The sequence below is a fragment of the Canis lupus genome, chromosome 31 (genome assembly GCF_048164855.1).
Source record: "Canis lupus baileyi chromosome 31, mCanLup2.hap1, whole genome shotgun sequence".
NCBI lineage: Eukaryota > Metazoa > Chordata > Mammalia > Carnivora > Canidae > Canis > Canis lupus.
Genome location: NC_132868.1, coordinates 18,685,202 through 18,964,243, shown reverse-complemented (window position 1 = coordinate 18,964,243; position 279,042 = coordinate 18,685,202). Strand labels below are relative to the sequence as shown.

General features: G+C 48.7%; 12 protein-coding genes, 4 long non-coding RNA genes, 2 other non-coding genes and 2 pseudogenes across 95 annotated transcripts; 8 read left to right on the top strand and 12 right to left on the bottom strand.

Annotated features, from left to right (window-relative positions):
- Positions 1-30,268: 30,268 nt before the first annotated feature.
- Positions 30,269-44,039, top strand: LOC140622113 (transmembrane epididymal protein 1A-like). 23 transcript variants are annotated; one of them, XM_072807694.1, is made up of 5 exons: positions 30,269-30,485; positions 30,595-30,659; positions 31,189-31,290; positions 41,697-42,494; positions 42,626-44,039. In XM_072807694.1, the coding sequence occupies exon 5, from the start codon at positions 42,640-42,642 to the stop codon at positions 43,279-43,281; it is 642 nt and encodes a 213-aa protein (XP_072663795.1). In that variant the 5' UTR covers positions 30,269-30,485; positions 30,595-30,659; positions 31,189-31,290; positions 41,697-42,494; positions 42,626-42,639; the 3' UTR covers positions 43,282-44,039. The 23 variants fall into 23 exon arrangements, with proteins under 23 accessions (XP_072663795.1, XP_072663789.1, XP_072663796.1 ...); XM_072807688.1 differs by having other exon boundaries at positions 41,697-43,314; positions 43,772-44,039; XM_072807695.1 differs by lacking the exon at positions 41,697-42,494 and adding an exon at positions 33,579-33,755.
- Positions 44,040-53,801: 9,762 nt separating this feature from the next.
- Positions 53,802-80,298, bottom strand: LOC140622418 (uncharacterized). The gene is made up of 3 exons (XR_012022189.1): positions 79,593-80,298; positions 57,023-57,213; positions 53,802-54,056 (listed from the first exon to the last, which is right to left on the bottom strand). It is a non-coding gene; the product is annotated as an uncharacterized lncRNA (long non-coding RNA).
- LOC140622112 (glyceraldehyde-3-phosphate dehydrogenase-like) lies at positions 65,586-67,040 on the bottom strand (annotated as a pseudogene).
- Positions 80,299-87,736: 7,438 nt separating the features above from the next.
- LOC140622417 (galectin-related protein-like) lies at positions 87,737-88,615 on the top strand (annotated as a pseudogene).
- A 25,270-nt stretch (positions 88,616-113,885) lies between these two features.
- On the top strand, positions 113,886-123,876 carry LOC140622416 (uncharacterized). Its single transcript, XR_012022188.1, has 4 exons — positions 113,886-114,232; positions 115,870-115,984; positions 119,287-119,413; positions 123,692-123,876. It is a non-coding gene; the product is annotated as an uncharacterized lncRNA (long non-coding RNA).
- Positions 123,877-130,474: 6,598 nt separating this feature from the next.
- On the bottom strand, positions 130,475-139,468 carry CHRD (chordin). Of its 7 annotated transcripts, none has more exons than XM_072807664.1 (23): positions 139,306-139,468; positions 138,972-139,075; positions 138,344-138,476; positions 138,067-138,195; positions 137,873-137,972; positions 137,662-137,749; positions 137,158-137,299; positions 136,901-137,041; positions 136,740-136,822; positions 136,516-136,663; positions 136,262-136,368; positions 136,020-136,139; positions 135,040-135,196; positions 134,483-134,703; positions 133,923-134,036; positions 133,320-133,598; positions 133,136-133,229; positions 132,963-133,019; positions 132,576-132,679; positions 132,019-132,121; positions 131,435-131,631; positions 131,165-131,264; positions 130,475-130,935 (listed from the first exon to the last, which is right to left on the bottom strand). In XM_072807664.1, exons 1-23 carry the CDS (start codon positions 139,451-139,453, stop codon positions 130,880-130,882), a joined length of 2,925 nt encoding a protein of 974 aa, XP_072663765.1. In that variant the 5' UTR covers positions 139,454-139,468; the 3' UTR covers positions 130,475-130,879. The 7 variants fall into 7 exon arrangements, 5 of the variants coding, with proteins under 5 accessions (XP_072663765.1, XP_072663767.1, XP_072663768.1 ...); XM_072807666.1 differs by having other exon boundaries at positions 130,475-130,932; XM_072807667.1 differs by having other exon boundaries at positions 131,435-131,589.
- A 489-nt stretch (positions 139,469-139,957) lies between these two features.
- THPO (thrombopoietin) lies at positions 139,958-150,571 on the top strand. 6 transcript variants are annotated; one of them, XM_072807675.1, is made up of 7 exons: positions 139,958-142,904; positions 143,005-143,162; positions 143,409-143,536; positions 144,036-144,122; positions 145,812-145,979; positions 146,223-146,303; positions 146,420-150,571. In XM_072807675.1, exons 2-7 carry the CDS (start codon positions 143,150-143,152, stop codon positions 146,801-146,803), a joined length of 861 nt encoding a protein of 286 aa, XP_072663776.1. In that variant the 5' UTR covers positions 139,958-142,904; positions 143,005-143,149; the 3' UTR covers positions 146,804-150,571. The 6 variants fall into 6 exon arrangements, with proteins under 6 accessions (XP_072663776.1, XP_072663774.1, XP_072663775.1 ...); XM_072807671.1 differs by having other exon boundaries at positions 139,966-140,946; positions 142,810-142,904; positions 146,223-150,571; XM_072807670.1 differs by having other exon boundaries at positions 139,966-141,694; positions 142,810-142,904; positions 146,223-150,571.
- On the bottom strand, positions 150,292-154,628 carry POLR2H (RNA polymerase II, I and III subunit H). Of its 2 annotated transcripts, XM_072807676.1 has the most exons (5): positions 154,370-154,628; positions 152,920-153,003; positions 152,743-152,836; positions 151,594-151,677; positions 150,292-150,653 (listed from the first exon to the last, which is right to left on the bottom strand). In XM_072807676.1, exons 1-5 carry the CDS (start codon positions 154,440-154,442, stop codon positions 150,536-150,538), a joined length of 453 nt encoding a protein of 150 aa, XP_072663777.1. In that variant the 5' UTR covers positions 154,443-154,628; the 3' UTR covers positions 150,292-150,535. The 2 variants fall into 2 exon arrangements, with proteins under 2 accessions (XP_072663777.1, XP_072663778.1); XM_072807677.1 differs by lacking the exon at positions 152,920-153,003 and having other exon boundaries at positions 154,370-154,607.
- A 1,851-nt stretch (positions 154,629-156,479) lies between these two features.
- CLCN2 (chloride voltage-gated channel 2) lies at positions 156,480-171,006 on the top strand. 2 transcript variants are annotated; one of them, XR_012021811.1, is made up of 24 exons: positions 156,480-156,638; positions 158,896-159,052; positions 159,214-159,345; positions 159,701-159,829; positions 159,917-160,050; positions 160,157-160,234; positions 160,328-160,406; positions 160,531-160,656; positions 160,781-160,865; positions 160,956-161,057; positions 162,289-162,373; positions 162,512-162,667; positions 163,053-163,122; positions 163,350-163,460; positions 163,671-163,884; positions 164,177-164,310; positions 164,562-164,734; positions 164,853-164,967; positions 165,161-165,234; positions 165,456-165,515; positions 165,662-165,700; positions 166,065-166,183; positions 170,166-170,252; positions 170,383-171,006. XR_012021811.1 is itself a non-coding variant. In XM_072807655.1 (24 exons), exons 1-24 carry the CDS (start codon positions 156,564-156,566, stop codon positions 170,575-170,577), a joined length of 2,715 nt encoding a protein of 904 aa, XP_072663756.1. In that variant the 5' UTR covers positions 156,480-156,563; the 3' UTR covers positions 170,578-171,006. The 2 variants fall into 2 exon arrangements, 1 of the variants encoding a protein (XP_072663756.1); XM_072807655.1 differs by having other exon boundaries at positions 166,079-166,183.
- FAM131A (family with sequence similarity 131 member A) lies at positions 170,916-179,637 on the bottom strand. 7 transcript variants are annotated; one of them, XM_072807658.1, is made up of 7 exons: positions 179,445-179,637; positions 178,195-178,255; positions 177,033-177,175; positions 174,721-174,814; positions 174,280-174,462; positions 173,993-174,109; positions 170,916-172,684 (listed from the first exon to the last, which is right to left on the bottom strand). In XM_072807658.1, the coding sequence occupies exons 4-7, from the start codon at positions 174,788-174,790 to the stop codon at positions 172,209-172,211; spliced, it is 846 nt and encodes a 281-aa protein (XP_072663759.1). In that variant the 5' UTR covers positions 174,791-174,814; positions 177,033-177,175; positions 178,195-178,255; positions 179,445-179,637; the 3' UTR covers positions 170,916-172,208. The 7 variants fall into 7 exon arrangements, with proteins under 7 accessions (XP_072663759.1, XP_072663758.1, XP_072663760.1 ...); XM_072807657.1 differs by lacking the exon at positions 178,195-178,255 and having other exon boundaries at positions 179,445-179,635; XM_072807659.1 differs by lacking the exon at positions 177,033-177,175 and having other exon boundaries at positions 179,445-179,595.
- A 603-nt stretch (positions 179,638-180,240) lies between these two features.
- EIF4G1 (eukaryotic translation initiation factor 4 gamma 1) lies at positions 180,241-199,937 on the bottom strand. Of its 21 annotated transcripts, none has more exons than XM_072807632.1 (34): positions 199,787-199,937; positions 198,910-198,966; positions 198,593-198,686; positions 198,208-198,294; positions 197,681-197,701; positions 196,922-197,098; positions 196,597-196,696; positions 195,362-195,474; positions 194,451-194,543; positions 194,177-194,243; positions 193,072-193,902; positions 192,687-192,775; positions 192,392-192,578; positions 192,166-192,299; positions 191,885-192,043; positions 191,532-191,720; positions 191,148-191,345; positions 190,784-190,930; positions 190,322-190,558; positions 190,014-190,118; positions 189,743-189,902; positions 189,444-189,544; positions 188,740-188,842; positions 188,390-188,492; positions 187,898-188,157; positions 187,670-187,788; positions 187,372-187,544; positions 186,726-186,851; positions 186,484-186,565; positions 184,628-184,726; positions 184,380-184,514; positions 184,188-184,269; positions 183,907-184,047; positions 180,241-180,871 (listed from the first exon to the last, which is right to left on the bottom strand). In XM_072807632.1, exons 3-34 carry the CDS (start codon positions 198,650-198,652, stop codon positions 180,687-180,689), a joined length of 4,863 nt encoding a protein of 1,620 aa, XP_072663733.1. In that variant the 5' UTR covers positions 198,653-198,686; positions 198,910-198,966; positions 199,787-199,937; the 3' UTR covers positions 180,241-180,686. The 21 variants fall into 21 exon arrangements, with proteins under 21 accessions (XP_072663733.1, XP_072663740.1, XP_072663735.1 ...); XM_072807639.1 differs by having other exon boundaries at positions 187,925-188,157; positions 199,787-199,936; XM_072807634.1 differs by having other exon boundaries at positions 191,532-191,717; positions 199,787-199,936.
- LOC140622514 (small nucleolar RNA SNORD66) lies at positions 189,619-189,694 on the bottom strand. The gene has a single exon (XR_012022270.1). It is a non-coding gene; the product is annotated as a small nucleolar RNA SNORD66 (small nucleolar RNA).
- LOC140622515 (small nucleolar RNA SNORD66) lies at positions 192,931-193,001 on the bottom strand. Its single transcript, XR_012022271.1, has one exon. It is a non-coding gene; the product is annotated as a small nucleolar RNA SNORD66 (small nucleolar RNA).
- A 5,290-nt stretch (positions 199,938-205,227) lies between the features above and the next one.
- Positions 205,228-214,460, bottom strand: PSMD2 (proteasome 26S subunit ubiquitin receptor, non-ATPase 2). The gene is made up of 21 exons (XM_072807616.1): positions 214,274-214,460; positions 213,768-213,824; positions 213,233-213,397; positions 212,251-212,372; positions 211,852-212,076; positions 211,417-211,575; positions 211,147-211,291; positions 210,895-210,955; positions 210,297-210,443; positions 210,022-210,128; positions 209,706-209,833; positions 209,389-209,476; positions 208,061-208,223; positions 207,834-207,935; positions 207,493-207,638; positions 207,153-207,236; positions 206,767-206,935; positions 206,585-206,679; positions 206,251-206,377; positions 205,691-205,809; positions 205,228-205,553 (listed from the first exon to the last, which is right to left on the bottom strand). The coding sequence occupies exons 1-21, from the start codon at positions 214,406-214,408 to the stop codon at positions 205,371-205,373; spliced, it is 2,727 nt and encodes a 908-aa protein (XP_072663717.1). The 5' UTR covers positions 214,409-214,460; the 3' UTR covers positions 205,228-205,370.
- LOC140622104 (uncharacterized) lies at positions 214,205-216,139 on the top strand. The gene is made up of 2 exons (XR_012021809.1): positions 214,205-215,207; positions 215,618-216,139. It is a non-coding gene; the product is annotated as an uncharacterized lncRNA (long non-coding RNA).
- A 4,000-nt stretch (positions 216,140-220,139) lies between these two features.
- ECE2 (endothelin converting enzyme 2) lies at positions 220,140-252,855 on the bottom strand. Of its 10 annotated transcripts, none has more exons than XM_072807627.1 (20): positions 252,579-252,855; positions 246,635-246,918; positions 233,430-233,516; positions 232,965-233,100; positions 232,544-232,759; positions 231,959-232,083; positions 231,727-231,873; positions 231,498-231,563; positions 227,966-228,154; positions 226,905-227,047; positions 226,404-226,518; positions 224,931-225,041; positions 223,727-223,825; positions 223,541-223,618; positions 222,896-222,999; positions 222,597-222,707; positions 222,405-222,472; positions 222,052-222,242; positions 221,832-221,927; positions 220,140-221,128 (listed from the first exon to the last, which is right to left on the bottom strand). In XM_072807627.1, exons 1-20 carry the CDS (start codon positions 252,772-252,774, stop codon positions 220,952-220,954), a joined length of 2,739 nt encoding a protein of 912 aa, XP_072663728.1. In that variant the 5' UTR covers positions 252,775-252,855; the 3' UTR covers positions 220,140-220,951. The 10 variants fall into 10 exon arrangements, with proteins under 10 accessions (XP_072663728.1, XP_072663722.1, XP_072663719.1 ...); XM_072807621.1 differs by lacking the exons at positions 246,635-246,918; positions 252,579-252,855 and adding exons at positions 234,196-234,328; positions 234,438-234,456 and having other exon boundaries at positions 224,931-225,131; XM_072807618.1 differs by lacking the exons at positions 246,635-246,918; positions 252,579-252,855 and adding an exon at positions 234,438-234,550 and having other exon boundaries at positions 224,931-225,131.
- Positions 239,149-242,554, bottom strand: LOC140622103 (uncharacterized). The gene is made up of 3 exons (XR_012021808.1): positions 242,421-242,554; positions 241,836-242,144; positions 239,149-241,325 (listed from the first exon to the last, which is right to left on the bottom strand). It is a non-coding gene; the product is annotated as an uncharacterized lncRNA (long non-coding RNA).
- Positions 242,909-245,207, top strand: CAMK2N2 (calcium/calmodulin dependent protein kinase II inhibitor 2). Its single transcript, XM_072807631.1, has 3 exons — positions 242,909-243,294; positions 244,170-244,242; positions 244,472-245,207. Exons 1-2 carry the CDS (start codon positions 243,126-243,128, stop codon positions 244,238-244,240), a joined length of 240 nt encoding a protein of 79 aa, XP_072663732.1. The 5' UTR covers positions 242,909-243,125; the 3' UTR covers positions 244,241-244,242; positions 244,472-245,207.
- A 112-nt stretch (positions 252,856-252,967) lies between the features above and the next one.
- ALG3 (ALG3 alpha-1,3- mannosyltransferase) lies at positions 252,968-262,412 on the top strand. 3 transcript variants are annotated; one of them, XM_072807629.1, is made up of 9 exons: positions 252,969-253,709; positions 255,618-255,717; positions 255,807-255,954; positions 256,063-256,223; positions 256,748-256,868; positions 257,267-257,472; positions 257,615-257,692; positions 258,363-258,506; positions 258,647-258,897. In XM_072807629.1, the coding sequence occupies exons 1-9, from the start codon at positions 253,514-253,516 to the stop codon at positions 258,807-258,809; spliced, it is 1,317 nt and encodes a 438-aa protein (XP_072663730.1). In that variant the 5' UTR covers positions 252,969-253,513; the 3' UTR covers positions 258,810-258,897. The 3 variants fall into 3 exon arrangements, with proteins under 3 accessions (XP_072663731.1, XP_072663730.1, XP_072663729.1); XM_072807628.1 differs by having other exon boundaries at positions 253,487-253,672; XM_072807630.1 differs by lacking the exon at positions 257,615-257,692 and having other exon boundaries at positions 252,968-253,709; positions 258,364-258,506; positions 258,647-262,412.
- On the bottom strand, positions 258,970-270,579 carry VWA5B2 (von Willebrand factor A domain containing 5B2). 6 transcript variants are annotated; one of them, XM_072807612.1, is made up of 21 exons: positions 270,466-270,579; positions 270,103-270,169; positions 269,738-269,882; positions 269,453-269,623; positions 267,452-267,683; positions 267,126-267,283; positions 266,468-266,599; positions 266,113-266,237; positions 265,559-265,714; positions 265,057-265,167; positions 264,769-264,977; positions 264,566-264,677; positions 263,874-264,059; positions 262,838-263,009; positions 262,434-262,747; positions 261,745-261,934; positions 261,286-261,642; positions 260,367-260,504; positions 260,194-260,277; positions 259,892-260,115; positions 258,970-259,805 (listed from the first exon to the last, which is right to left on the bottom strand). In XM_072807612.1, exons 3-21 carry the CDS (start codon positions 269,874-269,876, stop codon positions 259,257-259,259), a joined length of 3,759 nt encoding a protein of 1,252 aa, XP_072663713.1. In that variant the 5' UTR covers positions 269,877-269,882; positions 270,103-270,169; positions 270,466-270,579; the 3' UTR covers positions 258,970-259,256. The 6 variants fall into 6 exon arrangements, with proteins under 6 accessions (XP_072663713.1, XP_072663711.1, XP_072663714.1 ...); XM_072807610.1 differs by having other exon boundaries at positions 262,434-262,750; positions 270,466-270,578; XM_072807613.1 differs by having other exon boundaries at positions 262,434-262,750; positions 267,464-267,683; positions 270,466-270,578.
- Between the last annotated feature and the right edge of the window lie 8,463 nt (positions 270,580-279,042).

Here is a 279,042-nt window from a genome sequence, read left to right as displayed (position 1 = left end):
GGTGTGCAAGCATTAGCTTAGTATAAGAGAATTGTGACCTTTATGTGTCATCTTGTTTTAGGGACCCTTTAAAAAAAATTAACAGAATCAGGGCAATTGTTGAGTCATTTCTGCCTGAGAATGGAAGAGAGGGTTGGGGAGGAATGGAAAGATTGGAGAGAAAGGGAAAAGTTGGGCTTTCCTCTACTTACCCTGCTTTCCTGGGCCACATGGGCTCAGATCTGGTCTACTAATATCAACCCTTCTCCCTGGCCACCCCAATCTCGCCCCTACACAGCTGGGTTCTTACCTGAGCCTCCCTCTCTGCAAGGCAGAGAGACCAACAGCAAAGGGGGCCAAGCCTCCTTTTTTGATTCGAGGGACAGACTTCTGAGCTTTACTGCTCTAGGCCTCTTAACTTCAAACCTTCAGAAGTTCAGAGATAATCCACTAGAGGGCACTGCAGCGCTGCCCAGAAAAGACTATCCCAGAAACTGTTTTTTGGCAATTAGCAGAGAAGTACTGCTGTCTGGAGCACAGGTTTAGCCAAAGCCCTGGGTTAAACACTAAGATATGAAGATCAGGGCACAGGTGTTGTCCACAGTCGAATTGAGGGAGCAAGGATGGGCTCAGAGCTGTGGAGGTGGGTGAGTGGTGGTACCAAGGTAGGGGCAGTCTTTTTCCTGCTTCTGGGGACTTAACTATATGACATACATACATACAACACATTGACAACACCCAAACAACACACATACACATACGCACACACCGCACAAACCCCATGCACACACCCTGCTGTCCCGCAAGGGCTCCAGAGGAAGTAGGCTAGAATAGAACTCCAAGAATTATGGGGAGCAGACGAGTGGTGAGTTTACAACTCGAGAGCATAACCCCACAGCCCCCAGACAATCCACACATCATTAGAGTCACTGTAAAAAAAGCCTATTAAAATACACACATGTTAACCACATGTGACCCAAGGGTTACATGAAGTCACTGACACCCACTAACACATTAGCACAAATTTACTGAGCGCTGGGGGTGTGTGTGGGGGTAATCTTTTGTCACAGGGTCACAGCGGAGAAGAATGATAACCAGCCTTTAAGGATTCCTGACTATGTGCTGACACCATTCCAGAGGCTTGTGTGCTTTCTTTTCTTAATGCTCGCAGCACCACAGCTCACAGTGCTGTGAGCACCAATATAGCCCCAGTTTACAGAGGGGGGGCCAAGCCTCAGAGAAGCAAGGTGGCCCACCCAGGATCACATAGCTATGTAAGCAGAGGAGCTGTGATTAAATACTGCCCCAAAGGAACTCACAATTAGTTGGGAGATAGGTACAGAAGAAGATCCAAAACAACACAGGAGGGGCTAGCAAAGAGCAACCTCCTTTTCTTTCTGCCTGTCTCTCTAAGAACTTACCATGTTTAATTTGAGGAGCTTCGCCTGAGACAGAAGTGGCTCTGCGTTACCTGAGACATTAGCAGCTCTGTCACCTGAGCCATATGACAGGCTAACGTGGTGCCAAAGGGTTCAGTGGCAGGGAAAGAGGCCTTGTGGGGTTAGTGGCAAGCTCCCATGGGACACTCACAATGAGACCCCTTTGTTCTCCAGCAAGGTCCTGCCATCTGCAGCAGAGAACTATTCATCAACCAGCAAAACAAAACAAACTTCCATGGGACACCAAGAGACCATACAGCTGGAGCTGCCCATCCTGAGCTGGGTCTGGTTAGGATGGAAGGCTGGGCAGGCACGGCATCAGTCCCTTGTACAATGGAGATGGTACCTCCAGGACTGAGCATGAGCAGGAACAGAAAGTACAGGTCAGCTGTGTCTCTCCAACCCCCCACCCCCGACTGTTGTCCCAATGTGCCTCCCTCAGTTCACACCTACAGCAATAGGGATTCCTGTCCAACCAGCTGAAGGAGGGAAAAAAAGCCAGAGTTGAGGTTACGGATGGGCCAGCTTCCTATGCATGTGCCAACTGTAAATGATGGTAAGGAGTGGCCTTGAAAAACATGGGTGAAAACCCTCCAGTAAAAATACAGAGTTATGGATAATGCGGCTAATCATTTCCTTTGTGTGGACAGAGAAGTGTCCTGAAGTTAAATGTGTACAATGTGTGGGCAGTGGCTGATGGCATGGCTGGTCAAGGGCCTGAAAGGAAAAAAGATTAGAAGATTAGGATGGGGAGGATCAGGGTAGGGGATGTGGGTAGCCCTAAAGGAGTAGGCCAAAGTGTGGAGATCTCTGTGTCACATGTTAATACCCACCGGAGAGCATCTACTATAGAAAAGGCACAGAACAACTAAGTACACGAAATGACCTAGCCAGCGGACATTGGTCAGCCTCTGTCATTAGACACCCCAGTGCTGGCACGGTGAGCAGTGGCCACAATGCAAAGATGGGGGTTACACATGGACCCAGTGGCCTGATTCTCCCTACCCAAGCCTCATGCAGGTACACCTAGGTACTTCTTCCCCTGAACTCCAACCTTCCAGGATGTCAGGGAAATTAGAGAGGCTCATGAGAGTCACCACCAGGGGGCACTGGTTGAACAGTTACATCCTTGGGTGGCAAATGACCCACGAAATATGGAGAGACTCCCTTGTGGGGAGGACAGGTGTTTTTCTTTTCCTAGTTACAGAGAGTGGAGCCAGAGAAACTCCAGCAATTAGAAAGATAGGAAGAGAGAATCAGCCTCTACCCAGGACGGGGCAAGGGAACAAGGCTCCTCAAATACCTAACTCCTTGGAATTTGAGGAGCTTGACTAGTGCTGAATCTGGGTAAAGGGAGAGGTCTGTCTTTCTTTCCTTCCTTCCTTTCCTTCCCTCCCTTTCCTTTCTCCCTCTCTCCCTCCTTTCTTCTTTCTTTCTTCCCCCTTTTTTTTGTGGTTTAAGAATACATTGTATTGGGGCACCTGGGTGGCTCAGTGAAGCAGTCTGCCTTTGGCTCAGGTCATGATCCCAGGGTCCTGGGATCAAGCCCCACGTGGGGCTTCTAGTTCAGCAGGAAGCCTGCTTCTCCCTCTCCCTCTGCCACTCCCCCTGCTTGTGCATGCTCTCTCTCATTCCCTCTCTCAAATAAATAAATAAAATCTTTTCTTTTTAAAGAATACATTGCATTATATTAGGATTTTAAGGTTTTCAAAGTACCCCCAGGTAGAATTTTTAGTTTAGCCTAGCCTCAAAACAATCTCGAAAAGTAGGTATTGTCATCCTCATCTCACTGAGAGGCTCAGAGATCTTCGTTGACTTGTTCAAGGTGACACAGCTGGCCAGAGGCTGGACCTGAACCCAGGACCTTTCCAGCTTGAATGACTTGGCTTCAGACTCAATCTCAGCACACCTGGACCTGTGGCCTTATGCCAGAACCTCAGGTGTTTTTTGTGACTTAGTTTCTATCCAACGGAGGGAGAATGAGGAGGGCTTAGTCACCACTGTTCCATCTCTCAACAGGTACCTACACTCGTACAGCCAGTGGTGTGCTGGAACCAGAGCCCTCCAGGCCTCCCCCCACACACACCCCAGATCCCTTTGATAATGTTCACAACACATCACGGCGTGCAGGCAGGGCAGACATGGAGATCTTGACCTTTACATCCGGGGGGCCTCAGCACTGCCCAACAGCCCGACTATAATCCTCCAGACCCAGTGACCTTCAGCTCAGGCTGCACCATAGCATCTCCCGGGCAGCTTTTTTTTTTTTTTTCTTTTTTTAAGATTTGTATTTATTTCTTCATGAGAGACGCAGAGAGAGGCAGAGACATAGGCAGGGGGAGAAGCAGGCTCCATGCAGAGAGCCCAATGTGGGACTTGACCCAGGCATTCCAGAATCACACCCTGGGTTGAAGGCAAATGCCCAACCGCTGAGCCACCCAGGCGTCCCAAAGCCACTTGGTTTAAAGGGCCCTGGGATCCCTGGGTGGCGCAGTGGTTTGGTGCCTGCCTTTGGCCCAGGGCACGATCCTGGAGACCCGGAATCAAATCCCACATCAGGCTCCCAGTGTATGGAGCCTGCTTCTCCCTCTGCCTATGTCTCTGCCTCTCTCTCTCTCTCTCTGTGTGTGTGACTATCATAAATAAATAAAGAATTTAAAAAATAAATAAATAAAAAAATAAAGGGCCCTGGGCTCAGGGCAAGACTCTGCCTCTTGAACCAGCGGGGGGGGGGGGGGGGGGGTCTAAGTTACTTCTCTGATCTTCTCTTTCTTCATCTATAAAATGAAGATAATACCCACTTACCAAGATTGTTTTGAAGTTTTGATTAAAACCATCTGTATAGAGGGGCGCCTGGGTGGTGCATCCAACTCTTGGTTTCTACTCAGGTCATGATCTCAGGGTGGTGAGATCGAGCGCCAAGTCCAGCTGCACGCTCAACACAGAGTCTGCTTAAGATTCTCTCTCCCTCGCCCCCTGCCCTTCCTCACAGAGTGCACTCTCTCTCTCTTTCTAAAATAAATAATCCTCTTTTTAAAAAAATCTATATACAGATGCTTTGATAACCTTGAAACACTAATACAAAGTTTTAAATTCTGTTTTAAAATTCACTTATTTTTTGAAACAAGAAATAGATTAGATGGACAAAATTTAAAAAAAATAATAAAGGACCCTCCCTCCCTTGTCCCTGGCAACAATTTCCACCCCTGGGAGGTGACTGCTCTTACCAGTTTCTGTGTGGTAGCTAATGCAGTCCTAACAGGAGCTCTGCTGACCAGCCAATCGCTATATGGACCATGAGGACTCCCAGAATGTGCCAGATTCAGGCTCATCTCATGTTATGGAGCACTTTACTACACCCCAGGCTCTTTTCCACATAGCTCTCTTTTTATCACCAAAAAACAAAAAAAAAAAAAAGAAAGAAAGAAAAAACAGTGATAACAAAAACAAACCAGTGATACATCGAGAGCCCCAATTCAGCTCCTCAATGTCATTCACCAGAACCACCACGCTCCTGCCCCTGAAACGCCCGCATTACCCCTCAACACATACAAAGCCCCCCTCCAACCTGAGCCCCGAGCTCACCCAGTCACTGCGGCTCTTGAGTCAGCCAGCTCTTCACTGTGCTTGGCCTGTCTTTGCATCATTTATAAGCTTGGCGTGTGTGAACATGGCATGCTGGAGCAAGCCCTTCCTTTCGGAGGAGACTGGGAGCCCCCCTCCCCCCAAGGAAGGAGGTGGTGGGCTACCTCCCATGGGCCTCCCAGAGCCCTAGCCAGGGCAGCCCCACCAGAGACCCGCCCAGCGGCCCTGGCTGGACTGCGGGGGCTTCAGCCCAAATGGCTGGAATGACGCCTCTTTCCACACAGCCCCCACCCCCCTACAAATCACTCTGATCCTGTTTCCCCTGGAATCTTCTCCCCTGCCCCAGAGGAGGCTGCCACAATCCAGGTGGGAACACCAGAGACCACAGGACCAGGAATATAGAAGGTTCTCCTGGAGCCAAGCTCTCACCCCTGTCTCACTGTCCTGAGTTTCACACAGTGCCCAAAGGAGTCCCAGAAAGAACCCACCACTCCCCATCCCTAGAACCTGGCGCCCTGATCGCCCTCTGGGTGCAAGGTCTTGGCCTCCGGTGGTGGTGCCTGGGGCTGCAGGACAGTCATATGGGGAAGAGATAGGCCTCCATACACCTCTGTTCTGCTCGAGGAAAGGGAAACTTGAGATGAGGGTTGGTGTCTGGGAAGGAATTACTCATTTAAACAGATGGAGCTTGTTGGAAGTCATCCTCTCCTTCTGGAGAAGCTCAGGAAAGTTCTCCAGGATTGACTTGAATGACAGGAAAGGGCAGAGATAGGCAGGGAAGGCCGGGCCAAGGAGAGGCTGGGAGGAGGCTGTAGGAGAAGGCAAAGGCAGAGAAGGAAGGCGGGAGGGCTCCCCAGACACCTGGTGGGATGGCTTTAAAATAGAGGATGAGCAAGTGACAGAGATGGGAACCTGACAATAGACTGCCTGGTGGGTCGCCTCTTCTTGAAAGGTCATTAATCAATCAGTCAACATTCCTGTGGTCCATCCCTCCCACTCGGCTTTCAAGAATGTTTAGATTTTCACCCTACTAGTTAACTTTCTATCCTCTTCTTTTTTTTTTTTTAACCCGACGAAAAAGAGAATTTTAGGATTTTTGAATTATGTATCTGAGCAGAATCCCCATTCCACCCTGACCCTGGCAAACAAAGAGTCTAAAAATACAAAAAACAAAAACAAAAAAAAAGACATTAAAAAATGGTGTTAATGAGGCAAAATGAGCTACTTTATTGGGCGTGATTTTCTGCTTCTTAAAGTAATGCATTCTTCTCTAACATCTCCATGCCTCAGTTTCCTCGTTGGGGACGTAAACAATATATACCCTAGAGGTCTGCTGAAAGGATTAAATGAGACAAAGGAGGTACAGTGCTGAGCGTGGTGTCTGGTGCACGTGCACACCAGGTGAATAAATGGTAACTGTTCTTTCATAATCATCAGATCACTTCTGGAGCTAAGGTCCCACTTGTCGTGGTTTGGTCCCCTTCTGCATCTTGACTTTAACAGCTGCTAGTTGTTCACAAGCTAAACATTCACTCACAGGAAGCATGTCTCATAAGACTCTCTTTGAGAGCAAACTCCCCTAGTCAGTAAAAAAAATGTGATTCAATTTATAAAATTTCTATTTCTGTCCTGCCGTTTTTAGAACCATCCTTCTCCATTAGCTAAGGAATTGGACCAGATAAGCCAGGAGATCTTTTCCAATGAAAAATTCATGACTCTGTTGCAGAAAGTGAGGAACCCTGTCTACTCAAGTATCTTTAGGGCCAAATAGCAACAAAAGCAGATTAATATTTTTTGCAGAGAATAATTTGCAGACTGAGAGAGCTGAATACAAACAGCATCCGATGATGAATGTCTTGTCAATAATGAGGTCATTTGTATGCAGTGCATAATTCAGAGAGGAAGCAGGCTCTTGTAGGCTTAATTTAGCAAACTTTTAAAAATAAAAAAGAATTAATCCTAAGGAATCAATCCATAATGCGGAGGGATGAGAACTTTGAGGTGTTCAGCAGTGCATTATTTAGAGACCCAGTGGATATATAATCTAAATCTCTCACAATATGGAAACGGTTAGGGGAAGTGGGCTCATCCAAACATTCGAAATCTTACACAATCTTCAAATGGATGCGGGACAAAGCTGTGGTTATGGCCACCTGCTCTGGTCTTAAGCTGCCTGCGTTCAAATGTAAGCTCCACCACATATGAGCTCTATGACTTGGACAATTTACTTCATTTCTGTCTCCTGTTTCTTCGCTTGTAAAATGAGATTAAACTCATATGTATCTCAAAAAGTGGTTGAAGATTAAATGTAAAGCTCTTAGAACAGTTGCTGGTGAATGGTAAATATTTAACAAGTGTTAGCTAATATGCGATGTTAATAAACACAGTGCGGCAGAGACTGCTAACTTAATATCAAATCCTTTCCCTCTTCTTCGGGGGCTCCTGGCCAGACTAGTCACTAGCCTCCTTTTCAAGTTAAGTGTATGTAGCCATGTGGCTACATTCAAGCCAACAGAATGAGGGCCCGTGTGATGCGTGCCCCTGCCAGGCCTGGCCCTGGAAAGCTCCCATGCACCATCTCTAAGCTTTAACTCTGCTGCTGGCTTGATGTAGACAAACGCAATAGCTTTGGAAACTGCGTTATGGGGACGGTAGAGGCCAAGATTCTTAAATCACCACTTGGAGAACTGCCTGCAGATCATGAGCATTCATTTTGGACTTCCCATGAATGAGAAACCTTTTTATATTAAGACATGGGATTTGGAGATTCATCAATTATAGCAACAAACCTTAACTACTTCATAAAGGAGAGTTTCTTACATGAAGTGAAAAAATATAAGAGATAAATGCTATACCAGACACTGAGATGTCCCCCAATATTTGTTCTTGGTTTCCTTTTTTTTTTAAACTGAGGAACACAAATACAGTGAAATGCAAAGATCTCAAATGTGAAACAAAAAAGGTTTTGATGAATTTTTACTCCCGTGTAACCAGTACACTAATCAAAATGTAGACTATGTCCATCACCCCCAGAAAATTTGCTTGTCCCTGACCCTACAAGCAACCACCATTCTGATTTCCATCACCATGAATTAATTTTGCCCCTTCTTGAACGACATATGAATGGAATCAAATTATGTACTCATTTCTGTCTGGTTTCTTTCACTCAACGAGCATGTTTTTTAAATTTATGCATGCTGCTGGATATATCAGTAGTTCATTCTTTTTGTTAAATTGTTAAAGAATATTCCATTGTATGAATATGCCACATTTTGTTTACTCATTTTCCTGTTAATGGACATTTGAATAATTTCTAGGTTTTTACTGTTGCGAAAAGAGCTGCTATAAGCATTCACACGCAAGCATTCTCATAGATTTTTAATTTTCATTTCTCTTGGGTAAATTTCTAGAAGAGGGATTTCTGGGTGTATTTTTCTATTGCTGCTTTAACAAATTATCACAAACTTTGTGGCTTCAAACAACATGGTTCATTATTGTATGGTTCTAGTGGTCAGAAGTTGGACACAAATCTCACTGGGCTAACCTGAGCCATCCCTTTCCAGGGATTCCAGGACTGCCTCAGTCAGATCTGGCAACCAACACAGAATGCCTAGATGGGGTAGCTTGAAGGACAGAAATTTATTTTCTTAGTTTTGGAGACCAGAAGTCTGAGATCAGAGTGCCAGCACAGTCAGGTTCTGATGAAGATTTTTTTCCTGACCTGCAGACGGCTCCCTTCTCACTGTGTGCTCACTGTTTATTGGTGAGAGAGAGACAGTCCGACAGAGACAGAGACAATCTTCTGGTGCCTCTTCTTTTAAGAGGTTCTTTTAAGAGCACCAATCCCATCATGAGTGCGTCACCCTTATGACCTCATGTAATCTCCATCTCCAAATACTATCACATTAGAGGTTAGGGCTTCCACATATGAACTATAGGAGGACACAGTTCAATCCACAGCAAGGGTGAATCTGGTTCTGAACTTTTTTCAGCTTCCAGAAGCTGTCTGCATTCCTCTGCTCCTGCCCTCCCACCCACCATCTCCAAAGCCTACAAAATCCAGTTGTTCCAAATCCCTGCCAACATTTAGAATTTTCAGCCTTTTTCATTTTACTCATCCTCATGGGTGTGAAGTGATATTTTATTGTGGTTTCAACTCACAATTTCTCTGATGACTAAACATGTTGCATATCTTCTCCTGTGCTTATTGGCCAGAGAATCTTGTTTTGTAGTTTCTCTTCAAGTCTTTGATCTATTTTTAATTGGGTTATTTGTCTTATTATTGTTGACTTATGAAAGTTCTTTATATATTCTGGATACAAGTTGTTTCTCATATACACAGATTACAAATATTTTCTCCTAGTCTGGTGTAACTTCCTTTTCTTTTTCTTTCCTTTCCTTTTCTTTGCTTTTCTGCCAGAAGAGTCTAGACCAATTTATTATTATTTTTTAAAGATTGTATTTATTTTTCATGAGAGATGCAGAGAGAGAGAGAGAGACAGAGACACAGGCAGAGGGAGAAGCAGGCTCCATGCAGGAAGTCTGATGTGGGACTCGATCCGGGGACTCCAGGATCAAGCCCTGGGCCGAAGGCAGGCACTAAACTGCTGAGCCAGCAAGGGATTCCAATTATTCAAATATTTAAGCCAACCACAGATTTATATGGGCTGCTCTATCTGCATCAGGAGCAGATTGTTTCCACTCATCAGGCACAGCAGCTGCACTGTCTGATGCCCCACTGCAGACGTAGCCCTTGGGGCAGGAGGAGCAGCAGCTCTTGTAGGAGGTACATTTGCAGGAGCTGTTGTCAGTGCAGTGGGGTCCATGCAGCCCAGAAGAGTCACTCAGGCTGCCTGGAGGCATGGTGGTCTTGACTTCATTTTTTTTTTCTTTTTGAAGATTTATTTATTTATTTGAGAGGGAGAGTGCTTGTGTCTGCATGTGCACACAAGCAACCAGGGGGAGAGGGGCACAGGGAGAGGGAGAGAGTGTTAAGCAGACTCCTTGCTGAGCACTGAGTGATAAGGGGGGTTGGGGAGAGGCAGAGCTGGATCATGATCTGAGCCGAAACCAAGAGTTAGACACTTTAACGGAGCCACCCAGGAACTCTGATTTCATGTTCCTAATAGTACTTTTTGAAGAATAGATTTTAAAACTCTGATAAGTCCAATATATTATTTCTCCTTTTGGTTTGTACTTTTTGTGTCCTAAGAAATCTTTGCTTATCTCAACATCACTGTGGCAGATTATAATTTCCAAATATAGCTGCAATAATAATTCCTAACCATGTGCTCATTTACAATATCATCTTGACACTATTTCCATTTTCCTTAAATGTTTGATAGAATTCTCTGATGAGATCATCGGGGTCTGGCATTTCCTTTGTGGAAAGTTATTAAAAAACTATTATTAGAATTCAATGTATTTGATGGGTATAGGAATATTCAAATTGTCTTTTTATCTTTGAGTCAGTTTAGGTAAGCTTGCAAAGAATTTGTACACTTCTCGAAAGTTGTTAAATTTATTGGCATAAGATTGTTCACAATAGTCTTTTTAAATTTTTTTTCAGGGTCTGAGAATTCTAATGACTTCCATGTTTTGTCTGGTAGTGATCATTTATGTGTTCTCTCTTTTTCTTGATCAATTTTATAAAAAGTTTATCATTTTTATTAATCTTTTCACAGAACCAACTTTTGACTTTAATTTTTTTTTGTGGTTTGACTATTGTCTATTTTATTGATCTTTGCCCTTTATTATTTCCTTCCTTCTACTTAACTTTGAGTTTAATGTACTTACATATTTCTTGTTTCTTAAGCTGTAACATTAAATCATTGATTTGAAACCCTCATAGCTTCTCTGATATAAGCATTTAAACCTATACACTTGCCTCTAAGTGCTGCTTTGGTGCATCTCACAAATTTTGCTGCTTTATACATCCATTATCATGCAACTTTAAATATTTTCTAATTTCTCTTGTGATTTCTTTTTTGGTTTATAACTTATCTAGAATTACTTCATTTGAGGGGTGCCTGGGTGGCTTAGTCGGTTAAGGGTCTGCCTTTGGCTTAGGTCATGATCCCCGCATCAGGCTCTCTGCTCACCAAGGAGTCTGCTTCTCCTTCTCCCTCTGCTCCTCACCCCCACTCATGCTCTATCTCGAATAAATAAATAAAATCTTTTTAAAAAATTACCTTGTTTGAAAATTAGTGAACAAACAAACCCAAGGCAAAATCAAATTGAGAGATCGAACTGATGGCTGTAAGAGTGAGGGGGAAGGGATGGGCAAAATGAGTGACAGGGAGTGGGAGATACAGGCTTCAATTATGGCATGAATGAGTCATAGGAATGAAAGGCACAGCACAGGGAATATAGTCAACGATACTGGCATGGTGTTGTATGGTGACAGATGGAGCTACATTTGTGGTGAGCATAGCATAGCACAGCATACAGAGATGGTGAATCACTATACACCTGAAACAAATGTAATATTGTGTGTCAACTACAATTTGAAAAAAAAGTTAAAGAATAGGTAGCTATAGTTAAGCAATGTGAATGTCAAAAATGAAAATACATTAAATAAAGAGAATTATTTTGTTTAATTTCCAAATATTTGGGGATTTTCTAGCTATCTTATCATTATTGATTTCTCGGTTAATTTTCTTATAGTCAGATAACATACTCTATAAGATGTCAGTCTTCTGATATGTATTGGGAGCAATATTATGCTCCAGCACGTGGTCTATTCTATTGAACATTCTGTGTGCACTTAAAAGAATGTGTAGTTGTTCGCTATAGAATCTTATAAATGGGTTTCTAGCTAATTTACCCTTTCTTGTACCTTACTTTTACTGGCAATGAATTCTCTCAGCTATCATTTATTTTTAAATGACTATACCTTCATATTTGAGGCGTATATTCACAGAATGTAAAATTATGGATTGCCAGCTTTTTCTTTCAGCTATTTAAAGATGATATTCCATTGTGTTCCACCCTCCCTTGTTCTTCATGAGAAGTCAGTCATCATTCACACATTGCAGTGCTATATATAATGTGTGTTTAATCTGGCTATTTTAAAGATTTTCTTTCTATATTTGGTTTTTAACAGTTTGACTATGATGGGCATGTGTATGGTTTTCTTTTTATTCATCCTACTTGAGGTTCACTGAACTATAGGTGATGTTTCACTAAATTTTAGGAGAATTTGGCCATTATTTCTTCAAATACTTTTTTTCCTACCCCATTTTTCTCTTTTCTTTCCAAGATCTCTGCTTTAAATATGTTAATTACGAAGAGCAGATTTTGTTGGACAGCTAGTAATCACAGCCATAACATTCCAGCCAGCAGAAAAAGAAAACAAAGAGAAATAGAGGCACACTCCTTTGCTTCTGCTCATATTCCATTGGCTAGTTCCCTGGACAGCCGTGTATCCAAATAAAATTCTCTACCTAGGGAAGGAAGGAATTTTGATTATATCCCCAATGGAGTAACTGATACCACATTCCCACCACCACCACCATAAACAACTGTGAAACTAGACAAAATAAATGAGGCAAATGGCCGTTGGACAACATATTGGACAACAGGCAGTACCAGACTGTGATCCTTTAGAGAAAGGAAACATGAGGTGAATCCTACATTGGCCCTGGCTTTCTTCCTGGGGGTACTTTGTGGGTCACAGTGCGGGGAGACAGCACTCCCAGTGTAGAGCACGGTGTATAGCACTCTTGCTGAGCTGAAGAAGCAGGAAGTCAGGGATGCTAAGTTGGCTAGGATTTTCAGGGCAGGGTAACAAAGATGTGGGAGCTACATGGGAAATAAGGGCGCTGGAAGGTCTGCACTGGGCTTCCACAGTAGTCCTTGGCTAAAAGTTTGGCCCAGCATGTGCAAGTAGGGACACTGTAAGGCCTAGAAGAAAGTCACTGCTATGGGGATGAGAGCCAAATGGGAACACCAAAGGTTGCATAGTATTGGGAGATGGGGCAGTAAGGACCATGTTTTAGAGTAGGAGCGCTCCTCAGGGCTAAGGACAAAATCAAAACAGATCAAGCCTGAGGGTCAGTAAAATTCGCTAGTAGTTTAACTGCCTTTCGGAACCAATAGGACAGAGTCCCAAGTGAGTAAATTAAAGAACAAAATGTTGCTATGTAAAAATCATGCCTAAAGAAGAACTTTGACTATAGATACCTGCTCAGGGCCCTGCCAGGAAACACATGGACTAGAAGCCTACTAACTCTTGGAGAGAATTTTATTTCAGACAAAACAAAACAAAAACCCCATAAGTGGGGTACCTGGGTGGCTCAGTGGTTGAGCATCTGCCTTTGGATCAGGTTGTGATCCTGGGGTCCTGGGATCGAGTCCTGCATTGGGCTCCCCGCAGGAAGCCTGCTTATCCCTCTGCCTATGTCTCTGCCTCTCTCTGTGTGTCTCTCATGAATAAATAAATCTTTAAAAAAAAAAAAAAGTAAGTGTGACCTAAAATATCCTGTGATTGTATTGATTCCTAAACAGAGGGTCCTCCCAACAGGCACCAGAAGAAAAAAAGGCTGTGAGATCTACAAGTCTCCCTAAAGGGTACACTCTTTGATGTCCACTCAGGATGAGGCCAGGGAGGAAAATAAATATGGAAAAATCCTGCCAAAAACTAGCCTATCCTCTCTGGGGTCAATGGACAAGTGGCAATCCAACGCACTAACTCCACTATGAGAGAAGGGAGTGTTTGTGACTCCTGTATGGTAGGATTTGATCATTGCTATGAACTAGTGACAAATAAGTGTTTTCCATTCTTCCATTTTCTGAATGGAAGATCCCATTATTCATCCAATTTCTTTTCCATTGGTGCATATTGGGTATGTGTGTCACTGGAAGTAGAGGAGGTAATTTTCCTCTTGCTTATAAGTCACTAGACATAATTAGTTGCATCTGGACCTGGAGGAGAGGACCCTGCAGCACTCAGGGACCCTGAACTCTGAGCTGGAGAAGGGCAAGTGTGTTCTGTGGGTAAGATATGGGTATTTGGCTCTCCAGCTGAAAACCTACCTTGCAGCCAGGTGTAGCAATGTGACCTAGTTCTGGAAAACAGTATGGGAGCATATGTGATGTGCGTGACTCCCAGGTCATGCCCTTAGAGGGAATGGGGTAGGGTGTGCCTTTGATATATTGTTGTCCTTCTTCCCATTAGTTGGAATGCATACATGTTGGCAGGAGCTAGAATAAACGCCTTAGGCCCTGAGACAGAAGTCACATGTTGAGAACAGCAGAGCAACAAGACAGAGGAGCCACAGTCCTGACCTTCTCAAGTTGTCACAGAAGACCTGCAGTGCTCACCTGGACTTCCATCTGAAAGAGAATCCAGCTTCTATTTTTTAAGCCACCATATTTTAATATCTTTTTGTTATGGTTACCCTACCTACTATTTTAACCCTTATATTCCTCCCCTTCCTATTAGTTCTCGGAGATGGCATATGGGTACACGGGAGATGGGGCTTCTAATGTGGTTAAAGGTGAAGGAGGGGGGCTACGTTCCTGAGCACAGGTCCTTGGACAGCTCCATAGCTCCTCCAATTTCTGTAACCATACTTCTTGTTGACCTGGTCACTGGTCAACAAGCATCTTGCTGACATTCATTGCTTACATTTATAACTAAGAAAGTCAAGATTTTTCTTAGCTCCCTTGGAGTCCAGAGGTCCTTGCAATGGATTCTTCTCCACTTGGGCCCCACAGGTGCCCTGAATCACCTCGAGGCTTGGCTTCAACTCCCTTTGGCTCCCAGCCTGGGTGACTTCCCAATCCTCACATATAGGGCCAGATTTTCCTTCCCAAGGGTATCCAGGAAACTCTGGACATCTTTCATGCCAATGAATGCCAGGAAAGACTCTGGGTAGCCAAATGCTGGTCTTCTCTCTGCCTACCTAGGCAAAGTTTACTCGGGGACAGGTACCTTGTGAGGTTTCTCTTTTCATAATCCTGAACTGGAACAGGGTCAGAAGCCTCTCTTCTGCTGTCAATGTTTCTTTCTATCCACCTGTCTGTAACTTTGGGAGGGTTGGGACACAAGTCTCTCACCAACTGCTTCTCCTATTACCATCTTTCTCTTCCTTCCCCAATCCTTGGGGTGTAAGGGGTGCAGCTATTTATCCCCCTTCCTCTTGGTAGTAATTCTCTGTGTAGATGTTTACAATCAAGGCCACCCAGGTGGGTCCTTGATTTATTAAAAGGCGGTACTCAGGATAAAACTATTTCTTTTCTTTCCTTCGCAAAGGCTGGCACATGGGAGACTCTGGTCTTTCAAAGGGGGTGAAAAAAGTCAGGGTTGAGACTCACATTTTCTAGGGGCCTGTCTGTCCCAAGCAGTTCCTAGCCCTCTTTCTCTGGGCGATAAGCTTCATGGCTCAGCCCCAGAGGAGAGAAGCTGTAATAGTGTGATTTACGGGAAGATAAAGATACATGGCTTTCATATTGCTACTGCTGCATATTTTATCTCAGTTTGTCACTTGTATTTTCACTTTGTTTATGGTGTCTTTCAAGGGCAAACCTTTTTAATATTTATGGTGTCAGATCTGTCAGCTTTCCCTTAATGGTTTCTGGGTTTGGTGTCCTGCAGAGGAAATTTTTCTCTGCTCTAAGACTAAGCAGAACTTCTGGTAGTTGCAAAATATGCCATTGTGCAAACATGCAAACGTGCCCTGATTTATTTACAGATGAATATTTAGTGCATTTCTGCTGTTTAAGCTATCATAAATAATACAATGAACATCCTTGGAATATACATTTTCCCTTCTGCAGTTTAAACCATTTCTTTGGGATAGATTCTTAAGGAGTTCATGGGTCTTTCTATTTTAAAAGCCTTAATAACAATTAAATATTTACCTCTTATAAAGTTACACAGGCCAACTAAAATGCCAAAATTACTTTCTTTTGCTAGAACTGCAGCAGCTTAGTGTGATTTATATTTCATATTTATTAGAAGCTATGGTAGTTACAAATGTCTTTGATCAATAAAAAATGAGAAAATCAACTATTAGTTGACAAATGCAATTTGTTTGATAGACTAAATCTTTTCAAAAATAAGGGAGAACGTATAAAATTGTTTCTTATTTTATTTTAAGATTTTATTTATTTAACAGAGACGGCACAAGCAGAGGGAGGGGCAGAGGGAGAGGAAGAAGCAGACTCCCCACTGAGTATGGGGCCCAATGCAGGGCTCTAACCCAGGACCTAGAGATCATGAGCTGAGCCAAAGTCAGACACTTAACCAACTGAGCCATTCAGGCACCTCGTTTCTTATTTTATAGAGAAGTCATGAGGAGACAAAAAGATCATCTCAAAGATACCTAGTTCATTTCCAGTGATCAACTTCTAGATTTCATGCTATCAGGCCTTCTTTTGAACAATAAACTCATTGTGGCCACCTAACCCCCCATCACAAGGCCCTTGTGCTCTGGCCAGCTTCCCTGCAGGCCAGGCCTGAGCTGTGCTATAAAGGTGTCACTACCCCAAGCTCACACATGAGAACACAGAGTTCCAGACATGTGCTTGCACGTGAACGGGAGGGCCAGGTTTCTGCACCTGGGTCTGCCATCTTGTGAGATACAGGACATTTCATTAGCTAAGATATTAGGCTCTAGAGTCAGACATTCTGGATTAAAAAGCCCAGGGCTCGGGATCCCTGGGTGGCGCAGCGGTTTAGCGCCTGCCTTTGGCCCAGGGCGCGATCCTGGAGACCCGGGATCGAATCCCACATCGGGCTCCTGGTGCATGGAGCCTGCTTCTCCCTCCTCCTGTGTCTCCGCCTCTCTCTCTCTCTCTGTGTGACTATCATAAATAAATAAAAAGTTAAAAAAAAAAAAAAAGCCCAGGGCTCTGCCCCTCACTAGATATTGACCCTGGGCAAGTTTATTTAACTCTCTGAGGTTTAATTTCTTCCATTATAAAAAGGAGATAATGAGAGCACTTACCTCAGAGGATCAAATGAGGTGATCAATAAGAAAGTGCAAATAATAAGATGACGTATAAATGGAAAGGGCTACCCAGGTCTCTAGGCTCAGCGCTCCCACATAATACAAGACATATATAGCCATATATATATATATAAGTAATAGCCAATAAGAAAACTTCCCTTTAACACTGCCATTTAAACGTACTCCTAGAGTTTGCCAGAACCAAATTTCCCTCAGTGGGACCTGTCCCGGAAGCTCACTTAAGTGAGCACACATTTACTGAGGGGATAAGTTGAGCCCCCTGCCAAGCCCCGGGGGCTGTGGGGTCCCTCCCCAGCAGCCTGTAAATAGATGCTCTGAGCTCAAGAGGAGGAGCAACTAATCCAGTTTCCCACAGAGGCTGAGCTGTGAACTTCCGTGTGAGTCTTCTTTTTAAAATAAATAACTTCCGTGGTCTTGAGAGACTCTTTTTGCTTACAACAGGAGCATGCATTTATGGAAGAAATTTTAGAAAATAGACATAAGCAAAAAGTAAGAAGTTAATATCGTTTGGAATCCCATCTCCCAGAAAAAGATACAGGTGGTATGTTTTTGCACCTTTCGTGTATGTGTAGCTGTACACATTTGTGTGTTTGTGTAAGACAAACACTTTAAAAAGAAAACAGGGTTCATCCCACATAGACTGTTCTCTCATTTTATCATATAACCTAGATATTTCTTCACATTGATACATAATTCCTTTTTTCTCTTTTTAAAAATTATTTAATTTATTTTTTAAAGTAGGTTGTGATGTACACCCAATGTGGGGCTTGAACTCACCACCCTGAGATCAAGGGTCCCATGCTCTACCGACTGAGCCAACCAGGGGCCCCTAAGCTGTAATCCCTTACACTCTTGCGGCTCGTCCTGTGGTCCTGAAGCAGCAGCACAAGAATTACCTGGCAGCTTCTGAGTCATATAGAATCTCAGGTGCCATGTCAGATCTGCTGACTTAGAATCTGCATTTTAACTCACTCTCCCAGAGGACTTACAAGCAGGCACAGTTTGAGAAGCGTGGACTTACAGCACCATTTTTACAGTTTCCTGTAACATAGCTAAACCATAATCTATTTCATCTCTCACTGGCGGGGATTTTTCCCTGTGAAAAGAAGCTGGTCCCTGGAGGACCTTGGGCTTCTTCAGATCTTCCCTCCAGCAGGGTGCTCTTCCGTCACTGAGGGGTCCTTTCCCCCACTTTCCAGGTGACCTCTTGGTCCCTTCAGAGTCCATCTCCAGGAAACTCCTGACTGAGGAGGCACTATCCTTGCCTGTTCTCCACAGCTGAGTGCACATTGCCCACCTCCCTCATCACCTTCCCCCACCTGGCCTGGAGCTGAACACTTCTCTCCCCTTATGGAGGCTCCAAGCAGAGCCCTTTGCCCTCCCAGGTCCTGCAGGGCCTAGTACCCCCCTTTGCACACACCCCCAGGCCAATTCCTCCTCCTTCCTGAAATTCCTTTCATCCTGCTAGTCCACATTCCCTTCTCATTCCTGTAACCCCTAGCTGGATCTGAAAGCCCCCCCCCCCATTGCTCTCTGGATCTCCTCTTTGAGCCCTACGTCATCTCCCTATCCTTCCCCTGTCTCTCCCTTCCTCCTGAGGCCCGTTAGGTCCCTACCTGAGCCCCATTAGGTCCCCACCTCTCTGGTCGGGAAACCTGCCCTCAACCCCTCCCTTCCTCCCCCCTCTGGTCTCCCTTCTCCCACTGCACCCCCCCCCCATCTCTTGAAACAGCCTCCCACTTCTCACCCAGTTCTTCACTCCTCCCTTTCCAACTTCCTCAATTCCCACCTCCCCCCCAAATTCCAGCCCTGCCCCTGGGAAAGGACAAGCTCCTGGAGTCCCACCCTGCCTGTGTGTGGCCCGCGGTGGGGTGGGGGCCGCCCACCCCTCTCCCCCGGCCTGGGAAGGGTGAATGGAGCCCTGTGTGCCCCGCTCTGTGGGCGGGACGTCAATGGCCTGTGTGTCACTGGGTGAAAAGAGGCCCAAGGACCGCTGCGAGAGGGCCCTGTGAATTAGCCCCCGCCCACCCGCCCAGGCGTGAACCCAAGGCAGGAGACCAGAGTGCAGGGGGGGTGGCGCCCCGGATCAGAGCCACGGTCCCCACGGGGGGGAAGGGCTGCGTGGCCAGGCCGGACCCGGACCCTCGGAGCTGCACCTGCCGGGGCGCCCCCCCCCCACCCCGGGGAAGGACTGCGGGTCCCAGAGCGCCCTCCGCAGTAAAGCTTTTCTCCCTTTATAAACGAATGATAGATAAGCAGCTGGGGAACGTGTTTCTCAAAGTAATACAAATAAGCTTCTATTCTCACCGGCCAAAATAGTTTTTTTTTTCTTTCTTTCTTGGTTTTTGTGGTTTGTTTGTTTGTTTGCGAGAATATTTAATGCTGACAACGCTGCGGAAGAAACGGTGGCACCAGTGCTCCGCTGGGCGGTGTGAGGGCGAACTGGTCCAGCTCCGGAGCACTGAGAGCCTTGGGGCGCTCACACCTGTAACCTGCTACTGTAATGCTACCTGTGAAGACGTATCTGAAGGAATAATCCCGAATATTCCCCCAAGTACAGTTATCCTTTGTACTGAAAAATGAGAAATCACCCAAGTGACAGAGTATATACGGGACAGTCACAAGTATATAAATCAAGCGTAGAAGAGTGGAGGAAAATCAGTTAAATGGAAGTAGGTGATTTTTCTCTTTTTTTTTTTAAAATACTGTTTTATGAACGATCTCAGAGTTACATTGAGATATGAGAATAGTTTAGCTATCACTAAGCATTAGAAATGCAACATTTTTCCTTTATTTAAAATTTAAATTCAATCAATGAACATGTAATGTGTTATGGGTTTCAGAGGTAGATGTCAGTGATTCATCAGTCTTAGATAATACCCAGAGCTCATTACATCTGAAGTTACCCCATCCCTCCCACCCGCCTCCCCTCCAGTGAACTCAGTTTTGTTTCCTATGATTGAGAGTCTCTTATGGCTTGTCTCCCTCTCTGATTTCATTTTATTTTTTATTCTTTTAAAGATTGTTTGTTTGTTTGTTTGTTTGTTTGATAGAGCCAGAGAGCACAGACAGGGGGAATGGCAGAGGGAGAAAGAAAGGAGAAGCAGGCTCCCCACTGAGAAGGCAGCCTGTTATGGGTGGGACTCCATCCCAGGACCCTGCAACCATGACGTGAGCCCAGAGCAAACTTAACCAACTGAGCCATCCAGGCGCTCTTTGTCTTGTTTAAATTTTTCCTTTCTTTCCCTGTGATCCTCTGTTTTGTTTCTCAAATTCTACATATGAATGAGATTGTATAATAATTGTCTTTCTCTGGTTGACATATTTCGCTTGGCATGATATGCTCTAGTTCCATCCACATCATTGCAAATGGCAAGATTTCATTTTTGATAGCTGAGTAATATTCCATTCTATATATATATATATATACATACGCACGCACAACATCTTTATCCTTTCATCTGGGCTGGTTCCATAGTTTGGTGATGGTGGACATTGTGCAGCGTCTTTCTGGTGAAGCCCCTCAGGGACCCTCACTTACTCCCCAGCATCACTCTCATCCCCACCCCACTGGTAACTGCTCTATACACATTTATTATATATGAACAAATTATTGAACATCATATAATTCTGTTTTAAATATTTCAAACTTTACATACATGATAAAGTACTACGTGAATACTTGTGTAATTTGCTTTTCTCCATCAACGTGGTGCTTTGGGGATTTATCCATACTGACTCAGGTTGATACATCTAGCTCAGATTCATTCAGTAGATGAGCTAATATTTATAAAGAACTTAGAATAGAGCCTGGCATGTGGTGCTACCTAAATTTGGGGGTCTCCTTTATATATAAAACTTCATTTTCATGGAAGTATAGTATACTATTGTGTTAATATTATATTAAATTTATTTATCCATTCTCCTACTGATGAAAATTTAGACTGCATTTTGTCCTGATTGCTAACAGTCCTGCTATGGACAGTCTAGTCTATATCTCCTGTGCCTATGAGAGTTTCTATAGGGTACACGCCTAGGATTGGGACTGCAGGGTTGCAAAGGATGCCTCGCTTCAACATTACTAATTACTTCCCACTTGATCTCCAAAGTGATCATAACAGCAATGGATGAATTATTGTGTCCCTAATCTTCTTTTTTTATTTTCCTAATCTTCATCAACACTTGGGATTGTCAGATTTTTTCCCCAATTTAATGGGTTTGGTATTATTTCTTTATGGTTTTAATTTGCATTTCCCTGATTACTAGGAGGTTGGAGTTAGGTAGCTGTTCATATGCTTACTGATCATTTGTATATTTTATTCTGTAAACTCCTGTCCACAGCCTCTTCCTATTTTGCTATTGGTTGTTGTAATTTTCTTATTGATTTTTAAGAATTCTTTATATATTTTGGATATGATTCTTTTTTCAGATGGATGTATTGCAAATATTATCACTCACCCCATGGCCTATCTTATAACTTTTTATGGTGTCTTTTAAGGCACAGAAAATGTAAATGCTAATGCAGCCTAATTTATTTCTTAATCGTTTGTGCTTTGGGTGACTTGGTTAAAAAAGGCTTTTCTTGTTTCAAGGTCCTAAGTCTCCCTATATTTTCCTCTAAAAGTTTAAAAATTTTGTTGTTTTATATTTGGTCCGACATCCGTTTCTTTGTGAAAGGAGTTGTAGAGAGATCTTTCTTATATGGATAACGATTGTGCTCTCACCATTTATTCCAGTCATCTGAAATGCTAGCTTTGTCATAAACCAAATTTCCCAAAATGCGTTAGTCTTTTTGGGGGCTCTCTATTTTATTCCTTTGGTCTATTTGTCTATTTTTGAGCAATACCACCCTCTTTTAATTACTGTAACTTGATAATAAGTCTTGATTTCTGGATGAGCATGTATTCTCACATTTTTTCAAGAATACCTTGACTATTTGGTGTCCTGTACATTTTCTTTCTCCTTTTTTTTTAAGATTTATTTATTTATTTATTTATTTATTTATGATAGACATAGAGAGAGAGAGAGAGGCAGAGACACAGGAGGAGGGAGAAGCAGGCTCCATGCCGGGAGCCTGACGCAGGACTTGATTCCGGGACTCCAGGATCGCACCCTGGGCCAAAGGCAGGTGCCAAACCACTGAGCCACCCAGGGATCCCCTCCTTTGCATTTTCATATATGTTTTAGAGTTAGCTTCTTTTAGAAAATCTTTGTTGGGGTTTTGATTTAAATAATGACTTCACAGCTTAATTTTGGGATATTGACATCTTTATGATATTGGATCTTTTAAAAATATATATATAAGCATTGCAAATATCTCCATTTATTTAGGTCTACAAAATCTTACCATGAAGTTTTACATGTTTTCCATATACATCTAACACCCTTTATTAGGTTTATTACTGGATACTTTAAGATTCATTTTCATAATTGAAAAAAACACCTTTACTTATCATTTTAACTGTGTATTTTTTAGTATTGAAGAATTTAAACGACTTGCAGATTGGGTTCATGGGAAAAGTCTACTCTAGTTTTCTCAGCTTTGATAAAAAGTGTTAGAACCTTTGGAGGAAGGAAAAAGGCAAAATATTTTTTTTAAAGCAATTGAAAATTGAAAAAAAAAAAAAAACTGTGGGTTGGTGGAAGGAGGGAGAGAGGTGTAGAAGAAATTTATAAAATGCCAAAAAGTATAAAGTGTAAAACAATGCAATGAAATTCAATGGCCCAGGTTTTCAGGCTCCCACTAGCTTTTTCCAAAACATCTGCTGCTTAGAAGTCCTTGAATATGTTAGTGTCCTACAATTATTTATATGGTTGATGCTTTCTCAAAATCAATCCCATCCATTTTTGACACAAATGGAAGCATAAAATATACAACAGTTCAGCTTTTTTCATTGAACAATTTATATGTAATCTTTCTAGCTCATTATGCAAATAGCTAAACAGTAGTTCATTTTCAGTTTCCTATTGGTAACCATTAAGTTGTTTCCAGGCTTCCTCAATAACAATATGGCAATCAATAGCCTTAAAGTATATATGACTGTACACATACAGAAATATAAGATGGACAGACAGAAATGCATATGTAATTTTGATAGACTTCGCCAAATTGCTTTCTAAAAAAGACTGCAACAATTTACAATTCCAACAGATGCAAGAGAATGCCTGTTTGCATTGCCTTCATTCACGCTCACACTTTATATGATCAAATTTCTTAATGAATAAACATCTCATTTTTATTTTCAATTGGCATTTCCTTATTTATGGGCAAATGGAGTGTCTTTCCTTGTCCAACCATTTGTATATCTTTTTCTGCCCTATGTCCATTTTTCTATTTTTGCCTTTATTGATTTGTAAGTATTTATGATATAATAGGGAAATTAGCCATTTATCTGACATATAAGTTGCAGTTATTTTATTATTTCTCAAACTTTTCATGTATTTTTTATTTTGTATTTGTTTTTATTTCCCCACTCAGAATTTCTTTTAATGCCCATTTTTTTTCCTTTGGTTTCTGAGTTTTGCCCCTTACCTAGAAAGACTTTCCCCATTCCAAGATTTTTATTTTTTAATTCTTTCATCTTCTATTCTAGTACTTCACATGCTTTTTCATAGTGAAATATACATATATATTGTTTAATTAGCTTGTCAATTCCATACAAATCTTTGTTGGGATTTTGATTAAAACAATAACTTCATAGATTAATTTGCAAAGTTGACAGCTTTGATATTGTATTTTCCTATAATAAATATGGTATATATCTCCACACAGAAAACTGGGATTTTATAATCCATATACAGATAGCAAACTGAAATATATATATATATTTTTTTGTATAATAGTATGTATGCAATACTGTCAATGCCCTAACACCTTTGAAGTCTTCCCCCTCCCCCACTGTGCTCTATGTAGATTATAAACTTCTCTTTCCCCAGTAGAGGGAAGAATTTCTAATTCCTGTAATAACTGATTTCTGAGGTAAACTGTGTATGTATCACTAAACAATATAGGTTAGTTTTGCCTTTTGTAAGCACTATTCAAATGGAATGATATGATACTATGTGTGATTTTTTTATCCTTTGCTTCTTTCACTCTGTTACGCTTGTGAGATTATTTCCTATTGTTGCATGTTACAATGAAATAAGCAAATGAGAGCTGATTTTGTATACTGACCTTGCTTCTAGCATCCTTCTTAAATCTACTTATTAAATAAATATATTGTGTATAGATTATTTTAGATTTCCACATACGTAATCACATTATCTAATTGTGTAGGGCACTAAAGGACAATAAAGAATTTAACATTTTTCTTTGTATACTTTTTTACATTAATTTTATTATTATACATACATAATAGTATTCATTTTTAAAGTCTTTCACATTTTCTACTCTTTTTTAATGAAGTATTTCATACCTACAAAAATACACAAACATGTATATAAAATGTATAAAGAATAATATCTGTGTATCCAACAGCCAATTTAAGAAACAGAATATTACTGCATTTTTATTTTTTTTAAGGTTTTATTTATTTGACAGAAAGAGAGAGAGAGAGCGAGAGAGTGCTCAAGCCGGGCGAGAGGCAGAGGAAAAAGCAGGCTCCCTGCTCATTAGGAAGCCTGATGTGAGACTCAATCCCAGGACTCCAGGATCATGACCTGAGCTGAAGGCAGACACTTCCCAACTGAACCACTCGGGCACCCCATTACTGCATGTTTAGAAGTCCCCGATGTGCCCTCTTCTTCTCAAGGAATTATTATTCTGAATGTTGTGTTTATCATTCTCTTGCTTATTATAATTTTACAACATATGTATGTAGCCCTAAATGAAATGTTGTTGTGTACGTTTTTCAGTTTTATATAAATGATATAATGTAAAGAAAAATACAAATATGCAGAATACAAATTAATGACAGTTTTATTTCCTGTTTAATTGCATAAGTTTTTTCTTTGTTTTGCCTTATTATACTGGCTAGGAGAGCCAATAATATGTTAAACAGAAGTGGTGAAACTGGGTATCTTTGCCTCATTCCCTATCTCAAGGTAGAGAATGAGGTAGACTTCTAATATTTTATCATTAATTATGATGTTTGCTATAAGTATTTTTGTAGGCACTTTACCATATTAATGAAGTTCCCTTCTATTACTAGTTAGCTAAAATATGTTTTTATTTTTAAATCACAAGCCTAGAAGCTAAGGACAGAAGAATAACACTACAGATATTGAAAGAGGGGATCTGATCCCTGGGTGGCTCAGCGGTTTAGCGCCTGCCTTTGGCCCAGGGCGCGATCCTGGAGTCCCGGGATTGAGTCCCTTGTCAGGCTCCCTGCATGGAGCCTGCTTCTCCCTCTGCCTGTGTCTCTGCCTCTCTCTTTCTGTGTGTCTCTCAGGAATAAATAAATAAGATCTTAAAGAAAAAAGATATTGAAAGAAATGAGAGTCACCTAAGAATTTTATACCCATGCAAGAAAGCACTCACCTGTCCTATAAAAGAAATATCCATCATGTACTGGCCACACTGTTTTGTGGCCATAAATAAAACTTGACAGATTCAAAAAAATGAAAATTTCATAGAATATATTTTCTAATCAATATTTTAGAATACAATGAAGAATGAATAAAGACCTTCCCAAACTATTAACTACTTAGAATAAAAGTAATCTCTAAATCAATATGTAAATCAAAATTGAAATTTAAAAAGTATCTAGAAAGTAATGAAACCTATGTTTTGGTATATTATACCCATATCCAAGGAAAAATCATAATCTTAAGTGCCTTCATTATTAAAGAAGATGGAAATCAAAGAAATTAATAACTCATTTTAGGAAGTCAAAAATGAACCACAAATAATCCAGCCAAAGTAATTAATAAAAATAAAAGCCAAACTCAACACCAAAAAAAACCAAATAATCTGATTAGCAAAAGGACAGAAAACCCAAACAGACATTTTTTCAAAGGAGACATATAGATGGCCAACAGACACATGGAAAGATGCTCAACGTCACTCATCATCAGGGAAATGCAAATCAAAACCACAATGAGATATCACCTGTCACTTGTCAGAATAGATAGGATCAAAAAGACAAGAAATAACAAGTGTTGGCAAGGTTGGGGAAAATAGGGAACCTTCATGTACTGTTGGTAGGAATGTAAATTGGTGCAGCCACTGTGAAAAACAGTATGAAGATTCCTCAAAAAATTAAAAATAGAGGGATGCCTGGGTGGCTCAGTGGTTTAGCGCCTGCCATTGGCTCAGGGCGTGATCCTGGAGTCCCGGGATCGAGTCCCGCATCAGGCTCCCTGCATGGAGCCTGCTTCTCCCTCTGCCTGTGTCTCTGCCTCTCTCTGTGTGTGTCTCTCATAAATGAACAAATAAAATCTTTAAAAAAATTAACCAAAGTCTTAAAAAAATAAAATAAAAATAGAAATACCACATGATCTAGTAATTCCACTACTGAAAATGAAAACACTAATTCAAAAAGATATGTGTACTTCTATGTTTATCACAACATTATTTACAATAACCAAGGCATGGAAGCAACCTAAGTGTCCACTGACAGATGAACAAATAAAGAAGATGTGGTCTATATATACAGTGGAATATTATTCAGCCATAAAAGAATATGCAACAACATGGTGGAGCTAAAGAGTATCATGTTAAGTGAAATAAGTCAGACCAAGAAAGATGAGTACCATATGATTTCATTTATATGTGGAATCTAAAAAAAAAAAAAAAAAGAATAAACAAACAAAAAGCAGAAACAAACCATAAGTACAGAGAACAAACTGATGGTTGCCAGGGTAGAGGAAGGTAGAAGGATGGACAAAATGGGTGAAGGGGAGTGGGAGATACTGGCTTCCAATTATGAAATGAGTAAGTCATGGGGTTGAAAGGTACAACATAGGGAATACAGTCAACGGTATTGTAATAGGGCTGTATGGGGACAGTTCGTAGCTACACTTGTGATGTATAGACTAGCATAATATACAGACTTCTTGTACACCTAAGCTAGTGTAACTAGTGTAACATAACTAGTGTACATAGTGTGTCAACTATACTTCAATTTTTTAGAAAAAAAATTTTTTTTTATTTATTTATGATAGTCACACACAGAGAGAGAGAGAGAGAGAGGCAGAGACATAGGCAGAAGGAGAAGCAGGCTCCATGCACCGGGAGCCCGACGTGGGATTCGATCCCGGGTCTCCAGGATCGCGCCCTGGGCCAAAGGCAGGTGCCAAACCGCTGCGCCACCCAGGGATCCCTAGAAAAAATTTTTTTAAGATTTATTTATTTGAGAGAGAGAGCAAAAGAAGGAGAGAAGCAGATTCTCTGCCCAGTGCAGAGCTCCATCTCAGAACCCTGAGATCATGACCTGAGCTGAAACCTAGAGCTGGATGCTTAACCAACTGAGGCACCCAGGCACCCCTAGAAAAAACAATTTTTAAGGAAAAGCCAAAATTAGTGAAATCGGCAATGATATATTGGAAAGAATAAATCTTAAACCTAATTTTTGTATTGTGATAAAATATACGTAATACATTTGTCATTTCAACCATTCAAAAGTGTACAATTGGGCAGCCCCGGTGGCTCAGCGGTTTAGCTCCACCTTTGGCCTGGGGTGTGATCCTGGAGACCTGGGATCGGGTCCCACGTCGGGCTCCCTGCATGGAGCCTGCTTCTCCCTCTGCCTGTGTCTCTGCCTCTCTCTCTCTCTCTCTCTCTCTCTCTATGTGTCTCTCATGGATAAATTTTTTTTAAAAAGTGTACAATTCAGTGACATTAAATACATTCACAATGTTGTGTAACTGTCACCACTAACTATATACAAAACTTTTTCATTGTCCCCAACAAAAATTCTGTACCCATGAAACAATCCCTTTCTCCCTCCCCCAGCCCCTGGTAACCTCTATTCCACTCTTTGTGAATTTGCTGAATCTAGGTACTTCATGTAAGTGGAATTATACAATATTTGTCTTTTTGTGTCTGGCTTATTTCACTAAGCATAATGTTTTTAAGGTATATCCATATTGTAGCATATATCAAAATTTCATTTCCTTCTACAGTCAAATAATATTGCATTGCATGTATATTCCACATGTTGCTTATCTGTTGCTGGACACTTAGATTGTTTCTCCTTTTGGCTATTATGAATAATTCTGCTATGAACAAGTGTACAAGTAACTGTTTGAGTCCCTGCTTTCATCTTTTTTTTTTTTTTTAGATTTTATTTATTTATTCATGAGAGACCCAGAGAGAGGCAGAGACATAGGCAAAGGGAGAAGCAAGCTCCATGCAGGAATCCTGGGACTCCAGGATCATGCTCTGAGCCAAAGGCAGGCACCAAACTGCTGAGCCACCCAGGCACCCTCTGCTTTCATCTTTTGAATGTATACACAGGCATGCAATTGCTGGATCATATGGCAATTCCATGCCAAATTTAATTTTTTATAAGATCAACAGATATTTCATGCCCACCATTAAAGACAAAAGAGAAAAATCAAATACAAACAATATTAAAAATGAGAAAGATCATAGAACACCAGATATAAAAAAAGGAAAAGAATTGTAAAACAATACTACATATAACTCTATGACAACCAACTTGAAAATCTAGAGAAAATTGTTGAATTCCTAGGAAAATACAAAATTGACACCAAAAGAAACACAAAATTTATTTATTTATTTTTAAAGATTTTATTTATTTATTCATGAGAGACACAGAGGGAGAGAGAGAGAGAGGCAGAGACACAGGTTGGGGGAGAAGCAGGCTCCATGCAGGGAGCCTGACAGAGACTCGATCCTGGGTCTCCAGGATCACGCCCTGGGCTGCAGGCGGCGCTAAACCCCTGAGCCACCAGGGCTGCCCCAGAAACAGAAAATTTAAATAGATCAGTTACCACAGAAAAGACTGGAAGAGTAAAGGTAATATAGGAATAGACGGGCACTTCTTAAATATAATAAAGAATATTTACCAAAAAAATTAATAGCAGATAACTTACTAAAACACGTAAAGCCCTCAAGCTATTTCCATTAGAATTAAGCACAAGGGTTAAATGCTCACTATAACATTATTATGCAACATTATTCGAAAGGCCCCAGTGAGGGATGTCTGGGTGGCTCAGTCAGTGTTTTAGTTCCATGATTTCCTTTCCCCTTGGTCTTTTGTTCCTGATGCTTGAAGGACTGTTTGAGTCTTGTTGGTTTCTTTCTTTTTAAAGCTCTCATGATTTGGAAGTTTAACATTCTGTTTCCAGTCTTCTGGTCTATAGTACCTGTTCAGGGCCTCAGGAGTCATTTTTTTTTCTTTAAGATTTTATTTATTTATTTGAGAGAGAGAGTGAGCAGAGAACATAAACAAGGAGTGGGGGGAGAGAGAGGCAGAGGGCGAAGCAGACTCCCCACTGAGGGGGAAGCTCAATTTCAGGCTGGATCCCAACATCCCCGGGATCATGATCTCAGCTAAAGGCAGACACTTAACCGACTGAGCCATCCAGGCGCCCCTCAAGAGTCATTTTAAGTATTAACCTCACCCCTCTGTTTACCCACCGCAACCCCCCATCCTTTTTCCTGTTTTTAACATCCTCAGATCTTCCTGATCACTTCAAATCCTTTTAGAAGTAGTGAGTTTCCACATGACTAAGTGAACTTGCCCAGTACATAGATACTCATTTCTCCCTTTTCCCTCAAGAACAGTGAAGACCTGAGAGGAGTTGAGGCCAGCGTGGGGGACAGGGGACAGCAGGAGGAGGCCTCCGGCCTTCCTGGGTCCGAGCTGACTCAGACCCGGCTCACTCGAGGGCTGTGCCATCCCCACCGTCCCAGCCAGCCCCGGTCCGCACACCCCCCGGGGGGACACTGCTCCCAGCTCCCTGCAGGCCGGGGTCGCTCTAGGTCGCTCTAGGTCGCTCTAGGTCCTTTGCACCTTGGTCCCCGCAGAGCCGCGGGACCTCAGGAGGCCCCGAGCTCGGCCACTAGGGGGCACCGGCGCGCTTCCTCGAGGAGACCGTCCCGGGAGCGTCAGGGCTGGCACCGGCCGCTGCACAGTCGCACGTCGGCTGGGACGGGCTCCGGGCCAGGTGCGGGACATGCAGGCTCCTCCCCCCGCCCCCACGGCCCGGCCGGCGCGGGATGCAGGTGCAGCATCTGCACCCCCCCCCATCCACGCCCCCACCTGCGAGGTCCTGGAGCGGGCGGCCCCGCGGGCGGGAGGGACCCAGAGCGGAAGCTGCGCGGTTAGAGACCCGAGCCTCAGCCCTGGGCGCGCGGGACCGCGGGGGCTCCCGGTTCGGTTCGAGACCCCAAACTCCCGACCCTCACCCCAGCCAGGAGCCGTTATCTCAACCCTGCCGCCGTGCCTGAATCTCTACCGTTGGAATCCCTCCATTTATTAAGGAAGACCCGTCAAGGGCACATGTGTGAACCACATGGGTTACCCAGGGACAACTCGTTAACCCTTTGGGACGCAGAGACACGTTAGCACAGATTAATTTGCGCCGAGGTGAGGTACGATTGAGGTGGCGAGACCTTCGGGCCGTAGGTCCCTGGGGATGTGGCTATTATTACCTGGAGGACTAAAATAATAGTCATTGTTTATTGACTTGGTCCTTGCCAGGCAGCTGGGAGCTTTGTCGCATCATCTCTTTTGATAAAACAGCATTTTGAGATCACTTGGTTACGGTGAGATCTGCTGCTTTTCTCCACCGTGATGTTACTATGTTTCCCCTTTGTACGCAATAAATATTGGGGGAGGGGATACTGTGAGACTATGACATACTGTTTCTCAAGTTTGCCCCCTGCTCCTCAGTGTCCTTGGTCCACTCTGGAACACGACTCCATGCTGTCATTGATGGTTTGGGCGCTTGGCTCACAGCCTTCCTTTCACCCCAATCCTGCCATCTGCCTAAGTCAACGGTATTAGCCTCCCCTTGCCCCTCAACTCTGGTTCCCTGGTTACTGCCTCTTGCCCTGGTTTGACACTCCCCTGACTCAGCTTCCTCCTCTGCTTTCACATGACTCCGATCCTTTCCCTCCCTCTCCCCTAGAGGACTCTACCTTGGCAGTTACTTCGCTGCTGACTTCCCACATCCTTCTATCTCTGCAAATAATATCACTTATCACTTTACTGGGAACAACCAAGCCTCGAGCCTGCACTGCTTCAACTCCCTAATCCTTTCTCTATGTTCTCCAAATATCTCCACCTCCACAGTCATCCTCCTTCTAACCAATTTCGGGCCAAGAAAAGGGCTTTCTGAGGCCAGCTGGAGCTCTAAGAGCAGCCTGGTAGAGTAGGAAGGACAAGGACTTTGGGGTAAGTCAAGGTCTGGTGTGGATCTTGGTACCCCCCGTTTACTAACCATACTTTACAACCAAGTTGTTTTGGGTTTTTCCCCTTTGAATTTCCTGAGCATCAGTGAACTTACCAATGATGTCTGAATAGAAATACTAATTGTTAGGGGTTTTAAGAATTAATATCAGTGTGTGACAACTGCCTGAAATGGATACTGTCATGTAATGTTCAATAAATGGTCGGTATTATGGGTATAATCATTCACGGTATGGGCCCCTGCTCCTCTAAAAACGTCATGCATTATCTCTCCTCTCCCATATTTTCAGCCTGTCACTCTCAACTGGTTTCTTCCCTCAGCTTATAAACCAGGTCAAATCTCTCCCACCTTCAAAAACAAACCACAAGAACAGTGCCATAAAGAAATCCACCAAGTCCCTCAAGTACTCACACCTTGTCATGGAAGAAGAACGTCCCAAGCAGGAATTCTTGGCTTCACTAATTCCTTCGAGATTTCTATTTCATGTGGGAATCTCTCCTGTGGCTTTTTGATTCAGAGAATTGGCTCATTTCATCAATTCTGGAAAATTCTTAACTCTTAGCTCCTCAAATATTGCCAAAGAAACACATATTAGGTTTTCTGTATCTTCCCCTATTTATCATTTCTGTATTTTCCATCTTTATGTCTCACTAGGCCTCATTCTGGACGATTTCTTCTGACTTATCTTCTTTCCCACTGTTATTAACCCTTCTATTGAGTTCTTAATTGGATTATTGCAGTTTTTAGTTCTATAATATCTAATTGTTTTAAGGTTCTATTATTCATTTATTTGAGAGAGAGGGAGAAAGAGAGTGCAAGCAGGGGGAGGAGGAGAAGAGGGACAAGCCTCTTCTCCTCAGTGAAAGCAGAGCTGCACGTGGGCCTCCATCCCATGAACTTGAGATCATGACCTGAGCTGAAATCAAGTCAGTCGCTTAACTGACTGAGCCACCCAGATGCCCCTCTAATTTTTTTTTATCTGCATTGTTGCTTTCAAAATTTCCATATCCTTACATAAAACTTTTAATTCTGCTTTTATCTCCTTGACACAGTGTGTGTGCATTGCTTTATTGGTTGTACCTAAGAACTCTAATATCTGATATCTTGGTAGGTCTATTTCTATGGTTATGGCTACTGTTGATCCTGAGACATGTTGTTTTGTCTCACATACCTCTATGCCTCTGTTCTCCTGGACATATTATATGAAATGACTATTTTGAAAATTAAAAGAGACCAAGGATCCTCTTCCAGAGGGATCCACCTTTCTTTTGCCAGCACCCAAGAGCACTCAGTCCAGGAACAGGGCTTGAGGAATATTCTAGCGGGTAGACTCTCTATGTAAGCAGAGGTAGACAGTGACTGCCAACCATGTCCCTCCAGCTCTACGATCTAGATTCTGAGGATTGGCAGACAACCCCAGCATGTCTTTAGGACAATGTGGAATGCAATATTGCCCTTCCCACTCACCCCAGAAGCTTGACCTATTAGCTGCCTTCTCCCAGACAAGGAACAGAGGCTCACCCATTTAGGCTCTTACCCCTCCCAATTCTACTCTCTTAATTCCTCCTTTTTTTTTTTCTTAAATATTTTAGTTATTTATTCATGAGAGACACAGAGAGAAAGAGGCAGAGACACAGACAGAGGGAGAAGTAGGCTCCATACAGGGAGCCCGATGCAGGACACGATCTCAGGACTCCAGGATCACGCCCTGAGCCAAAGGCAGCCACTCAACTGCTGAGCCACCCAGGTGTCCCATTTTTTTGTTGTTGTTTGTTTTTGTTAGGACTTCGATGTTATTAAGAAGATGGTTTGAGGGGCAGCCCTGGTGGCTCAGCGGTTTAGCGCCGCCTTCAGCCCAGGGCCTGATCCTGGAGACCTGGGATTGAGTCCCACGTCAGGCTCCCTGCATGGAGCTTGCTTCTCCCTCTGCCTGTATCTCCGTCTCTCTGTGTGTGTGTCTCTCGTGAATAAATAAATAAAATCTTAAAAAAAAAAACAAAACATGATTTGAGGTCTCCTGTAATTTCTGTTATTTAGAGGGAGAGTGGTTTGTACCTTAGTCCAGGAACGCACATGCCAGGAAATTGCTAATGCCCTTCATACTGCTTTTCTGTCTGAACTTCGATCCTTCTTTTTATTCATCTGTAGTTGAACTTTTTATGGGAAGGCATTATAGTCTGGAGAGCAATTTACAGCAAGTGACTGGAGATTGCCTAGCCATGCCCCTGGGTTCACTAGAGGGCTTTAGTGGGGCACCTTCCTGTCTCTTCAGGAGGGCACCTTCCTGTCTCTTTGACCATCCATCAGGATATGAGCATCGCTGGAGTGGGTGCTGGGCTTCTGGCGTGCTAATCTGATATGGATTTGACCCCGAGGTCTATATAAGTGGGTGGACAGTGTGAGCAGACTTCTTTGAAGGGAGCCACCTGGGAAAGAGGCCTGTTCTTAGGTAGGTAACACTTACTCAGACATGATGCCTTCATGAAGCCTGCTCTGACTCCCCTAACATGGACAGGGTCTCTCCCTGCCTTGTCTCACACGGTCCATTCTCAGTGCCTGCTACGGAGTCCACATCACCCTCTACCTAGTGTAATCAAGATTTTATGTACACATCATGCTTTCTCTTTTGTGATGGTGGGGTTGTTTTTTGTTTGTTTGCTTTTTTTTTTTTTTTTTTTTTTTTTTTTGTCTGTTTCATTTTGTTGGCACTGGTTGACGAGGCTTGAATTACTTCTATTGCTCAGTGCATGTCATATGCACAAAGTCCTTTGGCTATTTTATGGATTAATGTGTCCTCTTTTATCTCTCTTCTCTGCTCTCATTCCCCTTTCTCTACAGGTCATTATTTTACTGTATCTTTTTTAAGATTGATTGATTGATTGATTGATTGATTGATGAAAGAGCGCAAGCTGGGGAGGGGCAGAGGGAGAGGGAGAAGGGAGTCCTCACTGAGCAGGGAGCCCGACGGGGGTGGGAGGGCTCCTAGCTGTCAAGGCCATTGTCTGTGGGCTCTCAGCCCCAGAAACCCAGAACAGCTGGCAGCAAAAGTGGATCTCCTCCATGATGACAACACCACAGGCCAAGTGAGGGCAGGAAGGCTGTGATCCAGGTGCTGCGGCTTTTCAGGGGGCTACTGAGGGCAAGAGCTGTACAATGAGTGCCCAGCGAGCAGCATGGACAGTATGTCTGCAGCTGACCAGCAACATGCTGCCAGGGTAACCAGAACTGATTCTTGGGCAGCAAGATTCCATAATCATCCTTAATGTAGGAGCTGAAGGGAAATTCTGCAAGATTCTAAGGCCCTCTGTGAAAAAGCAAAGACTAAGACCCATTAGAATATAGATGCTCAGGTAAATCAGACTGGACTGATAGCCCCAGGCTGGTGAAACCTGGTGTATTGGTACCACAGTCATAATAACAAACACAACCGTCATGCTGTGTACCTTCCTCACACATTAGCTTATACCTGGGCAGAACAGAGGCATGAATGACAGCACGGGGACCAAAGAAGTATTATCAAGGCACCCTCTTCTGTCCTCTGTGAGCACCTACCTGAAAGGTGAGCCCACCTAGTCAGCCATCATTGGGCTGTCCTCACCCTCCTGGCAACGTAGAAAGTGCATGGCATTTCCTGTGAGAAGTCCTAGGCACTTCCCATCAGGGTGGCATCCTGCCCTATGGGGACCACGTCCTACCAAGAGACATGAGGACAGAGATGGTGGCAGCAGGTGCCTGTGGAAGAGGGGGAGGAAGCTGTTGCTTCTCACTGACGTCCTTACTAAGTTCTTCTGTCCTCCAACGACAAGCAGATGGTGACAGGGGAGACAGGGGTGACAGGGGAGGGCCTGAGGGGCTGCTCTCCCTCTCCACGTGCTGGGATAAGCAGATCACTGTGTCTAGTATTCTTCCTGCTGAGCTCGTGGTGGCTGTAATGAAACACACATGGCTAGTGCAGCAGCACGATGAAGCTGGGCCAGGCAGCAAGACCATGGCCTGCCCGGTCACTGCAGCCATGTGTGATGATGTGCCTTCCAGCCACGGGAGACCCGGGGCTTCCTCACTACCTTCTGCTGGCACTGCCTCCAGCCTCTGGCACTATGGTTGCTCCTCCCAGCAAAGGGCAGGTTCCAGGTACCACCATGCCCCAGGGGGCCCAGTGAAGAGCTCGAGACCCTCGAGGCAGAGGTCACACTGCAAGATGGTGCATCCAGGCTCAGAGCTGTCCTTTCAAGATGCCCACTGGTGGGCAGACCGAGGTGTCCTGAGAGCCACCACAGTTTGACTTCCTATCTATGCCATGAGCCACGTTCTTATTTACCTGGGCTTTTAGCATCTGGATGGCTTCAGAATCTTTTAGTCTGTATGTCTCATTGTGTAAAGGTGGTTTTGGGGCCTCTGTGGAAGGTCAGAACCAGAGACAGTCTCTCTCCTGACAGGTTTGAGGGTGGAAGGGTAGAGGGAATATGGGAAGACCCCTGGAGAGTGGCCATCTGGATGAGTCTTTCCAGTTCTCACTGGCGTGATTCCTTCAAAGAGGTTTAGGAAGAAGAGTATGTGAGGGGCCCATCACTGACAATGTGTGTGTCTGCATGTTTTTTGGTCCTCTTTGGAGACACTATTAACAGATCAGAACCAAAACTGCCCTCTGGGATGCAGGCTGTTAGGTGAGAGAATTCCCTATACTAATCTGAAGAAAGTCTGGATGGAGAGAGAGTCAAGCAACATGCTTGAGCCTGAAGTTGTTGATGGGCTTCTTCTTTCCTCTTTAATTTTAATGTGAAAATTTTTTTGAAGCATAACAGAAATACAGGAAAGTATCCAAATCCCAAGTATACAGCTACATAGCTTTCCCCTAAGTCACCTGTGTAACCTGCACCTAATCCTCCTCATGCTAACCACTATCCTGGCTTTCAATACCTTAGGTTAGTTTTGCCAGTTTGGGGACTTTATATGAATAGAACCATATATTGCTGAAGGACTTTTTTTTTATTTAATTAATTGATTATTTATTCATGAGAGAGAGAGAGAGAGAGAGAGAGGCAGAGACACAGACAGAGGGAGAAGCAGGCTTCATGCAGGGGGCCTGACGTGGGACTCGATCCCAGGTCTCCAGGATCACGCCCTGGGCTGAAGGCAGCGCTAAACTGCTGAGCCACCCGGGCTGCCCTGAAGAATCTTTAAGAACAAAAATATCTGGGGTGCCTGGGTGGCTCAGTGGTTGAGTATCTGCCTTCAGCTCAGGTCATGATCCTGGGGTCCTGGCATCAAGTCCCGCATCGGGCTCCCTGCATGGAGCCTGCTTCTCCCTCTGCCTATGTCTCTGCCTCTCTGTGTGTCTCTCATGAATAAATAAAATCTTTAATAAAAAAAGAACAAAAATATTTAATACTCAATATCAAGAGTTTTACTTTGGGATGATGTAATATCTAATCATCATCCTCACATATATAATAAAGCCTGCTGTGCACGTAAATCCCTTTTGTAAACATTTTTGTTTTGTTTTGTTTTCCAAATAGTAGAGGTAGGAATCAATGAAAAAGGGCTGAGTCTCCCTTCTGGGTCATTGAGAAACAGAGCAAAGAGTGATGCTGCAGATGTGCCTGCAGGTGTGAACACAGCCAGTGCAGAATGCACTCTCAGAGTTAGAGAGGAGCAAAGCCCCAGCCCTGGAAAGTTCAAGAATTTTAGACAGAGCATTGGACTTCCCACACCCCAGAGTATGGGACAGGGCTCAAGTAAATTCATATGTATTTCAAAAGACAGAGTAGCTTCTGCTAATATTTGGGTTACAAAGTAGATAAGCATTTCCCTAGAGAATACACGAAGAACTCGGGATCCCCATGGACTTATGGTCATCCCTATTTGATGTGAACTGGTGGTTATTCCTGTGTGACATATACCTGCACAAGTTGGATGACAGGGCTGAGTCAAACGTAGCATGCCTAAGTCCGAAAGACGGGAGAGGAAGGCTCCAGCCACAGATACCAGAAGGGACCAGAGAATAAAACCCCTGCTGATAGAGGTTGCCATTCAGCCACCTACACAGAAATGTTGCTACTAAGTACAGAAGGCACCGGGAAGGTTTCCAGGACCAGCGCTGGGCAGGAGACTAAATCTCAAAGGAAAAGTAAAAAGTGAAACTTATTTGCCCCTATAGTAGCCCCAACAGTTGAACCACAAACAGCGCCCAGCTGAGCCTCCCAGAGAGGCAGGGAGCCCACGCAGGTGGGAGGAAGAGGGCAGGACCCACCCGCCAACAGTGACCCCAGATACCAGAGGTGGTTCTCAACCTGACTGCAAGTTCCAATCACCAGAAACCAGTTGGTTTTTCACCTTTTTTATTGTAGATAACATAAAATTTATCATCTTAACCATTTCTAGATGTACAACTCAGTGACGTTAAGTACACTCACACTGTTGTGCGGCCATCACCACCATCCCTCTCCAGAACTCTTCATCTTCCCCAACAGAGGCTCTGTACCAGTTAAACAGAAACTCCCCCAGTCCCCTCTCCCCCCAAACTCCTGGCAACCACCTTTCTATTCTGTGTCTGTGAATTCAATCACTCTAGATATCCCATATAAGTGCTATCTATTCATACACTATTTGTCCTTTTGTGCCTGCAGGGGAGATTTTAAAAACCTAAATCCCAGACCAATTAAACCAGAACTTCCAGGGGAGGATCTAAACATTTAAACATCTCCCTGATGGGCACCTGGGTGGCTCAGTGATTGAGTGTCTGCGTTTGGCTCAGGTCATGATCCCGGGGTCCTGGGGTCAAGTCCTGCATCGGGCTCCCCGCAGGGAGCCTGCTTCTCCCTCTGCCTGTGTCTCTGCCTCTCTCTGTGGTCTCTCATGAATACATAAATCTCAAAAAAAAAAAATTTCCCTGATGATTCTAATGGGCAGCCTTGGAAACCCCTGGGTTAGAAGGTCTGAATCAAATTTACTTTCAGGAACCCCTTCAAATAGCAGACACATCTCAACACCTGCTGTCTGATGCCTCAAATTCCTTTAGTCATGGGCAAAGCTAAAGATTTTCCTCCTTCCACTGGAGATGAGGGGTTTACAATGACTAAAACACATCTGCTAAAGATTAATCAGTCAACAAGTGTGAGTGAGTATTATCAGACACCGTCTCCCTTTGAAAGCCAGAAAGACTCAGAGAGTAGCAGATGGTAAGTAACTGTCCAGTTGGGAGATGGGGAGAGACAGGCACACCCCGCCAGGGACTCTTGGTCACTTTGTGTGTGTGTTGGGCAGGGGGGTGATAAAAGCTAGCCTTGTTCACCTGTAATTGCCCTTAGGACCAACACATCTGTTTACTTGCCCAGTTTACTGGAATAGGGCCACTATGACATATGGTTCCGATTGACTGTATTTTTGCATGATTCTTGAGTCCTCTCCCCTCTGCCCCCTGCTACCCTTTTAATTTAACCACACTGATTTCATTACAAAGGAACTTCACTTACATGGGTTCTCATTGAGGCATGACCAGTGCCTTGTTCCTGGAAGACCTCTTTCTGTTGCTTGTTTCTTCAGAACTAGAAATACATAGAAAATGATAAGGTAGATTAAAGAGATGGAGAGAGACAAGACTAAAGGAGAGAGATGCAAACATATATAAGATGACAGAATGACAGGGAAGATCCACACCAAAATCGTGATGTTGGTTTCCCATCATGAAGGGAGGGAGGGATGGGAATGAGACTGGAAAGATCTGAAGGTTTAGTTTTCTAAACCCTGGAAGCAAACATGACAAAAAGTTAACACTTTTTCATTCAGCATTGGCATTTGTTATATTACTTTTTGAACCTATCTTTGTGCTTTTCAGTCCTTAAAAAAATGTCCATATGCATATATTTCTATATAAATAATTGTATGCATAAATATATGTGTATAAAGAAATGTTTTAATGACTGAGGAGAGCTCTTACAAAATGTTTCAGGTTGACAATTTTGTCATAAAATTAAATTACTAAAGCCTCAGGGAACATTTGAAAAATAAAAAAAAAAATACACAATTTAATAGTCCCCATAAAATTACCACGTAGAAATTACTGCATTTTGATGCCTGTATATTCAAGCTTTTCCTCCATGCATTAAATAATTGCATCATTTCAAATTTTCAGACAAACCATGAGAGACTCTTAACTCTGGGAAACGAACAAAGGGTTGCAGAAGGGGAGGCGGGCTGGTGGATGGGGTAACTAGGTGACAGGCACTGAGGAGGACACTTGATGGGATGAGCACAGGGTGTTCTACTATATATGTTGGCAAAGTGAACTTCAATAAAAACAAAACAAAACAAAAAAACAAATCAAATTTTCAGATAGTTTCTGATTACAAAAATACTTTTCATTGGGCACCCCCGGTGGCGCAGCGGTTTAGCGCCGCCTGCAGCCCGGGGTCTGATCCTGGAGACCCAGGATCGAGTCCCGCTTCAGGCTCCCTGCATGGAGCCCACTTCTCCCTCTGCCTGTGTCTCTGCCTCTCAGTCTCTCTCTCTCTCTCTCTGAATAAATAAATAAATAATGAATACTTAAAAAAATACTTTTCATTGTAATATGCAGAAAAAGATAAGCAGAGACAAATTACTTATGGCTTTATGACCTGAAGAGCCCCCAACAAGGTTCTCAATGGCAAAAACCAAAATGTGATACTAGTTAGGAAGAGAAAGACATAACTGGAAAGATTGTAAATAGGATACATTGTCTATAGGGAGTGGTATTTTACTACAGTCTTTGATTTCATTTATCTCCTCCTCTAGGTCTTTATGTGATAAAGTTATCCAAACATTCAGTCAGATATTGCATGGCTGGACTGTAATACCAATTTGATCTTGGTTTGAATGTTTTTTTCTTTTATGGCTCAATCTGAAGGATTCACTCACTATTGCAATTGCCTTAATATTTTCTGAGGGCTTATTATTTAACATCCTCTACCATTTTTTCTTGTTTACTTGCATATTTATTTGTTTCTTATCTCTCTTCTTCATTGTGGTATCCTTAGGGCCAGAAGTTTCTGACATGAGTAGTATTATTGTTGAATGAAAAAATGAATCAGAGCCTTTAGTGGTCCTGCCTACATAGGATTGTGAAAGTGTCTTCCTTTAACTATCATTAGATACAAAGTCTAAGAAGACAACCTGGTGAGGCACCTGCTTTTCATCTACACCTCTTCCTCCCTACCTCCTCATATGGCTGCAATCCTATGTCCCTGTGTTATTCAGAACCACTTCCACAGTCAATACCATGTTCTTCTTTTTGCCTGTTTATCTTGTGCCTTGAGGAGCCTGAAATCTATATGTGATTTCCTCAGCTTCTGGTTCAATGAAATCATCAGTGTGTCCTTTGGTGGGCATATTCTTCCCTTTGATACTAAAAATGTTGAATTCTCAGGGTCCAGTATTGTAAGGATAGGAAAAAATATTTTGGTTAGCCATTTACTATTGCAGTAGCCTTAACACTTTTTAATTTATCATTTATCATTTTTAAAAAGATGTTATTTATTTATTTGAGAGTGAGTGAGTGGTGGGGGAGGGAGAGAGATAAATAGACTCCACTCTGAGCACAGAGCCCAATACAGGGCTGGGGCTCAATCTCACAACCCCGAGATCATGACCTGAGCCGAAACCAAGGGTCAGCAGCTTAACCTATGGAGCCACACAGGCCCCTCTCATTTATCATTCTTTGCTACTTTTCCCATTTGGCACTGAGGAGTGTAAGAACTACATTATCCTCTGTGAAGGGAAGTCTGTGTGGTTAAGGCTACAGATAGGCCCCACCTTTCGTAGATTTGTTGGCAACTCACAACTTTCCACATATGGGATAAATAAAGTTTTATAGTTTATTTTTCTCTTGAAATTAATTTTTAATAGTAATTTTAATATATGATACATTATCAATTGTAATGTTAAATTTCTTTCTTTTTTTAAAAAAAAGATTTTATTTATTTATTCGTGAAAGAGAGAGAGAGAGAGGCAGAGACACAGGCAGAGGGAGAAGCAGGCTACATGCCGGGAGCCCGACGTGGGACCCGATCCCGAGGACCCTGGGATCACACCCTGGGCTGAAGTCAGCGCTAAACCACTGAACCACTCGGGCTGCCCATGTTTAATTTCTATTACTAAAAACATTAAAAAAATTTTAAATATAATTAAAATCTTCATTTTTTTTAACAGGTCCTGCTTTGGTATTACTCATAGGACTACTTGAACAACTTCAGCATCATAGGAATTCAGCCAGGAATGTTAGAAACAACATAGTAAAATTACTAATAATCACTCACTCAATAAACCATTGAGTGTTTATTATGTATCAGACACTCTACATACCTTATTCCACTGAATACAACAAACCTATGAAGTAATTATTATTCCCATTCTACAGGTCAGGAAACCGAGGCTCAAGAAGACAAAGTAACTTGCCCATAGTCATATGACTTACAAGTGCTGGAGCCGGAATTCAGTCATTTAGTCACGTACAAACTCTGGATTTTGTCGGCAGATGAGTAGACCTGGGTCCCCATCCTGGCTCTGCTGTGCTAGCTGCTATATGTGATACCTGCACATGTGGTTTCACCCCTCTGAGGTTTAATATCACCTATAAAACCTGTTAAACAATAACTCTCTCATAGAGTTGTTGAGGGATTCAAATGATGAAAAAAAAGAAGTGATGTGGCTGGCACCAAGAGACAGCCAATATAAGAAAGTCAGCCACAGTCCTTAATTACCTCCTTCCCTCCCTTCTCCTTCTGGAGGGGTGGGGCGGAGGGCAGCGAGGAGAAAGGGTAAACTAGTGCCTGCCTGAGGTGCGCAGGTTGGAATCCCAAGCTTAGCTGACCTAAGTAAGGAACACACCAAGGTGCAGTGCCACAGGCCGAAAGAGATCCCACCCAGGGAGTGGCTCAGATGCTTCCAGCACAGACGTATGTCCCTTCATGTGTAGGAGGTAGGGGTGGAGTTGGATCAGGGAACTCTCACCGCAGCTTAGGAGCAGCCACTGTGCTGGTGAGGAGGGCCCGGGGAGGCTGCTGCTCGTCTACCTGCCAGCTCTTGCTCTGCGGCCCCTGCGCACACCCGCGACCATGGGCACCTTCCAGGGCCACCTGCTGGCAGGGACATTCTTCCTCATCTTCTCTCTCTACTACTCAGTGATGGTGTCCTTGGCGCTGCTACGGGGACAGAGGTACCTCCGACCCCCTCTGCCCCCGAGGGAGAAGCGAGGACACAGGTGGTGGCAGCTGGTGCCTGTGCAAGGGATAATGAAGGTGCTCATCTCCCTGGGTGGCATCATTCCCGAATTCTTCTACCCCCCAGGAGTGAACCGGCTGATGATAGTAGACTGGGAGGACCCCCGGCGCCCGTTCGTGTTCTACGAGAACTGGGACCACGTCACCATGTACGGCTTCTTCCTGCTTAGCGGCGTGGTGGACATCGCGAGCCGGGCGTGCCAGGCACGGCAGACCGCCAAGCTGGAGCAGGCGGCGGAGGCCCTGGCCTTCTGCGTGCTGGCGCTGCTGATGGCGGCGCACCTGGAGAACAGGGGCGCCCTGGAGATCCGCGTGCACGCGCTCTTCGTGGCGCCCGCCTTCCTGGTTGGCCTGGTGCTCGCCATAGAGGTCTGGGTGCCCGACCAGCCCGCGCTGTGGGTGCTCAAGACCTGGATGGGCCTGGTGCTCAGCAGCTGGATGGTGCAGCTGTCTGTGCTGATGTACGCGCCTCCCTCTGGGCAGCCCTGGAGAGCGGAAAACCCCGAGGACCTGGCCTTCCTCCCCATCTTCTTCTGCTGGCACCTGGCCTTGGGGGCGGCCCTACTGGCCGCCGTCTATGGTCTCTGCAGCCTCTGGCACCATCGCTCCTCCTCTCGGAGAGAGGTCCCGGGCGCCAAGTACCGGCCGTGTCCCAGGGGCTACAGCAACGAAGACCTGGAGAAGCTGGGCGCCGAGGGCGTGCTGCGGGATGAGGGCGTCTAGGCGAGCAGCGCCTGTCTCCGTGCTCTGCCTTTGGTAAGGAGAGTTTCCAGGGTGCCCACGGTGCACGCAGCACGGAGATGTCTCAGGATCCACGACGGGGCTTTCTGTCACAGGCGTCACCTTCCTTGTTCCTCAATAAACCTTTCAGCTCCTGGGGTTCCTTGGATCTGTTACTCTGTTCTCTCCAGGTCTCCCTCTCTCCTGCCTCACTGTCCAGTAAGGTTCCCGACCAGGGACTTGTGTGGACTCCTGTGATATGAGAACAGTAGGGCTTTACTCTGATGGCTTTTGGGATCCAAGAGAAGGCAATGCAACAAGGAGAGGGAGATGGGGGATCACTGGGGACCCCGGGAGGGTTCTATCAGTTTGAGGCAGAGCTGGCTTCGTCTGTGCAGCTCAAGGGTTTTAAGGTGTGAAGAGGGGGTTCCTTTTGGCACAAGGGTGAGGACTTCTGTTTTCTTCACTCCTCTCTCTGGTTTATTTACCTTAGGCGCTGAGCAGGATGCAGAACTTGTTTCCTCCTCGCTGTAGTTATTTTACATCTAAATGGAACGAGGCTACTTCTGCCTTCTGCGGGAGCAGAGGGGGTCAGTCAATGTAGCAGGTGCTCAAGTCTGAGAGGAGGCAAAGAGGAAGAGAGTCCCGGAGGTGGGTGGAAGAAGCAAGGATGGTGGAGATTAACTTTCAGTTGCTTGGGTTTTACTGTAATATAAAACTCCATTGTCACAACTCTTTCACTAAACTCTATGATACCAGTCTATGTGTGTCTTGTGTGAGTGATTCTGGGGCCAGATCAAAGAAAAGGCCCAGATTTCCGTTGGTGGGAGCAGAGGAAGGTGGAGAACTGCTATGAAATGCGGGGTGCCAATAAACTCAGTGCTTCTGAAGATGTAAAAACTTGGAGCGGAGAGAAAGCTGAGAATGCCAACCCCTGGAACATGCAGAGATTTTCAGCCAGTCATCGAGCTTCTCAACAGAATGAGAGAAGGGGCTAGTAAATGCATATACTCAGTGAAATACGTGAAAGCCAATTACATAAAAATACCTATCCTTGGGTGCAACTAGAAAGCCATTGCTTCTGCTAGCATGAGTCTGCATATGTGAGATGGATAAATCAGGCAATTGGAGATGTGAAGAGGCAGGAGGAAGGGTGGGGGTGCTGGCCACGGATGTAGAGAAAGGACCACAGAGAAAAGCTCTCTATCTGTCTGTCTGTCTGTCTCTCTCAGCAGCTGCAGTGACACTGCCTCTCATGCAGTTAGAAATGCTGTCCTCAGAGACCAAAAAGCTATCAGAAGTATAGAGAGGTGTTTGCATTTGCAAGATAGAAGACAGGTTGCACTCTGTCATCTGAAATGTCACCGGGCACCCCCCAGTGTGTAGCAGCATGGGAAATCGGCCCTGGAAACCAGGACGAGAGCTTGAGGCAGAGAAGGGAGCGAGGAAAGAGATGAAAGTGGGTCTAGGGCTAGAGTCAGGCAGCTCACACTGTTAGGGCTTGGAGGGGAGGAACACTCTGGATCTAGAGGAAGAGAAATGTGTTTTCCTGCAGCAGCTGGAACCAGGCCAGCCCCAGCTTCCTTCCCAGCAAAGCAAGAACCAGCCTACGGAGAAGCCAGCACCTTTCCTCTGTCCCCACCCTAAAAAGCACAGAAGCAGAGCCAGATTTGCCCTGAAGCGGCTAAAGCTCCAGCTCTAGGTCCTCATTCCACATCTCCAAATGCAAAGCCCTGGGAGGGGCCACAGCAAGGTGCTCATAGGATCACATATCATGGAAACCTTGCAAAAGCAAGATATTTCTGCATTCTTTTTTCCAAAGAGGGACCTCCTACCGGTATAAACTTTAGGCTCCCCCAAAACTGGCTTTGCCTCCACCCTGAAGGGTTAACACAGTTTTATTTTTAAGATGCCTTATGATAAATACATCCCCTGGCCTGTTGGAGTGGAACATTCCTTATTTGAGGATAATGGTAAGACTCTCTCCTTCAACTTGGAAATAAGAAGCTTAAAACTATTTTTTTTAAGATTTTATTTATTTATTCATGAGAGACACACACACAGAGAGGCAGAGACATAGGCAGAGGGAGAAGCAGGCTCCATGCAGGGACCCCCATGCAGGACTCCATCCCAGGACCCCAGGTTCATGCCCTAAGCCAAAGGCAGGCGCTCAACCACTGAGTCACCCAGGTGCCCCAGAAGTTTAAAAAATTTTTTTTCTTTAAGATTTTATTTAATAAATAAAAATTTAAAAAAAATTTAAAAAAGGGATCCCTGGGTGGCGCAGCGGTTTGGCGCCTGCCTTTGGCCCAGAGCGCGATCCTGGAGACCCGGGATCAAATCCCACATCGGGCTCCCGGTGCATGGAGCCTGCTTCTCCCTCTGCCTGTGTCTCTGCCTCTCTCTCTTTCTCTCTGTGTGACTATCATAAATAAATAAAAATTTTAAAAAAAATTAAGATTTTATTTATTTATTCATGAGAAACAGAGAGAGAGAGAGAGAGGCAGAGACACAGGCAGAGGGAGAAGCAGGCTCCACGCATGGAGCCCGACGTGGGACTCGATCCTGGGTCTCCAGGATCACGCCCTGGGCTGAAGGCAGCACGAAACCACTGAGCCACCCAGGCTGCCCAGAAGTTTAAAATTCTAATGACATCACCAACTAGCTGAAAACCACCGGCTAAAGTATAATCCATCAGTCAACAAATCCCTCAGTGACCTGTTATCAGATGCTGGGCCTGACTTAATAAAGAGGAATCTGATGTGTGGAGGATTGGTGGCTAGGGGGAAAGGTGGGGAGTGATTTACAGAGGTGTTTCTTGTTTATCTTGGTCTGTGCTATGCAGGGGAGTTTTTGTTCTGCACATCTGGCCTTTGTCCAGGGTATTAGGGTTTTCCAGAGAAACAGAAGCAATAGGATGCAGATAGATAGAAATTTTAAGGAATTGGCTTAGGAGATAGTGAGGGCTAGCAAGTCCAAAATAGGCAGGCCCAGAGACCAGGGAAGAGTTTTAATGTTGCCATCTTGAGTCTGAAGGCAGAATTCCTTCCTGCCTGGAGCACCTCCGGCTTGTCTTCTAAGGCCTTCAATTGATTAAATGAGGCCCATCCATGTTATGGAGAGTGCTTACTCAAAATCTACGGATTTAAATGTTAATCACATCTAAAAAGTGCTGGCACAAGGCAACATCTAAACCAGTGTTTGACTGAACAACTGAATGCCAAAGCCTAGCCAAATTACACATAAAATTAACCATCATACTCAGCATAGGGGAACATGGCCACTTAAACATAATTTATGCCAGCTGTGTTTGTCATGACTTTGGAGAACTTCCAAAATAATAACTTTATTATTTTAAAAGAACATCAGGGCACCTGCGTGGCTCAGGCAGTTAAGCACCTGACTCTTGATTTCAGCTCAGGTCATGATCTCAGGGTTGTGAGGTCGAGCCCCATGTCAGGCTCCATGCCCAGCTTAAGATTCTCTCTGGGGCACCTGGGTGGCTCAGTGGTTGAGCATCTGCCTTTGGCTCTGGTTGTGATCCCAGGGTCCTGGGATTGAGTCCTGCATGGGGCTCCCCTCCCTGCAGGGAGCCTGCTTCTCCCTCTACCTCTCTTTCTGTGTCTCTCATGAATAAATAAATAAAATCTTTAAAAAAAAAAAAAAAAAAGATTTTCTCTCTCCCTCTGCCCCTCCCCACGACTTCTGCTCTCTCCCTAAAATAAAAACACAAAAATAGATGGGTGGGGGGATGGGGTAACTGGGTGATGGGCATTAAGGAGGGCACTTGATGTAATGAACACTGGGTACTATATACAACTGATGAATCACTAAACTCTGCCTCTGAAACTAATAATGCATTACTATATGTTAATTGAAAATAAATAAATAAATAAATAAATAAATAAATAAACAAACTTCATCATTATAAGTTCTGATTGCAGTGTGACTATGACTATCTAGTGTTATATGGCCTCCTTCTCTTCCTTGTTCTCTCTAGAGAAAGGCAGTGATGGGTATACAAGTAAGTGATGCTTATTTTTAAAGATTAAAATAATGTTTAGAGAGGATTTTTTTAATTATTCATGTTATACATTTTAGACATCTTATAATATAGCAAAAAGTACTTTAAAGTATTTTGAAATCTATCATACTGCCCCCACCCAGAATTAATTACTGCCTGGGAGAGCTGAAAGAGGAGGAAGTTATTTCAATCAGAGTGGATGATAGGGTTTATATATCAGAGATGAACTCTTTCTTGGTAATGACGAAGGATGTGCCTGATGACTAAGGTGTGGATGACTAAAGAGACTTGGAGGTGAAGGTCACTGAAGATGAAGAAATCCAGAGCTGGGAGTCTAATGTGGGAAAGAACAGAGCAAGGATCATGAGAGGCCTGGGAAGATGACAGCCTTGGACTGGTGAACCCCAGAGCCCAGTTCTCAGTGAATCTGGGGATGTGTGCATGGGGAGATACCTAAGGCATCAAAGAGAGCAGAAGACAGAAAATGTGGCTAGCATCAGCTTCAAAGGAGGAAGTGACCGGGGTTATGCAGAAATGGTAACACCTACCCCGCAAAGGTATTGTGAGAAATAAATGAGGTGTTGCATATACAACACTCAGTTCAGAGCATAGTGTACAGTAGATGTTCAATTGCTATTAGTTCGAGAGATTGTATGTACAAATGGGCAATGGTCAGACTCTATATGAAAATAAAAATCTGACCTACAGCCTGCAGCAACCAGTCCAGGAAATCAACCCATTTCTACAGTAACTACGCAAGAAGCCAGCCTGTTACCTATAAGTCAGACTGCAGAAAGTCAGTTAGCTATCAGTAGTAACTGGTCCAAGAAGCCAAACAATAACCCCTGGAACAACTGACCCGAAATGGGCAGGACTTGGTTAATAACCAACAGCTTCTCTAATTTTTTCCCTCTTTCCAACTTAGACCAAACAGAGACAGCTAAATATGCACCCCTAACCAATCACGTAGGATACCCCACTTCTAGCTAGCCTGCCTGTAGCAACAGGCCAACAGCCTCCAATCAGGGCATATCTGAAGCCTCCCCTTCTTGCCACCATGAAGTTTTCCCACTCGCTGACTGGCAAAAAGTAAATGATGATGGCTGACTCCCTTGCTACAGCAAACCAGAGTTTTGAATACATAACCTCTGCTTGGTCTTCCTTTATTTCCACACATTCATTCAATTCTTTCATTTACTCATGCAAGCAGATATTCAATATTTATTGAGCATCTACTATACACCAGCCTCCATGCTAGACCAGGAGAATAACGAAATGACCCAGATGCCAGGGTCTCTGACTCCAAGCTGATTATGGCTCTGTGGGAGAGGAAAGGCAGAGAAACAGCAAGCTAAGTGCAGTCTGAAACAGGCTGTAACGAAGGGCAGGTAAGCCAGGCTTGGGCACCAGTGAATGCTTCCAAGGAAAGTGATGTCTCTCCACAGGAACCCAAAGGATGAGTGTGGCCAGGGGAGGAGAGGTTGGAGAGATCCCCAGGTGAGGGGGAAAGGGCCAAGGGAAAACTCCTTGGGTCATAGCAGAAACACCAAAGGAAGTAGATGGAAGCAGGATGGTTGGACCTCCGTGTTTGAGCCTGGAGCAGCAGCCATGAAGGTGGAAATGTAGACAAGAGTCAGATTCCTTTTAGACTCCATGAAGGAATTTGGTGTTTATCCTAAAGCCAGTGATAATGATCAAATTTCCATTTTGAAAACGTCACCCATACTTGATGTGGAGTGTGGCATTGGGGAGTGGGGGTGGCAGTGGTGTGTCTGTGCACGCAAACCTAGAAAAAGGGACACTGGCTAGGAGACTGCCAGGCTGTGGGGCTGAGATAAGAGAAGAGCTCATTTAGATGGTTCGTGGCCTGGAAGTCATGACTTCAGGTGAGGAAGGTGAGAGAGGGTGAAAGCCAAAGCTTGGACCACTGGGGAGGACAGTAAATGTGATCACTGAGAAAATGAAAATCAGGACCAGGGGCTGTGGGAGAAGAGAGGAATTCTGATTGAAGATACACAGTTTGAGGTGTTGTTCTAGAAGTAGGTGTGTGCAGGAGTCTGGAGCTCAAGAGAAAGGGTTGAGTCAAGAGCTTTGGAAGTCATAAATGGTCATTAAAGCCATTTCTGATCATTCAGGGATGGATGAGCTCATCCAGGGAGAGGGCTTGGAACACAACTCTGGGAGGCAGTGTGTGTAACTAGGAAAAAGAAGAGAGGCACTTGTAAAAGCCGACCAAGAAAGAGCAGCCCAGGGAGGTAGGAGGAAAGCCATGGCCTTGTTGTAACACAGAAACCAAATACTGAGATTGTTCCAAAAAAGGGAGTAGCCAACAAAACCCTGTTTCTTATTCCCAGTTCCTCCTTCCTTTCCTTCCCCTCCCAGAGAAGGATGGCCCGCAGGACATTGGGAGGGAACTCACTCTTCTAAGACTAGTGGAACTGGTCCTGCATTGCCCCACAGTGTGGCCCACGCTGCATCAACAAAATGCAGGTGTCGTATGGGTCATAAAGAAAACTGACTGAGGAAAGAATAAGATGAAATGAATATGCTTAAGACAGAAGAGACTTGCCCGTAAGTTATTATGCCCAGCTAAGGATTATACCTGTTATCCTTTATTAACCAGGACTGGAAGTTAATTCTGGGACCTGGTGAGCTCTGTCCTTTTCTGATGATTGCATATGACATAGTTAACTCTTCATTCCCTGGTTATGGAGTGCCTACCATGCAGCAGGTGGAAACAGAAATCCCATTTCCTCTCGCCTCACTAGTCTGTGGGTACAAAACGGACCACAGAAGGGATAATGATCCATAGTCCAATGGCCTCTAATCCCTTAAAGCCTTGCACAGATATCCCTGAGTCCCTACAGATCTCCCTCTATCCCTTCTTCTCTGACCCTCTCAATTTCTCTCCCTGTTTCCCACTTATTATCTCCTTGACCCTCTCCTTTTCTCCCCATCACCTGCCCTCCTTCTCTGTCTTCCTCACCTTCTCCACTACCTAAACAGACTTCCTGCTTCAGGCTTCCCCAGAGATTATCCCTCCCCCTGTCTCACTGCCTATGGTGTCCTTGGTAACAAGGACACTTTCTCCTCTACAAACTTCTTTGAAGACACAGTGTAGAGCCCACACTTCATCTGGAGAACATCTCCCTGCCCTGTGCACCCACTCCCATGGCCCTTGCGAAAACAGCTCCTTAACTTCCCCTGGCAGCCTTCTCTCTCCCAGGACCCAGCTCCCAAGAAATAGTCTCCAAGACGGAATGCCTTCTCCAGGTGACAGCATCCTCATGGTCTTGCACCTCAGCTAGTCCTGGAGCCCTAGGACAGAATCTAGGATTTTCTTTTGTTTGGTAGTTCTGATTGTGTTACTATGTACTAGAGAAAGGATACAAGTGATACGCTAGATTTTTTTTAATGACAGCAAAATTTTAAAAGTTTGCCAAGAGCACAAAACTGGCTGGTAAACCGTAAGGAATGCGAGGAGCCCAAGTCCGCCAGGTTGTCCTCCCACCCTCCACTGCCACCCTCTCATTAAAGGGCTTCTTGCCAGAGCCTGGCCCCACAGCCCTGCGTGCATCCCTCCCTGCCCTGCTGGGGGGCTCACCCGACCCCCCAGCTCCGCCCCAGGCCAGGGGCTCCGAGGAGTCTGGAGCTGGGGAGCGGATTTCCTAATTTGCCCCCAGGGAGGAGCGCGCGCCCACGCCCTGTGGCCGGGCGGGCCGCACCTTCACTTCCAGCCTCCCGCCTGGGAGGGGGCCAGGAGGAGGTGACGCACCTGCCCCTCCTGGGTCACCAGTGTCCTCCAGGCCTGGAAGGACACCAGATCGGGGACGACCCATAGGCTGTGCTGGGAAGGTGTCCCGCGGGTCCGCGTGGGTACCAGGGTGAGGCCCTGGCGCGCCCCAGTGTCCTTCTCCCACCATCGCCGGGGCCAGGGCCAACTGGCCCTTGGAACTCACAAGGTCACACACCTGAAGCCAGGGAGATGGATGACTCATCGATTGATTGATTGATTCACCCAGTCAGCGCAAAAGTGTCTCTCTAGCACCTGGTAAGCACTTGAATCCATGAACAAAACCAAGATTTCTGTCCTGCAGACCTGGGATGGGGGGTGGTTGTTTAGAAAATAAGCAATGACCTTGTAAGAGCATGTACTGATATTTAGTCCTAAGTAATTTAAACCAACTCCTACACTCTATTAAAAGCAAAATTCCCTTGACAAGTCGCTGGTTTAACTTAATAGCCAGTTCCTGGCAGGATGGCTGAGGTGCCAGATGTGGTGACCGACAGTCAGAAGAAAAAGCACACAACTGAAAGGCAAATGATAGGGATGCATGAAGATCCTTAGTGGAAACAACAAGGCTTAATGCCCCAACAATACCGCCCAGTGTATCCAATTAACAGGGAAGCGTGAGACCATGACAATAGTTTGCTGTGTATTTAGTGTGAGAACTTTTTTTTTTTTTTTTTGTAATTTGACACCAGGCACACATTTAAGCAGCATTTTACACAGCCCTACATTTACACACAGGCAAAACTACACGCCATGGTTTACCTGTAGGCAGGGTCAAGTTCAGAAATTTCTATCCGTGGTCCTACCAAATTCAATGCCCTCTTTGTATAAAATACTTTGTAAAGCCCCTTTACTATCTTGAAATGAAATCCATAGATAATATAATCTACTTACAGATATAATTGCAATTATACTTATATATAAGTATGTAGATGTATATCACTAAAATATCTGTTGGTGTCTCCCAACCAAAGACCCTCAGGAACACAGTTGTAGTTGAACGTTGCAAGGAGGGAGAATTTGCACCTCTTTTCACGTGGTAGAAAGGATTTGTAGGATTTAGGTTGGTGTTAGGTGACTTCATGGAGGACTCACAGATGCAGTGCTTTGCTTTGGCTTGGATGCTGTCAAGAAGCAGGACCTGTTCTATAATTGGGCATTTTAATACATGTTACCCAGAAGGAGGGCAGACTAGAGCAAAGCTAAAGCTATCGTCATAAAGAGAAGCCGTCACTTGTTTTAGCCAAGACCAGGAGATGTTTAGTCACTTCTGTGGTTTGGACCATGTTCATATTTTGTCTGTGTTCAGACACCATTACAGAACGCTCTTGTTTTTATCTAGATCCATGAAGGTCAGAGTGGCCTTGTCAAACACTGGTGTCCTGTGAAATTGCTTATGTGCAACAGGAGAATACAATGAGTATTCTTAGTGCCATGCTGACTCCCAGGGATCAGGGACTGCTTTTCTCTTTCTCATATCCTAACTGAAATAAAAAGGAGATATAAAAGCAATCAATAATAAAATAATATACACTTCCATATAGAAACACTGTAGCACAACTATACTAGATACATAATAGATTCAGATAGTTGTACTTTCTTCATTTGAGTCAGTTTGGAGTTAAAGTAAGAATATTAGAAGTGTTTCCTTACTGTAAATACAGAAGAATGAGAGGGGTCCAGAATTAAAATCAGAATTAAAGTTAGAATTAAGACAAACAAGAGGCACCTGGATGGCGCCATAGGTTAAATATCAAACTCTTGATTTTGGCTCAGGTCATGATCTCAGCGTCATGAGATTCAGTCCCCCCATCAGGCTCTGCTCTGAGCATGGAGCCTGCTTGGGATTCTCTCTCCTTCTCCCACTGCCCCTCTCCCTGCTTATGCTTTCTCTCTCTCTCTCTCTCTCTCTCTCTCTCTCTCAATAAATAAAATCTTTAAAAAAAAAGATAAATAATAGCATGCCACATTCATGCGTATGTGATAATAGAAAGAAGGATTAAACTCGATGGAAATAGGAATAACATAAGTAAATTACAGGCTGACAAAAATGAAAATAGAAGGAAGAACAATATTCTCATAGTAATATTGACTTTATATGAACAGCAATGAAAAAAATTCTTTCTATGTGGAACAAGCTAGTGATGGACTATCTCAGAGATCATCTCTCCAGTCATGAAATTTCAATATTCATTCCAGGCATGCCTCCTACTACTTAAAAAGACCTTGATGAGCATGTACAATAAACCCTAAGATAATGCATATTTTAATCTAATGGGATTTGCTCCAGGCCCCTGACCAGCACTGGTTCCCAAACCTCAGACTGAGGAGGTAGACTAAAAAGACAATGACACTTACCCTGCAGGCTGGGTGCTATGATTAGAGATAATGTTTGAGATGTGCATGGTTCACAGTGTTCTAAGAGTTAGCATTGTCATCATTCCAGTCTGTGCCCGCACGCACACGTACACACACTAAAAAAACAGAGGACGTGTCCTTGCTTGGGTCTCTGGGACTGCAGGGAATGTGCTTGATTGAATGTGCATGGTCATGTTTGCAGGAGAGTCCTAGGCAAGGCTGTTGTGGGGCAGTGTGGGCCAGTACTGGGGGGTCATGGGGGCTGGAAAGGACAAGTTGCACATGACTGAATTGGGACTTGCTCGGGTAGATATATGGAGACGGAGAGCTGTGTACAACATGCTTTCATATATTTACCTCTATGTCTTTTTTCAGATAGTACAGATCTTCTGGAACATAGTTTCTTGGTTAACATTACAAAAATGCAACCCTACGTTTCACAGGGTTGAGTTTTGTACCCCATTTATTTCATTGTGGCCTGGGGTTATTTTGTGTCATCGGGTGGTGGAGAATAGAGGCTGGATTGGAATACAAAACATCTTAGAGAAGTCAGGCCTTCAAAGGTGGACCACTTGGGACGGAATCAGAGTAATAGTAAAGATCCTGGAGAACAGCAAGGAATCCAAAGTCAATGAAATAATACACGATTTTCACAAAATATTTTTCTTTGCATTGTGCTAAACATCTGGTGTTAATTTTTTTTAAAGGCCTACAAATCCCATGCCAACAAATTGTAGCTGAGGCTCAATCTGTGGCACATACAATGACATTGGGAAAGGGAATTGTTTTTTATGGAATTATTTTTAAGGGTTTCGATCACTGTCAACGCCTTTGTAGCCATTGTCAGTAACTTCGAGAATAAATTTCCACTCTGGCTGTTTTCATTCCTTAACCTTATCCATGTGAACAGGGAGCTTCCTTATCCCACCAGGGCTCTCATTCGCTAGTAACAAAAATGAGCTTGCCTGATCTCATTACACAGATGATAGTCAACAGCTTTCACCATCTCATTGATGTTTCTTAGAACAGTATCATCAGAATTAGTGGAAGAAAAAATCAATTCAACTGGACTTTTTTTCTGTTATTATTCTAGTAACCTATCATTTGCTGGTAACTTGAGTTTCTTCTACAATGGGTTGCCTATTCTATTTTGCAAGCATTTGTATTATTTTGAAAGAAAACAGCAACAACTTTACCTTCTAGTCAAAGATGTTGTTTTTAGCATTCAAGTGAAAATTCTAGTTTTCAAACTTTTTCTTTAAATCTCAGATGAATGATACACTGCCAACATAATAAATGTGTTTCTTTGTAGAACCTTCGCTTTATCTTGAAAGGTCACTGTTTACTTAAAAAGAACTGCAGAGCTGGCACATTGGCAACTGTTCGCATATGGGCAGATATAAAACCAGATTTTCAGTATTCAACTGAATATTGTTGACTGTTTCCTTTATATTTGACATTTTGAGACACGGGCTAAATCAGCGTATTACCATGTAAATGTAGAATCACCATGAAGAAGACAGTTAACATGCAGTAGATTTGGTGGCTCCAGTGATAAAGGAGGATTGCTGTCAATGACTTTGAAAAACCGTGAACTCAGTAAAGTTTTAAATACAATAGCACAACCTTTCCTTGATGTATACAATTGTTGCTTCCTAGGAAATTTGGTGCTTATTAAACCTTGCTTTAAAAAAGCAAAAACAGAGGCACCTGGGTGGCTCAGTGGTTGAGCATCTATCTGCCTTCGGCTCAGGTTGTGATCCTGGGGTCCTGGGATTGAGTCCTACATCAGGCTCCCCACAGGGAGCCTGCTTCTCCCTCTGCCTGTGTCTTTGCCTCTCTCTCTGTCTCTCATGAATAGATAAATAAATTATTTTTTAAAAATTTAAAAAGCAAAAACAAAAGATAAAAACAAATGCTTTATGCTCATGTGTAAAATGGAATTCATTCTGGGCTCAAATAATTGTATGCTAGTTTTTCATCTACATAATTCTATTAGATTCTAGAATTGGATCATTATAAACAGATTTTTCACTTACATTTGAAAGTCCTAAGGGACACAGGAGAAATCTTGGTCATGCTAATCAGGCCCCACTAAATGCCAGCAGTAACCCCTATTTCATAATGACCAAAACCAAATAAACATTTTCAAAATACCCCTGGGAGCAGTATTGTCCTGCCGAGAACCACTAATTTTTATTAAGATAAAATCACACATCTGTGGTTTACAACCTATGTTACACATGATTTATATAAATACATAATCACATAAACATGATCAGGGCTGTTTTAAGAGCTTTAAGAGGCTCTGGCCCCTAGTTTGGAGGCCCTTGCTTACTTATATCAAGCATATTAAAATGCACACTCATCCTACAGCTAATGCTAATAGCCAGACCTGCTACGTGCCAGGTATCATTCTGAGTATCTTCCAAAAACCCTCTAAAGTAGGCATTATTATTATTTCTGTTTTATAGATGACGAACAGAGAGGTTCAGCTACTTGCCCAGAACTACACAGCTAGTCAATGGTGGAGCCAAAAATACAAAGCTAGGCACTCCAATGCCAACATATTATGGTCTATAGTTTATATTTAAGAATAATTATCACTTATGAGTTAGTTTAGTTGCAGAGGATCTAATGTTTGTCAATTTCAGATGTGGAGTTTGTTTTGTATTTTGAGCCAATCCATTAACTGGAAGTCTCAAACATTATTATAAGGCCCTTGAAAGGCCCCAGATGCCCAGTGTCAAGCCTGCACTGTCTAAAGCCTACAACAGCACCCCTCTTGGACACTCACTTTCTCTCCTGTGTGTGTGTGTGCGTGTGCAAGTGCATGCATGCAAGCGCACACTGTAAACAATGACGATGACCAACTGCAGAGGTTGTTCTGGATGGGAAACTCCAGAGGACAATTTTCTGAAGGTCAGTCCTTATCCGCTCTTCTTTCTCTGGGCACTAAAATCACCCATCACTTCTCCTGATCACGCCGTCTTCTCAGAGATCCCGTCCCCTTACAACCCCAGAGTCCATGACTATGCCAAGTTTCCCCTCATCTCGGCTGCCTGGATCCTAGAAGACCCAAAGCTTGAGGTGGGGCGGGCAGATGTCACCAGCTAGTTCCCCTCTCTTGAGACCGACAGACTCCATAGGCCCTTTCCCCAGAGGTCTCAGAGAATGAAGCTGAAATAGCCACATTTACTGGGCATGTGGTAGAGAAAGCTCAGGAAGGAAGGGAGTAGAGACACCGGCAGAGAGAAGCAAATAGGAGAGAACTTGCGAGGCCAGAGAGAGGGAGCAGGCATGTGAACAAAAATGAAAGAAAGTCCCCAAACCTTCCTGAGGTGTTCCACCCTTCCTATCTTTAGGCTCCGTGAGATCTGGCCCACGGTGGACCCCAGTCCACTTTCCTCTAGGTAAGCCCTGACCATTGAATGGCTGTACCTGCTCCCTGAGATCCTCCTTGTCATGCTGACTTTGCCAATTCCAGACTGAAGACTCGGCAGTGACACCAACGGCCCAAAGCCCGCCTGCCCCACCCACTGGATGGTACCTCTCAGCGAGCTATTTACCTGAGCTTGCTGGGCCCACACAGTGGAGCATCACACAGCCAGAGATGGTCACCTGATGATCTGGAAATTATTCACAAATCGACATCACAGAGAGTAGGTATGTTAGATATGCTGTAGCGTGCATGTCTTCACGTGAAACAGCCTAGTAAGTATCATGGCTGACTTTTCTTCTTTTCTTTCTTCCTTCCTTCCTTCCTTTTTTGAGTGGGAGAAGGGGAAGAGCAGAGGGAGAGGAAGAGAGAATCTTAAGCAGACTCCACACCCAGTGCAGAGCCCAATGTGGGGTTCAATCTCACAACGCTGAGATCATGACCTGAGGTGAAATCGAGTCAGACACAACCTCCTAAGGCCAGGCGCCTCTGATTTTTCCTTCTGTTTCTTTTTTTGCTTAAACATTGTTCTGGTTTTACTATTCGCCACAACATGGATGAATCTCGCAGAGATGATGATAACAGGAAGTATGCACCAAAGAGCAGATACTGTATAACTCTATATATATGAAATTTGAGAACAGGGAGCCAATCTAGAAGGACAGAAGACGGAATAGTGGCAATTTCTGTGTTGACCAGAAGGGGAGAGAAGGAGAACTCTGGGGGGCCAGAGATGTCCTGTCTTGATCTGGGGGGTGGTCTCATAGGTCTATACATGTGTAAAAATCTGTCAAACAGGACCCTTAAGATTTGTGCACTTAATTGCATGTAAATTATACCTCAATTAAAAGTACAAAGACATTCATCATGGGTTCCTCCCTTCCCCAAGAGTATTCCCTGGTTGGGTATACTCCTCACCCTGCTAATCTATCTTCCTGGATTCCTGACTTCCATTTCCTCTGTCCAGTGCCTGGAAATTTTCCTTTCTGGAAGTGAGCTTTGGAGCTGAGAGCTACCAAATGGAATCAAGATACTCTTGAGGGATCCCAGGTTCTGTGCTCCACGTGCCTGTCTTCAAGTTGTTCCCTGTCAGCTCCAAGTCTCTTGTTCTGTGATAACGGAGCTGGACCCTAAAACCTTTCCCCTTTGCCAGCTGCTAAGCTTTCCCAGTAATAAGCACTGGAAGGAGGCTGGATTGGAAAGGGGTCAGCCTTCCAGGGGCCAGTGTTCTCTCGTGGGCAGCCTCCCACAGCAGGAGACTTTTGCAGCAGCCAGCAGCCAGCAGCGCCAGCACCTCTGCATGACCAGCTCCACACCCTGGCCCCACACCCCAGGGAATTGCTTCTCAGTGAGTTCCGCTGGCACAGCACCTCAGCAGACCTGACCTCCTCCAGTGAGTCCTGGCCACGCCTTTCCGTGATGCGATCTGGATCTCAGCCCTCTTGAGATCTGCTCTCTTGCGGATCTGCTCTGCCCTAGCTCTGGAGGGAGCGGCTGCTCTCTCTATCTGCTAGCCCTGTGTTCATTTGAGTTTTCTCCACCAATTACTAGCCAATCTTCCTTTATCCCAATGCCCTGTTATAGCCAGTAATTCTTTACAGCGAACTTGCCCTGTTCAAGTCGAGGTGCAGTTACCATCTTTGGATTGGGCTCTGACCAATTCATTTTCCTTGTGGGGCTTGGGACTGGCGAACAGAAGTAGCAATTGTCTGAGTAGTGAGACACTGAGGTAAAAGGCCCTGCTATCAAATTGCTGTTTGGTGTCTTAATCTGGTTAGGCAGCTATAACAAAGTACCTTGGACCGGGTAGCTTGAAGAGCAGACACCTATTTCTCACAGTTCAGGGGGCTGGAAGTCTGTGATCAGGGTGCCAGCAGGGTCAGGTACCTGGTGAGCACCCTCTTCCGGTTTGCAGATGGGCTCTCCCCATTGAGTCCTCACATGGCAGAGAAAGAGATCTCTCTTTGTCTCATTGTATAATCCCGTTCACGAGGTCCACCCTCTTGGCTAGTCACCTCCCAGAGGCCCCGCCTTCAAATACCTTCCCCCTGGGAGTTAAGATATCAACACAGGAATCTGAGAGGGACACAAACATTTAGTCCACTACACCAAGAACTTATTCTTCCTCTCTGGCCTCAGTTTCTTCTCTAGTAAAATGGGGAAAGTGTCTACTATCCTCTCCTAACTTTGCAGAGATATTACCAGAAGAAAGTGAAAGCACTGTGAGCTACTCAGTGGAATGGTGCTGCTCAAATTTCTGGAGCTATTTGTTGTCACTATAGCCATAAAAACAGCTTTACCTTAAGCACCCACCAGCCCAGGATCACTGCCTACTGAAGGGACTCATAAAATGGACTGTCCTGTAAACTGAGGCCTCTTCATTTATTGCTACCTCTCCTACTACAGGGAGAGAGGAAACAGGTGGAAGAATGCAAGAAGGCCTGGAGGTGTGGGGAGGTAGCAGGACCTCTGGAAGATTCAAGGCAAGGGCAGATTTTAAGGCCTACACCCTATCTATACCCTCAGACTAAGCTGACTGTATGGGGTTCACTTAGCATCAAATTTGTGACTCTGCTCCACAGTGCTGAAGTATGGCTTTTTGTAGGAGGTCTGTTCTGCACAACTGCAGGTGGTGCCATGTGGGTCATAGTTTTGCAAATGGCACTCCCTGGTGTTGTGCAGTGTACAGCCTGGGCAGCCATACACCATAGCCCTGATCAGTTGAATGAACCTGAGGCTGCTGACATAAGTCCCCTGTGAGTTATCTCCTCCAAGGTCCTGAAGGGAAGGCCCTTCAAGCAAATTTGTGACAACTTGTGAGAATTTGGGTCAACCTCCAGGGGCCATGTAACAATCATAACGATTTCTACCTGACTGTCCATTGTCCCTTACAGGGCAGTGTAACTTCCCTGGTTTCCTTTCCCACCTATAGTTCTTCCACTAGGACCACCATCTTCAGGCTTACAAATTCCCTTACCTGTTAGTGCAATGTATCACACAACCTTACCGCAGAACAGGAACCCACTTTACGGCAAAGGAAGTGTGAAATGGACATGTGATCGTAGGATCTACTGGTCTTACTGTATTCTTCAGCACCCAAAACAACAGTGACACCTACTACCTGGACCCTCTGGAATCCTATGCCACTAGACCAATAATCAGATTACTGGCAAGGGTGACAATCGACTCTGCCACAAAGACCTAGGGTTGCTATCTGATGGAAGCAGGAAGGACTAGACTGAAACTCAGAGGTTCTATGCTCAGTGATGGTGAGCAGGCAATGATTGCAAGTGCAGCCCAAGGCTCAGACCCCTTGGGGTGAAGGACTAAGTCTTCCCACCAGGCAGCCAACCCATACCTATCAAAGTGCTGGCTGGTGGATAGAGGAACTGTGATGCTGACAGGAGAAGGAGATGATAAATGCTAATGTCAGCTTTGGGACTGGCTACATCAGTGGGGACCACAGCTTATTCTAACTTTCTTGGGGTATGTTCTTGCAGAGAGTGTGACTGACCACCTTCTTCATGGGGACACTTGCTGGACTGGACTTGATGGAAGGCAAGAGCAGATCTGAGTGGTATAAGGAACTCTCTCGTACCACTTCAGACCTCTTGGTCACACTCTTACTCCAACCACTGCTTTGACAACCAGTCTTGCACAGATCTCAATCAGTTCTTTGCCTGTGCAACCTGACAGTGCCTTGCCTTGGGCCCAGTGCCACGTACAACCGACTCTGTCCTCTATGCTATTGGCACCTTTATATGTGCAGCCCAAAATACAGGGAAATTTAAGGCTTATGGGGCTATTCTTAGAGTCTAGGGCTTAGATCGATGGGGGATGGAAGCCAAGGATAAATTCTTCCTCTTTCAACCCCCAATCAGACAGCCCTGCAATACATTTATGAGGCTTATCAGACAGTGCCCTAGTTTGAGCATCAGTCACACATAGCAATGGGCAACTCAAAAACACCTTCTTCCTTCTCTGTTTCATTTCCTTTACTCTTCACTCTTGCTCCCTGAAATCACACTCCAAACAAACTGCCCACATGAAAGCCTTTATCTCGATCTCTACTGTGGAGGAAACCCAGATAAGATGCATGGCCACACCTAATAACTGCAAAGGAGGTTGCACCAGTGATGTCACTGGGCAGCTCTGTGTCCAGTTCTGTCACTATGGAAGGAGGAAGGGAGTTTTGGTGTCCAGCTAGCAGTTTCAGCAGGGAAGCGTGGAAACATTTGACAAGGGCTCCATCCAAAGAGATAAAAATAATAAAAGTTTTGACATTTGAAGAAATAGGTAGTAAAACTTCCCTTGCCCTGGGAGAGGAGGACATTCCCTTGGCCATGACCAGTACAGTGGAGAGAGAAGAGTGGAATTCCAAGGGTCAGATGGCTAGAATGTGACCACACTTAGTGGACAGGAAGGAAAGAAGGAGCCACTAAGGGAGGAAAACATGAGAAGCTTGCATAAGGGTGAGGGAGGATGGCAAAAACAAGGGGTAAGGTTGCTACTCACAAACCTATTGTGGCCATAGGTAAACTATAAATTTGGCCATAAATACCATCAATACAAGCGTCCTAATTTGCCTCCCTTTCCTGTCAAAACACTTCCCTTTCTTGACTCAGCATCTCTGCTTTCTTTGTTGTCTCAGAAGGAGCTGTTTCTTCTTGCTTATGTTCACCCCCTTCCCCTTCCGCCACCATGTCTTAGACTCTCACTTTTTCAGAACTTGCTTCAAATATCCCTGTTCTCTTTCCTCTCTTCATTTTCACAGATTCTGTCTCTGTCTAGATTTCCCTCATTCTCACTTCTTTTCCCTTTCCCCAAAACTGGCAGAGAACAGTGCATTTGCCTTGTCTCCGCATCCTCAGCACCCACTCTTAGCTAACCCAGCCTAGCTCCAGTCCTTGTCCCTTAATGGAAACTGTTCCAAGATCAGCAATGACTCCCAGTTGCCACTCTAGGGCTTCTCATTTGTCTCAATCCTACAGGACTTTCTGCACAATTTATCACTCTCAATCTCTGAAAACTCATTTCTTCCTGTGTCTTGCTGACCCTTCTCTGACATTTCTGCCCTGTCCTTCTCATTAGCTCTTCTGGTTCCTCCTGCCCTGTAAATATGGGTTCTCCCAAAGCCCAACCTTCTTGCTGTGCATATTCTCTCAAGACAATCTTATCTACTCACATTGCTTCAACTTTTCCTTTTTATTAAGATATTCCCCAGATAGCCATCTCTACTACTGTATTTCAGACCCACATTCCCAACAGCTATCTGGGCACTTGCACACAGAAAACCAACCAATATTTCAAACTCAAGGAATTCTTGCCAGAGAATAGCTATGTTTTTGCTATATGAGAGTTGTAAATTATATGTATTTATTTTCCACTTTTACTATAATGATAAGAAAAGCAAGTTTCGACACACACACACACACACACACACACACACACACCACAGGATCCTGAGCATTAGCAAGCAACACTCTGGATTCCCAGTACGTGATTTTGTTCTCCTTCTTCCACCACATACTTCCTGGCCATTCTATAGATTTGCACTTGTCAATAATTAAAGCCACAATGTCAGTCATGCATCCCAGTTTCTGCCCTCATCTTCTATCTTTCTAGCCCACTCCCTCATTACCCAAACTGCAGAGAACTTTGCCCCACAAGGACCTCAGATCAAGACCCTATCTCCTTTCCCAGTCCTGTGATCCCCAGGTATCCCCTCTTCCCTCTTTACCAAATTTAAATTCCTCATCCAATTATCATGATTGTTCTGCTTATTACAATCTTAATTCCTTTGCCCCTCTTTCACTTCACAGTATTCTCTTAGAAAAACCCTACAAACCAGGTTAAATCCAGCCCTCCACCTCCTCCACACAGGCCCTCATACACTTGAATGTGGCTGGAGAAAGACATAAAACTTTCCAGTTTTCACTCTAAATTTATAACCATAAACCTCAATCACATCTCTGCTGTAACCAGGCAATCATTCTAATCATCCTAAGCCTTTCACTCTCCTATGTCCTACATAATGATTTTTTCACCTATTTTCCCCTCAGATCCTCAACACCTTGTCCTTCACTCTCACTTGTGATCTTGCTTCCTACTTCACTGAGGGAATTATATCTGTCAGGAGAGACACATCATCCTACTACTGCGCCTGTGCCAGCATATTCTGTTTTACCTCCTTTGACTGTGGATAAACCATCAGTGGTCCTGTCTAAAGCCAAGCTCGCACCTACTCAAGGATCTTTCTCCAGTGATTCTATCCTCATTCTCTCACATCATCAGATTTTCTCTCTACTGAATCCTTCCCATAAGCATATAATCATACTGTTATTTCTCCCATCCTCAAAGGAAAACTCTTTCTTGACCCTTCCTTCTCCTCCAAGTACCATCTTATTGCTCTGCTCCCCTTCATAGAAAAGCCATTTGAAGCATTACTTGTACTTATTGTCTCAAATCCTTTTCCAGTTCTCTACTGAATCCACTGCAGTCAGGCTTTCGCCCCCAGCACACTACTAAAATGTCTCTGAACAAGGTCACCAGTGACTTCCATGTTGCAAAATCCAATGATCAATCCTCAGTCCTCATTTTGCTTAACAGCATCTGGCATAGCTGATCACCCCTTCCTCCTGAAAATACTCTCCACCAAGACACCACACTCAGGGATTTCTCCTCCCTCACTGACTGTTCCTTCTCAGCCTCCTTCCTCTTCACTTCGCAGTACTCCTTCATTTCTTTGTCTATACTAACTCCTTTGGCAATCTCATCCAGTGTCATGATAGTGTTATGATTTTAAATATGCTGAAAATCCCCAAAATGTATCTCTCTAGTCTTGAACTCTTCCTTGAATTCCAAATTTGTATATTCCACTGTCCAAAAGAGAATTCCTGATTTTACACCTCCCCCAAATCTGTTCAACCTGCAGTCTTCATGTAATAGTAATTCTGTTTTTCCATTGCTCACTCCAAAAATCTTGGACCTTGAGGCTTTTTCTTTTACACCCAAATCCAATCCATGCTTTTGCTCTATATTCAGAATATGTTCAGAATCTCATCACCAAAACTAATACCACCCTGATAAAAACCACTATTATTTCTCACCTAGGTTAATACATCAACCTCCTAACTGGTCTTCCTGCTTTCGTCCTTGTCCCCTACCCCATCAACCAAAACAGAAGTCAAATAAAATCACTCCTCTGCTCAAAATCTTCTAATGGTTCCTCAAATCACTCAGAGTAAAAACGAAAGTCAGATGTTAAGAATAGCTACCATGGCTTCCATGGTGAAACCTCAGGTGTGGGGCCTTCTAGCCAGGTGTCTATGACTTTGTATCATTGGAACATTTGTTCTATTCCTAAGGCTATAGCACTCTTCAAGTTTGCTATCACTGAACCAAGAAAGAAGGCATACACAGATTTCTACAGAAATTATAATTCCATAAAAGGTTCTGAGGAGATGAGAAAGGCTGACATCTTTCAGAGCATGAAGTGATTTGAAATATAAAGAATTTCTTGGGGTGCCTGGGTGGCTCAATTGGTCAAGCGTCTACCTTCAGCTCAGGTTATAATCCTGGGGTCCTGGAATAGAGCCCCTGTGTCAGACTCCCTGCTCAGTGAGGAGCCTGCTTCTCCCTCTCCCTTTGCCCCTCACTCATGTTCTATCTCAAAAGAATAAAATATTTTTTAAAAATTTATTTGGATTGAGTTCTGTGGAAGTTTGTCACTGACCTATGTTCCTGAACTGCATCACATGAATATGCAGGCTAAGGAATAGTTTGTCTTGATAAATGCACAATTAACAAGAACAACAACAAAAACCAAAGTTATTTTGGTGGCTTCCTGGGCTCTTCATTCTCCAGCCCCATCTGCAGCTACTCCCCACTCTTGCTCACTTTGATTCAGCCACTTTGGCCTCTTCACTGTTTCTCAGACACTCCAGACCCACTCATGACCTCATGGGTTTTGCATAGCAGAGTCCTTTCCAAATGACCTCATGGCCTACTCTCTCAACTCCCTGAAGTCTTGGCTCTAAAGTCACCATCGCAGTTGAGGCCTCCCTTGACCACCCTATTTAAAGTTACAACTTCCTCTCCCAATATTCCCAGTTTCCCCTACTATCCTTCATTTTTCACATTTATCAGCTTCTAACACATTATGTGATTTATTTATTATGTTCATTGTCTGTTACCCTCACTAGAATATAAGCTCCATGAGAGTATGGATTTTCTTTGCTGATGCATTCTTAGTGCCTAAAATAGGGCCTGAGACATGCTAGATTTAAGTTAATATTTATTCAATGGATGAATAAAGTGGATGGGTCTTGAACATTTATCAGTCTCAGGATGTTTCAGTCAATTGGGTTCTACCATAAGGGAGCTGTTTGCTTGAAGTGTTTCCAGAAAACAGGACCACCCAGAAACCTACCAGGGAGCATGCATTTATTTATAACAACCATTGCCCGGATGCCTGGGTAGCTCAGTGGTTGAGTGTCTGCCATTGGCTCAGGGCGTGATCCTGGAGTCCCGGGATCGAGTCCCAATTGGGCTCCCTGCATGGAGCCTGCATTTCCCTCTGCCTAGGTCTCTGCCTCTCTCTCTCTCTCTCTCTGTATCTCTCATAAATAAATTTTAAAAATTCTTTAAAAAAAAAAAAAACAACCATTGCCAATGTATTACCACTTATAAAATATCACCCCTGTTGATTTTATCCTCAAAACCTTGTATCATCTTTTTTTTTTTTTTGGCTGGTACATGACAAGGTAGGGCTCCCCAAGCCCCTCCCCTTCCTCAGGGTCTAGGATGTAAATTAGAGGTCAGGAGATTCTCAGTGTGTTGGGGGATTAAGTTGGGGCAGGGACTCCCCAACAGCTGAGGGCCTCTCTCTTCCTCTTGTTCTTGCTGGGGCTGGTGGTCCAGGAGGCTCTTACTCCTTGGAGGCCATGTGGACCATGAGGTCCACCAGCCGGTTGCTGTAGCTGAATTCATTGTCATACCAGGAAATGAGCTTGACAAAATGGCCATTGAGGGCAATGCCAGCCCCGGCGTCGAAGGTGAAAGAGTGAGTGTCACTGTTGAAGTCGCAGGAGACAACCTGGTCCTCAGTGTAGCCCAGGATGCCCTTGAGGGGGTCCTCCGATGTCTGCTTCACTACCTTCTTGATGTCATCATATTTGGCAGCTTTCTCCAGGTGGCAGGTCAGATCCACAACTGATACATTGGAGGTGGGGACACAGAAGGCCATGCCAGTGAGCTTCCCGTTCAGCTCAGGGATGACCTTGCCCACAGCCTTGGCGGCACCAATGGAAGCAGGGATGATGCTCTGGGCAGCCCCTTGGCCGTCACACCATAGCTTCCCAGAGGGGCCATCCACGGTCTTCTGGGTGGCAGTGATGGCATGGACGGTGGTCATGAGGCCCTCCATGATGCCAAAGTGGTCATGGATGACTTTGGCTAGAGGAGCCAAGCAGTTGGTGGTGCAGGAAGCATTGCTGATAATCTTGAGGGAGTCGTCATACTTCTCGTGGTTCACGCCCATCACAAACATGGGGGCATCAGCAGAAGGAGCAGAGATGATGACCCTCTTGGCCCTGCCCTTCAAGTGAGCCCCAGCCTTCTCCATGATGATGAAGACCCCAATGGACTCCACAACATATTCAGCACCAGCATCATCCCATTTGATGTTGGCGGGATTTCGCTCCTGGAAGATGGAGATGGACTTCCTGTTGATGACAAGTTTCCCGTTCTCAGCTTTGTGCCATGGAATTTGCCATGGGTAGAATCATACTGGAACATGTACACCATGTAGTTGAGATCAATGAAGGGGTCATTGATGGCGACAATATCCACTTTGCCAGAGTAGAAAGCAGCCCTGGTGACCAGGCGCCCAATACGGCCAAATCCGTTCATTCCGACCTTCACCATCGTGTCTCAGGGACGTGGCTGGCACTGCACCAGAAGATGCGGCTGTCAGTCAAACGGGGAGGAGCAGAGAACCTGTATCATCATATTTTATAGATGGGGGAACTAAGGTGTATAAATGTTAAGTAACTTCTGAAAGGTGACATAGCTAATAAACGGCAGAATTAGGATTCAAATCCTGGCTATTTTGATTGTGTATCATTTCCCTACACTGACCAAATTTTAGCAATGGGGAAAATAATTTTTCTACTATTTGAATGAGGGGGAAGGAAGGCTGAAGTAAACAAAAGTGGAGAAACCCCAGGAATATAGGGCATGCCCAAGTGCCCACGTGGACACTCAGGAGATGAGAGCACGTTACTGTATGATAAGACAAATAGGCAAGAATTTTAGCTTCATGTAAAGAAGATGTAGCCTTGCATTCAGCTAGAGAGCATGCTTCAGATGTGCTCCCAAGAGTCAGATAGAGATAGACCAGGGGCAAGGTTGGCCAAAGCCAGGGAGATCACTAGCATAACTGAACACAAGTCTATCTGGCCAGTGAACAACAAAGCCAATTACTGAAATATCAAGTTTGCAGTGAGAAAAGGGTTTATTTGAGAGGCAGCCAAATGAGGAGACAGAAAGAGGAACCTCAAATCTGCCTCTCTAAAGGGGGAGAGAACAAGTTTTTTATAATCATAGGGGTTGAGATTATATACATATTGATGAAAAAGGAAACCTATGACTATTCATGAGGAAAGATGGAGCATGCACATTGAGGAAACACATATGTAACATACATCCTATAATCACTTTGGGGTGGAGACTTAACATCAGAACAAGGCAAAATTCAACCCCTGATATCAGGAGGTCATTTTAGGTCAAGGGAAAGGGACTATGGGCATGGTCCAAGAGCCAGGATAAACTGGATGGGGTCTTGGGCTTATCCTGAGTGAAGAAAGCAGGGCCTTGTTTTTGTTTTTTAAGATTGTAATTATTTATTCATGAGAGAGGCAGAGACGTAGGCAGAGGGAGAAGCAGACTCTATGCAGGGAGCCTGATGTGGGACTCGATCCTGGGACCATGGGATCATGTCCTGAGCCAAAGGCAGATGCTCAACCACTGAGCCACCCAGGCATCCCTTATTCCTGGACTAGAACCATATTAGTTGACCTTAAGTCCAGTCTTCTACAGAAATAGCCAGTGTGTTTATTAGTGGGGATCTAAAAAGACACAATACCTGATTGGAGAGAAACGGTTCTCTGAAAAGCAAACTTTAAACTTTCTGCTAGTTTCGATCTGGAGCATGGTTTCACTAGGTCAGTGAGGAAAGGGATGTTCAAGTAAGATGATGCACCAAGAACCTCACATTCATTAGTGCACTGAAGTCCCACCGCCAATAAGGTGCAGTAGGGACTCTTACCCAATTTGGGCTCAGAGAGAAAAAGAGAAAATGACCTCCCAAGTTCACACAGTGGTCTCAACCAGTCATGTAATATCCTCAAGAGTAGTGCACATTGGTCCGGCACCCAGAGGATTTGTGGGACGACATCAAGTATGTACTCCTCAATCAAAAGTCCAGATTCCAGGGTCACTCTGGACCAACATGGAAATGATGCCTAATCAGTGCATACCAGGGTCACAGAAGAACTCTGATCTTGGTTTCAGAGAAAGGCCTAAGACCTAGTTCTTTCAGCTCAAAAGAGGGATCCAGGAGGGCTAACTCCCCGGCCTAACATCCAAGCCAAACCCTGTGAGGAAAGGGCTCAGCTCAGGCAAGACGGTAACTGCAGGAGGACAGGGCTCTGTGCTGGGATCCCATCTCTTCCTCAGTGCTTTCTCAGCATGCTTGGGCCTCCTTTTCTCAATAATTCTGTAAGCTCATGAGCAAAACATGCTGGGGCTTGAACAGGTGGTCCACAGGGGAAAAAAAAAACAGAACCACACACACAGGGGGGGCTGACTGGTTCTAAACAGGATGAGGGTGCAGGGAGCTCAGGGTTGTTGCTGCTGGTTTGTTTGTTTCTTTTTTTTAAGATTTTATTTATTTATTTGAGAGAGAGAGAGAGAGCACCTGTGTGCACATGAGCAGAGAGAAGGGGCAAAGGGAGTAGACTCCCACCAAGCAGGGAACCTGATGCAGGGCTTGAATCCAGAACCCCAAGATCATGACCTGAGCTGAAGACAGATGCTTAGCTGACTGAGCCACCCAGGTGCCCCCAGGCTTGGTTTTATATCAGAGCAAGTGCAATCTAATGGGCAGCTCCGATGTAAGGGAAGGTTAAATGAAATGTGGTAGTTCTCAGGACAGGGTAGAAAGTAACTTTAGGGCAGCCCGGGTGGCTCAGCAGTTTAGCGCCGGCTTCAGCCCAGGGCCTGATCCTGGAGACCTAGGATCAAGTCCCACATCGGGCTCCCTGCATGGAGCCTGCCTCTCCCTCTGCCTCTCTCTCTCTCTCTCTCTCTCTGTGTGTCTCATGAATAAATAAAATCTTTAAAAAAATTTTTTTAAAAAGAAAGTAACTTTAAACAGCAGATGGCACACAAATATCTAATGGCAAGGGAAAGATGCTCCATATAACACATAAGCACATTTTTTGTTAAGTTCGAGACATTTTTCAGCAGTGCATACTGTGGGAAACTTCCAATCCAGGGGCAGGGTCTTCAGGGCCAGCCACCACCATGGATTCTGCTGTGAACCATGAGCTCTGTCAATTCTCAGGCACGACCTTACCAGACTGCCCTCTGTCCTGGAAGTGATGGTCAGGACCACACCCAGCTTCTGGTGGCTTGTATAACCACAGAACCACCCTATTCCCCTTTCTAATGGGGCTGCTTTTCTTTTAAATCCTCAAAACTCCAAAAGCAGAGATTTTAGGTTGAAGATGGCAGATTAAATCTCTGTTTACTTCCATTCCCTCCCACATCCTCAATAAAATTAAAATGAAGGATTAAAAAGCTGATAAACCTACAGCCAGCCACAAGAGAATGAGATGACCCATCAACAGATGGGAGATTTTGACAAAATTCTGGAAGATGAGAACAGAAGGAGTTGACAACTCAAGCAGCAGGGTGAAGGAAGCTACAGGCTAGACTACTGGCACAGAGGGAAAAATACAGAAAAGAGCTGTTTAGCCCTACAGAATGTCAGAGAAGTGCGGTTCTCTCAGAAATCAGGTACAGAGGTACAGCGGAGGACAAAGATGATATGTGGCTAATTGAAATCTATTTATAATATAAAGGATTCTCCACTCTCCTCTTCCCCCAGTTCCCTTGTGGTCAAAAACAGACATTACCCTTCAGAGAAGAGAATAGAAATGTCTGCCTGGGAGAAATTAGCAAACCCACAGATCATTGCACATTATGGCATTAGAGGACCCCTCAGCAGCCTGGCCGGCTCCGGCACCATCACAATACACACAAGGCTCCCCATAACCTTTTGTAGGCCACACTCTCAAACAATAAGCAGTCAATCAAGCATCACTAGAAACGTGAGGAACTCTTCCAAAATGAATAAAACCACGATTTTAAAAAAATGACTCTGAGTTCCCATGGGATAATGATGGTTTCCTGTATCCAAATCTCTTCACACAATCTCCAAAATCCCTACAAATTAACAAGGAGAGCAACTCAAATCACATCTAATCCATACCTATGCCATAACTACAAGGCAGAGTTTCTACAAACTTTAATTTACATGGAAGAGAGAACTAAACACATACCAGCAAAGCTGTCTCCAGAGTCCACTCCAGAGCAGAAAGCCAGGGGAAGACCGCCTGTAGAAGGAATTGGACAGTGGGGTCCTAGAAGTGGAAGGACATGAATAAAAGTCACCGCTTCCAAAAGGAGATGGTCTCATCTTAAGTGTAGAAATACTGAGGCCAGGACTGCAAACTGGCTGGTCAGAGCACAGGCTACTGAGGACTCCTGCAGAGACTCAAAGTGCCCAGCACCAGAAGAAACCATCTCAGAAAGCCTCTACTTCCAGGGAGAGGAAGGCATCTTAGAAGGGGAAGCATTTGGGGTGCCTGGATGACTCAACTGGTTAAGCGTCCGCCTCTTAGTTTTGGCTCAGGTAGTGATCTCAGGGTCCTCAGGAGCCCCATATGGAGATCAGGCTCCCCACTCAGCAGGGAGTCTGCTTCCCCTCTCCATCTGCACGCCCCCTCCCCAGCTATGCATTCTCTCTCTCTCTCTCAAATAATTAAATCTTTTTTTTTTTTTAATAAAGGAGACACATTACTTGGACACTAGGAAGTGAAGAAAAGAAAGGAGAGAAATGATGGAGAAAGTAAGAGGTCTACAGAATCAGCAGACACACAAAACTCTCCCTCACAAATCACCATGTTAAGGAAATCTCACTTCACTTACCACTACAAGAGGGCTCTCTGGAACTAAGAATCTGAGTAAACCCTCAAGCCCTTCATCTGTCATTGACAGGCCAGGAAAATTGAACACACTTTTAAATAGACAAATGATAGGTAGCATCTACCTCCAAGTCACCACGAGAAGAAAAGGAAAAGTAAGATCCTTATATATTCAGCTGATGAATTTGGCCCCTCCTAAACAACAAGGAACAGGTGAAAATCATCACACAATATCCAATGCAAATTAAATGTTATTAAATAGGGATTTGAGATATAAAAGAACACCAAAATTCAAGGATTCAGGATAGAAATGGACAAAAAAAAAAAAAACCAAGATGTAAAAGTAGTTAATCAAACTCAGAAAAGAGAAGAAAAACTAAATAGCAATAGATACAAATATCAAATCCATACCTTGTACACCTGAAGCTAATATGTTTTATGTCAATTATGTCTCATTTTAAAAAAATTTTAGTTAAATCATTTCAGAAATATGGGCACCTGGGTGGCACAGTTCGTTAAGCATCCGCCTCTTGGTTTCAGCTCAGCTCATGATCTCAGAGACATGAGGTCAAGCCCTGCCTCCGTCTCCACTCAGCATGGAGTCTGCTTGAGATTCTTTCTCCGTCTCCTTCTGCCCTTCCTGCTGTGCGTGCTCTCTCTCTCTCGCTCTCTCTCTCTCAAATAATTAAATAAATCTTTTTAAAAACTCATTTCAGAAATAAAGATTAAATCACAAGATGCCCAAAGGAGAATAAGTTCAACCTCAAATGAAAATATAAGGGATACAGCCAAGAGAACAAAAACAAAGAGGTAAAAATGATCAGAGAGAGGGTAATAACTCTAGAGAATAAGTTAAAAAAAGATTCATATACATTTAATTGGAATTGTTGAAAAAAGCAAAACAAAACATGGAATGGAACTAACATTTAAAACTATAATCCAGGGGATCCCTGGGTAGCTCAGGGGTTTAGCACCTGCCTTCAGCCCAGGGCATGATCCTGGGGTCCCAGGATCAGGTCCCACGTCAGGCTCCCTGCATGGAGCCTGCTTCTCCCTCTGCCTGTGTCTCTGCCTCTCTCTCTCTCTCTGTCTCTCATGAATAAATAAATAAAATCTTAAAAAAAAAACTATAATGGTTTGTGGAAATGGTTCTACAACTGCATGTTATTTTATCAAAACTTATCAACTTGGACACTTAGGATCGGTCAGTTTTATTTTATGTAAGTTATATCACCAGAAAAGTTTATTTAAAATTAAACAGGGACACCTGGGTGGCTCAGCAGTTGAGCGTCAGTCCCACATCGGGCTCCCTGTGAGGAGTCTGCTTCTCTCTCTGCCTATGTCTCTGCCTCTCTCTCTGTGTCTCTCATGAATAAATAAATAAAATTTTAAAAATCAAACAAAAATAAAGTGTTTAATCCAAAAATTATGATCTCTGCAAACTTTCTGAAAATAAAAATGATCTAAATGCATATGTTGAATGCACCTATGTACTTTGGAAAATTGACCAGAATGGTCAACTCAGACATAGGAGAATGAAACTATTATAGACGTAAAGAAGAAAAAAATCCTCTTGACAAAATTTCCAAATCGCATGCACGGTAATGAAAATCAAGTTGTTATCCTATGGAATCATCTCTAACACAAAACTAAATAATAATAATAATGATGATAATAATGATAATAATAATAATAAAAGGACATATAACTCTTTTTTTTAAGATTTTATTTATTTATTCATAGAGACACACACAGAGAGAGAGGCAGAGACACAGGCAGAGGGAGAAGCAGGCTCCATGCAGAGAGCCTGACGTGGGACTCGATCCAGGGTCTCCAGGATCACGCCCTGGGCTGCAGGCGGTGCTAAACCACTGTGCCACCGGGGCTGCCCTATAACTCTTAATTTAATAGAAGGAAGAGGAATTATAGAAAATATTTTATTTAAAAAAAAAGAAAATATTTTATTAATCTAAAAGCACCAAGGAAGGAAGAAAAAAGGAACATAAAACAGATGGGTCAAGTAAAATAAAAATAGAAGGTAGTTACAAACCAGTCCAACTGTAATAGCATTACCTGTAAATGGACTAAATAGTAAAAGACTAAGATTGTCAAACTGTGTTTTAAAAATGCTGCTTTTGGTGGCTCAGAGCTTGAGTGTCTGCCTTTGGCTCAGGGCGTGGTCCCGGGGTCCTGGGATCGAGTCCCACATCGGTCTCCCTGCATGGAGCCTGCTTCTCCCTCTGCCTATATCTCTGCCTCTCTCTGTGTGTCTCTCATGAATAAATAAATAAAATCTTTTTAAAAATAATAAGAATAAAAGCGCTGCTTATAAGAACCAAGACACACATCCATCATCGTGGAAGTGCAAGATGCTGGGGATACAGAAACTGTTAAAAGATTCCAGAGGTATAAACAAACTAACATGTCACCTACAAAGGACCAAGGGTCACATACGTTTATGCACATTTTTACCAGGCAACACGCAGCTAGGCACCCCTGAAGAGCACACCCCATAGCTGGAGGCCCTGCAAGGGAGGGCCTGGGCTCCTCCCCCTCACCCAGGAAGGGCCCTTATACATTGCTCAAGACCATAGTTCCTGGCACCTCTTTTTCCACAAGAAAGTGAGTTACCTGAAAGTAGGAATACCAACTTATCTACCATTATATCCCCTCTCTTCTTTATTCCTAAAGTCCTGCAGGGTAAGACAAAATCCTATCGAATAAGCCCTAGTAGTCTCTAGCTCCTCGTTTCCATTCCTCCCATTTTCTGTCCCTTCTTTCTCTGCTCCCTTGTGCATCCGGAAAGGGGGGGAGGGGGGGGAGTCTCACAGCAGAGAGACCCCCACGCAGGGACCTGGCCCTCCTGGGAGCTTGGCCTTCTTCCTCTCCAGATCGCAGCCCAGAATCCAGATGTCCCTACACAGTCGTGTGATGCTCTCTATTCTTAAACTTGAGTTACACATGAATTAAATTTTCTAGCTTAAACGTTTTTTATTTATGAAATTTTCTAAAGCGCCGGGGCTCCTGTAGGAAGCCACATTTCCTCCTTAGTGTAATCCCAGTAGAATCTCCGTGTCCCCTCCGACTGCTGCCCTGGCCCCTGTGAGTCGGTGGGTGGAAGGCGAGGCCTCCTCGGCGAGCTGGGCCTGAGGGTAACGGCGGCCCTTCACCAGCAGCCGCCGGAGGGCAGCTCCCCCTCACGGCCCAGAGCGGAGGGCCGGCCAGGGGTAAGGTTTTCCACGCGCACACCCTCCACCCCCGCGGACCCTGGTCACCCTTTGCAGAGTCTGGCCTCTAGAAAAGGCCCAGGCCACCTGGAGTCCGTGTGCATACAATCCCCTGGGCCCTGGGTGGAACTTGCCAGGGCGGACCCTCCTGGCTGCGCCAGATCAGAGCACCCTGCGGGGCCTGTGAAGGCAGCTGCTCCCTGCCCGCCCCGGGCACCAGAAGCTGGATGGTGAAGCTGCAGCTTCAGCAGCCATCCGTTTCACAAGCCCCTTCTAAGGCCCGGGCAGGGGCCTTAGCAAATGTTCATATGGACATAGGTTTATACAAAATCTGCGAAAGTAAGGGGGATTTTATTTTTCCTAAAGAGGGTCATAAACAGTGTCAACTTCAGACCGCACAATGTCTATATCTGACCCTGATGATCGCATAGGGGCCACTTGGTCCAGAGCTCTCTGAAGTCCTTGAACTCAAATGTCCAGTCCCCAACCCCATTTTACACACTGGACGCCACACAGAGGACTTGGGGGGAGGGGTGCGAGCAGGGAGGGCAGTCAGGGCAGGGGTCAGTCAAGAACATGGTTTTATGGGCTCCTGGGTGGCTCAGTAGTTGAGCATCAGTCTTCAGCTCAGGTCACAGTCCCCGAGGTCCTAGGATCAGTCCCACACGCAGGGATCCCTGCATGGAGCCTGCTTCTCCCTCTGTCTGTATCTCTGCCTCTCTCATGAATAAATAAATAAAATATTTTTTTAAAAACCCACGTGGGTTTGTAGGTCAGATAGATTTTAGTCGGCTCTAAGTGTGATACTTGAGTAGTGCCTCTCTTTCTTCACCTGAACAAGAAGGAAAATATTTTTTTAAAAGATTTGTTTGTTTATTTATTCATGAGAGACACAGAGAGAGAGAGGAAGGAAAATAATTTTACTTCCTCTTGGGGATGCTGCGAGAATAGAATCCGAGAAAGCAAGGTAAGACCGCTGTTTGAGACCTGGCCTGTAGGGGGCGCTCGGGGAATACCGGCTGTGGGAAGGTCCCTAAATCGCTACTCTAGTCTGGGAATACATATACCCCTAACTTAAACTCAGCTCTCTATATTAAGTTGATCCAAATAAAATTACCAGTATTTCACGGTTTCCTGACCTCCAAAAATGGCAGCTTCACATGATCCCCTTTGATAGAACAAACGACAATAATGATAGAGGCCAGCTGGGGTGTGGTTATTAGAAGAGCCCCTCATGGTACCCCTTCTTATGGTGCATCCCTGCTTTGCCTAAAGAGGCTAAGGGAGGTAGTTTAATTCCTTTATCTCTCCCTCTAGAACCATGCTCTGTGACCATAAAGACCTCTGATGCAAAATAAATAAGTAATGCGGATGTAATATACAGCATGGTGACTACAGTTAGTAATAATGAATAGCATATTTGAAAGTTGCTAAGAGAATAGATCTTAAAAGTTCCCAACACAAGCAAAAAAAAAAAAACCTGTAACTATGTGTGATGACAGATGGTAACTAGACTTACTGTGGTGATCATTTCACAATATATATAAATACTGAATCATTGTTGTACACCTGTAACTAATATAATGTTGTGTGTCAATTTTTTAAAGATTTTATTTATTTATTCATGAGAGACATAGGCAGAAGGAGAAGCAGGCTCCCTTCGGGGAGGCTGATGCGGAACTTGATTCCAGGAGCCTGGGATCACGACCTGAGCCAAAGGAAGATGCTCAACCACTAAGCCACCCAGGTGCCCCATCTGTCAATTTTTTTAAAAATTTTTTTTATTTATTTATGACAGTCACACACACAGAGAGAGAGGCAGAGACACAGGCAGAGGGAGAAGCAGGCTCCATGCACCAGGAGCCCGATGTGGGATTCGATCCCGGGTCTCCAGGATCGCACCCTGGGCCAAAGGCAGGCGCCAAACCGCTGCGCCACCCAGGGATCCCCCATCTGTCAATTTTTTAAAAGAACTCTGATAAAATGACCCCTCCCTACCCCAGTGCTTTTAGTTAGAATGGCCAAGTCAGTACGCAGAGACGGTTTCAGCAACCACAGTCACCCCCAGGTTCTCATCAGCCAGACCACAGAGGGCTCCTCTGCCCTGACATTCTGACATGCTGTCCCCTGTCCCCAGTCTATCTGTGGCACCAGCTGCTCTGGAACACAGCTCCTGTTTCGGAGGTGCTGGGGCTCTTGTGGCCTCTCCCCACCACAGCCCCTGGCACCTAATCCAAAAGTCTCTTCCTTCATCTGGCCCTCAGGGAGGCAGGGGAGGGTCTGGTGGGAAGGGAACCAAGGGCCTGCACACAGCAGAGGCCCTACCTGGCGGCCAAGTGCTCCAGCCTAAAGCTGTTCCTGAGAACCACAAACTCATAAACATCCCTAGCTGTTGGGGCCTGGGCTTCTCCTGTTGAACCATGTCCCCCTCATCCCTCCAGTGGCCCGCAGGCCGCATACTCTCAGAGAACACACAAAGGATCCTATAGCCCCCGCCAGAGGCACGAAGCACAGTCCTGACAGCCAGGCTGGGTATCCGCTAGTCAGTTGGTCAGACCACAATCAAGTAAAAAACACAAGTGCCCTCAGAGGTCAGAGGGGGTGCTCCAGGCAGACTGTGCCAGTGGAGGTCTCTGAGAAGCAGAGGCCGACACAGAGTTGGGAGAGTGCAAGGTTCATCGGCAAGTTATGTCATGAAAGAAAGGGAGGAAAGTGGTTTGGGGAGAGACAGCCAGCATGGTACAGACACGACAAAGTTTCTGCCACCCCACGGGATCCCCGGAAAAAGATGCCCAAGGTTTCCTATTAGGACAGTCTGTCACTGGGTAGAAACATCCAGGGCCCATTCTCTCATCCTGCTCAGTCATTGGCTGAGGCCACCCCAGGAAGAGCATGACCTCAGCTCAAAAGCTGAAGCTGGAGATCCCTGGGTAGCTCAGAGGTTTAGCGCCTGCCTTCCACTCAGGGCGTGATCCTGGAGACTCGGGATCGAGTGCCGCATCAGGCTCCCTGCACCGGTGGAGCCGGCTTCTCCCTCTGCCTGTGTCTCTCCCTCCCTTTCTTCCTCCCTCCCTCCCTCCTTCTCTCTCTCTCTCTCTCTCTCACACACACACACACACACACACAAAAATTAAAAAAAAAAAAAAAAGCTGACGCTGACTCTGCCGTGGACCCCAATGCTGAGGCTGTCAGCTTACTTCACTGCCCTTGCCTTTTTTTTTTTAATTTTATTTATTTATTCATGAGGGATACAGAGAGAGAGAGAGAGAGGCAGAGACACAGGCAGAGGGAGAAGCAGGCTCCACGCAGAGAGCCTGATTGTGGGACTCAATCCCGGGACCCCAGGATCATGCCCTGAGCCAAAGGCAGGCGTTAAACCACTGAGCCACCCAGGGATCCTCTGCCCTTGCCTTCTTGAAGGAGAAGCAAGCGGCACAGCTCTGTGTCTGCCATAGTGCACAGCTGTAGGGACCCATCTCTCCCCAACACATGTGGGGAGCAGGTCCCCTTGGGTGCTGGAGGCCCTCTTCCTTAGGGAAACCTACAAGAGGGTAAAGGGACGACATGCAGACCCCATTCACCACAGCTGATCTCAGGGCCACAGATGGCACCCATTGTCTCCCTCCTCTGCTGTTCATTCTAACACTCCTCCCCCTCAGCCAGCACCTCTGCTGTCCCAGGTTCACCTGCAGTGAGACACAAGTCCTGGTTCTTGAGGAGTCTGAGCCCCTGGTAACAAGGAAGATGGATTGTTCAGATTCTTCAAGAAAAGATGTGCTGCTAACTGCAAGGAGTGTGCTTACCTGACAGCCTCCAGCTGTCCGCTTCATCGGGGCTTGGTAGCACACCAAGAGTTGTTTTCCACTGCAGATGGCATGGCCTTGCTCCAGAATCCTAGAGCCCTGAACTGTTATAGTCTCCCACTGGGGTTTGCAAAAACTCCCTATGGCATCTTTTCCACCACCAGTACCTCCAACACCACTGGATTCATGAGGCCACATACCCCAAGTGGCAGGGCTGCTGGTACTACAGCCTGCACCTGCTGCAGAGCTATTTCCTGCTCTGGAGCCCCTTTGAAATTGGCATCCTTTTGTATTACCCGGCTTATGGGCTAGAATAGAATATCCTACAAACAGATTATGTTGCCTCCAGAACCCAAAGAAACCCACTAGATGCAATCATTTGTCTTGTACTTTGGTGGAACTCCCTCGGCACACCACTGACCAGTGGACCGCTGACAATTTTACTGATGTAGCAGGCCCCTAATTCTCCAGAGAGTTTATTCTCCCCCCAGTGGGTCACATGTATCTCACCAAGAGCTCTAGTCATCTCCTGCTCACTTGGCTTGATCAACATAATATTATGAATGTTGGGAATCAATGTGATATTTTGATAAGTATCTAAACAGTCCAGATCTCTTCAGACCACATTAAGACAAAGGGTGAATGGACAGGGCAAACCATAAATGAATATTATTGCCCATTCCATGTGAATGCAAATTACTGCGGGTCCTCTTTTCAGCTGGAGATACCTAAAAATCTATTTGCCAAATTGGTGGCTGCATCCCTTGTACCCAAGACCTTATGAATCTGCTCCAGCAAATACACCACCTGTGGCAGGAAAGCTGTAATGGGGGTTATTACCATTTGCTTGAGTTTGCAGTAGGCTATATACATTCTCCAGAATCCATCTCATTTCTGTAGAGACCAGATTGCTGATTTGTGTAGAACTATGACAGGACCACCTTCTCTGCATCATTCAGATTTTTAAGCTTGACACTAGTTTCTTTCCCCTTAGGATGTGATAGATCTTGTGTTTTATTTACTATTGTGGCTGAATGGCCGGGGGCAGTTTCAGAGACTTGCATTTGCCCTTCACCTGATACCTCTTAACGTTGCAGGCCAAGGTTCCAGCATGGAGTTACTCCAACTGCCAAGTATGTCAATCTCAATCACATAGATCACTGGACATGTCTATGAACACAATAAACCCACTGTAAGCTGAGTCTTTGGCGAGGATTCCATATGCTTTTATGCAAACAGAGGACCTTGATAACATTTTCAGTCTCTGGATCAACATTAACTCAGACCCTGAGTCCAACAGTCTTGAAATGTCTGACTATCATCCTTTCCCCAAGGTGTAATTACCACAATAAATGTAGGTCCCTCTGGGAAAGGACAGGGATTGTTAAAGTGCATACTTGCCATGATATTGTAGGATTTTCCCCCTGGTGTTCCAGCCATCTCTTTAGTCAGCAGATTCTGGGTCTGAAAACTGGCTCAGGTCCAGAAACCAGGCAAGATATCATGACTTGGGGTGACCACCGTTAACCTCCCGCTCATTCATTGTTGGTCTCCTTTGATGACACGCGCATATATATACAGTACCCTTTCGGCTGCCCATCTATTTTCCACTAAGGACATTATGTTCTATTGACTTTCTAAAGATCAGGCCTCCATGACTGTCTCACTGACAGTCTCTTTGGGCATCAGCCCTGGTCTGGAGGGGAGAGACGCGAGTGAGCAGCTTAGTAACGGCCTTGGTGAATGATGTATTCTTCGGTCTCCCCGGAGGATAGAATCTTCTTGCCTAATGAACAATATCCATTCCAGAATGCCTACCCATTTCCCTGAGCCTTTTAGCCCCTTCATCTACCATCTTTCCTGACGATTCAGATATTTCAACTTCCCTCAGCCTGACCTATGGCCTTTGATTGGCTTCTAGAAGCCATCCTAGCAATGAGCTTCCCCCTTCTCCTGGGGTCTTTGCCAGTGTGTGAAGTCCTGTGTCTTGTAGCTCCATCATCCAGTCCTGCGACTCTCAGTGAATTCAGGCCCACAAGTACCCCCAGCCCCTGCTGGTGTGTGTGGACTACACCTCCCAGCTCCTTCCTCCTCCATCAGGCCAGCAATGTCCCCAGCCAAATTATGCAGTGACTTAACCCCAGCTGTAATCTGGCAGCCAGGAAAGGAATTAGAGGTGGAAAAGAGTTAGGGAGCCCTGTTGCCTTGTGTGAGAGGGAAGACCTCAGTATTCTCTACCCACGTGGGGCTGGGAGCTCACACTCTTGATGTCAATGGTGAGCCACCTCTTCAAGCCCTGAGAATTCCAAGGATTCAAAATCCTTCAGAATAACCACCTAAAAGTCCCCATCCTATGTGTTAGGGTCCTACAGATCTGCATTGACTGAGCATTCAACCATCTTTAATGCTCAGCCTCTCTGCCTATTAAATCTGGGGCTTCATCTTCGGCTCTTTTTTTCTTCACCAACTGTATGAGACAAAGGATTCTTTGAAGGTGCCAAAGAAACCCTCTGACTCTCCCATTTAGTTTTCAATTGCTTAACTCTTCTCAGCTTTTCCTTATGTGCCTGTAGGTCATCAATGCAATTATCCATTTCCACTTATCCATGTGTGGGTATACAATTATAAATGTTACATATATATTTATCAGTTACATGTACATGATTCTCCTCTGCATACCTTCCAAGGGCCTAAATTATCCCAATAAGAGGATCATTCTTCTCCACCCACCCATTCCCCCAAGTCATCATCCATGAAATGTTAAACACGGGACCACTAGCTCATGCTGGGCTGTCCATACTCATCCATCTCCCAGGAGTGGCCCTCGTTGCCAGCTGGGTGACTGGGTGATCAATCGGTCCCCAGATTCCATCTTATTTACTCATCTCTCAGACCACCCTTGGAACAGATGCTGAGTTGGAGCTAGGAGTGCCAGCCTCTCCCTGGAGCATAAGACGTGTGAGAAGGCAGCAGGCACCGGGGAAGGCGAGGAGAACTCGCTGGCTACAGCACACACCTGCTCTGGTCTCTGCCTGCCCATTAGAGAAGGCCAGCCTTGTAACATTACCTGAAAATGATGTGGCCTCAGCTGAAAACTGAGCTTGATTCTGAGGGAGGCTACAGACGAAGCTGTCAGCTCACCATACTCTTGGCAGCAGCGCAGTGAGTATTTTCTCAAAGAGCTGACAGGAACATCTCCAAGCAGCCACACGACGATGGCAAGACCATCTGAGAGCTGTTTCTGTGCAAGCCTGAGCAGGGTGCGGTCAAACCGTGGAGCCATCTCTCCTGTTCAGAAAGTGGTGTTGGGTAAAAGTTTACCAAGAAGGTAAGGTAGGAGGAGATTTTACAGACGGAGGGAACCAAATGTACACAGACCAATGCAAGGCAAAGCATGGGAATATTCCAGAAAAATAGAGAATCTAGTGAAGCTGAAGCATAAATACTGGCAGAAGGTAGAAAGGGCTGGAAGGAGGACTTGTGGGGGGATGGAGGAAGGGAGGAGCCTGGGATGATCCCCTGCTTTCTAGCTGTTCTCCCTCTCCCAAAAGACTGGCCCACTTTCTCCTCTAGCAATTTCCTCTTCCCTGTGACCTACGGTCTCTTCCCTTCTGGCCCAGGTCCCTTACAGCACCTTATGCCATTAGACATTCCTCATCCACCAACCACCTAATGTATTAGAGTGGGAGACAACACAGGAAGTAGTCCCCTAGACGGTCCTATAGAGGTCCCTATAGAGTCTCTATAGATGCTGCCAGGCATTGCCCTGGGGAGAGGGGGGCCAGCTTACTAGCTTAGCCCCTGTCTAGACCATCACTTAGCCCTGAGCTGTGGGTTCTTGGTCCTATAGAACTGTGTAAGTCCAACAGGTAAGGCCCTCCCCAGGCTGCCCAGACCCACCTCCCCCTCTGCTCACTGTTTCCTTTCTTCAGCCTCACTGAGCCCACACTCTCCTCTTGTGATTTCCCATCCCAGGGCCCTCTCTCTGCTTGTAATGTCCAAATCTTCAAGGCCCAATTCAAATGACACCTCCTCACTAATTTCCCCAACTGAGTCTCTCTGTCCCCGATCTGTACTGGCTTCCCATGTGGTCCTCTCCATTCCCAGCTCTGTGCTGGGGACCTATTATGCATTCTTGCCAGATGTCAAGAACCCAAAGCCAGGCAGGAACTTGCTCAGAGTGAGGGAAGGGGAGTGCACAGGTGGGGGCCAGTGCAGAAAAACAGGTCCAGGCCTCTCAGGGCAAGAGAAGCTGAGTGTCAGTGGCTCCGCCACCACTACTGCCCATCCAAAGACATGCCCAGACCAGTGCCACCCCCGTGGGTCTTAGTATCAACAGGGATCAGTGCTCTCCCCTCATTATTAATCACTGCAACCAAGAGACAAACACACCACTAGGTCACACCCTTCCCATGCAGGCCTTACCAAATCCTCCCAGCTGCCTTCCCACTGGCCCCCGACCTCACCGTCTTCTGGACTCAGGGTCCCAAAGGATGTGCCTCGGTGTCATTCCAAGGAACTCACTCACCAAGGTTTGGCTCACAACCTCAGGGAGTGACAAGGCCCCAGGACATCCTTGCACCTGAGGATACCAAGTGACCATGTTATGTGAAGTCAGTACTAAAGTGGGCTCAGGAATTTATCAGAAGGAAAAGTAGAGAAAAACAGATTGTGACTGAAAAACACACACCTAGCATATTTGCAGCTAGGTTCTTTCTTTCTTCTTACAGAGGGGAAAATGCAGAAATAAACAGATCAGTATGGGAAACTCTCCTTTAGGACCACAGATAGGAGCCCACATGAAGTCCATACTATAGCAACCTTGGGCAGGTTATTACTCTGGGCTTTGCTCCCTCAGTCATAAAACAGGCATCAAATGGGGTTTTGGGAGGACTAAGTGAGTTGATGTATATGTAAAGTGTTTAGAACAGTGCCTTGGCACGTAATAATTACCATTATTATTTGTGTGAGCTTTCATAGGATGATTAGAATTGCGGTAATGTGTGTGTGTGTGTGTGTGTGTGTGTATTTGTTGACATTTAATTAAAGGCCCAGAAAGGTATTGAGAGCATTCGCTGTCAGATGGAAGGGATGATTTAATCCACTCTAGCTTGGTGCAAACCATGAACAATTAAACAGTAATTGAGAAGGTTTAGCAAGAAAGATAATTGAGCACTCTGGATGTTTGCGTTCCTTACAGTTCTGTGTGTAATGATAGGTTTTTATATTTAGAGCAGAAAATTATATACTTTCTAATTTAATGAAAAGTAATTTGTAATTTAAATGAAAATCATATTTGGTGAGGTCATGGGTTGTGATAAATAAATGAGTTCAGAAAGAAAAAAGGATGAAAAAAATTGAACGTATAGCAGGAACCCAACTATATAACGTTAAACTCCTGCATGTAGATCTGTAAAGTACAGCACAGTTTCTGGCTGGTCTAGAGCTAAGACTCATAGATATCAAGAGTCATCTATCTGACTTCTCTTCTACAAAAAGATCTACTCAACAGAAAGGCTGAGAGACTCATAATGGTTAATTTTACATGTCAGGTTTTTTTTTAAAGATTTTATTTATTCACGAGAGACACAGAGAAAGAGAGAGGCAGAGACACAGGCAGAGGGAGAAGCAGGCTCCATGCAGGGAGCCTGATGCGGGACTCGATCCCAGGACTCCAGGATCACGCCCTGAGCCAACGGCAGGCGCTAAACCACTGAGCCACCCAGGGATCCCCTTACATGTCAGTTTGACTGGGCCACCAGTGCTCAGAAATTTGGTTAAACCTTACTCTGGGTATGTCTATGAAGATGACATGAGCATCTGAGTCCACACACTGAGTAAAGCAGATTGCCCTCCCCAATGTGGTTGGGACTCACCCCATCCATGGAGGCCTAAATAGAACAAAAAGAAGGAAGGATTCACACTCAGCCTGTTAAGCTGGGACATCTGTCTTCTCTCCTGAGACTGAGACTTACGTGATCGATGCTCCTGGTTCTCAAGCCTTCAGACATGAACTGGAACTACACTACCAGCTTTCCTGAGTTTCCAGCTTGCAGATGGAGATCATGGGACTTCTCAGCCTCCATAAACACTCAAACTGATTCCGCATAATAAATCTCTATGTGCATACATATGCATATGGTATATATAGTTTACCACGCCATATCTATAGTATGGAATAGTATATAGTGTATATGTATAGTATAGAGTATGCTATATATGGGGGGGGTGTATATGGGTATGCACCATATGTATATCTATATAATACTATTGGTTCTGTTCCTTTGGAGAGTCCTAATACACTTGTGTATCTGTGTGTACACATGTGTATACAAACATACATGTAAAAATATATACGTATATGTACATGTTATATTATCATTGTTAAGGTAGAATTCTAAACATTGGTAGACATTTTAGGCAGGACAAAATAGCTGGCAAATGCTAAAATGTGCAGATAAATAGGTCTCCTCAGAGAGAATTTCCCACGTTGGAGAAAAAGACTGGCAGAGCCAACCAGGCCTGAAATGATCCCCAAAGGTTTTTAGTGCAGCATTCATGACACCTGATACTCAAATACACCCCAGCTCAGTCATGCCGGCCTCAGGGAGATACATCAAGACAAAAAAGTCTGTGCAGAATAACTGAATTGATGGTCCACAAAACTTCCATGATGTTTGGGGCCCTAGCAACCCCTCACCCCCAAAGAGACAGCACAGACGAGGAAAGCTCTTCCTATCACTGGTCAGAGAATGAATCTACTTGTGGCAGGGGCCGGTGCCCAGCCCCCTGCCCTGGCAGTAGCCTTCTGACACAGAGGGCACCAGGACAGCTGTGGCTGTGATGCCGGCCATCAGATGGCAGTAGAGGAGGTGCGCCTTGGCATGGGCAGCCTGGCCAGAGCTCCCAGGGCCTGCAGCCACAGGATCAACACGCAGAAGCAGCACAACTGCAGGGGAAGGCCATGCCAGGCGCCTAACCACACCCCTGCCCTTATAGACACTGAAAGACTGAGGGAAAGGGAGCTACCCTGGGGGCTCAGAAGGGTTGGGAACTTGGCTGTCAAAGGTGGTGAGCCTGGGTTTGTATTCACTGGCCAGTGAAACCCGGTGCTCCAGTTAGAGCAGTGATAAATGATAATAAGGACTGTCTAGCACTGTCTGCTGAGTCCTGCCTGTGTTCCAAGTCCATCCCATGCGTTCTCCTGCCAAGGCTGAACAACAGAACGAAAGCTCAGGGTTGAGGCAGGGAGTGAAGCCACATTGTGAAAGTATCGCCCTATCCTGGGGCCCTGCTGTCGGAGAGGACCCCAGCCAGTCCTCCACTGCCTGAAAGCAGACCTGGCACCCTCACCGGTCCTGTACCCTCCTGCCTTGTGGGCTGCAGAGCTGGGGCTGGCGGGCCTATTCTGGCAGTTGAAGGATGCACGTGCCTCATAGGCAGAGTCACTCACATTGTCGCTCCTCCCAAGCCGATGGGTGGCCAAGGCATAGGCCCTCTCATGGGACACCTGACTCTGGGACTGGTCACCCATTACATTGAGCTCTACTAGGTAAGGATGGTATCCCAGGCCCTCTTTCTGGCCCAGAAGCTCCTCTTCCTCCCAAAACCACCAACAGGGCAAGGCCAGAGGTAGTAGCAACAGGTATGTGTGGAGGGACCAGTGTAGTTGGGAGCAGGCCCTCGCAGAGGAAGAAGGCCCACTCTGCTCTACAACTCATCCTTCATACCTGCTAGAGTGATTTCACCTTCTGACTCCCAAGCTCAAGCCATACTGCTTCAAACAGTAGACAGGAATTAGTAGCTTGGATAACCAAAAGGTCTAGGGCAGAGAGAATGTCCACAGGACTTTGATCCCTAGGCCCCTACTCTGTTTTCCAGCATTTCTTTTCACATGTGGCCATCCCTGCCACTCACACTTTGAATAGAATAATTGAAAGGGAAAACCTCTTCCCTATCTCCCAGCATTGCACCTATCTATCCAACAGCATTAGCTAGAGCTGGATCCATGCATCCCTCTTTTGTGTATACACCTACTCTTTTCTGTCTCCAGACTTTTTGTCTGATTCTCAAAAGAATCCAAGACCCCAAGGAGGCTACAAACCATTGCCCAAGGTGAAAAAAAAAAAATTAGTTCATCATAATTGTCCTTAATTCTAAACGCTGAACAAATGTTCAAAATCTGTTTATAATTGTAAGAACTTGGATGTGGCAAGAGTTCATTCCTAGGGAGCCCAGAGATATTCTCAGAGCACAGAAAAGGCAAGAACAGGGGGCAGTGGAGCTGAGGGAAAACAGAGCTGAACACATGACCAAGTAGACTTATTCCTCTTGGGCCTCGACTAGCTTTGAATGTGAGCAAATGCTTAAAGAGGAAAGATTCAAAATAGTTATCAGAGCTCATTTATTATTTGTGCTACTTACATAATTATTTCTGTTTCATCAGGAACATTGTAGGGACAGAATAATTCACAACTTACCTTTCTTGTCATGTTTCTGAAACCCTAAATTGAAACTTCCCCTGAAATACAAATTAAAATCACAATGAGATACCCCTATACATCTGAGTATCTAAAATTAAAGAGACAGGGGCAGCCCAGGTGGCTCAGCGGTTTAGTGCCACCTTCGTACCAGGGCCCGATCCTGGAGACCCAGGATCGAGTCCCACATCAGGCTCCCTGCTTGGAGCCTGCTTCTCCCTCTGCCTGTGTCTCTGCCTCTCTCTCTCTCTCTCTCTCTGTCTCTCATGAATAAATAAATAAAATATTTTTTTAAAAAGTAAAATAAAATTAGAGAGACGGGATATACCAAATGCTATACCAAAGGGAGGCCATGGAGCAACCCAGACTCTCTATGTTGCTGGCAGGGATGGAAAATGAAACAACCACTTTGGAAAACATTTGGAGGTTTCCTCAAAAATTAAACATTACACTTAACCATCTATCTAGTCATTTCACTCCCAGGTATATACATGGGAGAAATGAAAGCACATGTCTCTACAAAGACTTGTACACAAATATTCACAGCAGCTTTATTTGTGATAGCTAAAAACTGGAAGCAATCCAGATGTCTACCAGCAGATGAAATAATACTATTCTGCAATGGAAGGGAGGGACCGATACACATAACTGCATGAATGAATCTCAGAATGATAATGATGAGTGAAACAAGTCAGACAGAAAAAGAGTATACACCGCATACTTTCATTTATATAAAATTTTAGAAAATCCTAGCTTTTCTATAGTGACAGAAAGCAGACCCATGATTGTCTTGGCGCAGGGGGGAGAGGGAAAATAAGAAAGGTCCACAAGGAAACCTAGAGGGTCATGGATACATTCATTATCTTGATAGTGGTGATGCTATCACAAGTACGTCCAGGTATCCAACTCGGCAAGCAGGAGCGCTCGCAGCCAGCCTCGACCCCGCCCACCGGCGGGCGCAGGACCGCCTCATCCCCGCCAGGGCTCTGCGTCCCACTGCCACCCCCGGCCCCCAGCTCCTCCTGGCGGCTCTCCCTAGCCTCGCAGTGCAGTGTGACAGGATGGCCTGATCTGTGCCCCACCGCCACGCAGTGGTGAAACTAGGTGATGGGCATTTAAACAACTCCTTGGACTCTGCAGTAAGGCACTGGTACTTCCCATTTTGTGAGCACATTAAAAGTGGCATGAGACCCGGCAAGAAGGTGTTGGTAGTGGGCATCGTGGTCCTCAAGCCTCAGAGCTTTGCCATCAGATTGACCTGTGGGGACTCTGAAGACCCTTCTGCCAATGTGACAAATTTTTTTTAGATTTATTTATTTATTTATTCATGAGAAACACAGAGAGAGAGAGAGAGAGAGAGAGAGAGGCAGAGACACAAGCAGAGGGAGAAGCAGGCTCCATGCAAGGAGCCGGACGTGGGACTCGATTCCAGGTCTCCAGGATCACTCCCTGGGTTGAAGGCGGCTCTAAACCGCTGAGCCACCCGGGCTGCCTGAATGTAACAATTTTTTTTTTTTTTAAGATTTATTCATTCATGAGAGACACACAGAGAGAGGCAGAGACATAGGCAGTGGGAGAAGCAGGCTCTCTGTGGAGAACCTGATGTGGAACTCAGATTCCAGGATCCCAGGATCAGGCCCTGAGATGCTCAACCACTGAGCCACCCAGGCATTCCCAATGTGACAACTAAACACAAAACTGTGTTCATAGACCAGTAACTACTCAGAAAGTCTTGTATATCTGAGGAACAGTCAGCCATCCCTTACTTTCCACTCATCCCAGATCAGCTATTCAGGGTGGAAATTCTTTGTGAACACCCATGTTTCAGAGTGTTTGTGGATGGGCACCAACTTTTTTATTTTTACCACTGCATTCAAGCATCATCTGCAGTTGAGGCCATAAAGATAAACAGGGACTTCTAGATCACTAAGCTTGGCTGATATCATTTAAACCACCTTTGTTTCAGATAGGATGAGGTGACACAACTATCTGCCTGTTGGTCTGGAAGAAATGTCCTTGCAAGATCTGGAGACTTAAAAAGAAAATAAAAACAAAAAGCAAGTTTCACTGTCTTTCTGTGCAGTTTAAACCCAAAATGACAACTTCAAATTGTGGTTTGCCCTTAGGAAACTGTTAGAACAAAGACACTGAGCCATTATTTCCAGAACAAAGTGGTACATTTATGCTAGATTTTATTACGACTAAAATTACGACTAAACTAAAAAGAAAAAAAAAACCTTATCAAATTGTACACTTCAAATATGAAGTTTATCAACTATCTGTTAAACCTCAATAAAGCTGTTTTTTAAAAAAAAAAAAAAAAAAAAGAACCCCAAGAGAGGGAAAAATGGGTGAGGGGCTTAAAAAGTACAATCTTCCAACTATAAAATAAATAAATCATGAGAATGACATGTACAGCATGGTGACTATTGTGAATAATATTGTATTGGATATTGGAAAGTTTTTGAGAGAGTAGATATTGAAAGTTCTCATCACACACACAAACACACGATTTGTAGCTATGTGTAGTGATGGGTGTTAATTAGGCTGTAGTGATCATTTCACAATATATACAAGTATTGGATCATGTTGTACACCTGAAACTAATATAATGCTATATGTCAACTAAATCTAAATTAAAAAAAAAAACCTTGTGTCCATTATACATGATCCCCTTTCCCTCATGGGACCTTGTATTTAGGGTCTTGTTTTAAATTTCTCCCTTTTCTGCCCTTTCTCTCCTTCAATTTCAATAGTCTGCCTAAATCAGGCAAGACTCTCCTCTCTGGGCTGGGCAGTAATGTCCTTCTTACATAGCAAAGAGAAGACAGTTTTAGGACTTAGAGTCCAGTCACAGGATTAGTATACCCTATATGTCCTCTCATGGTACCAAGCAGTACCCAGATATTAACCTTAGTAATTTGGCCCTCTGCCAAAGGCCTGATTTCTTTACTAGTCTAGGCATTGTGGATCTTAGAGCTGGGATGGTTCTCCTGGTGACAGAGTATGCAGACAGGAGTCTTTTCTGGAGAGCGTGGTCAAGCTCTGAACAACAGCCATGTACCTGTTCCAAGGGCAGAAAGTGTTACACCTGTTATTTTTCCCCAGGGCAAAAATTGTGTCACCTACTTGTACATTTCTTGCATCATTCAATGTCAAATGGAAAAGTGTCCCCTATTCATGAAAACTAAAAAAGCAAACAAAGATCGCTCCTAAACAAAGATGGATTCATAAGGGGGAATTACAACCATTTCCAATATACCTCTTGCTGTACACATTACAAATAGAAATAATTATTGACTCCGCTAATTGCATCTGCTTCCTATAAAAAGGAAAGATTCTGAACCTGTGGATTATCAGGAGGCCTCAGGTCCATGGAGATCTCCCAAGGTCCACCAGAGCCGCCTCCTGGCTGGTTTTCACCCCCTGCAGGTCCCCCCCACTTCTGCCTGCCACCCCCCAGCGCCCCCCACCGCCCCCCCAGCCCCGCCTCCGGCAGGCTTTGGCCCTGTCCCTCCAGGGGGGCAGCTCGTGGCGGCCACCAGCAGCCTCAGGGTTGGCCTTGGGACCTCTTCTCAAGGCCCTTCCTTCCACCCCTCTGCAGTCTTCACCCTTCCTCCCTCCTCTGCCCTTCGAGTCTCCTTTCCAGTGGTTCCTTATTTTTTCCCAACTTAGTAAGTAGGTAAATTCTCTCCTTGGCTGACTTTCCCTCTCTCTGTGCACAGGTTCCAGTATCTTTTCCCCTCCCCTACTTCAAGCTTTATGTTGATCAAATGACTCCCAGATCTGCAGGGCTAACCCCAAGCTCTCTTTCTCAGCTTGAGATTCACAGATGGTACGACTATAAATAAGGTACAATCCTAAGAAATGAAAGACAAGATATTCTTTATTCATCTGCAACTCAAAATCATGAAGGGATCGCTCGGTGGATCCGAAACTGGAGAATTAGAGATGGGATGGGAAGGAAGAAAACACAGAAGAAAACATGGAGAGGAAAGCACCATGCCAGAGGAAGGGGCACCTGGGAGCTGGCTGGGGCAAGGGCAACTCAGAGGGAGAACTGCCTAAAAGAGCAATGTTTGGGCTCTATTAACCAACCCCTGCCCACATGAATAGAAACACTCAGCCAGTCAGAGGCCACTGGGGCATCTCCCTCCAGGCAACTTAGTGTAGGTGGGCTTGGGTCAGAGAGACAAGGCATGTGCCTGCCAGAAACCAGAGTCCCACACCCACCAGACCAGCCTCTGCCACAACCTGTTCCTGCTGCCCACCCTCCTCTTCCCTACCCTCGCTCCCATGCATTCCCTTCCTGACAAGCCATACCAACACAGCCCAACTTGGCCTCTCAACCCCAAGGGCCAGCACAGGTGACAGCACCATGAAAGAAGTAGAATGGACAATAAAAGAGAACTTACAGAAGCAAAGTGTAATCATAGTGATTATAATAAAATCCAAATCCTCAGAGGAGTAAGTGAGGGTCTGGCATCCAAGAAACAAGGAGACAGGCTGTGAGGGAAAGGAACCAATGAGAACTCTTAAAAAGAAAAAAAGGGAAAAAACCAATGGAAATTTAAAAAACTTAAGCTAATGGGCTGATAACAAAATAATTACAGCTTACAAAAATTACTGAACTGGCAAATTGGGCTGAGGGAGTCTTTTGGAAGAAGAAAAGGAAAATACAAATTAGTCTATTTCAGAGATTGAGACAATAAAATCTGAAGTTCTTAATATCCTTCTAATAGATGTTCCAGAGGAAGAAAACAGAAGAGGGGATTTTTTTTAAAGAAATGTTAAAACTACAAAATGGAACCAAAACTAAAATAATACTGTGTTCCCATCAGTCAGTACTGACAATTTATACTGCTTTACCAGATGTGCTTCAAGTAACTTTTTTTTCAAAGAAATAAAACTACAGATAAGGCTGATGGTCCTTCTGACCCCAATTCCTTGCCCCCTCCTTGTTCCTTAGGGCAGCCGTTGCCATCATGAATTTGAATATTTCTTTCCAGCCCGTTATATATACAAAATATATGAGGCTTTGTAGGCAGCTTTAAATTTTACTTACATTATAGTATATGTACTAAGTTTCTGCAGTTCACTATTTTTCACTCAACAGTATGTTTTAGCGCTCTCCAGTTAATTCCCCTGGACTGCTATAGAATCTTTGCTTGCATTACTGACTCTACCACATTTTTAAAAGAGTTCTTTATTTATATATGGGCTTATGCAGTAGTTCCAAATTTTTGCTATCATGAAACAATGAAACAATGTAATGAATGATATGTGTCTTATGCACATGAGTGAGGGCTTTCCAAGCGTATATCTGCAAGCGTATATCTAGAAGTGGAATTGTAGGGTGATAGGATATGCACATGACCAATTTTACTAGATTCTGTCAAATTGCTCTTCACTTTATACTCCAACAAGCAGTATATGGCTTCCCCATGTCCTGACAGTCTCATCAAGACTTAATATTTTCAGACTTGAATTTTGACAGTCTAATGGATGAGAAATTAGACCTCATCATAATTTTTATTTACATGGCCCTGATTTCTAGTAGTTTGACCATCCTTACATAGTCTGCTGGCCTTTTGGGATTCCTTTTCTGTGATTTGTCTCTTTGAATCTTTTCTTTTTTAATTATTGAGACATTACTGTCATATAACATTATATTAGATTCGGGTGTGCAATTAGTGATTTGATATTTGTATATATTGTGAAATGACCACTACAATAAGTCTAGGTTAACTAGACTGTCACCACACAGTTACAAATATTTTTTCTTGTGTTGGAAACTTTTAAGATCAACTCTCTTAGCAACTTTCAAAAATGCAATTCAGTATTATTAACTATAGTCACCCTGTTGCACATTACATCCCAATGACTTATTTATAACTGGAAGTCTCTACCTTTTGACTGCCTTCACTCATCTTATCCACCCACCTCTCAACCCCTCGAATCATTTTTCAATTCCATTTATAGTCGGGGGAAGTTTGATACAAAAGTTTCTAATTTTAACATAGGCAGATTTCAATCTGATGCAAGAGTTATTTTTTAAAGAATGGATGAGTATTTGTCAAACCTCAAAAACCCAAGTCCTCAGAATTGAGAGGATATACCAAGCTTTAAGCAGGATGAATATAATAAATGTCCATGTAATTGGACACATTATGATGAAACTTCCAAATATGATTGTAGGAGGGTGTTGTGTTTGGGGTAGAAAGGGCTAGTGGTTTGTACTAGTGTTTGCTGTAAGACCAGAGGAGTGAGAGGGAGCTCTCTGGCTACCGGGAGACCTTGCGCATTGGCTGGTCTCGAGTCGTCTGTCTGCCAGGCAGGGCCCTGGCTACTTTACAAATCACCAGTGCCTTTGAGCGGGTCCTGCAAACAGAATTCTGGAGACTCATTAGGGAACATGGATGGAAGGCTTTTGTTTTGTTTAAAACAATAACTAACAATTTAGACTTCACAAAATATTGTTTACATATTAGGGCAAACCATCTGAAATTGCCATTTTTGGACAGTAAAAAATGATTGAATGTTGGCTATTTCCTAGGATTCAATCTAGCACACGATTTCCTTTCAGACCCTCAATTCAGGGAGATACACATTATTATTAAATTTTTTTTTTTTTTTTTTTTTTTTTTTTGCAGATGAGCAACCATTGGAGCAGGGAGCTTAATTAAGTCTGCCAATGAGGCCTTGTAACACCTCACTGGTCCAAGTGAGTGTGTCTGGCTCCATCCTGCCACCAGGACTCTGGTGGGAAAAACTCTGGGGGCAGCACCGCCCCCACCTGGGCAATGGGAAAAACACTTCATGTTCTCTCCCCTAGGAAGACTGTGCCTGTCATGGAGGACAGCTCTCTTCTAGGGAGATCAAGATCATGATAATCAGTGGCAAGAACTGTCTCTAGCCAAAAGAAGTTGACCCTCACATTCTGACCACATGCTTCAGACATAACCTATGAGCTGGAGAGATGCGTCAGGGCCAGAGGGCACGGTGAACTGGAGCCTATCCTGTGAGTGAGTGGGGAAGGGGGGCTATGGTTGTGTGTGTCCCATGGCTAACCACCGTGCCCCAACAGAGCCTTTCACCAAAAGCATTCCAGGAGGGACCCTACCGCCTGGATGACAACTCTAGCAGGCCTGATATCTTTCTTCTTGGGACAGGGTCTGTGGTTGCAAACAGTCTCAGCTGAGACCTGAGAGAATACTAATGCAAGGTATTCATCAAAACTCTAGACTTATTTTTACCTTCAGTCCTCTCCTCCCCCAGCCGGGGCCTGCCCAGCTGGGAGCCTGAAGTAGGGACAATGTAGAGGAGTTGGCTTCTTCTCTCTTTTTCCACCCGGCCTCCCCAGCCAGTTGCCATGGCTACGGCTGCTGGCGGTCTGTGGGAGCAGTCGGGGGGAAGGGGTAGCAACAGCTGTACATTGACTTCAGGCTTTCTTGCCAGACAGATGTTAAGTTCTGTCTCTTTCTCACCGAGTGCTTTAATGCCCTCTCCAAAGCTTCCCCACTCGGCCTCTTTCTCCTGAAGCTCTCTCTAACCTGGGGATGCGTCTCAAGTTCAGTCTCATTTCAGGTGGTCATCTGAGATCCTCTCTGCCTCTGGGCATACAGCTCCAGCCTTTGGCTAGTTCTCATACCCCATGGCTTCTATATTCCCCAAAACTCTGGGTAGTAGGCTGGTCCCCACATGGTAACAGCAGCCCCACTAAAGCAGCTAGTGGGAGCACCTTCCAGATCTCCCAGGTAGGACCAAAGCCCAGGCAAGCATGCCTCAGCTGCAGCGGTCACACACTGTGCTCTCAGAGGAGCACCTCCACCCATACTCACCCTCGCTAGATCTAAGGTATGGGACCAGGAACTCACCCTGTGCGAGGTGGCACTTCCAGACACAGCTTTCTTCAAGGAGATCCCCCATCTCCTCTCTCTCTACCTTCTCAGAGTCTCAACATGAGCAAGGGATTTCAAACGTCTTGGAACAGAGTTTGGTTATTTCCTTAGAAAATCTCTCCATGAGGTAACATGGCATCTCACTTTGGATTTTCACAACCCTAATACATATTAGTGCCTGGTAAAAATTTTCATTTTAAGGCCCTGTTACCTTTATATACATTGATTCTTTATGTTCATTAAGTACAGATAGTAGTTTCCACTTTAAAGATAAGGCAAACTCCTCTCTAGGGCTTAAAGATGTAATGCCAAGGTCACCCAAACAGCCAGTGATGGAACTGGGATTCCAACTAGGTCTGACTGGTGTCATCTGGGAGGTGTGTGCTCACTGGCTCTGAGCCCAAGCCCAGATGAAGAATTTGGAGACATAGAGGAAAGTGCTTCCTTCATTTAGGACCCAGGCCCCAGGTCCTCACAAGAGGCTCCTACCTACTATAGAGCTGATGGAGGTCAGCTCCCTGCCCACATTGTCACGGAACACATTCTGGGACCTAGTTTCAGAGAGAGGGCTGGGAGGGCTTGGGTTATGGGAGAGACCAATAATTACACTGATCTGGCAACTACCCCATCTCAATGTGACTTTGACTCGAAGTAGGGTGCCAGGAGAGCTGACTCACCTAGTCTAGCATCCAAGCCAAACACTGTGAGGAAAGGGCTCAACTCAGCCAAGACTGTAACTGCGGGAGGATGGGGCTCTGTGCTGGGATCCCAGCCATGCCTCTGCCTCGGTGTTTTCTCAGTGTGCTTGGGCCTCCTTTTCTCGATAATTCTGTGAGATTCAGAGCCAGGCATGCTGGGGCTTCAACAGGTGGTCCGGAACCACACAGGGAGGTGTTGAGAGGTGAGCAATGGAGGAACTGACTTAGCTGGTCCTTGTAGGAGCAGGAGGATAATGCACTGACCACCTCCCAAGATGGTCTTCATTTGGTCTCCAAGGAGGTTCAGTCTGTTGAGAGTTTCCAACACAGGGGCTAGTTCATAAGCCATGGTCCATCCGCAATGAAGCACCACAACATAGAACACTGGATAATATGGAAAGATATTTACAATATATTATAAGTGAACACTGTGTAGAGCAAGATTCTATCTTTATAAAAGCAGCCTTCTTGCTTGAACAAGTACTTCTGGAAGACAAGCTGGAAACGTGCAGTCTAGGTGATTGGCTCCATTGATTGTTCTCCCTGCTTTTCCTCAGGCTGACCCAAAGTGTAAGGTCAGGACACGGTCCAGCCCCTTCCACTTCTAGAGTCAGAGCCATGCACCTCCATCTCCCTTACATCCTCTCCCAGGGATCTGTTAGCAGTCTTCTACACCTTCCATATACAAAGGGGATTGTCATACCCCACACCATTTCTCCAGACAACTGGGCCACTCACTGGGCACCCATTGGTTGAATGCTCCCTTTGGTGATTCCAGGAAGCCCCATCCAATCCCACCCTCATTTCTGTTGGGGACTGCATCCCAGAAGCCAGAATGTGTTTTGATACTTCCTCAATGAAGAAAAGAACCACAGACACACACACACACACACACACACACACACATACACATACTCTCTTGTTTAAACTAGGGCAATCTACCTTGAAACAAAAACAAGAACACACATATAAATATTGTTTTGTTTTTGTTTTTACATGCAATTGGCTCATAATAGGTATGTTACTCTGCCACTAGGATTAAGCGTAATTCATACTTAGGTCTGAAACATCCCTCCAAGGAAACAGTCTGCAGAGATGCATCTCTGCTGCTTTACTGCAAAGGTGACCTTTCAATACTTTGTGCAAGACAGCCTGGTTCTTCCAGTCACAAACGTTAGCACTCCAGAAGATGGTCTTTGCAGGACTCACATAACTAAAAACCTATAGAGAGATTTCTCAAGAGAGGGGAAAGAGGTCAAACAGCTATCTACTATATACAGAGCTGTTCTGATTGTAGCTCCAAAATTACAGGGTTTGGATTCTGTTGGGTTTGTTTATTTTGACTCTTATTCTCTCCATCAGAAGGAAGGACTGACTTCCCCAGATATGTATTTATGCCTGAATATGTATGCTTAGAAGAATTTTGGAAGGAAACACAACAAAATGCCTAAAGTAGTTATGGCAAGGGCTTGGAATTCTTATTTTATTGTTACCTGTGTTTTCCACAACAAATGTGTTCCTTCTCTACTTTGCCAAAGAAATCAAAGCCATTGGCCTAAACTGCCTTGACCTCCTGTCTCCTTCTCTCTTCGAAGCCCACACCCACCTCTGTGTCCACATCCACACTCCCCCTCTTCCCTCCAAAATCAGAGACCAAGGCAAACTCTCCTTGTCTTACTGCCTTTGTGCTCTTACTATACCTACTATGAAGAACTGACCTATTAATACATTACAGAGCTGTGGTCAGCAGCAATACCCCTGATAAATAAAAATAGCTCAAGAAATGGTAATGATGGGGAACCCTGGGTGGCGCAGCGGTTTGGCGCCTGCCTTTGGCCCAGGGCGCGATCCTGGAGACCCGGGATCGAATCCCACGTTGGGCTCCCGGTGCATGGAGCCTGCTTCTCCCTCTGCTTATGTCTCTGCCCCTCTCTCTCTCTCTCTCTGTATGACTATCATAAATAAAAAAAAAAAAGAAATGGTAATGATGATATGGCTTAGCCTTCCAGTGCCTCAGTTTCCTCATCTGTAAAATGGAGGTAATGATAGTACCTCCCTCACAAATTTGCTATAAGCATTAAATGAGTTAAAGTTATGTTAAGCACTTAGAAGAGCATCTTGTCCATAATAGGTACTCTATATAAATGTTTGCTAGCATCAGCATTCCTAGTACCAATTAGTATCATTGGTATGCACATTCCTACATTTCTGCCAAAACTTTGATTCATCAATTCTGTCCCCCTCTCTCTTACATGTTAAACCTCTCTCTCTTCAGATTCCCTCCCTGAGTTTTTTCAGAGCCAACTATGTCCAAACCCCAAGCCCGACTATGATTTCAGTGACCTGTCTCTCCCCACCCTTCATATCCAGACATCTGGAAAAAGCGGGTCTAGAAAATCACTCTTCTATATTTGTTCACATTCAGCTTACCATGGCTCAGGGTAAATGTGATCTGTTTCTCCTCCCACCTCTCCAATGACCACGACTGACCTCCTTCTGCCAAATTCAAAGGGCCCTATTCAGTTTTTCTCTTTCTAGACCCTTCTTCCTTATCTGACCCACTCTCTTTCCTAAGACTTGTTGCCTCGCCTCTCCTGTTCTCTCCCTTCTCTGGACTCTCATCAGCCTCCTCATCTGGATTCTTTCTTTCCACTCAGGCCTTAAAATGTTTGATGCTCCCAAGAGTCTGTCTGCAGCCACCAGTCCTCCTTGTTCTGTCTGCCCTCCCTGCGGAAGCTTACGCACCGTCACACTACTCATTGTATTTCTCCTACACAACCAAATTGACTCTTAGGGCCCTGGCCTCTCTTCTAAGCTATAGACCCAGACATTCTAGTACAAGCTGGATAATCATGCCTGAAGGTCTCATAACACTGTCTAAAATTAAACTCATCATCTTCTTAAGTCTACGTGTCCTTCAAGGTTCCCTTTCTAGACACATCCAATGTCAGGTGGTTACTACCATCCCCACCCCTCAGGTAAGAGGCTTGGGGAAACATCTTTGACTTCTCTCCTTCCAGTCATGGCTCTGGGCCAGCTAGGCTCTTGTCCCTGGCTTTTCCATAGTCCATCTACTTCTCTCCACAGGAGAGCATGTCAGACGCAGGCAGTCAAAGCATTGTCTCTGTCTCCATTCATCCTCATCCCAACCTTCCTCCTTCTGCACTCCCCTCCTCCATTTACACTCAGTCAAACACGGTTGACCATCTACACTATGCTAGGCCTGAGGAATATAAAATGAAAAATACAATGCTCCTGAGGGAGCTCAGGATTTAGGGGGAGCCCCAGCGTCATGAAATAAATACACACAAGGAACTCAGGAGTCATCCTGCCTGGAACCAACAGTCACGTAGATCTGGATTATTATGATTTTTACTATAATAGCTCAAACAAAGAAGTAAAGACACTAACATATCTCACATGTAAGCCTCCAATGCCCAGCTCTATGGAATTCTGATATTTATCTTTCCCTTGTATGTTTATACTGTATAAAAGATATGTGTAACTATATATAATAGCCATGTTTTCAACTTCGTATAAAATGTATCACACACTATATGTCATTTTACAAAGTGAGTTTTTTTCTCACCATTACATTTTTGAGATTTTTCCATGTTTACACGTGTAGCATTTTCACTACTCTGTAGTATCCCCTTTATTTATTCATTCTCCAGTTGATGGATATATATATGATGTCCAGTTTTTCCCTAATATGAGCAATGTTGTAATGAATTCTTACCCATGTATATTATACATGCCTCCTTGTGCACATCTGAGGATTTCTCTAGAAATTGAAGAGCTGCGGGACAAGCACATCTGAAATTTATTAGACATTGTCAAATTGCTCTTCAAAGCGATCATACCAATTTGTTCTCTCTCTCCAACAGACTGTGAGAATTTCTGTTTACTCTACATCCTGGTAAATACCTGTAGTACCCCTTTTTTATTATTGCCAATCTAATGGCTGTGTAATGGTATCTCAAGTAGTTTAAATTTTTATTTCCCACTTATTTATTTTATTTATTTGTTTATTCATTCATTCATTCATGAGAGACACATAGAGAGAGGCAGAGACACAGGCAAAGGGAGAAACAGGCTCCCTGCAGGGAACCCAATGCAGGACTCAATTCTAAGACCCCGGGATCATAACCTGAGCCAAAGGCAGATGCTCAACCACTGAGCCACCCAGGCTCCCCTTATTTCCCACTTATTACTGAAGTTGCCCATTTGGATCTCCTTTTCTCTTAATTGCCTCTTCATAGTCTAGGCATATTTTTCTGTTGTATTGTTGGTCTCTTTCCTACATAATTTGTAGGATTTCTTTATAAATTGTAGATACTAATCTTTTGTCAGTTCTTTGTGTGGCAAATACCTTCCCCTGGTCTGATCCTTGTCTTCAAGTTTATTTAAGGTGTCTTTTTTGAAAAGACATTGTTTGTTTGTTTTAGAGAGGGGGAGAAAGCAGGGGTGGAGAAAGGGATGGAGGCAGAGAAAGAGAATCTCAAGCAGGCTCTACACCCAGCACAAAACCCAACATGGGGCTCGATCTCACAACCCTAAGACCATGACCTATGCCCAAATCAAGAGCCAGACACTTAACTAACTGAGTTCATTTAAAACAGGCAATATGTCATTCATTCCTTTTTGGTTGATTTTTGTCTCCTATTTAAGAAACCATTACCCATCCAAAGGTCATAAAGAGCTTTCCATATTTCTTCTAAAAGTTTTAAATATTAGCTTTCTGGTTATTTATTTTGGAGTATGGGATTGGGAATCTAATTTGATGTTTTTCCATGTGGATAATCAATTTTCCAAGCATCACTTATTTTTAAAAGCAATTTATCTCTCCTGTGGTTTTAAAATGCCAGCTAGTATTTCCATATGTGCGTGGGTCTCTTCCTGGGCTCTCTGTTCTGATCGCCACCCCACTCTTTAATTACTATTCCCTTCTAACACCACTAAGTCTTGTTATCTTGTAGGTTAAGCCTTCCTTCCATCCCACTTCCTTGTGTTCTTTTCCAAAATTATCTTGTTCTTGTTCTTCATATGAATTTTAAGATTGGCTTGTCAAATATCATTAAAAAAACTTCATTGAGATTTTAATTGAAATTTAGTTGAATTTATAGATTATTTGGGAGACACTGGAAAGTTTAGGACAGTGAGTCTTCTGATCCATGAACATATGTCTCTTCATTTATATTCGGGTCTTCTTTTGTATACTTCCCACAGTGCTTTATAATTTTCTCCATAAAAAATCTCCTATCTTCCATTAGATTAATCATTGGATGCCTCATACTTTATCTCCATTATGAATGAGATCTTTGTTTTTCCCATTACATTTTCTAACTGGTCATGATTGATGAGTAGGAAGACTAGTAATTTTTCTCTGTTGACCTTGTGTCCAACAATGTTGCTGAATTCATTTAATACTTCTACTAGTTTATTAGTAAATTTTTTTGAATTATCTATGTAGATACTTGTAGTCTGCAATAGAAAACACTTGCATTTCTTCCTTTTCAATTATTACAGCTCTTCTTTTTTTCTTTTACTATTCCATAGGCTAGGTTCTCCAATGTGGAAAAGGAGTGATGAGAGCAAGCATCCTTGTTTTATTCCTGAGTTTAAAAGAAATGCTCCTAAAATTGTGCAATGCGAATATGCTTGCTGTTGATTTTTGGTCATGTTCAAATAGTTTCCTTCTATTCCCAAGTTTGGTAAATTTTATCATGAATGGATATAAAAATTTTTTTTTAAGATTTTATTTATTCATTTGACAGAGAGAGAGAGCACAAACAGGGGGAACTGCAAGCAGAGGGAGAGGGAGAAGCAGACTCCCCATTAAGCAGGGAGCCTGATGTGGGGCTCAATCCAAGGACCCTGGGACTATGACCTGAGCTGAAAGCAGACGTTTCACCGACTTAGCCACCCAGGAGCCCTAATGGATGTAAAATTTTATCAATGCTTTCTCTTCATCTGTTAAGACAATCATATATTTTCTCCTTTAATTTTTTATGTGGTAAATCACATTAATAAACTTTCTTAAGGTAACATTCTTTCATTCTGGGACAAACTATAACTATACATTACTTAATTCATTTTGCTATATTTTATTTACAATTTTTGCATCTAGGTTCTCAAGTGATTGTATCAATTCTGTGTCACTGAATAACAGTTATCCCAAACTAACTTAGTAAAACTATAAACATTTATTATCTCTCGGTTTCTGTGTGTCTGGACTATGGGAACAACTTAGCTGAGTGGTTGGGGTCTCTCATAAGGTTGAGTTAAGACGATTGTCCAGTGCTGCAGTCATCTGAAGGCTCGACTATGGCTGGAGGATCCACTTCTAAGACGATTCACTCATATGAACTGCAAATTTGTGTTGGCTGTTGGCAAAAGGCTCAATTCCTCACTATGCAGATCTCTCTATAGGGATATTTGAGTATGTTTATGACATGAACTGCCTTCCTCTAGAGTGAACTATCTGAAAAGACAAAGCAGAGAGACTATAATGTGGTTTTTCTTTTTTAATGAACTAGCCTCCAAAGTTACACACTGTCACTACCATCATGTCCTATTGGACTCACAGACAAGCCATGATTCACTGTGGTGGAATATTACAGAAGGATATGAATACCAGGAGGTGAGGGTCAAGGGGAACCATCTTGGAAGTTGGCTACCAGCAAAATTGGTTTATCATTTTCTTTTCTTGACCTGATCTTGTTTGGTTAGTATCAAGAACATACTAGCCTCAAAAATTAAAATCCCTGTTTTAATTCTCTGAAGCAGTTCTTTAAAGCATCAGTAAAACCTTCCTATAAAATTTATGTCTTCTGAAGGGGAGATGTTTGATTAATTATACAATTATTATTGGTTATTCCAAACTTTCTATTTCTTCTTGGGGCAAGTTTGATTATTCACATTTTTTGCAAAAAGCATCCATTTCTTCCATGTTTTCAATTCTATTGACTTAAAGTTGTTCTATTGTTCTCTTACTATCTTTAAATTTTTCTACTCTACTTCTAGTTATGCCAACTTTTGTTTCTAATATTGCCTGTTTGTGATTGTTTCCTTTTTTCCTTGATATGTCTTGATGGAAGTTTATCTTTCTGTTACTTTTTCTTTTTCAAAGAGCTACCATTTGGGTTTTGTTTCTTTGTTTTCTATTTTGTTAACTTCCATCATTTTTACTCTTCTCCCCACTCTTCTTATGTTACTCTCTTAGACTTTTCTAGCTCCTTGTACCAATCGCTTAATTCATTCTAAATCTGTCATTTGTAATAAATACCTTAAAATTTAGAATTACCTCTGTTTTATTCTACAAGGTTTGACATGTAGTACTTTTGTTATCATTTAGTTCTGAATATTTGGTCATTTCCATCTATTATCTTTTCTAACTCATTTACTTAGGAGTGACTTTTTACAGTACTAAACATGTGGGAGATTTCATATTATTTTTAATGTTAATCTCTAATTTACTTTAATTTACAAAGAACACAATTTGCATGATGTTGACTGATATCCTCTTTATTGTGGCATGCAGATACTAGTTCATAATTATTCCATGAGTACCTTAAAAATATATTTGCTCTGAATTTGTTACATATATTAGACTAAGCTTAATCATTTTGTGGGAAAATTATCCATATACTTATTATATTATTGCCTACCCAGATGTATCAGTGTCTGAGAAAAAAATGTGTTCAAATCTCTTATGAACAAAAAAGAGGGGAAAAAAAAACAAAAAAATATATTTTTAAAAAATTTATAAAAGGAAAAGAAAAAACAAAAATGAAATAAGACCTTCTGTTATGAGTTGTGTTCATTTCTCTTCATAATTCCATCAATATTTGCTGTACTGTTAATAGAGTTTGTGATTGTTATATCTGCTTGGTGAATTGTTTCTTTCCTTATTGTATAATAAGAAAATATAATGTCCTTTTACTCCTTCATTATTTATGCTCTTTACCTTGATTTTGTCTGATATTAGCATGGCTACACCAACTCCTTTTGAATAATATTTGCATAGTACATGTTTGTTCATCATATTATTTTTAACCTTTCTGTTTGGTTCTGTTTTGATGTGAGTCTTAAAAACACCTTATGTTTGGTCATCTGCTTTTACCCATTCTGATCATCTCTGAATTTAACTGGCCAACTTAATCCTCATATATAAAGAGTGGTTACTTAAGTATTTTAATGTATTAATATCTTTTTTTTTTCTGTTTAATAAATTTTTCACCTTTTCCCTTTCAAAAATTTTTACTGTTTTCTGCTAGACCAGTGAAATTTTTTATATTCTCTTACTTTTCTTCTTGTGTTTGGAAGGTATATATTGTATTTTAATTCTCCAGCTTATCCTTAATTCTTAACTTTTATATCTAATCATAGTTTATTCTAACAAATTTAAACTTGTTCCATTTTCTTCTTCCCGTACATCAAGGACACTATTACACTTTACCTAATTATACACACATCCTTAATCTTTTGTTATCTAGAACACTGTTGTCCCATAGAAATGGAAAACAATCCATATATGTAATTTTATATTCTCTAGAAGCCATATTTTAAATAGTAAAAAAAAAAAATGAAGTTAAAGTTACTAATATATTTTATTTAACTCAATATATCTAAAATACCTTAATTTAGGGCAGCCCCAGTGGCTCAGCGGTTTGGCGCCGCCTTCAGCCCAGGGGGTGATCCTGGGGGCCCAGGAACAAGTCAGGTGTCGGGCACCCTGCATGGGGCCTGCTTCTCCCTCTGCCTGTATCTCCGCCTCTCTCTCTGTCTGTGTCTCTCATGAATAAATAAATAAAATCTTTAAAAATAAATAAATTAATTAAAATAAAATACCTTAATTTCAATATGTAATCAATACTGTAAAATACTAATGATATGTGTTACATTCTTTTATTCATACTCCATCTCCGAAATCCAAAGTGTATTGCGCTCTAAGTGTAATACATCTTATTTTTGACTAGCCACATTTCAGTTGTCCAATAACCATATGTGGCTAGTAGCTACCATACTGAATAGTGAAGGTCTAGGTTTTAGTTTTACCAATTGTTTAGAGAAAGATAAAAATTGCAGATTTTTAGTAATGCTAACTCCTTTCCCAATCTCTATTTCAGAACCTTTTAAAAATAATTTTTCTAGAAAAATAATAAATTAAAAATACTTTTTCTTTTATTAAGATTTTACTTATTTATTTGGGAGAGAGTGAGAGAGAGAGCATAAGCAGGAGAGAGGAGCAGAAGGAAAGGGAGAGGCAGACTCCCTGCTGAGCAAGGAGCCCAGTGCAGGGCTTGGGGCTCGACTTAGACTGGCCACCCAAGCCAATTAAGTAATTTCAGAACCTTCTAAAATTGTTTTTTAGGAGCATAGAATCACAAAAGTAGAGAGACAAAAGGATATCAATAATTTGGAATCTGAAAAGCAGGTGGACAAGGAGTAGCAGACCCAGTATACCAGAAGAAGCTGACACCAAAGCCAACCATATAGGAAATGCAGGAGCAAATTGAAACAGTGTATGCCATCCTGAGAAGTCCCAGGAACTGGAGACACTAGGTGTCTGAGAGTAAGGATGTGGGTGGCACTAAATACAGGACGATTGGTTTAAAATCTGTATGAGAATGATTATCCCAGCGGGCTACCAGAACATGGCAGACAGGCTGTGATACCTAGAAGACTCCTGTCTGGGGAACTGCTCAACCACAGAGAAAAGATTTATATATTAACATTTCAGGCTCATCGGAAAACGGCCCAGTTAGACATTCAAGAATGAAACCCACCTGGACAAACCCCACCCGTATACACAGAGCCTCCAGTCAGCTGTTCAGTGCTTTATCCTAAATATTGGCAAGGATTACCAGACATTTGAGCTTCCTCTGTGAAGACATATACACACATACATAAATGGAATTTGGGGAAATAAAGGCAACTGGAAACAGAGGGAGACTGCTTTAAAAATCTATAATTTGGGGACAACCCAGGTGGCTCAGCGGTTTAGCACCGACTTCAGCCTGGGGTGGGTGGGAGGGCGGGGGTGGGTGGGTGGGGGGTAAGGAGTGATCCTGGAGACCCGGGATCGAGTCCCATGTCAGGCTCCCTGCATGGAGCCTGCTTCTCCCTCTGCCTGTGTCTCTGCCTCTCTCTCTCTCTCTCTCTCTCTCTCTATCTGTCTCTCATGAATAAATAAATAAAATCTTTTTTAAAAAATATATAATTTGGGGCATCTAGGTGGTTCTGGAGTTGAGCGTATGCCTTCAGCTCAGGGTGTGATCCCAGGGTCCTGGGATCAAGTCCCACACCGGGATCCTTAAAGGGAGCCTGTTTCTCCCTCTGCCTATGTCTCTGCTTCTCTCTGTGTGTCTCTCATGAATAAATAAATAAAATATTTTTAAATCTATAATTAATATTCTTAGAGAGATAAGCAGAGATATGTAAGTAATAAAAATATAAGAGGAAAAAATAAAAAATTGAGAAGGAGTTTTAGAAATAAAACCTAGGAATCTCCCTGAAAGTAGAATAGAAAAAGAGAGAGTTTAAAAATAGGAGAGAGGGGTGGGTGACCCTGGGTGGGTCAGTGGTTAAGCATCTGCCTTTGGCTCAGGTCGTGGTCCCAGCGTCTTGGGATGGAGTCCCACATCCGGCTCCCTGCAGGGAGTCTGCTTCTCCCTCTGCCTGTGTCTCTGCCTCTCTCTCTCTGTCTCTCATGAATAAATAAATAAAATCTTAAAAATAAATAAATAAATAAATAAATAAGAGAAAAATAAGATGATTAAATAATCAGTCCAGAAGATCCAACACCCAAATAATAAGAAATTTCAAAGAGAAAATGTAGAGAGAAAAATATCAAGGAAATAATTCAAATAAAACTTCTGAGAACATAGCTTTCTAGAGTCTCCATGTCCTGAGGACAATTAATTTCAAAAAGACCCCACCAAAGCTTATAACCATTAATATAAAAACAGTAGGAATAAAAGAAAGAACCTAGAATTTTTTCAGGAGGGAAAAAAAATATCCTACATAGAAAATCTGGAATCAGAATAGCAATGGATTTCGTAGCTGTAACACCAGAAGCTAAAAGATAATGGAGCAGTGCCTTCAAATTTGAAGAAAATTATTTCTGACCCAGAAAATTATATTTACAGCTTAACTGTCATTCAAGTGTCATTGTCCATTGTCAACAATGGACTAGACCTTTTGGAGATGAAAGCTCTCAAAAAATGTACCTAGGTCTTATGCACCCTTGCTCAGAAAGCCACTGGAGAATATACTCCATCAAAATGAGGGACTAAACCAACAAACAGGAAGACACAAAATACAGGATGTAGGCTAAGGGATTCCCCAGGGAGATAGAGGATGCATGTTCCAGGAAGACAGCTGTACAGCCGACCTAGTGTGCAGCCAACCCAGAAACAGGAGAACAGACAGTTCTAGGAGATGTTCCCCAAGAAAAAGAGGAAGTTCATACATTACCTGACATGTTCAGGCATATTGAGAGGAAATGAGTCACTCATGAAATCTAAACAAACGAAAAGATAGACCATTATTATCACCAGAGAAAACAAAAAGTTGTACAAGAAATGTAATCATAACACAATATAAGGTTTGCAAATAGTATTGATATGGTAATAACAATATTAGCACTGAATAACTAGAAAGTATGAAGGAATTACTTTGAAAGGGAAAGGGTGGGGGATATGGGAGAGAGAAAAATAATATCATCTTCCATAATAGGAAATCAATATCTAAAATGAAAAAATAGGGGCACCTGAGTGACTCAGTTAAACGTCTACCTTCAGCTCAACTCATGATCTCAGGGTCCTGGGATCAAGCCTGCATTGGGCTCCTTACTCAGTGGAGAGTCTGTTTCTCCCTCTCCCTCTGCTCCTAACCCCTAATTTGTGCTCACGCTCTCTCTCTCAAATAAATAAATAAAATATTTTAAAATAAAACAAAATAAAGTTTAAAAAATAGAGGTGCTTGAGTGGCTCAATCCATTGAGTTTTGGCTCTTGGTTTTGACTTCGGTAGTGATCTCAGGATCATGAAATTGAACCCTGTTATCAGGCTTCATGCTCAGCACGGAGCCTGCTTGAGTTCTCTCTTTCCTTCCCACCCTTTCCCCACTCTCGCAATAAACAAACAAATAAATAAAGTCTCTTTTTATTTCATTAAAAAATAAATAAAATGGAAAAATATAAATAAGGTATATAGAAATACAGAGACAAATAACGACAGGGAATCCCTGGGTGGCTCAGTGGTTTAGCACCTGCCTTCAGCCCAGGGTGTGATCCTGGTGTCCCGGGATCGAGTCCCACGTCAGGCTGCCTGCATGGGGCCTGCTTCTCCCTCTGCCTGTGTCTCTGCCCCTCTCTCTGTGTCTTTCATGAATAAATAAATAAAATCTTAAAAAAAAACAAATAACAACAACAAAATACTAGTTAAAGAGTTAAAGCTGTTTGCCTTTAGTGGTTGAGAACTAGGGTGGGGTAAGATGGGACAAGGAGCTGCAGTTTTTTTTATAAGCTGTATTAATCATCTATCATTTTACAACAAAACTCCCAAAACAAATCAGCTTAAAATAACAATAAGCATTTCTTATCTCATTTAGTTTTTGTGAGTCAGAAATTCAAGAGGTTAGTGAGGTGGTTCTGGCCCAGAGCCTCTCCTAGGTTTGCCAGGACTGTAATCATCTGAAAGCCTGACAGAGGCAGGAGAACTCCCTTCTGAAGTGGTCCACTAACATACCTGGCAATTGGTGCTGGTTGTTAGCACGAGGCCTCAGAGGTCCTCACCATACAGGCCTTTTCTTGGAGATGCTTGAGTGCCCTTACCTCTTGGCAATTGCCTTCCATCAGAGAAAATGAGCCTAAAGAAACCAGGTGGAAGTGGCAATGCCTTTCATCATTTAACCTCAGATGTCACACACCTGTGATATGTAATAAGCACTGTTTTTGTGATATCCTATTGATCACACAGGTCAGCCTTATTCAGTGTGAGAGGTACAACACAAGGGCATGACTACCAGGAGGCAAGGATCACTGAGGGCCATCCTTAGAGACTTAGAGAATTCAGTGACTTAAAAAATGTGTATATCTTTAATAAAAATGAGAATTTTTTTTGTTTTTTGCTTATAATCTATGCTCATTTAGATTTGTCAACATATTTTTATCAATTTCTGTACTTACCATTGTTTTTTATATTCTTTCTTTTCTTTCTGGGTTTATTCTTCTTCTTGAAGTACATCCTATAGTAATTCCTTCAATGAAAGTCTGCACTTTTTATGTATGGAATGTTCCTTTTTGCCTTTCATCTTTACTATAAGTTAGCTGGGTATAAAAGTCCAGTTGGCACTTTGAAGTTACTACTCCAACATCTCTGGCCTTGGTTTTGGCAGAGGCCAGGAGTTCCTCTGTAAGTGATCTGTCTTTTCTCTCTAGTCTATTGTAAGGTCTTTTTCTCTTTGCCTTTGATGTTCTGCAATTTCCCGAAGGGAATTTCTCTGCTACTTCTTCCTCATATACTGCTTCACTGTGGCTCCTTTCATTTTCTTCTTCTGAAACTCCTATTGGACATACATTGTCTTGCATGCAAGCTCTCCTTGATGTTTCATAACTGCTCCTATATATATTTAATCCTTATTTCTGTGTACTGCATTAGAGTTAATTCTCTAATCTTTTCTAACTCACTAAATCTCTCTTTGTGTCTAGTCTACAGTTTATTCTGTCTGTCCTGTTTTTTGGTGATCAAAGTTTTGATTTCCAAGATTCTAATTTGTTCTTTTTATATCTACTTGTTCTCATTTCATTTCTATCTGCCTCCTTCAAGTCTTATTAATTTCCAAAGGATGTTGAGCCTTCATTTGCCTTTTCAAGCATCCTAAACATTATTTTCAATTCTTTATGAGACTTTCACAAAAACAATTCCATGTAGAATGAATTCATATTCCAAAAGTTGATTCTGTTGACCGTTTTTCTTACCAAAAGTATTTTTCATATATTTTGGTTTATAACCTCAGTGAGTTGGAGAATTTTTTAATTTTGTTTTTACTTCAGATTTTTCTCTGTCTTTGTCCTGAGCTGGGACCCCAGGCCCAACTGAAAACCAGGTCCTGTAATAGCATTTCAGAGCTCCCACTCTGTTGTGGTATGAGATCACAAGTCCAGGCACGTAGCCAGAGGGTGGCTTGGCTCAGTTCCTAGGCCAGAGTCTGCCTTAGCTTCCCACATTTCAAGCCCCAGGATATACATGGACAGCTGGTCTTTTTTTTTTTTTTTAACTTGCCTCTTTTCACAAGCAGAGGGAGACTTACCCCACCCGTGGCTTCAAGGAACCTGGCTGGTCTCTATCTTGCAGGGAGCATTTGAGCTCATTACTAGGAGCTATGCCTCTGGCAGCTATTGCTGCTTCTAGACCCCAAGTCCACCTTGCCCTCAAACCCCACTCACTACTTTGCATTTCTGATCTGCCTCTGATATTTGGAGATATCCATCTTGGTTTGGGACCCAAGTATGTCCTTTTGTTTATCTTTTTTTCTATTTTATTTATTATTGCTATGTATTTAGAACAGAGGAAGCAGGCCACACCATGAACTCACAATGCCATCTCAGCTAGAAATTGAGAACTGAACTGCATGATTGCCATACTTATAGAGAAATCCCATGCTTCCTTCTTTTAAATGTAAGAGGAGAGGTCATTTTATAAAAACTCAGTAGGGTTTTATACATGAACTTTGCTAGGAATACTGTCTGAAACAGTAGTTCTGAAAAAATACATTTCTTCCTCAAGTTAAAGGAAGCAGAGTCCATGTGTTCCCAGGTCACTCCTATGCTCACTCCACCACACATACTCTGGAAGTCGTTCTTTGAAAGGGGAGGCCACAGGATGCAGATGAGGCCTCATCAGCATCTACTTCTCTCTCCTCAGAGCACATGGGGCCTGAAGATAACTGCAGGGAGTGGCCCTGGGACCAGTGGGCCACTGAAGAGGAACCAAGGTACATGTTTCCCTGGTGGCCATGAGAGGAAGCTGCAATGTCTGCAGCCAGGGAAACACCCACAGGAGTTAAGGTTTTCCACCCACTTCCTATCCAGGCAGGCCTGGGACCTGTGGAGATGGCAAAAGCAGCCCCAATATCTCAGTTAAGGCCCCAGGGTGGAATTCTCTCTGCTATCTCCCGTGCTGTGCCAGAACATAGCCCATCCTACTCAGAGCTGTTTTGGGAAGGTGTCTACTTCCTCCTTGACCCTTTAGAGTATCAGAACCTTGACTCTAGGAGATATTTGGTCTAGAGAACTCTTTGAATGAGTTCCTTAACTCAAATGTCCAGAATCTCCCATCAAGGCCACACAGAGGACTGTGGGAATGCAGTCTGCACAGTGGCCCAAAACATGGGCTTGGGAATTAGATAGACCTGACTCTGAATCCCACCTCTGCTACTTACTAGCTGTGTGTCTCCAGGTGACTTGCTTAACCTTTCTGTGTCTCTATTCCTTCATCTGTAAAAGAAGGGTGATACTGTATGTACTTTAATGGGCTGTGAGAATAGAACCAGATAATCAAATAACTCTCTGTCTCCTCATATGCGACCCCTGTTTCAGAGGTGCCTGGGCTCTTATAGCCCCTTCTTCTCCTGTTCCTGAGACCTGTGGGCTTGGGTCTGCTTCCTCTGGGTCTTGGGTAGCAGGAAAGGGGGGAATTTTTGAGCAGGAGCCAGGCCAGATGGAGTCCACATGGCAGAGGCCCCACATGAGGGCCAAAGTCCACTAGCCTAAAGCTGTCCCTAAGACCCACAAACTCACAAACATACCCCTGACTGCTGGTGCCTCGGTGTCCTCCTGTTTAACTATTTTCCCCTCAGGGACTGCCATCCATAGTCTCAGAGAATACACAAGGAATTCTGGAGCCCCTGACAGAGGTGCAATTCAAGCACAGCCAAACTGGGCGTTCAGCAGGTCCGTCAGTAAATTATTAGGCACATGCCCTGTGCTTGGCTCTGGGGCTCCAAAGGAAAGAAGGTGATCCCTGCCCTCAAGGCATTCACAGCAGGGTGAGGACACTGACTCAAAGACTCTCTCTCTCTGTAAGGCTCTTTGCTAACTGCTTTAAAGAGAGTTGTGGTGAGCAGTAAGAGCACAGAGATCAGGGCCTGCTGGGATAGTCAGGCACAGCTTCCCTGAAGAGGGGCTTCTGACTTGGCACCTCACTGTGGAATAAGAATTTGCCAAAGACAAACATCACCAATTCATTCAACATGCTTTTGTTCAACACCTGCCTCCTCCTCCTCCAGTTTCGGTTCTGTGCACGAGGATTCCGTGATGATGAAGAGAAAGGCAGTCCCTGGCATCTTGGCCTGGCACTCATAGCTAGGCTATGGTGTTCTCCTGTTGAATATAAACAATTTCACAGAACATGAACATCAGACAAGGCCACTCTGTGGCCATGATGAATCTAGACAAAAACAAGCCCAAACCCTATGAGCCCTTTCGGACATCCCCGTACTGAGAAACCGCATTCCCCATGGTATGTGTTCTCCTTCACTGCAACCAGCCATAAATCCAACTTGCTCCACTGCAGATGGGTTCCTGGTGGTCTTTGGGTAGAGGGCATTGACAGTGATGACCAAGAGGTAGGATCTGAGTGAAGAGAATGACATGAGGGCCAGGTCAGGTGGAGACATAGGGGAAGAACATTCCAGGCAGATGGAATAGCTAGTGCAAAGGCTCTGAGGTGAGAATATGATTGGCATGTTTGGAAAATAGCCAGAAGGCCAATCCAACAGGAGTAGAAAAGTCAGAGTCAGCATTCCAGGCACAAGTAATAAACTGTGCAAAACTTCATGTAAAAGAAAGTAGGGGGACGTCTGAGTGGCTCAGTGGTTGGGTGTCTGCCTTCGGCTCAGGGCCTGATCCCAGAGTCCCAGGATCAAGTCCTGCATCGGCTCCTTGTATGGAGCCTGCTTCTCCCTCTGCCTATGTCTCTGCCTCTCTCTCTGCCTCTCTCTGTATCTCTCATGAATAAATAAAATCTTAAAAAAAAAAAAAAAAAAAAAGGAAAGTTGGCCATTTCTTGGCAAGTATGGGCAGTTCCATGTGGCCAAACTAGAATGTCAGCATGTTTTGTTTTGGGAAGAGGGACAGGTACAAAGGAAAGACAGAATGAGCAGCCTTCGTTGCCTTTTTTGAGAGAGTCTTAGTAAGATAACCATGCGTCCTAATGTTCCGCTGGAGCCAGTCATGATGGCATTGTTTCTTTGGTATGGTAATAAGGTACATAGATGGAGGCCTAGACCTTTTTGAACAAGGTCTACCAAAGGGAATTCCTCTTGATCTTGATTACCTGCTCATGTTATCACCAAGGGAGAGGAGAAAATAGATGCCGATTCTCTGGGCCTTTTGAGTGATCCTGTCAGCTTATACTGTGGATGTATGTCCACTTAATCACCTGTCCCCCTGGTGTAGGTCTAATAGGATTACTTAGGCCAAGCATTTGTGTGGTCCAATGTGATTTAATAGTGAAGGACATTGAACAAATTTTATCACCAGCTGCAATTTATGCCCTGGAAAGAATACCAAAAAAAAAAAAAAAAGAGTCTGCCTTCTTGTTGCTGGCAATGTGAACCGGAAATTCCCTACAGTAGCTCAAGGCCTGCAGACCACAGGTGTGAAGACACACACACTACACCATCATTGAGCCCCAAGCCTAGCCAGCCCAGGGCTCAGGACTACTCAACAATTAGTTTCCCAGAGAAAGGGGTCTGAAAGTGATGAGGTTGTAACCAATACTGTTTTAGCATTAGCATTTAACTGAGAACAAAAGATACTGATGTATGCCTTCTCTCACCAATCTCTTCCTCCTGACTCGTGTGATTTTTCCTCCTCCGCCCCAGGTATTTTCTGCCATCGTGTGTCTCTTGCCCCCAATTCACCTGGTGTGTAGGGCCAGGCAGGCACACAGGCACAGCATGCAGGCCTTGGGTCCCAGGAGAGGCAATGAATATTCAAGGTCAAGATGGACCGAGCCACGGGGATGAGGGGCAGGGCCTATGGTCTTTCAAGTACTGCCCAAGGCAGGACCACCCCTACAGTATGCAGACCCTGGGCAAAGAGTTTTTATTTCCCAGGACCTGCCTTGTCTCTTTATGTGGTTCATGGTCAAAGTTGTCATTACTGGCTAACTTCATGAATCTTACTGGGAGGAAAAGGTAGCAAGGTTGTTACTACTCACAAGCCTTGGCTCTTCGGAACCTGTTTATATTGAAACAATAGAAACCTTCCTGTTTCTGCCATTCCCTAATACCATTTATTTAGTGCCAGCTCCATCAACCACACTACAGCCATGAGTGCTGGCTTCCGATGACTCTCTCAAAGGTTGTAATGGTGCTTCCTGGAAAATGGTCACAAATACAAGTCTCACCCAGAGTATGCAAATATATATATATATATATAAGCAACTACTTATTCTCAGATTACGTTAAATTTACCACTGGGGATTTTATAACATAAACAAAGAGCAGCACATCTTGGAACCATGACTTCTCTAGAATTCTTTACACCATAATCACTGAATTCCTAGAATCATATCTTTTTCCTGATTGGCCTTTCACAGACGATGGGAAGAAAAGGTGATGGGAAGAAAAGGCCCCATGGCCAGAGTGAAAAGAACAGTCTCATTCATGCTCACCATAACTGTCACAGCACATAAAGACTTCCACAGAAAAGATTCCTTGCTGTGAGCCAGTACTGAAAGTCCTTGGAGGAGATGAATGACACCAGAAGACTGCCTGACATGGGGTGTGGAGGCTTTGGAAGGCTGGGATGATGCCCTAGTGCCATTGGCAGGGTGCCCAGAAACATTTACTGCCGCTCCCGCCACCCTGGGGTGCTGCAGCCCTGAGGCAGCTCTGTGATTGGAGAGCTCCTAGGCAAGAGCCAAAGCAAGGACACACACAGGTGAGCCCAAGGGTTGGCAGTTGACCATAGATGCCCCAGAGCCTTGAATTTGTCCTGTCTCTCAAGTGGCTCAAACTCATGTGATCACATGAGCCTACAAAAGAAAAAAAAAAAAATACTGTGCTGGCTAGCAGGAGCAATCCACTCACCAGGCTGCCCTCCTAGAAGTGAGGTCCATAGGACAACATCATTGGTATGAATTCTGAAGCTCTTCAGGGCCTCTGGTTCACCCACACCTGGAGTAAGGGGTCAGAAATACCCCAGGGGCAACCTGGGTGGCTCAGTGATTGAGCATCTGCCTTTGGCTCAGGTCATGATCCCAGGAGTCCCGCATTGGGCTCCCCACTGGGAGCCTGCTTCTCCCTCTGCCTATGTCTCGGGCTCCTCTCTGTGTCTCTCATGAGTAATAAATAAAATCTTTTAAAAATAAGAAAAAATAAATACCTCAAAGGAGAGTAATAAGATCCAGGGCTGGCATGGAGTCTCCAGGAGGGCAGCTCTGGCTACTTTTGATCTTCAGAGGGGAACGGACTTCTGGATACCATGATCCACACAGGCCTTATCCAGGCTCAGGGCACCAAACCCAGCCCAGACATCAAAGGAGAGGTTAAAACATTCTGAGGAAAGCACTAGGCCCTCTGCAGCCCCACCTGGGCCAGGGACCTGCTTCCCTACATCTAAGGGCAAGAACTGGCCCAAGAACACAGTTTACCTCCCAGTCAGGCTTCCGTGGCCTGTCTAGCCAACCTCATACCCCCACCTCATATCTCTTCTCCAACCCCATCTCCCCCTTGCAATTTTCCACCCCAGGGCCCTAAGGCCTTCACTTTACTTGCAATGTCTAATGCTTAAAGATCCTCCAAGGCTCAACTCGCTCCCTGCTCAGTGTCAATGGGACTTTAAGCACACCTCAGTCTTTCTGCTAGACCATTAGAACCCAACATTTCTAACTGCGCATGGCCTTGATTAGAATGGAGAGTGGGGAAGAGCCTAGGAAAGGAGCAGAAGGGCCCATAATGAAAGACAGGTCCTGGCATCTGCAGGACGACAGAAACCAAGGTGTCAATGGCACCAGTGCCACTGCTGCCCACACAAAAATGTGCCCATTGCACAAGGACACTTCGGCCCCTAAGAACTACCTCTAGGGTGCCTGTCTGGCTCATGATAGTCCTCTCTGCCTGTGAATTTCTCTGCCTACCTACTTACTTACCCCAAAGAAGTGGATCTCCACCAGCCACAATTTTCCTGTGTGACTCCATTCTCTGGCTGAATTCCCTCTGCAATGATTTGGGGGCTCAAACACTGCCAGGGAGTCTCTGTGCACGGCTAGGACTATTTATGAACCCCCACCGCCCTCCACAGTGGGTACACCACCCGTACTTGGAAAGACAGCAAAGACCAGTATCCAAAAGAGGGAATTGGAGCAGATGGGCCAAGATCGGGGGTATCAGTCAGGTCTCATGCAGAAACAAATACTGGAAACCCAGTTCAAACCATCTGGTGCAAAAGGGACACCCTGGCTCATCAAGTGCAAAGAAAAAGAATGATTTGCTTCAGGCGCAGCTGTATCCATGGGGCAGGGCTTTGTTCCTCTCTTCACCTCTTGACTATTTGGCTCTGGGTCTTCCCCATCATAGGTGCAAAGGTCCTTGAAAGTGCCAGGGAAATGTGGATTCCTCTCCTCGTGTCCACAGATCTGCCCACGGGACACCAGCTGACGCTGCTGGGACCTCACCGGCCCTGAGCAAAGAGGTGGGCCAAAGAAGGCTGGTGACGCTCTCCTCCCATGTCCCCGTGCATTTGGGGTGGAGTGGGCTGACATGCCATTGCCATGGTAACAAGAAGGTGTGGGTCTGGGCAAGCAAGGTGAGCAATCTAAAGTCCATGGACCGCAGACTGTTCAGAGCAAGAGAGCTGTACCTGGTTCCTCACAGCCTCAGAAGGCCAAGCAATCCCCTCCACCCCCAAATGCATCTTTTCCTTTTAGTTAATCTTATTGAGGATGATCTCTGGTCTTTGTGACCAGAAGAGCAAGACCACCACATTCATTTGTTTTTTAAGATTTTTTTAATTTATTCATGAGACACAGAGAGAGAGACAGAGACACAGGCAGAGGGAGAAGCAGGCTTCCTGTTGGGATCCTGATGTGAGACTCGATCCCAGGACCCCAAGATCACAACCTGAGCCAAAGGCAGACACTCAACCAGTGAGCCACCCAGGTGCCCCCACCCCAATTATATATATATAAACATATATGAAAAATATTTTCATATATGAAAAACATCTGTTTTTCAGCAAGAATCCTGACACTCATGATTATTAACATTTTGGCTTCTTACCTTACACACACACACACACACACACATGCATACTGTGACCTGTGGAGTTAAGTGACACCACCCGGTAGGTGTCCTTGGGCCAACTAGGTCATCACAAAATACTTGAAGATATTAAAAGAAGTGTTTTATACCCCATGGGAAATAACTTGAACTCTAATCATATTTGGCCTTTACATATGTATTGTAGGCCATAACGCACAGGTGGGTGGGTGGCAAAGAGATCCCATAATAACAAAGGCTTATAAATGGAACCCCAGGAAAGAAATCACCACGAAGGAGGATGTGGACCAGATCCCACAGCACAGTGAGAAGGTCGGGGAGCATAGTGAGATCAAGGAGCCTGGGAGGCTGTACCTGAACTCTCCAAACTCCCCTCCTCCTGCTGGCATGTAAAGATCTGAGGTAAAAGGTGAGGAAGGGCATCTCATGAGGAACCTATTCAGCTGTGTTACTTTGGAAAGTTGCTTCTATGTACCTCGTTTTCCTCATTTGCAAAAGGGAAGTAGGATGGTAACACTAATGATCTCATGTGGTAGTTTGGAGGACCACATGTATCTTAAGCTTTCACAGTGTTCCTGGGTTCATGCTAAACATTCAGTAAATGGTCATGATGGTGACAATGAAGGAGAAGACATGCCTCATCCCAGAAACTATGGAGTGAAACCGGGGCCAAGGGTAGGGAGAAGAAACCACTAGTAGGAACTCAACCTTGAGACACATACATAGACTTCCCCTTAAAAATGCTAAGCTGAAATGGGAAGATTGGGAGCCCCTTAGATCTGGGGATAGATAACGAGGGACTCTTTGGTACGGGCAGAAGAGTGAGCATTGCCCCATGACCCAAAGACAGAGGATGAGAGTGGGCCCTCTTCTGCCCATGGGCAGCCAACACCCAAGGTGAGACGCAGGAGGAGCCAGAGACCTGTGCTCACAGGTGCCTGGCAAGGAGCAGGGCTAGGAGCCGTGGCAGGGAAGGGGGGACAGAAGACAACAGAGCAGAGAAGCTGTGCAAGTGTCAACAGAGAAACAGGAGGCTGAGCTGCAGGGGGCCGCTCTAATTTAGTCAAGATGCACACACCACCCTCTGGACCCTAGAGCACCTGGAGAAACACAATAAGAGGAAGGCTTTGGCCCTACCTTTTGGCAGGTGATGGCAACTGGCCCAGCACACTGGGGGGGACAAACCAGTAGTCTTGCCCAGAACCCACAGTGTGTGGGGTTTAGGAGACTTTTGTGGGAGATCCCTGAGCGCTCTGAGCACCACTCTAAGATGATCTTTGCATGGACACAGACCACAGACCGTACCGTCGCTCCTTACCGTGGTATACCCAGATTATAGCACCCTTCCCTGGCTGGCTGCTCCAAGGACAGCTCTGCACTGAGGAAAAGCCAGCACATCTGCTGACCAGGCCATGGCCTGCCTCTCTCCTCATCCCTCACCTGCAGCACAGCGCCCTGGGGAGCCTTTCAAAAATGTTGCTGCCAGGATCCTCTCCCATCACCCAGAGACTCTGGTTTAGGGGCCAGGCATAGGTGTTCTGTAAAAGCTCTCAGGTCAGAACTACTCCTCTACATGATCTGTAGCTTACAGACCCTTGCAGACTTACAATGAAACAGATACGATTCACTAGAGAATGCAATGAACTGGATGAGGCCCTGTGAAGCCCTCCTTGGGGGACCTGGATCCTGGGCACTGACATCCCTTAAAACTGAAATGATCCTTAAACCCATGTTCCAGGAGTCACATCTGCAATCCAAACACTTGCTTGGCCACTTAGGCCACTTACTAACCATGCCTTGCCTAATCTCTCAGTTTCCTCTTCTGTAAGTGGCAATAATAGTATCAACCCCAGGGCATGGTGGATGAAATGAAGAAAGCATGCATGGCACAGGGCAGGCACCTAATAAGTGACAGCCATTGTTATTCATGGTGTCTTTACCCCAAGCCAGGAAGATAGAATGAGCACATGAGCAAGGCTGCCATAACAAAGCCCCAAGCGAGGCGCCTGGGTGGCCCAGTGGTTGAGCATCTGCCTTTGGCTCAGGTTATGATCCCAGGGTCCCAGGATAGAACCCTGCACTGGGTTCCCTGCTCATCGGGGAGTCTGCTTCACTCTCTCCCTCTGCCCCTCCCCCTGGCTCATTCTCTCTCTCTCTCAAATAAATAAATAAAATCTTTAAAAACAAGCAAACAAAGCCCCAATTCAGGGAGAACAACAGTTGAGGAGTCAGATAACACTGCCTGCAATGGCTCAGTTTCAGAACCAGATGAGACACCCTCCACACCCTCCTTTGTACCACTGACGGGCTTGCCCTGGATTCATTACTCATCTCTGCCTGCCTCTACTAACCTTTCTCTTCTGGTTCCTCCCTTCGCCATCTTTACTTCTACTTTCTTCCTTCTCCTCATTTCTACCCGCTCTTACCCCTTTGGTATCATCAAGTTTTGTGAGTTGTAAACTAAAGAAACCAACTCTTGTCATTGTAAGCAATACAGAAATTGGTAGGATAAGGAGGAAGAAGCAGGGACCCTCCAGAGAGCAGTAAAAAGGATGTCAAGGTCTTGCCACCGACATCTGTCCACGTGCCACCAATGTTGATACAATGAAACTCACCTGCCACTAGCCTCAAACCTTTGGTCACGTAATCACAAGACTCAAAATCCCAGGAGAGGTTATCCAATCGGTTGAGCCCAACTCTCTTGCCCATTCACAGCTGTTCCAAAGAGGACAAGCGGTCCCTTCGGTTGACACAGTGGACCGTGGGCATGCCTTTTATCAAGACCTCTCTGAATGGAGAACTCAGAGATGGTGAATGATCTCCAAGCTGAATGATCACCCAGGTAAGCTTTCCAGGAGCAGAGAGGGCTAGGAGTTTTGATTGGTAGCCTCAAAATAACAGGTAATCTTCCACTACTATTTTTTCTCCCATTTGTATTACAGTATAATTTACATACAATAAAGTTCATCCTTTTTAGTATTCAATTCTGAGAGGTTTTGACAAATGTATACATTCAAGTCAACACCACCACAATCAAGATATAGAATGGTTTCATCATCCCCATAGAATTCTGTTGTTTCTGTGTGGTAAACCTCTCCCTTAGCCCCAGTACCTGAGAACCACTGTCCATATAATTTTGCCTTTTCTAGACTGTCATATATGTAGAAGCATCCAGTGTGTAGCCTTTTGAGTCTGGCTCCTTTCACTGAGTATAATGCAGTTGCGATTCATCCATGCTATTGTTCTCATTAGCAATTCATTCATTTTTATTGCCGAGTAGTATTGTCCCATTGAATGGTAGACCTTGATGTGCATCAAGTCACCTGGTGAACACATTTGGGCTATTCCCAGATGTTGACAGTTATCCATAAGGCTCCTATAAACATTCACGTACAGGGTTTCGTGTGAACATAGTTTTCATTTCACTAGGTAAATACCTAGGGGTGCAATTGCTCCATTGTACAGTAAATATGTGTTTCACTTTATAAGAAAGGACCAAAATGTTTTCCATACTGGCTGTATCATTTTTCATTCCCACATATGAGTTCCAGTTGTTCCACATCCCCACCAGCATTTGTCTAAAGCATCTTTTTGGTTCTTTCCTCACTTCATCAGTAGACTATCATCACTACAGACAAACATTCCCTGGACATTAGCTGTGTACAAAGCCCAGAGATGGCCACGTGCCCCCGCTTCTCACTTTCTGCTCTCCCCTTCTATCCAGGGCACAGAGCTCTGGGCCAGGCCAGGTCCTGAGGATGCTTGGGTGGGAGAGGGAACACTCTCCCCAGGGACCCAGAACAAGGACCCCTGCAGCCACTGACAACTACTTGCTGGCCCTACTCCTTCCCCATGAAATGCAGCTCCACGAACTCTAAATCCTGACCAGCCCAGATACCTGGTGGCTTCATTCTCAGAGATTTATGTTTAAGAAATACAGTTTGTGCCTCTGGATGCAACCCAAAGGGAAATACAGAGCTCCCCTATGAAATAGTCTATGGAAAACCTGAACCATAATCCAATCAAGACTCTACTCAGCTTTTAGTTTTACAAGAAATATAGGGGACGGTACTATGGTAAATTAAAAGGTACTATGAGGAGGCAATAAATACATCTAGATTGTGGATCATTCTGTAGAGACAAATAGTCCATTGTCTCCAACAAATCAATGGCAGGGGGATTGAAATAGAATGAAAGGACTGGAGAAATAGAATAAGAACAAAAGATACTCAGCCAAAGGCACTTAAAGAGGAATTCCAAAGTTAAACACAGAATTATATGACCCAACAATTCCACTTCTAGATACATATCCAAAAAATTGAAAGCAGGGACTCAAACAGATACCTGTACATCAAAGTTCATAGAAGCATGATTCATAATAGCCAAAAGGTGGAAACAACCCAAATATCCATCAACAGGTGAACAGATAAACAAAATGTGGAATATACCTGCCATGGGAACCTTATAACTTTTATGTTAAGAAGGGGATAACTCGGTGGCTCAGCGGTTGAACATCTGCCTTTGGCTCAAGGCATGATCCCAGGGTCCGCGATCAAGACTCGCATCGGGGTCCCTGTGGGAAACCTGCTTCTCCCTCTGCCTATGTCTCTGCTTCTCTCTTTGTGTCTCTCATGAATAAATAAATAAATAAATAAATAAATAAATAAATAAATAATATATTTTTAAGAATTTACACTAAGTAAAAGAAGCCCCACACAGAAGGCAACATTGTACGATTCTACTTCCATAAAGTGCCTAGGGTAGGCAAATCCAGAGAGACAGGAAATATAATTAAGGTTATCATGGATGCGGGGGGGATGGGAAGTTATTTTTCAGTGGGTACAAAGCTTCTGTTTGGGATGATGAAAAAGTTCTGGAAATGGATGGTGATGATGGTTGCACCACGCTATGAACATTCTTAATACCACTGAGTTGCACACTTAAAAGTGGCTAAAATGGGGGCAGCCTGGGTGGCTCAGCGGTTTAGCGCCACCTTAGGTCCAGGGCATTATCCTGGGGACCTGGGATCGAGTCCCATGTCGTGCTCCCTCCATGGAGCCTGCTTCTCTCTCTGCCTGTGTCTCTCCCTCTCTGTGTGTGTGTGTCTCTCATGAGTAAATAAATAAAATCTTTTTTTAAAAAAAGTGGTTAAAATGATAAATTTTGTTATATATATTTTACCACAAAAGAGGATTTCCATTTTTTACTCACATCTTGAAAAATATTAAAAGATACCCATAAACACAGTCAATGGTAACATGTTAGAATCTCTGCTCTCCTGGGGCACCTGGGTGGCTCAGCGGTTGAATGGCTGCCTTTGGCCTAGGGCGTGATCCTGGAATCCCCGGATCGAGTCCCACGTCAGGCTCCCTGCATGGAGCCTGCTTCTCTCTCTGCGTCTCTCATAAATAAATAAATAAAATCATTAAAAAAAAAAAAAAAGAATCTCTGCTCTCCTTGTGCACTTCTCTCTTACCCACATACCACTTCTCAACACTTACTACCTCCAGCCCTGGAGCCTTCACCCCTGCACCCTACTTCTCCCACCAGGTGATTGGATAGGTTGGCTTAGCCTCACTCCCAGCAAGAAAGAATGCCTCCTCTTGGGCTGGAAAGGGGAAGGAGGATTAGGCTGGCTATGAAGAACTGACTTTCTTTGACAGAGGAAAGGCTGTGGTCACACCCACAGTAATAAGTCTTGTCCCTTCACGTAATGGATGCCTGAGCACTCCGTTTCCACCACCCCAGAATAACCTCACTGCTTCATTGGCAAGCAGAGTACTTCACACCTCCCTAATGATTCTCACGCCCATCAGATCCAATCATAATGCTGTCCCTGAGTGCCAACTCTATGCCAAGCATGTCACATACCTTTCCACAGTCCTTTTAACCATCAGGCAGATAACCATTATCATCACTGCTTTGAGGAATTGAGGCTCAGTCCAACGTCAAATGACTTGCCCAAGGTCCACACAGCCAAAAAACGGCAGGCCTTAGATTCAAGCCACTATACCTAGCTGCTGCTAGTTCAAGACCCACCATATTTCTGAGAACTTTTCACAACCAAGTAACCTGATGAGATGGAAGTCAAGTGACCAAAAGGGTCATCAACAGAGCAGGCTTTTCTTGCTCCTCAGGTCCCTCCTCCCTTCACCCTCCCTCCACAAGATGTCATCTACTCCTCACAAAATGTCATCTACTGAGCCCTTCTCACAAAATGTCATCTACAAGCCCAAATCCACTCAGCTGAGTCTTCTTGGCAACTAAAATGAATACACACATTGCAAGCCATTAAGGTAACCACAGCTATGTGGAGAGAGCTGGTCCGGCTTCGGAGCAGCTTCTGACTGACCTCAGGCGGAACGGCCCCTCCTCCCTCAGCTTTGCATCCTGACTCTCTCTGACTGCTTATTTTCCAGCTCCTCGCGGCTCCCAGCCCAGCTCCCAGCTGCTCCCAACTGTGGTTCATTGTAGGTGTCCCAGCTCATTCCTTCTTCATGAGAGACCCTGTCGCCAAGTAGCCACCCGACCTTATCCCAAAGGACAGGACAGAGAGCCAAGCTAGTCCCATCAAGATGGTGCTCAGACCTCCACCTCCGCCTCCGGCTTCACCCAGATGAGGAAAAACAGGCATTGCCTCAAAACTCTGACAATCCAAGGCAAAGCTCACGAGATGTGTGATAACAGGGCCAAGAGAAGAAAAGAGGGATATAAAAATATAAACAAGGGTAAACTCAACAAAACACACACAAGGAGGAAAAGACTTCAAAAAACTTTGTATGCTCTACAGAGGATTTTTCCTAGGCTTTTCTTTAACCAAATTTTCTACTTCAAGCAACATTATTTTTATAATTTAAAAAGATGGTTCACTAGAAATACCATCTGCAATGTTCAAATACATCATGGTATATTAATGTTCAGAAAAAAAAACTAGGGAAAAAAATCAAAGGTAAATGAGAATTATTTCTGAGTTGGCATTTTAATTTTATTAAGCAATTGACATTAAATTTCCTTCATTTTATGCTGTTCTGTTTGCCAAAACTCTTCCAGTGGAGAATCATTACATTTACAACCAGACAGAAATAAAACATTACTTTCTTTTTTTTTTAAATCCCATCAGGAATTCCCCCTCATTCATCTATCTCTGGAGGGAGGAGGGAAAATAAAAAAGCTGCTTCGGAAGTTCTCCAGCGGTGCCACTTCCATTGGTACCTCAATTGGAATCTATGAGAAAAAAAAGTTCCTTTGTAATGACCTCAGCCATGCTTTAAAAAAAAAAAAAAAAAAAAAAGTAAAAGCCTCTAAAACTCATGAAAAACACAGTTGATGTGAATCATATGTCTGAGTGGCGAAGTTCCCGCAAAGCCGGGAGGGTGCACAGATGTGCAGAGCAGAAACTCCCCTCACACAGCAACTGTTCCTCCACAGAGCTAGCAGCTAAAGGTAAATAGCTCGGCCCCGTCAGCGTCCCTGCCTGGGAGGCTGCCTGGCAGGTCCCCATTCTCCTCCCTCCTCGCCCTTCGGTCACCCATCCTCTACCTTTTTATATACTCTCTCCTTGTCCAAAAGGAACAGGATCTGACCATAATCACTCATATTTGTTGACTGGTAGATTATACTCTAGCAGATGACCTAATATCTTAACCAGTCGTTTGCGTTTTAAAACTCCCATCTTCCAGTTGTGGAAAGAAAAACATCTACTAAAGGAATTTCAGGCATCAGCCAGCAGGTGCAGTAATGTCTGTGTCAACGGGAGAGGGGGACGAGTGTTGGGAGTAACTCTGGTCTAGACCTTCCGGGACCTGGTGTGGGCGGCCAGAAGGAAAGGTGGTGGTGGGGCCTCCCCCAGGTGGGCTCCCCACTCCCCTGGGAGGACAAGCTGGCACTGGTCTGGTTCCAGTTGCTGGAGCTGCTGGGGGAGAATGAGGTATTTTTCATCCTCCAACATCTGGAGTCTGCCCTGCCAGGAGGAGTCCACCTGGTACCTCCCCCCACCACCACCATCTTTTCTTTGCTCCCCTCTCACACTAGCCTCTTTCCTCAGAGTTTCCAGGAGCCGGTTTCAGTTTTCTGGCATGGAGCTTCTTTAGGTGGCATTCGGAGAGGTTTTCAAACTCCAGCCTGCCTTGTCTGCCAACCTGGAAACCTCCTATGTTTCATGTGACATTTTGGCCTCTAACATTTCCAACCACAAAATATGTGCTTGAATCGCAACCTCTGCCTTGGTAGAGATTTTACTGTGAGGTTCTTTTCCTGAATAGAACCTCTTCCCTTCCTCCTCCTTTTCCAGATTCGAAAATGCCTAGGTGGGTTGTATCTTGTAAGCAAACTCGTGCAGGCCTAACTGACCCATTAATGTATGTGACCTAATTGTACTCGGCAGTAGATATTTCTTAAACTCTTACTCGACTCACATTTCATATAGTATATAATTTTCTATAGCATATAATTCAAGCGTTAGACGAAATTTAACACAATTGAATCAAGAGACCATCCTCTATTCTTGTGGAGGTCCAGTTCTCTCCCTAATATTCCAAGGGACTTTTTTGTTGTCAGCATGCCTCTCACCTGGAGTTTGGATATCTATAGGCGTACAGATTTCACATGTATCTCACAATTATGGCAGGTCTCTTCCCTTCTCCTCTCCTGATAAGGAACTTAGCCCCATTTATAGCTTTATAAAAATCAACATATAGTTCCATGGTTCATTCTGTCCCCTCTTTCAAGTCTTTATCCAAATGTCAACCTCACCAGAGCATTCTGTGACCGTCCTCAACAAAATAATCCTCAGGTCCTCCTCCCCCACTTTCCCTTCTCCTGCTCTATTCTTTTTTTCCATAACACCATCTTCTTCTGGCAAATTACATATTTGACATATGTATCGCATTTATTGACTGCCTTCCTCAACTAGATTATAAACTCCATTTGGGCAGGGGTTTTTTGTCAGTATAATTCACTGCTGAGTCTCCAGCACCTAGAACAGTGACTGGCACAATAAAGATGCTAAAATAAATCTTAGTTGAGTGGATAAACTGCCATGAGGCATTGGCAGCCTGGCAGATGGGCTGAAAGTGTGGCATGACGGGCTTGTCTCTGTCCCTGCTACCTACAGAGCATCCTGGACCAGCAGCAGCAGCAGCATGGGTTAGGAGTTTGTCAGCAAGGCTAAGTCCCAGGCTTCATGCCAGCCCTGCTGAATCAGAATCTGCACTTAAATGATAGCCCCGGACGATTCATATGCACATGAAAGTTTGAAAAGCACCAGTCTGTATCACAATAATGCAAACAACTGAAACTTGGATCTTACACAGCTGTGTTCTTAAAAGATTTCCTCATACGCAAGAAATAGGTAGCAGTAGGGCTCTGGGGAGGGAACCAGGTTGCCTGGGGAATGAGGATGGATAGGAAGAAACTATTCCCTAGGAATCATTTTATGCTTTTTGCATGCAATTAGTAGCTATTTAAAAGTGAGTAAATTGATTACTTGTAAGAAAGAGTACATAATTAAAGGCCTTCTGCTCCTTCTCCATGGGATGTTTCTCCGTGGCCTCCTTTCTCTATAGACTCTTCTTTCTGCTTACCATCCCCCACCCTGACTCCCTTTCCAGATCAGTATAAAAAAGAGGCTTCTACTGCTACCCACTTAGCAAGCAGAAAGGACTACAGAAGGTTTGAGTTTTAAAGAACAAGTTCCTTGCTCCTTTAGATTCATGTAAGGAAGAATGAATCAGAAATAAAAGGGAACTGAAAACTCCATGATCAAACAAACACAGATGTAAGTGACAAATGCAGTGTGGATGCTTCACACTCTCACATATAACACATTTTAGATGGGTGTGTGTGTGTTTGCACGCACATGCATTCACATGCCAACACTCCCCAAAACCACCTGAAAAGACACAAGCTTGCCGCTGCTTCCCTCTCACTTTCTTTCATCTCCTCTCAGAGTGAGAGCTAGTCAGGACCCAAGTCTCTAGAGTAAACACCAGGGTTACCCAGGCCCACCAGGAAGAGCAGCAGCAGCAGGTAGCTCCCAGGGTGCCCTTGCCATGAGAATAGAAAGTCACAGTCTTCCTGAGCCAGTCTCATGCACTGCTTCAGCAGCCATGCCAGGCGTATCTGGTCCACCAGCCATTGAGCTGAGAGAACTTGTCCATGGCAGAGCCGTCTTCCTAGTACCTGTGCTGAATGGAGACAGCAGCCTCTGCCCCCATGTGAATGGAGAAAGACCCAATGGGGTGCTCATTAGCATCTCCTTCTCCACTGTCACCTGCTACTTCCCCCATCCCCCTTCTTGTCCCACCATACAACTAGATAGTGAGGAGTCTCTGTCCCTGTGGTAGGATGAGGAACTCAGCCTGGCATGGGGGACTCCAAAAGAGGAAGAGGCTATGTCTCAGCCAAGGAGCCAGCCCAGCCAAGGCAGGAGAACAAGAAAACATGGTGAATGACTCCTCCCAAGGGACAGCTGGGGCCCTGGCCGGTCAAGAGACAGCTCAATTGGCCAACCTCTGCCGCCCACATGAGGATGGGATAGGCTTCTGTCCCACCCAGGACCCGTGAGCTGAGGAGCTGGACCCCACTCAGGGGCTCTAATCAGTTTGCTGAAGATAAAATCACTCAATGGCAACTTACCAAGTTCTCTGAGTTGGTGAGGATTTTTTCAAAATTTCTGGGGTTTTGCCTCCCCTAGCATTTTAAATGTAAAGGATCAGATTTCCCTTAAATGCAATATCCTGGTTTCCCTATTTGAGCACCTTGTATTCCAGCTCCAGAGGTCATCATGCAAATACTCTCCACTGGGTCAAGGACAGCCATCACTGACTTCACAAGTGGGGACAGACGTGCTGCAGGGACAGGACCCAGAGAGGAGGCAGGGCAAACTAAAAAACTAAAACTTAGAAAAATACCCAGTGATTTTCCCCCCTCCCAGGGATTTTTAAAGAATTGGAGTGATTGGGATTCTTTCTTGCTGGCAGGTGACCTTTTCTTTCTTACTCGCACATTTGTGTCTTACCATCATTGTTCACAATGACTTACTTCTGTAATGAGGAAGAGCAACCTGGCAGCTCCTTTTGTTCATGAATGCATATATCAAAGGCCAACACTGTTATAAGGGGGTGGCTCCATTCTCAGAGCGTAATCATCACACAATCCCTAAGAATTCCTCCCCCGTTTGTTGTGTTCTTTTTTAATTGAATTCTAACTGCACATGATATTATATCACCTTCAGGTGTACGATACTTCTGTCGTCTTCAGCGATGTATTTCCAGTATTCCATACACATTCTTTTTGCTTTTGTCCTTCCCAATTGTCTCTGACTACCTAGAATATAATGAGCTAAAATGTGTCCTTCGCAGACCACCTCCTCATGCCCACTTTATTCCTTCATGAAACCTCCCCCTCTGCTACTTCCGTTGTGTCAGAAGAGTCACATTTTTTCTATTTCCCATTATTGTTTTGTAAAAAAGAGATGGAATGCAATAAAATAGTTGTTCTGAAACTTTTTTGAAGGCAACCAGTTCTTCTCTGGAATGCAGGTTTTTGCAGAAGTGGCGCCCAAACGGAAGGAGAGTAGGGTCTGGACTCCCTACTCCCAGGAGGCACCTGGGCTGCCCTGCCCTCCCAGCCCCACTGCTCCCTGTGCCCAGAAGGAGGCGCCTTCACACGCCAACTGGCAGGGTTTGAAAACCATGTTCCTAAGCCATCACCATCAAGTATTCAAATACCTGCACAGACACTGCTTGGAGGCTTGGCCCAATTGAGGACCAATGGGTGGCTGCCAGCAGCGCCACCATGCGATAGCTCCAAGTGGCTGTTCCTCACCTGACACCAGAATCTGGATGTGACGCATGAAAGCCGGCAAATGATGTCACTGCAGCCCTCATAAGCCACCATTCACAAGTCAAAAGTGGCAAAGTGGAAGGCTATACATGAAGGAGCCTTCTCCTCACAAAAACAGGTATGTCAGAGCCACCTCCATTCCTCCTCAGGCCAGACAGAGCCCCTGTGTACTACCTCCCATCTCTTTTTAGCCCTGAGGCCCTGTCAAACCCTTTGCCAAGTAGAAGGCCTGACTGACGCAGTTAGAGATCAAACTTTAAATCCCACCAGCAACTGTTCTGAAACACTCTCCTACTCTACCCAGGAAAATGGGCTTCTACTCAGGTGGTGGTGGTAGAAAGGAAAGGGCCCTCTGAGTCTGTGCATTCGCCTAGAGGGGAATGGCTGGGGTGCCCTCTTGAGGTCTCTGCAGGTCAGGGCTTCCAGTCTGTCGCCGAGCTCCTCCTTGCTGTGCCCGGCTGGACTTCCGTGGTCACCACCACGCCATCTCCCTGGGGCTCGGCAGGGCCTTGGGGACTAGCCAGCCACGGTGGGAATGCGGGCTATGATGGGAGAGCTGTTTCAGGGACTGTTGTCTGAGGAGAACACTGCTCCGCCTGGGCACTCGGCTGACATCCCCTGACCCTGCTCTGAAGCCCTAATGGGTCCCATCCCATGGGGCAGGATCCCTGGGGCAAGACCGTTGAGCCACCCTGTGGATGTTCACTGGCTCTGCCCTTCCTCCCGTCTTGTGAGCATCAGTACCAAACTCATGTTAAATTGAAGGATCAAAATTTTCTTTTCAACCCTTCTTCCCTCGAAACTCCCTCGCCAGGGAGGAACAATATCATCAGCACAGGCATTTCTGGGCCACATCCTCCATCCCACCACACCTGGCCCTGTACTTTGTTCCCTGTGTTTCACCCCATGCCAACCCTGCTGCTGTCTTCCCTATCTGACCTTCACGATCCCCCCGGCTGACAAGCAGGGCTCTGGGCCAAGTCCAGTTTCCCTCATTCCTATCCTCCCTTCATCTCCAGCCAGCCTTCCCTACTCCCCCTGGCCATTCAGCAGCATATCACATCATTGAAACCCTTGGTCACACTCTTCCTCAGACTTCTCCCTGCCTTCCCTTTCAAACCAGCTCCTGGAATCCTACCCCAGTCAGAGTGCCTTTCTGACTAATGTGTGCCAGGCACAGAGCTACGGGAGTCACACGTTCTGATCAAATCTTGTGAGGGAAATACTAGTTTCACAGAAAGGAAACAGGGACTCCTGAAGGTTAAATACCTCAGCCAGTTAACAGTGGAACTGGAGCTTCCAGGGGCCAAGACAATAATTTCTTAAGCACGCATGGCATGCTTCACCCTAAACAAGAAGGCTATGATTGCCCTTTCCTGGTACTCGACTAGGTCATAAAATTCCATATTCACTTAATCCCATACTGTTTATACAGAAGATAGATCTGCAGGTACATATATTGGCTAGCTCGCTATCCTGACACTCCTTTCCCTCATGCCCCTGAGCTCTGGGCATGCCCAGTTGCTGCTGGCAGGAAGCGGGGTGGGGTGTAGGGAGAGGTCCTATCTTATTCCACATACATCACTTGGTCCCAAGATAAGCTCAGCCAAGAACTGGGCAAGGGCCAAGTCCACTCTGATCCAGATTTGCCCCAGAACTGGTCCAGAACACAATTCATTTCCAGAAAAGAATAACAGAGATGTGGTTGCCTCACTTGAGACAGAAGAAGATAAGAGGCTGGGGGCACTTTTGTTTCTCCCTTTGGAGCCACTTCAAACATGGGGTCAGCAGAATGCCAGCCATGCATAGGCCAGTGGAAACCACACTTGCTTCGGCCTGCCTGAGTTCTTCAGGCTCTGGCCCATCTCAGGGACAGTCTCAGGCCCCACTGCGGAATCCCAGCAACCAACAACTGTGCTGCCCCTCTCCCTCTCCTGGTCTTTGCACGCTCCCCAAGGCTCAGAGAGAAAAGTCCCTAGAGCCAGGGCTCCACTCTCAGACCTTCTCCACTGGGGCCCACTCAGGTCCCTGGTCACAAAGACAACTTTTAGCACCGAGATTGAAAAAAAAAGTTTTAATAAATACAAAAATCTCCAATAATGACTCTGCTCAGCTCAGGGGCAGCAGGAGTGAAGTGGGGGGGACCCTTGGTGCTGAGTGAGGATAAATTAAAAATCCCAACAAGCCAGTGACATTATGTACAGAAAGAAAGGGGTTGGGCTTCCAGGGCAGAGGCTGGAGGGTGACGGGGCAGGAGCCGGAGTGGCCATGGCCTTGGTCTGCCCTGGCTGCCCCTTCCCCTTGTGGAGTTGTGGTTCCCAGAGGTAGTGGGGGGAGGGAGAAGAGGCAGAAAAGAGGAGCCAAAGGCACTGGGTTTCCCACAGGAGAATGCAGGGTCCTTGGCGCCACTCCTTCCCCCAGCCCAGGCCCCGTCCTCTTGGTCATGCGGTCTTCTGGAGGCTCCCTAGGAGCCTTCAGCTTCTTTCTCCAGCTCTGGAACTGTCCTGGTCTCTGGGGCTGCTGGAGGCAGAAGGGAGTCAATTTTGGAGCCACGTGATCTTGGTCTAGCTGCCTAACTCCTCTGAGCTTCAGAAATCTCATTTGTAAAGCAAAAGCAATCGATACCAAGTCTACAAGGCTGCTGTGTGGTGGAATGGAATGGCACTCGTGAAGCAGATGGCATGGCTCCTGGCAGGCAGCGGGTGCCGCCTTCCCTCCCCAGGCACCCACCGACAGCCCCCTCACTTACCCCGCCGAGATGCGCAGTGGGAGCAGCAGCGACTCTCCTTCCCTGGGCCGCAGGACAGTGGCAGTGAACAGTCATCCCGCTCACAGTGGGGCACCCCTGCCTGGTGCAGGACAGAGCAGATTTTGAGGGTACCCACAGGCACAGGGACACAGCAGTCTTCAGCCCCTTCAGGGAAGCCCTCTCCCAGGAGCCTTCCCTCCCTGGAAAGGTCTCCCCATTCTGGGCCAGGCCCCCAATACCCACCTCACACAAAGCACACTCCCCACTTACCCCGCATCTGCAGGTGATACAGCTCATCTCCCCAAAAGGAGGCACCGAGGGGTGCCAACTCTGGCTCTCTGGAAACCACTGCCCTGCAAAACGGCAGCCCCGGGGCCCATCGGCCTGCATGGGGTCCCCCAACTGGGGGTGGGCTCCTGACCCCACTGTTGGGGGGGGAGGGAGGAAGAGTTCAGCAGATGTGAGTCCTGTGAGGGACACCAGGGTTTTGTCTTTGAATCTCCAACACCTAGCAGTTTCTGCCACTTAGTAGGTGACACGTTTAGATGAGAGGATGGATGGACGGATGGACGGACGGACGGATGGATGGATGAATAGTTGGATGGTTGGATTGAAGTAAGGCAGGGAGAGAGAGGGGATAGATGGAAAGGGCAGAAACTGGAACCCATTATAGCCCTCTAATAAATACATGCACCTTCTTTCCAAATGCAGGCTAGGCACGGAACGATGCTCAGTGAATGCTGAATGAGCTGAGAATTCCCTTCCGTCCACCCTCACCACACATCCCCTCACCCAGGACAAGGCAATGGGGCACCTCATCTGCCCCAAGAAGCCTCAGTGCCCACCCCCCTCACCTGGACACTGTTTGCAGCAGTCAGTGGGGTTGGCACGGATGGGCTGGGCACAGGCCAGCCGAGGACAGTGCACCTTCTCACAGTGCACCTCTCCAGTGCCCCCCTGCAGGGATCCATTGAAGGAGGGTGTCAGAAAGGAAGGGGAGCCTCCTGCAACCTCCCTTTCCTTTTCCATCCCTCAAATGTCATATTTCAATGACCTTTCACTCAGAGGCCCTGGACTGGTGCTTTATATACCTGAACTCAAATGCTCATGGTAGCCCTGCAATGTAGATGCTCTCCTATCTGCTTATAGGAGTGGAAAGGGAAGTTCGGGGAGCAACAGAAAATGCCAGGGCTATATGGAGCGAGTCAGCGAGCAAAGCCAGAAATCACACCCACGTCAGCCCTTCCCTTTTCCTGCAGGAAGCTGACTCTCAAAGCTCAAAGGACTTTTCACAGTGTTCTCATCCTTGAGCCTTCCGCACCCAGGCTGGGCTCTCCTCTTCTGGCAGCCCCCTCCCCATTTCTGCGGACCCTGCTGGGTTATGGCACCAGAGAGGATTGGGCAGCCATACCTTGCAGGTGCAGACAGCACACTTAATTAAGCCAAATGGGGGCACGACGGGGTGCCACCGGGTACCCGCTGCCCGCCAGCTCCGGTCACCATCAAAATAGCAGCCTGGGGGGTGGGGGGGACAGTGCCCAGCTGCCATGAGTACTGAGCTCATTGGCTGGGCCCACAATCAGGGCTGGAGTCTCAGGACAACCCCACACTAGTCTAACCACAGGGCCCATTTGTGGACCAGTGACTCAAATGAAGCCTAACATGTCATTCGGAATCTGTGCCCCTCAGCCTCCCTCTACCCTCTCCCCATATATAGTCTCACCCTTTTGTTCCTTTCCTGGTCCCACCCAACAGCTCCCCTGGATTCCCCACCCTTGCTCGCAGACTTCCAGCTCACCCTCTCCAGGGTCTCTGGTCCGTGACAGCCCTGGCAGGTCTCTGACATCTTGTTTCTCTGTGGACCCAAAGAAAGAGTGAAGGCAGAGGAAGACCACCCCCCTTCCCTCCCTAGAGACTTCATGCTACACGGTGGACCTTCCACTACACCCTGTACTCAGGCAGGACCCTCACCTGGGCACACAGGGCAGCACTGGTCCGGTGCCTGCACGGGGGTGGGACAGCTGGGTGGCGGGCACACCACCGGATCACAAATCACCGTGCGCTTCTACAAAGAGAGGTGGGGGCTGGGGGGTTGACTGGGACCCTTGCCCCAAACCCAGATTTCAGTGCCCCCCTTCCACCAGCGGAGCCCTACCTGGCAGGTGCAGAGCGAACAGAGCGGGTCATAGTTAGGCGCCCAGCGGGCCCCATGGGGGCGCTGCTGCCCCTCGAAGAAGCAGGTGTTGGGGTCTCGGGGCCGCCCGGGGCCGCCGGGTTTGGCCGGGGCGGGGGCGGGGGCGTCGGGGCCGAGCACAGCGGGCACCCCGGGCAGCGCAGCGGCCGCTGCATCCGGAGACCCGGGCGTCCACGCTCCCTCGGCCCCCGCCGCCGCCAGGCGCAGGCCGCCCACCTCGCACTGGTTGGCGATGTGCACCTGGGAGGAGAGGCGGGTTGAGGCAGCGCCCGGGCTCCCCCTTGCGTCTCCACCAGCCACGGCCAGCCCGCCTGCCGGAAACACCTCGACCTCTGAGCACCCCCACACCGGGGAAGATGCTAATAGCAGCAGCAATCACCCCCAACAACCAGGGACAGGATGGTCTGCTGCCAGCCTGGTCATGAACCTTCTCTGGCCTCCTGCTCCCAACCAGCCAGGGAATGTGATACTACCACTCCCAAGGCTCAGAGAGAGCGAGTGACTCGGGCAAGAGCACCCAGCCCGACTCTGAACCACCCCCAGCGGGCCACACCGCCTGCCTACCTGCCCGCGGAGCTCCCCTTGGGGGCTCCCCTTGGTGGTGATCAGGAGGGAGGCAGTGCCCTGTGCCAGGTGCCGCAGCAGCTCTGGCTCCAGGTCCTTGACCACGCCCTGGGCCTGTATGAGACAGGATAAGGGGTAGAAACAAGGCGTTCTAGGGCTGTGCCCACCATTCTTAATTCACAGCCGAGAAACTGAGACATGGGAAGGTTAAATAAAGTCTTCAGGGAATTGAAGCCCACTAGCCATGGTGTCAGGTCTCTCTGACTTCCGAGTCTGGTAGCCCACCCCATCTGAGGAGGCTTGCTTCATCCCACCCACTCCTCTGGAGGTCTAGGACATCACATACTATCCAAGAGAGCCCGCCAGACAGGGATGCAGGAAAGGAGGATGGATACTAGGAGGCTGGGTCAGATTCATAGCCAGGTGGCCTGACTCCCGAGCCCGTGTCAGCTGTGCCGTGCCAGGCTACCGGCTCTCTGCTTCCCCCGCCACAGGCCTGCACAGCTCTTCATGCTAACAAGCAGATCTTTTCCAAGCTGCCTCCACCAACATGTCCTCACCTCTGGGCCATAGAATCCCTTCAGCAGCCGCCGGGGCCCTGGCATCCCAGGAGGCCCGAGGAGGTGAGCAGTGACAGTGCCCTGTTCTGAGCCACCAAGCCCAGCCAGCAACACTTCATAATGCAGGTGACAGTGAGTGTCCAGGGAGAGCCAGGCATGTCCTGCTGCCTGGCTCTGCACAGGGGGTAACACCAAGGCTCCTGCCAGGGGCACGGGCAGTGCTGGATCCAGACAGAGGAGAGGCGACAGCTGAGGAGGTGGCCTAGAGCAGCCACTCCCTTCATCCCGGTATTCCCCATCTCCCCCAATACGCATTCCACAGATAGGCAGACACTGTCCATAGGCCCAGGCCTGGGGGGCAGCAAGTTTTAGACTCCTGTACCATGGAATCAGAGTCTCCCAGCAGGGCCAGGCTATACATCCCCACCTTCTCCAGATGCCAACCTGGAGCTCAGGCACAGAGAAAGACACACCAGGCCCTGGCCCCCTGGCCCCATTCCTCCCATGCTTGAGTCACAGATTAGAGGACACCGGAGTGCAGGCAACCCCCCACTCACTATCATGGCGTGCACTGTGTCCACTGTAGGGCAGGGCAGCCACATGCCCCCGCAGTTCTCCATCTGGAAAGTCCTTGGTGCCCACATTCAGGAACAGCTCATTCTGCAGCAGCATGTGAGCCCCTCGGGCACCCAGTCCAGGGCAGACACCCACAGCCTGGGGAGGGGAGGGCAGGGAAGGATGAGCCCTGGCTGTAGCCTGCTAGATTCCAGATGAACCCTTCTCAGCTTTCCCACAAGCCCAAGATTCTGAATGCCTTTCCATGCTTTGTGCACTCATTACGCCCAAAGCACACATGCATAACTGAGCAAGAACCTCGCAAGCCCAGGTCAAGTCCCTCCTCTGCCACTTCCTACCTATGTAACAGTCTTAACCTCTCTGATCCTTCACTTCATCATCTATAAAATGGGAACCATGGGGCGCCTGGGTGGCTCAGTGGTTGAGCATCTGCCTTCGCCTTGGGTCGTGATCCCCGGGTCCTGGGATGGAATCCCACATCAGGCTCCCTACAGGGAACCTGCTTCTCCCTTTGCCTATGTCTCTGCTTCTCTCTCTGTGTCTCTCATGAATAAATAAATAAAATATTTTTAAAAAAAAACAGGAACCATGAAGGCCAAAAATAATATGAGAAAGGCAATCGGTACAGTATGTAGCACATAGAAAGGCTCAGTAAGTGGCACTTGTTGCTGACACATTTATAGTTATGTGGTCTCCCTGTTCAACTCCCTCTTCCATTTGATGTATGGTTGCTGAGGACAGGGGCACATCTGCTTTTCTTCGTATTCCAGTCCCTAGCCTGAGGCTCACCAAAAATGTGTCCAGGAAATCAATGTGCCAGGAAATCAATCAATCAATCAATCTGGTAGTGAGTGAATGATTCTCAACAGCTCTGCTTGTCCAACCTGGCTTTCCACGCCCCTGCATTGTTATTAACTCTGGTGCACGGGCCCTGTGGCCTGGCTCTGCCTGAAGCACTCACCATGTGTCCTCCCGGCTGGAGTCCAGCCATGTGGCACAGGACAGTACGCTGGTTTCTCCTCTGAGGCTTGGTCTCCAGCGTCATGGCCACCACCTCACTGCCTGTACCTACCACTTGTACCTGGTGGGCAGGGTTGGAGAGGGCAAATTGGAGTGGTAGAGAAGGCCTGAGGCCTGAACCCTGCAGGCCAAAGCCCCACCCTATCCTGCTGCCCTCTCCCTTCTTCAGCCCCTGACTCTTACCTGGTAGATCAGGGAGCCATTTCCTAGCAGTGTGAGGCTGGCTGAGCCGGCTCCACCCGTCTGAACTGGAACCAGGGCATCAGCCCCACAAAGGACACTTTGCAGGACTGCAGAGGGACAGAAAGGTGGCAGTGGGCTTGCCTCACAGCCATTCATACCCCAGGCCCCCAGGATTCCTCCCACACCCACCCTGGCCACTTGTCTGTGCCTCTCGGTTGTGTGTGCCCGGGGTGCCAGGCCCCACCCTGCCTCACCATCACAGCTCTGCCTGGCAGCAATGTGTCCACTGATGCGCAGCCCTGGCCCACCTGCCCTCTCTAGGGCCATCTGTAGTTCCCCCAGCACCAGCCAGTCCATCTCCTGGGCTGTCAGGTTGGGCAGGACCTCAGCAAAGCCTGGCTCCTGGAGACAGAGCAAGGTATGGTGGGTGCAGCAAGAGGCCAGAGCAGGGGGCAGCAAGAGCCAGCCCCTCACTCACCTGGACTGAGGCATTGGCCTGCAGCTCTCGCAGTAGCTGCCCCTGGTGTAGAATCTGGAGCCGCAAGGGAACCTGGGTTGGTCCTGCAATGGCCACGCATGTGGATGCCTCAGAGAGAGGTGCTCTCCTTACTCTCCTCACACCTGCCCCATCCCACTTACCCCCACTCCTGGATTCCAGCAGTCCACGGAAGAGCAACAAAAAATGCAAAGAGTCCTCTGTGTCACTGAGAGTGAGTAGGGCAATGCCCCCCATGCCAGGCTGGGGGGGGCCTTCTAGGGTCAGGATGGCACTGAAGGTCTCTGGGGGAGGGAGGACCAGGAGAGCCCATCAGAAAGTCCCCTCCTCAGCCCACTCCATTCCTGGGAATAGAGAAGACTCAGAACTTCACACCCAGGGACCCATATGCTCCCCTCACCTGCAGCCAGGGCCCGGTGTCGGATGAGAGGCCCCCAGACCTCCCCTGAAGGGTGAGTGGGTGTCACAAGTGCCACGTGCAGCTGTTCAGCCCTAAGGAGCCGCAGAGACAACCGAGGCACTGCCCGCCACACCCCACAGACCTGGAGCAGAGAGATAGGAAGGCCCTACTTAGACAGCATGCAACACGGGCCAGCAGGGAGGCCCAACTGTGGTGAGGAAGGACTATGGGAAGGGGCCCCCAAGCCCTCCTAGGAAGCTCAAGAAGGGGCCTTGGAACCAGATGCTGGGGTCCAAATCCTGGCTCAACCACTTACTAGCTGTGTGACCTTGAGCAAATCACATTCTGCTACTGAGCCTCAGTTCCCTCATCTGTAAAACGGGCATCATAATGTCAGTGCCTTCCTCTCACTGGGCTGTTGTGAGGACCAAAGGAAGCAATGCAGAACACACTCTCAGTACAATGCCCAGACTGGATAAGCACTCATAAATGGCATCATCTCACCAGGCCATCTTGAGTGGGGGCTGCAGGGTGTTCAAACAGGACGCTGCCAGCAGAGTCTGAGAAGCGGATTCGAGTAGGGCGGTCCAGCCTGGGAATGAAGGTCGTGTGAGCATGGGCTCTGAGCCTAGTCCAGGAGCAGCTCCATCAGCCTTTCCCAACTCTCCTTCCCCAGTCCCCAGCTGACCCCTCCTCCCACCTTCCCCTTTCTCACAGCCTGTAGGAGATGGAGAAACGCAAGCTAGAGCGCAGCAGAGAGACTCGGGCCCGAGCCACGGCCTGCGACCTCGGCCCCGTCAGCAGCGCCACGAAGTCTGCGAGGAAAAGATGTCCCGAGTACCGTCACCCGCTACAGCAGGCAGCCCGGGCCGCAACCACGAATCCAGCTGCTGCCTGGCCCCTGCCTACCCGTGTAGCCATCTCCACGCGCCCGATCCTCGGAGCCCGGCTCCCCGCGGTCGCTGTAGCTGCGGTGCTCTGGGTCCCGCGGATACTCGAAGGCCAGGCCCGTCGGCTGCCTCTCGGCACCGCTGCGCTCTAAGCCGGGCAAAAGGGAAACACGGGCTTCGGCTGGGCACTCGGAGAGCCAGCTGGCGGTTCCATCTGCTCCGTCCGCCCCAGCCGCGTGGCGCAGGACCAAGTATCACTGCCCTGCGGTCCTCCCCTCACTGCGAGCGGGTCTTACCCTGGGGGCAGGTCTGGCAGCAGTGTCCCGGCAGCTGACGCGGCTGCACGCAGGCCAGGGTTGGGCACTCGGGTTTGATGTTCTTGCAGCTGACCCTGCCCGGGCCCCTGGCGCGGCGACCCCACTGAGGCTGCTTGCAGGGAAGATGGGAAAAGCGAGTGAGTGCAAGACGCCAGTTGGTGGGACCCAGGGCGAGCGGGGGAGGGCCACAGGACCAGAGCGAGGTCATCCCATGGAGTGAGGACCGCTCTGCTTCTTACAAGCTGCGTGACCCTAGACAAACTACTTAACCTCTCTGGGCCTTAAGGTCCCTATCTGGAAAATGGGGGCAGTAATAGTGTGTAATTAGTAGGATTATTCTAGGAGTTAAGTGAGAGACCAAGGAAACCGCTGGCAAAGAGCCTGACACATAGTGGGTGATCAATAACAGTCAACACCTGAGACTTGAAGGGGGCACTTCCTCCCCACTTTCTCCGCCAGAAGAAAAATATATATTATACATTTGTGTATATACCTGCAGGCTCGCTTCCTCCTCCTCAGCAGCGCCAGCCCACTCCGACATCCCGGACCCGAGCGCTCCCCACCCCCCAGGGCCCCGGCCAGCTCCCCGGCAGTTGGATCCACTCACCGCCTCGCAGGCGCACAGCACGCAGCGCATCACCCCGAAGGGCTCCCCCAGGTCCGGGTGCCACGTCTCGTCCAAGGCATAGACCTTCCCGCCGAAGGAGCAGCCTGCGGGGACGGGCTTGGCTGGCGGCCGCTGTCCCACTCCCGCGGCGTGCCCGCCCTGGGCACCGCCGGCCGGGCCCTGGGTGCCCCCGCACCACGCGCCTCCCGACCCCCGCCCGCCCCCCCGGGCCGCCCGCCGCGCTGAGCCACCTGCGCCCGGCGCCCCCTCCGGGCGGGCGCGGACTTGCCCCGAGCGGGACTCTGCCCGCGCGCCCCCCGGGGCGCCCACCTACCTGCCGCTCCGCGAATGGGCAGCGGCTCCTTCTCGGGCCGGATGGGCAGCGCCGGGGGCTCGGGGCCGGCGCCGTGGGCCGGCCGGCAGCCGAGCAGCAGCAGCCCGAGGAGCAGCAGCGGGGCCGGCGGGGCCGGGAGGCTCGGCATGACGCGAACGGGACAGCTGGGGAGGCGGGAGGGAGGAGGGCGCAGGCGAGGGAGGAGGGAGGTGGGAGGAGGGCCGGGCCGGGGGCGGTACGGCGGGAGGGGGCCGGGGCCAGGGCCCGGGCAGTGCGGCGAGGGGCTCGTCGGGCGGCGGGAGTCGGCGCCGGGCCGGGCGGGGCGGGAGGAGCGGCCGGGAGGAGCGCGGGCGGGCGGGCGCTGACCCGGGCCGTACGCGGCTCTAGTGCCCTGGGCGCCGGCTCTGGCCCGTTTTATGCCCCGCGCCCGGCGCCCCGGCCGGGGGCCTCCTCCTCAGCAAACGGGGCGGCGGCGGCGGCTCGGCGAGGGGCCGGGCTGAGCCCGGGGGGTCCGGCCCAGCAGCAGCGGCCCGGATCGCGAGTGGGGGAGGGGAGGGAGGGGCTGGGACGGGGCAGGGGAGGAGGGAGGGGCTGGAGGGGAAGGGGGAGCCAAGGGGGTAGGGGGAGGGGAGGGACCAGGGGGCGCGAAGAGGGGAGGAGAGGCGGGTCTGGAGCCCCCCGCTGCTGGCGGCCACAGGGCGGCTGCACCGGGAGGTGCGTGTCCGGCCCAAGACGGGAGCCCCAGGCCAGGGAGGGGCAGAGGCTGGGCCTGAGGCCTGGGCCGGCCACTGGGCTAGTGCTCGGTTCCTGCCGGAAGGATGAAGACTCCTCTTTTAAGGATGACAACGTGCAGGAAAGGCCCGTCAACTGATCTCCCCTACTGTGGGCCCACAGCACCTCTCAAACCCCATACTACCCACACTCACTGCCTGGCCTGTGTCCCTACCTCTTCGCTGAGATCTTTCCTCACTCTACTCTTCCACAGGACAGGGACTTAGCCAGAAAGAGTCCCCTTTCAGTCTGCGCCAGTATTTCTTTCCCTGTCGGTAACCTGTCCGCAGGCCCATCCAACCATCATTGTCCCCAGCCTGACATCCTTTCTCACCCTCTTCCCATCACCCCTGAGGACCCTCTGCCTCTCCACCGCACCCCCAGCCTCCTTTGTCTTGGTTGCCTGGTCATGACTGCCTCCCTGTCCCCTCCCACACCCATTTGCCCACCAGCCTCCCAACCACCCACCAGCCTCCCAACCACCCCAGCACCCTCCTTCCTAATCTTGGGAGGCATCTTGTCTGGCTGAACTGGAGAATTCCGGGATCTAGGCCATACTCCTTAGCTGACAGCCCCATCCTTGGGAGGAGGGGAAGAACTGGGGTGGGGGTGATGGGAACAAGGTCAGGCCAGGAGGCCCCTGAGGACAGAGACTGTGAGGAGACTGGGACTGAGGGGAAAGCAAAGGAACTAGAGCCAGGGCCAAAGGAAGAGGGGGGCCAGCAGGAGGTATTTGCGGGGGAGGTTCAGCAGCTGTCTTTCCTAAGACAGGGACACATGGGCCTGGTTATTCCTCTTGTCACATATGGAGTGGTAGGAGATGGAAGAGGGAGAGAGAAAGGGCAAGCTCAGGAGAGCTCGGGCACGGAGGTAAGTGGCCTTAGCTGTCTGAGCCATTGGGCCCCTCTGCAGAGGGGCACCTGAGCCCAGCCCAACCACCCCTAACATGCACCCCTCACCCTGCAGGCCTCTCAAAGAGTCCAAGCCCTTTTTCCATGACACCGACCAATGACAGGGTCTTTCTAATACAGGCAATACTCACATTCCCACTGGGAAAGGGAGAATAAGACTTGATCCCTATGGGGTTATATGAGAGAAAGGCAGGAAAGCAAGAGCCCTGGTGGCTCTCAGCAGCAGGTGTGTTGTCCAGGAAAAGAAATTTGGCCAATCAGGAACTGAAAAACCCACCAATCTAAAACCAGAACCCGATCTCTGTGCCTCTTCTGCAGAAACAAAAAATGTCCTGCCAGATTTCTCTTAGGAAAAAAGACCTGTTCCCCTCCCATCCAGGTTTCCCATCTCCTAGAAAAAGATGGATCCCCCTGTTGTAATCCTCCCTGCGGTGTGTGTGGGTGGAGGAGCTGGGCTCTGCTAGTGGACCATGGTCCAGGTAGGGGCTCCACGTTCAGTGCGGGTGGGAGGAGAAGCGTCACTTCCGGGAGCCTTCACCGGTATCTGGTGGCTCCCTGCTCTCTGATTGGGCAGAAGTGTCCCGGGGCAGGCCTGTGACCCTACTGCTGTGGAGGGGCTGTGCCCCAACACTATGCGTCTTCCTACCCATCGGATCCCCAGAGTGCTGCCTGCTATGCACCTGGGTCCTGGAGCCCTTCTCCACCGGGTGAGTGGCAAGCAGGGTTTGGAGTTAAGTGAGGGTAGGAAGGACAGGAAAGAGGAATTGGGCTCCCAGCTGGGGGAGGGGCAGGCAAACTGGAACCTACAGGCACTGACCTTTGTCGAGAAGAGTGTAGCCTTCCCAGAATGGGAGGAGCAGGACAGAGCAGGGGTAGGGGGTGGGGTGCTGGGTTCTGAAGGACTGATCACAGATTTAGAGGAATACAGCACTGTCCTGGCTGGCCCTAAGGAAAGGGAACATGTGCCCAGGGAGAAAATGAGAAAGGTAGTGCAGTTAGGGCCTACGACGTATAGCATCAGGCTGGACACAGGCCCAATCCCCATTTGTACCCTGCCATTTCTAGCTAGCTTAAGGTTCTAAATCTCAGGACGGGAGACGCTGGACCCAAGAAGAGAGGAGTGGGAGGAGGGTTCATGCATGTTGACAGACCTACAGGAAATCCCAATATTGAATCAGGTGCAGGCCTCTTTGCACGACTTGTCAAAGAAGGAGGAGGCCATGTGGGGGGTCCTGTGAGGAACTGGAAGGGGTCTGCAAAGGGGGCAGGGAGGAAGATGTGAGCTATGAGATGGATGCAGTGGGTGTTCAAGGCGAGGTAAGCTGTGTAAGGTGGGTGAGGTGCCTCACTCAGCAGGTGCCCATTGCTAGGCAGCTTGCCTCAAGTGGGAAGCTCCAGGACTATTAGCCTCTCTCTTTGCCTTGGATAACCCACTATTTTAGAACTGGAAGTGCAAAGAAAAATTCCAAGAGGCTTATGGGTGGGGGTAAATGGAGAGAGAATGAGAGGTTAATTGCTCCCATACCACTTTCTCATAATCTTGTAATCGCCAACCCCTAGTAGTCCAGTTTTGTTTTTGCCCAAGTCTCCTCCCCAGCTCCACTCCCCGAGCTACCCCTCAACACATAACACAGATTTGCTAGCTCCTCCTCCTGACTCTATATCCTGCTTTTTAACCACTTCTCCAGGCTTATGCCACAATACTCCTATTCCCTATCCTCATCCCATATTGTCTCCAACCAAAAAACCAAGGTTGCTCAGAATTTGAGGCCAATGAATGTGTGTGTGTGTGTGTGTGTGTGTGTACATATTCTGTCCACAGCCCCACATCAGAGTCACTGAGGAACCCTAACAAAGAGGAGACACTATATGCTGCAGTCACAAGGAGACCCAGGAGCAGAGCTTCCGCAGTTCCAGGTTGGTCAGCATCTCATGCCCTCCCAGCAGCTGTTCCCCCCCACCAGGCAGCCTTTTCCTTGACACCTGATTAAATGTTCATTATTCCTGTCACTTGCAGAATAGATTCCAGACCCTCTTCCTCAGCCCACCTGTGCCCCACTGTGCAAGAAGTGCCAGAGCCCAAACCGCCTCCATGGCCCCAGGAAGGATTCAGGGGAGAGGCCCCAACCAGGGAGCCACTCCTACCAGACAGCCAGGCCAGAATGGAGCTGACTGGTAAGGAACACCTGAGGGCCCTAGGGCCTAATCAAAACCTGGTTAAAGAGGAGAGACAAAGAAGAGGTGCTGCCAGGTGGGTGGGTGGTGGGGCGGACAGTGGGAACCCAATCTCCAGGAATAAGGCTTCTGAAAGGCAAATTCCCTGGATTTCAGGTCTGGGTCCTAAATGGGAATTCCTAGACTAGCACCTGACAATGGTTTCTTCCTCATCCACTCTTTCAACCTCACTTCTCCTCACCTAAGAGCTGCTCCTCGTGGTCATGCTTCTCCTAACTGCAAGACTGGATCCATGCCTCCCAGCTCCTCCTGCCTGTGACCCCCGTCTCCTAAATAAAATGCTTCGTGACTCCCATGTACTTCACAGCAGATTGGTGAGAATCTCCTGGCACTCTACCCTCTCTATCCATTAACTGGTTAGATACCCTTCCTCCCATCACTTCCTCTCATTCCCTGACCCAATCACTGTTCTTCCCATATTGTCCACCTCCCCATCACCACTCCTTGACAAGGATTATGATTTGCAATCATAATCAAGTCCACTTTTAAAAGCTCTAGTCTGAGGGATCCCTGGGTGGCACAGCGGTTTGGCGCCTGCCTTTGGCCCGGGGCGCGATCCTGGAGACCCGGGATCGAATCCCACGTCGGGCTCCCTGCATGGAGCCTGCTTCTCCCTCTGCCTGTGTCTCTGCCTGTCTCTCTCTGTGTGCCTATCATGAATAAATAAATAAAATCTTTAAAAAATAAAAAAAATAAAAGCTCTAGTCTGGGTATACAAGCCTATCCTGTCAGTGTGTCACCATACCCTCCCCTCCTCTTTATTTGAGATCCCTTCTCCACCCCGCCCACCCCACCACCCATCTTTTTCAATAGAGCCAGTGTCCAGACATTTACCCTTTGTCCACACCCGTCCTGCTGCCTGCTGTGGACTTTAGCTTGGGAGAATGGAAAACCCAGAAGGTAAGTAAGCCATCGCTTCCTTGGCCTCCCTAAATCCTGTCTTCATCAGTTTCCTCCTACTTTCCATGGATTCTTCAAAATTCCTGAGCTCTCTAAAAATATCTCCTCTTCTGCATGGCAACCCTAACCCAATCTACATTCTGCTGTGATGATATCCTCTAGACAAGATGGCTTGCTGTCCCAGTATGTTAAAATAGGTTCAAAGCTGACCACCAAGAAAAGCTAGATGGAAGTCTCCCATGGCCATGCCATTAACCTATTCCTGTGCAAAGTTCTTAAGTTGGCATGAAGAAGTAAGACTGATCTGTCATCCTCAGATGACACAAAACTGGGAAGCACAGCTAAAATAACAAAAGACAGGATCAAGATTCAAATTGCTGAAAGGCTATATCAAAAACAAAGTAAAATTTAACAGAGATACAAAAAATCCTACATTTACTCAAAGTAATCGAGTAAAGTCCTATTCCAGCTTTCAAGCCACGATGCTCCCACTTCCCTTATATAAGCTTGTGGGCCTAGAACTGGAAGAAGATTTGGGAGGATTGAGTTGACCTCAAACTTAGCATGTCACACTATTAAAGCAGCTATTTTAAAAGCTAGTGATTCTAGGGACACCTAGGTGGCTCAGCGGTTGAGCGTCTGCCTTTGGCTCAGGGCATGATCCTGGAGTCCCAGGATTGACTTCCACATCAGGCTCCCTGCATGGAGCTTGCTTCTCCCTCTGCCTATGTCTCTGCCTCTGTGTGTGTATGTGTCTCTCATGAATAAATAAAATCTTTTTAAAAAATAAATAAATAATAAAAGCTAGTGATTCTAGGTGGCTTTATATGTTTAGCAACCACCTCATGGAAATATTCCTAAAAAACTTTTCTCTAAGTGGCCTGCACTTAACAGTTCTGAAGGAGTACTAGATATCCTCCTCTAGATACACTGCTGATTTATTCAGAGGACCATATAAAACTAGCATGTGTCCAGAAGGAAGAAGCAATCTGAACAGTGAGAGGATAGAAAACATGCTATGTGACGAATGGCAAAAAAACAAAAACAAAAAACAACAAAAAAAAATCTGATTAGTTTTGATTAGTTTGGATGAAAGTGATAGTCTTGTGGTATAGCTGGAAGTGCTTTAGTCTGAGGCTCAGGAAACCTCCTGGGAGGTCAGCTCTTCTCCCCTCAAGATCCCTAGAATCCCCCTTTTTCCCCTCAGGTCTTCTAGGGGAACTGGGCCAGGGACAAAGGGCAGTTCCTAGGGATCCCTTGCAGTGCCAACTCTGCCATTTATCAGGAAGCCTCTCTTCATCATCTTTATGATCTCTCTGATGGTCTCATCTCTACGTTAAATTTGTTAAAATCCTACGATCCTAAGATTTTGTTGCAGAAAGGTAGACTGGCAGCACTGGAAGTGAGAGGTAGCACAGATTTCAGCATAGGGTAAGGAGGAGAAAGAACTCTTCTGACTGAAATTAAGTGTAAGACCAGGCTGGGTTACCGGACACTGGAGTTGTTCAAGCAGAGGCCGATGACCAATTGTCGGGAGACTGTGAAGGAATTCCTGTGCTGGGTGGGACCTTGGTCCTGTCCAATTCTCAGCTCCTATGATTCATTCCACTGGCTACTCCTCTGGGCTCCCCACCCGTTATTAGCATGCCCTTTGAAGCAGGCCGCTTCTCCCTTCCATCTCTTTTGCAGGAGCAGACCAAGGCACAGGACGTTTTGGGAGCTGTAGCCCTTCTGCTAGATGGCGTCCTGGCAGCGCGGGGACAACTGGGACCCTCCTGCCTCTCTTCCCTTCTGGGACAGCTTTCTGGACAGGTCCGCCTCCTCCTTGGGGCCCTGCAGGGCCTCCTTGGAACCCAGGTAAGTCCTGAGTCAACAGGACTATATACAGAAACTGTCCTTTGCTGACTCAGTCCCTTTAGAAGACCTGAGGGAAGAAAGGAGAATTATGGGAATCATGAGGGTACTAGCACAGCTGACCAACTAAGGAGTGCTCTCTCCCAGCCATAAAGTCTGGGTGCTGGCACCTTATCTTTCCCTGGAGATGTGGGAGCATGATATCTGGCCCAGGTCTCTGGCCTCAGGCCCATCCTCTGCCCTCAGCTTCCTCCACAGGGCAGGACCACAACTCACAAGGATCCCAATGCCATATTCCTGAGCTTCCAACAACTGCTCCGAGGAAAGGTGCGCTTCCTGCTGCTTGTAGCAGGGCCCACCCTCTGTGCCAAGCAGAGCCAACCCACTACAGCTGTCCCAACCAATACCTCCCTATTCCTCACACTGCGCAAGCTCCCAAACAGGACTTCTGGGTTGTTGGAGACAAACTCCAGCATCTCAGCCAGAACTACTGGCTCTGGACTTCTGAAGAGGCTGCAGGGATTCAGAGCCAAGATTCCTGGTCTGCTGAACCAAACCTCCAGGTCCCTAAACCAAACCCCTGGACACCTGAGCAGGACACATGGACCCTTGAATGGAACTCATGGACTCCTTCCTGGACTCTCACTCACGGCCCTAGGAGCCCCAGACATCCCTCCAGGAACTTCAGATATGGACGCCCTGCCACCCAACCTCTGGCCCAGATACTCTCCTTCCCCAATCCATCCTCCTCCTGGGCAATACACACTCTTCTCCCCTTTACCCACCTCGCCCACCCCCCAGAACCCGCTCCAACCTCCACCTCCTGACCCCTCCGCGACAGCCAACTCTACCAGTCCTCTTCTAATTGCAGCCCACCCTCACTTCCAGAATCTGTCTCAGGAGGAGTAAGGTACTCTAGCCCTGCCACCATCAGCACTGTCTCCATTGCAAAGTTCCCTTTCCAGGAGGGGAGGCCCTGGGAGTCAAGTTATACCAGATTTCCTTTCACCTGAAACCCAAAGCCCTGCTAAAGGGGGATACACGGGACAGAAAAGGGGATTTTTCACTGTATATTGTAAAACTTCAGAAGCTATTTTTTTTAAGCTATCAATAATATTCACCAGAGCAGCTAGTTATCTTTGGTCTATTTTCTGCACAAATTTACAGCTTACTAATTCTCTACATGCTCTTTTTCCTATGATAATTCTGCAAAGGGCTAGACCAGCCTAGCTTCTGAACAGAGGCAGAGACTAACCTTATGGCAGAAAACAGGGGAAAAAGAGCTTTGGTTTTCTACTCAGAACTAAGGTTAGTCTCTTTATTCCCTTTACTATCATTCTCAGTCAGTGGGACTCTGATCTTCTTTCCTTAGGAGATTTTTACTCTTGAAAAACGAATGAAAAATTGTTTCTCAGAAAAGCTGTCTCTACACAATCAACAAAACTGAACCTGTATAAATAAAGAATAAATAAGAACACCCGGAAGCTAACTGAAAAGCAAGGGAAAGATGTTCTTCAGGGGGCAATAGATCTCCCCCTTCCCTCCCCTCCAAAAAAAGTTAACAGGAAGCCTCAGAGAGCCTCACACCCCAGGTAAGGCTGTGCAGACAGTTCAGTCAAGACAAAACCTGGATGTGACAGCTGAGCAAACAGCGAGAGCTTCAGCAGCTCAGCAGGAAGCTTCACCAGGCACGGGTTCCTGCCTCCCTCCTGTGGAGGTCAGGGGGAAGTGCAGGAAGCGGCAAGAGCCAGTCTCCTAGGGCTCACACAGCGGGAGGGACAAGTGCAAGTTGAAGGCTCATTTCCCAATTCCCAGAAGTCCACAGTATCTAAGATGCAGCCCTTTGTGACCACCATGAACTCTGCTAAGGATTCTCTAGAGAAGAAGCCAGGCTTACAGGTCTTGGGTCTCTGCAAACAAATGCCCCCATGGTGCTTAGGGAAAGGTTTAAATTGCCCGCAAGCAAAAACTCCATTGCAAAGGTCAACCCTACCTCCAGATGCTCCTGTAGGAAAACTAACAGAAGGTTTTTTCCTCTTCCCTCCCTCCACGTCCCCAAAGGAGAGAAAAACTACCATGTGGGTAAAAGAGCTGAGATCCCAGAGTTTCAAACACTGCCACAAATACCCCACGATCACTAAAGGTATCCCAAAATAGAAGAATGAAAGCCAGTGTGCCAGGAACCTCCTGCAGGTTACCTTTTAGAGCACTCACACACCTCTACCAGGTTGGGATGATACCAGTCTGAGAGAAGCCAGACATGTTCTCAATGCTCACAGCCAGTGAGCAAAAGAAACAGCCTGGGCTGACTAGAGCCTGTACTGTCCCCAGTGTGGTGCACTGTGCAATAGATCACTCAGTAATTCTACTTATTAGAAAAGATGTCCAAGTCCTGAGGGAGGAAATACACCAACAATTAGAGTTCTGAGTAGAAAACCAAAGCTCGTGGACGAGGGTGACCAATTTAGACATCTCCAGGTGTCCTTCTCTCCCATCATGGCAGAACGGTTGCCACGGAGAAGGAATCGACAAATGCACAAAGCTCAAAAGTGTTCAAATCTCAGTGTGTCAGTTTTTGCATGAGTATAGTTCTTCCACACTATAAATTCCAGCACCTGGTCAAGGGAACTGTAAGTGGAAATTGTAATTTACTGAAATACTAAACTAAGCTAAACGTAATGATCAAATGAAGAACTTTATGGCACATGAAAAGAGTCAGCACCCAGAACAAGATATGCCAAAGGGACCAAAAGGAAAGGCTTTCAGGGTTCTCAGCAATCAGATGAGAGACAAGGACAGCAAAACTGCAATAAGTATATGGCCAGTAAGTTCCGGGCATCCTGTATTGGCACTTGACTCACTTTAGGGCAAATGCAAGTTAACTCATGGGCTTCTCCAGTGAGAACTAATCTGTCCCTGTTGAGACTTTAACTAACCCTTCCCAAAACTTCCTCAGGCTGATTCTATCCCTTCTTCCCTTTACACAAAAAGCAAGACTGTTAAAACCAGAAAACTCTTCTCTATTCAACTGCATGCCAGTTCTCTCTTCTGCTACCCCGGGGCAGCCAGGATAGCATGCTATGCTACCCCACAAACTACCACTGGTAATTAGGTTCTCTGACTCTTACCTAAATCCATCTTTCTCCAACACCCCCAAAAATCTGACTCCATGTAAAAGTCCTAGGATTCCATAAAAATTCATCCCAACCCCCACTGCTTCTATTCCCCTCCCACATAGTAAACCAAAGAAACACCTTTTCCTCCCCCCTGTAGAGATCATTCATTTTCAACCCATTTCCCTAAATACTGTTTCTAACACCTCATGTAAAGACCTGAAAATGATGGGGAAGGAAATATCCCCGGGCATCCCAGCAGGGGGACAGGCCCCCAAGGCAAAGTCAGGAGATCAAAAGAGAAAACTGCTTAATACACATTCTCAAAGAGAAAACTGCTTAATACACATTCAAAATCTTTCTGGATTGCCACCCTGAATTTCCCAAGGGAACTCAGAGTCCAGTATACTTTCTCAGAGACCTCAAAAGCCAGGCTGGAGAGCCAGTTCATATGCTGGAGTGCTAGTAGGCATCACCACTTCCGCAATTTTGTTCTTGCCCAGTTATAAGTTAGTGACTGTAATCAGGCTGCTCCATTGTCCTGGGTACTGGCATCAGACTGCCAACCTCATTGGTATTGCTGCCCTGTCCAGTTCACTGGTCTGTGCAGCAGCCGCCTGTTCAGCATCACTGGTAAGAACCCCCACCACTTACCCTCCCTCCAGGTCACCTATGAAATGTAGAACAGACACCTAGCTCCTCCACCTGTTCCTATACCCACCAAATCTGCTCTTCCTATTCTCTTCATAGTAGCATCCCAAGCCAGGATCTAAAAGCCTCCATCCAAAGCTTCCACAAAAATGATGAACATTTCCAGGCTGTGCAAGTGACTCATTCAAATCAACGTGATCTGACTTCCTAAGAGACTGGAAGTGTTGCAAGGACACAAGCGGGGCTCCTTGCCAATTCAAAATTCTATGCCAAATGGGTGGTATCTTCCGGGGCTGGGGTGCCCTCAAGAGCCAAAAGCACAGTACTCTCTCTCCCAGATAGAAAATCACATTGGAGGATAAATATTGGGGATAGTAAACCAAGAGGCTGAGACAACCCTAAACCCAGATACCAGGAAGCCAGAATAGATTCTACATTGACATGTGATCACCTGGCTGTGGGCCAGAAATAGAATATACCACAGGCAAATTGGGAAAAAAAATGATTTTAGGGTAATGGAAAAGATTTTTTTTTAAAGGTGGAGAAAAGAGTCTGAAAAAGCAAAGTTTAATTAAAAAATCATATACACAAAACAACTTCTGATTCGTTTTAAGCTCTCCCACTGGGTCTTTCACAGGCAAGTTTCCCATTGAGTCCAGATCACCTAAAGATGTACCCCCAGAGAACAGTCAGCCAGCCCTTTCTGACCAGGTGGTCAACAGTAACTGCTTCTCAGGCTCGAAAGGATGTCCAAGGCCTGAGTGACTGAACAGCAAGGTTGGCTTCCTGGGTGTTTCAGAATGCCAGTTTCTTCATCAGCAGATAAACTCTGGAATCCACTTCAAATCCATGCAGGTTGTTGGCATCACCCTGCAGCCTCATGAGCAGGCCACCATAGGACACATAGGCAGAGCTGAAATGGAAGTCCCATGAGTTTAAGCTCTGGAGCAGCAGCAACCCAGTCGCTCTCCATCCCAGCTTAAGAAAAAGAGACACCCTTCTAGTGTTTTGTCATTAGGAACCAAAATTCAGACAAAGATGAATGCACAGATATGTGCAAAGTAGTGTTCTTTTTATCAACAAAAGTGGAAAATGCTACATGCCCAAAATAACAGAAATGGTCAAACGAATTAAGGTATATCCATTTACTGGAATGTTATGCAGCTATTAAATTGTTTAAGGAAAGCTTTAAACTGACACATGGAAACCTGTTTTATATAACTTGAAGGCAAATGAGCAGAAGAAAACATTGTAACAAACAACGTGATCTCAAGGAAAAAAGTACACAGGAAAAAACCTGGAATATTCAAAAATGTTTGTGTAAAAGGTTCCCAATGGGTATAGAATTATAGGTGACTTTTCTCGCTTCTTCAGATTACTTCTCTGCTTTTCCAATTTCTTACAAAGGGAACATACTGTTTTAATAAAATTTTAAAGAAGAGAAAAGAATAGTTGGGCAAGGAAACCAAAGAACTAGGGATTGGATTACAGAGTAGGGAAACACACACACAAATAAACAAATACCAAAATACCTAGCAGTTTAATCACTTAATGCTGCATTTAGTTCCTGGGGAAGCAACCTTCCTTTGCACTTCCCATATCAAGATCATCAGTTTCTCATTTGGACCCCTGAGCCCTGAGGTCCTGACAAAGGGCCAAGCGAGCAGCCTACATTTCGGATTGGAAACTGTTCCAGAACAGACAGTTTCCTTCTAAGTCCTACCTAGGTCTGAGGTGCTTGGGGAGAGACCCAACCCAGGAAACATGAAGCATGGCCCAAATTTTCAGAGCAGAGCTCAGATTATCTGAATAGGGCTGGGGGACAAGGGTTCTCACAAGACTATGGAACTTACAGACGCGTTGCTGCTTCAGTAGAAGTTTCGTCGCCCTCAATTCTGTATACTTTCCCATACATTACATACTCAAACTGGTCAGCCCTGTGGAACAGTAGGAGCAAGGTTATTCTTCAAAGTAGTAAACAAAAGTAAGAAGCTCTTTAAAAATGGTTAACTGGAAAAAAAAAATGGTTAACTGGTAACTAAGTGTCACCATTCTAACAGACGTTTTCCAAACACAATGCCATTTAGTCCTCCCAGCAACCATATGAGCAAGGTGTGATCATCTGCACTTTACTGATGGGGAAACTGAGGCTGCAAGAGGTTAAAGCCATTCAACAAAGAACTGATAGGGCTGAGATTTGAACTCAGTAGAGCTCCAAAGCCCTTCCATCACACCAAACTCTCTCCCAAGACGCAAGGCTCACATAGCCTGGGTCACTTGATGGTCATCTCCTTAGCCATCGATAAGGTACAACCCACAAGCATGTAATTGCTGCCCTGGAAAAACACCTGGTTGTTAGAATTTTTTTTTTTAAGATTTTATTTATTTATTCATGAGAGAGAGAGGCAGAGACACAGGCAGAGGGAGAAGCAGGCCCCATGCAGGGAGCCCAACCCAGGACTCGATCCCAGGTCCCCAGGACCAAGCCCTGGGCTGAAGGCAGCGCTAAACCACTGAGCCATGAGTCATCCAGGCTACCTGGTTGTTTGAATTCTTTTTTTTTTTTTTTAAGATTTTATTTATTTATTTATTTATTTATTTATTTATTTATTTATTTATTTATGAGAGACACAGAGAGAGAGAGAAAGAGAGAGAGAAAAAGAGGCAGAGACACAGGCAGAGGGAGAAGCGGAGGGAGAAGCAGGCTCCATGCAGGGAGCCCGACACGGGACTCAATCCCGGGACTCCAGGATCATGCCCTGGGCCGAAGGGACTCCAGGATCATGCCCTGGGCCGAAGGCAGGCGCTTAAACCGCTGAGCCACCTGGGGATCCCCATTGAATTCTTAAGTGCAGCAATTTCCTTAAGGTTGCTCAGATACTACTGATAATCATTTATTCCACAAATTAAATAAGGGTTTTTTCCTATACCACTTATCTACTTAGTCCTCAAGCGTATTTCAAGTACTCCTTTCCTGAGAGGGAAGTACTTCACTTCCTCACCTGGAAGGCCTATCATCTGTGGGGTTGTATTCACCGTCATCCAGGGTACCATCTTCATATAATGTACTGGCTATGACCAACCGGAACTTGTCACCTGAAAATCATGGCAATACCAGAGGCTAAAGAACAGCTGAAATGTCAAAAAGCCTTCTGCTATTGTCTGTGTTCAATACTTACCCAAGTCTACAGGGTAAATCTGAATGTTTACATCTAAGATCAGGTCCATTTTGAAAGATTCACTCTCACAATGTAGCCGAGACACTGGAGGGAGGTAGAGAAAGAGTGGCATAGGTAATTGCCAGGCTCTGCAGACCCTGCAGACCCCACTTTGGGGGATTACATGCAATTGAGCACTCATTCGAACCCCATCTGCATCCACTAGCCTCACGTCTGCTCTCAAAGAAGTGCAGACTCAATGAGAACCAGATATGCCAGAAGGAAAGGAGTGAAAACTATGGCAAGTGGACAGAATCCCAGAAAACAACCAAAGGTCCCTCTGGCAATAAATAATATCCAGGTTCTAGGCCTGCCTAGGTGATTAACAAACAACCTGACTTTAGACAAGTTATTCATTCATCCAAAGGTTTTGTCTTTTTTTTTTTTTATAAAGATTTTATTTATTTATTCATGAGAGACACAGAGAGAGAGACAGAGACAAAGGCAGAGGGAGAAGCAGGCTCCCTGCAGGGAGCCCGACTCGGGACTCCAGGATCACGCCCTGGGCCAAAGGCAGGTGCTCAACCGCTGAGCCACCCAGGGATCCCCCCAAAGGTTTTGTCTCAGGGCGCCTGGGTGGCCCAGTTGGTTATCTGCCTTCAGTCCAGGTCGTGATCCGGGGTCCTGGGATGGAGCCCCGCATCCGGCTCCTTGTTCAAGCAGGGAGTCTGCTTGTCTCTCTTTCTCTCCCTGCCCCTCCTCCTCACTCATACGCTCTCACTCTGCTTTCTCTATCAAATAAATAAATCTTAAAAAAAAAAAAAAAAAAAGTTTTGTCTTTCTGTGCCAGCTGCTGTGCTGAGTGGACTATCAGGACTGTTAAGACCTGGTGTTTGTCTTGAAGAACATCTCAGTCTCTGGACAAAAGAAGAGACCCCCAAGGAGGCCCAGTCTGATCAACGGCAGAATAAAGAGCTGTATGGCAAGCAGCAATCCTAATTCAGAGCGGATGTCACAAAGGGCTAGAGATTCTCAGGACAATACAAGAATACAGGCTCTGAAGTCGGACTAGTCACTGTGCAGCCTTGGGTAGCTTACTTAACTTCTCGGGGCAAAATGGGTAAGACACCAACTACTTCATGGAGGCTCCTGAGAGAACTGGGCAGGACGAAGTGTGTGTAAGGTGCACGCTACAGCGCCCAGCAGAGTGGGGAGCGACTGGAAGATGCACGGGGGTGCACCAGCACCATGAGAACGGGCCACCCAGGCACCGGGCCAGCCTGTGTGGAGCCAGGCGGAGTTCGGGAGACGCCGAGTTCCCATCGATCCAAGGTCTCCTGATGGGGATTCCTGAGTCAGGAACTGCCGGCAGGGGCGGGCCACGCGGCGTGGGTGGACCAGGGGCCCAGAGGCGTGTCCCCGAGGAGGTTACCCCCTGACTCGGCCGCCCCTACGTCTACCTCCACCTTACCTCGGTCAAACTTCTTGCCCTCCGGGTCAATGTCTTTCACATCGAAAATATCCTCAAACAGGATGCCCGCCATGGTGAGGTGGCCACGAGAGTACGAGAGGGGCCGGGAGCGCGACCACGCCTAGGGGTACGCGCTCCCCCTCGCGTGGAGTAAAGGAGAGAAGGAGAGCGCGCGCCCAGAGAGCGGCCGCAGAGCCCTAGAAACACGCATGCGCGCGGGCAGGCAGCGCCGCCGCCACTTCCGCCGCCTGGGCCTCGGGGCTCGCGGACTTCCGCCCCGAACGACGCCTTCCGAGAGGCCTCGGGAGTGGGGGGCGGGACTCGGGGCCGGGTGGCTCCGCCCCGGGGCGGGGACCCGGTTAGTTCCACCTCCAGCCGAGGCGGCGCGGCGTCTCGCTGTACGCGGAGGCTCGGCTGCGCCCTCTTGAGAGGCCGGGTCGGGACGCCTGGAATGCGGGCGGGCCTACCCCAGCCCGGGACCTTGATCCTTGGCCCGGAGAAGCCCGGCGCAAACCTTCCCCTGCTGGTCTGCGTGCCCGCCGAGGGCACAGTCCACGCGGAGGGCGGACGGGGCGGAACTCCGCCCCCAGCGCGCTGACCCTGCGGGGCGCAGAGCCCAGTCCCCACAGCTGGCACCGAGGCTTCCTAGCCGGGCCCGGGCTGGACCGGGCTGGACCGGGCTGGACCGGCTTGGCCCTGCTGGATGTCACCCGAGCCGGCTCCGTCCCGTTTGGGAATTTGCCATGATGTCACTATGGGGAAGAGGAAAGCCTGCGCTCGTCCCTTCCCCTGGTACAGCACCCCCCTACCACTGCCCTCTTCCCCGGGGCCCCACTCTCTTCCACTCCGCCTCTTCAGCCCGGCTGACGGCTGGCGTTTAACCCCATCACACAGCGCTGCCCCTGCAGCTTGGTACTACCTGCCCCCCCCCCCCCCGCCTTCTCCCTTGGACGCTGATCTACGTGCCCCTTCAGGCTGGCACCGTCCGCTCCCACGGATACGAGCCCCCCCCTCCTCTCGGGTGCCGCTCCTCTCACACTGCCCCTTCCTGGGCACCGCCTCTGCCTCCCGCGGGCCCCTCCATCCTGGTACTGCGTCCTCCCGCACACTGCCCGTGTCCTGGGCACCCGCCTCTCCCCTAACACGCTCTCTCCTACATTGTCCATCCACCCTGTGCTCACCCCACCCTCTGCTCCATCCTTCTCCAGACCCTGAGAGAGAACACAGATCCCCAGGTGGCGGCGAGACGTCAGCAGCTACTCGAGTTTCTCCTTGGGCCCCGCCAGGGAAAAACGACCTCTGTACCCCCACGCCCGCCTTCCAGGAGCCTCCTCGCCAGCACCTAGACATCTCTCCCCTCGGGCCTCACCCCTTCACCTTTCCTCCCTGTCTCCACCCCGTACACCCCGCAGGCCAGGTTGCTCCAGGTGTGACTTCCTAGAAGAGGAACCCTGGAGAAGAGGAGGAGGGAAGAGGATGAGAGACACGGAGGGTCTCAGTTCCGAGCATCACGTCCTCACCCCCGCCTTCTGGGCCTAGCGTCCCCCTCCGAGTCCCTCCAGCTTTGCTTCTCACCCTCGACGGAGCAGAGAGGGGCCTTGCGAGGCCCGTCTGAGCCGCTGCCCGCCCCCCCACCCCCACCCCCAGAAGCAAGAGAAGGCGTCACTCCTGAGAGATTGAGCCCAAAGGGTGTGATTTAGACGGCTTTGCCGCCCCGGGCCCCAGGCCCTCCCGAGCCCCAGCCCCTCCCGCCCCTCCCGCCCAGGCACTGGGCGCCACCGGCCGGGCCCGGCCCATCCACGTGCCAGCGGGCCCGCCCCCTCCGCCCCCGGCGCCCCCCTCCGTCCCGGGCCTCTGCGCCGAGGGGGCGCAGCCTAGCACGTTCCAAGCGCCCCCTGCCGCCTCCCGGGTGCCCAGGAGGCCGCTCCAACGCAGACCCCCGCCCGGCTGGGCCGGCCCCTGCGGATGGGCGGGCGGGCGGAGCGGCACGGAGGGCACCGCCCCCGGCCCGCCCGCCGAGGAGGGAACGCGAGCGGGAGGCTGAGCCAGCAGCGCCCGCCGGGGCCCGCCGCACTCTGCACTCGGCCGCCCGGGCGGCAGGGACGGGACGGGTGCCGGCGCGGGCTCAGCGGGCCGGGGACAGTCCGAGCCCGAGCCCGAGTCGCTGCGGGAGGCCGGAGGGCTGTAGGCGGAGATGGCGGCCGCTGGGGCCGCGGCGGCGGCGGCGGAAGGGATGGAGCCGCGGGCGCTGCAGTACGAGCAGACCCTGGTAAGCCCGGGCGAGTCCGCACGACGCTCCGGGACCGCTGCTCCGGGTTGCCTTGGAGGCGCGGCGCCGGGGGCCTGCCCTCAGCCCGCCCCGGCCTTCTGAGCTGGGGAAACCGAGGCTCGGGGGCCTGAGAGGCTGGAGGGCTAAAGGGTGGAAAGCTGCATCCAGCTGGGGCGGGGGCCTACGGAACGAGGACGTCAGGTGCTTATCCCAGGTGTCCTTCCCTTCACCACCCCCACAGAAACACATCTTCTTTGCTCCTCCCCTTTCGCACCTGGGTTGAGGTCTTAGCACCCCACCACCCCTCCCCAGCACCACTCGCACCCTTGAACTTCTCTCTTCCCTCCCATCTCCACCACCCTAGACATTCCCTCTGCCCCCACTAAGTGCGTGGCACTACGCTGTAGGTAGAAACAAGAGTGTGTGAAAAGACGTTCAGACCCAAATTAACCCCCAGCCCTGACCCCTGGGGAGCTGGCAACCCCGCCTTGGCAGGGACCCTTAGGGATTCTCTGGGGGGGGAAGGCGGCCTGCCACCCTAGGATACAGGAGCTTTCTGGAGGATGTGTCAAGCAAGGAATGGGTGTGGAAATTGGGACCTTTGTCCATGCTAACTCTGGGTATCCAGCCCCCACCCACCTCAGGGGTGTTCCTTGACCTCACTAGAAGCAGGGGTCCTGGGGTTTTGAGCTGACTCATGGCCACCACTGTAACTTAGTGTTCGAGAAACATTTTGCCCCTTCTTGTGTCACTGGGCAGAGGACCCAAACTCTAGGAGAGGGAATGGGCCCTGTGGCTCCTCTTTACCAGCTTGGGTTGGAATTTGTCCAGGAAGGAGGCAGGGAGGGAACATCTCCAAGAGGAGGGGTCCTGGGCTGGGGCTGTGGCTGGGAGGTGCCCCATTATAAGAGAGGGACAGGATGAAAGGATGAGAGACAGGTGGTAAAGGTGGGGGTGGGGCAAGAAGTGGGGGACAAGTCTTTGGGTAGGGGGGAGGTGTCTATCAATCGGCACTGGCTGGGAATGGGGCTTTAGTCAAAGAAGCCAGGCACCTGACCTCTGAAATGGTGTGTATCTGTTGCACCAGCCACATCTCCACCTCCTTCGCCTGGTCTCTATCTCTGGAACGGATCCTCAGGGTCACGCTCTCTCTTGAACACGCTCTGCTCCAGCCTCTCCCCCTTCTCCTTCTAATCCCTTTGTCTTTCTCCCGCACACTCACCTCCCCCTCCTGCACCGTGTCCGCCTCTTTGTATTCTACTTTCTTTCTCTCTTTTCCTCCTTCCTTCTTGCCCTCTCCTCTCCTCCTTTCTCTTCTCTGCCCCTTCCTCTGGCCTCACTTTTCGCCCTTTCTCCTCTCTCTGGCTCCCTCTCTCTCTCTCTCTCTCTCTCTCTCTCTCTCTGTCTCTATCTTTCCCTCCCTACTGCCCCCCCCCCACACCAACCCCAGCCCCAACAGGAGCCCTTTGTGTCCCGAAGCTCTGCGGGTGGCAGCCGGAATCTACTCCTCCCCACCCCCCAACACACGCCCAGCTTGGCAGGTCTCGGCAGCGACTCTCCCGACTCTCACCCCAACAAGTCACAGCCTGGCCATCAGCCTCTGCCGGCCCCCAACCCACCACTGGGCTTGGGGCAGCTGCAGAGTGGGGCTGAGGCCACCAAGCGCTCTCCACCCACCCAGAGACTTGACCACTCCCAGCTGGGCTGGCAGGCTGGTGGGGCGGGGGCAGGCACTGGAGAATAGGGACAAGGGGATTAGGGTGGGTGGGAAGGGTGCAGCTGAGTTGGTCACAGGCTAGAGGCCCAGCAGGAACGTGATAAGGATTGAGGCCCCGCCTAGGCCGACTCAGCTACCCCCAGTTCCCTGAGGCCCTCATTGTTACCCTTCTGTCCTTGAACATCCTTATTCTCTGACCTTCCCTCCTCCCACTTTCGGACTGCCTAGGTTTTTCCATCTTTTCCTCCTCTGGGGCCTTCCCTCCCACTCCTCCTCCATGCTCCCCGGCAGGCCTGGGAGAAGAGGACTGATTATTCTGCTACCCTCAGCACTGTGCCCTGTACCTCAGCTGTCCCTGTCCCCTCCGGCCAGGACAGCCCCCAGAGTCTGCAGTGTGCATTGTTTCCACACCCCAAGCCCAAGTGGGGACTGTGGATTCAAGAGGAGGCATAGAATGTGGAGGCTGGGAGAAGGGGAGTTAGTGCAGTGGCCCCCACTCCGCCCACATCTACTAATGCCCCCATCATCTCTATTGCTCAGATGTATGGCCGCTATACTCAGGACCTTGGGGCCTTCGCCAAAGAGGAAGCTGCTCGGATTCGCCTGGGAGGGCCTGAGACCTGGAGGGGTCCACCTTCTTCTCGGGCTCCCCCGGAGCTCCTGGAATATGGACAAAGCCGTTGTGCCCGATGCCGCAGTGAGACCTGGGTTGGGGCAGGAGACCTGGCTGTGCTGTGCTGCGTTGACAGGGGCCATAGAGCTGCCCACTGGGAAGTTGGAGGTTTTGGGGGGAGGGGGTGCGCAGAGGTAGGAGCACTTTTGTGCTAGCCTGCCCATTCTTCCCTTCCCTGCTCACAGTCTGTTCCGTACGCTGCCATAAGTTCCTAGTGTCCAGGGTTGGTGAAGACTGGATCTTCCTGGTCTTGCTGGGGCTCCTCATGGCTCTGGTTAGCTGGGCCATGGACTATGCCATCGCTGCCTGTCTACAGGGTAAGGACAAGGACTGGCAAGGGGAAGGCTGGGAGGAACCAACCTGTTCCCTCCATGCCACGCTTGTCCAAGTATCTTGGCTACTTGGTCACTGACCGTGTTCCCCAGCCAGCCTGACTGCCCCCTCCTCAGGCATAATCACCGCCACGCCCACAGGCCACAATCTTCCTGCCGCCCCCTTACCTAGTGTGATTTTTGTCCCAAAGAATGCCCTCCAGGGCCCCCCTCAACCCCTCCTGCCCAGTTCTCTGCGATTGGTATTCCCTAGGACAGCTTGTCATATCAGTATGCCCCAGTGGCTAGGTGGGGACTGGGTGTGTGCACTCGGGCCTAGCAGCTCGTCTTCTCCCCACAGCCCAACAGTGGATGTCCCGGGGCTTGAACACCAGCGTCTTTCTCCAGTACCTGGCCTGGGTCACCTACCCCATCGTCCTCATCACCTTCTCAGCTGGATTCACACAGATCCTGGCTCCTCAGGCTGTCGGTACAATAAAAGAGAAGGGGAGGGTAGAGATGGGACCCCTTGAAATGGGCACAGCAGATGATTCTCCTGGAATTATAACTTCTCCAGGGTCCGGCATCCCTGAGATGAAGACCATCTTGCGGGGAGTAGTGCTGAAGGAATACCTCACCCTGAAGACCTTTGTAGCTAAGGTCATCGGGCTGACCTGTGCCCTCGGCAGTGGGATGCCCCTTGGCAAAGAGGTAACCTCGGGTTGGGGCATAAAGGAGTCCCTCCCAGTGGAGGAAGAACACAGACCAAGGTCAGGGTGTGTCCCTTACCCACTTACAACCTGTCCCCACCCCCCAGGGCCCTTTTGTGCATATCGCCAGCATGTGTGCTGCTCTGCTCAGCAAGTTTCTCTCCCTCTTTGGGGGCATCTATGAGGTAAAGGGGAGCCCGGGGTGGGGTAGAGGGGAGGGGTGGGCTGCCAAGGCTGTGCTGATGCCCGTCTCCAACCACCACTACCACTCTTGCCAGAATGAATCCCGGAACACAGAGATGCTGGCCGCTGCCTGTGCCGTGGGAGTAGGCTGCTGCTTTGCGGCACCTATTGGAGGTAGGCAGTCAGTGGAGCCCCCCAGCTCTGCCCTTGGAAACCCCTCCTGTGCCTCTCTCATCTGGCCCTGAGTCCTTAGGCCGGGCCCAGGCCTCAAGTGGCACTCTGCCTCACCCCCACCCAGGCGTCCTATTCAGCATCGAGGTCACCTCCACCTTCTTCGCCGTGCGGAACTACTGGCGGGGCTTCTTTGCTGCCACCTTCAGTGCCTTCATCTTCCGGGTCTTGGCAGTCTGGAACCGTGATGAAGGTTGGGGTGGTATGGGGTGGTATGGGGTGGGGGGACCTGGGGAATGAGGAGAGCCCCTGAGATGGCTCAGGTGGGGGCCCAAACACAATGTCGGTCTCCCTCTGCTACTCTTCTTTCCTTTCAGAGACCATTACTGCTCTCTTCAAAACCCGATTCCGGCTTGACTTCCCCTTCGACCTCCAGGAGCTGCCAGCCTTTGCTGTCATTGGGTGAGGAGCTCAGGGAGCCGGGGTGCATCAGAGAGGAGGAGGTAAGGAAGGGAAAAACCCCTTTTACCTCAATCCTTCTTCCCTCTCCAGTATTGCCAGTGGCTTTGGGGGAGCGCTCTTTGTCTACTTGAACAGGAAGATTGTCCAGGTGATGCGGAAGCAGAAAACCATCAACCGCTTCCTTATGAAGAAGTGAGTTGGACCTGGGCTCCTCTCTAGTCCCCTTTGGGTTGTGCAAGGGTCACAGTGGGGCGGGAGGGCCAATGACAGGTGAGATGGCAACTAGTAGTTAAAAGTGCCAGTTAAAGACGGTGCTTCATTGAGAAAATCAGCCAGTGGTGTTTCCCAGGATAATTGAACATTTAGGGTTTTATATGGATTATCTCAAAATTGGCACTTTGGGTGGGTTTTTTTTTTTTTAAGATTTTAATTATTCATGAGAGACAGAGAGAGGCAGAGATACAGGCAGAGGGAGAAGCAGGTTCCCTGCGGGGAGCCCGATGAGGGACTCAATCCCAGGACCCTGGGATCACACACCGAGCCAAAGGCACACACTCAACCACTGAGCCACCCAGGTGCCCCCAAAAATTGGCACTTCTAAATTTTTAGTCAAGGCAGTTTAGATTAAACAGTAAGACTTCCACGGGGCACCTGCCTAGTTCAGTCAGAAGAGCACACAACTTTTGATCTGAGGGTTATGAATTTGAGGCTTATATTGGGTGTAGAAATTACTTAAAAATAAAATTTAAAAACATATATATTATAAAAGAAGACTAAGCCTTCCTTAGGCTCTGGGCCTGGCCAGATGGCAGCACTCCCTAGAGAGTGTTAGTTTTCCTCCTGTTGAAGCACAGAGATGGGTGAGATTTTTTTTTTCTCTCTAGAGCATAGCTCTCTCATTTGTGACCTTGAGGGTTAGGAGTGGGGAGGCCTGGGATGTGACTTCTGTTGGGACTGACGTCCTTCAGAGAAAGGGCAGCCCACTGAACCTGCTCCCTGTGGCACCTTTGGTCAACTTCACGAGTGACCCCAGCTTTTCCCCAACACCAACCTTCACTCTAAGTCACCACAGAGAAACACAGAGGCAAAAGCTTTTCCACACTCACACAATGCGCCCTTCAGCTGGGGCTTCTGGGAGCATGGGGAGGAGTCACAGCTAGGAGGTGTCCAAGAGAGGGCTGGGGGTGGAGGGTTTGGACTTTCTGCTACCTACATAGGGAGTCTCGAGCCAACAGAAAGGCATCCTTGAGGCCATCATGTCATGAACAGCAAAGGGGATCTTCTCTCCCAACTGGGTGCTTTTATGTAAGAGCTGAGACTCTACTGTGATCTCAGCCCTGAGGTATGTGAGGGCACCCAGCCTATCACCAGTCTGTAGTAGGTACACCACCCATGTTTGATGCTGTGAAACCTACATCCCTAGACGCCTGCTCTTCCCGGCTCTGGTGACCCTGCTCATCTCCACTCTGACTTTCCCCCCTGGCTTTGGACAGTTCATGGCCGGACAGGTAAACCCAGGCAGAACGGACACTTGTGCTTTCCCTTGGGGTACATCGCTTCTAAAGCCAACGGCCTCTGTTCTCCTGTGGGCCCCTTCCCTTCATCCTGGCTGTTCCCCGGGCTGAGGCACACCTGTTCACCTATAGCTCTCACAGAAAGAAACTCTGGTCACGCTGTTTGACAACCGGACATGGGTCCGCCAGGGCCTGATGGAGGAGCTAGAGCCACCAGGAACCTCACAGGCCTGGAGCCCACCACGTGCCAACGTCTTCCTCACCTTGGTCATCTTCATTCTCATGAAGGTAGGGCTCCTTCCTTGTACATATAGCGGATGCTGACCTGGGCTTACTAGGTGCCAGACACTGTCCTAAGCACTTTCCACAGAGTCATTCCTTCTAAGTCTCACAGCAGTGCTACGAGAAAGGTACTGCCGGTAGCCCCGTCCTAAAGATGGGAAGTCCAGGCACAGAGAGGTTATATAATTGGCCCAGAGCTAGATGACAGAGTGAGATTTGAAGCTAAGCCATCTAGTTCTGGAGTCCTCACCCTTCCTTCACCTCTGGGGAATTCTGGGAGAGCTGGGAGTTTGTGGCTGATGAGAAGCAAGTTAGGCTCCTCCAGGTGGAGCTGGGGACTGCCTGAGGGTTGGGGGTGCCTCTGCCTGTTTGAACCGCCTCCTGCCTGCAGTTCTGGATGTCTGCACTGGCCACCACCATCCCGGTGCCCTGCGGGGCCTTCATGCCGGTCTTTGTTATCGGTGAGTCCACAGCCACCTCCTCTCCAAGCCTGCACCCTCCCCACCCGCTGGCCAGCCCCTCTCTGCCTGGGAGCGGGTTTTGGTCCAGCCTCAACCCCTACCCCCTGCCTGTCCCCTGTACTGAGTGACCCACTGGCCCCTCCCCCACCTTCTGACCCTCTCTCTTCCTAGTGCCCCTGCCCTCCCCCTCCACTACCTGTTTCTCTTCCCACCCCCCATCCCTGAAGGAGCAGCATTTGGGCGTCTGGTGGGCGAAAGTATGGCTGCCTGGTTCCCAGACGGGATTCACACTGACAGCAGCACTTACCGGATCGTTCCTGGGGGCTATGCAGTGGTGGGTGAGTGCTCCAGGTCCCCTTGAGCCGCCACCGTATCTGAGGTTCTGGTGCCCCCTGCTGGCAGGAACCAGCCTTCCCTCAGCTGCAGAAGCCAGTCCCTCGCTCTGTCTACACTGGGTGAACCTGAGGGTCCCTAGAGGACCATCTCTGGGTGGGGAGGGTCATGTGAGACTTGGGCAGCCTGAGGAGACTGAGGGTGGCTATCTCCAGGGGCAGCTGCACTGGCAGGAGCAGTGACACACACAGTGTCCACAGCCGTGATCGTGTTCGAGCTCACGGGCCAGATTGCCCACATCCTACCCGTCATGATCGCCGTCATCCTGGCCAACGCCGTTGCCCAGAGCCTACAGCCCTCACTCTATGACAGCATCATCCGGATCAAGAAACTGCCCTATCTGCCTGAGCTGGGCTGGGGCCGCCACCAGTATGGAGGGCTGGGCGACAAGGGGGGTGTGGGTGAGGGTCAGAAAGACCCCTCTCAGACCCACCTCCAGCAAGGTCCTCAGACAGTGAAGCTCTACGACCATCCACCTTGCTCCCTCCTAGTCAGAGCTGCCCCACCCACACCTGATCAGACTGAAAGCAGAAATACTCCTTGGCTCTTAGCCCTGGTCCCCATGACCTCTGGGGCCTTCCTTATGGCCCTGGCATGGTGGTGCTCTGGGCTACCCTCCCATCCTGACCACAAGCCAAATGCTTCCTCTCTCTGCCTTCAGGCAGTACCGGATGCGAGTGGAGGACATCATGGTGCGGGATGTTCCCCATGTGGCCCTCAGCTGCACCTTCCGGGACCTTCGGTTGGCACTGCACAGAACCAAGGGCCGCATGTTGGCCCTTGTAGAGTCCCCTGGTGAGACCAGGAGGGGATCCCAGCGCTAGGGGCATCTCTCAGGGTTGCTTCTCAGGAAGGGGGAGGGAGCAGGAAGCTCAGAACCAGTGTCCTTGGTTCTAGACGGAGCAGGCCAGCATTTGCCAGCCAGGAGTTCCCTCTGGTGTGTGGCCTATGTCCAAGGCCACACTCTGGGTGTGAAAGAAGGCCAGTGGGGGTGGGTAGGAGGACCTCATCCCCAGATCCTGAGTCCTCCCACCTGCTCTATCCAGAGTCCATGATCCTCCTGGGCTCCATTGAGCGCTCGCAGGTGGTGGCGTTGCTGGGGGCCCAGCTGAGCCCAGCCCGCCGAAGGCAGTACATGCAAGAGCGTCGAGCTGCCCAGACCTCTCCACCATCTGATCAGGAGAGTCCCCCTAGCCCTGAGACCTCCGTCCGCTTCCAAGTGAGGAGGAAAACCCCACAATCACACACACTTCCTGAATGTCATGTAGACTAATTGGGAGGGCAACACAGAGGTGATCTGGGGCTCTAGCCTCACCGGCCCCTTCCCGCCCATGCAGGTGAACACAGAGGACCCCGGTTTCCCTGCAGCCCGGGAAGAGACTCACAAGCCCCTGAAGCCTGCTCTCAAGAGGGGGCCCAGCAATGCCATGAAATTTGGGGAGAGTCCCACAGGTGAGCCTGTCCCCCACTAACAGAGCTAGAACACGGCCCCTGAGATTTTGCTTGAGCGTATCCCAGGTAAAAGGCTGCCCAGAGGGCCGAGGGGTAACACCAGGACACCTCTCCTCTTGCCCTCCTCACCCGCTGGTCCCCTCCCTCGAAGATGACATGCCCCCCGCTTTCTGCCTTGTGTTTGGGACCGCAGGCAGCATGGAGCAGGCAGGCATTGCCCTCAGGAGCCTCTTCTGTGGCAGTCCACCCCCCGAGGCTGCTTCAGAGGTGAGTAGTTGAAATCCGTCTCTTTCTTTCCAGCTCTCTGTCTCCCTGATGCTGAGACCACCTTTCCATTTACCCTGCAAAGCCTGCCTCCATTCTCCCTGCCCTCTGCCCTCCTAGATGTCAGCTCTGTCCCTGCTGCATGCCCTTCCTCTCAGCCCCACTGCTTACCCTCACCGCCCTCCCTGTAACATCAACTCCTCTTTTCTCTGGCTCTAAACAAGTTGGAGAAGTCAGAATCCTGTGAGAAGCGCAAGCTGAAGCGGGTCCGAATCTCCCTGGCGGTAAGTGCTCCCTCTCTTCCTGCAGTTTAGGATCCCTAGCCGGGTAGGGCTGGGGGCTAGCAGCATAACCCCACGCTGGGGAGCAGATACACCCACCTCGACCTCTCTTCAGCCACTAGCTGCCAACCTCCCTCCTTCTCTTCTAGAGTGACTCAGACCTGGAAGGCGAGATGACTTCTGAGGAGGTAAGGTGTGACTGGACTCTGGCCCCTCATTTTTCCTGGCAGTGTTCAGTCATCATCTTGGCTGCTGTCCCCATGGGAGGGACCGTGGGGTGAAAGGGGGCAGGCCAGTTTTCAGGGAGGTAAGAGAAGCTATTGGCCCCATCCCTCTTTTTTTTTTTTTTTTTTTTTTATTTATGATAGTCATCACAGAGAGAGAGAGAGACAGAGGCAGAGACACAGGCAGAGGGAGAAGCAGGCTCCATGCACCGGGAGCCTGATGTGGGATTCGATCCCGGGTCTCCAGGATCGCGCCCTGGGCCAAAGGCAGGCGCCAAACCGCTGCGCCACCCAGGGATCCCTGGCCCCATCCCTCTAATCCTCTCAGTCTCATCCTCTCAGATTCAGGAGTGGGAGGAACAACAGCTAGACGAACCTGTCAACTTCAGTGACTGCAAGATTGACCCTGCCCCGTTCCAGCTGGTGGAGCGGACCTCTTTGCACAAGGTAGGGTCAATGGCCAGGGGCTGGCCTGGGCTCTCAGGAGCACAGGGTGGGGATCTAGGTCTTCCCACAGCTTGGGCTCAGGCCAGTGTGTGTGTGGTAGGGGAACAGAACAGCAGAGGGTGGGCTCTTTGCTGAGATGTTTTTCAGACACATCACCTCAAAGGATGGGAAGCCAGGAGCCAGGGCCCCTTAGCCTCTTCCTGCCTACCATGGAGCCAGGCCTCATTTTTCCTCTGCTCAGCCTTGCCCCCGGGGAACTCTGGACCAAAACAGCAACAAAGACAGGGTTTGAGCTGGGTGGAAGCCAGAAGGCCAGGCGAGGGTCAGAGCCAGGCGGGAGGCTGCCAGCACCCAACAAGGCTGATACACTCACACTGAAAAAAATGGGTGAGAAACAGGCAGGATAAGAAAATCTAATAAACAAGCTAACAAACATCCAAGTAGGGGTGGGGACACTGCAGAGAAGAGATAAACAGAGATGTGAAACACCCAGTGGGGGGCTTGGAATGTCAGACCCCAGAAAGTCTGACTTAATGTAGGCCAGAAGAAAACTGGTAGGGACACAGGAAAATCGCTCAGTAGAAGGGCAAACCAGCCTGCAGAAGTGGGGAGAAAACTTGAGTGCAGACAGTTTGGAGGGTGGGGCTGACACTGGAGAGCAGAGGGGACTCTCCAGCATAGAGCAGGGGCATCATCCAGGCATTTTCAAACTTCCATGCGAAGGCAGGGAATGCAGGCAAACCCGGCAGGGTGCTGGGGTAGAAACCAAGCGTTTTAGCTAAATTGTTGACAGATTGGACGTGTGAGCCTCCAAGACACGGGGGCTGCCAGCAGTGGAGGAACACTCCCAAGGTCTGCAGCTCTGGAGGTGCAAGCTGTGCCTAAGAGCCAGCCTATCTCGGACAAGAAGGAGCTAGGCCAGAAAGAACAGGGCACAAAGATACAGAAAAGCAAAAGGTAATTAAAAAAAAAAAAAAAAAAACAGCAAACGGCAATAAAGGAACTTATAAACCTTTGGGTAAAGACCTCAGATCAAAGTAGGGAACTACAATGCAATTGCAAGAAAAAAATATATAGGCCTGAGAATACACTAAGTTTTTATTTAAAGCCTTTCTCCCTAAGACCACTGCAGTTTTTCTATCATCTTACTTAGTCCTCACATATCCCATAATGATGATAGGGATAATAACGCCATTTTTTTTTAGTGTTTGCTGTGCGCCAGGGACTTGCTAAGCTCTTCACATGTTTAATCCTCACAACTGGACTGTAAAATAGATATTGCGATAGTCCAGTTGTATAGATAACACTGAAACTCAGAGAAGTTAAGCAAGTTGCCCAAGGTCACACAGCTAGTAAGCAGCACTATCAGACTGGAATCTAAGACAGTCTGACCCAAAAGCCTAGGAACTTAACCTCTTTAATACCCTGAGAGACTGAGGCAGTGAGGAGGTCACTTGCCCAAGTCAGTACAGCAGAATGAAGCCCAGAGCCCAGATTTCCTGGCCCCAATCCCAGGATTCTTTCAGAGGGCCGTGTTGTTGTCCCTCTCCCGTCAATTCACTGTTCCCAAGCCCAAGATGTGCAGGCCCTCCAACAGGCTCCCTGGTGTCTAATTAAAGTGAAAAAGAACAAAGTAGGTGTTTGTTACAAACTTAAAAATTAGAGGAAGAGAAGAAGCCTTTGAGGAACTGGCTAACAAAAGTACAAAGAACTGGAAGTGATAAGAACATAAAAGATTAGAATTCAAAATGTCCTTGCAGGCCTGAAGAATCAATTAGTAGTAGCCCAGTCAAGTTCAGGAGGAGAACATTCAGGCTGAGAGGGAATCCACTGGAAACTATTTAGGAACCTGGGAGACTAGAGCTGGCCAGCCATGGCAGCTAGATGCCACATTCATCCTGAGGCCACCTACAGACAAGCAGTGGAGGCTAGGGTGCCAAAGCTAGGCCAGCTGGGCTCTACCCAGATCCTCCGTCTGCCGTGCATTAGGTAGCTTTGTAGCCTTGGTGAATTTCTTAGCCTATGTTTCACTTTCCTTATCTGCAGGATGCGGATCAGAGTGCCTACATCATAGGTTTTTCTTTGGATGAAGGACTTGATACAGGAGATTTACAACAGTGCTGGCCATAGTAGGAGTTCAATATATGTAAAGGACACCGAGAGGTGGACAGCAGGGTGACTTGAGAAGGCAGTGTAGCCAGGGAAGGGTTGAAGTGTGTAAGAAATTGAGGTCTTCAGGAAAAGAGTGATTATGGGAGGCTGGAAGCTGGAGTGCCTGGCTGAATCTGAGGCTGGAAGGACCGGCTGGGATGGCCTTGGGAAGGGACTTGTGGCCATTCTGGGGAGTCTGGGCTCTTGAGAAAGCTTGGCAGAGCCAAGTTGGAGGGGAGACCAAAAACAGAACCAGTGAGGGGGCTATGGCCTGGTCCTGGTAAGGATGGTGAGGGAGTCCGACAGCCAAGATGTTGAGGATGATCGGCAGATCGGCAGCACTTGGTGACTGCCCAGGACCAGTGGTTTGCAAACCAAAAGGCATATAAGCCTGCCAGAAGCTCATTCTCATTAGGATTGTGGAGAAAAAGAAAAATCCAAGGAATGATTTAATAAGATGCTTGGAAGAAGATAGAGGGATTATTAAATCATAAGGAGACAAAGCTACAGAATTACTGAGACAAGAAATCTCATAATAAAGATCTGTTTCCCTCTGAAGTCAGATGAGGAAATTAAAGGAAACGTGTAGCACATAGGATTCAAGTTGGATATGAGGAAGTACTTGCTAACCACATGACAGTTACGATAAAGGTATTGAAGGAGCACAGAAAAATTTAGTCTACAACTGAACTTCTGCCTTTAGAAGTATTGTCATGCCTTAGCTGGAGACTTAGGAAAGTTCTGGAAGTCCTCTAATAAAAAATTTAGCAACTGTTTAAGAAAATATTTTTAAAGCTTTAAGATGGTTATAATGAGTGCTGAGTAACTGGTACTCAAAAAGCTGGGTTATTAATGCCCATTTTGATTCAAACACTAAGCCAAGAGGCTTACAAACTCACAACACTGCAATAAGTGATAGGCCCCAAACTCCAGGAACTGCTGTGTCAGTAGGGTGTTTTTCAAGACATCTGGCCCAAGAAAATCTACTTAGACTACAAGGGGAACTAGTTGACAATTTCTGAGCCCTGGGGATTATTACATTTGAAAATTGAGGCAAGAGTCCAAAACAAGAAAAACATGGGAGGATGTGGATAGCTGTTACTTCCCTGGACTTCAAGCTACATCTCAACAGCACTTGGGATGCTGCTTGGGCCCCAGAAAAGGCAAACTGTATGCAAGACAGTGCTTCAGGCCATGACTGAAGTGTCAGAGCCAGGGTGAAGGGACACTTTAACTGCCAGACAACTGGAGGCAAACGGGAAGCATGTGTCAGCCACAGAGTCCAGGGCCAGTACCCTTAAAGGATATGGAACCTCCCTCCTAGGTACCTGTGTGACTGATTGGACATCTGCACAGGACTGGGGCTTTGCTTCCTCCTCCTGTGGTGTGTTAAAAAAGCTCCTTCTGGAGCTGCAAAGTCCCTTCACCCTGAGCCTCATGCTGCCTCTCCCATAGAATGGGTATCATACTTCCAACAGGACTGAAATCAATGGCTGACTTCAGAATGACCTAGCCCAGTGCCTGGCCAATCATTAGATGTCACGTTTGAACAGTTGCTCTCTCCTCCATCATCCTCCTAACATGGGACAAAGAATCCTTTCTCTGTTTTTCCATCAACATAAGCAACATAAAGATTCCCACCACCAAGTTTCTGAGGCCTGGCTGCAGAAACATTCTCATGATTCTTTTCCCTCCAGTGGTCATCCCTTCCACCCACCATCTATGGCACCCCTCCTGTTCCCCACTCCACCTGTCCTGGGCCCCTCTGGCCAGTAATTTAGAACTGTCCCCTGGCGTATGACGTCCAGTGTGTTTTCTCCCAACCCCGCAGACTCACACCATCTTCTCACTACTGGGAGTGGACCATGCTTATGTCACCAGTATTGGCAGACTCATTGGGATTGTCACGCTAAAGGAGGTGAGATGATAATAGCCATCAGACCATTTCTGCTTCGAAAAAGTCATGTAGGCTTGTGTCCAGCCCACCTGGGGGTGGAGTCTGAGCAAGGAGCTCGGAGTCCGTGCACCTGACCCTCTCCCCTTTCCAGCTCCGGAAGGCCATCGAGGGCTCTGTCACAGCACAGGGCGTCAAAGTCCGGCCACCCCTCGCCAGCTTCCGCGACAGTGCCACCAGCAGCAGCGACACAGAAACCACGGAGGTGCATGCACTCTGGGGGCCCCGCTCCCATCATGGCCTCCCCCGGGAGGGGAGCCCTTCTGACAGCGATGACAAGTGCCAATGAACCCCTCAATGGGTGGCCTGAGATGACAGTGGCCATGGCTGTTGGCCCATCCTGAAGCTCTCCTATTCCTTCTGCCTTGGGAAAGGAGGCAGCTACACTAAAGGCTGGAGCCGTAGCCCCCCTTCCAGGCCTGGGGTGCTAAGTTCTTCCTCCTGGTTCATCCTACCTGGAATCTGACCCAGTGCCCACCTGCAGCAAGTATTCCATGGGCAGGAAGATCAGCATCCCCCTGGCAGGATAGGGGTGGAGTTACTTGACCCCTGAGCCCCCTCTGAGGGGGAAAGGGGTAGAACTAAGATGGGTTTATACTGGAACCTCCTCCAATGACCAGATGTATATAGAGATTTACAAAGATTTTTATATTAATTTAATAAAACAAATTCTTAAATAGAACAAAATAAACACCTAATGAGCCACTTATATATAGAATGCCTGTGCCCATCAGCTCTTGTTCTTACCTTGGGCCCTCTTATCTGCCAAAGCCTACAAGGCTCCAAATTCTGCAGCTACCCACACCCCCCTACAGCCCATCAAACTCCAGAGCTCACTGTGTAGAATACAGGATCTACAGAGGCCTCCACTGCTTAGTTATCAATACCCTAGCTGGGGCAGAGGCCCTCGGTATTGTAGCTTTGGCCTTTCATTCAGCCAAGAAAGACACTACACTCTTCCCTCCCCAGGGACAGACACTCCCACATGACTGTCACTTGTTGGCACGATTCCTGCTCCTGCCCCAGCCGGGCTCAGGCATCAGCAGACAACTGCCCAACCACCCGTGTGGCCCCCTTGTGGCCCTTTCTGGAAGAACATCAAAGTCCCAGCTCTGTAGCAACCCAGAGCCTCCCCTTCCTTCTCCCAGCTCCACTCTGAGAGCTCTGTGAATGGGGCAGGCAGGCAGGCTGTGAGCCGCTTGGACTCTGCCCACACACCCTACAAGGGGCCAGTAAAAGGGTAGAGGGCACATGATTTCATCAATCCAGTGCCTCCCAGAGAATATCCGACTGAAAGAACAGACCAAAACCCCTCTTTCTTTAGGAAAAAGAAGAAGATTTAGAGATGATGGAGAGGCGAAGCACAGCACGAGCCCAGCTAGGCGAGGGGCCCTTGGGGGACGGCTCAATCCTAGGCTCCAGGAGGGTAAGAGCCAGCCCGCCCTGGGGTAGGGGTGATTCTATCAAGCACTGCACATGGACTCAGAGGTGGAGAGAAGCAGAGAAGAGAGAGGCATGGGGGAGGGGGAGGAGGGGCCGGGCTCCCTCCCATTCCACCCCACAAGGCCCAGTCACAACCACCCCCTTCGGGGTTCACATCATCCAAGGAGGAAATGTGTATGTGGCGTTTTTGATTTAAGAACATGAACATCACTGTCTGCCACAGCTGTAGCCATGCCCCAGGGGCCCCGGGCAACCCCCGGCAAACCCCAGGAGTGGGGGCAGGACATGCGCCCCCAGCCTGGCCCCTGCCTCCTCTCCAAACACTTTCATGCAAAACACACAACGGAGGAGTGAGTGCTCCCAGGAGCCCTCTAGGCTTTGGAGCTCTGCCGGAAGCCTCCAGCCCGCACTTGGGCACAGAGGCTCTGCCCCCAGCAGCAGCAGGGAGACACATGCCGCCACCAGGCATGATGTGGGTCACTGTTCCTCCGGCTGTGCCTCATCCTCGTCTAAGGACACCACCCCAGAAGAAGCTACATCAGAGGCTTGCCGCTGCCGTTCCCAGCTGCCCACTGGCGGCGGACAGAGAGGCTGACAGTCCTTGCAGGGGGCTGGCTCCTCCTCGGCGGGGGAAAGGCAGGACTCCATGAGGGGCGAGTTGTAGAGCGAGTCCTGGGCCTCCAATGGGCCCAGGCTACGGAAGGCACTTTCCCGGCTGGGGGGCAGTTTGGCGAGGAGCAGCTCGTCGCCCAGCAGCTGGGAGGCCAGGCGGGCTGGGGAGCCCAGCAACCCGTCCTCTAGGCTGCACAGACTGGAGCACAGGGTCTCTGGGGACACGGTCTGCGAGCAGTCGCTCTCAGGCTCCACAGAGCCCTGGCGCATAGGCCTGGAGAATCGGTGGCCCGTGAAGAGGTCCTGGAGGTGGGGCCCCAGGGGCAGCTGCCCAGCCATATCTGCAGAGGGAGAGACAAGAAGAGAGCCCTATTAGCCCCATTTCAACTGGCCAACCTGGAAGCCACGTTCTCCCCACACCACCCCTAGCACTGGGAGGAGCTGAGTAACTTTGGGCATGTCACAACATCTCAGTGCATCCATCTCCTTTATGGTAAATTGGGGAATCTATTATACCTACTTATGGGGTTGTTGAGAGAACAAAAGAATACAGCACACAGTAAGAAAGCAATAAATGTGGGGATGCCCTGCACGGCCGTGTGCTGGTGGCTCACACACAAGGGGAGCCCATCCAAGGCAGTGAGTGAAGACTGGAGTTCAGCCCACCCTTCTGCTCACCAAGCAGCATGGCCTAGCTTGGGGCTGTGCCCGCCAGAGAAAGAGGTGCTTTTTTTCAAATTTGCACAAAGGTTCTACGTGGGGTAGTAGTGGCCTTGGATAAATGTTAGTTATTATCATTATACCAGGAGTCAAAGCAGGCCTGGAACTCAATCAACAAGAACATTTGTGGTTCAGGGCTCTGTCTTGGCCTCAGGCATCCCAATCAGTCACCTCTGGACCACAGCAGAAGTCTAATGTATTGCCAGTCTGCTCTGCTGTACTGCCCTTGGAGAATCTGTTAATTAGCAGGAAGGGTAGGGGCTGGTGGAGGCAATCTTCAAAGGCAAAGAAGTATCGGGGGTGGGGTGTTGTGAGGCATGAGCCCAGAAGCTACAGAGAAAGTCAGCCATGTGTTCTGGGAATGGGAAGATGAAAGGAGGGCCGTGCACAGCTGCACAGCCCCGCAGCGTCCCCTCTCTCTGTGAGCATCGGCCCAGAGAAAGGCCCAGAGGCAGGTCTCGGATGGAATTCGAGGATGCTGAGCCTGAGCCAGCATGGCCCTGTGGGCAGTCCAGGCCCAGCACGCCTTCCTGTTTGCCTGGGGCCATGGCCCTGTGAGGCACTATGCTGCCGCAGCTCATCTGTGCTGCTGCAGCTGGCCAAAAGGCCGCCCAGGAAGGGAAAGGCAAGGCACAGCAGACTCTCCCAGAGATGCAGCTGCATAGAAGGTGTCCGTGAGGTCTCTGGACTACACGGCCCAATGGCCCAGAGAGACAGAAGGCTCAGCATGTACATGAAAGGAACTCTTCCATTTCCAGCTGCTGACTGCTCACCCAGGAGCATGGAGAGCCCTCTTGCCCCCAGACTGTCAGCGACTGCGTGGCCAGGGTCTGTTCCCACCCTCCCCTTCCAAAGGCTGAGCTCTGAATCACAAGGCCTCTCAGGCAGTCTCACCCCAGCTGGGGGTCCTAGCATTGCCTACCCCTTACCTGAGTCAGTTCCTCCAGTAAAGTCCTCATCATAGGATTCATCAGTGGAGTCCTCACCATCCACTGAAGACCACGCCCGAAGCTTGGCTTCTGCAATGGCAAATTGCTCAGCCACTCCTGTCAGGGAGGACAAATAATTTATTAGCAGAGAAGGTTCACCAGCAGAATTCGTTAGCTGAAGAGCTACGACGACGAGGGCTCAGGTTGGAGACAGGAAAGAAAAGAGATGGGCGTGTGGAAAGAGCATCCCAATGACAAACGTGTAGCTGACCCTTTCCTGTCCCCACCTGCTGCAAAGCGAGCCTCTTGTTCACCCTCACTGAGGTCCGAATAGGAGGAAAAGGCTGATTCCAGGGCAGCAGGTGAATCACTTGGCTTGCTCCAGCCCTTCCACTCAATAAGGTGAGCCACTCGGCCCTGGGCCATGGCCGTGGGCTTGGTCACGTGGTCCTTCACCACCTGAGAAATACCTGCAGGTGGGGCAGAAGGAAGAAGCCTGGTTAGGGCACAGGCCAGGGAGGGCAGTGCAGGGTGGTGGTAGCTAGGGTCCACTCGTGCCTTTGGATGGGAGGAGGGAGCTGAGATTCCTCTGAGAAGGGGAGGAAGAGGGAGATCCCAGCAAGAATGCACAGGATACAGTCCCCGGGGGTATGTGCAAAAGGAAGAAGGAGGGACAAAGTGGGCCAGAGGTATGGCAGGGCGGGGTGGTGGTGGTGGGGGTTGCGTACCATGCAGGGAGGATCTGGCCAGTGCAGCAATCTCCTGGATAGTTAGGGCTCTCCGGGACTTGGGCAGCATCGCGACTGTGTCTCCAACATTCACCTTGGGTGACAGCATCAAAAGGTCAGTGCTCCTCTGACAGCAGCATCCCCCTACATGCCCATGGCCCACCCAAAGTGTCAAGGGGATATGGAAGCTGGGAAGGGAATGTCAGGGCAGTACTTAGGTCCCAGTGGCCACTGAGATACGTAAGAGGGAGAGTAAGAAGTCAGGATCAGCAAGCTATGTCCTCTAAAGGAGCAACAGAGATTCAGGCTGACCCAAAGGAACAAAACTGTAGCTACCACCCCCACCGTCCCAGCTCCCAGAGGGAGGGAGGGAAGGATGGATGGAGGGAGGGTGGGCGGTTGGGAAGTCAAGAACCATGGAAGGGGGCCTTTGAGAAGAAAAAAGGAAGGGATGCCATAGGGAATCCTATGGCATCAAGGACTTCCCCCAGGTTCTCTCCTCTTTGCCCCTCTCCTCCTCTCAATCTTCAGACATCCCAATCTCCTAGCTGTTTCTACAGCCTACCACAAACTCAGCATGACCCAAACCAAACCCAACCCCTTTTCCCACATCTGGCCCTGCTTCCTGACTTCCTTGCACTGCAACACCCAACCACTCTGCCCATTCAGCCTAGTTCCCAACCTCAGCATTACCATGAACTCTCCCTAAGCTTTTCTCCTCCCTGCTGTTCCCACTGCCACTGCCCTCCCTTCCTTGAGCCCTCAATATCCCAGGTCCAGATGAGCACCATTGTGCCCCCTCAAGCTCTTACAATTCCAGGCGCTTCTCTCAGCCTAGAACTAGAACGTTGTGTAAGTGTTCCTCTCACTCCTCCCTAGAGCTGGCTGGCTCTCATCTTTCAGGTCTTGGCTGAAACAACACTCCCTCAGAAAGGTCTTCCTGGCCATCCTACCAGGTGTCCATCCTCCCTCTGTAGCAAGTCACCAACCTCTATGAACATACCCTGTGTGTATAATCATGGGTCTACTCCATGTGTTTCCCTATCTCTCATTGGTCTCCCTTACTGGTCTCTAGCCCTTGGAGGAATTTGGTCTCTTTTGGTCACTGCTGCACTCCAGCATTTAGCACAGTGCCCAGTACAGAGTAACCTTTCTAAATACATAGGCTGAATGAATGAGGCAAAGTATAAATGTAAACAATTTTCTCCAGAGTGCAACTGGTCACATGTCCCTATTTAAAACCTTTTCCGGGCTCCTCCACTGCCCAGTGAAATGCTAGCTTCACAGCCAGGCACTGAAGGAGCCCACTCTGTGAGGGCCTGCCCCTTTCCAGGCCTTGGAATCCACCATCTGATCTTCTCTGCCCAAGAAAACCCCACTTCCACCTTCCCTGTCAGCAAACAGCCCTCCTGCCTCCAGCCAAAAGAACCCAGCTCTCCCCTGGGCTAAGAACGCCATCCTTGCCTGACAAAATGCTCCCTACCATCTAAGGCCTGACTCAAGTGTCGCCTCTTATGTTTTCAGTACAGTTTTCTCTGTCTCTTCAATACCCCACCCCACCCCCACCCCAGCATTGCCCTCGCATCTCTCCTGAGGGATCTCGGGATGGCAGGGCCTGACTCTGATTTACCTGGGCTCCTTCCTCCACTTGGCACCTGGTTCAGTGTTCCCTGGCAAGCCTCGCAAACGTTTGCCTCAATGAATGAATGAAATCGGAGATACGTGCCCCCTCCCCGGAACTGTCTAGCTCTCCAGATCAGGTTCCCACCCTTCACAAGAAGGGCCCCACCTGCTCGCTCCCTTGACCTCAGGCCCACCCTCTGCTCCCCTCCCCCTCCCTCCCCCGTCTCAGTACCTGGCTTACAGGGGCCCCAGGGTGGCGCCGTTAGCTTCCGGCCAGGCCTGGGGGGAGGAGCACCTGCTGGGTGTTTCCTGGCTCGCTCTCCCTCCCTCCCCTCACTGCCCCCAGCCACCGCCATCCGTGCCGGCGCTCCGCGCAGCTGCGGCCCAGGCCCAAAGAAAAGGTGTGTGTCTCCCTGGCAACCCATCACCATGCAACAGGGTCTCCCGGGATACGGCCTGGGATGCGCTGACGTCAGCGCCCAAGGCGCGAGCAAAGCCCGCCCGCTGGCTCCACGCCGAGCCGAGCAGACCGGCGCGGGGGCGGCCTTGGGGCCCGGCCGGCCGGATAGCGCCTCCGCTCGCAGGAAAAGGGAGCCAGAAGCAGGCTGGCGAGGCGGGGGTGGGGGATACAGATCCCCTTCATGTGAATGCGGCCCCCCTTCCCCCTACCAATACCAGGGGCCCAGCACCTCTGGCAAGTCCTGGCTGTCCACGGAGGAAGGGCGGGAGGACCGGCTCCAGCCTCGGAGGGTCCGAGCAGATCCCAAGGAAGATAGAGAGAGGCCCCGAGGAAGTTCGATCCACTCCACAGCCCAAGCAGGGTCCGAGGCCACTGAGGGGTGGGGGAAAGGCTGTTCACCTGGGCTCCCACTTCTGTCAAAATCCCCATTTTCATCCGGCGCTGCCGTATCATTCTCCTCACCCCTCCCCCACCTCCCAGGATATCAGCAACCACCTGGTGCTCTCCACAATTCTGAAGACCCCTATCCTACATTCCTGACCTTCAGGCCCCTGGGGCCACTGTGTGGCAGCCCACTGGGCCCCTTCCTCTGGATGTATTTTGCCATCAGAACTCTAGGGATGAAACCTAAACTTTCATAAATTCTGAAAATCTTGGGTTTTTCGGCCAACCCATTCATTCATCTTGGAAAGCACACCACGTTCTTCCACCACCACCACCATCACCACCGCCATCCTTCTCCCCACCACCACCTTGGATCTTTTACAGGCTTGGTGCCTTCTTTCTCTTGGTCTTTCCTCTCGCCAGCATCAGCTGGTATGCAGCTCTTTTCTCTTCTGACAAATCCATTATTTTTTCTTACTTTCACCCCCTCGTCCCCTAAAGCTTTTTTCCTGATGCCCTGTCTGGCCCCGGCCTGGTTGTTCCTGTTTCATCCTGGTTCCCAAGATCTAAGCCAGAGTAATTGTCCTTTTGCCACCTGAGCATCCTACTTCTCAGCTTCCCCTCACCTCCCAGATCACATCTACATTCCCTGGTCTCACCTCTGCGACTTGTCTGACAAGTCCATCGTCCTCCAGGCCCTTCACGCTGCCACAGAAACATTTTGCCCAGCACAGAAATCATAGGCATGCTGGCTGTGTTGATGCAGAGAACCAAAAGCCCAGAACCGCTCCAGGCTCAGCTCCCAGTTCTATTCTTATTTTGGCTCCGGATGCTGAGCCAGTCCCCTCCCCACTTGGAACCTGTGCCTAGTCACATAAGGAGAAGACTCCTTCCTCTTGGCTTTGAGGAGGTGGGAGTGCAAGGGACCCAGCAGAGCTCTCTAGAGCTCAGGGAGCTGAGGCCCTTCCCCTAGACAGTGCCAACAGGCAATGTACATCACAACTGACCTTTAGCTGGAGCAGCCGTCTCTGTCCCTGAGCCTCAGCCAGCTGGTGGTCCCCAGAACTGCTACCAACCAGAAGGAAGACACAAGGTTACAGGCCATCCCTGGCCCCCAGCTGGTACCTAATCAGGGCTCTCAAAGCCAGTCCTGAGGTCAGCCAAACCCTCCCCTGACTACAGGAGAGAATGACTTCCTGAACTCCAAGCTTTAGCAGGGCCAGAGGGATCAGAGCAGTCTGCTGCTTCTCAGCTTCAAAAGTCATGAGGTTAATTTAGGACTACAAATCCCAGAATTCTTCATGGGAACCCAAAGAAAGTACAAATCTCAGCCAGAGTCTTAGCTCCAAAGAATCTTAAGTACAAACCACACTAAGACCTGTATGACTAACCACCTGCTCTGAAAGCCCAGGACCCATACCAAACCCAGCCCTCAACCTCACAAGTGAGTCCCCGCCTGGCCTTAGGCTTGGAGAAATCCATGACCCTTAGGTAGGCTGGTGGACCTCAGATGCATAGCGCTGAGGCCAGGCCCCAACGTGCACCACCATCCATAGGAACCAAGATCCAAGCAGCAGGGATCGCCAGTTGTAGGAAGCCCTAATGGCCTCTCTGTGGGCTCCTCTTTCCCACCACAAGGTAGGATGATTTTGTTGGGAGTGGGGGAAAGGAACAAAAACAGTTATTATGGTGATCATGTGCTCACAGGTGCCCCAAAGGGGGCCTCAGTCCCCTTCATCACTCATCTGATTCTGAAGGAAGCAGTTAAGTTTTAGCCAAAAAACTCCATAGTGGGGTGCCTGACAGGCTTTGCAGGCTACCTTCTTAAGGGGGTTGGGGCACAGCTTAGGAGAGGCAGGTTCCCAGCAAGGGCCACTCCCAGGGCACGGGAGAGGAAAGGTGTGGGCCGCGGGGGCGGCGGGTGTGTGGGCGTGGAAGGCCAGTGGCCGTAGACAACTTGCCCCTCCCAAGGCTGTGCGCGCCTCCTGCCCCCCTCAGCGGTGTGAATCCAGGCGTAAAGCCTACGGGTCTACACCGCAAAGCCCAGAAGCAGGCAGGCCGTGGGAGCGAAGCCGAGTCGATTCAGCCCCCTCCCCGCTCGGCTCGCTCCCTCCTCCGGCCGGGCCCGCCTCCCCGGTGCAGGCTCCTCCCTCTCCCCGACACCGGCCCCCTCCTCAAGGCCCCCACCCACCGGCGGCCCGCGCACCGGGCAGCCGCAGCCCGACTCCCCCACCGGAGCCTGGCCTCCGCCTCTTACCCTGACCCGCCGGACTCCGAGAGCCGATGCAGCCCATGGCCGGGCACCCAAGCACGCTAGCCCGCGCTCGGGGCCCGGGCCATCGCCTTGCAGAGGGTCGGGCCGCGGCCGCCGCCGGGGAGGGGAGAGCCCGCGAGAGGGGAGGGGGTGGGAGCCGCGTCCGCCGCCGCTCCCCGGAGAGGGAACCGGGCCGGTGACGTCAGCGCGGGGGCGTGGCCACCCGCGTCACCACCCAAGGCAGGCGGGGCGAACGCGTCACGGCCACGCAGGGGCGGCCTGGGGCCGAGTCCGGAAACACCGGGTCCTCTCCTCCCAGGCCCTGGGGAGCCACCCTGAGGGAAGAGGGTGCGCGGGAGCTCATGGGCGCGGGCTGCCCGGCATACCGCGTTGGGGTCAGACTCCTCGCGTTCAGCCCTTCTTGCAGAGGGGACCTTGAAGCCATAAAGGCCTTCTTGGCCACAGCAGCGTGAAACCCAGGGCCTCCTCCGCGCACAGGTCCGTCTGCATCACATTCTTCTAGGAGAGTAAGCCCAGCGAGTGTGTTCTGGAAGTACTCCCACAGCTATTTTTCTTCTTCCCTACCAGCTAACAGGGAACCCCACCATGTCGGTTTCAAGGGTCCAACCCTCCAGGAAAGTGGACCCTCCAATCCCCACAATCATGGACAGGGGAAGAGGCAAGAGGGGTGCCAGGTTACAGGAACAGTGCTACAGTGCCAGCTCTGGAAAGGAGGCTGCCCACCTATCCATACCCCTTCTCCAGAGGGAGCAGGCCATAAAGCAGAGAGGCAGTGAGCTTAATTGAATTCATGTTTAATAATTACAGGCACCGTGCCCCCCCCTTCCCCCTGCCCAGGCAGCAGCAGGGGTGGTGCAGGGGCTGGGGCATATGCCCCCAGCAGCGAGGACGGCAGTCCCATGAGTGATTTTCAGAAAATAAAAAAGGACCCCAGGGGCAGGCGGTGGTGCCCCCCCCCCAAGACACACCAAATTTCAAGACTTTATATATAATATATCTCTGTGCCCCAGGGGGAGGTGAGGGACACCTGGCAGCATCCTGGAGGGGGGGCCCCAGGCAGCCCCACGCCATCCTGCCTCTTCAGCCATTTTATTAGCTCAGACACATCGCACTACAGGCACCCACTGCCACCGCCGCCGCTGCTGCCGCCCCCCCTGCAGTCCGGGCGGCTGGCCGGGCCATCCGAGTGTCCATGGGGCTCCAAGTCCCCGGCCCCACCCGCCCTCAGTTGTGGTCAGACTCCTCCTCCTCCGCCTCACGAAGCCACTTGAAGAAGGCTGTGACAGATTTAAGGGCCACGCCCTTGCCCTGTTGCTCAGCAGGGTCCTTGCTACTCTCCCAGCTGTAGAAGGCATCCTCTTTCACCACATCCTCGTCATACAGCGCATCAAAGAACATCCGAAGCAGGTCTGCAAGCAGGCAGGAAAACAGCAGTTAAGAGTTGTGCTGCCCACAGCCACCCCATTCCACTCCTGGGCTCCACTGTTCGAACAAGGGCCTGACCCACCATCCTGATATCTGTGTCTGACCATTCCAGAGTGACTAGGTGGGTCTCTAGAACAAGATGTTAATTTCATGATCGAAGAGACTAGTGCATAGTAACAAGTGACAGCAAAACCTTAAAACCTGTCCAAGATTCACCTCAGCAGCTTCACTCACAATATATTAAGAAAAACTATACAAAGAATTGGTACTCCTCATTTTGGGAATGATGTTAAGTCCCAGAACTATCACTCACCAAAGTCAAGGGTTTGTATCCTGGAACATTCAACAGCCCCCATCAAAGACCCTGGAAAACTATGGATCCCAATTTCTTCTCACTTTCCACACATCTCCTGAACATACATACCCTCTCTGGCCTTGACACTTAAATGTGCTGCATTCTTTCCCAGGAACATCCTTTCTCTTGTCACCTTCCCAGTGAATTTCTTTAGGCTCAACTCCAGCACCCCTTGCTCTGACCCTCTTTCTCCCCAACCTGGCTACTAATTAAGTCTTCCCAAGCACTTGTCCTATAAGCCCTGAACACAACCTATCCCAAAGCCCACACTTTTATAATCTTTCCAAAAGCAAAGGGACGCCAAGTTGTGAATATAATTTCTGGAATCTAGGCCTAGATGAAACACTGACAGCCATCTATGAGAAAGTGCAAGCCAGGATGTTTCTCAGGGTACACACATTCAAATTCACAACCACTGCTCTCCAGACCCACCCTACAGCAGCAGAGCATTTATCCCAAACTTGTGTTCCAAATCCCATGCACACCTACCCTGGGGATCCTACATAATCAATTATCCAGTCTGCCCTATATTTTCAAGCCCAAGTTTATCCCATCTAAACACAATGGGCCTCCTTTACAACCATTATCTCTTACACTCGAACAAAAGATTTTTGTCTTTGGACAAAAGATTATCTAAATCCAAAGACCTTGTCTACACTTAGCTATTTTCCTTTCTTCCTGTCTCAGTCAAGTATTACTCAGTCCTTTCCAATCCAGATTACCCTCTGCTCTACCAAATACTATTTATACCAGAGTGGCCTCCGTGTGTTTACACTCCAAAGGCCCTAAAATGTTCAGGTCTGTTCCTATGAACTCTCAAGCAGCATCTACCATCATTGACCACTTCCCGCTCCTAAAATTACTGTCCTTTGTTCAAAGCGCCGTCTTCCTCTGATCCCTACCTGTGGGTCCTTCACTTCCCTCAATGTTCTATCCTAGGATCTCATCACTTTGTCTCAGGCAATCTATATCCTCTGGTAACTTGCACATGTGTTACTCTGTGCCAGCTTCTCACAGATCAGCTGCCAACCCTGACCTCTTCCTTTCCAAATGAATTCCAATACCCAGCTGTCACCTGACATCTCTGATTACCTGGACCAGGGACCACAAAACTCAGTATGACCAAACTGGACTTGATCCAGTGTTCCTAACCCCATAGGGTAAATGGTACCACACTATCACCTCACCTGCTAAAAGCATCCTGAAAGTCATCCCTCTCTCATCACCTCTTTCTCTGACCCCAGTGTTACATTTTAACTGTAAGTACACCCTTCCTAGCTCCACTGCTACCAGCAAGTTTGAGCCACCAGCAACACAACCCGCTTCTAATTTGCCGCTCTTACCATGTTTACATTCATCCCATTTCAAACCACTCGTCCTACTAAATGGCCAGAATGAGCGAAAAACTAAAATCCCACAAAGCTTTCTCCTGTCCTTAAGCTGAAGGCTAAAACTCATCCCACAGCTCAGACAGCCCCGCATGACCTGGCCCCATGTCCATCTCTCCAGGCCCATCTTTCCTCACACACAACTGGCTGCTATGCTCAACCACACTGGCCTCCCTGAGCAATTCTTTTACCTTGTGTCAAGTCCTTTCTGCCTCAGGGCCTTCCTTTACACACACAGTTTCTTCAAGTATCCCCCTCCCATTTGTCATTTGGCTGCCATTTTCAATTCCCACTCATTATCCCTTACACTAGGTGTCCCCAGAGAGCACCCCACAGGACCCATGTTCTAACACTCATCACCACTGTGTTGTTAGACTCCATGCCAACACAAGACCTGTGTTCAACTTAATCACTGCCAATGTCCCAGTGTCTTAGCACATACCTATTTGCCAAATGCATAATCTCAGGCATGTTAACTAAGCCTCAGTCTCACAATATGGAAAAGGGGTAACAGCATCTACCTTAAACAACAGTTGTGAGAATTAAATGAAGGAAAGAAAAACCTCTCAGCCCCCTGCCAGACTGCAAGAGCATTCGGTACTTAGAAATCATTATTGCGGGCAGCCCGGGTAGCTCAGCGGTTTAGCGCCACCTTCAGCCCAGGGCCTGATCCTGGGGACCCGGGATTGATTCCCACGTCAGGCTCCCTGCATGGAGCCTGCTTCTCCCTCTGCCTGTGTCTCTGCCTCTCTCTCTGTCTCTCATAAATGAACAAAATCTTAAAAATAGAGAACTCAAAAAATAACTTTAAAAAAAAGAAAGAAATTATTATTGCAGGGCACCTGGGTGGCTCAGTCGGTTAAGCATCTGCCCTCAGTTAAGTCATGATCCCAGGGTCCTGGGATCAAGCCCCGTGCCGGCCTCCCTGCTCAGCAGGGAGCTTGCCTCTCCCTCTCCCTCTGTCCCTTCCCCTGGCTTGCTCGCTCTCAGAAATTTAAAAAAAAAAAAAAAGGCTGTATCACTTTTCACCTCCATGCTCAAGGCATCTAATAGCTGGCTAGGCACAAAAAGGGCAGTCAATTAACCTTCAAAGCTGAGTCTTAACTCCTTTCACTTGTAAGCAAGGAAACAAACAGTGCAGGGGAAAGCAAATAAACCACCAGGATGTTTTGCTCTCTGGGGACCACCCCCCTTTCTTGGGTTGAGACCTTTTCCACAACTGCCCCCTGCTCTCAGGCTATGCAACCACCCACACGCCCTGCAGCCTGATTCTTACTGGCAGGCTGTTCTAAGGTCACTACAAGGGCCTGGAGGGCATAGAGTGCCTGCAGCTCCTTCTGCTCATCACACAGGTATTTCTGTAGCAGTTTCGCTCGAGCTTTCAGCACCGCAACATCCACTCGGAGGGGCGTCTCAACTACAGGGAGGAAGACAGAGTTAAGTGGACTAATGCACCCTCACCCTGGTCCATAACTAGGAGGCAAAGACTAAAACTTCCCTCCCTCCATTTGTCCACTGGGCCCACCCTTGCCCCACCATCTCCCTGGCTCCTCTTACAGATAATTGCAGAATAGCAGACAGTTGTCATGAGGGCTCGAACTAGTGTGTTGGATGCTACCTGCTGCTCACTCAGGTTGGCCTGTGCAGAAGAGAAACAAATGGCCCTAGAGTTCAGAACTATGCCCCTACCCGCACACCAAGAACTGCCTCTCCTTTATTCGTCTCTCCCAATACCCAGGAGAAACATACCTCTATCCAGTCAAACACCCGCTGGTTACTGCTGCCCTCCTTCAGCAGCTTCTCCAACTGTCTGTTCAGCTCCTCGGAGGAGAGCATCCTTTGGCCAGGGGCTTCTGACTCCTCACCCAAGGTATACTCCACCTTCTAAATAAGACCCACAGTCAGGAGGTTAAGTGTACCACGTAAGTGTGCTGAAGCAAGAGGAAGAAGAATGGCCAGTCCCAAATGCTAGAATTAATCTAACTCTAGCCGCAAACCTGATCAGCGACGAATGCACTGACATCCTGGCCTTCAGGTAGGAATTCCTTCCAGCTGAGTCCAGCCTCTCGCCACATCATCCCCACCTTTTTGGGACCCTAGAAAATACAAGAACAATTTAGCAACCTTCTCTCCCTCCAAGACCTAGCTCTGCAAATGTCACCCAACAAATATTTACTACAAGGTCACTATGTGCCCACTAGGGGCTTCAGGATGTTACAGAAGTACCGAAAAGACACCATCTATCCATGCCTACAGGCTAGTACCAGATACAGATATCAGCCAATAATCACTCAAAGACACAAGAAATCACCTACCACAGTGCTAGGAAATGGCAAGGGCAAGGAGGAATAGCCTAAGAGCCTCTAGAGAAGAGGTCAATTAGCTTTCACAGGATTACCTTTACTGAGAAAGGTAAAACACCAAATCCAAATACCTCAACTTAAGCCTTCCACACTCCTCTACACTTCTTTTTCTAGAATAGCTTAGTTTTTCATTATTCCAAGCTATAACAAATGTTCATGAGACAGGACATCTCACAAATAATAAGCCTTTTTGGTTACCAAGTCCAAAAAATTTAAGCAGCAGATAAATCCCCCCACACAACCCCAAGGCAAATCAGAAATCCTCACAAACAGTCTGAGCCCATTTTCTGTGAAGGGACAAGAGATTCCAGAGGCATTACTCTATAATAACAGATATTCAGGGGTGCCTGGGTGGCTCAGTCAGTTAAGTGTCCGCCCTAGGCTCAGCTCATCATGATCTCAGGGTCCTAGGAACAAGTCCTGCCATCGGGCTCCCTGCTCAGGAGCTTCTGCCTCTGCCTCTCTAGATCTACCAAATAAATAAAATCTTAAAGTTCTATGTGTATAATAACAAATATTCAGAATGACATTAATCCTTAATAAGACTACCATACTTCACAAATTTTAAAAATGCTCATTCTGAGGCCACTAAAACGAAGTCCTCTCACAGTTGATATATTACATTTAAGCAAATGATCATGTCTTTTCTTTACTAACAGGGTAGCAATAACATATCCCACAACCTGCTGTACCACAGATTCAATGAAATACACACTAGTTCAACATGCCTCTCTCTTTTTTCAAATACAGACTATCCTAACACAGGTTTCTACCTAAAAGGATTAACAGAACACTGAAATAGCAATTCTTTTCCACTCATTGTCCAGGGCCCAGATCCTGGGGGCAGCTACTATACTCTATAAAGTGCTCTTCCCAGCTCTCACTGCCACAGAGTGCCCCGCCCACTGGCCTTTCCGGTCTCTCTGCTATGACATTTGCTAGATACCACTTAACTTTTACAAAGCAGTTTCAGCAACTTTCTGGGAAGCTTTGTCATGAACATTATTACCAAAGAGAAACTCCTTTGCAACCTCACAGTACTCAAGGCACTCCATTTCTACTATTTTATTTCACGCTTTGCTTCACACTGTTTTTATTAAGCTGTCATTTCTTACTTTTCTCTTCCAGCCAGTTTCCTAACTGTGTTTTATTCAATGTGCTATCCCCAGTGCCTACTATGTGGTTGGTACATGTTTAAAAAAAAATGTTAGTTGAATGAATGATTGATTGAATCAAAGAATCAATCAAGGGCTTAGGGTCTCAGACTGTCACTGTCCTCCAGTCTTAGCCAGAACTCATGACAGGAACTGGTCTGAGAGTGCCAGCGCCAGCCTCGACATTTCCTTTCTCAGGTACCAACACAGCACCACCCTCGCCATTAACCCCATCCCACCAAAGGACCATGAGCCATCAGGGTCACAGCAACTGGCCAAAAGAGCATGGTCGGAAGAGAAGTCTCTACACATCACCCCCAAAAGGCTCTTACTTACCATACTTTTGCATAGGAGCCCCAGGATCTCCAGCAACAGAGAAGCAGCTTTGCCCAGGGGTCTCAGAGGTTTTGTAATCTCCCTATAGAGAAAAAAAGGAAATTACAGAGTGTTAATGGCTCACTCAGTCAGTACACTGCCCCATCCCTCCCCAAATCCAGGCATTGAACCTGCCATATGTACTCCCCCTCCCCAGCTTTCTTCTTGTCTTTACCTCCCCTGAATCCCCAAAGGGGGCTTACCTGAACAGCTCCCCCATAGGTACCCCACCTTCCTGCAGAATGGGCGTTATGAGTTCTGCTAGGTAGAGCCACACGTGGGGGATGTCAATTTCCATGTCTTCAGCCAATTCTAAGATTTCATACAGCCTGCAAATGGAATTCAAAGTCAGGGCATTCTAGGGGCACCTGGGTAGCTCAGTCAGCAGAATATCTGATTCTCGGTAATCAGCTCAGGTCATGATCTTGGGGTCCTGGGATTGAGCCCTGTCTAGCTCCATGCTCAGTGGGGAGTCTGCTTGAGGTTTCTCTCCCCTTCTACCCCTCCTTCCACTTGCCTGCCTGCCCTCCCTCCCTCTCAAATAAAAATAAATCTTTTAAGGAGAAAGAAATCATACATTCTAGGAAAGGTAAGCTGGACCCCCACCATCCCTCTGGGGCAAGATGACATTGTTAAAGGATCCACTGTGGAGACCCTCAAGAACACTTCCTAGACATGGGGCAATTATCTCAAGCCAAGGCCACACTTTTGTCCTTACATGGTACACTCTACCCCTGCCAAAAGTAATGCTAACCGGGATGGCTATACTCTCATCCAAGGTTCCACAGATCCTACACAAAGAAAGGAAGTCTGTGGGATGTAAAAGTAGAAGGCCCTCAGAAGACATACCCTTGGTAGTACTGAGCAGTGGAGAGGTGCCCAGCAGAGAGCAGCTGGTGCAGCAGCCGCCCCATATGCTCACGAGCAATGGTGCTGCGCTCCAGTGTTGACTCAATGCCATGTCGCACAAAGATGAAGAGCAGGGAGGGTGAGGCCAGCTCCTGTACACACTGCACTGCCTCCTGCAGGAGTGTGGGCAGGAGGGAGAGGGCAGTCACTGTCTGGTCCTAACCCCACACTCCATGCATGTCAGCACATGTCCCTCCCTGGCCACCCTGCTGTCACTGAGACACCTCCCACTGCCTACCTTCATATCATTGAGATGGAGATATTCCTCAATGATGGCCTTGGATTTCTTCTCCAGCTCTTCCTCAGAAAGCGCAGCTTTCGGGGGACTCACTGGGGGCAGGGTGGCTTCTCGCTTCACTGAAGGGGGGAGAAACAGATCAGAGACTCTTCAGTTCCAATTTTCCTAGCAAGAAAGACCTGGAGCTCTGAAGACTGGAGGCTGGCTAGTCCCAAACCCACACCTTACCTTTCCCTTCCTCTCCCGGTCCCTTACCGGCATCCCGCCCACGGTCCCGATCCTCTGTGAGGCTAGCTGCCTTGCGCAGTCCCTCAGGCTGGGAGGGCCGCTCTCTACTTCGCTCCTCCACTTCCTTGCTGAAGCTCCGCTTGGTGGCAGGTGTCCGAGAGCGATCGAGGCGGTCCCCACGGTCACCTCCCCGTTCACTCCGCTCTAGGCGGTCTCCCCGGTCCCCAGCTTTCTCACCTCTTTCCCGACTCAAACTACTCCTGGAGAAAAAACAGGCATGTCACCTCTCACCTGTACTGCCTAGGCACTCTCCTGTAGAACTTTCCAACAAGCTCAGCAATCATCAGGCATAGTTCCTGGAATCTGGAATGTGCCCCCATCTAGCCATGGACTATGAGCATTACAGATGTGAGGATTCCTATGGCAACCACCAAAGCCCAATCCCAGTACTCCCCACGTGAAAAACAAAGACACTCGCAGGGGAAGCCTCACCTCTGTACCACACGTCTGCTGTCTGTGCTTTCTGTAGGTACTGCTTGTTGAAGGGCTGAGAAGCGGTTCAAGGTACTAGTAGCTGGACGAGCAGCTTCTGATGCTGGGGAGGCAGAAAGCCCACATCAAAATCTCTTCCTACTTTCTTCCATTCCATCTCCTACTCGCCAGTTTAGGACACTTGGTCCTACTCCCAACATGAACACAGTTCATTCAGTCCCCCTCGTCCCAAGCATAAGCCTCCTGTTATTACCCAACCACTTTGTACAAAAGCCTCTCCTACAAATAAGGCTCTGCCCTCAAATAAGAGGATTCCTAGGCCCCCAGCTCCTTACGATGGCCTCAAGTACCTGCATCAGAGGGCTTGGCTCCTGAGCCTCCACTGCTGCCCTTGCCCCAGCTCAATCGCCCTCCAGGTGCAAAGAGCTGGTTGTTAGAATCAATGGAGCCAGGCTGTGGAAGGAAACGGGAGTGGAGTGGAGCATCAGTCTGATCTGGCCAAAGCCCATAGCTACACAGTAGCAAATGGCGTAGACCAGGAGCCAGGCAAACTTTTCCTCTAAAAGGCCAAATAGTAAATACTTAAGGCTTTGCATATCATATAGTTTCTATTTCAACCATTCCACATGGCCACTGTAGCACAAAAACAGTCACTCGCAATACTTAAGGGGAATGAATTTGGTCATGTTTTCTAATAAAATTATGCATGCTGAAATTTACATTTTGAGTAATTTCATTACTCAAATCATCCATTTTATTTTTTTCAACTGTTAAAACTGTAAAAGCCGCTTCTTAGCTGTGGAATGTAGAGAAGGAATGGGACAGATCTGCTGTGCGAGTTTGCTGGCCCAGACAGATGTGAATACATCTTCTTGAGCTGGCAGTCCTGTCTCTAGGAGTCTAACCAGTTAGTCCAAGAGGAAAGCCATCACCTTTTCAACCTCAGAAGTAAGGAGATGAAGATCCAAATCTATGTTCAATGCCAACTGATCCCTCTTTTCCCTCCAATGACCACTACCACTAGGTAGTGACACCCTCCAATACGCCCCCCTACCTTCGTGATCTTGGTGAGTCGTGAGGTGTCGATAGGGCGGCTGCCCTTGCTGATGGGGACTGTGTTCCAGCCACCATCATCCACAAGTGGGAGGCCACGACCTGGGACAAAGAGTATATTACAATAATGAGTAACTCCTAGCCCCCCGATCACCTGGGGCTACCCCCAGACCCCCTTCCTCAGATCCTCAGTTCCATCATGTGGTCTCAGTGGCCCAGACACGTGGCACTAACAAGAAGTCATCAGTGGAAAGTTTAACCCCTCACTCTGCCCCCTCGTAACCGGAGTCCCAAACTCACTAATGGGTGGGCCTGGAGGGCCACCCCGACGCTTGTCACTGCCCTTGGCCATTAGCTGCTGCACTTTTACGTGCTCCCAGTGCTCCTCCATCTCAGCCTCCTTGTGGATCTGGTCAATGGTCTTGGGACCCTGGTCCCCACGGCGTGGCACCCAATTGCTCTGTGGGGACAGAATGCCAGTCACAAGATAATCATATCAGAGGGCCAGACCAAGCAATGTTGGATACGCATACAGGCAGCAGACCAGCAGTGAGAAGGAGAGGACACACACCCGTCGCAGATCCAGCACGTCTTGCAGCATAAAGCGGATTCGGGATGAAGTCTTCTTTTCCTTAATGATTTTTTCCATCTGGTTGAAATACTGATCCATTCGGGGCTAGGAAGAAGCAAAAGGATCAGGTCAGGAGCTTGTGACACCTTACCTTCAACTGTAGGCCCGGCCCCTCTTTAGACCCTCAGGTCCATCACTGTAGCTCGATGACTCACACCCGGCAGCCCAACAAGGAGTCTGTCAGTGGACAGCAAGCCCCAGGCACTTGGCACTTCAGCCTGTCCCATTCCCCAACCCAAGACCCTCACCTTGGCTTTTTCAAAGTCCAGATCTTTGCCAATGGTAGTGAGCAGACGACAAAGGCATTCAAGGGACTCTTCATCATGATTCTTAAGTAGTTTAACCACACAGTCATGCATTATAGCCTCTGTTAACATCTTCAACTTAAACAACTCCCCAATAAACTTGATATTCCCTAAAGAGCGCCGCCGGGCTATGTCTCGAGCCTCTTCCAACTCTTCCTTCAAGCGTCCTCGTTCCTCTGCCTGACAGTTATAGGACAAAAATCCATCAAAAAGGTACCTAGCCACTGGGCTAAAATCCTTCTCTCCACTATCTAGATTCCTAACCCCAGCAGCAAGTATTCCTGTCTTAAGGCAGAGAAAATCCCCAAAACACCATCACCCCCAACTTCCATTTACTTCCCCACCCCCTATTCTATAGCAAAGTAGCATCTGGGTGGACTGTGGGGTTGGTGGGTTTTCTCTCACCGTGGCAGCTTCATCCATCTCTTTTTGCTTCTTCTCAAAAACCTCATCATCATCTTTGTCTTTTTCAAACTCTTTCTGACATCGATTCAACAACAGTTTTCGGAAGTTCACAGTCACCGTTGGCTTTTCTGTAGTGGGCACTTTCAGCTGTATGTCAAAGAGAGTATCACGTTAGTCCTGAGCAGGTAGGCCCTCCAAAAGTCTTTAGCTATCTAACCCAGGAAGATCCTCAGCTCCCACTCTGCCACCGCCTGGCTGCCATTAACAGCGCAGGCTGGAAGAGAACCAAGAAGCTGGACTCAAGGAGTCTTAGGAAGAGAAGTAGGAAACTAGACCACAATGTTTAGTAACAATGGAAACTAACCGCCATGAGGCAGCGGCACATGTTGGCATAGGCCACAGAGAAGTTGGGCTCTGAAATGGCCTTCTCGAAGATGAGGTCAATGACCCCTTTGAGGCGTTCCTCGGTGTCAATGGCCAGCTGCGTCACCTGCTTCATCAGCTGCTGGAACATCTGGGGTGTCAGCTTATTCAGGATGGAGCGCACCCTGCGGAACAGGTCCTGGTAGAGGGAACAGAGAAGACACAATCCAGTGAGGTTCTCAGAAGAGGTCGCTGGGAGGGATGAGAGAATGGTAAGGACTCAGATACTGGTGATAAGGAAGACAGAAATGAAGAGGACAAAATTGGCTCAGAGGACAGACTTTGAAGAGAAGACATGGAGAGCAAAAACAACACTGATCATTACCTGGGTTTTGCTGCCATCAGCATCCTCTTCCCCTCGATCCTTATCAGCGGCTGTCCGCTTGCTGCTGGGCTTCCAGGCTTTCTCTGCTTTGTTCAACTTTATATCTTCAGTCATTAACACTGTGGCAATGATCTTGCGGGGTTCCTTTCGGGGGCCTTGCTGAGAGCGCCGGGGTCCCAGACCAGCCTGCTAAGCAAGGAGTGAGGACGAGTGAAGACACAGAGCTAGTCAGCACAATCTGTGACACCGCCACCACACATCACTAAGGCAAATATCCTCCTTCTCTCCAAAAGACAAAGGAGCCATCCCCCAACTACCCTTGACCATCCGCCCCTCTCACCAGTCCCACTCACCGGCCCTCGGGGCAGCTCCCCACCTGGCCCACCCCTTGGGGGCCCACGGTTGCTAAGGGCTGGTCGGCCAACGTTGGCAAAGGAAGGGATGAAGTCTGGACCACAATTTATGCCTTGAAGTTTCGTGGGATCCAGTGGCCGCAGTGGTGTTTTATTGGCCTGCAAAGAAGACAGGGAAGGCATGAGAAACAGACTAGGGCTCTTGACTACTCTTTCAGGACCTCAGGCTCCTCCCCTAGCCAGCCAGCCCCAAATGACTCCTCCCCCTCAAGCCTACCAACCTTATCCAACACCACATCACTGATATGGGGCAATCCCTCCGGCTTCTGCATACTGGCAAAGATGAACTGAAAGCCAAGCAGGAACTCACGGTCATAACGCTTTTTCTCCTCAAGGTTTAGAGGCTTCCACTGATCTACGAGGAAGACGAGATGAGCGAATCATACCTTTGTCTCCCGGGGCCCTGGCAAGAATACCCAACCCTGCTCAGCCCTTCCTTCAGCATACCTGACTTATACTCATACTTCTGTTCCCCGGGCTGGATGTTCTCAGCATTGTGAATTTTGTCTTCCTTTGAATCCCAGGTCTCGTCTGCTTCCTCAGGCCTCGGCGGTCCACTGCTGCCCTCAGGCTCCGGGCCAGGACTGGTGCCAACAGGAGGCTGATTTTCCACTTCTGGTACTCCTGGGCTCACCTGTAGGTCACACGTAGGACACGTAGGATATTTCATTTTGGTTGCAGTATGACTAGTGTTCATACCCAAACTCTGTCCTCTCCCCTCCATTACTTTCTGCTCCTTTACCTCCTTGAAGGCATCTAGAAGGTCTCCCACAGCCTCCTTCTTATTGAGCTCCTTAATTTTCCGTCTCTTCTTTGGCACAGACACCGCCACTATTTGGGAGGTTAAAAAAAAGAAAAAAAGTGGGAATAATTTATGGAGTACCCCTACTCCCTGGGGAAATAAAAAGCAGCAGCTACTCCACAGTATTTCATCTTTCCATCATACCCACCCCAGACTATTAAAATCCCTTAATCTTGGAATTTTATCTCTTAGGTTCATCAAAGGGTTTCTATGACCCAGACACAGTGCCACACAATTGAGAGATCATCAATGAAAAGAAAGAAAAAACAAAAAACAAAAAACACCTTTCAGCCCAACCCACTTGCACCATCCAGCCACACCTTACCTTGGGTGGTAGCTGCTGCCTCTAAATTCTGAGACAGGTGGGCTGCAACAGGGGTGCTCTCTGGGGGGAGAAGTTCCTCTCCTCCCTTCTGAGCCTCAGCATCTCCAGCTTCTCCTTCTTCCTCCTCTTCTTCCTCTTCCTCCATTTCCTCCTCCTGAGCTGGGGAAGTAGCTGGAGGAGCCATAGCTGGAGTGGCAGAGAGGACGGTGGGGGGAGCCACTGATGCTGTAACCTCCTTGGCCTGCTCCTTTGGCTCACTGACTGGGCTTAAGTCCACAGCTGGTGGCGAGGGGGCTCCGTTGAGCAGTTCCTCAGGTTGGGCAGTTGGAGCAATGGGCGTGGGGGATTCGGAAGGACAAGCTGGGGGAGGGAGAGGAGCAAGCTCTGGGCTCGACTCCACCTCTGGTTCCAGATCCTCAGATGGGACCATGCCATTAGGTTCAGGAAGAATTTCCTCTTTGTGAGATGCAGAGGGAGTGGGAACCTGGAGAGGACTGGAAGAGAACTCAGATTCTGGAATCGGTTTGCTAAGTGTCACTTCTACTTCCAGTATGGGTTCAGCGAGGGGAGTGGGTTCTGGAGAGAGGCAATATGGCTCCCCAGTTTCACGGGGCATGGGGGTGGATTCTTCTACAGACATTTGGATCATCCCCGTTGTCACAGTGTCCCCAGGAATGGAGAGGACTGCGAGATTAGGCTCAGACCCCGGTTCCAAGATTGGGGGTGGTGATGGGGTCGGACAAGGTGATGAAGGCTGGGATTCTGAAGGGCTGTGTTCTGGGCCAGGCAACCCCGGCCGGCTCCCAATGATTGCTCCCTGGGACCGGTCATCTACACCACAGGAAAGACAAATCATTAAAGGCAGGTCACTACTTTTTTCCTCCTCCTGCCAGCCAAGACATTCCCAGCCTAATACCCCTGCAACATTCTCCTACCTAAGGCCTTTCCCCTTCTCACCCCAAATCTGGCCCACTTGCAAAATCCCACTACCTAAAACCCAAGTCATTCTTCTCTGGCACCCAGGTCAAGTTACTCTACCTCCTTAGCATTTGAAATAGTCACACTCCTTTTCCCCATAAAAGCTCTGCCCCACCTGCTTACCTACCTGGCCGGACAACAACAGCAACCTGGGGTGTCTCCCCATTAGCTTGAGGCTCCAGACCACCTCCCGTCTGCAGGACACAAAGGGTTACCAAAGTTTGCCCTGAAGAGGCCCACAACCCTTCTCTATTAGAGCCATTTCTACTTTCACTCTGCCTAAAAATCCACGGAAAACAGGGAAATAAATCCTTTCATTGAAAGAGAAGATCAAAGAACGTGGGAACTCAGGTCAGAACAGCCATCCTAGGCAAGAGCCTCGCTCAAAGATCAGACAATACCTGGGGAGGGGTGGGTGTGGAGGCGGTGCGGGCCCCAGACATGATCTCCTCCGTGATATCCTTCCCTCCTTGGTTTGGATCTCGAATTCGGATCTGGGGAAAGAAAGCTCCGGGATGAGTGGAAAACCAGGAGGAGCCCACCTCTCCACCCTGCCCCACTCCTAAGACTCTAGGCCAACCCCCCACCCCCCACTGGGTAGCAGGTGGGTGGGTGCCAGAAACCCCATGAGTTCTACTGTTAACCCATCTAGCTAATCTTGTACTCCCTACCTTGGCCCCCACCCCTAAGAGACTCTTGACCTCACAGAGCAGTCCTGTACATCACAATGCCCCTCCCTCCCTCAGCCCTGCGCCACCAGCAGTCCCCAAGTCACTGGCTGCACACCATGGGGCCCAGGACCCCCATCTAGCACCCAAGCAGCTCACTTGTGGCTAGTCGGCCTGATCTCTGGGGGCAGGGCCCAGATCCAGTGGGTGGAGCCAGGGTGACTCAGCGGCTTCCCCAGCCCTGGCACCCTATTCTGGGCACCACGCCCAGGGCTTGAGGATTGAGCAGAGGCGGAGGCCTCAAGAGCTTCCAGGACTGGGAGGTGGGGGGTGGGGCCACAGAAAACAAACCATTTCCAAGACAAGCCACCAGAAACCCAAAACCAAGCACAGATCTTATGGACCCCCAGAACCTGGGTCTCTCAGGAACTCCTGCAGCACTAGCCTCCTCAGTCTTCCCATGAGCTACTTCTACACTGAAGTCTTAGTACCTTACAAAGAATCTGAGCGCTTCACAAACCTCCATTCTCTAACCACTCCCAGCTGAAGCTCTCCTTCCTCAACTTTCTGCTCCCTGACCCACAATGCGCTTGACCTTGATTCTCCCTTTCCCAGATGTCCCAGAGCCCCTTGCTGTTACTCACGGTCTTCCGCTCCCTCTTGGGAGCAATCTGGGGTGGCTGGTTCATCAAAACTGAGGCGGGGGCCACACCAGTGGGAAACTGCTGCACACCCTGGGCTGGGTAGTAGGCGCCAGCTTGAGGGGCAGGGGGACAGACACAGAAATGAAGAATGGTGGCAGCGTCAGGGCCCAACCATATACAAATGCCTGCTTGAATACCTCACACCTCCCATCTCAGAACCTCTCATCACCCACAGTCGGCCCCTTGCCCTGCCCCACCCGCCTCCCCAAGGGATTTAGGTGTCTATCAAAGCTGGGGAACCAGTCTGAACTGCGTTTACAAGAATTCCTGACACTGCCATACACACACCTTGTAGGCAGGCACTCCTTCTCCACCACATACCAGCTACCACTAGCAGGACTTCTGTTTCTCTTCTACCCTAGAAGGTATTATGTATGCCCCCCACCCCACCCCCAGCAACACACACACATGTATTCTGAGGGAGCAGTAACTACTTAACCTGAAACAGAATCAGGTCTTTGGCTGGGAATGAGAAAAACAGATTTGCCAACCCTGTTCCACTCAACCTGAGTCCAGTTCCAGTCTCCAGCCCTTTGCTAAGGGGCAAGGAAACAAAGAGTAACATTATGAACCAGGCCCAGGATGTGGAAAAATTAATTCCTTAAAGCAATGGTCTCCAAAATGGGATGTGTTCTTTAATCTCATCCATAATCTCCACTTGTTTTTGACAAGGAACATTAAGTGTGTTGTTTAAATGATGCATATGTATAAACAAACAAAAACATACATGTATTAGAGGTACATACTCAAAATTTTTCCTGATAGATGATCAAAAAATTTTGGAAACCACTGCCATAAAGAACAGACTAATCCTTTCCTAGAATATAAATGAAAAACAGCTACAAAAACTTCCCAAATTCACGTTACATGGGCTCCCACCAACCACGGAACAAGTGTCACTGGGAATGTTTATTAACAGGCCCCTCAAACTTGTATCTGATCCTATATTCTTTGGCATGGCAAGGAATTCCAATTCTCATCAATAGGATAAAATGCTCCCTGCTCCACCCCCCCTACGCACCCAACACCAGTTATATATTAAGCACCAATCTCTACTACCTACTAACCCTATCATTTTTAGATCAAGAAATAAGGCTAGGAAGGATCTAGGAATTTGTAGGTGAGTTTAGGTGCTCCCTGGGACTCACTCTCACCTGACTCCTTCCCCTGCTTACCGTAAGTCCCAAACTCTGTAGGGCTTGCACTCGGATAGAAGCCTGGGGCTCCTGGCTGTACAGGATACTGCTGTGTCGGGACAACATATGTGGAACGCCCCTGGTGGGGAAGGGGGAAGAGGAGGGGAGAGGAGTTGAGGGAGCTATGAGTACCCTATCAGGCCAAAGAGAATGCAGAGCAAGACAGGACAAGCCAACTGTGGGCAATGACCAGAAGAAGTCCCACCTCTGGAGAAGAGATGGGACTGGAGGATCAGGGTAAAGGGAGAGGAGGATTGAGGTTTAAAGGTTCCATGGCTTCCAGCCCCCAAGCCTCCAACCTCACCTGTCCAGGGATGTAGTAGGCCCCTTGGGAGGCTGAGTAGGAGATCTGGGAAGGGATCATCATTACTTGGGATCCAGCAGGGTAGACATGGGCAGCTGGGCCAGGGCGGGCGGGGGCTGCACTCTGCACTCGGGTGGCTGCACTGCTCGGGGGCTGGGCCCGGCTAGGGTAGAAGTGCTGTCAAGAGGGAGGAAGGCAGTTGGCGTTGGGAAAGGGAGGAAGTGGACATCCAAAATGGCCACTCCGCCATGTCTCTAGTCTGGAGAAAAATACTGGGGGCTTTGGAGCACGGGGGCCAATCCTCACCCACTTAACCAAACTGATGGTTAGGTGGCCTCTTGTACTCACACATACCCTCCACACTGAGGTATGCGCTTTGCACTCCACGAATATTTACTCCCTCACTACCGTGAATACTCATGTCACCTCTACCAGGCTACCCCTCTGCAAAGGCTTCCTAACACCCAGATGCATCATGCCCAAGTAAAGCCCTTTTGAGCAACATACTCCCCAGCATGCATTGCTCCACCCTAAGGTACAGAGGAGCTAACCACTAACATGCAACAGTCTCCCAGTTCCCAGATTTGCAATCTGCAAGATCTAGCCTCTAGCATGCATCAGTCAGTGTCAGACTGAGAACCTTAACAGCAAACATGTCCCCACCCTGAAGACCCCCCAGTCCCTGTGTCTAGCCCTTGACTAGGGTAGAGGTGAAGGGTGAGACCGTGAGAGGGTCCAGAATTAGCAAAGGGGTATTACCTGCAGAGACCTGAATCCTCCCTGAGAGCACATGGGGACAGGAGAGAAGAGAATTATCCCCAAGGTGATGAGAGAGAAAACAATGAAGGAAGTAGGACAAGAATGTCCCCACTTAGTGAGGAAGAATTTAGGGAACAGAGAAAGGCAAGAACCAGATGGAGTGTTTATCTCGCCACAGTCCAAAGAGAAAGAAGGGAAGGGGAGCGGAGCGGAGCAATCACAACCTCCCAGGAAAAGGAGGAAATAGGAACAGGAGTTGGCAGCAGGGCCCGAAGCGCTGCTCCCAATTCTCAAGGCACCAGGACCCCTAGTAATGCCACCCCCACCGACTACATACTCCCCAAGGGGCCAGCCACCGTAAGTAATCAACAGCACAAAGTGCAGAGCCGCATGAAAGAACACAGAGCAACTGTCAGGAAATTGGGGCAGGTACAGGGCCTCCACAGTTTCCATCCTCGGCCCGAACTGGCCTAACCTTTCCATGGCTCCCACCCAGGCCCCCTACTCCCCTCCCCAGAGCCCCTCACCTGGCGGGGCTGAGAAGGCGTGTTCATTTGTGTCGCTTGTGGCGTACTGAACACCACCGGTGCTGTCTGCCCCGGGGGAAACGCAGGCTGAAGGGGGGAGACCAGAGTTCAGCAAGAGGGGAAACCCGGGTGGGGCAGAAACCTAAGCTGGTAAAGTAAGGGGAGCAGACCTGTGGCAAGAGCTTCAGCAGTCCACATGCCCCCTCTTCCCCATGACAGCCCCTGGGAACAGCCCAGGGGCCCTGTCTCAATTTGGCAGCAGGAAGCTGCACTTTGCCCTGACACAGATGGGGGTGGGAAAATCCAGAGGTTGGAACCTGTTCCTGACCAGCTGCCTGATCTCCCCCACCCCCACCCCAGTCTCTGCTAATTCCTCCCTAATTACCTGTGGGAGTCCAGGGGATGGGGCAGGTGGGGGGCCTGTGGGCTGTGGAGCTTTGTTCATTTCATTTGGTGCCACATCAGGGTCCCCCCAGCACCTGTTGGGAAAGAGTGGAGCTCGGAAAGGGGAAGGGACCCAAGCTGAAGGCAAGCGGAGTGGGGGAAGGGTTGAACCAAGGGCTGGGTCCCACACCGAGTCCCGGAGGTGCGACCGGGGTGAAGGAGCAGAAAAGATCCAGCTTACGTCCCCACCAACACGTTGTCAAACCCGCATCACCTCCAACCACCCCCCTGGTCTGCTCAAACAGCCCCCTCACTCACCCCCTCGGTTAAGAATAAGTCCACGGTGCGGCCTACAGGTTCTGGGCATCCGAGGGCCTGGGGTTGGGAGGTGAGGGGTATCAACCTGGCTCCGCGGGGCCCAAGACCAACCAGACCGGAAATTCCAGGTCTCGCTGGCACCAGGCTCCCGGATCACAAACGGAGCTAGCAGCTTCGGCCGTGGTGTCCCCACCCCCCACCTGGGGACACCGGGTTCGGGGCCAGGCCCGGGGGCACACAAGGCACGCCTGCTGCGGGTGGCCGCGGGGGCGCCCGCACGGGGCCGGTCGCGAGGCCTGCCGCCGCCCAGGACTGGAGGCCAGGAAGGGCGGGAGTCGGGCCCTAAAAGGCCAGGCGGGCGGCGGCCGAAGAGAAGCCGGTTCCTAGCAAGCGAGGGTCGGCCCGGAGGGCGGGCGGGGCCGGGGGCTCCTCCCTGCCCGCCGCTGCCGCCTCCCTCCCCTGCGCCCTCCCTGCGCAGCGCCGGCCAGTGCCAAAGAACAACGTGTCACTTCCCGGCGGCCGGGCCGCAAAGGGGGGAGGGGGCGGTGGGCCGGGAGCCGCGGTGCCTGCGCCCGCGGGGCCCCCTCGGGTCAGGCCGGGGTGGCACCTCGCGGCCGGCGAACCCGGCGCCCCAGCAGCCCGCGGGGACCGCACATTCCGGCCCCGCGCTCCCCCACCCCCACCCAGCAGCCAGGCCGGGCCAGGCCGGGCACACGTGGGCCAGGGATCGGGCCCTGGCGGGCCGGGGCCCGGGCTTGGGCCGCGGGGCCAGGGCGCCGGGGCGGCGGCGCAGGGTGGCCGGTCCCGGCCCGGATGGCGGCGGATGCGGGGGGAGGGGGTGGGGGGGCCGGGTCGGGCCCGGACATGGCGGCTTTACCTTCAGTCTCCTTCAGTCCGCGCGGCCGAGCCCCACGCAGCCGCACAGACGTAGTCCACAACCATTTCCGGCTCCCCGCACAGATCCCGCTCGGCGGCCACCGCTTCTCCGCAGGCGCAGCCGGCGCCCCCACGTGACCGGCGCAGGGGGCGGAGCCGCGCCCGGCGCCGCGGAGTACGGCCCGCTCGCCCCGCCCCGTCACGTGACAGCCGCTGCCCGCCCCCTTGTCCCCTCCCGAACTTTGGAACTTCCAGACCGACCCCCCTCTGCGTCTCTATTCCGCGGTTCTTTTAGTTCATTCATTCTTTGAACGGGCATTTATTGAGTGCATGCTAAGTACCAGGCGAGGTGCTGGCGGGGGAGGGAGGGCGTGCTGAGAATGCCGAGATTTGTTACTCGGTCCTGCCTAAATAAGTCACGATACAAATGCGCAAAGAAGTACACACTGGGCAGCCTTTGAAAATAAAGCGATTGAAATACTTACTAAGTTGAATGCGAGGCTAAAAAGGATTGAAACATTTTAAGGAACTAGTTAAGAGTCGATCTTTTGCTTTACAGAGATCAGCCACTCCCAGGGAGGGACAGAAGTCAGTCACGGAAAATTCAGAATAACGAAGGAAGAAGTAATCCCAAAATTCCTGCCCTGCAGCCAAAAGACTTTTGGCACCCGGAGGAATCGCCCTAGAGCCAAATCCAGGTACTCAGATATCCGAGGTTTTAATCCAAACCCTACTTCCTGGCCAGGTCACTTACTACCTACTATTACCTATTCTTGTAAAATGGGAAGGCTGGAAACCAGGCAGTCTGGCTCAAGTACGAGCTTTTAACCGCGGTGCTTTCTCTCACAATAACATCCACACTATTGGATTGTGAAGATTAGAGTTAATTTATGTGAAAAGGGCTCGAAACGGTGCCTATGTGCTTACATACGTGGCAAAGACACTCTTGTGCACGATCTGCGGGTGTGCATGTGTGTATGTGCACACATACAATCTCAGAAGAAAACATTTTCTCTGTACCAATGATAATGTGGTCAATTAATATATATGACCTATGTGATCTCAATCTTCACAATTTTCTATAAAAACAGATTGCATTGGAGCACCTGAGTGGCTCAGTGGTTGAGTGTCTGCCTTTGGCTCAGGCGGTGATCCTCCTGTCCTGGGATCGAATCCCACATCGGGTTCCTTGCAGGGAGCCTGCTTCTCCCTCTGCCTGTGTCTCTGCCTCTTATTTATTCACAAGAGACAGAGAGAGAGAGAGAGGCATGAGTGAATTATTCACTCTCATGAGTGAATAAATAAAATCTCTTAAAAATTGTGTTGTTCTTACCGCTGTATATGAGGACCTGGAGCTCCAAAGGACAGCAAAATAAATTCATGCAGGAGGAATCATAGTGAGTGAAAATGCAGATCTAGCGTTCTCTGACTCTTCATTCTGTGACTACTCTTCTCATTTCTTTCTCCCTAAGCAAGCTAATATATAAAAATCAATTACTGCCCACCTGCCAATCTGTTCCTAACCTGAAACCTATCTCTCGAACTCCAGTTACAACAAGGTACCACTCCACCGGATCATCCCACCGGCATCTCAAGTTGTGTATGCCCACACAGGAACCTGTCATCTCTCCTTACTCAACGGTCCTTCACTGCAACTTTGTACATGTTAGTGCCCATGTATTCTTTTTTAAGATTTTATTTATTTATTTATCAGAGATTCACAGAGAGAGGCAGAGACATAGAGGGAGAATCAGGCTCCTTGTAGGGGGCCCAATGTGGGACTCAATCCCAGGACCCCAGGATCACACCCTGAGCCGAAGGCAGATGCTCAACCACTGAGCTACCCAGGCATCCCCCTGTATTCTTTTTTAATGAGTAGTGCCCAACCTGAAAACCTAGGATTCATCCTACATTCCTTCCCATCCATGTACTACCTCTAATCAGTCACTAGGTCCTCTTGGTATTTGCATCAAATTCAAGTCCTATTGATTTTACTTTTTTTTTTTTAATTTTATCTTTAAAAAAATCTTTCTTCTGCCCTTCCCCATTTCTAATGCCCTAGTTCAGGTATCTGTTTCCTTTGCCTGGTCTCCCAGACTCCATGGTGAGCTTCCTTACCCAGATAACTGATGTGACTTCCCTGCTCTTATTCAGTGGTCTCCACTGATACTGTCAATATCTTAGAACAAAGCTCTTCTATTTTTTTAAAGATCTTATTTATTTATTCATGAGAGACACAGGGTGGGGAGAGGCAGAGACACAGGCAGAGGGAAAAGCAGGCTCCATGCGGGGAGCCCGATGTGGGACTCAATCCTGGGACCTCAGGATCACACCCTGAGCCAAAGGCAGACACTCAACCACTGAGCCACCCAGTCCTCTCAACAAAGCTCTTCTAAACCTGATCTGAGGCTGTGTCTCTTTTACTATATCTCCTACCACACTTTTTCCTGGCCTTGCACACTTAGCAAACTATCCATGATTTCTGAAAATAAATAGCCTTACCGCCTGCCTTCTTTTGGTACGTCCTTAGCGATATTCTATCCTTTTCCTCTGGGCAGACTCATATTCCTCCAAGTCTCATTGCCCTCGAAATTCTCCCCTGACCTACCTGGGCATTTACGCTCTATTTCAAAGATTCCAGGGTACCTTCTTCACACCCCAGTACAGTATCTATAACAATGTATCACAATTGATTTCTTTTCCATTAAGTATGCTTTTTGAGGATAGGGTTTTGTTTTTTTTCCGCTATCTTTACATCTCCATAAACCAAAATAATGTCCAGCACAGAGTAAAACTGTTATTTGTTGATGAATGGTGAAAGGTTGACTCATTATGAAAATTTTATTCTAAAGCACAATAACTGATTTGAGAAAGAACTGTTCTTTTTTTAGACTATTTTGCAGCTTACAAATCCCTGTTTTTTTATTTTTTTAAGTTTTAAGTAGGCTCCACACCCAACATGGGGCTCAAACTCACAACTGAGATCAAGAGTCACATGCTCCACCAAGCCAGCCAGGGATCCTTGCGAATCACTTTCTAATTTATCTTTTTTGTTGTTGTTGTTTAAAGATGCATTAATTTGAGAGAGAGCAGAGAGGGAGAGAGAAAAAGAGAGAGAGAGATCATGAGCAGGGAGTGGGGTAAAGTGACAAGCAGACTTCCTGCTGAGCAGGGAGCCCAACATGGGGCTTGGGATCATGACCTGAGCTAAAGCAGATGCTTAACCATCTGAGCCACCCAGGTGTCCCTAACATCTTTTTTTAAGATTTTATTTTGGGGGCGCCTGGGTGGTGCAGTCAGAAAGCATCCGACTCAGGTTGTGATCTCAGGGTTGTGAGATCAAGCCCTGTGTTGGGTTCGGTGTCCAGTGCAGAGTCTGCTTATGTTTCTCTCTCCTCTCCCTCTTTCCCTCTCCATGACCCACTCTCTCTCTAAAATAAATAAGTCTTTAAAAAAAAAGGAAAATATTTTATTTTTTAAAGATTTTATTTATTCACAAGAGACAGAGAGAGAGAGAGAGAGAGAGAGGCAGAGACACAGGCAGAGGGAGAAGCAGGCTCCATGCGGGGAGCCCGACACGGGACTTGATCCCGGATCTCCAGCATCAGGCCCTGGACTGAAGGCGGCGCTAAACCGCTGAGCCACCCGGGCTGCCCGAAAACATTTTAAGTAATCTCAATACCCAACATGAGGCTCAAACCTACAGCCCCAAGATCACGTCATATGTTTCACCGACGGAGCCAGACATGTGCCCCTCTAATTTATCTTTACTTCACCACTGCTGGGTATCAGGGAAAGCAATGATCACATCCCCTTTTACAGGTAACAGAGGCTCACCAAACATGCTGATTTGCTCAAGACCACACAGGATCCCATTAACAAGGTTTGACGGGTCTACTGACTCCGAAGTCCAGTACTTCAACTTTTTACACAGGTTTTTTTTTTTTTTTTTTTTTTTTTTTTTTTATTTATGATAGTCACAGAGAGAGAGAGAGAGAGAGGCAGAGACATAGGCAGAGGGAGAAGCAGGCTCCATGCACCGGGAGCCCAACGTGGGATTCGATCCCGGGTCTCCAGGATCGCGCCCTGGGCCAAAGGCAGGCGCCAAACCGCTGCGCCACCCAGGGATCCCTTACACAGGTTTTTATACAGGCCGCCAAATAAGAAGAGAGAAGACAAGAGACACTAATCCGAAGTTGCCATTCCCCAGCTAGCCAAAACCTTGGATTACAATGGGGTCCACAAGTCTCCAAGGCTACAAAGACAGATTAATGTAATAAGGGTGTAGGTTTTGGAGTCAAACTTAAGATTCCAATCCTGGCTCCACCACTTACTATGTGACCTGGAATTAAGTTACTGAACCTCTCTCCAAACTTTATATTCCCCATCAAAACACTGGGATAATAACCTACCTTTCAAAGCTGTTTTGAGATCTCTGAAGTATGCAGAAAAATTATTCTTTCAACATTTATAGAAGACCTATCATGTGCCAGGCACTGCTCGGAAGCTAAACCCACAGAAAGTGTTGGTTAGCTAGCTATGATTATCTGGCAGAGCCATATGTTCTTCTGCACTGCATCCACAGGGGTCCAGGCCCCAACTGGCAGCATAACTATACTCATACCAACCCCACCAGGAAGCAGCACTGAAGATCAAAAATGATTACATTCCAGGAAGGAGGCCACTCCTTTTTTCCCATTGCTACACTAAGAGGAAGGTCAGGGTCAAGCTTTCTTGCACTCAGTTTTTGTCTACAAAGACAGCACAGAAGTAGACCAAATCTCTCCAACAGCAAACTTCCAAGGACAGAGGATCACATGAGATAAAGATGTCCCCTTCATTCAGTAGCACAGAAGTTAGAAAGACTGACTCTGCTGGGATCCTTAGCCCAAAGTCAGGGAATGATGGGCTTGAAGTGGGAGTGCACTGGTGGGGTGGGGATGGGAATGGGATCCACAGCCCCTTAAAGTTATTTTTATAGGACAGCCCAGGTGGCTCAGCACTTTAGCGCCACCTTCAGCCCAGGGCATGATCCTGGAGATCCGGGATCGAGTCCTGCATCGGACTCCCTGCATGGAGCCTGTTTCTCCCTCTCCCTCTGCCTGCATCTCTGCCTCTCTGTCTCTCATGAATAAATAAATAAAATCTTAAAAAAAAAAGTTATTTATAAGTTTGTATTAAAATGTGTGCATATGCATCTCCTAGAAAGAAAATCCATTATACTGATGAGCTTCTCAAGGGTCCATGCCCCTAAAGATGAACCACTATTTTAAGATGATTAGGAAGGAGGGAAGAAGGGCAAGGAGTTTAATTTGTTCCATTCAGGACAACCTCCCTGCTAGCCTAGGCTCAGAGTTGCTGTAACAATGGCTCCTCACATAGACTCCCCACCCTGGTCTGGCCTCCAGCCACAATACCCCAGAAAACAGACATAGAGGGACCTTGGGGATAAAGGTCTTTATTCAACAAAGTTATCTCATTAGTAACAAAATAACAGGAGGTTAACAGGAGCAGTGTCCACATCTGGCAGCAGGAAACACGGCCTGCTGACATATCAGTGGCAGCTCAGCGCCCCTGGTAGCCACTTAGAGGTCATAGTTCGGGTTCTTCCGAAGGATAACAAAACCTTCCAGAATGGGGGTGACAGGAAGAAACTCCTCAGTGGCCAGTTCTGCCCTCTCCCCGTGGGCCAACAACACTGGGGTTGTGTGTGTCTGGAACCCCGTGATAGTCTTAGGCTTGCCGGCCTGGCCCACCACATCCACTGCCTGTAGGGTGAAGAAATAAAAATAGAGGTGTAGCAGATGGGAATGCAGCAACAAACCAGTGCCCATACCAGTTTCAGAGAAGCAGGTATGTGTGCATTCTCCAAGGTCTACAGCCCTCCCGCTGTTCAAACCCTCACCTGGCCCACGCGGACAGACACCGGTAATGGCCGCAACTCCTCATCGAATGTAACCAGCATCCGGGGCTGCATGGCAGCCACCAGCCCATACAATACATAGTGCGATTTGCCGAGGATGACTGAGGAAAGAACAGAGGACAGTTAGATGCATCAAGGCAGTCCTGACCTGAACCGTGGGACCCCACCCCAGCCCTGACTCTTGAACCCTTCAGTGTTTCAGCTGAACCCACACTCCTCCCCTCATATACCCTACCACAAACCAGAGATCCCCCCACCTTACTCTGCCCATAGATTTGAGACTTAATCATTAATTTCTCTCAGTCACTTAGGAACAGACAGTGGGCTCAGCACTTTATCTTCAAAAAAAGAAATCTCTGTGGGCCAGATCAAAAACACGGGAGATAAGCTTCATAAGGCCCTTTACAGGCCCAAAGAACATCAGGAACCCAGAGTGATGCAGGACTAACTTGGGAGTTGGCTCCTAAATTACAAGGTGGCCCTAGTAATTTAGGGTAGAGACAGGGCCATGTGCCACTATAGGACTCTTGACAGGAACTCACTGTTACGGACATCCAGGAAAGAGACAAGCACAGTGAGTAGTCCAGCCACGGCCACTTGACTCATTAGCTGCCGATCACTGTGGTAGGGACACAGGGTGAGTGTGCCCTTCCCTAAATGTGTCAAGCCCTGGGAAAAAAAAAAAGAGAGAGAGAGAGAGAAGTAAAGATCATATCTGAGGAGACGTCACCTAACCTGGCCATATAGAAACCCAACTGATTCATATCCTCTCTCCCAGCAAAACTCAAGGTCCCCTATATGTCACTACATGTCCCCTTTCCATGACCACAGATACTTCCCTTGGCACACCTGAAGGAAAAGAGTTCTATTCTTTACCTGTGCCAAGCGCACCATGAAGAGGTTGTTGGGGTCCTTGGCATGATACTGGGCTAACTGGCGCAGCATTGCAGCCAGACGGGCGTTATTGGTACCTGGAGATGTTAACCATTACATTGTTGAAAAAAGGGCCTCAAACATTCTTTCAAGCTATTTCTGATCTTTTTCCAACAGATACTCACCACTACCCACCATCCCCATGGCAAAGATGGAGTTGTAGGAAACTTCTGGATCAGCATCATGAGAGAATTTGCTTAGGGTATCCAGGATGTTGAGTCGTGGATTTGAAACAGAGATTAGGGCCAGTGCTAAAGGCACAGCCCTTCGGAGGGTAGGCTCCCCATATCTCAGCTGGTAATAACAGAGAATAACCAGAGCATCACAGAAAGCAGTACGACAAACTCAGTTATAGGAATAGACTAATGGATAAAAGGGGCCTTAATCCAATTTTGCAGAAAGGGCATAGTAAAGAGACTATTTCTCCACTAAGAAAACCTATCAAGAAAGTCTCCTCCAGGGATCTCCAGGCACCTAAACCAGTATATTCCCATCTCCATGCAATACTCACCAAGTGGCCAAAGGTTCGTAGAGCCATCTCTGCACCAATTTCCTCCCCCATAGCAATAAGGGCAATCCCCAGCACAGCCACTCCCTGCAATTGAAAAGGCAGCAGAACCCAATAAGCGCAGGGAACAAAAAATTCACCCTTGACTCAATTCCCATGTAAGAAAAAGCTGTCCCATGGTGGCACATCTTGCCCTTCACATATAGAACCCAACCTCACATCATCTCAATACACAGCACCACCCAGAAGTGCTCTAAAACAAACCCAAATCCTGCACCCCTACTCCTCTACACACTTATCTTTTCTCAGAGCCTGACTCAGAGTGCCCAGCCACCCATAGAACCTGATGTGCTCCCATGTCCGCAGGGGCTTCCTTCTTGTCCTTATCCTTCTTTTCCTTCTTGTCCTTGTCTTCCTCTTTTTCCTTGGAGTCAAAGTGTTCACTACAAATATGGAGCAGCTGCTGTACCTTCAGCACATTCCCAGAGCCTGCAAGGTACATTCCCATGGTGGTAAGGATGAGAAAAGACAGGAAAAAAAAAAAAAAAAAAACCAAAAAAACACACTCCAGGAATAGAAGCTAAAGAATCTAAAGATTAGAACAACTGAGAAAGGAGAATACATTTGAAAAGAGATATCCCAGACAGAAGTAAGGAGTCACAGGAGAAACACAAAGACACAGACCTGCATAGGCACACACATCTACTAATGTGTTGGCAAAACTGCGGAATGGCTCGGACACAACTTCTAGCGCTGCCAGGATTGCTTCGATGGCCTCACCCTTGCCTACAGGAAAAATTCAAGGTATCAAGAGGACACTTGTTTCCAACCAGCATAGTTTGACACATAAACCCCCGTCCTCTGTTGTACCCAGTTACTGTCTGCCTTTGCTCAGAGAGACATCCCCTCACCCAGGTGGTTGAGGCCCAGTCCAAGAGGAAGCCAACGGGCATAGGTGTCCTTGAGCTCAGTCTCTGACTTTTCCATGATGGTCTGAAGGATAGTGGAAGTGACATCTCCATTGCAGGATCCTACTGCTATCATTCCACAGGCTAAAGCTGTCACACCTGCCACCTACAAATAGGAATGTCAGTATCATATACAGTAAGTTATTAAAATAACTGTTTATCTATCTTGATTCCAGACAGACAATTCCTACAGACCACTGTAACCACACTAAGTAATAATCTCTTTCGGATGATAGGTCAAAATAACAAGAGCAACCATTCACTGAGTATTTACTAGATATCAGCCAGTATGCCAACTCTTTTGTGTACTATTAACATTTAATCCTCACAACAACCCCATGAAACAGGTCCTGCCATTGTTATTCTTTTACTGATGAGGAAAATGAAACCTGAAGGGATTGAGTTACATGTCCAAGATCACACTGCTTATAAGCAGAGGTGGCACAATTTGAATCGAAGTCTGTCTTTTTTTCTTCTTCAAGGTTTCATTTATTTGACAGAGAAAAAGAGAGAGCACAAGCAGGGAGAGGCTTGTGGGAGTGGCAGGCAGAGGGAAAGGGAGAAGCAGGCTCCCTGCTCAATGCAGGACTCGATCCCAGGACCACCTGACCCAAAGGCAGATGCTTAACCGACCAAGCCACCCAGGCACCCTGAACTGAGGTCTTCCTGACCCAAGCTATACTTTTAGCCCCCATACTATGTTTATCTATCACTAGAATGACTCTGCATAAGTAAGAAAATTGAAGGTTGGGGGCACCTGGGTAGCTCAGTCGGTTAAGTGTCCCACTTGGTTTGGGTTCAGGTCATGATCTTATGAGTTGTGAAATCGTGCCCTGCAATGGGCTCCATGCTCACTGGGGAGTCTGTCTGAAGATTCTCTCCCTCTGCCTGTCCCCCCACTCGCACACGCAAGCGAGCTCTCTCTAAAACAAATAAATATATTTTAAAATTTTTAAAAATGATTTAAGGTTGGCCAATGACTAAAACAAGGAGTGAGAATCAGCCACCTCAAGCTGGATTAAGTTACTCCCCTCTCTAGTCTGAGTACTTCTTCATGGACCCCAAGGGTTAGAACTCAATACCAAAATGTTAACTTTTTAGCCTCAATACCACCTGAGGCTTAAAATTCCAGTTCCAAGAGATTTCACTGAAGTGATACACACACCCCTATAAACAGAAATATACACTTTTTTTCACTACTTATCACAGAGAGTGATAAGACTCATAGCACTTTCCCTACCTCCCCTAAATGTCCAACAGCCTCTCCTCACCTCCATACTAGACTTGGAATCTCCCATCACAGGGAGCAGCAGTGTTAGAACATCTTCACGATTGGAGCCAGCATAAGCCAAGCCTAGCCTGCAAAAGCCAGTGAGAGGCAGTCCCAGACACACAATCAAGGACAGGACAAGGAAGGAACAAAAAGAGGATTAATCATTTATTCATCATTTCAATCAATAGTCACTAAGAACCAAATACTCAACAGACATGATGGTAGTCCTTGGCAATACAAAGGTGAAAAGGACCCAGTTCCTGTTTTCACAAAGCTTACAGGTTGAATACTAGCACAAGAAGCAAGAAGCCTTACCCAAAGATGGAACCAAGTCTCATAGTGTTGCTGTTGTGAAGAACATAGTCTGAGAGCAGTGCCAGAGCAGGGTCACACTCATTCCGGACCCCAGAGTTCACTATGCCACAGGCCAGAAGGGCTCCTGACTGCAAAATGCAAACAGATCCTTCACTCAATCTATTCTGCCATAAAGTATACAACATGGACTTCATTGCAGTTTCCACCTTAACTGGAATGAAAAACCAGGTAGACCTTACCCATGATAGGGAGGCCCTGAGTGCTCTAGAACGTGGTAGGAGAATGTCCCCATTAGTGGGCTATGCCCAGAACCAACCTTGATGTAGTCCTCAGAGGAGTACAAGTACTTGTCAATCTGGGTGAGGCCACCATCCACATCCCACAACAGAATCATGCCAAGAGATGCAGCTGCGCTCAACATTCCTACACCAAGGAAAAATCTATCAGACTTAAAATGGTTCTAATCCTAAGAAAACTGTTACAAAGAGCTCTGTAAAAAAATGGTCCTGGGGATCCCAGTCACATTAACACCTGAACCTAGGAGAATAACAGAAGTGACCAAAGCAACATAAAGTAGCCATAAAGTTATACCATGGTCTTTGTTCTTGTAAAGCCATTTGTTGCCATCATCAGTCAGCAACTTGTCCTGGCCAAAAGCTGCGTTCACAAAGCCATTCACAAAAGAAGAGGCCAGGTTCATGCGGGCAGAGTCCACTTGAGAGCCACTACCCCCAAACCCTGCACGAGAGAAAGAGAAAAGAAAAAAAAAAAGGTTTAGAGTAGGACAAGAAAGGAACACAGCATGGTGGTAGTCTCTGGCTCTGAACAGGCCACTTAGGATCCCCTATCTGGGACGCCTAGGTGGCTCAGTGGTTGAGCATCTGCCTTTGGCTCAGGGCATGATCCCAAAGTCTGGGATCGAGTCCTGTGTCGGGCTCCCTGCTCAGTGAGGAGGCTGCTTCTCCCTCTGCCTATGTCTCTGCCTCTCCCTCTCTGTTTCTCATGAATAAATAAAATCTTAAAAAAAAAAAAAAAATTCCCTATCAATGCCCCCAGTAGTGACTTAGAGAAAAGGTATGTGTGAATTCTTAGCTCTATGGGATAAATATGTTGGGCCATGTCATCACTCCAAATACAAGGGATGTAATTAAGGATCCTCCAGTCCTCACACACATGGAGGGCTACTCACTATTGTTCTCCAGGTGGGTTTTATAGATGTCATCAGGCACCTTGGGCTCCATGATGTCCAGCTAAAGAGAAGTCAGAGAGTCACAACTGCTGCCCCACTATCCCCCCCGCCCCCCGCTGTTCTTTCTGCTATCCCACTGAGTAACAATTCTAACCAAAGAAAGTCTAATCAAAATTATAGTCAGGGAGGTGAAATGCCAGGTAAAATTGCAAGTGAAGAAAAGCCTTAACAGAAAAGGGCAAAGAGTCTCACCTCCCGAGCTAATGCCAAGAAGTTGCTGTTGAGCTGCACATTGGACATGATCTCTGTCAGGTCCTCATACTCCTCCACATCTTCACTGAGCTCCAGGAACACACCGTGCCGGCCAAGCATGAATGCCATCTGCTTCTGTACTACCCTGAGGAAAGCCATCACGTCTGCTTAGCCCCCATCAAGAAAAGCCCCTCCAGCCTTAACCAGCAGCTACCAGTCCCAGCTCTTCATGCAAATGCTCCATCTATGAGCTCAGCAATCCCTACATACACATCCTTGCAGGAGGTGAAGATGTCTTCTACTAGCTCCATGTCATTGAGCATCAATGCCAATCTCAGAGCTTCAGGAAAGCGACTGAACTTTCGGAACACGCCCAACGCGCAACGTAGTAGGGCAGAATTCTCAGGCTCGGGCACGTAATTCACACAACTACAGAGACAGAAACAACAAAGCTGTCAGGGAGTTCCAGATGTCATTCACCCCCTTTAATTCACCTATGCAAAATAAATACCGCATGGCTACCATATACCAGGCATTGTGCTAGATGCTGGACCACTAAAGAGACACGAAGTCTCTGTCCTCAACAAGCTCACAGACACCCACAAATCAACTGCAGCCTCATTCCAAGAGAACAGAGGTGGTACAACTGACAGAGAAATGCTGGGGAGGCTAGGCCCTCCACCCACCCCTACCGTGCTCACTCACCTGGTAAGATAGAGGCAGACCTTTGCATATGCATTCTCATCGATGTCCTTCTCCAGCATATCCACCTGCTCAATTTCCATGAGCAGGTCACAGGCCTCATGCTCTGCATTGTGGGCCATGTTGTAGGGGACAATCTCCTTCACCAAGGTCAACAGTGGTTCCCGTTGTGATTTTTCCGCATCATCTAGCTCCTGCCACTCCTTGGCCACTTCCCCTGCGAGATGCCTGTGGATAGGCCCATGACCATTAGGAGGGATACAGCTTCACTCCTGTGGCCCAAGGAATTCAATATTTGGGAAATGCAACACCCTGGTTCTCTAAGACAGATAGTATCCCAAGACAGAACTCAGAATTAGGTCTCAGAATTCCTTTTAGATTCTCAAGAAGGAAAGGTCTTACCTGACATACTCATGACCCCATGATGCCAATTCCTCCTGGGAGCCGACCAGTCGATACTTGAGGCACTCACGTTCCCCACTCATGGTCATGGCCAAAACAGAGATGATGTCAGCAGCAAAACGCTGTAAAGAAACCAGTGCTTTAAAGTCAAATCCAGGGGAAGGAGAGTGGGAGACTATAGAGTTATGACTACCATCACTATCTCCCAAATTAAGTTGTAACTATCCACCAATCTCTATATTAGAAATTTACATGCTTTATCTAATCTAAGCCTCAAGATAACCCTAAGGTTGGTGTTGCTATCTCCCTTTGAAACCAATACGGCTGAAGAATGATAACAAGGAGAAAACAAAAAAGATGGGAGACTGAATTTTGTTCTAGTTGCAATAATAAATTATTAAAAGGTTTTAAGCAGAAAAGATTTTCACAATCTAAAAAGATCACCGTGGCTGCTCTGTGAAAGACAACCTGTATAAGTCACAAGCAAAAACAAGGCAGCCAGTTTAGGAGACCACTGAGGAACAAAAGATTTCCTGGATTATAGCTATACTAGTAGACAGAGAAATAATTGAACTAGGAATTTATTTTAGAAATAAAACAAGTGAACTAACATGGGATATGATAGAAATAAAAAAATCAAAGCTAAACATAAGTTAAAAACAGATCATGAGGGGTGCCTGGCTGGCCCAGCATGCAACTCTTGATCTTGGGGTCATGAATTCGAGCCCTGCACTGGACACACATTACTTTAAAAAAATCATGAAAAAAAATTCTAAGATCCACCATAAATGACAAAAAGGTGTATTCTGAGAAGGTCACCCTCCCGTCAGCTCTTGTGCCAGTATTTTGACTATGATCAGCTCAGTTCAACCAGCTCAGATCTCAGGTCTGTTAGGCTTCCTATGATTCACCAGGAGACCCCTGGGCTAGATGAAAAGGTATTACTAAGCTAGGCTTCCATCAGCTTCTGAAACAAGTTTACCTTATTCTCCCCGGGGGCCATGTTCTCATAGATTTCCTTCAGTTTGCCATAGTGTGGACGCAAAAATTTGAGAGGCTTGGGTACTGAAGTCATGGAAGTTGTAGAAGATCGAATTTGCCTCCGCAGTTCCTCCAGGGCTGGTCGGTACAGGGATGTGTCCTTCTCCTGATCAGGAGATGTTAGAGCTCAGACACAAACAAGTCCCATTTCTCAAGTCATAACACAGAGGTGTTTAACTAACAACTCCCTTAAGAAAGTAATTGTGTCTTATTCATCTGTGATTCCCCAACTCCCCGCTCCCTGCCTGGTACCAAAAAAAAAAAAAAAAAAAAATTCCCAGTAAACAGTTCAAGAAAAAAGCTACAAAGTCTTTCAACTATCCTTTGTCATTCTTTTCTCTCACATCATCATCACAACCCTAAACAATCCGTCTTTCCTTATACCTCATATAGGAATTGTTGCCCCAAAATGTAATAAATCAAACAGGCAGGAAAGATCCAAATATGTACCCACTCAAGTCCACATCATGACTCACCCCTAGCCGTTCCACAAGCATCTCCAGTTCATCCTGCAGTTGTTTGTCCTCCTCAGACTGAGGGTTGGGGGAAGAAGTTCGTCAAGAGAAGGAATCCCAAACACATCCTCCTCCCATTCACCCCGGGGCAGGTAGAGGTAACCTGCCTCCTTAGGAGGGATCAGGTGGACAAGGAAAGAGCGCAGAAATGGCACCCTGGCGGGAAGGCAGGTGGGAAGGCAACCTGGCATCTAGGCCAGGCTGCTTCAATGCCATACTAAAAAACAGGGGTGACAATGTCCGGCCCGGGCCCACCTCACGGGTCAGTGGTGAGGGCTGGTGGGGTCGGCAGAGGCGAATGCGCAGAGTGGAGGATGAGGGGCAGGGAGTGCGAGGAGCCCCGAGGATCGCTCCATCCGCCCTCTCCCGGACGCTGCGGGGCCGTTGAGAGTCGGGCCCAAGGCCTGCGGACCCGCGGTGACTCAGCCCCGCGGCCTCCTCCGCCGGGTCCCGGGGCCGTGCCTCACCAGCTCCTGTTCTTTGTCCTTGTCGCTTGCATCCCGCCGTTCCTTGCCGCTCGGCTTCTCGTCCGCACTGCCCGGGGCGGTCGCTGGGGGTTGCTGAGGCTGCAGCGGAGCCTTATCCCGTCCACCCTCCTCCATCGCCGCCGCCACTGCCGGCCAGCTGCGCGCGCACCGCTCGCACCGCCCGCACCGCCCCGTTTCCCATGTGGCCTTGCGCGCGTGGCCGACGGCGCCCCGCCCCCTGAGCGCGCCTGCGACCGGAAGCGCCGCTGGGAACCTTCCACCGCCGCGTCGCGGGAGGCCCGGCCCTCGACCCCGCCCTCGGAGGCCGCCCCCAAAACTGCAAGTTCTAACCGCTCACGCGCCCCAGGCGCCGCCCCGGCTCGGACCGGGAGTTTCCGGAAGGCCACGCTGCCGTGCAGTCTGCGATCCGAGTCCGCTGGCTGCGGTAGGAGATGAAGAGCCGCGAGCCGAGGGACCGCCCGCGGGGTCTCCTTACTCGCCGAGCGACCGGTACCCACAGTGACACCGCAGTCGGCCGCGTGGTGGGACAGACGAACGAGACTCTTCACGTCCGGAATGCTTGATCGCCGCCCGTGTGAGATCTGCAACCTGTATCTACTTCCGCCGCCGCGGAATATTAACCTCGTAACGTTTTACCCCCGGGTGAAGGAGAGTGCTCGGGTACCACCTGCCGCGTACGGCCCCCACCTTAAATCCACCTGCGGAGCCTGGTCGGAGTCCATCAATACAATGTGGTCCTATGCTCCGATGCTAAACTCTAGAACTAAAGGCAGATCAAGACACAGGCTTTGCCTTCTTCAATCTCTGTCTTTTGGTCTTTCCGTGATTTGACTTAGAAGGGGTGTGAAGGACACTGTTGAAGTCAGGATTAGTTCTAGATGATACATAACGTCCTCTCGGCCGTTTGAATTTGGTAAGGCTGTGTCCCGTTTCCACAGAGGAAATCAGGTAGTCAGTAGTAGGATCAGGATTTGAACCTTGATCCAGTCTTCCAAGTTCCTGATTGTTTGAAGCAAAACTCCATGTTTTTTCTTAAGTTTGGGGCTACATGTATGCATCCAGAAGGTGAGAAAAGGGGAAGTAACTCCTCCCCCTCATCTGGTGGGAACACTCACCAGTTGACCTGGGGTCTTCATTATGGGTTCTGGGGCGTTAAAGAATGCAGAAAGTATTTGTGTTTTTTTGTTTTTTGTTTTGTTTTGTTTTGTTTTGTTTTTAGAAAAACCTAGGACAGCATTGTTAGCACTGAATGAATGTTGGCTAAATATATTTAGAGATAGAATTGCATAGCCTATTTTAAAACCTGTTGCTTTTTTCATTCAGTGCTTGGATTCTGGGGGTGAATCTCCCATTTCCATCACCAGTGACTTCCCCAGCCCTGGTCTGGTGACAGAAACCCTGTAGTCCATGACTGTTCTGCTTATTCCATCTCTGGCTTCAAGAATGTCATGCTTTCTTCAGTCATCCGTAGAGATATTTCTCCTAAATCTCTCCTTCCATGACTTTCCTTCTATCAGGTCTCAGATTTTGTCTTCTATACCAGTTGTATCCCAACCAGTACCTTAGAGAAGGGGTGATGTTGTGGCACAAAGCACAGGCTGTTAATAGTTGGTGCCTCCAGATGAAAAGTATATGAATGTTCGTGTTACTATGTTTCAACTTTTTGTAGGTTTGAAATGTTTCAAAACAAAAAGGGGGAGGGCAGGAACATGAGTTTTAGGGAGCAAGAGACCTGGCCGTTGCTAAAGCCCCTGACTAGCTGTGATACTTGGGCAAGCTTCCTAACCTCTCTCAGCCTGGTTTCTGCCTCTATGAAATGAGAGTAATAAAGTATCTCCCTTGTAAGTTGTGTGTTGAAAATGAAATAAGGCAATGTATATAAACTGTCCAGCTGAGTTTCTGGCAACTGAAAAGGAGCCAGTTGTCATTCTCTAACCACCTCAAATCTGCAGGGCTGAGATAAACATTCTTGCCCCCATCTCCCTGCTTCCAAGTATTCAAGCCCCCAGTCCTTCTAGCTAAACAAAGATGTCTGGCAGCTATTTCCAAGGCCACGTAATAACATTGATGCCCTGCCTCAACCCTCCTTTCAGTCACATTGCCCAGAAACTTTTCTTCCTACCATTTGGCCAACTCTGAGCCTTGTCGTGGCCAAATAGCTCTCTAATTGGGGACGTCCCCTCACCTGTCCCTTTCCTACCACCCTCCTTTAAACTGCATCCATAAGCCATCATGCTGTCCCCAGACTCATGGCTTGAGCTGTAGAGCTGCACATCTTATGGATGGTTCCACTCATTTGAGAACCTTTCAACTCAAAGCATCATTTTTACATGACACCAGAAGTGCTCCTGGCAGGACACCGCCTTGCACGGTTTCCACGGGTTCCTACTTTCTGTGATATTTCTTAAATAGATTGCACTGTGACCCTTGTGACTTTTGATCTCCAGGACTTGTCTTTTCACACGTACTGTTACACCTTGCCTTTTTCAGAGGCTCCTGGGTGGCTCAGTCAGTTAAACGTCTGCCTTTGGCTTAGGTCATGATTCCCGGCTCAGGTCATGATTCTCAGTTCTGGAATCCTGATCGGTTCTGGAATCCTGATGGTGGGCTTCAGGCTCCCTGCTTAGCAGGGAGTCTGCTTGTCCCTGGCCCTCTGACCCTCCCCCTACTCATGTTCTCTCTCACTCTCTCTCAAATACATAAATAAAATCCTTTAAAAAAAAAAACTTCCGTTCTTCAGACTCTCACCTTTCATCATGGCCCTTTGACCTAATCATCCTAAATATTTCATCATTTCTGAACATGCCTTGGCCCTTCAAGAGATGATTGACCTTTTCACATTGTTATTGCTTCTATACATGCCCTTCCCTGTTTTTTTACCTAGCAAATTCTCCCATCCTCTGTACTACAGCTCAATGTCACCTGTCTAGGAAGCTTTCCCGTTCTCTTCAAGCTATTCATTTCTTCCCTGTGCTCCCACCATGCTTGATACATCTCTCTCTCCCCCTAGACTCTGAGCTATTATAGGACAGGAACTGTTTCTTATTCATCTTTTGTCCCTAGTACCAACCTAATGCCTAGCTTATGGTAAGTGTTGATAAATATTTATTGAATGAATGAGTTCATTTTGCATTCATCTTCAGGTCATCCTTACATATAATAATGGTCCACTGAGGGCTCTTTAGAGCTCAGAGCTGGGCATCAAGAAACTGTTGAGATTCTCTATTTGTAAGTCATGATAGGCCCACTGAAACTGTGCTTATTTTATGAGAGATTCTTTTCCAACCTAAAATTTCCAGAGTGTTTCCAAGTGTGAAATCATATTGTTTGACATTTGTTGCCTTATTGTGCTTGGGAACTGATCAGACTTCTCAATAGGGCAGTATAGGGTATGGCCCAGCACATTACCAACAACTGCTCTCATGTGTCCACCTAGGAGCACCACTCTTTTTTCCTCCTTCTGCCTTAACACACCAGATCATATCGCAGATGCATATTCATCAGTTTGGCAGGGCCACTAAGGGTGAAGATTCCATCTGTCAGCTGATGTTCACCTTGCCTTGCCTTTAAAACCAAGCACCTGCAGAGTGTTCAACAAACAGGTGCTACCTGGCTTAATTTCAGCTCAACATGTGTTTAGGTTTCCTGCAGCTACCTGGTTGTTACATATGCCTGGCCCAGGGGAGCTGGGTAGCACGGAAATGCACCTGCTGGTGATGGTCTGATGTAGAAGTGCAAGGACACTGACCAGAAGACAGATTTCTATGTATGAGTCTAAACTCGGTCATGACCTAGAAGACTAAATGGTGGTGATTAAGGGCATCTGAGCTCCAAGTCTGACTTTAATGCAATTTGTCTTATCTGATATTGGAAGTTATGTAATTTTTTAAAAAAGATTTTATTTATTCATGAGAGACACACAGAGAAGCGGAGACATAGACAGAGGGAGAAGCAGACTCTATGCAAGGAGCCTGAAGTGGGACTTGATCCCAGGACTCCAGGATCACACCCTGAGCCAAAGTCAGACACCCAACCACTGAGCCACCCAGGCATCCCAAGAAGTTATGTAATTTTTTTCTCTTAGTTTCTCCACTTGTACAGTAGAGGGAATTATAGAACCGTCTTATAAGTTGTGGGAATTTAGTGAAATGATTTTATTTTTATTTTTTATTTTTTTATTTTTTTAGTGAAATGATTTTAAAGTACTTAGCACAGGCTTAACCAAATTGGGACTCTCAGAATATGAAAGCTGACCTTTGACCTTTTTGGAAATAGGGAGTTTCAATGCCAAAGTGGCCCACTGGTCAGCATCCTAAACTGTCTTCTAAAATCAGATATAAAGGGAAGGGCTGCCAAGCCTCTCTCCTCACTAAGATCTCGGACATTATAAATATTCTCTGTGCAACACTCAAACTTCACATGTTATTTCTCAACATTTCTTAATATTTGCTAAGCCCATGAATTCACTGCTTAGAACACTAATGCTGAGCTAGCCCTCGGAGATCATCTCATCCAACCCATCACAAGCTGACAAGTGGCAGAGCTAGAGCCAGAACCAGGTTTCCAGATGTGATGGCCTTCCTCTTTCCAATATACTTTGCTGCCCCTCCCAGAGTCATAATCTCAGACATTCAGCCATGTTTTCCCTCAGTCTTAGGGTTCCTGAGGCCACAGTCTTCCCTTCTAAGTAGCCAGCACCTCCATGATGGGGGGCCCACATCCAGCTCTTTATGAGGCTAGGACACATGGGCCATCACCCAGGGCCCCAGTGGTAATCACAGCCAAAGCTTCACTTGCCCTCAACAGACCCACCCCTACCTAGACTTTGGAGAACACTGAATTTTAAAGACAATTTAGATGACTTTCCACTGTCCTGCTCTGGTTCTCATTTTCCAGATAAAGAAACAGGCTCCTAGAAGTGCGATAACAAGCTCAATCTCATAAGGCTATCCAATCTTCAATTTCAAGCTAGGTGTCTTTGGCTGCAGTGAAGTGCTTATAGTTAGATCTGCATTTATAAATATGGTTGCCATGAGGCTCAGATGAGCTCATGGAGGTGAAACTGCCAATAGAAGAACCACCTAAGGGAAGAGGCCATCTTACTCATTTTTGCATCACCAGTGCCTGGCACATTGTTGGTAATCAATACACTTAAAAAAAAATAAATCCATGAATGCATATATTATAAATTAATGAATGAATTTAAAAAATGAGCCACTTAGCAGAGGTGCCTGGAACACAAGAGGTATTGAATAAATGCTCCTTTCCCTCCCTTGCTCTGGAAGGTGGCAGCCAGGCCCTTAGTCTCTGTGCCTGGTACTTGGTAGGCCTTGATGAGTGCATGTGGTGGGATAAGTGACTCCCAGGAGTTCTGAGCCTTCAAGGCCATGGGGAAATGCATGTCTTCTCAGCCATAAGCAGAAGCAAGTGCTCAGAGCTCCAGGTAATGGCATGTACCTTGGCCAGGGCTTCCCTCCACTGCAGGATAAGGGCCACTCATCTTCCAAGCTGACCTCGGCCCAGTTGTGAGCCAGACTTGGTGTTAGGCCTGGCTGCATGCACCAGTGGAGGTCAGAGGCAAATCCTTCCAGGTGTAGAACAGCCAGTGATGGGGATATGACCACCCAAGGAGGTATTCCCCCCCAGCCAAACTTGACGTCATTCCATTCCTCCATCCTGCCTCTCCTCTGTCTTCTTGGAGTTTCATATCTTAGTTCCCTGTATCTGGTATCTGGTGACTGAGTATCTAGAAGAGTGGCCTGGAATATAGTAGGTGCTAAATAAATACTGGTGGAATGAGTAAATGAATAAACGAAAACAAGACTGAAGGAAGAGACAGTCTGGCTGATGTGTGTCTATTTATTGGCACAGGGTCCTATAGGGCCAACACCCCTCCATCCCCACCCTCTTCCCTGTAAAAATAAACTCTGTCCTTCTCTCTCCCTGCTCTATTCGCTTTTCTGCTTGGGTCAGGGAGGCCCAGTCCAGCCCCTATGACTTGTGCCCCAAGACACAAGAACCAGCATCCCCTATACATACACACCATACATACTTCCCCTCTGAGCCCAGGGAAACTGGGAGGCAGCAGGTGGCCTCGTAAAGGCTCTCAGGCTTCTACTAACAGCTGAGCACAGCTGGTCTATCAGTGGGGGTTGGCAGCAGTATTGGGAGAAGCAGCATAAGGAGCATGGGTTGGGGGTAGCCCCTGAGAGTGGAGCTGAAAGGAGCTGAGTCCACTCCCAAGTGCGCACTGAGTGGGCCTCAGGGAGAAGTATGGGAGGCACACCACCCAGGCCCTGTGTGGTCCAAATGCAGCAGGTACAGCAGGCCCCGAGGCCACCAAGTCACATGATCTAAGAGGCACACTCCTTTCTGTGGGAGCTGGTGCCCCTCTCCCCTCCCAGCCTCTTCCAGACAGGGTGACATGGAAGGATGTCACAGTGAATGGTGGGGGCTCTGCTGGAGGTAGGGGTACCCCCAAAGCAGAGGCACAATGTGGTGTTTGAGGAAGGATCGGGACTTGTATCACCTATGGTGTGGAGGGGCCAGACCCAGCCCAGCTGGCATGTGCCCTCTCTAAACCTGGACCGAACAGCCCTGCTGGGCGAGCTGCCCCAGGCCTTGGCAACAGCAAGCTATTTCTCCCCAACCCCAGGTCTACCACACCTCACACAGCTGCCCTGGGTTCATGGGGGAGCCGACAGGGCAGCCGAAGTGTCGCAGGAAGTCCCGGGAGTTGGAGAGAGTGCCCAGCACGCGGAAGCGGGCGGGGCTGTGGGGGTCAGTCACCAGCCCCTCGTGAGAGCTCTCGGGTGTGCGGACTGAGCACCACACCTGCGGGCCAGGACAGACATGGGGACACATGGTGTCTAGCACAGGCAGGGCCACAGAGTTGGCTGCAGCAGAGCCATCCCAGGGACGCAAACCACCACAACCCCAGCCCCTTGGCTGAAGAGACCTCCAGGATACAGCCAGCATCTCATCTACAACCCCTTGTTATCAGCACCAAGGGAGGGAAACGTGCCCGCCCTCCCAAATTCCCAGAGCTGCCCTGGCCACTGGGTTGCCCAGGATGGGTGGATCTGAGGGGAAGAACCTCGGCCCCCAGAGGCTGCTTGCGGTAGTGCAAAGTACCCCAAGGAGATCTCGCCTTAGTCCCTGCTCTGCCACTTACTTTCTTTCTGGGCATCCCTGGATGAGCCACTTTCTCCCCAAGCTTTAGTCACTTCCTCCAAAGCCACCTCAGAGGAACATGGTGGGGATCAATCCCGCACCCTACCCGCTGCCCCTCAAGCAGGGCAGCCCCACCCTTCGGGGTCTGCAAAAGCCTCCTGGAGAGTTCTTCCTCAGGCCTTCTTGCATGCTTTCTTGAGCCCCAGCCTCGAAGCTCTGAGCACCAGACCTTCCCAAACCTCCTTCCGCACCCCAACTTCAGTCCCATTTCTCAGTTGCTTTCCTGCATGCCCCAGACTTCTAATGACCTGCCCAGGACGGAGCAGGAAAGGGGCAGGCCCCAGATCTCCTAGGAGGGCAGTACCTGGGCAAATCCCACAAAGAAGAGCTGGTGATTGGTGAGCCCCACGGCTGGCAGCTGCTGCTCTTCCCCATGCTTGCTCAGCCATGCTTTGTAAGCCTGGGGTCAGGCACAGGGGTGGCAAGTCCATCAGGGGTTGCCCACCACCTCCACCCACTGCCCACCCCACCCCTCCCCGAGGGCAGGCGAGCCTCAGCCCCTGGATCCCAGCCGGGCCACTCACGTTATAGGCAGCCTTCAGCCCCCCGTTGTCAGCGATGTTCTCCCCCAGCGTCTGGCGCCCATTGAGCCTCTCCCCGTTGACCTGGTACTGGCTGTACTGTTCCTCCATGCAAGCTGTGTGATTCCGGAAGGCTGCCAGGGACTCATTCTGCCACCAGGGCCGCAGGTTCCCTTCCTTGTCATATTCGCGACCTGAGGAGAACTAACCTTTGCACCTCCCCAAGACTCAAGCAGCCTTCCAGCAGCCTGAGTCCACAGACTCCAGGGTCCCTGTGACCTGCTCCCAATATTCCAAGGCTTTGCAAGAACTACTGGGAATTCTAGGCTGGAGGGGGCAACTCCATGGGCCTCTACCTTGGTCATCAAACGCATGTGTCAACTCATGGCCCATCACCACGCCGATTCCACCAAAGTTCAGGGCCCTGGTAGGTGAGGAATGCTGCATGAGGACATGGTGGGGGAACTTCTGGATCCCACCTCCAGCCCTGTGCCCAGCTTCTCCACAGGCCCAGGCCCAGCACCCAACCCCTCCTACTTCAGACACACTTGGGGTGGTTACGAGTGTAGAAGGGGGCCTGCAAGATGCCGGCAGGGAAGACAATTTCATTCTTGGTTGGAAGGTAGTAGGCATTCACTGTCTGGGGGGTCATGCTCCACCTGGGAGAACAAGAGGAAGAGGCTGAGGCTCCTGATTCTCTTGATGCCCCTCCCACCCCAGCTGCTCTGACCTACCTCCTGCAAAGACCTTGGGCTTCTGGTTTGAGATGTCTTGCCCCACCTTCCCCAGCCCTGGAAATCACCCCTACCTCTCCTGCTGCCCCAAGTGTCTAGCCCTCCATGCTCACTGGTCCCGGCTGGGAGGCTTGCGGAGCTGGTCAGCCATCACCTTAGCAGAGAAATTGTACAAATTCAACATGTTCTGGAAGAAGGAATCTTCAGAGACTTCGTACTGTGAGAATGGTGGGAAGCAGAAAGCAAGCAAGACAACATGTTGGAGGAGAGAATAGCCCCAGTTTGGTTACTAATTAGCACCTCTCTGAGCCTTAGTTTTCCTCAACTGCAAAGAGGAGTGAAATATTAGTTAATAATAGTCGCCATACTTAAAGACTATTTATGTTGCAGGTGCTTTATTGTTTTACATCCTGCCTCCTTCTAGGCTCATGACAACTCTATGAGGTTGGTACTAATAGGATCTCCATTTTATAAATGAAGACACTGAGGCCCAGAGAAGTTATATAACTCGTCCAAGGTTACACAGGTAGGTCGGAGTAGAAAGAGGATTTGTGAACACTGCATTCTACTGCTGCCTAGCCTGCAACCTGGCACAGAGCCAGCAAGTGAACAGCATCAGTTGCCTGCACTTGCCTCTGAAAGGAGCCAACAAGCACCTCCTCCCCCAGGGCTTGAGCTCCAATTACTCAGCTGAGAACAGCCCCCTCCCACCCCCACGACAGGGATGAAGTTCAGCACTGGTGAGGACAGGTACTCACCCCATCATAAACATCATCCAGCTCTTTGGGATCCAGGATGAAGTCCGGGAAACCAATCATATCATATATAGCATCTGCCTGAAGAGACCAGGCTAAGTAAGGGTTTCCCTGCTCTGGCTCCCCCCAAAAAAACTGTATCCTCCATCCCCACCTGAAGATGGCGCCCCAACCCTGGCCATGGCTCACTTTCTCCTTGGCTGCCTGGCGGGTCTTCTCATCCATCCAAACCAGCTGCCCCAGGGCTTCCTCAAAGGCATTCCGGATCTCGCTGATCATCCCTTCAGCCTGGGAGGAAGGGGGTGCAAATTGGCCTCCCACTTGCACTGATGCATTTTTTTTCTCCCCACGCACCCTAGTACCCCACCCCTGTCCTTCCAGGGGAGCATGCAGGAGGGCCCAGACTTCAAATGAGGCTGCGTCTTGGGAAGGTGAGAAGGAAACACCATTTGTGAAGGTGCTGAGATGGTGGGTGGCTTTTTTTCTAATTAATCAAAAAATTTAAATTGACAATAATTGAATTAATAGAATTTAATATAGTGTGTTGAATTTTATCTGATTATGGAAGGAAGGCATCAATAGCAGAAGATTTGGGAAATTGAGAAGAGGTGGGGATCCCTGGGTGGCTCAGCGGTTTAGCACCACCTTCCCCCCAGAGCTGATGCTGGAGTCCTGGGATCGAGTCCCACATCAGAATCCCTGCGTGCGTGGAGCCTGCTTCTCCCTCTGCCTGTGTCTCTGCCTCTCTCTCTTCTCTCTCTCTCTCTCTCTCTCTGTCTCTCATGAATAAATAAATAAAAAATCTTTAAAAAGAAAAAAGGGAAGAGGTGAAGAAGGAAACAGACCACGCACGTATAATCCCATCACTCAGAGATAACTCCTTTTAACATTCTGATTATCTATTTTGAGTGTCTTTCCCTGCCTGGATATACATACAGAACATGGAATTACATTGTGCAACATAAGATATATCTTGTAAACTACTTTTTTTTCACTTAAAAATATATCATGAGTTTTAGGCTGCCTCATAATCCTCCCTAACCACAATCTTTCTTCTAGTCCCTATGATTAGACGTTTAAGCTGTTTTCATTTCCACCTATTATAAACCACACTGCAAGAAACATCCTTGCAGATAATACTTTAAGCATATTCGTTAGCATCTCCTAATAAGTAAATCTTGTTTTCCTAATTCTATAAGCAACATAAACTCATTGTTGAACATTTGGAAAATACAGAGAAATGTAAAGGACAAAATGCCACCCAAAAAGTAATTACTGTTCATTTATTGATGAATTTCCTTTCAGTTCTTCCCCCTCGCTTCTTGTACACATGAATGAACAGTGGATTTTAACTAAAACAAGGAGTAGGGTTGGAAGAACTTTGAAAACTCACAATTTCCTTGCTTTGCCGATCGAACGTGGCCTTCACAAAGAGGGAGCCCAAAGCGAAGCCAAGTGCGTCGTCCGTGTTGGAGATGCAGGTCTGCCACCTTGGCATGCAGGACTGTAAGGGACAAAGAGCCAGGCCTCCCAGAGATAGCTCTGTTCTCCAGTCTGAGGGCCTTTCTCTTCTCTGGGGCCAGCCCTCTCGGCTCTGAGCAATGGAAACCTGAGTTTCAGGTGCTGTCGTCTCTCCCGTAGACTCCAGAGAAGATAAAGGGCAAAACTGAAAAGTGTACCAACTCCAGCAGCAAAACACCAGGAGGAACATGTGTGCTCCCCACTCTGTGCTCAGTGCTCTTCTCCTCTTAAGTTTCTAAGAGGCCCACTGGGGTCCAGAAGTTTTTTTGCTCAGCTCCATATCCCAGTCTTATAACCAATCAATCCCCTGTGCCAGAAACCCACAAGTCACTAGCTTCCTCCATTTCCCTACCCCCACATTCAATCTATCACCATGTCTACTACCTCGACCTCTTGGTCCTCTCTCTGTCCATCCCTCCACTACTTTCTTGCCCTCAACACTAACATTTCTGGCCCAAAGATTGCAGTCACCTCATAACTAGACACTCTGACTTCATTCTCATCCCCCTCCCCTGCCGCTCCCCTCTATCTTCCATTTAGCTGCCGGAAAGATCATCCAATACATAAATCTAATTGGGTTATTCTGCTTAAAATCATCCGATGGTTCCCCGTTATTGAAAGAATCAAGGCCCGATTTCTTAACAGAGCATTCCGGTCCCTTCCCTGGACTGCCCCAGGCTGACCTCACCACCCTCGGCCTCTCAGGTGGCCTGTTCTCCAGCTCATAACAGAACATATGCAAACCTATGGTGTTCCTGGCCTCTGGGAATTTGCACATGCTGTTCTTTCTACCTAGAATGCTCTTTTCCCTTGCTCCCTTGGTAAACTAATTCTTCAAATGTCACCTCTTCATAAAAGACAGTCCTGATGCCTGTCCCTCTCCTAAGTAGGGTGTACTATATCCTTTACTCTGTTCTGTAGCACAAAGGTCTTTCACACAACGTGAGCCCTTATCACCCTAAAACACAATGTTTGTATACATCTCCTAAACTTACTGGGGCATCTTGAAACTAAGAACTACATTTACTCATCTTCTTAACCATCACTGTCAAAGCTGAGTGCCTTTGCATATGATGCACTGGTGCCCCACTTTCATCAGCCCAGTCCTAAAGACACCCTGCAAGCTATTCTTATTTCATACACCAGGAAACGGAGTGTCAGAGAGGTGACACACCCAAGATCCCAGAGGCCAATAAATGGAGGACTTGGAATTACAACCCGAGTCATCTTGATTCCTACACCTTTGTTCCACACTCTACCATGAGGCAAATGGTGTTTGACACACAGTAGGTGTGCAGCACCAGCTAGGCTGTATGGAAGGCGGGGACAGAATCAGAAATCCCACCTTCTTGGTGCCATAGAGAGTCTCCAGCAGTTTCTCCTGTGCAGATTCAAAGCGGTGGTCCAGGCTTGAGGTTGTCTTCTGTACCAGATTCCAAATCAGGTAATTGTTCAGGACACTGGCATCCAGACCAGAACATAAGGAAAGGGCAGGTGGGGTACCACTTCCACCCCAAACCTGCTCCACAAATGCGGAGGCAACAGAAGTCCTGAGAGGCATATATAGGAGCTGTCCCAGAATCCCTCTCTCTCTCACCCTGGGACCACACACCTGCCTGCAGAAGTCAGTTTGGAGCAAGGTGTGGGAATAAAGAGCTTAAGTGGGGCCCCTGAAGGCGCAGGCTAGGGAAATAGCCTGCAAACATTCTCTTTTGATGTTTGGTAGGTCCAGGACCTTGTCAAATGCTGCTCTGTGTTTGATTGTGCCAGTACCCCATGCCCGGTCCCTGCCTGGACTTGCGTGGAGCTCTGAGCCCCACCTCCCACACTTTGGGCTCTCCCCAACCTTGGCTCTGTGTGGTTGATGAGCTCTGACACCTGCTGCAAATAATCCGTTCCATACACCACCACAGGTTCAGAGTCACCCAGCTCCAGCGGTGACAACAAGAAAGACAGAAACTCCAGCCAGTCCACAGAGGGTGCCAGGGCCTACAACAACAACAACAACAACAACAACAACAACAACAAAATCTCAAGCCTCCTTGCCTGCCCGCCTGGCTTCCAGCAGACCCTTCCCCCATTGATATACGGAAGCCTGGGAGCCCTTCCCATTGCCATGGTAACATCTACAAGAAGCTTGGTAGCCTCTTCCTGCAATAAATCCTTTTCCAGGCCTGAGTGCTCCTCAATCTGGGAGCCCAATCATTTATTATACAAGAAAAAAATATCCTATGTAATATTCAGCTGGGGCACAGATACTAAAATATTTTTACAACAGTTGATAAAACACTCCCTCGAAGGATGCCTGGGTGGCTCAGTGGTTGAGCATCTGCCTTTGGCTCAGGGCGTGATCCTGGATTCCCGGGATTGAGTCCCACATAGGGCTCCTTGCATGGAGCCTGATTCTCTTCCCTCTGCCTGTGTCTCTGCCTCTCTTTCTGTGTCTCTCACGAATAAATAAATAAAATCTTAAAAAACAAAAAACAAAAAAAAAAAAAACACTCCCTTGACCCCATCCAGAGTCCCTACATAACTGGTCTCTCCTTCAGAACCCCCCTCACCCAACCTCTCCATAATCCAACTAAAGGGTTGATTCCTGGCACAGTAGGGGCCCTCCAGGAGATGCTTCCAAATTTCCTTTGATTGTTTTGTGGACATCTTGTGCAAATTGTTAGAGAGTTTTAACATAATCCCTCTATTCATCCCCAAGCAACATAAAAGGGGACCAAGGAATGGCCTACTGAGAGGTGATCTAAAATGGATAGTGACAGTGCAGCTGGAAAGCTCAGAAAAGCAAGCAAATGAGGAAAGGATTGGCTGCCTTGGGAAGACAGCAGGAAGGAAAGCTGGGAGGTCTGCTCCAGGGGCCGTCCCCCCCAGTTGTCTCTGTTCCCCCACTTGCCCCACCTGCAGCTCTGCAATGTTCATCTTATGATAGATCTTCTCCTCATCGCGCCTCTGGTCCTGGGGCACTGTGATGTTGGCCAGTTGTATCTCCAGCTCCAGCACCTGCCGCATCTGCTCCCGTGTGGAGGTTGGCCGTCCACCCAGCAACATCCCCAGCTCCTCCATGTAGTCAAGGTAGGCGGTAAGCACCTGTCAAGGCTCTGAGTCATCCTCAGAGCCCAGCAACAGATCCTGCCCGAGGCTGAGAGGGTCTGTTCTGGCCCCCACCTCTGCTTACCATCTCTTCTGCTGACCCTCCTCCCAGAAACTTTCTTGAACAATCCTGTTTTGTTCCTGTCATACTGCCACCATCTGCTTGGATCTTGTTTATTTATTTGTATACTTATTATCATCTATTTCCTCAAGGAGAAGGTAAGTTCAAGAGAGCACTCTTCTAAGTTACAGCAGCTTATTCACCCCTCCACCACTAAGGGCTAGAATGAGGCCTCGCACAGAACAGGCACCTTGTAAATATTTGTCCTATAGATGGACCTGCTTCCCACACGGCTTTGCCTTCTCATTTCCTAAAGCCCTTCTATTTTTTCAGCATCTCAGTGATCACATGCCTTCACTTAACAGCTGAGTGGACCCCATGGGGAATTTAGTCCACGGTGGCTTTAATGGCCTTCTGTCTCCCATCCAGCCAGGCCTCAACCTTGCTGCTTTCTCAGCTCCCTTCTAGTCTCTAAGGAGGAGGAAAGTGCAAAAAAGAAATACATAATGACCACATGTATACACATGTATCCGGCTCTGCTGGGGCTCTACAGGTAATGCAGCTTTCTTCCCTCTCGCAGCGACTCCATAAAGTGGGTATTCATCTCATTTCACAGATGAGGAAAGAAGCTTGAGAAGGCTACATGATTTGGCTCATATCACAAATGAGCAAATGGTAGAGTCCAAATATGGCTCAGGCCTGGCAGTTGCAGGACTGAGGCTCCAGGACTACATGGATCCAGTGCAAACTCATGTTGCTTCGGCCTCTGCTGACACTTGAGCTCAAGTGACATAGGGGTTGCTTTCTCTGTTCTCCACTGTAGTCTCAGGCTCTAGCACAGCATCTGGCACATAGTAGGTGCTCAACAAATATTTGTTGAGTGAAGGGATGAGAACCTGCAGACAGCCCCTCAGCACTGCTTGGCACCAGCTCCCTGTGGCCCTCCTCCCAGGGATCACTATTCACTCTGGCCCTGAAGCCCCACCCTGGGCTCCCTTAATCATCAAAGGCCATTTCCTCTTCTACTCTATACCTCACTTACCCTTTCTCTCCCTACCTTTAGCTGAAGACTTATACTGAGGCTTTCCTGAACCCTGTTTTACTCCTGTGTAAACCTTTTATGCTACAGCTTCCCTTAGATGCTGGCACAGACTTCCTGCTTGAGACAACCGGCAACACACTGAGAGCTGAATTAAAGCTTTCTTCTACTGATTCCCAATCGTTGAACCATGTGGTTTTCTCCTACTTTCTCAAAATTCTCTCCTCTCCTGACTCAGGTGATGCTAAACCACACATCTGTTCAGGCCACTCCTTTTCGGATAAATGCTAAATCTGATCCACAGTGTTCACGCACACTATGAATCTATATACCTGTCCAGAAGGACTTGGCCCACCCACTCCCCTCTCCCCCCTCTCTGGTCCCTCAATGGGTTATATGCTTTCCTACCTCAGAGTGTTTGCATAAGTTCTTCCCTTTGCCTGAACTCTCTCCCTTCATGGCAGCCTGCCCTTATCCTAGGACTAGGCTGGTTCCCTGTGACACTCAGTCTTGGGATGCTGTACTTCTCCTCTGTGACAGTCCCAGGATAACTGTACACAGTGCCACTTCATGTCTTCTCTCCCACTTAGAGGGCAAAGGCAATCAATGTCTTGTTTACCACATGCCTGGAGGAGGGCCTGGTTGAGGAATGCTCAGTGTTTGAGAACCAAAGAAAGGATAAAGGACTGTCCCAGTTGTTTTACTCGATGGCTGCCTACCTCACTGGCTCTCTTCCTCCCACTGCCCTTAAAATTCAGGGCTCTCCTTCTTCCCCTTCTGTATTCTTCCTCTGCCTCTCACTTCTCCTAAGCCTTTGCCTGCGTTTTTAAAGAGATGCCCCACAAGCCCTCGGCTCCCTCCAGGCTCATCCCCAAGACTTTACCCAGCTTCCACAACTGCCTGCTGACCTCCTCAGGTACCTCACAATCACACATCCAAAATGAGTGGTTCCCACTACCTAAGTGTCTTCATAAGCTTGTATCTACCCACTCCCCCAAATAAGCACCATAGGAGGTAAATGTCATGATCCTCATTTTACAGATTAACAAACAGTTTCAATTTGCATGGAGCTGCAGGGCTAGGATAAAAACCAAGGTCTGACCCCCAAACCTGCCCTTTTCCTGTGATGTCACACTGTCTCCTCCTCCCCAACGTGCTCTGAGCTGATTCTTCCTATGGGCATCCCTGGTTCTCCAAAGACTCCTTCAACTCACTGTCACTCAGACTTACAGTCTCTTCTGTCTTTATCCCTTCCTTCTTCTATTCCTCTCTTTGAATACCCCAGTTACCCCACAACTCACAATTTACACTTGATTATATCTCTTGCATCCCTCTGCCACTTCCCACATCCAGGCCCTAACAGACTCAGAGCCTAGAGTACTACTGACTCTCAACTCCTCTGCAGGCTCCCTCACTTGCATCAACTTGTCACACCAAGCACTGCTTACTGGGCTGCTCTCTTCCTGCTCTGGAGCATGCAACAGCTCTTGGGGGCCTCTACAATAAACTCAGTATGGCATTCCAGGTCCCCTCCACAGCTAACTCTTACCCACCTGTCCAGCTTCTCATCTACTTTGAGCTCCACATTTTGCCAAACTGGACCCCTTCTCATGGTCCAAATATAACTTAGCTTTTCCTTCTTCAAGATTTTATTTAAACTCTTCTCATTACCCCGCAAGGCCTCACCCACTCTTAGATATTCTAGAGTGCCCTGCTCAGATGCAATCTCATTAGGAAACCTCCAACTACCTGAGTCTTTCCTGAGGCCTAAAGATCCCTCTTTTGAGCCTGTTCTCAGCTATCTTGGTCCATGAACCCATCTACACTGAAAGCTCTGTGTGGCAGTGGTTCTGAAGGTACATCTCAGAATTCCCCCATTGCACATGGCACACAATAGGCGCCTATAAAATGTTGTCCTAGAAGAATAAGGGCAAGGAATGAAAGAAGGGAAGAGGGAATATAAGGAAAGAAAGAAAGGAGAGAGAGAAACAAAGGAGGGAGAGAAAGAAAGCTGGAAGGGAGGGGGGAAAGAAAGGAGGGAAGAGTGAAGGAAGAAAGAAGGAAGGAAGGAAGGAAGGAAGGAAGGAAGGAAGGAAGGAAGGAAGGCAGGGCAGTTGGCTCACTAGGTGACAGGACAGGCTCACCTTCCCCACAATGACCCTGGGCAAAGGGAAAAGTAAACAAGTATCAGCACAGCCCAACAGAGAGGTGGGGTTGGGTGTTCTGAGAATGCTCCTTACTTTTTCATTGGCGGTCCTGTTTAGGTAGTAGTCTCGAGAGGGGAGAAAGAGCCCAGATTGGTCCACCTGCAATAGCAAGTCAAGGAAGTGAGACTTCCCCCAACACACACTTGGACTTTCAGACAGGGGTGGTGGCTGGAGCCACCCCAGCCTGCCTGTCATAGGGGAGGAGAGTCTGGGCTCAGCAAATGGTCAATAAGTCCCTCCCAACCCTTCTCCAAACTGGTACCTGGATAACATTGCTGTTAGAGCTCTTAGAGTCGGCACTGACGTAGACAGTGAAGAAGGGAGTAGCTCTGTAGGTCCCTGCTACTGCCTTCAGCACTTCCATGAAGTTGTCCTGGTCCCAGGGTCCGGTAATGTTCCAACCACCAATCTGAGTAGAGACCATAGTGGAAACTATGGCAACAGGGGCCACATCCTCTCCCAAGACCTATCCTGACCTCCCCCAGGGGTCCTACCTTGTCAATGAGGTCTCGCAGTGGCTGGGCTCCCAGTTCCTCGATCCGCTCCACCTGCAGGCAGGAGAGGTAGAAACGCTGTGTCTTCCGCTCAGCTTCACTGGTAGAGTTGAAGGTGGTGTTTTCTGTGGGGTAGAACACAGGTCCAGTTGGTAACTATGCTAACTGCCAAAAGGGGTCCTGGGCCTTCGCTTGGTCCCTCTCCTTGCCCTGCTACGGGGCAGTCCTCCTAATGTAGACCCAGGAAGATCATCTGAACAACAAAGAATGACTTCCTCTCCCCTGTCCATGGAAACCCTCAAAGATCTCTAAGCACTACAGACTCCCTCAGGCCCACAACACCTCAACAGTGATCCAAGCAGAGTGCAGAGTGGAGTCCCTTCATTATATACTCAGAGGTCTGTCCCCTCGAACCCATCTCCACCTCTCAGGATCCCCCTGCTCTCTGCATCGCCTGCCCCAGGAGTGTTTGTGGTCATCCACTTGTTCATTCAGTCGTGGATATTTACTGAAGATCTAAATGCAAAGCCCTGTTCCAGGCATGACATTGACTTGGCACAATGCCTCCCTGACAGCCCCACTCACCAAGCAGGTGCTTCAGTATGGCCTGGTTTTGGTCCCAGAGGCTGTTGAAGGTGTTCCAACGAGAACGCCCATCGGGCAGAGGATTTCTCTGAATCCAGCCACCACAGGAAAACTGGTAAAAGTCCTCACAGGGACTCACCCCGCGGTCCAGGGACTCCAGAATCTTTCCAGCTACTCGAATGCAGGCCTCTGTGAGGCAGGTGTTGTGGGATGGGTCTGTGGCAGGGGACACGGAGTGGGGGGTGGGGTTGGGAGGCTGTCATTGGGTCTGAGAGAAGCAAATGCTTTGGGAAGGGCCATGACAATAAGAAGATTGGGAGGAGAGAGAAAAGCTGGGGGGAAGACTGGCCAAACCAGAGAAAATCTTAGTGGCCCTGGAGCCCCCAGAGCCCCCACGGCTTGGAGGACTGGTGCTACCTACCCCCGTGGTACTGGACCCCCAGAGCCACCAAGCAGCCCAGTAGCAGTGCAGCCAGCAGTAGAGAGACAGCGGCTAAGACCAGCTCCAGTTGGGTGTGCGAGCCCAAGAAGTCTCTTGTCCTCTTCCGGAATCCCACCTAGGGAACACAAGGTGACAGCGAGCTAGCAAGCTGCCGGGGGGGATCCACCATCACAGAAGTCCTCCCAAAGGGTTTCCAAAGCCATGGAGCAAAGACGCTGAAGGGCTTAACTTTGAGCACAGGGGCAAGGAGGCAGCCTGAGTCAAGCCCTGAGCCTGCTTAGTGCAGCGTCATGGCTTCCGATGGCCTCAGCAGAGTTCCAGCGCGGAGGCCAGAGACGAAGCCGAGCTGGGGGCAGGGGACCCTCTGGGGCAGCCCAGAGCTCCCGGGTCTGCCGGCGGCACGGCAGGGCTGGGGCCTTGAGAAACGGGGAGCCCCTTGCCCACCTCCACGGCGTCCGGGGAGGCCCCGCCCTCTACGGGGGTCTCAGGTGCGTCTTCCTCCCGCAGCGTGGTCCGCTCGTACTCCACCATCTGCCAGACAGTCGGGGGCGCCCGCGGGGTCAGGCCGCGAGGGCCCTCTGCCCGCGGCCCTGCCCGGTGCCCCTGGCCGGGCCGGGCCCCTCCTGTCTGCGGGGAGGACCCCTCTCTCCGGCCGCCCCCGCGGCCTGGGCCCCTCCGACCCGCGCCCCCTCCGGCTCGCGGGCCCTTCTCGGCCCCTCGGCCTCAGCCCCTCCGCCCGGTCCTCTCCGCGAGCCGCGGCCCCTACTCACGTTGCCGCCGCCGCCCAGCTCCTGCAGCGCGACGTTCATGGTGGAGTAGGGGCGCGCGGCACCCTGGGGCTCCCGGCGGCCGGCCCTCGCCCAGGCCGCGGCCTCAGCCCCCCGCCCCAGCCCCCGGCCCGGCCCCGCCGCCGCCCGCCATCGCCGCCGCCCCCGCCGGCCCGGCCCCCTCCGGCCGCGGCGCCGCGCCCGGGCTGGGGGGAAGGCGCGGGGAGGAGCGCTCCTGCCGCCGCCCGCCGCCCGCCGCCCGCCGCCCGCCCTGCGCCCGCGCCGGGACCCCCCTGCCCTTCGGGATCAGCCTGCCCGGCTCCCGGCAACACCCTCTTGCAAGCCACCCGTCCTTTCCATGCCTTTGAACCAGGCCCAACCCCTGGTGCTATTTCTTGGCCCAGTTCCCCAAGTTGCAGGCCCTCCCCACCCCCTTTAAGCACCTTTAGGAAATTACGCTCTCCGGAGGAGCATCTGCCCCCAGCAGTTCACACAGCACCTCTTCAGCACCTCTTCAGCCAGCACATGCGGAGCAGCAACCGGGGGCGACCCACACACAGGGCGTCCACACGGAATCTACCCAGAGAGCACGCAGACCCAAAGTGCACAGGCAGGCACTCAGCCCAACACATGGTTCCCCACCCCCCCAAGACACACATGCACAGTGTACGCACTGCACACTCACCATGTATACACCTCTACAAGGCACCCAGAGCCGACACACACTGCACTGTCCTGCTGTACTCACACGGCACACATGTACAGCACACGCGTAACCCACACTCTGACTCTACTCTTACATGTTGCTTCAAGATTGCACTTTTACTCCTCAAGATAATTGTTGTCATCAGATCATCTCACAAAAGGAGGGTTACAGATGGTGACAAATTGGCAGGGAAAAAAACAGCCATGCACAGATATTTAAAGAAAAGACGTGTTAACACTTCTAACTTGAGGAAAGCAAAGCATTTTATTTGGGAGGTTTACAAGAAAAAAAAAAAAAAAAACCCAAGCAATATTTAACTGAAAGGCAATAGCGTGGCATCTATGCATCTGCCATCTGCCTTCCATATTGTCATTCCTTAATCAGGCCTGGTGGTGTTGCAGTCTGCTGCACTGAAGAGAGCCTAGTGTTTGTTGCCACAGTTTTTAAAAAAGTGCCTGATCCACCTCCTTCTTCCCCAACCGACTACATGAATTTGACCTGAGAAGGCTCAGAATGGTGGCAAATCCATAATCCATTTCTCAGCACTCACCCCAGTCCTCAGCCTGCTGCATGAGATTCTAACATGGGCTGCTCTTGTGGTTGAGAAAGGGTGGATAATGAATCAATCAGGTTGAGAATGTTTTATTTGGCAATTACACACACACACACACACACACACACACACACCAATTACATGTTCTCAAATAGGAGACAGTACAGTGTTATAGGTAGGATGAATTCTGGATTCAAACTCAATGTCCTCACTTGTAAAATTTAAGTAAGAATAGCACCCTTGTCAAAGGACAGTGTCTGACACATAAAGGGCACTCAATGTGTGAGCTGCTATTTTTGTGTTATTGTTAAAATCCTGTAGATAGAAATGAGAATTGTAAGGGGCTGTTCTATTTCCTCCAGGTAGATGGGTTCTAGGTCAGTTAGGGGTTCCCTGAGCAAGAAGTTTTCACATTCAGCCATACTGGGGTCTTACTGGGATATCTACTTGGAACAAGTTTCTGGAGCTGTTCGTGTTCACTCTGATGACAGTGTGGCATCACAGCACTTACCTCTTCCCCTTGTCCCTTATCACCCCCAGGAGTGGATGAAAGGAGATGTGGCAGCAGGGGCAGTCTTGGCCCATGGGAAATTCCACCACGGCATGACCGTGCGAGTGTACCATAGTCCTACTATGTAAGGACTTCCTGACAACAGGTGCATTAGAAATAGTCCTTATGGCTCCTTGACATAAGGAAAATAGCAAGCTTATAGCACTCTAGCATATGCCAGCCACTGTCTAAGTGCTTTACATCTCATGGTATGAAGCTTTTTTACAGATGAGGAAACTGAGGCTTAGAGAGGCTAAGAGTCACATGGCTAGTAAGTAGCCGAGCTGGGATTCAAATCCAGGCAGTCTGACTGCTTTCTGGAGAGAACTTTGTCAACATGAATCAAAAGGAGGATATACTTCCTCCCAACATTAGTTGCTAGTCTTCTGGCACATTTTCTCTGGAACAGTGAGGGGAGAACATCAGTTCTCAAGCCAGACAGACTTGGACTGAAATCTGGGCTCAATTCTTGATCAGCTGTATGATCTTTACCAAGTTACTTGAAAGCTCAGACCCTTAATTTTCTTCATCTGTAAAATGGGAACAATCACCAGTGTCTTGGAGAGTTGCTGTGATAATTACATGCAGCCACATAGGAGAGAGCCTGGTACGTAGTTTTATGGTGTTCTCAGTTTCACTAGGCTTGGCCTAAATGCATATTTCCTTTCTATCCATTCTCTTTCCTGATTCAAATCATTTATTAGGCTCATAACTATTCCTAACTACATGTTAAATACCCTAGCATGAGAGACTTGGAATTTGCTCTATTTTATAATTCCATTTTCTTTCCTCTGTGTTTATCATCTTTGCCTCTTTTTTCCTCTCTCATTCTATTATTTTTTCTCTATCTTTTTCTGCTCTTCTTTTCCTATAGGAATAATTTCTTTCTTTTGGGTTTTCCCCCCTCTAAAGTGATCGTGAATTGAGAGGGAATAGATAACGGTTTACCTGCTAAATTTACAAGCCATGTAAATTTATTATTTTTTTAAAAATTTTTTAAAGATTTTATTTATTTATTCATGAGAGACAGAGAGAGAGAGAGAGAGAGAGAGAGAGAGAGAGAGAGGCAGAGACACAGGCAGAGGGAGAAGCAGGCTCCATGCAGGGAGCCTGATGTGGGACTCGATCCCAGGTCTCCAGAATCATGCCCTGGACTGAAGGCGGCGCTAAACCACTGAGCCACTCGGGCTGCCCAAGCCATGTAAATTTAGCCATGAAGATAACAAGATACATTAATGTCCAGTGTTGACAAGGATGGGATATATGGGCACTCTCTACATTGTTGCAGGCTTACAAATTGATATCACTTTTTTGGCAATATGAATCAAAAGGTGTAAGTATATATCCTCTGAACCAGAAAGTCTAATTCTGGGAAATCGGTCCAGGAAATAATCATTATCCATAGGATGTATATATTAGTTAGCTTTTGCTGAAGAACTAACCTCCTCAAACTTTGTGGATTAAAATAGCAAACATTCATTATTTCTTATGCACTGCAGGTTGATTGGGTGATTCTTCAATTCCAGGTCAGCTCAGCAAGAGCTGAATGATGTAGCTCAGTGGTTTGGGCCTCAGTCGGGATGACTGGGTCCTGTCTCTATGTGGTGTCTCCTTCTCCAGTAGGCTAGCCTAGGCTCCTTCATATGGTGGCCTCAGGATTCCCAGAAACAAACAAACAAACAAAAAAACGGGACAAACATAAACGGTTTTCAAGCCTCTGCCTGCCCCACATTTGCTAATGTCCCTATTGGGCAAAACAAGTCAGATGCTCAAGCCCAGATTCAGGGAGGGAGAAATAGAATTTACTTGATTGGAGGAGCTACAAAATATTGGGGCCATTTTTTCCCCTACAACATTTACTCTTCACAGCACTGTCTCTAATAACCAACAGGGGCACCTGGGTGGCTCAGTGGGTTAAACGACCAATTTTTTTTTTTAAGATTTTATTCATCCATTCATGAAAGACACAGAGAGAGAGAGAGAGAGAGAGAGAGAGAGGCAGAGACACAGGCAGAGGGAGAAGCAGGAGCCTGACGTGGGACTCGATCCCTGGTCTCCGGGATCATCCCCTGGGCCGAAGGCAGGCACTAAACCACTGAGCCACCTGGGCTGCCCGAGCAACCAACTCTTGATTTCAGAGTCATGATCTCAGGGTCCTGGGATGGAGCCCTGCTTCAAGCTCCTGGCTCAGTAGGAAGTCTGCTAGAGGATTCTCTCCCTCGGGCAGCCCTGGTGGCGCAGCAGTTTGGCGCTGCCTGCAGCCCAGGGTGTGATCCTGGAGACCTGGGATCGAGTCCCATGTCAGGCTCCCTGTGTGGATCCTGCTTCTCCCTCTGCCTGTGTCTCTGCCTCTCTCTCTCTCTCTATGTGTGTCTCTATGGATAAATAAATAAAATCTTTAAAAAAAAGGATTCTCTCCCTCTCCTTTGCCCCTCCCCCAGGTATCTCTGTCTAAAATAAATAAATCAATCTTTAAACACAGAGTAGATGACTTAAGAAAAAAAAGAGTAGAGGTCTTGTTGAATAAATCAAGCATCCATATGAATAAATCAAGCATCCATACAATAGGATAACAATGTAACATTTACAAAGGATGAAAAAGAAGAGTTAACACTCTGGGGAAATGTTCTCCATATAGAATTAAGTGAAAGAGTAAAAGGGTTTTTAAGAAATCTCATTTTGTGAAGTAAAAAAAAGTTAAAAGCACAGATTTTTAAAAAGAGATTGGAAGGTCAGCAACAAAATGTTAATATATCTAATGATGAAATTACTTTTAATTTCTTCTTTGTGCTTTCCTGTATATAGATAACAATTCTATTGTCCTGCATTTTACCTAAGCACTTTACCTGTTATTTACTTAATCCTTACAATGACCCAGTAAGATATAGTTTAGCAGTATCATTGTCCCTATTTTATAGATGAGGAACGTAAGACACAGGGAAGCTTTTCAACATTCCCAAAGTCACACATCAGGTAGAAGAGAGATCCTTGATTTGATTCTAAACAGCATTCTTAACTAGTATTATTTCTTCTAAGTGAAGTGATTTGTCTGGGACCAGAGTGTGATGTTTGGTAAATAGACTATATCACTGGTTTTAAAAGGTTAAAAAAATATATTGCAAAAGTAATATACTCCATAAGTATATAGAATAAAAAGATAAAATTCCACATTCCAGGATTCCAGTACCATCCTCAGAGAAAGCCATTAACAGTTTTGTATGTGTCCCTCCAGATCTTTCTTTTATAAGCATTTACATACCTAAACAGGACATGTATATGTGTGTATGTATAGGTGTGTATGCATCAGTGTGTGTGCATACTTTTCCCCCATATACAAAATCACACTTTATAGTCATTATTTGGTGACATTTTGACAGGCTTTGGAGATTCTTTTTTTTTTAATTTTTTAAGATTTTTATTTATTTATTTATTCATGAGAGACACACAGAGAGAGGCAGAGACACAGGAAGAGGGAGAAGCAGGCTCCATGCAGGGAGCCCAATGCAGGACTTGATCCCGGGACTCCAGGATCACGCCCTGAGCCAATGGCAGGCGCTAAACCGCTGAGCCACCCAGGGATCCCCAGATAGGCCTTATTCTTTTTGTGATTTATCAGACTCTGCTAAATAGAATGAGTCCCAGAAATACCCTCCTGGTATGGCCTTTCTTCAACAGGATGAGAGCAAAGGGTCCCCAGAGAGTTTAAGGAAGGAGAAACATAATTGCAAGAGATGTAAAAAGATGACCCCAAAATATTTGTAACAGGTTGCATTTGTTTCCTAGGATTGCTGTTACAAAGCATCACAAACTGAGTGGCTTACAGCAACAGAAGCTTTTGCTCTCACAGTTCTGAAGATGAAAAGTCCAAAATCAGAGTATCAGCAGGACTGTACTCTCTGGAAGTTTCTAGGAAAGAATCCTTCCTTACCTCTTCCAGCTTCTTGAGGCTACCAGCAATCCTTGGTGTTCCTTGGCTTGTAGGAACGCCTACTTCCCCTTCCTCTCCTTCCTCACATAGCCTTCTTCCCTGTGTGTGTGTGTTTGTGCATCTGTCCTCTTATAAAAACATCAGTGACTGGATTTCAGACCCACTTTAATCTAGGATGACCTCCTCTTAATTTAGGTAATTACATCTCAAAGTCAATAGCCAAAATAAATGTAAAGAAAAAATTAAAATACCTAATTATATCTGCAAAGATCCTATTTCCAAATAAGGTTACATTCCGAGGTTCCAGGTAGCAACTTTTAGGTGGAACTTTTAGGGGGGCCCCTATTCAACCCACTACACAGGCCTAAAGTTTCCACCTGAATAAAAGTGCTATTACTCAACTGTCAAAGAGCATGGTATTCCGTTTAGAACGTATGGATCAAGCCCACTAGGTTTTGAGAGACTTTCAGTTGAGAAATTCAATGCACTGTCACAAAACTCCAAACAAAATTAATTTCATTTTATCTGTAAAAATGAATTTTCATCTCATGGACAGTGATGCAGAACTTCTGAATTTTAAGTAGAGGATCACAACTTAAAGACCCCCCCCCCCACACTGCATTTTTACAACATAGATGTAGCTTATATAATTCTGTACCTTTACAATTTTGCAGTTAGGTCTTTTGCTTTATTTTTTAATAAAGATTTTATTTACTTATCCATTAGACACACACACACACACAGAGAGAGAGAGAGAGAGAGAAGGCAGAGACACAGATAGAAGAAGCAGGCTCCATGCAGGGAGCCTGATGCTGGACTCAATCCCAAGACCCCAGGATCATGCCCCAGGCCGAAGGCAGGCAGCAAACTGCTGAGCCACCCAGGGATCCTCCAGGTCTTTTGCTTTAATCATGACCTACCACACACAGCAGGGACAGGAATAAGATTATTTAAGAAGGAGCTCACCAAATGGATTCCAAGTTAAATGGTCATTTCTTCAACCTTTCCACTCTGGGAGTAGAAAAGAGAACAATCTCTATTCCCCACTCAGGGCTTAGCTCATCCTTGTCAAGAATTCTCACCTTTCCTTTAGCACTTTTAGTGAGGGGCAGCTCATTACCTCCTGAGTCAACCCACTTCACATCAGGACAACAATTTCATCTACAAAACTGTCCTTCATGTAGGTTCTATCGTCTCTAATGCTTCAGACTAGAACATAGAGGTTCAGAGAGGTATGTACATCATGCAAATGACCAGAAAAGTGTGGAAGGATATCTATCAAAGATTTCATGCGATTTTCTGTATTTTCCTAAAATATTACAAGAGTAAGTGAATGAATTTTTTTTAAGATTTTATTTTTAAGGGCAGCTCGGGTGGCTCAGCGGTTTAGCGCCGCCTTTAGCCCAGGGCATGATCCTGGAGACCCAGGATCGAGTCCCACGTCGGGTTCCCTGCATGGAGCCTGCTTCTCCCTCTGCCTGTGTCTCTACCTCTCTGTGTGTGTGTCTCTCGTGGATAAATAAATAAAATCTAAAAAAAAAAAAAAAACATTTTATTTTTAAGTAATCGCTACACCCAAAATGGGGCTGGAACCCATAACCTTGAGATCAAGAGTCGCACACCCCACTGACTGAGCCAGCCAGGCACCCCAAAATGAATGTACTTTTAAAAACTATAATAATGGGCAGGGGGGAATCCCTGGGTGGCTCAGTGGTTCAGCGCCTGCCTTTGGCTCAGGGCGTGATCCTGGAGTCCCGGGATCGAGTCCCGCGTCGGGCTCCCGGCGTGGAGCCTGCTTCTCCCTCCTCCTGTGTCTCTGCCTCTCTCTCTCTATGTCTATCATGAATAAATAAATAAATCTTAAAAAAAATAAAAACTATAATTATTGGGCCTTCCGTTCAAGGCCACGTTAAGTGGAACCGCTCCCGCCGCCAGTCCTGGTCCCTGGGGGCAGCCCCCACGGCGTTAGCCTCCGCATCCCTGGGACTAACACTCGGGGAGGAGTTGTTAGAGGATGGAGACTCAGCAGCACCAGGCAGTTTCACTAACTGCGTGATTTGGAGGGAAGGAGATAAAGCGCTTCAGGGACAGTGGAGACCCCTTCGCCTCAGGTATGCACAATGTACGGGAGGATTATCGTCCTCATCATTGCTGTCGTCAGCTACGCCAAGTGTGGGACCTCCCCCCCCACCTCCAAGGCCAGTGATTGCGCCAGAGCCCCTGCGTGCAAGCAAGCAGGTGACGCTGCCGCTGACGGCCAGCTGGGGGTAGGGGAGGGAAGGGGGCGCTCCCCGGTAGGGGCCGCGGGAACGGTCACGTGAGGCCCCGCAACGCGGGCGGGCGTACCCTCCGTCCCTCCTCTTGCACCTCCGGATGCCCACGGGCGCGCGCCGCGTCCTCAGGCGCTCCGGGCTTCCCCGCGTCACCTGCGGCCAGGGCGCCCCCCGCGACGCCGCCATTCATTCCTCCTACACGGCGCGCGCAGCCCGAGCCTCGGGAGCCTCGGGAGCCTCGGGAGCCTCGGAGCCTCGGGAGCCTCCGGGGCCGGGAGAACTGCGGGACGCGGGGCCCCCGGGCGCCCGGGTTTCGGCGCCGGCAGCGGGGGTGGGGGTCTATTCTGGTGCGCGCGCGTCGGCCCAGTTACCGAGATCCGTCCTAGGAGAGACCGAAATACACAGACTCAGGAAACGGTAACAGTAACGCGTAGGGAGCGGGTCCAGGCGTGGAGCCATCCAGAAAGGCAGAGACACTTCTAAGAAGCAGAAGTAGACTGACACAAAGAGACGCGGGGCGCAGGGACAGATACACACGAGAGAGAGACTGAGGGCTAGGCAGCCAGACGCAGACGCGCGAAGAAACGCTCCATAGAAACAGTGTAAGACCCGAAGACCAATCCGACACAGACGCGCCAACGGCGGCGACACCACCCACCGCCTGAGCCATTCCCACGTCCGCGGGTTCGCACAGTTGAGCACACCGGACCCGTACGGGACCTCCCCTCCGGCGCGTTTCCGGGGTCTCCTCTTTTGAATGCTGCCCAGACGCCAGGCTTGCGGCCCCGCCCCTCTCCCGTCGCCAGTCCCCCTCCCTCGCCCCCGGGAGCCTCCCGGCCAGACCCTCCTCCCGCCCCGCGCTCCCCAGGCCCGCCTCTCGCAGCCAGATCCTGCACCCGTTGGCCCGCACCACGGTCCAGCCGCCACTCCCGCCTCGGGCAGGACCCTCCCACGAACGCTGCCGGCCCCCGGGGGAGTGCAGGGCGCGCTCCGGTCCGCTCCCCCCACCCCCGCCCCGCCTCTCTCCCCCGGCCGATGCCCGCCCCACCTCCCCCGCGCCCCGCCTGCCGCGCTCTGCGGCAGTCGGGCGCTCATCGTCATTCCGCTCCTGCCGCCGCCGCCACCCCCGCCCCCCGCGCGCCGCCCCCGCCCGGTCCCCGTCACCACCTCCGCCGCCGCCGCCGCCGCCTGCCCAGCGGCCCGGGAGGCGGAGGCGCGGGGGAGGAGGCCCCGCTTGGCTCCGCAGCCCCGGATGCTGCATGACTTCATCCTTCCGCCGGCTCCCCTGCTGAGCTAGGGCCGGTCCGGCAGCTAGCCCGCCGCCCGCGCCCCGCCGCAGTCCCGCGCCCACCCCGCGCCCGCCATGTCCGAGATCCTGCCCTACAGTGAGGACAAGATGGGCCGCTTCGCCGCCGATCCCGAGGGCTCCGATCTCTCCTTCAGCTGCCGCCTGCAGGACACCAACTCCTTCTTCGCGGGCAACCAAGCCAAGCGACCCCCTAAGCTGGGCCAGATCGGCCGAGCCAAGAGAGGTATGCGGCCGGGGCCCGGAGTCGCCGCTTGACCCAGAAACCCTTCGCCGGGCGCCCCCCGGCTGCCGTTCCCCGCCAAGCGCCCGCAGCTCTTGCCGCAGACCAGCGCAGCCAGCCGCTCGCCGGCCGGGGTTTCGGGGGGGGGGGGTGTCCCCGCTGCAGTCTTGTGTCCCTCTCTTCCCCTCTCCCGGGAACGCAGTGCCCCGGATTCGATGCTCGCCACCTCTGGAAGTAGAGCCCTGACACCTGGGCAAGGGGGAGGGGCCGGCCGGGGCATTTGGGGCTGCCCGAAGTGGGAACGTGGGGCGACGGGCCGCTTCTTCAGGATCAAAGGCTGAGTCGGTGGATGCTTCGGAAGAACCTTCGGGTGGGAAGGGACGTCCGACTGGAGAGAGGACAGAGGGGCTGGGGATTCGGTTGCCCTCGTTGCTTGCTTGGGGAGGGGGCTCTGTTGGTGCCAGGATCGGAAGAGAGAGGTTCAAGCGGCGAGAGGGTGAGGGTGGGCAGAGGGCTGCACTAGCTGAAGATTCTGTTGGAGAAGGGGGTCTGTCGAAGAAGGGGCTCCCAGGAGCAAAAGGATGATCAGCTCGGATGGAGGAGAGCTCAGGTGGCGGGAGGGTTTGGACTGGGAGGTTGAACTGCTGGTTGGAAGAGGGGGCGTTCCTCCATCGGGAGGGGAGGAGGGCCTGTGGGAGCTGGGCTCGGCGGAGGGTCGAGTCGTTGGAATTCCGATGGGGAGGGCACTGAGGCACGGGCGTCCGAGGGGCGTCACTGGGCCACCGCAAGTAGCTGTTCGGGGCGCGAGGACGCGGGGCCCGCTCTCGCCGCCGCTGCCCCCCGAGGCCGCGCGGCTGACGCGCTTTCTCCCTGCGCAGTGGTGATCGAGGATGACCGGATAGACGACGTGCTGAAGGGGATGGGGGAGAAGCCGCCGTCCGGAGTGTAGACGCGCCGGCTCGGGCGGCGGGCTCCGGGCCCAGCCCCGCAGCGGCCAGGAGCGCGAGCCGGCTATGCGGCTGCCGGCGCCCCCCGCCCCGGCCCAGGCGCCCGCGGGCGGGGGCTGCAGGGCCGCGCCGCCTTCGGGTTGGAGTCGCTGCCGCCGCCGCCTGGCACTCCGGAGCTGTCCGCTTCAGCACCACGGCGGCGGCGGTGGCGGCGGCGCGGACCGGCCCGGAGCCCGCCGCCGCGCTCATGCACTTTAGAACCTCGGGCCGCAGCCCCACCCCGCACACCGGAACGGACACAGAGACCCGCGGCTCTCAGCCCCCGACCCGCCCCCTCCCGCACGGCTCCCCTGCCCCGCCCCTCTCCGGCCGGTCTGGTCTGCAGAGCCGGCTGCCGGCCGGTGTCGAACCGCGCGCGCAGCCAGGGATGTTTGGCTGCGTATTTGCATGAGCTTCCCACCCACCTGAGCCCAGCCCTCCAGGCCGCTCCCTCACTCCCACCCCTGTCTGGCGTGACCCCAGCCTCAGCCTCTTTCTAAGGGACTTCCTCAGCACATTTGTATTTTTATATCCGACTCTTTGTTTACTGGCTCCCCTCATGGTTCATGCCCTCCCCCCTCCGCCCAGTCTCGGCCACGCTCTTCTGCGCCTGGCAGATAGGATGGGTGTTGAGTCTGAGATGGAACAAGCCCCCAACATGGTAACCAACCACATGGCCAGTCTGCCCAGGCCTGACCCCAGGCGACTCTGGCAGACCCCTCCTCTCAAGATATCACCTTCCAAGGGCCCAGGGCTGATTTTACTCTGGACCCCTGCATCCTGCCCCTGGGAACCCAAGTGAGGACTGCTCTGCACCTTTGGATGACACCTGTGGCCCTGGAGATGTTTTCAACCCAGGGGTGTCCTTTGTAAATGTTCCTCCATCCTCACTGTACCAGGAGTGTGTGAATAAACACAGACCTCCCTGTGTGTGTGTGACCACTGTTTTGGTCTGCTCAGGAGCCAGGCCAAAATGGCTCCAATCCCTTTTGGGGAGGGGGCAGATTCTTGGGAATCTCAGGTGCATGTTGCTGGCAAGGAAGAAGTTGCCAAGTAAACAGGTAGGCCAGCCTGGCCTGAGAACATTACAATGTAGCTTCCTTGGGTAAATACATAATCTAACCAGGATAAGAGGCTCGAGTTGGAGCTGAGATTAGAAGCATAACACAATCTTGATTCAAAGTCTGCAGCCTCCTGTGAATAAATCCAGGTTGAATGGGGGTCAGTAACAGGACCCAGGGATACAGGTCTTGAAGTCTGGCTGGCATGTGGAGGGGTCATGCTAAGCTTTGCCCCAGGGGATGATCACTGGTGGTTTAGTACTAGGAAAAAAACTGAGGAACCCAAGAAGGAAACCAGAAACCTGGGATTTGGGATCTAGTTTGACCTGGGCTGTATTGTTTCCTGTGGAGTCACTTCCATCAGCTCTATCTTAGGCACGAGGCCTCTGGGATTGTGAGCACCTTGAATCAAACCCTAAGCCTTTAGTCAGGAATTCAGCTACTTGAAGAGCCCAGGGCAGAAAGGCAGGGAAGACAGGAGAAACATGCCTCTGGCCTCACAGCTGAATGGCACTGAGGAAGTCCTCATGATCCGAGTCCTGGAGGAAGCAGGGCGAGGTGGGAGGTCTAGGGGGTGAAAGGATCTTGGTCCCAAGGGCCAGCTGGGCCACAGTGAGCTCTTTGCCCTTCTGCATGATGTAAAGATGGAAGTGGAAACCACTGCCATAGGTTGCATGCCTCAGGGACCAGCCATATCGGGCTTGGGCATAGTGTCTGATCCGAAAGTGGGGAGCAGCTGAGGTCAATGAGATGAACCGGCCTCCATGGACCAGCACCCGGCTCACCTGCAAGGCAGACAGAGAAGCCACTGGTGAGGAGTCTATCTCCAGGTTCTCAAAGGTCAGTATGGTCCCAGATACCCTTGCAGGTACCACCCTACATTCTGTAGCTCAGGGCTCTTCATGGCAAGAGTGAGCCTCCTCTCTGTCCCTAGTCATTCCATGGAGGTAGGGCTATCTTCTACCCAGCCAGGAGCATGGGCATGTCGTCAGGTATAGGGGGCACTGCTTTCTGGTCAACTGCTCACTCTCCTAGTCTGTGTAACCTATCTGGAAGCTGGCTGTTAATTCTTCCCTATGGTAACCCAATAGCCAATCATCAGCATCTGTGAGCCTGGCCACTCCTGCCCCCCTATAATCTTGACCCAGCTTAACCACCTTCTCCTTCAGGTCACCACAGTCCTAAAGGTGACCTACCACTTGGCTCCTTCTGGCTTCTGAGTTCTTTCAATCTCCCAAAACCCCAATCCCTTCTCCCCACCTCTTGGTCTGCCCTCCTTTTTTGTTGCTCCCTCACCTCACTCAGCACCTGATCCATGGTGTGGACACCTTCAGAAGACACATTCCAGGGGTCCTGTTCTCCAGCTAACAGGGCATCCAGCGTGCCCTTCTCCAGCACCACGTCGAAGGAGCCACTGGGGAAGTCCAGTGCCCGTACATCCATGGTCTCCCAGCGCAGCGTGGGTACGTGGGCATAGCGAGCCTGCATAGCAGCCACCACTACTGATGAGTAGTCCACACTGGTGACATCAGGGAAGCCCCCAAGGAACAGCTCGTAGCTCAGCGCGCTGTTCCCACAGCCTGAGGTGGGGATGGGTGGCAAAAGGGTTAGGTTAGCTTTGGTTCTCACTTCTCCCAATTATGCATCCACCCTTGGCCCATTTGCTCTCAGCCTAAACTAAACCCTCCCAAACTGTGGGACAAGCAGCGTGTGCAAAAAAGAGCATGAGCCTTAGAGTCCTACAGACCCGGGCCCATATCCTAACATTCCTTCCTGTGTAGATTAGGGCAAGTTGTTTACATACTGCGAACTTAGACTTCCTATTCAGAAAAATGAAGATGTAATACCTAGCCTACATGCAGGATGTGATACACTAAATTTAAAAACTAAAACAGCTGGGGAATAGCTGAAGGAACTCTGAACTTCCAAGTTCTAAGATCTAGATTCTGATATGTCTAGTCATACAGCCATGGCAAGTCATTCAGCTCTGAGCCTGTTTCCTCATACTCAGAATGGGGTTACTATTCGCATCATTAGGACCATATCATTATTTGGTTAATAGTATTATCCTAATCCCTAACCTCTCAGGGAAGCTTTGATGCTATCAGCCCTGCGAAGACTTCATGTTAGGGGTTACTACTCTGTTTTGGTTTCCCAGGCAGAATTAACCAGTGTAGGGGAACTTGGTGGGGACACACGGTGGAGTTGATTCCTTGTAATTCCTTAAAGTATTAAGCACTGTATTTGGGTTCTGCAGATAAATAGAGAGATCATGCGCTGGTGGGAAGAAAAGATGTGTGTTCAGGCAATTGCCACGTAATGCAATGAGAGTTTCAATAGGGACAGGCTGTGAAAACACACTGGGTGGCTCTTGTCCCCACTTCTGGTGAGTTGGCCAACGCTTTCAGGGGAGTTGACAGAGTCTTGAGGAATCCTAATACTCTGGTGGGAAGTACTGAAAAGCAGTCCCAGGGGGCAGAGTATGGTGAGAGAAGGGGTGGGAGTTAGTGGACAGGATGTGGATCCACAACACACTAGGTGTGACTTCCTAAGAAGATATGCTGGCCCTTTCACGGTCAGTCTCAGATTGGGAATGGAGCTGGACGACAGTTCTGGTGGCCCCACAGAGGATCCCCCGCTCTTGGGATTAGATTGCCTTTAATGCCCATTTGCCTCCCTAAAGAGGATCACAGGATCAGCTGTTGGGATAGCCCTAATCTAGTAGGGCTTGGCACCTGGACAGGGCACCCAGAGGCTGCTGGCTGGTCCTCAGCTGCCCCTTCCTATGTTCCTCCTTAGGCCCTACAGCTGAGGAAGAGTACTAGCTTGCCTAGGAAAGCCTAGTGGATGTTTTTCTACATTAGAACCACAACAAGCCCCAGGAGATACACTACAGGGGATGAGAGACGTGAGGGTAGCTTTACAAGAGACCCTAAGTCACTTCAAGCTGAAATCTCACTGGGTTCTCTGACTCACAATCCCTTCACCATCCCACACCTGACCTCATATATCCTCAGAGCTCTGCCCAACTGTGGACAAACCCAAATTTCCTTCCTGTGTTTCCCTTGGTACAGGAATGGCATCTTCCAAGAGAACTTTACTAAAGGATGAAGAAAGAACAAAACCTCACCACATAGCCAATCCTGCTTACAAAGCATTGATTTCCAATCCTACTGCCTCAGTAACTGGAGGCAGGCAATAAGAAGGGGCTTGACCACTGCCATCCTGGGTAAAGCTTTAGGGAAGCCAAGCCCTGAGAACTGAGCCACATCCAAGAACCTATTACATGGGAACCCAGAGCACTGTGGATGCTATCCTAACACCAAGGGACAGAGGTGTAAGCCAAAAATACCAATTCATTAATTTATAATAGGAAAAACAACCATCATAGGGATTGAGCTGGCGGTCAGTCCTCTCTGGTCAGTCCCTTCTCTCTCCATAGGAAATACAAATTGAAGCCAAATTAGGATCAGAAGCATACAGTCAAACAAGGAGAGAGAATGAGAGTTGTGTGATACTGGCAAAGCTGGGACAGCCATACACCTGCATCTATCATGAAGATCTAGCCATAGGTACTAGACACACAAGCCCTCAGGCAGGGTACTCTGATCTCTGGACAGTCCTGGATAAGCTGCCTCTCTGACTCCCATTTTCAGTACTAATGATAGCTAACAGTCACTGAACACTGGGTTCTATGCTAAGTACTTTATAAGAATTTTCTTAGTTTATCTTCAAGGTAGCTCCATATAGAAGATACGGTTTAAGATTTTATTTATTTATTTGAGAAAGCAAAAGAGTGAGAGAGAGAGAGAACACATGAGTGTGTGGGAGGGAGGGCAGAGGGAAAGGGAGAGGAAGAAGCAGGATCCCCACTGAGCAGGGAGCCTGATGCGGGGCTGATGACCTTAACCAACTGAGCCACCCAGGTGCCCCTAGAAGATACTCTTATTTCCATTACCATGTTCTTTTTTTCTTTTTTTTTTTAAGATTTTATTTATTTATTTATTTATTTATTTATTTATTTATTTATTTATTTATTTATTTATTTATTTGTGAGAGACACACAGAGAGGGGCAGAGACACAGGCAGAGGGAGGAGAAGCAGGCTCCATGCAAGGAGCCCGATGTGGGACTCAATCCCAGGAATCTGGGATCATGTCCTGAGCCAAAGGCAGACGCTCAGCCTGCTGAAGTACCCAGGTGTCCCCATTACCATGTTCTTTTTTTTTTTTTTTTTAAGATTTTATTTATTTATTCATAGAGACACAGAGAGAGAGACAGAGACACAGGCAGAGGGAGAAGCAGGCTCCATGCAGGGAGCCCGACGCGGGACTCGATCAAAGGTCTCCAGGATCAGACCCCTGGGCTGCAGGTGGCGCTAAACTGCTGCGCCACCGGGGCTGCCCCCATTACCATGTTCTTAAAGGAGAAAATGAGGCTACCCTAAGTGGATAAGGAACTTTCCCAAGGTCACACAAGTAGTGGTAGAGCCAGAATTTGGACACAGGTCTGTCTCACACTAGAACCAGAGCTCATAAACCACTATGCTAAACTGTCTCCCAGTTTTCAAGAGGTCTACTCACCTTTGATAGTGACATTCCATCTTTAGCTGTATCAGCATGACCATTAGGCTTTAATTCACAATGTGGCCATTTTATCAGTTTCAACAGAGTTCTAGATGCCTCTCTATGCCCATCTGTGTTGTGCAACAAGAGAAATAGAAGCTCTGGAGTCAGATGGCACCCTTCACCACTTAATTTGCTTCATGACAGTAGTGGACACTATCAGGGCTCTGACTAGATCCCCCTAGCATTCCTAGGTTTTAGCATGTCTTTCTTTCTTTCTTTCTTTCTTTCTTTTTTTTTCTTTTCTTTTCTTTCTTTCTATCATCTATCTACTTGTAGATTTTTTTTAAAAGATTTATTTATTTATTTATTCATGAGAGAGAGAGAGAGAGAGAGAGAGAGAGGCAGAGACACAGGCTGAGGGAGCAGCAGGCTCCACACAGGGAACCTGATATGGGACTCGATCCTGGGACCTCTGGATCATGCCCTGAGCAGAAGGCACTCGCTCAACCACTGAGCTACCCAGGCATCCTGGCATGTGTTTACATCTGATATTTTGCATCTCTGACACTAGGGGTTGAAACTATCCTCAGAGAGGCTTTGCCTGTGGTCACAATCCTGCTTGGCCTTTTCCCCTTCCCTGTTCCCTCACTCTCTTACCAATTTCTCCTGCAAGCACTTTCCTAATAAATGACTGGGACACGAATCCTCATTTTAGGATTTGCTTCTGGGGAATCCAACCAGAAACAACGACCTAGAACAAGGTCACCAAATCCAGCTTGCCTCCTCTTTTTGTTAAGTTTTACTGCTACACAGCTATTAGGTATCATTCACTCATGTATGGCCTGTGGCTACTTTCCAGTACAACAGGAATACTGAATAGCTCTGATAGAAACTAAGTGGCCTACAAAGCCTAAGATATTTACTATTTGGCCATTTGCAGAAAAAGTTTACGGACTCCTAACCTAGAGTAAATCTTCTAATAATTATCACTCACCTGTATGGGTTGTCATGAAGGCTAAATAAGTTAGAAAGGGCCTAGCACATTCCCTAGCACCCACCAGGTGCTCAACTTATGTTTGTTGAGGTGGAATGTAACATAGGATACTCTGAGGTTGTAGGTCTTGTTCAATTTTGGGAATCTTGCCAGGAAAATTTTCCTCTGATTTTTAGAATTTCTCCCCTCTATTCAGAAAAGGATACCTCCTGGTCAAGCAGATTTTAAGGCAGTGTTAGTCTGCCAATTACCAGCATGAGAATCCGTTGTGGGCTTGTTGAAACTACAGAATCCCAAAGACCATCTTAGACCATCCCTGAAATTAAACTCTTAGGGTAGGATCCACCTTTCCAGGTGATTTTGATGGACACCAAAGCTTGAAAAACATAGATCTAGAGTAAATTTATAAATAAATACAATAGTTTAAAAGCACACAATTCAAGAGAGGATTTTTTTTTTTTTTTTTTTTTTTTTTACCTCTGGGGAGGTGGGGTTTGGGGGGGAACCACGCAGAGAACCTTGAATATACATGGAGCCTTTTATTTTGCTAGGCATTGTCCTAGATATCTTTCATATTCAGTCATCTTAAAAACCCAGTAAATAAGTACTCTTATTTTTTTTTAAGGCTGAGAAAATGAAGTTGCAGAAATGTAGGTGTTTTGTCCAGGATTCCACAGCTAAGATTCTAAGCGTTTGCTCATGATTCCACAGCTAAGGTTACATAAGCGAAGATTCCAACACAAATTAACTACCTCCAGGGTCCAAGTTCTTAAGCACTAGGTTATACTTCCTTTCTAGTCCTACGAATGTTCTATTTCTCAAATTGCGTAGGGTTTCTGGACGCATTACATTTATTATTTATCCCTTACACGTATACTGTATTATAGAGGTCATATATATATATATATGTATATGAAATATTGCACTTAAACATACACATGCTTTTACAAACATCAAAATAAAAAACTAAATTGGAAGGAAACTCGTGGCCCAAACTTCACTGAAGTCCCCAAGGTTGGCAGTGGGAGAGAACCCTGAGGGCGCAGCTGGACCTCTCAGAGCCCCCCACCTTGTAAATCCCTGCATTATCTGGACGCCGTGGACAATCCCACCAACCTTGGCTGCAATCTCCCCTCCGACCGCAGAGGGCGCTATCCTCGTGCTCACTGCACATGGGGCACAGGATCAAGTTTCGGTTAGGGCGGGGAGTGTGGAGAGAGGTCTTTCTAGGTGACAGTGGCTTCCGGTGCTCACGGGCGCTAACAGATAAACGCTAGGCATCGTGCTCGAGGTGCCTGAACGTTCCTCGCCCGACTTGAGCTCGCAGTTCCGTTTCTAGGAGTGAATCTGAAGCTCAGAACGGGTTCACAACTCGTCCTAAGTCATACAGCCAACCAGCAGTGGGACTTGAACTAGGTCCTCTGAGCTCCCCAGTGCTCGAGGCTGTCTCCCCGAGGGTCCTAGGATATCTACAAACTCTGATTTCAAGACTGTCTTTCTCCGGGGCGGGTGTGTGTGTGTGTGTGTGTGACCAAGAATCTCTTGGCTTCTGTTGCCCTGGCTAAAGGTGCATCTTGGCTCCCGACTGGGTGTCCTCCGAGAGGCACAGGCTCGAGGAAAGCGGGCAGGGCCGGGTCCGGCCAGCTCCACCTGGGCTGGGCAGCGCGGGGACTACCCACCTAGCACGAGGATACGGTCTTCTGGCCGCAGCTCAGGCTCCAGGAGGGCACGGAAGGAGGAGAAGTCTCCGAACCACTCGTAAGGGGCAGAGTCCGCGGCATTCCGGTAGCGCCGGTCCCAGTACTGGACCTCACGGTACCAGCAGTTCTGCTCCGGTATCTCCCGCGCCGGGGCCGGGGCCCTCGGAGAGGCCATGCTCGCGGCTGCAGGGCGGCCCCGCACAGCGCCGGCACCTCCGGACCCGGCTTGGCGCCCAGTGTAGCCAATGGGGAGGGGAGCGCTCGGGGGCGTGGTCTTCGTGCCTCCGCCCACCACCTGCAGTTGCTCAACAGAAACACGTGGAACTTCCGTCCTCTGCTGAGCGCTCTTGGAAGAATACTCCGGGTGGGAAAAGCACATCATTGAGAACTTGAAGCCTCCAAACGTGCTGCTCCCTCAAACTCACAGTGTCGGACTCCCTCGACTCATCACTGCTTCCTCTCATATTTTGTCTGCCCGGCTCCTTCCATTAAGAAGCCTGAAAGTTAGTGAAAGATTCCTTTGTACCCAGTTTTGAGCACACGGCAGGCTCTGAGAGGAGGTAGGAGGCGCGCGACACAGGTCTTGGCCTCCAGGAGAGACGAACACAGACGAAGCGTGATGCCAGGCAGGGGAGAACACGAGGAATGCTGCTCTTCCGAGCAAACGTTCGATCTACTTTAGCGCCTGTGTGCCTAGAACCAAGTATGTACTGAGGAGTAAGACTATTCCCGCGCGTACGGAGTGTGCAGTCCACCAGGAAAGATGTGGAAGAAATAATTTTTAATGGAGAAAAATAGGACGCGAAACTGGTCAGCATCAGTCCGTTGGGACGGCCGGCGCGGGCAGCGGAACCTAAGTGCCGAGGGATCGGGCTTCCGGGGTGGCGGGCCAACACGAGCGGCGCACCGTCAAGATGGCGGCGGGCGTTCGGAAGCGCGGCCGGTCCGGTCCCGCAACCCGGGCTGCGGGACTCTGTGGACAATGGCTGCGGCGCGCCTGGCAAGAGCGGCGCCTACTACTGCTGGAGCCGCGCTACACGCTGCTGGTGGCCGCCTGCCTCTGCCTGGCGGAGGTGGGCATCACCTTCTGGGTCATTCACAGGGTGGCATGTGAGTGCGCCGAGGAGGAGGGGAGGGTGGGGAGGGGGACCCGAACCCCCTACCCAAACTGGGACCCAGATTTGGAGCTGAAATCCAGACCCCGGATCCAATCAGCCGTCAGTTGCAGACCATGATTTTTACCCAGGTCCCGAGCTTGCTCCACAAAAGCAAACCCTGTCTTAATGCCTCCCCCATGATGGAAGAAGGGACCCTAGAGATTGGCCCTCTACCCTGAACATACAGCCTGCCAGGCTAAGAAAATAAGCCAGCCTGGAAATCAAAAGACCTGGGTCCGAGTTAATGTACTGCTGCTCCTTCTTGTCTCTGTTGCTTTGGACATGCCCTTTCCCCTGCTGGCTCCGAATTTTCCCATCTGTTCAATTCTGAAGTCTCAGTCTCTTGTCCACCTGGCATTTTGTGACCACTTGAGTCCTTTTGGTCTTATTGGGGGCTCCTTTCCAAGCTGAATCTAGACACTGGGCTTAAGGCTTTCTTGCTAAAGATAATTAATTCAACACATTTACTGAATGTTTATCATGTGCTTAACACTATGTTAGATGCCAGGGGTAGAGTGGTGAAAAAATAGACACATTTCCTATCTGGGTGTATGGGCCTGGGCAAAAATAAGTTAGCAGAAAATGATAGTGGATCATTCATCATGATAGTAGTAAGCCAGGGAGCCATAAAGGACCCAGGAGGGCACTTAGGCCAGACTTGATGAGTTAAGGAAGGCTCATTAGAGTCCCCCTTGAAAGGTAAGAGCAAGGCAGTTGAGGAAAGAGAGAAAAGGGGAGGAGAGAGAGCACTCTAGGCAGAGAATCCTGTAACTAAAACTTCCAGTCAAAAGAGAACCTGCTTCCTTTGAGGAACTGAATTTTTTTTTTTTTTTAAGAGCTGGAACAATGCAAGTGAGGATACCAGTGAGAGATGAGATTGTACAAGTTGAGACCAGATGGTGAAGCAGTCTAAATTGTGTGAAGGGAACAATTAGCATGGTGGTTAAGAATTTAGAACCTCATGGAGTTCCAATCTCAATTCTACCCTTAGCTCACTGTTGAACTAGTCACTTAACCTCATTAATTCATAGGTTCCTCTTCCAGAATTGGGAATAATAGATTTTAGTCTTTACCTTAGGAGCCTTGAGGAATCATTGAAGGGTTTTAAGCAGAGAGATCTGACATTTCTATTATAGGAAGAGCTCTCTGGTTGCAGGGTGGGAAATATATTGTAGTGGGGTAAACGTGGAAGCTGGAAAACTAATTGGGAAATTGTTGCATTATTGAGGCTAGAGATTATGTTAGTTCCAAATTTTATTTTATTTTTTTTAAAGATTTTATTTATTTATTCATGAGCCACACACACACACACACAGAGGGAGAGAGAGAGAGAGGCAGAGACACAGGCAGAGGGAGAAGCAGGCTCCATGCAGGGAGCCCGATGCGGGACTCGATCCGGGGTCTCCAGGGTCAGGTCCTGGGCTGAAGGTGGCGCTAAACCGCTAAGCCACTCGGGCTGCCCAGTTCCAAATTTTAGTATGTAATATCAGAAAAGGATGAAAGATAGTAGTTATTTAGGATGAAAAATAGGACTTGGTGACTGGGTGTTGGAAATAAGAAACAAGTGTCAAAGATGTTACCCAGGTTTGTGACCTGGGCAGCTGGGAGGTTGATGGTGCCATTCATGGAACCCAGGAAGGGGAGCAGCTTTGGAGTAAACGGTTTGAGTTCAAGTACAGACAATTACAAACATGTTGATTTTGAGTTGCTTGGATTCACCCAGAGATAGGCAGTTGGATAAGGGGTTGGGATAGATGTCCTGGAAAAGAGCTGGAACTCTGTGTTTTGATGGGCTGAATGTGTGTGTGAGGCAGACAAGTTCTGAACTTGGAAGTAACCACACCGTCCTGTCCTTTTCCAGATACAGAGATTGACTGGAAGGCCTACATGGCCCAGGTGGAAGGCGTCATCAACGGCACCTATGACTACACCCAACTGCAGGGTGACACTGGACCTCTTGTGTGAGTTGTGATACAGGGTTCAGTGAGGACCTGAGGGACCGACCGACTGGATACCAGGCTGGGTAGCCTGACCCAGACTCCTCTTCCAGGTACCCAGCCGGCTTTGTGTACATCTTTATGGGGCTGTATTATGCCACTGGCCGGGGCACTGACATCCGCATGGCCCAGCACATCTTTGCTGTGCTCTACCTGGCCACCTTACTGCTTGTCTTCTTGATCTACCACCAGACCTGCAAGGTGAGTCCTTACTGCCAGGACCAGGGGGCCCCAACTGTCAGTGCTGGGGAGTAGGGATGGCTCAGGGTTAGTGAGCTGACCTTGTTCCCCATTGTCCCCACCTCTCAGGTACCTCCCTTCGTCTTTTTCTTCATGTGCTGCGCCTCTTACCGCGTCCACTCCATCTTCGTGCTGAGGCTCTTCAATGACCCAGTGGCCATGGCGCTGCTCTTTCTCAGTATCAACCTCCTGCTGGCCCGGCGCTGGGGCTGGGGCTGCTGCTGTTTCAGGTCAACACCTCTCCCTTCCTCCCCTTCTCTCACTCTGTATTTCCATCCAATTTTCCAATTCCCCAATTCCATCCCCCAATTTTCTGCAGCAGAGGAAGTAGGGGAGTAACCAGACAGTATGGGTCAGTCAGGGCCCTACTAAACAAGTCTAGGATCTGTAGAAAGTCTCTGTGCCCATCCCCTCAACACACACACTGTTTTCCCAATCCTCTTTTCCTTCCAGACAGCATCTATTATTGGAGTTGGTCCTTGCACATTCTAAATACTCTAAACATGTATTTGCTGGCTCACTCTGAGCATAGAGACTTGGTATCTGCCCCTTACCTTCAGCCTCCTCCCAGGCTGCTTTACCCTCCTTCCAGGAATTCGGAGTGTGGGCCCCGTCCTGGAGGGGAGGAGTTGCTTTGTGTGTGTGTGTGTGTGTCTGTGTGTGTGTGTGTGTGTGTCAGAGAGAGAGGCATCTTTGAGTGGGGTAAATGGCCTTGGAGCTGATCTCCACTCTTCCTCTCCCGTACCTCCCCCAGCCTGGCAGTCTCCGTGAAGATGAATGTGCTGCTCTTTGCCCCTGGATTGCTGTTTCTTCTTCTCACACAATTTGGCTTCCGTGGAGCCCTTCCCAAGTTGGGCATCTGTGCTGTTCTTCAGGTACTGCCCCACTACCCCTTCTCCTTCCTAATGAAGGGGAGGCTACTCTCTGGCCTCCTTCCATCATTGAGACTTTTTCAAAGCTAACAGGGTTTTTGGGAGTTGATACTGGGCTTTACTTTTATTAGTTCTAAAATAAGGGCATTGAACTGGATGGTTTCTGAGGGTCTGATTCTGCCCATTTATGACTTGGTGAATCCAAACTTAAAGTTCTGTTATTACCTGCCTTCTCAGCTTCTTTGGCCCCAGCCTCTGGCCTAGATGTGGAGGCTGGCTTTCCTGCTATTCCTGGGGGAATTTGGGATCCCCTGAGACCTACACCCTCTGTCCACTCCCCTTGATGATTAGTATGAAAGCTCGAGTCTGGGCATCTCTGCTGATGTCATACCTGTCTTCAGGTGGTGCTGGGGCTACCCTTCCTGCTGGAGAACCCCATTGGCTACCTATCCCGCTCCTTTGACCTTGGCCGCCAGTTTCTCTTCCGCTGGACAGTGAACTGGCGCTTCCTCCCTGAGGCCCTCTTCTTGCATCGTGCCTTCCACGTGGCACTGTTGGCCGCCCACCTCACCCTGCTCTTTCTCTTTGCCTTCTGCAAGTGGCACAGGTGAGAAAGGGGAGCAGTATCATGGGCAGAGTTGGGGGAAGGATAAAGGGCCTGCTTGTGGGACGTGTTGAGTTCATGTGCGTGAATCTAGAGCTTGCCCTAGGATGGGGGCTTGATAAATATTTGAATGGCTTCTCCCCAGGACAGGGGAAAGTATCCTGTCGCTGCTGAAGGATCCCTCCAAAAGGAAGGTTCCACCGCAGCCCCTCACACCCAATCATATCCTTTAAATCATGGGAGGGTAAGTCTTGCCCTCTCCAGGTACAGTTGGGGTGCTGGTCAGTCAGCCCTGGATGGCTGGTGAGCCAGGGGAAGGAAAACGAGGTGCCAGTAATAACTACAGGCCCTGTTCATGGAGTAGAGCTGTTCCCTCCACCACTCTGCACCACTGTGCTAAGCACTTTACATATTTAAGCATATTTCATTCTTAATCCTAAATATTATTATTTGACTTACCATTATGACTACTTACTCTCTGCCTGATGCTGTTCTCAGAGAATTACATACATTCTAACATGTAAAGCTCACAAGAGACTCTGAAATAGGGAGGCTTTTTATTATTATTATTACTATTATTATTATACTTATTTTACAGATGACAAAATCAAGACATTAAGGAGTTTAAGTAATTTACTTAGGTCACTCAGTTTGTAAGTGATGAATTTAAACTCACAAGGCCCTGTGGTCCTAGTATTCTTGTCTCCACATTAGATTGAGGAGCAAGCCTGGAGAAGTTAAGAAACTTGTCCAAAAGTATGCATCTCAGAAATGTAGATCCAGGGGGCTATCTGACCCCAAACTTTTGCCCCTTTGCTTTGGAACCTCCCTGCCTGCCCCCATCCCAACTCGTGGCCCTCTACTCCTGCCCTTGGCCTTGACCACTGCATACAGATCATCTCTACTCTCTTCACCTCCAACTTCATTGGCATCTGCTTCAGCCGCTCCCTCCACTACCAGTTCTACGTCTGGTATTTCCACACACTGCCTTACCTCCTGTGGGCCACACCTGCACGCTGGCTTACACATCTGCTCAGGTACTGGCTGGGACCATCTGGGCTAGTGGGAAGGGCCAGGGAGCTCCTCATCCCAAGGCTAACCGTGGAGGGTTGGGGGCAAGCCAAAGGGCTGCAGGCTTAGAAACTGGGCAAAACCTGAGCTTATTTCTCATCTCCAGGTTGCTGGTGCTGGGGCTCATCGAGCTCTCCTGGAACACATACCCATCCACGTCCTGCAGCTCTGCTGCCCTGCACATATGCCATGCTATCATCCTGCTGCAGCTCTGGCTGGGCCCCCAGCCTTTCCCCAAGAGCGTCCAGCACAGCAAGAAAGCCCACTGAGGTCCACTTCCCTTCCCCTCCAGTCCACTCTTAGGACTCTGGATGGGAATAGACTCTGTGTCCTTCCCAATAAACCTTACCAAGTCCACTTCTGTGCAGCCTACATGGAAGTGCCTGCACCAAGCTGTGAGGGGCATGCACACTGCAGATAAAGAACTCATTTGGGCAGTCCTAAGAGGCACTTTATTGCATAGGATTTGGGAGCTGTGGCTCTCTCCCCTCCCACTGCACTGCACAGAGCTCAGAAGGGAAAGGGCATGGGGTGGGAGGAGGGGGAGAGAGCACAGGCAGGCACTTTCTGTGAGGGCAGGGGGTTTCTGGGAAGGAGATGAGAAGCAGTGGGGGTCAGGCTGACACCAGCCTGCCCCTCCCAGTACCGAGAAGCCGGCCCTGGGTGGCAGTGACTTGAGTCTGTTGGACAGCGCCAGCCAGAGCGATGGGCAGCCCTCACACATTTGCCGGGCTATAGCACAGCAGGTGTAGCTGCAGATTCTGGTCCCAGTGGCGGAGCAGCAGGAAGAGACCCCGGGCTGCGGCTTTGAGGGCAGCCAGGTCAAGGCCATCTGGCAGGTGCTGGGCCCGCAGCCAACAGTCTGCTTTAGCTGCTGCTAGTTCCCACTCGCCAAAGGCTGCAGCACAGCGGTGCTCTAGCCATGCCAGTGCTACAGCTGTGGCCCAGGTCCGGCCCCGCAGGTCAGCACCACCCAGCCCTTCTGGACCCTCTGAGGCCTCGGTGTCTGAGCCCCTCCCACTATCCACCTGGCCTGGACCCTCAGAGCCTGAGCTGGGGGACGGGCTGCAGGAGGCTGTGGCACTGTCACCCTGGCCAACACCAGGTCCCAGAAGCGCCCAGGGAGAGGAGACCGAGGTGGGGCTGAGGCTGGCACGGTGCACAGCAAAGGGTGAAGCACGGCACAGGCGTTCCTGTGGGATGCGGACTGCTGCACAGAAGGGCGCATCCAGGCGGAAGGAGCCGGGTGCCTCCTGCAGCCGCAACTGAGGAGAGAGGAGGTGGGGGGAGAAGCGAGCTGAGACAGTGCCCTGGCCTTGGCGGCGCCACCCTCCACCTCCCGAGTCCTCACCAAGGGCAAGTAGTCATGGTTGCTGCCTTCACTGTTGCTGTCACTAGCCTGGCCCTGGTTGGGGCTGCAGAGTCTGTGGCTGTCAGAGCCTCTGGCCTTCCCTCTGCCCAGGCCGAGCCTAGAGGGAGGCTGGGGGGGATGGCGATGAGGACTTCTGGTGGCAGCCTTGGGGTTGCCATTTTGGGTCGGGTTCCAGGCGCCTGTCAGAGAGCCTCCTTGAAGTCCTGCAATGGAGCCAGTCAGTGCCAGTTGTGGTCCCTAAGTGTGGCTGTCCCCTGCCCCCACCCGACTTTGAGTGTTACCTTTAGAGTGCACAGCTGTGGGCAGAAGAGTTGCATCTAGATGGCTCTGAGGAGCTGGAGAAGTGCCTGGGGGCTCAGCTAGCTCTGTAGGGGCACAGGAGGTGGTTGTTAACTAGGAGGCGGGCAGTGAAGCGAGGGCCAGCACCTGAGAGGTCACCTAGGAGGGACTGTACCTGAGCTCCGCACCTGCAGGGCTGATGGGAGGACCTCCCTGGTGGTCGCATCCACAGCTACCGGGCAGGTGAAGCAGGAGGGGGCAGAACTGACCTTGCTCGTCTGAAGGGCTCGGAGCCAGGACCTCCGGGCATGGCCTGAGACCAAAGAGCAGCACGCTAAACTGGAGTAGGTGCGCTTCCCCCGCCTGCCCTCTACAGAGAGCCTTATAGGAAAAAATCTCCGTTTTCCACTAGCTTTTCCCTCTGTCCACTTTTGAACAGGGTACAGTTCCTTCCTGGAGCCAGCTCAGACTCCCCAACTTTTGACAGTCGTTAGGCTGAACCCTGAGCCCGCAGCCAGGCCAGACCCTCTGGCCACCCAGAAACAACATTTTATACACCACCTTAGGTGTATAAAAGGTGGCGCCTTTTCTGCTCACTCAGCACTGTCCAATAGAACTTTCTGCAGTGAAGAAATGTTCTAGATCTGCATGATCTGGGAGGGTAGCTACTAGCCATGTGTGAGTATTAAGCACTTGAAGTGCGGCTGGTGCCACTGAAGAACTGAAATTTTCAGTATTTGATTTAGGAGTCCACCTGAATGACAGATTTGTTTTTATATTATAGGCACTGTGAGTTACTAAGAAGATCACATCTCCCTCTGTTTTGGCTGCTAGGAAGCTTGCCAGTTTTGGGTCCTGTGCTCACAAGGGCATATAACCTCATGGTGTGCATATCTTTCATATAACCCCATTCTCTACTTTTATCATTCCATTGCGCTGCTTATTTTCTTTTTCTTGTCAGTATGGGTGAACCACCTCCAGTTGTTTGTGATCAAACTGAGGCATAGGGTGATCAGACACACAGACCGACACCTCTGCCACTCTCTGCCCCATACAGGCTCCTTGGGCCCTCACCAGGCCCACCAGCAACTCACCTTGGTCAGCTGTGGCCTCAGCCCCTCCACGGAGAGCCAGCTGTTCATTGTCCCGGACCACGGAGGCTGCCGTCAGCCGATGGAGTGCTTGGTCCCAAGCACCTTCTCTTTCAGGAGGTGATAGAGGCAGTGAGCTAGCATCACCAGGTCCCCATAATGTCTCTAGCCCAACGCCCACCTCCCAGCACATAGGCTGCTCCCCACACAGGGCCCGGATCACCACGTGGCAGCGTGGAGCCTGAGGGGGCAGTGTCACTGCCGGAGGGGCCGACTCCCCACTGGGAGGCATAGCAGAGAATAAGAAGGGGGGTTCCATCAGCATGTCCCAGTCCATAGCTGCTGGGGAGAGCAGGTTTCCTGCAGAGAGACAACCATAACGGCAGGGGCAGCATGGTACCCTAGGCCCCACCTCTTAAGACCTCTGTGATGTCAGGACCCAGCTCCCCATCCAACCCTTACCTGAGTCATCTGGGCCCTGTCCCAGCTGCAGCCCTGACTCAGGGCCTGGCCCATCTCGTGCTATGCCCAGAGAGGGGTGCCGGGGACAGCCAGGGACTGGGTTCACCTGACCCGGAGGCGATGAGAGGCTCCGGCCGGCCAGAGCTGCTCTGCGTCGACGACCCAGCACCTCAGCACTCAGGGCCCCAGACTGTACATAAGAAGTGGGGGCCGCCAGTCAAGGAATACAGAGCTCTGGCCACCATACGTGTATACACCACTGGCCACACAGCCCTTTGAAACGGTGGACAGTTGCTCACTACCCTCAGGAGCAAGGCCAGAGTCCTCGTGGCCTCCAGCCCCCTTCCCAGTGCCATCTCCCCCCATGCCCAACTTCTCCCTTGAGATTGTTACTTGTCTCTGTTTTTCTTCATGTCTTCTCCCCCTGCCTGGCTACCTCCTACTTACTCTTCCAGATGTGGCTCTTGCTTTTCTGACTCCCTCAAACAGGACTAGCCATCTTGACTCTGACTCTCCCCATGCTACTATGTTGCTGTGCTCACCACTGTGTGTAACATGGTATCATAGATTTACCCATTTATCTCTTCAGCTGGACTTAATAGTGACCACTGCACAATTTATGGCATATAGCAGATAGTCAATAAACATTTGCTGGATATGTAGTAGAATGCATGTGGACTGAATCTCACCTTGACTGAAGCCAGTGGGGGTGGTGGCAGGGGGCAGGAACGGGAGCCTGCAGGTTCTGTCCAGGCCAGGCTGCGGCAGCCCTGCTGAGAAGGGAGCTGCAGGGGAGCCGTGCCCTCGGGGGAGCCAGGGTCCTGGGAACCAGGGGACTCGCTGCTGCCTGTGGAGCCAGGACCTGGCTCCGGGCTGGCAGAGCAGTGAGTGAGCACATACTGCTCCCGGATGTATGATGACTGGAAGATGCGGCGCCATATGGCTGTATCAGAGGAGGGGTTGGGTCCAGGGTCTGTGACTGGGTCCGTCAGAGCGTCAGTACCTGCTGGGAGGCAAGAGAACAGATTCCAGCCCTGGCCTCTCCTATGGCCCACTCGTCCAACACAGCTGCATGCGGCATCCAGGTACTCACTCTGCTCTGAGTCCCCAGCAGCCCATGGACTGGACAGCTCCGCTGACACAGTGCCTGTTCCCAAGAGCTCTGAGGTGCCAGTGGGCTCGGTGCCAGGACTGGTGGCAGATGGGACTTCCTCTGGGGATGGGAACACAGAGCCTCCCAAGCTCTGCCAGCCAGGTTCTTGGCCCTAGAGAGGGACAGTCATTGGAGAAAAACCTGATTGTAGTTTTATGCTGCCTCTTTCCAAACAGGATTTAAGATGTCTCACCACAAGAGGCAATAAAGTTAAACCAGAAATGAAAGCCTAGTACTGAGGACGGAGGAAGCATATAAGGTAATCATAAGGTTAATAGAACTGTTGTGGCTGAGCTTCAGGTTTGGCCCTGAGCTTCCTGGCAGGCAGGCAAAAAGGCCACCGCTCCATTATATAGCTCTCATGATCAAGATGAGGAAGTGTGCTTATTTCTTGTAGAGAGAGAAAGCTTTTTATAAATAAAAATAACTATCATTTCTTAAACTCCTACTACATGTCAAGTGTCCTACCAAGAGTGTGCACGTTGTGACCTCCAGTTACAACAACCCTATAACAAAAATGAGCATGAGGAAATGGGCTCAGAGAGGTGAAGTGACTCACCCAAAATCAAATGGCTAGTACATGCTAGAGGTGGGATCTGAGATTTCATCTAGACTATGTTTCTGAGTGTTCTAGGAAATAACCCAGATGGTGCTTTCTCTAGGGCACTATGTGAAGAAACAAGTGAATTTCAACAAAACTCTTATAGCAAGTGCTAGGGCTGTCTTCTGTGGCTGTGTGCTTGGATGACCTTGGGAAAAGGCCAGGGACAACACTTTCTGGGGCAGTTCAGTGGAAGACCTCATGTAGAGGGCAGACTGGATCCCCTTGAGAAGCCCAGTGTCATCTCTGGGGAGGCTGGGGGTACAGTAGGAGAGCTTGGCAGGGAGAGGCACAGGGAGTGGAAGAAGAGTTTTAAAGACATGCAGGGACTTTAGACATCCCAGACCTACCACCCGCACCCCAGCCCAGGCCTACCCCTGGGCCGCGGGGCCGGAAGCCATCTACCCTGAAGAGTGAGCAGTAACCGAGCAGCTGGTCCCCAGGGTAGAGTGCTGGGATCTCCCGGGGGGTCAGCAGTGCCTCCACCGCATCAGGCACAAACCAGTCCACAGAGATGTCGCTCAAAGCAGGTTCCAGTGCCTTCCGCAGAGCCTGCACCAGCTGTGAGGAGTGGCCAGAGGGAGGACATGGGAGAGAGAGGCGCCACACAGCCCAGAGAGCGGGAAGGCCACCCTTCGGCTGATGCCATTTGCCCAGCCCCTGGGCTGAGGGGAGCAGGGTCAGACTGGGGTCAAAGGAAGGAAGGGTAGAAATAAGCAAGGGGACTGAGTGCTCAGCCCTCAGGGTTTGGTCTGTCTCCTGGCTTGAGCCACACCTGTGGATGAAGCAAGATTTGTCGTGGATGTGGCTCAGCACCAGAACAAAACAGAGTAAGATTTAGGGGGTGGTCAGAGGCCATGTCCCCCGCACCTCTGCCTCCTGCAGTACCTCACAACAGCACTAGCAGCTCCTCTCCTGATTGGCATCTCAGAGGAGAGGAATTGGAATGGGGGAGAAGTCCTGGTCAAGGGTGCCAAGAGACCCCGAGACTTGACTGGGTTCTGTTGCAGGCTTAGTGTAACTTGGGGGAAGGACTCCTGGGAGTAGGGAACAGGGCTCAAGCTCACCATGGGCTGCAGCCTCTCCCCAGGCCTTGGGAAATAGGCCTGGCCCCTGCTGAGGGCAGACAGACCCTGAAGCAGCTGGTGGCAGGCAGGCCCCAACCCAAAGGAGAAGCACCTGATGAGGAAAGGGAAGTAGCTGTGACCTTCAGGAGCCTCTTGGGGCAGGGGTCAGTCTCAGGCACCTGGCTCCTCCGCCCACCCCATACCTGGCTGCCCCCCTGTGCCACCTCATGAGCTCCAGGGTTTGATGGGTAGCAGCAGCCACGGGCGAGGCAGCAGTCAGCAGGAACAGCTGCCTAGGGTGGGCCTTGTGCTGGGGCTGCCCCATGGCCCAGGTCAGCGCGGCCAGCACATCTGGGGGGCCACTTGCCGCCTGCAGGGTCTCAACGTTCTCACAGATCAGCTGCATAGTGTCCTGGGAAGAAAAGGCATCCTTTGGTCACGGCAGGCTGAAACATCTTCATTAGGCCCCCAAATCCCCGGACCGTACTCACATCACTGCAAGGCCGGCTCTCTGGGAAGAGGGGCTGCACCGCCGTGCCGAACATGGCCAGGTTGATGAGCGTCTGTGGTGGCAGTGACTTCACGGCCAAAACAATGGCATCCTGGGGAGGGCCGGGGAGGGCAGCGTGAAGCAGGCCCCATGGACAGTGGTAGGGATGCCAGACTGCCTGCCTTCTCCAGGCTGCGTGAAAATGAGGGGCTGGTGGTGGTGGTCTGGGAGAGGCCCTGTGCGTGTCAGATGAGGCGGGGGACCCTAAAGTGTGAGGGAGGCTGAGTGTGTGACAGCCCCTGGAGGGGTAGGTGAATCCTTGGGTTTGGGATTCAGTGTGAATGAATGTAACTTCACATGTAAGAGAGGCTCCTGGAATCCAGGAGATGCATGTGTGTATGGTAGGGGTGTGTGCGTGCGTGTGTCTTCGAGAGCCTGCCCCCCAGCCCACCTCAGACCCCCCGCCCCTGCCCCCAGGCCTGCCCACACCATGCCCCACAGGCCTTGTGTGCTACACTGCTGCCGTCCAACAGGAAGAGAAGCTCCCGTGTAGCTGTGCCCAGGTGCCCAGGCTTGGAGCTCAGGTCTGGGCAGAAGCTCAGCACCAGCACGGGGTTCAGCAGGATGTCCTTGTGGAAGCGTCGTTGCAGGAACCACACCTGATGCGGGAGCCCCAGTCATCCTGGGCCAGACTTAGTGGAACCCTAGCCCGGGCTGGCAGCGGGACCTAGCCCTCAGGCCTTTTTCTATCTAAAACACCCGAGGGAGCTCCTTTTTATAGTCCTTTGAATAAAGGAAAGAGCGGAGGCAGGTGGCTGGTCTCTGTCTGTCAGTCCTAGCCCCCATGCTCTGAGATACACCCCAGGAAGACTTGCGTGGGCCCTCCTATGATAACACTCGTCAGCCCTTTGGGATGGTGGTGGCAGCCACTACGAGGTCCTGCTAAGACACAGCTCCCTTCCTCCCATCATAACACGAGTCTGCTTATTTGTTCCTTGTGCACAAGTGCAGCTGGTGGTGAGGTCAGAGGCCAGGCCTTGACTCCAGGCAGCCATACCTGCCGGTCCCCGTCACTGTCCCTTCGCTGCAGCCTCTGGAAATCCCGGCGGGCCCTCACCTGGGCCTCATATTCTGCTGAGCTCAGGCTGCCAGCCTCTAGCATCAGGTGTGGCTGGTGGGGCTCTAGGGAAGAGGGGACACAGCTATTAGGAAAGTCCCTGTCTTTGGACCCCAACTGCTCAGTCACACTGTCCCAGGAGGACCTTGCAAGTCCAGCCTCCCTGCACCATGCAGCCCACCCTCACAGATGATTTGATTCATCTGGCTTGGGACCCAGAAATCTATACTGGAAAAACGCTACCCAGGTGTTCCTGAAGCAGGTCAGAGCTGGCCCCCTTGCCCCAGTCTCTCACCACTGGGGTGCAGCAGGATCTCCAACACCCGGTCACAGCGGTGGCCCTCTGCTAGTGTGACACAGATGGTGGCCGCAGAGCTGGCATGAGGTGGGGCATCTGCCCGCAGAGCATGAGAGGGGCTCTCCAGGCCTGAGGGAGAGGCAGGCAGGGAGAGGGGATGATCGCCCCACCCCAAGCCAGTACGAATATCACCTTGCCAGACAACGGTGATGCGGGCAAGGATCGGGACTGATCGCACCCAGCTCTCAGAGTCCAAGCTATCGGCTTGCACGGACAAAGGGAGGGATTTTGTCTGCTTTTGTGGGCTGGGAAGTGGATTCCCAGTTCTGAGCCTGGCTGATCAGTCGTATATCAACCAGCTGCTGATTTAGCATCCTCCCCCACTTCTTGCACAAGGAAACTCCACTTCATCACTTGGACCGCTCTCAATGTAATAATCATCTTTCTTCCCATTGGTGAGTAGAGTGAGATATAAATAAGTTACACTGACAAACCAAGGGGTGTGTGTGTATTGTGTAGAAGTGTCCAGGGGATGGCCCTCACCAAAACTGGAAATTCCTAAGGCTTAGCTCCTTGTTTTCTTTTCATCCTGTGTTCCTCCCAGTCCTGAGCCCTGAATTGTTCCCCAGTCAGCTATGCTAGGAGGGGCACCCACCTGCCAGCAGGCATGGCCCAGTGACCAGCATCTCGAAGGAGAAGGTGTATGGGGCAGGGCAGCGGGCAGGACCCGAGAACACATCCTGAGGGGCAGCTCGCTCCTCCCAGGCCAGCCCTTCCTCCTGAGGGCTGCCCACCCCGAAGCAGCTGGTGGGGCTGGAAGGGAGCATGAGGAGAGTCACTGGGCCACCACCAAGGCCCCTAGCCCCTCTGGCTGAATGGCCCCAGCCCTTCCCCACCCTGCCCATCCCCCAGGGCACCCTACCAAAGCCCCCTCACCCGCACTAGACCCAGAGAAGCCGAGGGAGGGACGAAGAGAATCACCATAGGCCCAACCTGTCGTCACAGAGCCCCGGAGGCCTGGGGGGCCCAGGTGGGCCTGGTGAGGCCAGCGGGGTGAGCACAGAGGGCAGAGCCACACGCAGCACCCCATCAGGCCTTGAGGGCAGCTCCCGGCTGCTGCACAGGGTCACTGTCATGGTGCCGGCTGCATTGATGAGGCCTGTGGGCAGCACCAATGTGGACCGGGCCTGGGCCAGATCCAAGACAAGATGACCTACGATGAGTGAGAAAAGGGGTCAGAGGGGGCTGGAAGGAGAGAGATGGGGGAAATAGGAAATGGGAGCAGGCACTGAGACAGGGGAGCCTGGGCAACGGGAACTTTCCAAAGTGGGAGAGACACGGGGCTAATGTGTTGGTGATGCAGAATGGAGGCATGAGCTGAATGATGGCTGAAGGAGAGGCAGGATGGTGGTAGAAGGATATGGCTGTCATCGGGAAAAGGAGCAGTGACATTACCGCTAACGGAGAGCTGAGGAGAAGGGGACATGCTCACACCACCACCAAGATCCTAGGGGACCCATACCCTCTGTCCCTCTTCCCTAGCCTGTGCCTGACCATTCAACCCTTGGGTATTGTCTTCCTAAGGACCCTCCCATATGGACTGACATCTTCCATAGTCTGGGACCCAGCCTGCTCACAAGTCCCCAGTCCGGAGCTCCCCACTGCCCATAGGAGTAGCTCTAGAATTTTCTACCCAAGAGGAGTTTAGAAGGAGTCATCTGCTTAGAAACTAGCTACAGGACATACAGCTGTACTTGCATACTGAGCACAACATTTTACTTATACTGTCGGTTTATTTGGGGACCAGGGGAATCATGGGAGTCAGTGCTGCTAAAGAAAAAATGGCCAGGTGTGTACAGCGGCAGTCAAGGCCTTACATGATCTGGCTCCAGGCTACCTTTATAGCCCTACTTTGCCTCATTTCTCCACAGTAATCATGTATCCATTCTTTCGAGAAATGCTCACAGAATAAATGAAGGGAAGAAGAAGATGGAAGGAAAGAAAAGAGAAGGAAGAAAGGGGCTTTTATCGCAACCAGGTGAGGCTTGGGGACAGCCTGATGGAGTGGAGAGGACACAGGATCAGGTTTTGTGTCTCAGCTCTATGACTTAATTCTGCCCTTTGGTAAGTCTCGTCTTGAGAAACCTCAGTTTCTTCATCCATGAAATGGGAATCATAAGAACTACATCTCAAAAACTATGGTGAGGAATAAATGAGATAGTGTGTGCCCAGCATCCAACACACAGAGGCTGTTACTATTATTTTCACACCTGTAACACGGGGATAGAGAACAGCACTTACATTACATACCTCTCTGGATTCAAATGAGGTGACACCAGTGACTGGACTCTGTCAACTGTAAATTACTACAAACACGAGGTATTTTATTACCATCACTCAACACAACTTACTTCCAGACCTTTGCTTACACCGTTGCTCCTGACTGGAGTGCCTTTTCCCTCCTCTGCACTTCACGAGTCATACCCTTCCTTTTGGTCAAATGCCGCTCCACTTCCTTCTGGAACATTCCTGGGGCCTCAATCCAGAGTTCCCTCTGGTCTCTAACTAACTGCTGGGCTTATACCAACTCTCAGCACCACTGGATTCTGTCTCTCTTACCGGGATGGTAAATCCCATGTACAGGAATGAATGTGCAAATAAATGAAAGAATGAAGCGCAAGCCACGGAACCTGGCAGGGGGGTGGGCTTCCATGCCGCAGCCCAGCCGTCAGGGGGCCTCCGTGCGGGGCGCGGGGAGCTTGGAGGTGACCACGGCCCTGGCCCAGGCTCCAGGCGGGGAGCAGGCTCAGGTCAGGCCTGGGTCACACTCCCCCGCCCCCGCAGGCGCCCGGTCCGCGACTGTTGAAGAAAGGCATGAACTGATGCATGAGCGGCTGAGCGGCTGGGGGGCAGCGGGCAGGCGTGGGCCGCGGGGCGGGGCGGGGCGGGGCGGGGCGGGGGGTGGGCGCGGCCCGCACTCACCCTGCGGGCAGCGGCGGGGCGTGGGGGCCCCCCAGCCGGGGCCCAGCGCGCGGCAGCAGGCGGCCTGCGAGCGTCGCCGGCTCTGCAGCTGGAACGAGACGCGCCGTCCGGCCGCCTCCGCCTCGAAGCCCGAGACCACTTCGGCCTCCGCCAGCGGGTACACGAAGACGCCTGCGGCGGGGCGCGGGGCACAGGCGGCGTCGGACCTCGGACCTCGGCCCTCGGCCCTCGCCGGCCCCCGCGCCCCCCGCGCCCCGCGCCCCGCCCCGCGCCCCCAGCTCTCACCCTCCACCGGCTGCGGCTGCGGGTTGCGGTAGGTGAGCCGGGCCCGCAGGCTGAGGCACGGGCCGTTGGCGCAGGCCCGCACCCAGGAGTCGGTGAGCGGCAGCGGCGTCCAGCCGGAGGGGCAGTACAGGCCGGGCATGGCGCCCTGCGGGGGGGCGGGAGCGCGGGGTTCGGGCCCGGGCCGGGGGCCAGGAGCGGGGGCTCGCGCGGGCCCGACAGGTGGCGCGGGGAGGCGGGTGGCGTGATGGGCATCCGGGCCCGTTACCCGGGGAGCCGGGCAGCGGGGGGTTAATGATTAACCGGCGCCGCGGGCGCCCGGGGAGGAGGGTGGGGCTGGGGGGCCGCAGCTGCCGCCGCCCCCGTACCTGCCGGCCCCCGGGGCTCCCCGCGGCTGCCAGCTGTCGGAGTGGCGCGGGCGGCGAGGAGAGGATGCTGCGGGCGGAGAGCGGGGCTTTAAAGGGCCAGCACCCCGAGGTCCCCGCCGGCGAGGGGCGGCCGCGGCCGGGAGCCCGAGCGCAGAGCCTGACCGGGGCGCCGGCGGGGCTGCGGGCCGGAGCGGAGGGGGCTGGGGGAGCGCCGAGACCCGGAGGGGTGTTGGGGCGGGGGCTTCCGTGGGGGCGGCCCAGGGCACCCGCGTCTCCCCACCCCGCAGGACGGAGCCGCGCTCAGGGGGTGCAGCCGGCTGGGTGTAGGGGTCCCCGCCCTCCCCGCGGGCCGCCCAGCCTCACCGCGGCGTCCTCTGCGGAGATCCGGGCGCCACCACCCGACCGGGGTGGGTCCGGGCACCTGCCGGGCACCCGCTCCCGGCTCCCGCGGCGGCCGCTCTGAGTCCGCGCAGGGGCGTCGGCTCTGCGGGCGCTGGGCCCGCCCCGCTCGGGAGCGCCGCCCTCGGCCCGCCCCGGCCCCGCCTGCCGCTGCGGCGGGGGGCCGCTCCCCTCCGCCCCCGCTTCGGCGCCCCGCCGCCCCCGCGCCAGCCCCGGCCGCCCCGGCTCGGCCCGCCGCAGTGCAGGGCCCGCCGCCCCTTCGCCCCGCCGCCCCTTCGCCCCGCCGCCGCACGGCCCCCAGCCACGAGGCCCCCGGGCGCCCGGAGCCCCACCCTTCCCGTCCTCCGGGAAGCGGAGCTGCTGCCCGCGCAGCGGTGGGCTCAGTCGCAGCCCCCGCCCCCGGCACTGCAGCGACTCCAGCCGTCCCACCGTCCCCCCACTTCGCGTCCTGGCTGCGCTTTCCGTCAGTGCGGTGACCCTCTTTCATCACTGCAGCGATCCCAGAGCTTCATCGCCGCAGGAACCCTCCTCCCCCGAAAAGAGCCTTTTTTCCTTTGCAAAGTACTCCTTCATCACTGCGGAAACCCTCCCGACCCCTGCAGCTCGCTTCGGCTCTCGTGACCACTTCAATGACCACTCACTCCAAGTAGGGACCCTCATCATTGCAGCGATTTGCCCCCAACCCCAAGCAGCCAGCATTCCTGTCGCTGCAGTGCCGTCTCCCCTCCCCCTTTTCTAGGAGTGGAGACAGTAGGAGGCTGTTCCTACAGCCCCTCAGGCTTCTAACTCCCTGCTACCTCCGGGGGCTCACCGCCTTGGAAGTGAGGCCTTCCCTTGGCTTGAGACTGCCCCATCATAGCAGCGACCCCCACCTCACCCCATCACCGCAGCACCCACAGGAGAAAATATTCCTGCTTATAAACAGGCCTCTTGTTATTGGCAGAACACTCTTACAGCTTGACAGTGTTACAGTACAAAAGCTTAGGGAAATCTGTAAACCTCCCCCAGGATCCCTCAGGGAATCTGGGAGTCCTGAGGAAGTGCATATGTTTTGGGGTCACCCATGCAAGAGAGGCCACACTCAGATTCTGCAAAAAGAGCTCTGAGGAGAACTGGGGGCTGGGCCTGGGGCAGCCAGTGGGCGTGGTCTTTCAGGCAAGACTCAGGGTTCTTACCTTTCCCCTTTACTCTGTCCTTTTTTTTTTTAAGGTTTTATTTATTCATGAGAGACACAGAGAGAGGCAGAGACACAGGCAGAGGGAGAAGCAGGCTCCATGCAGGGAGCCTGATGTAGGACTGGATCCCGGGACTCCAGGATCATACTCTGGGCCAAAGGCAGGCACTAAACCTCTGAGCCACCCAGGGATCCCTACTCCGTCCTTCTGATTCTGGTCACTATCAGATCAGTATGATTACTGATCACAGGGGGATCTCCTGCCTCCTTGAGCACCTGAGCCCTCAACCCCAACACTCTCTTTTGCTCAAACCACTTAGCATGATGGAGATAATTTGACCTTTTCCCAGGAAACTTCATGGGTGAATATTCAAAAGGACAGTACAAGAAACATAGACATGATTGCAATGAACCATCCAGTTCACAGGGAGCTCCACCTGGGTCCCAGGTCTGTTCTCTCCACACCATCTGAACTATGGTTCCATTGACTCTTCCCTTCCCTTCTCTGCTGAACCTGCCCCCAGCCTCGTTCAGAGTTAGGGTCCCTCTTCCAGGCTTAGGGGAGAAACAGTGGATGGTGAGTGGGCTGATTTCCCCTCTGGGGGACCCAGGTGTCCAGCCAGGACCAGCCTGGTCCTGAGGTCTCCTTGGAAGTCCAGGCAGTGGCCACCTCCTTACTGGCATTTTTGTGCAAATGGACCAAGAGCTCCATGTGACCCACTCAGGCCAACACGAAGCTGCAGGAAGAAGTCATTAGGGAGAAATAAATATATAGAAATGGAAAAAGAGGTCCTTGTTTTGGGTTCTGAGGTTCTTATCAGATGTAAGATGTCTCGCAGGAAGATGGTGTCCCTGTCAAAGACTAGACAACACGTTGGTAGAAGCCAAGCTTTGCGGGGAAGCTGAGCCAGCCCTGAAATCCTGCTGGAAAGGCTGTCTTAGTTGAGGCAAGTTCATCAAGAGGGCAAGAGGGGTAAAGCATCTTGCAGGATAGGGCAGGGCAGTGCAGGCTGCTGCTCCCCCCCCCCCACTGCCACCATCAGCGGAGTGGGCTCTGCAGGGTTAATAAGGGGGTCTCTAGGGGATCCCTGGGTAGCTCAGCGGTTTAGCACCTGCCTTTGACCCAGGGTGTGATCCTGGAGTCCCGGGATCGAGTCCCACATCGGGCTCCCTGCATGGAGCCTGCTTCTCCCTCTGCCTGTGTCTCTGCCTCTCTCTCTGTGTGCCTCTCATGAATAAATAAATAAAATCTTAAAAAAAAAAAGTAAGGGGGTCTCTAAGGCCCAGATGGGAGCTGCTTTCGTGGTGGGGCTGCAGTATGACAGGCAGCTGAGGATGAGAAAGGACAGCACAGTCCCAGAGGGCCCCAGAACCAGGTTCCAGGAGATGGAGGAGGTCCTTGGCCGGGCTAAGGAATGGCGTGGAGCTAGAGTGGTTGGCTAGGTGCCAGGCATAGGGGAGGGAGCAGAGGATAAAAGGCATAGCCTCTGCCTTGAAAGCTCCCACTTAGTGAAGAAGGCAAATACATAGTTACTCTAGATTAAGATGAGTGCTGCATTAGCCATAAGGGATATTAGAAAGCTTTTAACAGGGAATTTTTAGGAGAGGCAGCTAACTTGGTGGTGGTGATGCGCTGGTTCCCATTTAAGCCAAGTCCTAAATAGAAGTTAAGGAGTGAAGGAGAAGATATTTCAGGCAGAGGAATCAGCTCACAAAAAGGTGAAAGAGCCAGAGGGACTAAGGAAAGTATAAGGCCACGTGCTGCACTAAGTATGGGTTACCTCCTTTAATGATCAAGAAAGCCCAAGAAATAGGTATTATTATTATCTTACAGATGAGAAAACCCAAGGTGGGACAGAATAAGTAACTCGCTCATCATAAGCTGGTAAAGTGGTAGAGCCAGGATGGATGTGGAACTCAGATGGTCTGGCCCCAGCAGCCTTGTTTTTAAACTATCAGCATAGACAATATGGTTTTCTTGATGTTATTTCTTGGTTTATTTCTCTTTGATTTTCTCTAAGTCTCTTTTTTTCCTGGTTTTTAAATTGAGATATAATTGACATATAACATTGCATTTGTTTTAGGTTATATAACATACTGATTTGATATACGTAGTATATATTGTAAAATGATCACCACCATCCATTTAGATTCCCTATGTGTCTCTTTTTTTAAAGATTTATTCACGAGAGACAGAGAGAGGGACAGAGATATAGGTAGAGGGAGAAGCAGGCTCCATGCAGGAAGCCCCATATGGGACTCGATCCTAGGACTTTGGGATCATGCCCTGAACGAAAGGCAGACGCTCAACTGCTGAGCCACCCAGGCCTCCCTCCCTATATGTCTCTTAAAATACTTCCTTTAGAAAATACTCATCAGTCTTGGCTGACCCAAAAAGGCAGGTGGCAGGAAGAGAAAGAGTTTGTCCCACTGTCATGCAGGAGACCTAGTGCCAAGCCAGTGGGCAGAAAGGGGAGTTCATGGGACCAAGGCAGGGAATGGGACAGGAAGGGGAACTGAAGTTAGAAAGCCCATGTTCTCTTGAACCGTGAGAACCCCTAGGAGTGACTCCCTCATCCTACCCCACAGCCTGGAACACAGCAGGTGCCCAATAAACGTTGATTGACTCAGGTGCAGTGATGATGTGAATGAAACTCAAATTGACCCAATTTTCTAATCTTTGTGTGGGGTAGCCAACTGGGCCACTGAAGTGCCTGTCTAGGACATCTACCCACCTTGGCCACCACTGAGCTGACTGTAGGGTGCTGCTCTTCCTCTGATCTGGCCCGAGAAGGGGGGTTCAAACTCACTCCTCTACTCAGGCTAACTCTGCCCAGGTGGGAGCTGGAACATGTCAACAACCTTTACCAAGGGATAGGAGGCAGGGAAAGGGTAAACCCAAAGGGAAATGGGCTCCGAAAATGAAGCTCAGCCAGGTCACCTGTTTTTGTTTTTGTTTTGTTTTTTTTAAGATCTTATTTATTTATTCATGAGAGACACACAGAGAGGCAGAGACATAGGCAGAGGGAGAAGCAGTCTCCCTGCGGGGAGCCCCATGCGGGACTCGATCCCAGGACCCCGAGATCATGACCTGAGCTGAAGGCAGATTCTTAACCACTGAGTCACCCAGGCGCCTCTACTGGAGTTATTAATTGTGATCATTTGCTTAAGGTGATGTGTTAGGGTTCTCCAGAGAAATAAAACCAATGGGAGATAATCTATATCACTTATAACGTGTGTGTTTATGCTTATACTTATATTACTTATTTATTATAAGGAATTAAGTCACTCAATTATGAGGCTGGAAAGTTCAAATGTGCCCTGTGGGCTGGCAGGCTGGAGACCCAGGAGAGGAATGGTACGGAGGTAATCTGAAGGCGGTCTGCTGGAGAATCCCCTCTTGTTGGAGAGGCTGATCTTTTGGTTAAATTCAAGCTTTCAGATGAGTCTCACCCACGTTATGGAAGGCAGTCTACATACTTACAGTTCACCAATTTAAATATTAATCACATCCCAAATCACCCTCCAAGTGGACACATGAAGTGTCACAAGTAGTGTCGGCCAGGTTTTTCCACTATAGTGCTATTTTTCTTTTGTAATTAATAAGCACTTTTGAAGGGAGATAGGTTGATATCGTCATTAAAAGCTCAATTACAAGCCTTGGCATTTATTCATGTTCCAATGAATATTTGATGTCAGTTTTATTGAGGTATAAATTACATACAGTAAAATTCACTGTTTATATTGTGGTAAAGTACACATAAATAAAATTTACCATTAGTGATATTTAGTACATTCACAATGTTGTGCAACCATCATGACTATCTAGTTCCATCCACGACATTTTTCCCACCCCAAAAGGAAACCCCATACCCTTCAGTCACTCTCCATTTCTGCCTCCTCTCAGTCCCTGGAAACTGCTAATATGCTCTTGGTCTCTCTCTAGATTTCCCTAATCTGAATAAATAAATAAAATCTTAAAAAAAAAAAAAAAGTAAGGGGGTCTCTAAGGCCCAGATGGGAGCTGCTTTGGTGGTGGGGCTGCAGTTACCCCTCTTTACCCCTCTATTTCCATATAAATAGAATCACATAATACATTACCTTTTGTATCTGGTTTCTTTCACTTAGCATAATATTTTCAAGGTTCACCTATGCTGTAGCGTATATCAGTACTTCATTCTTTTTTATGGCTGAATAATATTCCATTGTAATGATATTCACATTTTGTTTATCCTTTCATCAGGTTGACAGACACTTGGGTTTCTCCCACCGTTCAGCTATTGTGAGCAGAGCTGCTACTATGAGTCTTTGTGTTCAAGTTTTTGTTTGAACACCTGTTTTCTGTTTTCAATTCTTTTGGGTACATTGCTAGGTCATGTGGTAATTCTCTTTAATTTATTGAGGTTTTTCATACCAGCTGAATAATTTTACATTCCTACCAGTAGTGTACAAAGGTTCCAGTTTCTCCACATCCTCCCCAAAGCAAATCGAAACCTTGATTTATTATTTTTTTCTTTTTACAGATCATGCTTTGAGTATTATGTTAAGAACTCTTCACCAAACCCTTGATCCCAAAGGTTTTCTCCTATGTTGGCTTATAAACATTTTGCAGTTTTTACAGTTTCACATTTTAATCTTTGCTCCATTTGAAAAAACTCTTTATAGGGTGTAAGGTTTAGGTCAAGGTTTTTATTTTTTGTTTCTGGTATGTGGATATCCAGGACTTGCTCCTGCTTGTTGGAAACACCGTCTTTCCTCCACTGAATTACTTTTGCATCTTTGTAAAAAATCAGTTGACTAAAAAAAAAAAAAAAAAAAAAAATCAGTTGACTGTACTTGTGTGGAGCTATTTCTGGGTTCTCTATTCTGCTTCATTAGCCTGTATGTCTGTCCCTCTGCTGATACCAAACAGTCTTGATTACTGTAGATATAAAATAAATCATGAAATTGTGTAGACTGGTTCCTCCCACTTTATTCTTATTTTCAAAGTTCTTTTAGTTATCCCAGTTCTTTTGCTTTTCCATCTAAATTTTAGAATACTCCTGTCTATATTTACAAAAAATCTTGCTAGGATATTGAGAGGCATTGCATTAAACTTGTATATCTATGTGGGGAGGATTAACATCTTTACTATATTGATCTTGCAATCCCAAACACAGTATGTTTCTCAATTTGCTTAGATCTTATTTATTTATAGATTTTTAAACCATAATTATGATAATGGCTACAAGAAAGTGCATGTTTCAATACAATTATCATGATAAGGGAACTTGACTTTGTCTGGGGGAAAGAGTCAAAGATAGCTACTCTGAACATTGAGATTTGAAGGAGTGAGAATTAGTGAGGTAAAGAGGATGGGGAGAAAGTTCCTGGCAGAAGGAACAGTGTGTGCAAAGGCCATGAATTGGGAGAAAGCTGGAGTCTTACCGGGAATAGTTTGTGTAGTTGGTGACCTGAAAGCAAAGCAATGAGTGAAATAAGAGAGGTTGGAGGGGCACCTGATCTCACAGATCTTGGGATCAAGCCCAGTGCTGGGCTCCTCTGTCAGTGGGGAGTCTGTTTGAGATTCTCTCTCTCTCCCTTTCCCTCTCCCCTCCCCACAAAGTAAATAAATAAATATTTTTTTTAAAAAGAGAGAGAGAGAGTCTGGAGAGATCAGTAGTTATTAGATTGGTTATTCAGGGCTTTAGAACCTTGCTAAGGACTTTCAAATTTACTTGAAAGCTAGTGGAACTAGTTTTCAAACTAGGCATCAGAGGGCTTTTAATCTAGGTAATGGTAAGATCACACAGGGTTTATTTCAACTTAATCAATTAGTTAGTTTTTATATCTTTACTTTTTAAAATTCTAGTAAAATATACATAACATAAAATTTGCCACCATAGCCATTTTTAAGCACACAATTCTGTGGTGTTAAGTACATTCACATTGTTGTGCTTTATTTTTTATTTTTAAAAAAGATTTTATTTATTTGAGAGAGAAAGCACGTGGGGAGGGGAGGGGCAGAGGGAGAGGGAGAAGCAGACTCCTTCCCACAGAGCAGAGGCTCATCCCAGGACCCTGAGATCACAACCTGAAGACCTGAGCCACCCGGGCGCCCCTGTGGTGCTGTTTTTTAGTAATGTAAAATTAATACACTGTCAGGTTATAAAGTCTTTTTAAAATTTTTATTCATTAAAAAAATTTTTTTTACTAACAGAAATGCATTTTATTTTTTCTCCATCCCCCATCCCCCTCCCCTCTGACGACCCTCAATCTGTTTCCTATGATTAAGAGTCTATTATGGTTTGTCTCCCTCTCTAATTTTTGTCTTGTTTATATTTTCCTCTTTTCCCCTATGATCCTGTTTTGTTTCTTAAATTCTATATAGGATATAAAGCCTTAATAAATATTCAGTGAAAACAAAAAGTGAACCTCTCTTTCCTTCCTCTGGACTATGCTTAGAAGTAACCACTATTGGAGCCCTTGGCTGGTTCAGTTGGTAGAGCATCTGACTCTTAATTTGGGGTCATGAGTTCAAGCCCCACATTGGGTATAGAGATTATTTTTTAAAAATAAAATCTTTTTTTTTAAAAGTAACCACTGTTACCAGTACTTCTTATGCAACCTTCCACATCAGGGAAGCTATCCTACAGAAATAAATACACTAGGTGTGTAAGGGATATAGTTGAAGACACAAACTTGTGTTTAGGAATGAAAAAAAGAAGGAAACAACCTGAATATCCAACAAGAAAACTGTTGAGGAAGTGAAGGTATATCCGTATCATGAGATATTGTGTTGTTTTGTGATGCTATTAAAAAGAATGAGTTCCACTTATGTATGCTGAGAAAAGAAAAAAGCAAATTGCAGAGTGATGAGTGTAGTAATACTGCATTTTTATAAAAATAAGTAATTATCAAAGCCCTCTGCAGAGAGGATTGGGTAGTGCAAAGGCTCTGCTAGGAGAGGAACTAGCAGAACGGAAGGGGACTAAGTCACCTGAGCAGTCACTCCATTTCTTCTTTCTAAACCCCAAGGCTGGTAAGTTACCTCATGGGCTCCTGCTTCTCCCTAAGGGGTCAAAAGGTTTATACATCTGGGTGGGTAATTGCAGCTAGGAGTGAGCAAGTGTGGTAGGGTGGTGCTCTCTGCCCTAGGGTCTTTCCCTCCACTTTCTTGAACTCCCTAGGACCCACATGGACTGGAGTGGGCCTTACAGACCCTTCCCGAACCTCACGAGACAGAGTGGCTGATACTCCAAGGGGGATATGAGCTCCCAGGCCAAAATGACAGGACACCGGAGAAGTCCAGGTGAAAGACATCAAACTAGATGATATATCCTTTCTAAAGGAGAAATATTCAAGCAGATGAATCAGGAATTTAGAAC

Bases quoted from the DNA above. Each gene is read 5' to 3' on its own strand.
- POLR2H (XM_072807676.1), bottom strand. From the start codon at position 154,442: ATGGCGGGCATCCTGTTTGAGGATATTTTCGATGTGAAAGACATTGAC. The intron at 152,837-152,919 runs GTAAGTATTGAA...CATGATTTTCAG, and splicing joins GATTTACCCTGTAGACTTGG to GTGACAAGTTCCGGTTGGTC. The intron at 151,678-152,742 runs GTGAGGAAGTGA...ACTGTTCCACAG, and splicing joins ACAGATGATAGGCCTTCCAG to GGCTGACCAGTTTGAGTATG.
- CAMK2N2 (XM_072807631.1), top strand. From the start codon at position 243,126: ATGTCCGAGATCCTGCCCTACAGTGAGGACAAGATGGGCCGCTTCGCC. The intron at 243,295-244,169 runs GTATGCGGCCGG...CTCCCTGCGCAG, and splicing joins GATCGGCCGAGCCAAGAGAG to TGGTGATCGAGGATGACCGG.
- EIF4G1 (XM_072807632.1), bottom strand. From the start codon at position 198,652: ATGAACAAAGCTCCACAGCCCACAGGCCCCCCACCTGCCCCATCCCCT. The intron at 184,048-184,187 runs GTAAGAGGAGCC...TCCTCCCTGTAG, and splicing joins CTGCTATTCTGCAATTATCT to TTGAGACGCCCCTCCGAGTG. The intron at 180,872-183,906 runs GTAAGAATCAGG...GCCTGCTTGCAG, and splicing joins GACCTTAGAACAGCCTGCCA to ACCTGCTTCGGATGTTCTTT.
- ECE2 (XM_072807627.1), bottom strand. From the start codon at position 252,774: ATGGCCTCTCCGAGGGCCCCGGCCCCGGCGCGGGAGATACCGGAGCAG. The intron at 222,243-222,404 runs GTAGAGGCCCAT...AGTTCTCCTCAG, and splicing joins ACATGCGTTTGATGACCAAG to GTCGCGAATATGACAAGGAA. The intron at 221,928-222,051 runs GTGAGTGGCCCG...GCCTGACCCCAG, and splicing joins GGCTGAAGGCTGCCTATAAC to GCTTACAAAGCATGGCTGAG.
- ALG3 (XM_072807629.1), top strand. From the start codon at position 253,514: ATGGCGGCGGGCGTTCGGAAGCGCGGCCGGTCCGGTCCCGCAACCCGG. The intron at 255,955-256,062 runs GTGAGTCCTTAC...CCCACCTCTCAG, and splicing joins TCTACCACCAGACCTGCAAG to GTACCTCCCTTCGTCTTTTT. The intron at 258,507-258,646 runs GTACTGGCTGGG...TCTCATCTCCAG, and splicing joins TGGCTTACACATCTGCTCAG to GTTGCTGGTGCTGGGGCTCA.
- CLCN2 (XM_072807655.1), top strand. From the start codon at position 156,564: ATGGCGGCCGCTGGGGCCGCGGCGGCGGCGGCGGAAGGGATGGAGCCG. The intron at 160,235-160,327 runs GTAAAGGGGAGC...CACTCTTGCCAG, and splicing joins TCTTTGGGGGCATCTATGAG to AATGAATCCCGGAACACAGA. The intron at 163,461-163,670 runs GTGAGTGCTCCA...GGCTATCTCCAG, and splicing joins TGGGGGCTATGCAGTGGTGG to GGGCAGCTGCACTGGCAGGA.
- VWA5B2 (XM_072807611.1), bottom strand. From the start codon at position 269,876: ATGCCCGGCCTGTACTGCCCCTCCGGCTGGACGCCGCTGCCGCTCACC. The intron at 267,684-269,452 runs GTGAGTGCGGGC...CACTCATCGTAG, and splicing joins GCCCCGCCGCTGCCCGCAGG to GTCATCTTGTCTTGGATCTG. The intron at 262,751-262,837 runs GTGAGTACCTGG...CTTGCCTCCCAG, and splicing joins TGCTGGGGACTCAGAGCAGA to CAGGTACTGACGCTCTGACG.
- THPO (XM_072807671.1), top strand. The intron at 144,123-145,811 runs GTAAGTAAGCCA...TCTCTTTTGCAG, and splicing joins GAGAATGGAAAACCCAGAAG to GAGCAGACCAAGGCACAGGA. The intron at 145,980-146,222 runs GTAAGTCCTGAG...CTCTGCCCTCAG, and splicing joins AGGGCCTCCTTGGAACCCAG to CTTCCTCCACAGGGCAGGAC.
- PSMD2 (XM_072807616.1), bottom strand. From the start codon at position 214,408: ATGGAGGAGGGTGGACGGGATAAGGCTCCGCTGCAGCCTCAGCAACCC. The intron at 213,825-214,273 runs GTGAGGCACGGC...CCCAACCCTCAG, and splicing joins AGGACAAAGAACAGGAGCTG to TCTGAGGAGGACAAACAACT. The intron at 207,936-208,060 runs GTGAGGGGATGT...TTTTTCCTGTAG, and splicing joins ACTGGGCCTCAACCACCTGG to GCAAGGGTGAGGCCATCGAA.
- FAM131A (XM_072807656.1), bottom strand. From the start codon at position 177,934: ATGCCTATGATTTCTGTGCTGGGCAAAATGTTTCTGTGGCAGCGTGAA. The intron at 174,815-177,032 runs GTGCTGGGCCCC...CTGTCACCCAAG, and splicing joins ACAGCCAGGACTTGCCAGAG to GTGAATGTTGGAGACACAGT. The intron at 172,685-173,992 runs GTAAGGGGTAGG...CTCCCTCTGCAG, and splicing joins TACTGGAGGAACTGACTCAG to ATATGGCTGGGCAGCTGCCC.
- LOC140622113 (XM_072807686.1), top strand. From the start codon at position 42,394: ATGGGCACCTTCCAGGGCCACCTGCTGGCAGGGACATTCTTCCTCATC.
- CHRD (XM_072807664.1), bottom strand. From the start codon at position 139,453: ATGCCGAGCCTCCCGGCCCCGCCGGCCCCGCTGCTGCTCCTCGGGCTG. The intron at 134,704-135,039 runs GTGAGTGGGGGG...GTCTGGATCCAG, and splicing joins ACACAGTGCACGCCATGATA to CACTGCCCGTGCCCCTGGCA. The intron at 133,230-133,319 runs GTAGGGCTCCGC...CTCTCTTTGTAG, and splicing joins GTTCGCTCTGCACCTGCCAG to AAGCGCACGGTGATTTGTGA.